Raw genomic sequence first — 244,051 nt, 5'->3', positions numbered from 1 at the left:
CACAATTTCTGTGGAATACTGAAGAAAGCCACTCGCATACTATTCACACTTAATATAGAGCACCTACTCAAATAAACATGCTGAAGTAGAAATGAACTAATAACTACCTCTGATCTCTTTTAAAGGTCACAAGCCTGCTAAAATGCTTTCAATGCAGTTTCAAGTATGAACCAGGAAAACCTGTGGATCTCTTTCCCTCTGCTGGGTTCCCAGCACAAAGTGCTTGCCCTCCATGTGGAGCTTTGCCTGCAGAAGTTCAGGCCTTCTTTGGCTTTTTCTCTGAACTCTGACATCCGCAGAGTGAGTATCTTTCACCAGACTGTCTGCCCCCTGCTACCTCCCACCCCATTGACTGCTGCAGATGGAGGGTTAGAGTCCAGAAAACACAGTGGGGATAGCCAGGTAACAACTGAGCTACCTGACTTGCAACTAAGCACAATCCATTTAGAAGTACAGTTAGAAAAGTTATAGTTAATCACCACTTGAAGGGAAGGGGGGGGAGGAGGGGGGTGGGGGGGGGGAGAAGCAAAGAAGAAATCTTCTTTCTTAAGAGATAAGGACAAGAGTATCTAATCCCAGATGAAGATCTTCCCTTTGTGCTTAACAGAAGTTCACTCCGTTGAGTCATCCGTGCATCTCTCCCCAAACCAATCTAGCCTTCATCTGATGACCTACGTTATTCAAAGATTCTCTTCCAGCAATCAGAAGAGAGCACCAGTACTCATCCTCTGAATTTCCTTTTAGACAGCACTGCCACCTCTGACACTCTCAGGGACCCCTATGAAGGACTACGAGGCACCCTAGGCATTTCCATATAGACCAGTGCCACCCATTTTATGGCCCATTAAGACCAGATCGCCACCAGGGGATATGACTGAAGAATGAAGAATAGAGTTAATTGGGCCAGGTACACAGGGAGGCAAAAGCAAGCTCATGCTACTCTAGCTGATTACACTGATAGTAAACCTTGCACTCTGAGACCACATTTGCTTTCCAGGCCCAAGAAAGATATGTGCTTCCTCCTGTATTCATTAAGTCAGTATGAAGACTGGCATGCAACTCTTGAAAAAAAAAAGAGCACTTCCACAGTTGTGCCATTCTGTATGTGCCTTTCCAGCAACTGGCTTGAAGCCCATTTTATTTCCTCTTCTATCACCAGAACTTTCTGCCAGAAATGGCACATTATGTATCTGGCATTGAAGAAAATAAAATTTAAAAAAAAGGTAAATGGGGAAAAAAACGCATCTGCACACAGAATGATGGTTGTAAAGAGAACAAGAGCTATGTCAGTGCCCTTTGGAAAAAAAATTTACATAGGCCAAAGGATGACTGCCAATAAATACTAATATCCTTTATTAGATATTACATGTCTTAACCCCATTTCCCTTAATGCTTTATTACACATGTTACCTTGTACGACCCTGATGGAGAAATAAAGCCTCAAAGAGCACAAGGGTATATAAAAGAAGAAAAGAAACATTTGATTTCCTCTTGACAAAAGAGTAAGAAACGAACCAGCGAGTGTTAAAAATGTATAACCTATTCTTCAGTCTTCCAAGTATCTTCCTACCATACAGTCATGTAGACCTACCAAATCCATAAAATATTTCATTTTTGTCTCCTCCCACAGGTGCAGCACAATTTTAACCTCCAACACAGTGTACAGGTTTCTTGGTGGCATTTCCAGCAAACAAGTTAAAACCAAACTGTCCAAGAACTGGAGTCCTGCAATGTGAAACTGCAAAGATTTTTGCAGTGAATATTAAACTCCTGTGTCAACGAATTCCAGTAAGACTTGTCATACATACTTACCTCTATGCATAAATCTTTAAAAATATGAAAGCACAGATATGGTGGGATTTTTTTACCGGATGTATTTATATTATGAAAATTGAAATAGATTTTATGAGATAGATTCTAGCATCTATCAGCCTTGACTTTAAACCGTATACTTTATTTAGTTAAAGAGAGGAGTGAAAGAAAATACAGGAAATAAAAAGGTGGAAAAGAAAATGGCCCTATTTTAGGAGGAACCTGGTACAAGTGTCTTTACACTGCCAACACACTTCCACACCCCATCTGGACATAAACCACTTTAAACAAAAAGCACAGATATACCATTACAGCTTTTTTCAGTCTGTCTGTAGGAACTGCCACATGTGCAACTGAGAAAAAGTATCCAACACAGCAATAGCTTTCCCTTTCCAAAAGGAAATATTTGCATCAGTGCACACAAGTTTTAGAAATACAGAAATAAGTGCCCAAAGGCTGAGCGATGTTCACTTTCCACGGACTTCAGAGAAAGGACCGTTCACATAAAATTAAGATATGATTCAAAATAAAGTAACGATAGAAAAATATATGCTAAGATACAGAAATGCAAGTCTTGAATAGCAGAAGAAAGCATTCTGAAAAACTGTGTTATCACATATGCATTCACCTCCTTTTTTACATTCAAAGCATATGAAAGTTCCAGTCCAAAATGCATTGACAGAAGTTGCTCAACTGCCCAAGCATCACATTTAACACACTCACTGCTCTTACAGAGAATGGATTTAATCTCACAGACAGCTCAGAAGACTATGGACAAATATTATCACCCGATAATAATTACCGTTTGTTCTCATTTTCCTTCTGTATATACCAACAAATATGCTTTTTCTGCTTTTCCAACTGAAGCAGCCAATTACCTGCTGTGCTTTTTAAGCTCTCATCCACACTCCCCAGGAAACAGATAATGTGCTGTGCAGCACAGTGAGGAGAGCTCACTCGGACGCAAAATAATTCCGAACTTACTCAAGTCTCTCCGCTGCATTCACAGGCTGAGCTGTGTTAACCGTATTTATTCACCACTGAAAGACTATACTTTACAGTTATATCCCTGGCAAATACCAGCATTTAAATAATTCTACTTTTGCTTAGCCGCACAAAGGGGTTTTCTTCTTCTACCACAGCTGTACACAAAAGAATAGAGTGCCATTTCAAATCAGAACTCCTGAAGTTGCTACTTACCAGCTTGTGATTATATATTCAGTAAGCCCGATGAGCTGAAAAGATTTTGTTGCAGAAGACAAGTTACAAAAAAGCAGTCAAAGTTAACAAAAATGAAGGGAAACTAGCATAAATCCTCTTTATTCATCTACTTAAATGTTCCTGAAGGAAAAGGACCTTAAAGAAAGTGCTCTCAGCAAAGACTACATCCTCTTGTCAGTCAAACCCTGCATAGTTTCAACTAGGCATCCGTCCAAAAAGACATGGAATTATTCTATTTTTGTCTCCCAATGCAAGTGGAAACATTTTTGCAGATTTGTGGTGAGGATTTCAATTTTTGTAGTGGTCAGCTAGTAGAGGAATGCAATTAAAGACCCTGTTAAATGTAAAACTGTCCACAAAGGAGGAACTGGATAAATCTGGAGATAAATAACAGTTCCATTACAATACAGTCTGATATAGAAACACAATAAAAACTTTCAACGAGGTTAAAAATCCAGATGTGGTTTACTGGAAGAAAGTTGTAAAAAACAATTTTTTAAACAGAGTTGTTGTCAGGAGTAGCGGGACAACACATTTTTGACAAGTGTAGGCTTATCTTTTTTGATGAAATAATTTTAGTTTTAAAAAAAGTATTAATATTATATGGAAAGCTACACATTTGTTTTACCACCCATGTTATGTCTGGTATGTTACTGTTTTTATTCAACACAGGTGTTTCCTTAGAAGTACTTCACATTTTTCTTATTGCTGATTTATAAAATAAACGTTCTAAACCTCTGACTTTGTAAAGTATGAAGATACCTTGGAAATTATATGTTTTGCTTCTCTTGCATTTAATTTTTGCTCTTATTATATCAATAAGAAAGTATGATCTTTTCCTGTGTACATTCAGTCTGAAAGCTGACAGTGAAACTCAGTGTACATCTCTACTGATCCCTTGAGCTCTCCAGATGTGAGACTTTCCTCACAAGGGAAGCTTTTAGTTCAATTCCCCAAAACTCTGTCATCATCAAGGAGCCTGAACTTTTGTCCCCACTGCCTTCTCCTCCTTGCTCCAACTTCCTCACCCATTTCCCCTTTCATGCTTGCTTGTTATTTTGCTCTCATCAATCCCTTTGATGTCCTCCATCACTGCCCTTTTCCATTATGCACTGATACCTCTTTGTAATCCTCTTTGTAGCTCTAAGTCCCTATCTCCTGGCCCTGCTCCTGAAGTGAATGCCCTACCCTCCCAGTCAGCCTTAGGGCTCCTCCAGCACCGCTGCCTGCTGGGCTACCTTCCAGGCTACTCCTCAAGTGCAGAAAGCTCTCCTGAATTAGTCCATGAAGCAAGCTGATCCTGGCTGTCATCATCCCTCAGGTCAAAGCCTTCATCCACATGCACCGAAAGACAATAGTCAACCGTAACAGTAAGTTGAGGGCTGTGAGGAACAAGCGGTACCTTTTTTAAGAGGGGAGAAAAGAAGCACTCACTGTCCCCCTGTTCCCTGGTTCTCCATACTTACACACTGCTGTTTTGCTCTGACATTTCAAGTTTCCTTACAGTGTGAATGTCCTTGGGGGAGGAAGTATTGCTTACTACATTTTGAATTCGTCTCTAGTATAACAAGATTCAGTCTTTTTACACTGCAAGAAATAAGCTCTTCCTTTAACATCCTGCTACTCATTATCTTCTTCCTCAAATCACAGCACTTCTGAGATGTAGTTTCAACTGAATGAAGAGATTCATCTTAATTTTAGGGATGAAAAAGGGAGAGAAAAAGAATTCTGTGTAGATGGATGCACATTTTAGACAGGTGCACACACATTGCCAGAAAAGACAACAGCCTATTAAAGCTTCAGCAGGACAAGAAACCTTCTTCCCTTTGAAATATCTCAGGCACTTTACTGTGCAGGTTTCCCCTAACCAGGAACATGACATGCTATCATCCCATTCTTTAATTCTCATGTTTGCTGAGAGTGGGGCATGAAAATGTGACAGAGGAGCAGAAGCTGGGGCACAGGGGTGGGGGCAGAAGGGAAAACGGAAGCCCTAACTGCCAAGGTACAGCTCTGCTTAGATTACAATTGGGGAGGCAGGATAAGGATAAAGCAGGATTATCTTTATTCAGCTTGTCAGCCCTTTTCTTGCTGACATAGGACTTGAATTTGTCCATTTAACCCTTAGTTACAAGGATCCCTGGTAATCCTTCACCCCTTGCCCTTGCAACAAGTAGAGAAGCATTTTACCTCAGGCAATGCCACAGTGTTTACCCAGGAAACCAAAAACTTTCTTCAGCATTGTTTTTCACTCAGAGTTTCTGAATAATGACAGCTTCCTCCACACCCAGCTCCTACAAGCCTGCCTATATCTACCCTACCTGGTGACTACTGATGGACGATTCCTATTTCTCTTCTCCCAAGGAGCTATTCGAGTCCAACCTTTAGTTCAATTGCTTGGCACCCTCTTCCATAACAAAACTGTGGCTGTTTTTACAGCTTGTGCCTTCCTGGGCAGCCTTTCTCACCAGTCCTTCTGTGAGTGTGCTGGGCAGAGCAGCCCAGTCCTTGCACTCGCCGCAACTCCATCTGCCCCTCTTGAACATGGTGCTGGGGGAGGACTGCCCCTTCCAACCTGGGCCAGCAGAGACGGTTTGATTTTTCTTTTGCCTGCCCAAATGTGGTGCCAGTTCATCTAAACGATGAACAGTGCCTTTAGGATGAACAAAACACTATGATTTAAGGAGTCTGTCATTTACCAAAAGACCTGTGCATTTATGTGCTCAGCACAGCTCTCAAGTACTAAAAGACTGAGGGTGACATAATCTAGAAACCAAGGCTCTCAAACCCTATCTTCCTCACAACAGGGAAGGAATGCCAGCATTTCCATGCCTTCTCTCTGCAGTGGACAGCCCAAACCAGACAACTGGCACTGATGCAAATCATTGTTAAACTCCAGTGCCAGGACTTAATATTGAATACAATTCCCAAACTTTCTGATATCCAAAATTTAGGAAAATGGTCAAGGCTTTGCACATACACCATTATTAATGTCTAATTAACATCACATTTCTTGCTGGCTGGCTGTCAGCCACTATTACACCAGTGTGACACTGACTTTTAAAATTTAAATGCTTTACGGCACCTATTGCTTAACTGTCTTGTTCTAAAACTGCCTGGTCTCCAAAATCCATCCATTTTAAGGAGCTCCTGAGAGGCAAAAAGCTCTGGATTAAGATTACTCTTCCATTATTGGTCAGAGTATTAATTTCCTTCCTGTGATACCAGGCTGCTTATCATTTCTGACAACGCATTTAATTGCTGTTGCAACCCCCACAGCTTTTTCATAGGTGCTGTCAAAATTATTTTAATTAAAACAGTATCTATACAGAGGTTAATGAAAACTGGGAAAAAGTTCCAGCAGGAGTTTGTCAACCACCACTGTAGCAGATGCTTAAGAAATCAAATTCCCACAGTCTCCACGACTTATGGAGACCAATTGGGACCAGGAAAACACCCCCAGATGACTTCCATGGAGCTCCGGCTCACACAATTTGCCATGCGGATCCAGAGCTCTTTCCACAGAGTAACTGTCAGACAAGGTCCTTGGTATTCAGCCCATTATTGCTATTCTCCTCAAAAACGCTAATGACCATGGGGCATATAAAATTTCCCTCATTATGTCAAACGCTACTTTGATAGCACCATAGACATAACCTGGGATCGCCTGTACTTTATCAAAGATAAGATGATTTAGTATCAAGAAATACATTTCTTGTTAAACATCTTAAAACAACTAAATGCTACCACATGTGGGAATCCAATGTTTCCAACAGAAAATGCACTGACAGACACACCCACTACAATTTTTTTTAAAAGCCGACTAGTCTCCACTTTAAATAAATTCTACATATAATTAGACAAATCGATATCTATTGAACAATATTTTTCTTTTTTCAGTTAGCAACCCTCACTTAGTACTAAACCGTATCTCTGCAAACTGTTAATCTAGTAAATTACAGGCTTTCAGTCAAACCAGCTCAGTTTGTTTCCATGTATGGTTACAGTCCTCAAAGAGGCTCTTTCAGTAAAGCTTCTTGCAGTATCACTCAGGAGTGTATAGCTTGCTCATTAGTAATTCTTCCTCTATTTTAAATATGATTTAGTCACTGCTTGTGTATCTTTCTTTGTTGTGTAGGTGACAACAGGCACATCAGTCACCTGCAATGCAAAGCAATGCCTCGGGAGGTAGTTGGCTATAACTTCAGGCTCCTCTTCCACCTCAGCTACTTGTTTTTTCTGTGCTCCTGCTTTCTGTCCCGTGATCAAATCACCTCTACTAGTCGCTTTTTATTTGAAAAAATGATCACCTCCCCAGATGACCCACCTCTGTGCTCTGAATGCACACCCATACCCATTGAAGAGAAACTCTGTTATCTCTGTACAAGCCGCAAAACTAGCAAAGGTTGTTTTCCTATAGATTTCCATGCTGTTTATTATACTTCCTAATCTTAGTTCCTTACCGTGTCCCATATTACAGCCATTCTGGCTCCCCTGCTTCATTCTGACAGGCCCCTCGAGTTCATCTCTAGATGACAAGTGACTGGCAGTTTCTGTAAGAGCGCAACTAATTCCTCACCTTTCCCTTAGTAGGAAACCACCTGGATCTTGATTTTAATAAAGCTTCTATGAACTTAGTATCTGCGAGATATAGGGATTTTACAGACTTTCCTGGTTTCCTGGACATAGCTGTCAGAGGTGTCCTACTCCTACCTGTGAAGTGAGGACGCTGAGTATGACTGCCAAAAATTCACACTGCATTCTGGAAAGCAGAGCTCTGAATGTTGTGGCATAACACAGTACAGCTGGTTGAAACCTCTTATGGGCTTACTATTGTGCTACATATTACTCCTGTAAAAAACATGCCGTTGTTAAATAAACTATGTATCAGGACCAAAAATCCCTGGGAAACAAACTGGAAGAAATCCCTTACGAAGTAAACATTTCTGGTCTTCATCAAGAGGAGACATAAAACCAAGGGCCTACTGGAAATAAGGAAAAAACGGTAGGCACAGCTGGTATTAGAGATATTTTCATGGAAAGTCTGGCCAAATGACTGGTTCACGTTGCACCTGAACATGCCATAATCCCCTTGTCCTTGTCCTGCCTGCAAGCATGAGCGTGGTTCTGGTAGTCAGTACTTTTTTTAATGTAAAGTTGCCAAACATAAATCAGCCCATAATAGGAATAATTAGAGCAAGTTAGAAGAATAAAAGCATGGGAACAAACTGAAATATACAACAACTTTTCTATAGCTGTGGTTTTCTGTGGGGGAGGCAGGGGATTATTGTTCTCACTCACTCTCCATCGGAGCATTTTCTAGTAAAGAGCCAGCATTGTCACTGGCTCTCAGACCCAGATTTGTTCATGCCTTTTTTGTGACTGCGATGATGCCTCAAAGCCTTTTCTATTAGCCTTTCCCATTATAAACCTTCTTTAGCTCATAACAGTTCAGATGCTTTCAGCTGTAAGGATAAAGGAGCTCTTCACTCCTCACACACTGCAGCGATTCTGATTACTGGGAGGATATTTGAAATGTAATATTGTGAGGAGAGGTGTAATTATGTCTGTATTTGAATGGAACTATTCTAAGAGGCTTTGCAAAGGCAGACTTTCATGGCTGCTATAGGGCCCTGGGGTCAAGCAGTTCATTAGGAAATAATCAGGACCTGAAAATGGTCTGGTTGTTTTTTGGATGCTTGGCAAATTCCACCACCTTCTCAGGAATCTGGTATTAATTGTTCTCATTGTAAGCGCTCAGACTGGACAGTGTACACTGGCATGGATACTGGGGTATTAGGAGAGCTCCTTATGGTACCACCAACTTGTTGGGTTTTTTTCCTGGCTACCAGATGTGGTTGCATCCTGCGGCTGCATTCACACAACAAAAACTGTCCTTTCTGCTGAGCCTTGATTTCCTTTTTCCTCTTTCTCGTTTCATCCAATGCAAATTAAATGGCATCCCAAACTCTGTTCAAATTAGCACACATTTCTTGATCTGTACAGCTTATAGTCAGAACCAGCCTCTCAAAAACTTGGAAGGGGGAAGAAGCAGAATAATATTCCCTCTTTGAATTTATGGTTTGGATTTCAGCCCTTTCCAGTTTACCTCTTCCTATTTTACTTTTTATATATTCTCACTTACATGCAGTCTCAACCCCTGCTTAGCCTTGCTCTGTCTTGCCCCCAGAGTAATGGGACTCTTGGCAGTGCCTACACTAAGGCACACACCGCAGTCCTTGCACGATTGCCTATTCAGTTTGCTCTTAATTTTCTGAAATGAAAACAGGAGCCTCCTTTCTCCTTTTCTTCCTTCTTCATGTATTTATTCCAGCAACCTAATAATGTAAAATATGTTGTACAAGCAATGGAGAAGCCATTGCTGTTAGAGGAAACCCAGATTTTCACTTCTCAGCCAGCATGACCTACTCCAGCAGCTCTGAGGAGAAGGCCAGGTTTCTGCATGTTCTTCCCACTGGTACAAGTACCGTGGCCCAAAACAAGCAGTTTAACAAGCGTTTTGCCAAGATAGCCCAAATCAGCTTTTCTGAAAAATCCTCCCATTTTGTCTTGTTTATGGCTGCAGCACTCAACCTGGCTCCCTCATCCCAGTGAGACCTGCTGGGTGCAGACCTTGTTTGGAAATCTGGCCTGAGAACTGATCAACCAGTTTTTAACTTCATCTTTTTTGGAAATAATACTGGTCAGACTTAAGCAGAGATAACCCCCTCAACGTATGTCTCAAGGGAAGAACAGAGTCAAATTTTGGCTTAAAACATCAAGGCCCCTTGGGAGCACAAGCTGCAGGCAGCATCAGTCAAGCACAGGCTGAGAGATGTGCCAGCAATCTCAAGGGCCATTCGGGTGGGATTTCCATGAGCTTGAGTTACAGTCTCTCGAGAACACGAACAGTGCACTCAAAGCAGTCTGGAGAAATGATACGTAACCTCTACCAAGGTCAGTTTAAACACAGAAGTTGAACATTGCGGCTCTCAGTAACCACAACCAATCATACAAGAATGCCAGAGCCACTGGAGTCCTTCCACAAAAAACGGTAGTCTCCACATTCAAATGTCCTCCATCACAAGACAAAATTAAGGCCTTGCCATCCAAAAAAAATAAGCTGAATGGCTGGGTGGCTCATGTGTGGAAACATCTGGACTGGATAGGGAATAACACACAGAAAACAGTCTGCGAGAGTCAAAAGTTCAGAGAAGCAGTAACTAAACATCATCTTATTTCAGCCCTACAGACAAAGATATCACAAAAAATCAAGTCAAAAATCACAAGCCTGTTGTGCAGGAGAAGTCACGAGTACATAACTTTTTAGAATAAATGGTTTCCCAGTGAAGCTGTCTATAAATTTTGATCTTTTGGAAGTCAACCTTAGAGAATAAAGTACCAAACCCCAGTGCTATAGGTAGCTCCAGTCATCAGGCAGGAAGGAAGAGGCCTGTGACACTAACAAGAAATAAATACGTATAATTTCAAGGAAACAACACTAGAACTTTTCCATAACTGTCTAGCACCAAGCAGAGCTATGGTGGCATGCACATCTGCTACAGAAAATGCAAAGACAGCAGTCTTCTACTACGTGAAGTTAATAATACTGTATTAAATCAAAACCTGAATTTTTAGGACTAACCATGTATCAGTCTTCTGCAAATGCCTATCAGGAAGAGAAATGCCTTTAACCAAAGAGTGACATGCTCTGATAGCCATATGCTTAGATATCCAGTAGCAAAGCAAATAATCCTTTGGCTTCTTGTGAAAAAGTATCAGATTATTTTGCTAAATTTTACTCTAGGGTTAAAAGGCATCCTAATAAGTTTTACTTTCCCATTAATGAACAGGAAAAACACTGTAATAAATAGCAAATGATATTTTTTAAAAAGACTGGAGGATTAAAAAAAATCAAATATTCTGTGACATTGGATGATGAAGCAACATCTGTACCTTGTTCTTGGGGAATTTCAAGTAGTACGACAGCTCTTAGCAGTAACCACCATCAGAAGAAAGCCAGACATCTAAAATGGGATATCAGCTGAGTTAAATTAATCTACATATTACTATATACTATTTGTAATAATACAGTGTTAAAAGATATTATTTAAGATACAAAGTCAAATGTGGGGAAGCCTGAGTACTCCAGATTTTTCTTGCCTCATTATTGCACAATTCAGACTGCTGCCCTGACTTACACTCTGTCTGCTGGGTTCTGCCTCACTGAGTACACAGTACAGATGGCACTTGATGAACACTATTTTATAATTTCTCAGCCCTCACAGCACTGCATGTTTCTCAAACCCTGTGCGATCACGCACTATTTTGCTCTCGGATTTTCTTGTAACACTCATCACTACCACATTCAAGCCCAGCACAAATCTGAAATGACAGCATGATTCTCCCTGCCAGTGCTTCTCTGCCATGAGTGGATACCAGCAATCAGACCATTATGCAGTAATTTCGAATGTTTTATTGCTTCCACCAAAGTTTGTAACGGGGTTTCAAATAAGAAACTTTCTTACAGGAAGATAGGAGAGTTTGATTTCAAATTAATCCTATAGAGGGGTTTCTTTCCCCCTGCCCCAAACATAATATTTCCTCCAGGGCTGTAGATTAAAACACTTACCACCACTATCAGTAGGCTTCAGCAGAAACTCCCTCCCAGCACCATCCAAAAATAAATCTCCAAATATTTTTTACTGAAAGGCAAGTTCAGATTTATAGACACAGTTGGCCTCACAATTATAACTTTCTGCACTCCAGCTTCTCTGCCTGTGCTGGACACCCTCTTTTAACTTCCCCACTCAGTCCATTAACACATCACTGATCATTATTAAACCGTGACAGCAGTAGGAGTACTGTACCTCAAGATACCTACCTTTTTGATGAGGCTGTATTGTTCCTCAGCTTCCAAAGGCCAGCTGGGAAAACGCTTCATGGGCTAAAATTACATTATTGGTACACACCGGTTTTTGGAACCAGACCTTTGATGATGTATTCTGTGTTCCTGCATTTATCTGTCACATTTATTAGGAGGCATCATCAGATATGAGCCAACAAGCCTGAAGATGTGCTTCTCTTTAAAGATGTGCAGAAGTCCATTACTTTTCAGCAAAGCACTTGAACGTGCTTTTAATTTTATGTCCATGGCACCGGAGCATGCACTTAACTGTTTTTTTGGAATTAGATTGACTATTTCTAGATGAGTAATGGGCAGCTACCAAACACAGTTGTTCCAGTTCATATATATGAGGTATTCATTTTTGCAGATGCCTACCTGGGAAAAAAAGGTCAGGTGTACCACACAGGCAGGGCTGTGCCATGCACTGCTCTTGTCTTCAGGGGTGTTCACTATAGTAACTCTCTCTGCATCATTCAGGACCCAATAAATAATTCAGTGGAGTTTCATTACTCCACCAGTCCTGTTTTGTTTACTGGAGTATCATCCCATGCATGGTTCAGGTATAAAACCTGTGGCAAATGTAGCAGTTCACAAAGGCTGGAGGAAATCTTTTCTTTGATGCTGAGTCCTACAAACTCACGGTACCTTTGATTATCTGTTTGAGAGAGAAAGTCAACTGGCCTGAGAAACTCAGCATAAATGAATCAATACATACATCTTGTTTCCTTTACAGACTGTGGCAAAGTTCAGTTCTCTCATCAGATTTCTTTGAATTGAAAACAAAACAGAGTGGAATTTGCAGAGGTCTTCCAAAGAGCAGCTCAGGATGCTCTGTTCCTCTTACACATTTAGGGTAAGCCCTGTGAACTTTATTCTCAAAATCCAAACAAAATAAGGCTTGGTCTATACTGCAAAGAGTCTGCCAGTATCCCTCTCATGCAGGTATTATAATAGTATACACATGGACTGTAACATAAAACACAGCAGGATTTTGCTATCACAGAAATTCTGTGTAGAGGCAGAGAAGAGCTACAAAATATTTTGACCAGACCAGCTAGACAAGTGAAACTCTGAAGTCTATGGTTAATCCACTTGACAGCAATGCTCTTATGCCCATAAACTTATCTTTCACTTTTTCCATTAAAAGAATTATTAGTAGTTCTCTGTTTTAATGGTTATTAATAGGAGCTCCTGCAGAACATAAACTTAATACGAAACTATTCTGGATTAAAAATGGGAAGCATATCTTAACACCTTCATTTAGATCAATAGTTCTACAAATAATTGATTTTCCTTTAGCCTATGTGCAGAACTGATAAAAATGCCAAAAAAATGTTTCTGCTTTTCTGACACTTCTCTCCAGAAAGAGAACAAAATCAGTTCGAACTTGAGTAGCATGTGTCATTTTATGCAAAAGCAACAGAAAGTTACTCTAAAGGACTCACTCACACCTCTTGATAACCGAGTTATACCGGAGACTTTCTGTGTCTCCTATGCCCTCTAGCTTCTAGAAGATGTATTTACCAACCACTCTCAAACTGAGCACATTTATCTAGTTTTAATTTCTATGCAGTCACTAAAAACTTACAAAAAGAGCAGGCGAAATGCCTTCCTCTCTCTTCTTCACAGGTATAATTTTTACCTGAGACTGAAATGAAGACATGAAAATGTTAGTCTAGATTTTCATGTACATTAAAGGCACTTCATATTGTGTGGCAATATAAATGAGCCTTACAGGTACACATCGTATTTATATCAATTTAGGGTTCTCCATGAGGGCTGTAAAGGAACTTCAGCTCACCTGAGAAGTACCACCTGCATTCCAAGAACTGGATATACCAATCCTGAGAAAAAAACTAGTTGCAAGACATAAGGGATATTACTAGTTAGTCTGACTTAATTACAAAGTTAAATAAGGTCATTAAATGATCTACAGCAAAAAGCACCTGATGTACAAATTGCAATATTTTCTAACCAGTACACTGGAAGCTGAACTTTGTGAAGCCTCATCAGGTTGAATTTCTGATTAGAGGCTAAAACCTGAGGGGAAAAAAATTATGCCCATAAAAAAATAAAATAAGCCTGGTGTCCATAGCTAGAGATCCCACAGCCTGCAGGAGAAAGGAGGTTTCCTACACAGTATAGGAGGGCTGATGGGGCATGACAGCTGTGACACACAACTCAGGTTAACTTTTATCTTGATATATCATCAAGAGGTCCTGAACTAGAAGTGGGTTTTACCTTTCAAAATACAAACATTTGTAAGAGTAGGAGCTTTACCTCAAATCCCACCTGCCATATCACTCAAGTGGCACCAGTGGCAGCCTATAAAGTACAGCATCTGCACATGTTGCAAGGAATACTCAAATAAGCAATAAAACTTCTGGTGAGGGGTAATACAGGTGATGACAGTGGTAGAAATGTCTCAGGGACCCTGTGACTGGGACACTGGCAACCTGTGCTACCAAGAGACAGGACACAGTGCTAAGGCTTTCGGTTACCAGTGCCGCAGCTGTGGACGCTGTTGTTGTGAGGTGGTTTTCCATCATCGTTCCAAGAGTCATTGGAATAACTGAATAGGGACACTAATCCTATCAAGAACTTCAGTCACAAAGATGGTTCATTTAAATACTAAATGCACGTGGGTTTAAAATACACAATTATAAAACCAGTGCTTCGACACCCGAGGAGGAAGATAACACATAACTCTGCCATTGTCTAGTGGAAAAAAGGTACAATACAGACATCTTGTCTCTTCTGAGAATCTTAGTTAGGAAAGAGAAGCAAAAGGCAGCTTCACATAAAGCAAAAAAACCTTTTGCACATTGAAGTGTGCAACCTTACCAGGAATACGCTTCAACTAGAAATGGCCAATGCATTAAGTTTATAAAAAATTCTTTGACTTCACTGTCAATATACATAGAACATTTCAAATGGCTTGGTTGCTGATCTGCTTATCAGTAAGTCTTTTAAATGAAAACTAAGACAGTTTTTGTTTAAACCCTGCAACTCCAGCATTTGAAGGGCAGATCTATTTCCTTTTTCCATTTAATTATCTGCTTCTATTACATTAAGAACACAAATCAATATTCATTTTTATAACTAATTTAACACTTAGATAGTATCTTTAACTATAGAATGATAAAGAAGGACTTTCTAGCCTAGGAGGAAAGGACTGAGCCACCTAGGAGTAAAAATCTTGTCTGGAAAATATACACACACTCAAAAAAGTCACTGGCAGCATTGTCTTCTTAAGCCTCTGTAGGAAGACTGACATGTTAAAAAGCACCTCTAAGCTACAGGGACTCTTCCACAGATAAAATCTGCCGCTCCACATGACAGTCACTACCCTGGTACTGTCCTCCTTCCCCATGATGCACTTAACTTGGGATTCATTTGTGGTAAAGGCCATTCCTACCCACTAGTAATAATAACTATGATGTTCAGTATAAAAACATGGTTATATCATGAGCTAAAAATGGAATTATAAACTACATATGTAACCATTTTAGGAACATATGCTAATTAGAATAATTGGCTCCCTCCACAACAAGAGACAGTGAAGACCTATAACAGCCTTTCAAGCATGTCAGCAGAATAATGGGCAAATTAATGTGGCTGACATAATTGATTTGGACTATCAAAGTTTTGCAAAGCTACAGAGAAGCTATAAAGACTCCAAATAGTCACAGGATAAAGTTCTTTCATGGACCAGAAATGGCCTGAGAGGAAGCAAACAGAAAGTACCCAAAATACTAAACAGAAAAAGAGAAGTGTTCCTTATGGCCTGCAGCAGGGCTGTATAGGAAGAGAGCAGATTGTGCAACAAAGACATGTCAGTGGGACCCACCAGGATGGGGACAGTCAGGGTCCACCGCCTGTTCCATCGGCCCTGGGAGAGGAGGAGGAGGTTCATGCCCAGCACCCTAGGCCACAGCTGCTGCGAGGGGACGGGAGCTGGTGAGAGGCAGCGAAGCAGCTCAGAGCTACACCCCTCCTGCTATGGCAGCGCTGGCACCTCGGGAGAGACGGAGGCTGGGCAGTAGGAAGCAGCCTCCGTACGCCTCTCTCCCGGGCCACAGGGCAAGGCTGAGGCTCCAGCCTGGAGGAGCAGAAGTTCTCAATCCCCCTTCGCTCACTGTGGAGGGGCAGGGGCACAGCCTCCCTGCATGGCACCCGCCGGCCCTAGAGCAACCTTCCCCAAAGCAACCCACCAGCCCCTAGCCCCGGGGACACCCAACCCTTCTGACCGACTGATGGAGGGGTCTCGGAGATCACCAGCAACGCTTGACTAGTGCTGAAGGAGACAAAACACCATGTTAAGAAAAACAAGGTAACGCACTGAAAACACTAATCTGACGTCCTCTCCACCTTCCTGTGCTCTAATGTGAGCTGTGGCTTCTCAGGGAAATACCTGGGGGGTCTGGCAGGCAGCTCACAAGAAACGCTGCTTACTGCATCCAGCACGTCAGAATTACACAAATTGTTTAGTGTTTAAAGCCTTCATTGCTTCCTCTCCTTTGCTTCATCCAGAGGCAACTTCCTTTCTGTAGCATAGCTGCTGGCATCTCAAGTGCTTATATTTGCTGGCAGTCTTGGGAGCAGTTACTCGAGACAACCTTGGTAGGGGTTACTCAAGACTGCTGTACCTACGTCTACCATACATGACTGACACATGCAGACAACTGCACTCCTTGCCATGTAGTCTCCTCAGAGAAGACTGTCTTGCAAAGAGCAACTGGAAAATCAAACGGATTTCTCGCATATATGACAGACATTGTAGCTCATGGACACTGAATAGATTAATACAGTGTCAAATTGCCTCGTGTGCTAATGTGACAAGATTAGGAAAAGCCATCGAAAACAAGAAGAAACGTGACACAACACCAGAAGTAAATAGAAAAGCCAAACCAGCAGAGTGTAATCATCTTTTGTGGACAGCCAATGAGTATAATGAGGTACAAAGTGGAATCTGTGAGTATCTTCTCACACAGTAGGGGCAGGGGAAAGGTCTGCCCAGAGGAACAGATTCAGACTTTTAAAGGCAACGTATGCTTTTTGGAGGTGACACTATAAATTAGCTGGGATCATACCTCAGCCCCAGCCAAAAGAGTAATTAGCTCAAACAGGAATTGTGATAAAGTCAAGAATAGAAAGAAAAGAGAAATGTTGCAATAATTCTTATGACTTCGACAATGGATCGGAAATCTCCTAGAAAAAGTATTGCAATGTTTGACATAATTAAGAAATAGGAATTATTTACTTTCTGGGGAAAAAAAAAAAAAAAAAAAAAAAGAGGGTAATATAATCCTTGAACATTTTCTGCAGAAGAAAACAGCTTTAAAAGGCATAAGGAGAATCCAAAGTAGAGGACAATTCTGTGCAGAACAGGGGAAGTACATGATGACTTTCAGAACAGTAAAGAGGCAACAAATGCATGCACCATGTGGACCCCTTCCAGCTGCCAGGGCAGGGTTCAGCTGATTGTCAGAAACAGCGAGCACGACCAGCTTGGAAGGAAGTTGCCAGAGCTCAACATGGGTGAAATCAGGCTTGAAATTCCCAGTTCATCTCTAACAGGTATTCTTCTGTTCAGAAATAGTTCATTCTAGAAAAATACACAGACCCAAATTGTCCAGCATGTTTTAAACTCTTCACACTGTAGAGATGTTCAATCTGCTAATTAGACATGACAATGCTGGATTAGATAACCAATACCAGAATTTACTACTGCCTGCTATAAGTTGCTTTTGGCAGTGTTCAGTGTCAGAAGCAATAGCATTAGCTCTGCGCTTTTCTCACACTGCAGATGATGGAAGCTTTCAGGAAGATGAATTAAATTCCACTAACAGAAGGAGAAAAAAGGGATCTAAATATCTGGACAGAGCCACAGCAGAAGTCCACTTGAGTTATTTCAAAATGATGCTCTACCAATGCATGCAGCGATGTTCTGGTGCATGATCCTGAACCAAAAACTCAGTCAGATCTAGGAGCAGACCATCTGCCCTTTGGCAAAAAGCACACAGCTGAACCGCTGGCACGTCTCTGTTTTGGCAGCTGTAAAGGTCCATGGGTTGTTGGTACTAGCTCCTCTGCTACTCATCACCTGGATCGCACAGCAGCTGGTTCACACCTGCCCAATACCCTGTGGGGTACCACAGCCCTGCACAGTGGCCCTGGGGGCCAGTTGCAGCCTGAGGAGCCCACATCTCCCTCCTGCATGTCCCCATCCCCACAGCTCGCTCCCGGAGGCGAGCAGGGGAGTTTGCCTCATGACACCAACCTGGGTGAGCTTCCCTGCTCACCCACCCCATGTCCAGCTGGGACCTGCACCCACCAGCAAGACAGAATCAGAAGCAGGGGAGTGAATACCTCATCTGAGAGGGCTCCCCATGTGCCCTCACTGTGCTTGTTCACTGGCCACAAGATGGTGCTTTTTTACTTCCCATCAGCTCAGAGCAGAGGACTGGGCAAAATTCATAACCTTTCTTGGGCCCACATGGTACTTGTGTCCATATGAGTACTGGAAAACCAAACCACTAGAAAAGAATCTGAAAAATTAAAACCCCAAACTCTATAATGACGTGAAGACAGTCATAAATTATCCTCAGATATTTCTTTCTCAGAAATTCCTTCCCCCTTTGCCTTTACTTGCAAAGTACACTCCCAAAGCCTTCGTTTGCACACAGCTTAAAAAACCCAACCTATTTGTTAAAGAAAACACACACTGACAAGCATCTAAAAACATCAGAACCAGACTATAAGCATCATGATACTGCCTCATAAACAGGAATACAAACACTTGCGCATGACTGATCTATACTGTCTTGGCTGACTGAATACTAAGTAACTTTAGTTTGATGCCACTCACACATACTGCACCAACATTCTATTTTCTGCCAGCTTTCAGCATGCTTAGAATGGCAATGTAATTAAAATGGAAAGGTAAGGACATTAGAAACCATACTTTCCCTTATTAAACGCTAATTCCAAAATAGATTTCCTCCTGGGGTAGAAGTTTGGGGTTTATTTAAGTGCCGACAAGTTCAGGTAATACTATCAAGAACAGCACTTTTAAAAAACAGAAGCAAATTCTTCCACTTGTTCACAAAGTCAGTCAAAGCAATTGACAAGCTTCTAGTTGCTCTGCAATTCCTTCTACCACATTCACTGCCTTACAGTTAAAAAAATTAAAATACTGGTGTTTGGAACTCTGGTTTTGTCTTGTTTTAATAATAATCTGCTTTTCCTAAAGCTCTGAGCAACTGAGTTTTGTGGTGAAGGGTTTCTATCTCTCCACATCACAGAAAAGGATGTAAGGGTTAACCCTCACATGTAATCTTTTTTCCTATTCACCCTTGCTTTCACAGTGCTATGGTCCTCTGTCCTTTACAGGCATATTTATTTGGTGAGTGTATTAAGTATATATGAGTGTACTATCTGTGCAGATAGATATCTTAATGAGAAAAAAGACAGAAGATACAACAGGAATAGATCTTGAGATATGAAGGTAATTATCTCTTCCTAGGGAAAAAAACCAAACAAAAAAAAACCAAACAAAAAATGCATATCAAAAGTTTAATCCAGCCTTCCTCCAAGCACGACAATGTAAAAACCAGCACCAAGATTACTAGAATCTGTTTTGCGTTTGGTTTGTGATTTAGTGTAGAATATTAGTCTGAGGAAATCCCTTTGACTGACAGAAAAAATACATAACTTTGTTAAACTGAGAAGGACTAACAGTCTTCAGAAGAGATGGACACTATGGCTCTTATACAATTACATGAAGCAGCCTCAAGTATCTCTCAACAGAAAATGGCTGTAAATGGAAAAAATAAATGGCCTGAGCATTTAGACTTTAAAGCCAGAAGGAGCCCATGAAAATTGCCTGGATTCTTATTGAATATGAATCATTAAATTACAGGCATTCATCCCAGTAACTGTGCTTAGGCATTTTATCCTGGAGACAAGCTACTGGGTGCTGTAGCAGGGAACAAAAGAGACTACCTGTCACCTGTGCCCAGAGGCTCTGCAGTGGCAGGGAGAAGTGTTACTGAGGTAGCCAGGTGATCTCAGCATATAACCCCCACTCTGTGCAAAGCAAAATGGGGAAAAACACCTGAAACCTGGAAAAGACTGCTTCCAGGCTCCAAAACTGGCAGTTGGGTCTAACCTAGATCCTCGTACGACCAGAGGGCAGTGGCTCATCACGCAGGTATCGCACACCCAGCTGTGGCCAATCTCTGACACTTCAGAGGGAAATGGAAAAAAACACTAGACTATCTCTGGGCAACAGATTTGCGAGCCAGGTCTGAACATCCCTCCTTTGACTGTTTAGGCACTGAAACCTTTCCCTCTGAACTGGTTTATATCTTCTACAAGGTCTGCTTTGTATACTGACTTACCAAGGCTGAAAAGTTCCCCAAGGAGTAAAACCATAGCCACGAATGAGCATGGTATAGAAGCGTCTTCACTGGGCGGCCTTACTGGCTATGTCTACATCTGGTTGACCAAGCTTCTCTTTCTGCTATTACACCTGCAGCAGAGACAGACAGAGATAGCATCAGAGCCTTAACCTCTACTTTGCACGATGAGGTTATCTTCATCTGAACCCTGAAGCAGATTTTAGGAGTCCAGCTGTGGAGCACAAAGCAAATCTAAACAAGTATCTGACTCAGCTATTAAACTGAAACAGCAGCAGCTCTGAGGAGGAAGTTGGCAGCACCACTTAGAAGTCCATGGATTGCTTCCAGCTACCCTCTTCTCCACTCACTCTAATTATTTATCCCTGATCCCTAAATAGACTGTTTCAGGGCTGCTTAAAAGAAATGAGATTTCCATAGCTCCTCTTTCTCTCCCTAATTCACTTTTTCAACATTATAGAAAAAAAAAAAAATTACAAAGCATGTTAGGCCATTTCATCTGAACTACATCCCATATAAAAACATTTAGTCTTAACCCACACATGAAGTTGGTCTCTATGGTTTTATTAAATGTAAGCACGGCTTCTTATCTTTCTAGCAGAGGCCTCAAAGTAGTGTCTTTTCAAGCTACTGCTTTATGAACATACACAGAAGGCAGCTATTCTTTCTGTTCTGAACTTTTGACTCAAATCCTAGCATTTATAGTTAATAAGGCTATAGCAGATCAATGGGCCGAGGTGTAGTGATGTTGCATTAGTGCCAAATGTGTTCAAATGAAGAATCAGTTTCTCAATCCAAGTGTATCTAAAATACTTTTTTTAATTTTGCGTAAATTCACAGGTCATACAATACTGAAGTGGTTTTGGTTTTTGGTTCTTTTTTTAAACATACTGTACAATCAGGTTAGTTAAGTGTTTTACATCAAGGCACAGCACACCATATAATACACATATGCCTTGCCAGGCAGCAGTTTAGTATAATCCCCGAGTTTTGGCAGTAGTGCCAGAATAAGTAGCATGGATCACATATAAGCTGGAAGATAAATAAATAGATGCTGTCACATTTTATTTGAAATAGAGTTGCATATAAAAAGAATATACAATAATTTAACTTTAATAACTAGATTCTCTTGTACTATACATAACACAAATGTTTTCATTTGTATTAAAACATTTTCAATATTAGGATGCAAAATTAATCTTCTTTTTGGCTGTCTTGATTTATGGAGAAGAGTTGCTTTTGTTAGAAATTAGAGTTGAACTTTCAATTTCATGGCAATCTGAAAGAAACAAATCCAGAGTTACTGATATGTCAATAATGAAATGTTACTGGTAAAATAAGCAAGTAATTCCAAGCAAACTGTTGCATTTAGTTAATGCACTGTGAAGCTAGTTATCTAAGCAGAACATCTACAAAAGCTCTTCTTCACAGTATAAACATGCTACCATTAATATGCTTTTTTATACTGTTACTTGCTCTGCTTTCTCACAGATTATCACTGTAGGTCTGTTACTTACAGAGCAAAACTAAAATTCTGATAATGCCACAGATCACCTGCATTGCAGATCTGGTTTATTGCAACGTATTTACCATATTCACATTATCATTCAGCTTTTTACACTTGAACACTTCTTCTCCGCCTGCCAAAGGCTTTGGATCCCACGTTGGTTGGTACAAAGTTGTTCTTGCCCACTCCTCCCGACCTGCTGAGGAAGTCTGCCAGACGATGGGTCACGCAGGTTGCTGTATTGCACGCCCTTTTCTGTGCTGTTACACTGCTTTTCAAAAGGAAAATAAAGAGTTAGTTCCTGAAGTCTCTACCTTGCATGCAGTGAAATGTCAGGAAGGGATGCTATGCCTAGGAAAGATTTTTCTATAGAAGGAAAGTTGGCTTGCTGCACAGCAAGCATCTGTAACTTGTGTGCACAGCTTACAAACTCTGGAAGGAGTCTCTACATTTTTGTAAGCATCAGACTCAGTTTACAAGAGGTGGCCGAGCCCTTCCTTTCTTGGGTAATTGGACTGAAGACTAAGCCAAGACAGATTTTCAGCAACACCCGAGCCATTTGCCTGCCTCCAGCAAGTCATGACCAACAGAGAGGTGCTGAGGAGGAACAGGTCTGCAGCATTTAGCCAGTCCCCGCTTCCTCCAAAAGCTTAGATCTGCGTTTTGTTTGTCATGCTGCTGAAGGCCAGTAGCAGACGCTGACCTTTAACTTCCCACTTCATCACCTGTGCTCCATAATGCCCCGAGAACACATGAAATCCCAGTATCACCCACAACAGGAGCTTTGTCAGCAGCTCTGGTAGGGCTGTACCTGACCAGCTGCCGTCAGCACTGACCCACACAAACATACTGTGTCCATGTATTTAATGGGAATGTGGGAACCCCTCTCTAGACCTCTGTCTACTGCAGAACTTCACACACTTCAACAGGATTAGTTCTGTACTCAGAGTTCAGACTACAGCTAGTAATTTTGCTAGATGTGGACTTCAAGGCATGAGCATTGACACAGTCCTCACTTGAAAAGTTTTCTACAAAAGCGATGACTTCCTTGCAGTAGGAGGGATTTTTCTCAGGTAAGTACTACAAAACATTTTATCAATGTTAGCAATGAATACTGTTGGTATCAATGACAATTTTTTGGAACAGGCCTCACTACAAGATAAATACAGTTCTTCTGTTGCAGCACTGCAAAGAAATCTGTCTTTATCTCTTAATTTACAATTCACCTATGTTGTCTTGAATGAATATAAGTATTTTTTAAAAATACCCAAGTTTTATATATACACTAGTGTAAAGACCTATTGTAAATTAAGAAAAAGAAAACCACAAAATTCTTACCTGGAAGTGTTCAGTACAGAGTTTTAAACAGGATTACATTTCTAGTTTGTTTGCACAAATATGTATGAGGCTTTCCCAATTCCTTTGCTTCTCAGGAGCCTCACTAACAGGATTGCATGCATGCCTGATTACATCAGTAGATATAAATGTGTATCGTTTCAATTTCTAAGTTCTTTTTCAACTTTTCTAGAATTACTGGCATTGCCTCTCTACCATTAAGACAACTTGTAAAGTTTTTCTAGCCTTACCAAGAAATCTCACATCCTAAAACAAGTTATTAGACCAAGCAGATCTAATCCTTATAGAAAAATAGGTTTATTGAATAAGTGCATGGGCAAACACAAAAGAGCCTACTTGTACATTTAGCAGCCAGAAATGAAGAGCCTTATTGAGAACTTTTTTTTTTTAAATCAGGGTCTATGAAAATCATCTGAAATATCAAGGCAATGCTGTTCATTTTTATTTATTTTTTTTCCCCTAACTTGATATGTTCTCTGTCCTCCTAACACTAGATCCATCTCAAACATTCTCTGTCAAAAACAGAATCAAAAGAACATAGCAAAATTAGCAATCAAAGTTAGATCCACATGCATCAGGTTAAAAAAAGGGAGAAGGGGGGAAATAAGCATGTCTAGTTGTTTCCTAGGGGTTCCCCATAGTTTGCATAGCGTTCATGTTCCAGGTCACTCAGCACATTTCGTTTCTTGCCAGGAGTTCCAGCCCCGACGTCAGTACGAGGGTAAGTTTGCAATTTGTGCAATTCTTGAGACAGTTTGCCCAGCACACAAGTACTCAGACTGGCACAGCGTTTGGAAATAGGTCTATCCAGGCTGCAGGGGGAAAAAACAAAACACACATGCCCAAAGGAAGAGTAATCTCAAACATGCATGTTCATGCATTTCTTCCCTAGATAAATATCTACAGTTAGGAAACTTAAAAAAATAATAATTTCATGCAAGGTAAGTTCATACAAATGCAGTCAGAAGGAAAACATTTTTCAATTAATTCAACTTAGTCAAAAAGCAAGTTCATTAGCCTTTTGGATGCTCATAGTCAAGGGTCAGGAAGTTTTATTTCCCATGTATTCAGCATGCTGTTCAGTCTCTCATACATCACCACCATGCTTTGCAATACAAGTCCTGTTAGGGGAATGCAAACGCTCTTGCATGCCTTTGGTCTACAGGGGAGAGCGGCGCTGCGTGCATTAGGAGGAACTTGTCCCCTCTGCCAGGGGCTTCCCATGCCTTACAACAGCATGCACTTTCACGACAGAGAATCCAAGAGTGACTGAACGGCCCCTAACGCTCCCACTAGGAAGACATACCTTTTGCTGCCATATTTTTAACATAACCCCCTCATTCAAGCTCAAATCGCCCTCCACTCTCAGTTGGAAAAGACAGATAGAAGCAGGTTAACTAGGTGGAAGCCATTCTGCCGATACCAACATAAGGACATCTCTGCAGTATCATCCTTTACCAGTTAGGTGACCACAGTTAGCCATAATCCCAAGGAAAAAAAAAAAAAATTGACCTGCAAAGGGTCTGCTCAGATGGCTTTTGCTAAGTGGCAGACATGTAACATCCCCCCCTTCTCTTCTCCCGCCCCAGGACTGCAGCCCTTACCTGTTCCCCTCAGAGGCTTGCTCCAGCTCTTCTGCTGTCATCTGTATGAACTCTTTCACCAGCGCATTTAATAACCTCCGAGCTTCATAATCACTGAGCATCACTCGATCCGTTATAGACTCCAAGCCAGGTCTAAGCAGAGGCAAGCAAAACAGGATGAATAAAACCCGGACTACTGCAGAGCGCCATGCACAGGAGCAAGGGTTTTGTTGTGCATTACTGCATGTCATTGAGAGCGTCTTTCACTGGCGTGAAACCACCCTCCTCCACAGCATTAGGTGGTTTATATATATAATTAAAAAGCCAGAGTGTCACAAACAGCACAAAAAAGAGGCCACCTTTCACATTCACTGTAGTATATTTCCCTCCTAGACCTCTAAAAATATTAAGTGTTTTCATACCGTTCAGATACAGCACTCGGCAAGAGGACCAGCTTCTTACCTGACTGGGGCGGCCTGGAAGCTATCCATCTGGCACACAACCAAGGCATAAACAGCAAGGAAAGATGAAATCTTCAGCAAAACCATGATTTCCTCTCTACAACAAAGAGGCACATCAACCAATGGCTGCGTTCCAACCCTCTCCATCCTCTAAGTTCTACTGAAGAGGTCATCCTAGCCACAAGTAGCAGAAATGCTCACAGCTTTTTTTTTTTTTAATGCAATTCTACCTTGCCATTTCTTTTGTTTATTGCTGTTCTGGTTTTCTCAGAATTTTAAGATAACTTATCACTGTTACGGGGCTTTCAGAACTGCAGCTCCATACAGCTATCTGCAGTCAACTTAATGCAGACTTTCCCTCAAACTAGCGGAAGAGGCGTTCCTCTAACTACTGCATGCAGTGTCAGTGTGGCCAACATGGACAGGCACAACTATGGGATACGAGTCACAAGAATAAAAATAAAGAGATGTTTAGTGTTTAATATTTTTAAGAATGAAGCACCAGTGTTAGCACTTTACCTGAAACTGCTTGCTTGTTGGCAGTTAGCACACTAATAGCCCAGTTCAGATTACACTATAAAAATTAAGCAGTTACGTTTCAACAAGCATTTCTACTCTGCAACCAGAAAAAGGGTAAGTTGAAGATTAGCTGTAAGAGCAAAATCTGTTAAAAGAAAAAAATCTGTAACTGAAGGGATCTTCTTTGAGATGCCGCTCCTTCTCCTCGGAGCATCAGTGTCAGCCTCAAACGAGCCACATCAGCTTCACGTGGCCGCCCCCCACCCGCGGCGCGGCCCCTCCCGACGGACGCCGCGCTCCCCGCGAGTCCCGGGACGTGCCCAGCCCCGGGAGGGCTTCGCAGGGTCGGCCCGCGCCGTGCCGGCGGGGGAGAGGCAGAGACGCCCGAGGACCGACCCCCCCGCGCCTCGCCCGTCCGCTCCCCCGCACACGCGTGTGCCCACGTGAGCGGCGGCATTACGGCCCCACGCAGGGAGCCGCGGACCGGCCCCGGCGCGGTGCTTACCGGCGGGCGGAGCTGCGCGGCGCTGCGCGGAGCTGCGCGGAGCAGGAGGCCGGTGGCGCCGCCGAGCCGCGGTACCGCGCACCGCCCGCCCGCGCCGCTTTATACCTGCCGCCGCGGCAGCCTGCGTGGGCGCCCGCGCGGCGCCGCCAGCCAATCACCGCCTCGGCCGCCCGGCGGGGCCCGGCCCGCCATTGGACGGCCAAGCCCGGCTCGGCGGTGACGTCATGCCCGGCTCCGTGAGCGTCCCATTCACAAAAAAATTCCGGCGGGGCGGGGGGCGTCGGGCGGGGGACGGGACACACGAGGCGCGGGGGGGGGGGGGGGGCGATTCACGCCGCGGGCCGGCCCCGCTCCCCCGCGGGATCGCTCACGCGTGGCGACCTCTGCAGCAGAGGGACCGCATTGCAGAGCGGGGCCGCTCCCTCCCCGGGATATCCCCCCCACCCCCTGGGCCGCCCTCCCGGCCTCCGCCGCGGCTCCAGCGGGGAGCCCGATGGTGCCCAGCCGCCCTCCCGGCGCCCCGACAGCAGCTGCGGGAGGGGTGGGGGGGGTCCCGCACCGTGGGGCGGTGGGAGGGCCGCGCAGGGTGCGCGGCGGGGCAGGGGCTCCGCGCACAGAAGCGGCCGCCGACCCCCGGCGCCGTGCGCCCCAGAAGGATGCAGCCCGGGCCCCCCGTTTCCCCCGGGAGAGGGACCCTCGGCACCTGCGGGCAGCCCCGCGGCGGCAGCGAGCGGCTCTCCGCGATGTGCCCCGCCGGGCGGCCGCACCGCCTCCCCCGGGACCGCTCCGCGGCGTAACTCCGCGGTCCTAGAGGAAACCACCACTACCACCAGCATCACCACACACAACTCTAGGGGCAGGTGCAGCGCCTTTGCCTGCGCGGGAGAGGCACCGGGGAAGGGGGGCTGGGGATTGTGTGTGTGGGGGGGGGGGTGTCGCCTCCCCCCGGCTGAGCCCCGCCGGCGGGGATTACCGGGCAGCTGCCCGCCGCCCCATGCATCACCCGCGGATGACCCTCTGTCACGGCGCGGCGGCGCAGCACCTGCCCGCGCAGGATGTTTGCCCGGGCGGTGTGTTTGCCCAGGCGCAGCAAGTACCCGCCTGGCGGCGGGAGGGGGCTGCGGGGGGCGGCCACGGACAGCCGCGACACGACACGGGGCTGGGAGCAGCCTGCTGGCTGCCCGGCGGAGCGGGCGCGGGGAGGGGGCAGAGCGGGCTGCGCCGGAGAGCCCATCCACCGCGCCCCGAGAGCCGGGGGCTGGGGGCGCCTTTCCTTTCCTTCCCCCCGTAGGTCGCGGGGCGTTTGCGGGGGGCGGTGGCACCGAGCGCTGGGCCGGGCGGAGGGGTGCGCAGGGACCGCGGAGCGGGGCGGGGGCGCTGACCGTCCCCGGGACCCCCGGCCCCCCGCGGCCCTGCCTCGCTGCCCTTCATGGTTCCCGGCGGCTGCGGGCACGGGCCGCGGTGAGTAACGCCGGTGCCGCGCTGCCGTGACACCGCAGCGAGCGGAGCTGCGCGCACATTGCGCCGCACCGCGGGACAGGTGCCGAGCCCGGCCAGGTCGGTCGTTTCGCTACTTAGAACGGGTGGGGGAGCTCTCCTGGGGCCCTCCCGGCGTCTCCTCGTTGCTGTTTTTGTAGGAGCGACGGCCCGGCCCGGCGGCGGGCACCGGCGGCCAGCGGGAGGCGGGTGAAGCCGGGCAGCGCCGCGGGGCGGCGGCGCTTCGTTGATGCGATTTTAGCTTTGAAGTTTGAAAAGGCGCTCGAACGCACGGAAAGCCCCGCCGAGGGTCCCCCCGCCTCCCCCTGCCGCCAGCCTCTCTCTCGGGGTGCCAGCACCCCCTCACCCCCCCCGCCCCCAGCCCAGGGGGCTGCGCACCCGCGGGGACTGCGCAACTTCTCCGCACCCGTTTTGCAGAACGATTGCAAAACCGTTTAGGGTTTATTTTTGGGGGTGGCTTCGAGTTAGTTGTTTGGGTTTTTTTCCAGATGACAACTAGTGGGGTTGGGTTGGGTTTGCTAAAGTCTCTTCGTAGCTTTCCAGGAGTTACGGCCCGGGGTGGGGGGGAAGGTCCTGCGCTCCCACCTGCCGAGCTCACCTGCGTTCCGCGGAGACCGGGGGAACGGAGGCGAGCCCGCGGGCCGCTGGGCGAGGGGTAAGGGTTAGGGTAAGGGTTAGGGTTAGGGTAAGGGTTAAGAGGCGTCAGCCCCGGGGCTCCCCGCCCGCCCGCAGGTCGCGTTAAGGACACCCCTCCCCGGGAGGCTTCCTCTCCCCACCCCTCCGCACAAATTTAAAATTTCGTTGTAAAGATCATTGCACCTCTGCTCAGCACGGGAATCCTCGGGGAGAAGGAGTTTAAGTATTTGATTTTAAATCTCTTCCGTTTCCACAACTCCCGTTCTGATTTTTAAGCTGTTTTTTTCTGAGGTTGCGTTTACAAACATGAGGTAGCACCTAAAGAAACGGCTCAGCATAGCTTTTGCTGTTTTAACGCGACCTGTACAGCTACACCAACAGAAATAAAGTGTAGGAACTTAAATGCCCAGGCTTCCAGTCAGACATTTCTCTCCCTCTTTCTCTATCTCCACTGTTCCTTTCCTCTTCCTAAGTTAACAGTTAACTTGTTCACAATTCCCTTGGGGATTTATTTACTCCTTGTCCACATAGAATATTCCTGTTTTAACCTTAAAAAATCCAGACGACTCCGTTGTAATAGCATCTTTAAGTTCTGTGGAAAGGAAGAAGTCAAGTTTCATCTTGTCGTTGATTCAGGTCATTTCAAGTCCTTCTCTTGCCAGTGCGACTCAGCCTCGGGCTGGAGCCCGTGGGATGCAGTGATTGATTACAGGATTTCAGATGCCAACATTTCTACTTTAAGCTTTCACAGGAAGAAACGTAAATTTAAAGTAACAGGTACGAATGCCAATAGATCTACTTTTGTGCACGTATAGGTGACATAGTACTTGGATGTTGGCAAGCGCTTTGGCTGCTGCTTGCCAGAGCTAATGGAGGGACTCCCAGCTGGAACGCTTGTCCTGTTTTTTCCCCTCAGCTATACGTCATCTGGCCTCACCAGATATATTTTCTTTTTCCCAATCTCTCTTCTCCTATACGTAAGACGGAGATGAAAGACAGTTTACCCAGTACAAAGACCAGTTTGTCTATTTTTGAAGATGTAAAAAGACAGAGGATTTTCACAGGATGATGATCTCTTGTTGCTAGATAAATCCAAAACTAGAGTTAAGTATTCAAGGGAAAACTAGCACAGAGGGGCACTTCTGAGCACTGCGTTAGGAAAGCAAGACATTTACTGAAACAATCTGTTCCAAGGAACTTGTTCTGCTTTTTTCAGTGCATGATAATGTATTAGGTAAAATAATCAATGGGTATAGTTTCAAAGCAGATGAAATGAAATGACTGGGTTGGGGTTTTTTTTAAGAAATCAGATGATCTAATGCAATCTGCAGCTCCAAGTAAAAGGAATTACCTCTTCAAATAAATTTATTTAAATTTGTAGGGAAAAAGAAAACTCTGTCTTATTTTTAACTGTCTGTCTTTCTCTACACTAGATACTTCTTACAATATTCTACTGTTTGATACTATTTAACCAATACATTTTAAAGTGCAACCATTTTTTCTACTGGAAATATTGCCATTATGTCAACAAGTCATATGTCAGCAAGCCTCCCTGCAGTGAGGTTCTCAAATATTACCAGCTGACATGCTCTTAAACAAAAATATCACATTTATATATTATGTTGAGATCTTTGTTCAATACTAAAATGTAATTCTGCAAGACAGACAAGACTGTGAGCGGCACAGACAAAATTTCCATTGCCAAGAATGGTTCATATCTGACAAGAGAGGACCCTACAAAAAGGGACGGGTAGACAGTGATGCTGCCGCAATCCACAGACACGGTGAGTTCCTCACAAGGGAGGTGGGCGTGACTGAAGTCTCTGCTCTAAGCTTGCTCTTCATAGCACCTAATTAAGCTTTTTGCAGATAAGGACAATTCATGATAAAAACAGCTGTAAAACTCACATGGTCTTCATGAAGTGAAGCTGGGGAGTTACTTATCTGTGTTTCTGGTGGAGGCCCAGTATAATTCAGGATTGTGTCTCCATGAATGGCCAGAAAACAGTGCCACCAAAGAAGACTCTACAGGCCCTGTGGGGGAATGTGAGCACGACTGTGCTCCTGTAAAAGCATTTTTCTAATGTTTCATTGTAATCTGTTCTGCAGAAAATAATATAAAATAAGACAGAGTTAACAACATTGCTGCTGTTGTAAAAGCAAGCTGTATATTAACAAGAGTATCATGTTTAAGGCCCACGAGGTAATCCTTACACTCTATTTACTGCTGATAAGATCTAGATCTGCTAGTGTACTCCATCCGGGACAGCATGCCATACCTCAGAAAGACTTGGGCAAGTTGGAGAAAGTCCAGGAACATATGAGTAAGAGTTATTAGAGATCCCATAACACGGTTTAGGAGAAAAAACCAGAAGACTGGAGAAACAGTTAACAGAAGGAAAGACTATGGAGAAACGTGATAACAAAAATATAAATACTTGCCATGAAGCAGTCATAATCTACACTCCGGTACTATATTCAAAACAACAAAAATATATGGGCTTCAAAGGCAACAAAGGAGACACCACACATTAGAAAGAGCTTTCTACAATTGAGATTAATGCCATATAGGAATAGGTTATATTGCAGTTATGGCATATCTTGCCCTGGAGGGTTTTATGGCATAGTAGCCTAACATCTGTCAAGATTGACATATATAGTTGATATGCTCTGGGGAAGGAACATAATCAACTAAATATGCTCTCTTCATATCTTTCATCTCCAATTTCCCTGATTCTGTAATTTTAATAGCTAGAGACTGCCTTAGACTCTGAAACGTAACACCTTACTGATAATCCAAACTTTTGTTAGCACCTGCCTTTGCAAAACTTACATCCCTAACTGGTCTAATCCTGTGTTTAATTCTGCTTCCATAGCCTCCAAAAGGTCATATTCAGATTTAGAATAAGCTCACCTCAAGCTTATCCACACAAATAATATTTTACCTATCCACCTTGTAGTTCGGTTTGAATTTGGCCCAGAAATGAAAGCCTCTTTTTTATAAAGATGCAGTACTTTCTGAGAACCAGAACACTGATACTGATCCTGACACGAAAGCAATTCCTTTTTAATGGACATTAAACCTGGATTTAAGCTGCTTCAGTGACTACTTTTGAGAAAGTAAAAGTTTTTGCTGTTGAACTAATTACAAATTATTGTATATATATTATAGTATATATATTATATAATATATATAGTGTGTATATATATTGTAATTATATACTGTAAATAAAACTAATTAACAAATCTATGAATCAGTCTGGAAGCTAATTTTCTTCCAAAATGCCTTAGAAAATCTTCCAGACTGACGCATGGAAGACATTTTAAACAGAAGATGGGTGTTGCATTGTTTTAATCTCGTTGAAACATTCCTACTGAGCTTTTTTACTCAGCAGGTTTTGCAGCAGTTTCCTTGCATATATTCAAAATCCAGAGTGGAATAATCTTTTAAAACAAACTGGGCCACACCGTCCTGCACTGCGGTTTGCTTGGCAAGGTAGAAGGGGCAGACCACAAGGGAGCTGGCTATGGCTCCGTCACCTTCTGTCCTGCATTACCGCAGCTCGGCCTCTGAGCAGCTTCACAGAGGCTCCAGCCCTATCTCATCCTACCGGGCAGCACGTTCCCACCCTCTGACAAGTGGCAAAACTCAGCCGTGCTCCAGCCAGACCCAGTTCTGACCCAGGCTGCACCTCCCCTGGGCTGACAACGGAACTCGCAGCCCTCCAAACACAGCCAGGGTCAGACCTGCGGTGTGACCAGGGCCAGCACAGAGGGGATGAACTATGGAGGAAAATCTCACTTTGAAAATATTTCAAAATCAGCACCTACTTCCACCTCAGTTTTATGCATTCTGCTGCTAAGATAAGAGTTGAACAAACTCCTTATCTGAAAAACAACCTCAGAACAGAAAAGTAACCTTGTTAAGCAACAGCGTAGTTATACAGCTTTGATTTGATTGCTTGCACAAGTGCTATGCTACTATCTGACATATCATCAGAGCACGTCAGCAAAATTATGGTGAGAAACTATATCTTAAGACCTCAAGTTAATCTCATGCTTGTTCTTTACAGGACATAAGAAGGGTTCAAGATCTCCTGTCATCATTTAATTCTTTGTCTTGATAGTACTGAGGTCTGATTAAGCCATAGAGTAACTTAGTATTTTTCTCAGTCCCTTCCAGGACCATTCAGTTCTGCTGGCATTGTTAGGTACTACAGCCACACATCCCTGCTGTTCCCAGTACTGCCCTCTGTGTGGGGAGGACCAGGTGCAATTGTTTCTCAGCTGGTTGCTTAATTGTTTGACTTGTGACAAAAGGACTTGTGCAAGGGCAAAAATTTAGCCTGTACCTTCAGCTAAATCGGGGACCAAAAAATATCTCTCTCCTTTCAGTGCTGGTAAACAGTACACGAAGGCAAAGGCTATTACAACATAATACTTGCTAATCTACTTTCAGCGGAATTTCTGAGAACCAATATTCATATGAGACTATCAATTAAAAAGATAAATTTCTAAATTTATGCATAAAATTGACCTAAGTAGACTCTGAAAGAGCCAGCAAATAAAATATGCCAGAACTATTTTTGAAGTTACAGTCTTTAAGCCAGTGTTATAGCTTTCTGAGTCTGCCCAACAAACATAAAATGTTTAGGCACAGTAGGACTATGATTAAGGAAAAGGGTTTTTTTCAGCAACCAATCACCAAATTTACAAGGGAAAGCATTAGATGTATTTTTCTGTTCTACCAAATCTATAAAGCGTCACCACCACTATAGGCTTAGCAAAGAAGATAACTATAGCATAGAAACTGATCATTCACTATGATGATATAGGTGTGTTAAAAAGAGCTATGTGAGTGTAATGGGTAACTACTGCACATGACTAAACTTGTCAGTGGGAGTATGAAATGGACTTCTTCAATGAGAAGAAGAACGCCTGTTTTACATACATCTATACAGATCTCTTTTCCCTGTCTTGCCCTCAAAGAAAAGGAGCAAAATCTTTATGTTTCTGGCTATAAAGAAGTTGTTTTCCTGTATGACATTTTATAAATAATAGCATGACTTCACTGGACAAGAGTCATTATTATATGAACGGAAAGCACTTTTTCCTGATTAAGATTTACCTTGTTTTCTAGAAGTGCTGCGACAATGTCAATGCTAAAGAGCCTATTTCAAACTATAGCTGAATGCAAGTCTGTGAGATATTTAATGGAATGTGGAAACTACTTAATTTTCTCCCAAGAGTGTAATAGAATTATTATTAGGATCTTAATATTGTTACTAAAAGAAAAGCCACATCTGTCATTATAACTCTTCAAAAGTCAAAGCTATGCATATGCATGTGTAGACAGTCCTGGTCAATGAACTGCTTTCTGTTTTTCTTGAGGACAGGAACACAATCATTTCCTGTTACTTGATTGTCTCCAACTTCTCCTTAGAGAATTTACAATGCAAAGTAATTGTAAATCTTGATGAAAAGTATGTTTTGGAATTTAATAAAGATACATGCTTTAATAGCTTTCTTTACTCAGCCATCATTTTTTAGAATTGAAATCAAAAAACCTTTACTCATCCTATGAGTTTGCTCATTTGATGATCTGTGATTAAGATGAGTAAAACCTTCCCAAAGAAGCAATTCAGCACAAGCTGCCCCCACACTTCTGAAGGGATGAAAGGAAAAAACAAAAAAGGATCAGTCAGAAACTGGCAAGAAATCCTGCCCTTGGATCGCCACTGGAGTCTTGCATCCGTAAACCCGCATTCTTAAGTGATTTCATCTGTCCACAAGGGTTTATTTATCACGCACTTTTGACAGCTTTCAGTCATATTTATCCATGCTGGTCCTTTTTTCCTCCATTTAATCAAGAACCTTTAGAGGTTCTTGGATCTTTAATCTTGGCTGATTCACCACCTTTTCGCATTTGGCTTGATCAAAATGGATTTTACTGTTCTGCAACCATGCTCTTCAGTTTGTCTCGCGTTACAGTGGAGAACACCACCATCTCTTCTCCATCACCAAGGCTCAAATACTATGTTAAGGTCAGTTTTGACTGTTGTCTCCCCTGCGTGAAGACAGTTGTCAAATTTGACTGCTTTTTTCCCCATACAAGTCTCTTCCTTCTGTTTTAGCCAAACACTTGGACTTTTCTTCTGTATATTTTTTTCTTTTCTTGGGTCTTTCCTATGCTTTTTTTTCCCCGTTTTTCCTCTTCAAACTGCTTGTTGTCAAACCTGTCAATCACCTTTCTTTTCTTACACAGATGCAGTGGAAATCATGATCATGGGTGCATGTGAAGTATTACACACTTCAATAACAGAACATTGAAGTTAAGCAGTAAAAATCAATCAAGGCAACACTACCTCTTCCTGTGTTTCCTCAGACACTTTGAGAATTATTCAAGTATCATCTATCGAGGGGATGATGAGGGGAGAAAAGGACCAACTTCTTTTTTCCAAAGACAGGCGTTTATGTACATAAATGGTTTACATCCTTCTAACGAGGATTGCAATAATAACCGTGTGCATATACAGCATGCCGTATACCGTGTAACTGCAGGATGTGGCTGGCACATTAAGGTTTCCACTCCCACTATCATCAACAGCAATTTCATCTTGCAAGTTAATTCTGTATAATCATCTGTAGGCTGTGAATTAGTCTTTCTCACACTGTTCTGAAGCGTTTTCTGATCAGGCACTCTGTGTACCTCTATTCACCTGAATAAACTGAGCTAAAGTGTTTGGACACTCCCTCTTTGTTTAAATGTCTGTAGGTTTAAATCTATCTGAGTTTGCACGCTTCAGCACAACTGCTTAAGCACATTGCATGTCTTGTTTTAATCCTCAGCCATTTCTCTTCATTCTGCCCCCAGCTGGAGCCAAGCTGAGGTCCTGAATCTCCTGCCCTCTGGTGAGAAATCTTGAGGCACCGACAATTGAAATACTGACATTTTTTGCAGGTACGCCCCAAGTAATTAAGACACTAGGCAGTATCATACTGGAAGAAAGGATGAAGAAATAACTTGGAAGAGGAATGGAAAAAATAAACCTCTAGCAGTGCTCAAGCTCTGACAGACTGGGTACAATTTTGATCTAGGATGCTGGCATTGACACATGCTTCACAGGCACTGTGCAGCTAGGACAAAGAAAGGAGCAGAGGTAGAATAAAACTGACTACCTGTTGCATGAAGAATCACCTGAAAATCAGAGTCTCTCACTGTGTTGAGCCATGGACACCAGCACAGACCCTGCTCCAGCCCAATAAGCCTTCAGTGCAGGACAACACATGGGCAGCAACAACTCCAGCCAAGAAAACTGGGCCAGCATCGGTGCACTTGCCTTTGGTAAAAGTTACTGATGTCTTGTTCTGTGATACATGTGACATTTATCTTTCCTTCTCAACCTGCCTATCCTGGGCGAACGTAAGCAAGTACACTCTTTGAAACCTATTCTCTTTTTACACTTCATAGCCTCGTGCTCTCTTCAGCAAGCTCCCACATAGCCAGTGTGATGGCCCCAAAGCCTGGCAGAAGCCTGGCAGCCAGCTGGCCAGCCAAGAAGCTACACTGTGTTACTTCCCAGCTCTCTTCCTTGTTCCCCTGTTGTATCCACAGCTCTTACCTCCTCTCTGCACTCCCAAAGCAACGGCCTTTGCTGTGTTTGACCACCTGTCTTCTGAGCAACATCTGGGGCCCTCCTCAGCTTGTGCCATGTACGCTCAGGTCAGTATTGCCACATTGGAAGCAGAATGTCCCATCACAGGCACGTACTGAGAATTAAGCGTTCAGTGGTTAGATTTGCAAGGACGTAGCGCATTTTGATCACTCAGGTTATTAATGAACTTCGTCAGCATAAATTATTTACCAGTTTAGATCTTATCAATGTTCTTGTGAATCTATGTAGAGATACTCCGTTGAATTCAACAAAAAAAAAAAATCTCAAGTTGGAAACACATAGCATAGAAATTTTTACAGGGCAGGAATGCTTCTATTACGCCTAAAATGGCTTGCGAAAGAGCAGCAGTGGAATAGCAAAACCAGCACGAGTGCGCTGGGGGTTTCAGCAGAACGGCCCATGGCACAGCAGCCCGGCTTTCTTAGCTCCGCAGTGAATGATCTCGGTCCGCAGCAGCTCCAGCCCCCTTCCCCGAGCGTCATCCCGCCGGTAACGAGCGGCCTCGCACGGTACCTGTCTGACTTCCTCGCTGCTTGGTCACATGAACCGGGGACTTTTCCGTCTGTGCGGAGCCGCCTGCGAGCGCCGGGACGCCCGGCCCTGGCTGCCTGCCCGGCTCTGGCCGCCTGCCCGGCCCGGCCCTGGCTACCTGCCCTCCCTGGCTACCTGCCCGCCCTGGCTACCTGCCGCCCTGGCCGCCCGCCCGCCGCAGCGCTCCGGCCCTGCCGGCAGCCGGCCCAGGCCGCCCGAGGGCAGGGTGCGCCCCGCGGGGAGGCACCGCCACGGCGTGGGATACGCTGATACGGGCTTGCGGTTGGCAGGGGGCAGATACGAGGGTTCGCGGGGTTGTGGCTGGAACGCGCAGGGAGGGAAACGCAGCGGGATTTACCGGCTGGAGGCTCCCTAGACCCGACGAGGCTCCGGGAAAGGCATCTCGAAGCTTGGGGGGTTTTTGCTTCCACGGGGACTTTACAAGGAGCAAACACCCGCCCGTTACTTTTCTCAGTTGCCAAGGCCGGGGCGTGCAGCGCCCCGTCAGCACGCGGTGGGTCTGCACGGCTCCATAAACCTGAGGGAAAAACTTTAATATTACTCCGGAAAAAAAAAAAAAAGGCAAACCCAAAGCACGTGGGGAGCGAGACCCTCTTCCTGCGCCCCGCAGGGCACGGGGACGGGACAGTCCAGTCCCTTCCCTTCCCTCCCCTCCCCTCCCCTTCCCTTCCCTTCCCTTCCCTTCCCTTCCCCTCCCCCGCGGAGCCGGGGCGGCCCGCACCCCGGCCGCAAACCCGCCGCGGCCCGGGACCCCCGCGCCCGCCCGTGGGGATCGCCCCGCCCCTGAGGGAAGGGGCGGAGCCCCCTCGGGCCAATGAGCGCGGGGTAAGGCTGCCACCGCCCAATGAGCGCGGGGCGGGGCTTCCACCGCCCAATGAGGGAGGCGGGGCGGGGCTGCCACCGCCCAATGAGGGCGGCGGGCGGCGGCAGGAGGAAGCGGCGCGGCGGCGGCGGCGCGGGGTGATGTGGCCGGCGGCGGGCAGCGGCGCGGGTGTTCTCCCCGGCCCCCCCCTCCTCTTCCTCCTCCTCTTCCTCCTCCTGCCGCTGCTGGCGCTGGTGGTGCGGCAGCTGCTGAAGCAGCGGCGGCCGCCCGGCTTCCCGCCCGGCCCCGCCGGGCTGCCCCTCATCGGCAACATCCACGCCCTGGGCGCGGAGCAGCCGCACGTCTACATGCGGCGGCAGAGCCAGATCCACGGGCAGGTACCGCCGCTCCGGCGGCGTCTGCCGCCTCCTCGGGGCACCCCCCACCCCGGACAGGGAGCGGGGCGGGCTGGGGCGGCGCGGCGCAGCCCGCGGGAGAGGCGGGCACCTCCCCGGGCACCTCCCCGGGCACCTCCCCGGGCACCTCCCCGGGCACGGCGGCAGCGCGGCGCGTCCGGCCGGGGGAAGCCGCCCGGCCCCGGCCCGGAACGGCTGTCGGTGCCGGCGCCCCGCGTTACGGAGGAGACAGCGGCAGCGTGGGCCAGTCCCCGCTCCCCACAACCCGCTGCCGGTTACCGGGAGCCGGGAAGGGTCCCGGGGCAGCGGGGCCCGACGGGCAGGGCAGCCCGGCCCTTGGGAGCGGGGCCGGCCGGCGGCGGGGGAGGGGGTTCGGCCCCGTCCCCGCGGGGCCGTGGTGTGCTGGTGCGATGCTGAGACCGGTGTCCTGCTGCAGGTGGAAGTAACGCGCTTGTTTCGTATCCACGAGTCTCGGACACGGCAGCAGGGCCTAACGGTAACAGTTACAGCAGCCACATGGCAGGCACTTGGATAATGCAACATTTATCACTGAAAACACGTTGCTTCACAGTACCTTCAGTGCGGTATTCGGAATACTTACCATTAGTATAACTATGTAAGAATGGACCTTTTTTTTTTTTTCATACTTTCTGCTATATCAGGTGTTTCTTTTCATCACCCAGTTTCAAGCCACCAACCTATTCTTCCCATTTTCATAAAAGTTAAAGCCAAACCAGATGGAGCAGGGAAAGGCAGGAAGGCGTTAGCGTCTCTAAGTGTGTGTGCACACACGTGGGCATGCAGGTATGCTGTGGGAGCAGCTGGCCCGGCAGCTGCACCCCCTGGCCAGCCCATCAACGTGCCCCAACTATTCATAACCTTCTGTGGTGTTTTACGTAGCTGCATTATCACTGGAGGTCTATGGAGGACTGAGCTTTGTGTCCAACAAACAACGGCTTGTCTAGGAAATCACATCCTTCAAACTGTTAGAAGGGTTTAAACAGAACGCCCCTAACAAGGAAATAAATGGGTTGCTAGAACTCATGTCTGTCAAAAGTTTTTGTCCAGGTCATTCATGAAACCTAGAGCAGAAACAGAATAAGTTACAATCTTGTTATGAATGAGAAACGAAGCAAAGTACATGAATTAAAAGCATGCTAAATGTCAGAAACAAAAGGATAGGATTATCTTTTGTTTCATTTATTTTGGCAATAGAAAAAAGTAAATGTGTTTCAAGCAAAATATTAGGCCAAGTGGAATTGAAATAGGAAGGAAAATGTGACATCAAATAAACAAAGCTTTCTGCTTGCCTGGAATTCTAGTCATCTGCTGTCAGCAAGGATCCTGCAGAATTTGAGGGAACCTGAAGGTGGCATATCAGGATTTGGGGGGCTCTGGAAAAATACAATGAAATTTTTTATTTTTTTAAAAAAATCATGTATGACATAGGGAGAAAGATAAATAAGCTATGACCAGTGTATACAAAACTCACAAATGATTTGCAGAAATGTATTGGGAGGGTCTTTTTGTCACATAAAAAAGAAGAGCCATTTTAACAGTGAAAATATCAAGCTTGCTAAAACAAAATAGTCACAGAATCATTTAGGTTGGAAAAGACCTTGACGATCATCAAGTCTGACCATTAACCAAGCACTGCCAAGTCCACAACTAAACTATGTCCCTAAGCACCACATCTACAAGTCTCCTCAGTACCTCCAGGGATGGTGACTCCGCCACTTCCTTGGGCAGCCTGTTCCAGTGCTTGACAACTCAGTTTTGCAGAATGTATAGTTAGGCTAACATTATTTCATGTTGTGGAGGTCAACAGCTCTGAGAGAAAGGAAAAACTAGAGATTTGTATAGGTAAAAATACAGATTTATAATGTAAGAAAAGTATAGAAGGGGATATAGGATTACAATCTTGAGTTTAGCCTTGGTTTTGATTTTTAAAATTTAGGTTAAGATTTTCATTTTGTTTATCCTGTATGTGCCTTCTGCAGGAGGTATTGCATCTTTGTCCAAAGCCTCTAGTGCTAAGCACTTCTGGAAACAGGAGATGGGACTAGCTGGGCTATGCTGTCATTTGTTGGTGGTCATCATGGCTCTCACTTCTATCATCTGATGGTTCTTTGGGAGCCTGTGCAAAGTAAGCTGGTGTCCAGTTTCAGAGGTAGAAAGGACTGGGTGCAGCTTGGTTGTTCGCACAACTGACACCACTTCTGTGACTGCCATTACTAAGTGACATGTTAGAAGTCTTTGTGATACGAGCTCATAGCTTCAGTCCTAGGCAAATCGAGCTATTGGAATTTACCGTGACTCAGGTGGGGAGGAGGAAGAGATACAGTAGTAAAGCTTTCCTCCCTCCTGTGGAAATAGTCTTCAGCAAAAAAGTAGACAATAGATGTGCTTTATTTCTAGTTCTTGTATAAAAACTATACCATATATCTAATAATATTATGTTACATACTTGTAAGTATCTACTTAGTATATACTTGTACTAATATCTACTTACATCTGCTCATGTTAGGGGACAGTACATTTTTTCTGGAACGTATGCTTTGTTGTAAAAAATTCACATTTTTTAATGACTGTATGAAGGCATCCCCAGTTCGTCCTTTGGAGAGCTGGTCGCTTTAGGTGCACAGCAAAGCACAGCATGTAGTGTGGGCTAATTTATTTTCTTCTGACAGAATAATTTAGCTCACAACAGACTGCTGTGTAATGCCACAGTTGTATCGCCTCTGAGTATCTGAATGCCCTACTGAAGTTTATTCCAGTCTATATTTTGCGTTGATGTTTAATGTGATTTCACTTTTTCATTACTTGTTTTTACTTGTTTTCATTATTTGTTCTTAAGATTTGGTTGTAATAGCATTTTACAATTTTTATTTATTTTTTTCCCCAAAAAAAGATCTTCAGTCTTGATCTTGGAGGTATATCTGCTATTGTGCTGAATGGCTATGATGCAGTAAAAGAATGTCTTGTTCATCAAAGCGAAATTTTTGCAGATAGACCATCTCTTCCCCTGTTTAAGAAGCTGACAAACATGGGAGGTAAGTGCTAATGTCTTTTATATAAAAATGTAATTTTTGTCCAATAGATGGGTTTGTGATCACATGAAACATTTGCTTTAGCTGTTTTCTCTACTTCTTTATCTCCTTTCATAAAATACTTGATGCTCTTTAAAGATACTATTTGGAAAAAATTGTCACTCTTGGACTGTGTTCCATAGCAAGTTGTGTGTAATTTTTTGTCTCGTTTTTTGTCTTGTTAAATAATTTTATTACCTTATGGAGGAGAAATAAAGTGTTGCATAAAATACTGTGTCAAAATATTTTTTCAGGCTTACTGAACAGTAAATATGGCAGAGGATGGACAGAACATCGCAAATTAGCTGTAAATACCTTTCGAATTTTTGGATATGGTCAAAGGTCCTTTGAACACAAAATTTCAGAAGAATCTATTTTTTTTCTTGATGCCATTGATACATACAAAGGCAGACCATTTGATCTTAAGCACTTGATAACAAATGCTGTTTCAAACATTACTAATTTGATTATTTTTGGAGAACGTTTTACATATGAAGATACTGAATTTCAGCACATGATTGAGATTTTTAGTGAAAATATTGAATTAGCTGCTAGTGCTTCTGTATTTTTATATAATGCTTTTCCTTGGATTGGTATCTTGCCATTTGGGAAACACCAGCAGCTGTTTAAAAATGCAGCTGAAGTCTATGACTTTCTTCATGAGCTTATTGAACGTGTCTCTGAAAATAGGAAGCCTCAGTCACCTCGACATTTTGTAGATGCATATTTAGATGAGATGGATTGCAATGAAAATGATCCAGAATCTACATATTCAAGAGAAAACTTAATTTTCTCTGTTGGAGAACTCATCATAGCTGGGACAGAAACCACAACAAATGTTTTAAGATGGGCAGTGTTATTTATGGCTCTTTATCCAAACATTCAAGGTAAGAACTTTGACATTTTGAGGAACTGATATACTTTCCTATATCAAATTTAAAATGCTTTTGCAAAGTGGTGCCGTGATCCACAGGCATAACCAAAAAGGAAGGTTTGGATATGTTATTCTGTTGTATCATTTACCATCTGTGGACAGATGTAAAAAGCTTATTTTGTATGCAGATATCAAAATCAAGTATAATGATAAAGTTTTAGCATATTGTTTTGTGAATACTTTTTAACGAAGCATTAATATTTTTAATAAAGTACTTCTAATATTTAGGTTTAGTGTTGAGATGCATATTATTGGTTGGCAGATGTACTAATCTATGTAGTTAATAAATAATAAGTGAATGCAATTAGGTGTGAAATAAATAAACTAAAAATGTAAAAACATAATCAGAAATGCAAATCAGGTTGTGGTTATCCATTTAGGTACAATTCACAATAGATTTACGTATTATAGACATGTGTATTTATACTTTTGGAAGAACAAAAATAGCATTTACAAATAAAACTAAAATTATGTGTTCTAGTCGTTCTGAAGTAAAACAGCATTAGATGTTTGAATGTTAGCTAAGACATTTTGTGTAGAAGTTTGAACTTTAAAAGTGAACGGTCACATTTCTTGTTTCACTGCCTCCATTTTGCTTTTCCTATCAAAACGTTAGCAGTGCTTAGTTCAGCTTGGGACTTTCGGTATTTGGAGAAAGAGCAGCCTAGGTAAATTCCTTCTCTGTTAAGATCCAACCAAGATACTGTTTTTCAATAAAGATCTAGAAAACATTATAGTATTGTGTCTCCTATGCCTTAGCTGATTTTGTAGAGATCCACTCACCTAAAATAATCTTCTGATCTCAGATCTTGCAATATAATGAGTTTCTGAATTTGGATTCAAAATCTGTTCATCTGGATAAAAATAAAATTTCCTGTTACCTTTCATTTATTTAGACTTTCTCTGACAAATATTACACTGTACATCATAGACCACCACACTGCAGAATGTACTTCCACTAGGCTGCTTTTCACCTCTTTCATGTGAAATGTTGTCACCTCAGGTTGAAAAACCTGGTGATTCTGGTAGAACTTCTCTGCCGTTGTCCAGATTTTCATTACTGATTCAATATGAATTGTTCAAGTCCAGCTGTTAGTTAGGAGCTGTTTGGCAGTTTCAACAAAGAATGTGTATCAGGAAAAAGAAGTGGCAGACTGAATGCCTTTGAGATTATTTAAATAACCTGTGAACTTAATTTTTAAAATAGCTTAAAAACCACAGTGATTTAATTTATTCCTTTTCAGTCTCTCTCACTGTGTTGTATCAGGTATTTTCAGGTTAAGAGTGAATGATTTTACACTGTGACAATTCTAAAGAATCATAACGGATTCAAGACAATGGAAAGTTCAAGTCGCTGATTTCAGTGTTATCTGTGTTCACTCAAGTATTTAGTGTACTTTATCTTTGCAGTCTTTTGCTTGTTTCATTAGTTTTGAAAAGCTCCAGAAATAAAAATATACACAAGCAGAGAAGAGTATGTTAAAACATGATTTTACCAAGAATAATTACTTTCAAAATGAAGATTACTGGTATATATGCTAGTAATAATTCCTACTAGCAGGATAAGGAATATAGAGTCTAATTTTAAAAGCTATTATATTTTATATAGGATATTTCATGTTTTAAAAGTATATATTTTATAGCTTAAATTAAAAATTAAAGGATATTGCACAATAAACATCAGCTTTTATTCCTGTTCCTAACAGGGCAAGTTCAAAAAGAAATTGATTTAGTCATCGGCCCAAACAAAATGCCTGCCTTAGAAGAGAAATGCAAAATGCCATACACTGAGGCTGTTCTACATGAAGTTCTAAGATTCTGTAATATAGCTCCGCTAGGTATTTTTCATGCAACATCCAAAGATACTGTTGTGCGTGGTTACTCTATTCCTGAAGGCACTACGGTCATTACAAACCTTTACTCCGTTCATTTTGATGAAAAATACTGGAGCAATCCAGAAGTGTTTTTTCCTGAGAGATTTTTGGACAGCAATGGGCAGTTTGTCAAGAAAGATGCATTTGTTCCTTTTTCACTAGGTAAGAGTGATTCTTTCCACTGTTTCTTTTCATAAATCTAGAGATGTAAAATTTATAAGTGATGGCAATGAATCAGGAAGGGACAGATGATATAAAATATCCACAGTTCTGATGAAACAGCTATTTTAAGGTTAATTGATACAATGCACTCTGGACATAACATATTTTAGCATAATATCTTTTATACAGACGAGTTCATTATTACACCTAAACTAACAAAAAAAGCACAGTATCTTCTTATTTGAGAAGTCTATACATTTTATATCATTGCAGTACATTAGTGGTATTCGTTTCACAATTAGTAGTGATTTGCTGCTAAAGTCATTACAAACAGGTGATTTACACAACTGGCTTTCAAATTTCCGTACTTAAATCAGCTCCAAAAATCACAGATTTTATTCAGAACTAGCTTGGGGGTCAGCATGTAGTACTGCAGTCTGTTTTGAGGAAATACTCTGGATTTGTCTTTTGATGCCTATAAGAGTGGATAATTTACCTTACATATGATTATCAACCTAAAATAATTAGGTGTTGTGTATAAGCAAACTGCCAGGACTACCTCTGCAGTCCAAAGAAAGACAAAGCCTTGTGTAGAGGGTGACTTAGTTTACTTATGTGGGATACTCTTTCTCCAAAAAATAGGAGACAAAGCAATTCCCTTGAAATGGTTGCACATCTAAATGGCCAAAGTTAGATTTGATGGAGTCCACCTTTATTGTGTATTCTATTACGTTTCTTTTTGCCTGTTTGACCTTACAGTTCCAGATGTTGTCCACTCATCTGTGTCTTCCACAACCACATTTACTCCCTGTAACTAGTCATACATGGAATGGAAACTAATAATTAAAGGCATTATCCAGACCTGTTTCAACTTTCTACTTACCAAGTTATAATAATTGGCAGGTAATAATGACTGGCAGTAGACGTAATTAAGAAAACAGTAGGGGACAAAGGCTGAAATTCACAGTATCATTTTTAAAAAACATCTTCTGTCTAGATTGGCACTTCAAGACAAGGTAAAGTAGCTAATAGCTTATGTAAATAAATTTGACAGTTACAATAGCATTTGTGTAGTGAGAGAAACAAATTCTCTAAAATCTGTTTCTTGCTGTAAATTATCACCTATCCTCTCTTAAAGAATACTACCACCAAGTTCATACAGCTCCTCTTAGAACAGAGAAATGACCATTTTTATTCATAATAAGAATGAAAATGTCATTGAACACATTTTGAGTCTTTTCAAAACCTTCTTTTCAATCCAGGAAGAAGACATTGTCTTGGAGAACAACTAGCTCGAATGGAAATGTTTTTGTTTTTCACTTCATTACTGCAACGATTTCACCTGTGTTTTCCTCATGGGGTGGTTCCAGATCTCAAACCAAGATTAGGCATGACCTTACAACCACAGCCATACCTCATCTGTGCAGAAAGGCGGTGAACAGAAGGGTCTAGGTTGGCAGGTGGAGGAAAATGCTCCAAGGTGCAGCTGAGGATCCACTTTGTCTTCTATTTCTAATGGTGTTCATGTCAGACAGAACTTTAAAGGACTTGCAGATAAATTCTGACTATTTGTGCACAAATCAATAGTTTCTTTTTACTTGTTTTTCACCAAAAAAACCCCTTCATCCAAAACCATGAAACACATCCTGTGTTTAAAGTTGATGTTTTCACTCCAGAAGTCTGTTTTGAATCTAACTTCTGATTCAGCTTTTAAATACTTAATTACTTAGCAATCCTTTTTACTTTTAGAGGATATTTTTATAAGCATGGAGAATATGTCTCAAAATGTTTATACTGAGTATATATACTCAAAATGTATATACTTACTGTATATATTCATCTGTGGGAATCTCATTTACATTATTCCAGCTAAGCTGTTCTTTATAATTCTCCATTAATTTTACATAGCTAAAAAGGATTTAAAGGTATCTACTTACATTTCTGTAACTCAGAATAAACTGTCTTTTCCAGTCTTGACAAACAAATTGTGTATTAAAGCATTTTAATCCTTCCTTCTCCTTGCCCTGTCTTCAAAGTTGGTCATAATTTTCTAGTGAAGCAGATAACTATGTGAATTCATTTTTAAGATCTTTTACAGTTTGCTTCTCATTTAGTATCATATACAAAGTCTTCAGTTACTGCCATGCTCCTGACAATTACAGCATCTTTTTTGCCAGCTTACTGCATTTCCAGACACATGTCCTCCACTGCCTCCCAACAAAAAGCATTATGGAATGATTAATCTCTGCCTAAGCAATCTGGAAAAGACAGTGTTTGTGTTACCAGAATCACATTCAACTATACTACAAGTCAAGAAAATAAGCTGCTCACGAGTCTGACCAGAGAAGAGTCCTTTTTGAGAGGGGGAGTGGAATACGGTTGGGAGAAACATTTTAAATGGATTTTAAGCACAAGTTTGTGGCATAACATCTACTTTTGACTTCTGCCAGCTTCATTCTTTAATCTTGACAGCTATTGTTTCATGGTTATTGGTAGATAAAAGATTTATACATGCAGGCCCTACAGGAGAACCTGATACTCTAAATATGGTACGTCCAGGCCCCACTATGTGGGGAGAAGTAGAGCCTCAGAATAGGGTTCAGAACAAAACACACACTGAGTAATCAGCTATTTAAGGACAGGGCTGTATATTAGACCTTGCTCTTTATACAGCTTATGCTTCAACTTGGAGCTGCAGGAAAGTTCAAAGGCAGGAATTGGTGGTTTTCTGCCGACTGGATGTTTTCAGCTTACACTGAGCAGAAGTACTTCCTTTCTTTTGAAACAGCCAAAAAGAAGGATCAAAGAGAGCTAACACCGGTCCACTTATATAATAGCCTATTGACTTGAAATGCAGCAGATCCAGATTAAATTACTTACTCCCTGAGGGTAGCCAGACCCACATGTCCCACACAGAGCATCTCAAACACATGTTCCTGGTGCTCTGAAGAGGGTGGGCAGGGGACTCTTGCTGAATAACTGCCTTTCTGTAAAGAAGATTTAAGATTCAAGAAGAGGAAGGAGGTATATCTGATTGCTGTGCATTGGGCACACCACAAAAGCTGTGAATAAACCACTCCTAAAATACTGGCAAACAGTGGGGCTTAGGAGTCAAGATGGAGGCTTTTCTAGATACCTGCATAAGTAGATGTTGGGTGCTTGTGAAATGCTTAAGTAAAAGTTGTGGAATCTACTGAATTTAGGCACCTTCAAGGATGAAGCAATACCAAACAGAGGAGTTCAGTGCTACAGTTCTGGACTCATGATAATTCTTCCTAAATCCCACCCTGTGCTCTGAGACAGACAGAGCTTTGTTAGTATCCAGGCTTGCCTTCTGGGTTGCAAGAACTCTAGGACATCCTTTGGCTAAAACATGATTCACAATCCTAACTGAAGTGGGGGGTGGATTAAAAAAAGTCAAGAACCAGTTCTTGTGGGGACTACGCTCAAAATGCAGCTGGGCAGTAATAATTCCCTTTTGCTGAGGTATTTTGAGATCTAATTCCTCCTAGTCTTTAATCCATTTAATGAGAACCATATTGACTATATGTCATTCTGGTTTCTAAATCAAGATGCCTTATAAAAGCCTCAGAATATCAATCCCAACTTTTACCATTATCTGCCAATTTGTGGTCTCATTTAAGCGATCGAATACATTTGACAAACAGTCTTTTCTATAAATCTGTATCAGTTTTAGTGATATTTACACGTTTCATTCTGTATTAACTTTTTCATTGTTTTCCCTCTGACTTGGAATTATCCTAATGATCCAATTTAATAATTTGAAATACCGATATAATAATAGTTTTTTTCCAGTCCTCTGAAATTTCTCCATTGTATCAAGATTGATTAGTAATGAACATCAGTAACCAGCCAGATGTTCAGAATTTCCTGGTGAGAGTTTTCTACAGCTGAAATATCTAGCATAGCTGGCTGCTATTTCACATTGTTTTGGGAATAAATGTTGATATATTAACACCTCCAAATAATTCTTTCGGTTGTAGAATTTAAGGATGAAAAAAAGACATTTGGTAGTGTGTTGAGGTAAGATTTTTCCCATTTGCAGAAGTTTTTCCTATCTGGCTTTAAATGTTTTGGACTAAGAGAATGTGTCCAGATACTGATGGAAAGTTTTCTTGAAATTTAAGTTGTATCCTCTCCATTTCTGTATATTAATGCCATTTATTGCACTCTTGCTTTCACCATTTTCCTAAATTTTATTCCCTCCAGCAGTTTAAGTCTTCTCATTTTTGTCTTTTGCTAGTTAGCTCTTTGAATTTATGATAATAGTTTAGAACTGAAAGCACCATTTCCACATACAGGTATATCATGACCACAAGGAACTTTCATGTACCTTCTCTGTAACTCCACTGCTATTCCCAGAGGAACTTCACAGATGTTTTGCTGTAAACATAACTAAAAATGAGTATTCAACTTGCCTTTGCTGCTCTGAATCCCTGTACATCTTTGAATCATTCTTTTTTTCTTGTTTGTCCAGGAAAAAATTCACTTCATCTTTTTTCCCCTTCCTGAGATTACTGCAATGTTCTTTGCACTGTTTTGCAGTCTTGTTCAGTATTCGTAAGTGCAGACTAGATTCAGCAGTCTTCCTTAAGGAATAGGAATTTCAGGATTAAGGTAGGATATCAGATCAGCTCACAGTAGTGTCCAAGGTGAGGTATTGGGGTTAGCTTTAATGATGTACAGGCCCTTGTACCTGCACACATTAGACTGCAAGGGAAGAACAGCTTAACTGGTACCTGCTGTATAACGGCCATCACACTAATGCAGTTTCTCTGCTTATTAACCCAGCCTAACCTTAACAACCATTCTGTGTGCTTGTGGACTCATTCCCCCATCTTCTTCCTACTGACATGAATATTTGCTGAATCTAAAACCGCTGAACGTATGTGCAACGTCTCCTTTACACCAGGTTTTCTTGCAAAGGAAACTCCAATGTACTCCAAGTGGGAGAATAATTCTGCATCCACAATGTAGGCAGCGTTGGTAACCAGCCTTACGGTACTGCACTGCACAGGATGATCTGACGTTACGCTGCAGGAATTTAGCATAGTGTCTACTCAGTGGTATTCAGCATCTCCAAATGTTCCTTGCCCTTATCTAGACTCAACCAGAACTTAAGATGAAGTCATGGATCTTTCTGCATTCATTCTGGTGATCCCTGCTTATGCATCATCATTGTGCTGGTAAGTTTCCAATACAAGATCACTCTATTTTCTAGTAATGTTGCAGAAATTATAAAATTGTAATTCTGAAAAGAATTTAATAGGTTTACATTCATTTCATATATTCACACTACAATTTATTCATTTCACAGAGTATGTTTTTGACCTCCTGTGGGCCAGATCCAATATCAAAAGAAGGAAGGTCTTTCTTTCTGGACTCTGGACTTTTTGGATGTGTCCAAATATAAATTCAGATTACTATGAGCCAATGACATAGAAAACAGGCATAGGATGAAGGAAATCTCTATTGAAAAGCTGCAATTCTGAAAGAGCTTGGGATTCATGGTGGGTTGTTAGTTAAACATGAACATTAACTATGCAGCCAAAAGTTCTTGTATTGACAGAGTATTGAGTGAAGAAAGAGTCATAGAATTGTTCAGGTTGAAAAAGACCTTTAAGTTCATCGAGTTCAACTGTTAACAGATACAGAAGCTATGTAGGTACTTGGTGCTAGCACAAGTGTCCCTTGAATACTGTGTCCTGTTCTGTTGTCCATAACTGAAACAGCATTTAAAAAAAAAATTGGTAGTGTTCCTATAAAGGTGTAAAAATTACTAAGAATATGTTTATGCTATATATGCTGGATTGCTGCACGGTAATTCTACTGATTTATGAGCTAACCAAATAGTATGTGGTCATATCAGTGCAGCACTATGTCCAAGCTAATATATTTCCATTTCAGAGTTATTTATTATTTCAGACTTGGTGACGCACTCACACCATTGGGAAGTTTTTGGATAAGTTGGAGATTCAAGCATGTCTCCAGACTATACACCACAGAACTGTACTGTAGAACACACTGGCTAATGACACATTCAAGACAATTCATTTGCTTGGTTTACCAAACACATGATTAAGTGACTTGATTACAGTCTACAGCTATCTAAACAGAGAACAAAAAGTTGATATAAGATCTCTTCTGTAAGTAGACAAGAAGATAAATAGAACTCAAGGTGAAATATCTTTAAACTAGGAACCAGGTGAATACTTTGAACAGCTTTAGATGAAGAATCAGTACTGAGGGTAGTTATTCCTGGATTCTTACAGGAATTTTAAAATCAGTTAGCAGACCTTTCTTCTGTGCTCTCGTTCTAATTTGCACTGTCTTCAGCATGAGAAGTAAACTACATAAGTTTACAGTAGTCCCTCCTGTCTTAATCATCATCTTACAAAATTTACTGCTCTCTCTGAACTCCAGACCTTTGCTAGCTATTCAAGTGTGAAAGCAGCCTGAGCTCACATAGCAAGCAGGTCTTTTCTTGATTTAGTATGTTGTTTTGCTATGCAATCAGATTCTGAATCGAATTCTGATTCAGGTTGTCTGTATAGTCAAAATAAACTATTAATCTGCATTTTTTTTTTTAGCCTGAATTGAGCTTAATAGTTTGTACAAACACTAGCAGGTAGATGAGGCAGATTCTGTTGTTGTTAAGATAGCACATTCACCTGAAAACTAGCAGGTTCAAAGATAGCCAAATCACTTTAAAAAATGGGTAAAAATAAGATTCTGTAAATTTTGGAACAATGCACCGAATGAGAAAATGTAAGGATTAAAGATAAACAGGGGGGAAAAAAAAATCATTGTGGTGAAGATGCCAGGTCAGAACTTACCTTTGGGTGAGACAGATGGAATGATGAAAACACAAGATAACACAGCCAAGTACAGTGGACTATTCAGTAAGAATTTGAAAGGTAAACTCCCAGTATAAATTGGTCTCTTGAAGGTACAGACATGTATTTTCATAGCAGCTAGATGTCTGAGGTGGTTTTTTGGCACTGGGCCTCATCATTCAAACCCTTCGTCTAATCAATATCAAATTAAACTTCTATTCTGGAAATATTATGCCTTATTCTGTCCTTTCATACAATACAATTTGAGGATCAGCAGATTCTTCCATTTCTAGATTATCCCTTTAGATATTTTTGAAGGCTGTCAACTATCTCGATGTTGATGTGATTAGAATCAGGCAGAACCCATACTCAGAGTGGTCATTTCTTAGGAAGACTGCCAGACTTCAGGAGACATTACGTTTGTTACATTCTTCTGAATAAGTAACATTCCAAATAGATTAAATGCATTAAAATAATGGAGCATATCAGGAATGTGCAATCTAATCCAATAGTTTACTATTACCGCAGCAGCTGGCTGCTTGCCTAAAATTTTACATGCGATATATACCAGCCTATAGTAGTATACCACAAAACAGAATACACCTACTATTTATTCCCTTGCTGTTTTCAAGTGCTGACTTCCTTTTCTATGCTTGTACTAAAAATATTAAAATAAATATTTTTAATTTGTATAAACTATGACTTATCAGAAGCATGAAAAATACATATAAAAAGAGTTTTTTTACATACAGTTAATTTGTTAGGATACTTAACCACATTAGTCCCACCATTAGCATCTAGGGAACAGGGTCCATGTTTTATACCCCACGGACACTCTTATACCCTCACTAAAATGAGGGAAAAAAGGATGGCTCAATTGTTGTTCAGGTCCTTCACTAATATAAATAATCCAGACTGGGTTTCATACCAATAAGGAATGAAAATTAGGTAATAGAATCACTATAGATAAAACGTCTTGAAGAATTCTGGGTGTTCTCAGATAATTAAGTTTCCTTTCTCCGGATACATCCCTGTTTAAGTAGTTCAAATGCCCCAAATTCTCTTCAGAATCACAGAATCATCTAGGTTGGAAAGGACCCTGGAGATCATCTAGTCCAACCGTTCGCCTAGCACAGTTCCCACCTACAGCATATCCTTAAGCTCCAAATCGACCCTACTCTTGAACACCTCCCTGGGCAGCCCAGTCCAACGCCTAACAACCCCTTCTGGAAAGAAATGCTTCCTAACATCTAGTCTGAACTTTCCCTGGCGCAACTTGAGGCCATTCCCTCTTGTCCTGTTGCTTTCTACCAGGCTAAAGAGGCTCAAACCCAGCTCTCTGCACCCTCCTGTCAGGGAGCTGTAGAGGGTGGTGAGGTCTCCCCTCAGCCTCCTCTTCTCCAGACTAAACAATCCCAGTTCCCTCAGCCGCTCCTCACAGGACATGTGTTCCAGACCCTGCACCAGCTTTGTAGCCCTTCTCTGGACATGTTCGAGTAACTCTGTGTCCTTTTTGTAGTGAGGGGCCCAAAGCTGAACACAGTAATCAAGGTGCGGCCTCACCAGCGCCAAGTACAGGGGTAAGATCCCTTCCCTGTCCCTGCTGGCCACGCTATTGCTGACACAAGCCAGGATGCCATTGGCCTTCTTGGCCACCTGGGCACACTGCTGGCTCATACTCAGCCAGATGTCAATCAGTACCCCCAGGTCCCTCTCTGACTGGCAGCTCTCCAGCCACTCCTCCCCAGGCCTGTAGCGCTGCTGGGGGTTGTTGTGACCCAAGGGCAGCCCCCGGCATTTGCCCTTATTGAAACTCCCCCAGTTGGCCTCAGCCCATGGCTCCAGCCTGTCCAGGTCTCTCTGCAGAGCCTCCCTACCCTCGAGCAGATCAACACTCCCACACAACTGGGTGTCATCTGCAAACTGACTGAGGGTGCACTCGATCCCCTCCTCTAGATCATCAATAAAGATGTTAAACAGGGGTGGCCCCAACACTGAGCCCTGGGGGACACCACTCGTGACCGACCGCCAGCTGGATTTAACTCCGTTCACCACAACTCTCTGGGCCTGGTCACCTAGCCAGTTTTTAACCCAGCAAAGCGTGCGATTGTCCAAACCTCGAGCAGTCATTTTTGCCAGGAGAATGCTGTGGGAAACGGTGTCAAAAGCCTTGCTAAAGTCGAGGTAAATTACATCCACAGCCTTTCCCTCATCCAATAAGCAGGTCGCTCTGTCATAGAAGGAGATCAGGTTTGTCAGGCAGGACCTGCCTTTCATAAACCCATGCTGACTGGGCCTGAGCATCTGGTTGTCCCGCATGTGCTGCATGATGGTGTGGATGATGGCAGGATGAGCTGCTCTATCAGCTTCCCCAGCATTGAAGCCAAGCTTGCACAATAAGCTCAGTGAAAATAACAATGCTGGTGAACATGCATCACAGCAGAATTTGATAAGCCTAATTTCTCCCAGAAAAACATAGCTACTTATGACCCTTCTTGTGCCTATATAGGTTAGGAAATTAATTGCTCTTTTTTGGAAGCATAAAAGTTGCTTTTTAAAGCCCCTTCCAGTCATCTTCAGATCTTGTTTCCTTGCATTTTAAATTGTATAAGGACATACTGTTTCTCTCTCAAAGAATGTACAGTCTAAACTGTCACAATATAGAGGAAAATGTAACATCCCTTAATACTTCATTACTTCACCACAAATTGTAGATATAGTCTATAGGATATCCAAGTTCTTCATGTCATAATAAATGTCGTGATTATATATTTGAAAAGAGACTGAAAGAATAATTCATTGTTGATTGCAATTAAAAGTCAGTTTTAAGGGCTAAAATTAATCTAAAAATCCCCACTTGCTTAAATGAATTCTTTTTTGTAAGTATATGAATTACATCACCTTCAGAAGCATCCAGCAATTCCCAAATGTCTTAAGTAAGCACTTTCTTAAGATCTAGCAAGGGCTATATAGCTTGACAAATATTTAAAATATAATAAGCTTTAGCAAACTAACTTTAGACAATCATTTTTTTTAAAACATTTGGCTACTCCATTTCCATTCATTCAGAAGCTGACAACTTAGACAGAATCTTAACTCTGGATAAGCTTTAAACCCTGCCTGGTTTTCCAAAAGGATTCTAGCACTCTCTCTCAACAAATAAAAAGACTATTTCTGTTGGGAGATGCATTATCAGTTAACTACTCAGTAAGTGAAAAACTTCTAATATTCACTGAAATAGAGATTCAGTTGACATACCCAATTCCTGTTGTTTGAATGTTATTATTTGAACATTTTCTATCATTGTGCACTCTTATTGGTATTTGAAGTGATCTGTATCAGCTCTCATCTCTAGGACTAGCTTTTGAAAAATAGGTCCAGAAATGATCTCAGTAAGTTATGTAGTTTACTCATCTGGCCCAGTAATATGTGAAAGCTGTTTTATTTTCAAAGACCTCCTTAATACTCCAAGGCAGTCTATTTCAGTGAGTCACAGCCCTCTCAATCCTTAGACAATTAGCCATGTTGAGCCTCAATCTTCCTTTCAATGTAAAGCTATTACTTCCTGTCCTAAACACTGTGAACACTGAAAGCATTATTCTGATTACCTTGCTCTTTGAAGCATTCTTATTAAATATTTAAAACCTTAGAATATCTCATGCAAGTCTCATTTCCTTTAGACTCAGAAAAATCTCTAATTAGTTTTATCTTTCCCATTCTCTTTAGGCCATGTATTCCATATTTCTGGTCGGTCTCACTGCTCCATACTGGAATTCTGCAATCAGTCTAATGGACAGATATTTTTCCTGGAGCGTGACATCCGAAATTAGAAACAGTATTTTGGTAATGCTTTATTTATGATGAATAGAACAAAATTATTACAAACCTATTCTCAAAGATAAATAGGAGGGCTTCTTTATTCACTACTTTGACTGAGAGAAAGCTTAGTTAATATTTGAGTCAGATAAATTGGCAATATCACTGAGATTAATAAATTCCAGTAGGATTAATGTCATGATAAAAGGGGTATACTAAGTCCATTTGAATGACCACATATAGGAGCAAGTTTTCACATCTAACTGGCACAGGTGACAGTGTGCAGTCTGGTCCCCATATGCAGTAAGTAATGTCAAGCATACCCTTTGGATCTTTGGTATAATACTTACATTTTAAGCTAAGCATTAGTCTTTGTTTTATATGCAAGTAAAATGAAGACTTTGATCTCATTCAAGGTGCAAAGGATTCTGCTGATCTGGAGAGATGAGTCAGAAATGACTCATCACCTGGTTTTTGGCAAGGTATTTAGAACATGGACAAATCACAAGGTGAATGGTAGGAATCATTTGAAACACTATGCTCTCTCACTGTTATTTAAAGGCTCTATTCTTTTAACGTTACATATTTGTATTTTCCTGAAAAATAAACCAGAAGGCAGAAGGTTTCTCCTCTGTATACGATTTTTACTCTCTTCACTTAGATTTCACAGATGGTAACATTCTGCCAGGCAATACAGCCTGCGTAAGTAGAACCTGTCATAGACACCAGTTGCTATCACCTGTGATCTCTTGAAGTACAGAAATCAGAAGATGACTCACGGTGTACAGATTCCAAAAGAAACCTTCCGGTCAAACATTTCTGACTGCCTTGTGCCCTTTTTAAAGAGTGGCTGTAGTGTCACATAGAACCAAGTAAGTGTCAATCACTTAAATACATTAAGCATCCATTACACAGTATCCTGACTGTATCACAACAATAGCATTTAAAGGCAGCCAGTTTCTGGACAGATGTTTCAATCTCTGTACCAAAAGAAAACAGCTTCTTCACTGGAACCACTTTTTATAGCTTAATGCTATTATTAACAAAAAAATCAATTGCTAGTTACTCTACTTTTTTTTTTTTTTTTTTTTTTAAAAAAAGGAGTATTGCAGATAACAGAAATGAGACTAACCAGAAGTATTATTTCAAGTTGAAGCTAAAAATGTCTTAGAGAAGCGAGGGTAACAAATGGACAACAAAACTATTGAGACAGATTGCTTGACAGATTGCTCGGTCAAGCGTTATGTATCTAATAGCTGGATTCATAAGGATGTGGGGAATACACACCAGGCCAGGAGGGTCACTGCCAACTAGAAACTTAAGTGCACTGGAATCTTTATGCATAAGTCCATAAGATTTCTTTCCTCTTTCCTCTGAAATACAAGACATTATTCTTTCTCATTTAGGAGAGGACAAAAGTACTAATTGCCTATGGCCTTATTAAGACCAGATAGGGACCAATTAACAGCTGTGTTCTTTTGCCAGCTTCATGTCTGAGAATCTGCAGTATGATTCTTAGAGTAAGTTAAAGACTTACTTCAGAAGATATTGAAAGGAAAATCCTTCACTGCAAAAATGAAAGCAATTCATTACCTCATTTGCCTTAACACAGACATGAAGAAGGACATTGTCCAGAAACACAATTCTGAAGAAAGTTGAAGGAAAAAAAGCAAAATAAAATACTGCCTTGATCATACTTTTTGTACCTCATTTAATCAACTTCATATATTTATTTTCTCTCATCTAATCTTCACGGGCCACAGAAAAATCAATTTTCTTAAACTCACATCACAACTTGTTATGATAACTGTATTGTTATTAGTAGTATAATTTTTCATTTCTATTTTAATTTCATTTCTAACAATCCAAATATTCTGACTTACCAAAAAGATACCCTGTTTCTGTATTCTTTTGAAGACAATGAAGACAAAACTGTCTCTCTTCTGAAAAACATATTTTTCATATGTGTTTGTGTATGCCATCCTTACATCTCCTTTCTAATTCTCATCATCTCAGCTAATTCCATCCTTTTACTCCAAAATATGTCTCCCAGACTGGGATTCCTGATCCCACACTCACCGGTCTATGTGACACTTCCAATTCTGCTCCTCTCACACCTTCTCAAATGTTTATTGGACAAAAGGGAAAGTGTTACCCTGTGAATGTTAGTGCCACACACTGAATTACGCCAAATTCTGTGTATACTTTTAAAGGAATCGGAAGCCCAGCCTGAACTATGCCTGTCCAGGAGGAAACACCAAAGCTAAAACTGAGCTCATGAATTCTGCTAACTCCTTTTGTTGATTCACCTGCCACTGGTTGTGGTTAAAACTGAATGCAACAAGTAGAGAAATGAAATGGTTCTATGCACAGAGAAAATCAGGTCTTGTGCAAACTTTGTTCATTTGGACTTACCTTAAGCAACGTTACACCAGTCCTTTCATTTTGAATCTTAGACTCACCATCTAACTTTGTCATGGAGGAAAACTCACAGGACGAGGATCTAATTCTAGTTCAATTCAAGTAGTTTAGCACCACCATAACACCCAGAGGTCTCCAGAGGCATGGGGAGAATCGGGTCCTTACTGAAAACTGCAGTTCTAGTTCTGTGTGCACTCTATATATAGGAGTAAGTAATCCAACATACATTGTAAAAGAAAGCAATGAGGAGATGGGAGACTTTTGATAGGAAAGAGGATGAAGGCTTTACTTAAACCTGAGAACATTAATATTTTTCATAAAAGGTATATCTCCTGTAGCTGCATAAAATTCAGAGTAGGCTAGTTTGGCCTACTTCTTGACAAGAAAAAGGGGTGAGTGTTGCTTTAGAAAGTATTTTAAGTGTGTTCTTTTGTGTGCTTTTCTGTGCTCCTTAGTGTCCCTTGGTAGCTGTGAATTGAAGTGTGATCACAGATTTAAATTGGTTGTAATTTCTTAGTGGGTTGTTACTAGCATAGGAGTGATATGCCTTATATGGGGATATATTGCTGCTGACAGCTCAATCAACAGCCAAATGACCCCCCATTAATTTTTTTGAAAGATTAAGACACCTTCAGTTACAGTTACATCCACTTCTGCAAATATGCACTGACCCAACTGTTGATGACATTTGTACATTCTTTTCCCCTTGCTCTTAAATTAGGAATTAGTCAGATATTAGGTATACATAAATAACAGCTATTTTAAGGTAGATTTTGAATACATTCATAACTAAACATATCTTTGAAGTAAGCTATTGTAACTCGAAAATATCTAATTGGAAATACAGATTAGCATTATAGTTTATTAAACACTGAGGTTTGCTACTTGTTTCTGAATTTAAAAATTGCTTCAGTATTTCTAAAGAGTTTAAAGGAAACCTGAGATAAGAAAGTTGCTGGAAAAGTTGTCACCAGATATAATTGCTGCCAATGCTTTAGTAAAAGAGAAAATGTTATCTTTACCTTCTTATTGTTTCCTTATATTAGTAATATTTTTTTAAAAGGAAACCTAAATGGAAAACTGTCGTGTAAAATAAACAACAGTAACTTTAGACAAGCTCATTTTCATCATTTTTCAGTCAAAGCAAAATGAAACTAAACAGTCTTAAAATTAATTCTTTATATACAAACACATAGGCTAAACAAAATGCTGAGAATACAGCATACTGAAACAAGTATAATCGCTGTAATCTTCAAACTGTCTGTTAGGAAAATATATGAACAACAAATGTAAAATACAAGTGAATGATCAGTAAGTGCCAGCTTCAATAGTGCAACGTTTTATTAATGACAGAAATATCTGGTTTTAACACTGCTCATGTTACAAAAAATGCAGTGATAGTAACAATGGCAGCAAAAGGGAATTTGGCACTGAATATATAAAATAGCAAAAACACGTTTCAGTGGTCTTCTAAATGGATCAACAAAAACCTTACTAGTGGAAAATAAAAATAGAACTCCTTTCAGTTATTTAAACTGGCCAATCAAAGAGCAGAATAAAAATTTGTCTGTGTAAAACAGTGCAATGCAATTTACACAAGGTTATCATAGGAATGTTACCTTTTTTTCAAGTCAACTGATGTAAACACAAATATGCTAAGATACATTTAGCCACTTGCACATGTGCATTTGTTTTTTTTCAATTCCACTGCACAGCATATAAACGTTTAGTACTAAAAGTGCACTTGTAAAACTAGCTTTATTTGTGGGTTGCTTACATACTTGTAGCCTAATTTATGTGTTGGTTTTATTTTTTTCTAAATTAGACCTACAGTGGTAGTGTTCCTAAAAATACATTTGTGTGGAATGTCTAAGTTTCTTATTTAAAAACTCAACAATCTAAATGTAATATAGTATAGTGATGTTTATCTTACTATTAGGCTTTACACGAAGTTATCATGTTCCACTTTCCATAGTATATTTCAGGATGTACATCAAACTTGAAGGCAATATAAGCTATGTCTGTGATGGAAGAAATTATGTGGGGGCCCATTAAAATACACTAGCCATTTTGAAACAGTAGTTTATGTCTTTTTTTCTTTTTTAAAAAAAAAAAAAAAAAAATTAATTCTCCTAAAGTTTTACATACAAAGAATAAATGAAATACGATCTTATTTCCTTAAAATTTAATACCAGAAATCGGTGCAAGATAAAAGTCTATGATGTGGTATTGACTTGTATTTAAACAGGAACCTGAGTAAGGGCAGGAAAAATAGCATTACGACTAAAAGAATAAAATTCCTTAATAATTTAAGTAGCTGAACAGATTTTTAATGTTCTACCACAAACCAGCAAGGCAACAGATGATAATGGCCTTGTATTCAATGAATTATCATGAACACCCACTGCAAACCTGAATATTTTCTGCAAAAATAAAACATTGGATTATGCACAATAATAAAAAGCATCAGAAATAGATGCACCTGGATTTTCTTTTCTTTTTTTAAACCACAAATATCAGAATTCAGCATTTATGTCACAGTCTTTGAACAGTTGCTCTGAGATGGCTACATTAAGCACACTACTGCACTAAGTAGACACCCCACAACAGGCTTGCACTGCAACAGTAACATAGTTTTCATATAGGCACAGACTTTTTCTCGTTCATGTTCAAAAACAACATGAAATAAACAACTCAAGACAATATTCGGATTCCTCCCACATTTCCTTGTTAGTAAAAAGTTCTTGCCACTTTGGTAATCAAAGTCACTGAATGTTTTTAAAAATTGCAGGTACCTCAAGGAAAATAAGAGTTCCATATTCAGCAAGGCAGCATTATATCAGGATATTTTATACCAACTAAGGCATAAAGAACTTTGCATCGGGTTATACAATACTCAATCTTTGAATAAAGTTTCATATTCTGTGTGGCGAAAGTGCATAGGAGTGGGATTCCACTAGAGTAGAAAGAATCCTCTCACAGTATTAAGGCCTTTCAATTTTATGTGAACTGTGTCAGGCTAAAGTCAGCACAGTGGAAAAAAAAAAATAGGCTATTATCATACTGGAAACCACTGAAGTTTTCTTAGCATGTCTTGTCTTCTCCTAGTTGTCGCTCATCTTCTTCATCAGCTTCCTCAATAACCTGAATTTCATCTGCTTGAGGTAAAGATGAGATCTCATTCAGCAGTTTAGCTCCTTCAGCTTTATTTTTTTCTTCCTCTTCAATCGCTTTCTTCCATATTTTGTGATTTTCACTGAGATGGTGTATTAGCTGGCAAAATATTCGTCTACCTTTTTTTGTTTGAGCTTCTGTAAAATTATAAGCATATTTGATTGTTTGAGATTCAAACTAATTGTACTTAGCATATACAAAACCAATGTCAAATGCAAGATGCAAATGTAAGATGCAAGTTTGAGCAAAACACACAGATGCCTATTCAGAATATTTAAATAGTGACATGGCAAAAGATAACAATGAGTTTCTGTTTCAAATTGCAAGTCTGGTATTAACAAAATTTTATTAAAAGTAAAATTAATGAAGCAACATAATTGCAAAATCTACAATATTTGTACTATACAATTTCAATCATCATTGCTGTCTCTGAATCAATTAAAATGACAAACCATATGCACCAATTGAAATAGAGAAACTTACTTAAAATAAGATCATCTTCCATTTCTTCATCATCACTCTCTAACTGTGCTCCATCATCATCTTCAGTGCTTTCTGCATCCTCCTCCTCTTCCTCAACCCATTGCCCTGGAAGCAACCCAGCTGCATTATAAGAATTACAAAGGGGGCCAACTATGTGAGTGATGAAAGATTCTTGCAATTTTGCAAGCTGTGGAGAAGAACGATCCATGAAGGGACTTATAGGTAATCCAAGACTTGATTCTTCATCACCCTAAAAAAGAAGTAGGAAAAAAAAAATATCAGAACTTCTCACAAAATTAACTTTAAATTTTTTTTTAAAGATTACTTTTAAGAAACCACATAAACATCACATGGATTGTATCTTTTTACTAGAGGCAGTAATATTATAGACTAAGTGAATGAAAATGTAATTAGGCCAATTTAAAATAAAGACACATTATGTCTCAGACTTGCATAGCCCATAATTCCCTTGTGCATGGATGCAGACTAGTTCTACTGCAGCTGCCAGTCCTCTGCCTTTACAGGACAGCTTCAGATAGGCAGAGATTTGACTTCAATTGCTCAGCTGATGAACAGAGAAAATGGGAAAGCAATGAGCTAGAGTAAGGCATTCTGGTAAATGGCTTCCCCCAAAAGCCATAACTATAATATCCAGAATAAAATGGTTTGGTCTGGGGTTTTTCCCCATTGTATAAATTGGAGGAGAAAAAATTGCTCATATACAATTTCAATTTATAATCACTTATCTCAGCACTTCTGTGGACCTGATAGTTTTACAAAAACGTTCTTCCTAAAGGAGCAAAATTTGAATATTAAGGTCTTACAGTAGGTGTAACAGCTTCAGATTATTGTTGTTATTGCTTAAATCTCCCAAGTGATTTTGTTGTTTACTTTTATCTTCTTAGTTTGAAATCTATATATTTCAATCCTTGGTTGATGCCTCATAAATAGTTACCTTCTCAGAAAGCTGACTACAGAAAAACAATGGTAGAAATGTAGAATATATTTTGGGGAACTTGCAGAAATTGTAAATGTAGAAATAGGCAACACATTTTCAGACCTTTTTCCAGTTAATCTTGATAGGTTTCTTTATCAAAGTTGCACTGTAAAAACTGTATCTACATTTTAATACTGTAGTTACTAATGTGTATTTTTAATATGTAATTTTCAAAGTTTTCAAATATCTTCTGTCTTTCACTAAGAGTTAGCTGAATATACATTTCCAGTCTTCTATACATATTCTTTGACCTGGAAACATACCAGTGAACTTAACTTCCCGAAGGGGAAGAAGGTGTTTTTGTTTATAAGAATCATCCTAAAACTGCACCCCCCCAAACCAAAAAAACCAACCCACAAACCAATATGAAAACAGCCAGCATTAGCAGGGAGCTTGTTTTCAAGCTTCTAATACAATTGATAGGAAGTAAAAGATTATGATAGTATGCTACCTATAAAAACAAATTTTCAGTATTCAGAACGAGAAGATGGAAATACCTTACCTGAAGATTTAACACAAGCAATAATGTTTATACATTTGGTAATGCAAAGAATTGATCATCATTTACTAAAACCTAGTAAATTACACTTTCCATACGCACCTGTTCATAAAATTCATTAACAATGCCTTCTGTCCACTTCAGATGCAGCTCTCTATCTTTTGCTGGGCCATTAATATCTGCCAGCTTGATGCATATTTGACAGGCCAGCAAGCGATCATTTTCATTGCTCCATTCTATACCATGACTGTTGATATCATTGACCTGGATTGAGCACATGCATTTTGAAAATTTAAGTTAAAGTTATTAATCAGTGTTTGGCTTTTTTCAGGCTTTGCACAACAGACACTTGCATCATTTTTCTGTATCATTTTTTGTCTTACATAGTAAAAAAAAAAATCATTTATTATCTCTCAGAAGATGGAAATGTGAGGTATGATTGAGGTCTCCTGTGGGTCCCTATGTCACATCTGCTAGGCTTATTAGCAATCTACAAAACAATCTACAACTGGTTTGTACAAAGGAAATACTCTATTTGCATTTTTTAATAACTGAATTTTAAATAATATAAAAATTTAAATACAAGTCATTAATACTAAGAGCTACTGAGTAGCAAGAGCTCAGTGCAGACACTAAAACGTAACAAACCTTGGCATTAAATTCTGCAAGGAAATCAAAATGCTTCTTGAGATCTGTGGCAAGGATTGCTTCAATCACTAAGAAACGAAAACGCTTGAATTCTACATGATCAAGATTTGATAAAAAGTTGTATTCAGGTCGTGATAAGAAAAGATTCCAGGCAGAAGCTGCATGGTGATTTTCCAAGACTGATCTGTCATTGTAGAGAACAGCCTACAAAAAAAAAAAAAAAATTATAAATGACAGAGTAAAGATTTAAAATTATAATTAAATATTCTGAAGCTTAAGGGCTAGCTAGAAACAAGTCTTAATTCAAAAAAAGAAAACACTGGAAATGGTGTTTTGCCTTCTAGTTTTGAGGGTTAAAGTGAAACAAAAATGGCAGATGAGAAAATGAGCAAAGTTTTTTCTTTCCTTAAAAGTTCTTAACAATGCCTTAATGACACCTACATTCACAGTGTAGGCACACAAACAGAAACGAAGTGTAGACTTTGCACTCTTGGCAGTATGTGTGGAGTATACACTGACATAAAAACCCCTCGACAAACCAAGAAAAAAACCCAAACCAAAACCCACATCTAAGTATATGCTTTTAAGTCCTCTGAATTCCAGTATAGTTAAAAAAAAAAAAAAACCAACCAAAAATAACTCCAAAGCATAGAAGAACTGTAGATAATGAGAAATGGTGTGGGGTATCATTAGTTTTCAATGTGCTACATTAAATGCTGATGAATACATTTTAACTGTAAATGAGTTAACTAAAATATTAGAACAGTAGTAGATTTTATTCACAGTTCCCGTGTTTATACAAAACATCCTAGAAAATTATTAACTGAATATAGACTAAATAGGACCTGAAAAATAATCTTTGGAAAACTGCAAAAATAATCTTTATATTTTGAGGAAAGGAAGAGATCATTAAAATGAATGTGTATATTTTTGAAAATTGGAGATGAATGTCTGTGTTGTTTGGTTTTATTCTTCTGTGTGTACTGTTTTCAGCAGCAGTACACAACTGCCTACACTCTCAACTTTTTCTGCAATAAGGAATTGTTGAAAACTGACTGGAAAGTTCACTTTTAAAGTCTCCATGTAGGGACAAGTTGTATTTGTTTCTGATTTACTGTTACTGTTGCTGTTGTTGATGATGTTATTATTTAAGTTTCTTGTCTTTAACATTAAGAGAGATCCAAATAGCCATAACAAATATTCTTTCCCAGATAATATTCCACTCTTTAGATAAAACTATTTCACCATGCAGTTCAGACAACTTTTCTTCAGCGCTTTTCCTTCCAATTCTTCCCTACCCCCCCCCCTTTTTTTTCTCCTATCTGCTATTTTGTTTACCTTTACTCTCCTTTACCTCTTTTGTCTTAGCCTTTTAGACCCTGAAGAGCAATAGCATCTCCTCTACTCCCTGTTCTAACAACAAAGTTGAATATGGGAGATAAAAGCAAGGATGCCTTGCTGATTTCTTCTTTTTTACTCACCCTCCCTTAAAGGTAATGGCTATTCACCATAAAGGACTCATTTGAAATACAGAGATTAAGCAATGCAGTTAACTGGACTATTAGAGAAACCTGTGTTTTTATGGTAATTGCAGACACCACTATGATTTCAAAGGTCTCCCAAAATATAAGCTATCCATGAATTAGCTGCTTAGACGGTCCTAGGGCCAACTTTCTATGAAATAATCTTTAACCTGCATTGATTTATGTTATTTTCAATTTTGTAAACTGAAGATTATTTTTACGCACATACACACACAACCAGTATGTACAAAACACATCAGAATTTATCAGGGAAAAAAAAAAAAAAGAGTGTTATGCAAGTTAAGTACAAATTAATTTCCCCATTTCTTAAATTGTACAAATGATCCTCAACAGGCTACAGTACAGATATAGAAGAAAAAAAGTTTCATTATTCTGATTTCAGATACAGACAAATAATTTTCTAATTAAGGAATTTCTTACCTGAGGTGCATTTGTAGCCACTAGAAAAGCATTTGTACGACCAGGATGATCATAATCATGCATGGCAGCTGCTACATATAAAGCCATCAATTCCAAAGCAGGAATGTTTGACGCCAGACAACCATAACTGTCATCAGCAATAGAACAACTTTTTGAAGAAATATAGCTGACTTTAACAGGGGCAATACCACTGGCTTCATCTAAGAAAATTGAAAATACAAAAATAAAATATTTTTAGAACATTATTTAAAATGTATTAAAATAGGAATAAAATAACTCAGCCAGATACTATTGCAAACATAATCTTATCATAATTATCCTTGTAATTGTGGAGCTGAATAACTGGCAAAGACAGACATGCTTTAAAAAAAAGTCATACTGTTCTTATAAATAAACCAACAATTTTGAAGAAAAGTCAAAATGCCAGTAAGTCAAATATTCGTCATGGCCACATGAGATGTCCAGAAGGGGAGATGTAGTCTTACAAATACATAAAAAGCTTCAGCTATTTTAAGACATTACACAAGGGGGGAAAAATCCTACGGGACATTGTGGAGCCTTTAAGAAGTGCCCCAAAACTGGCAGGTGGAATGTTCCTGTTCTAAACCCAATTTTTATCTAGTAGTTCATACAGATATACCTCAGGATCCACTTTTTTAGAGAAGGTTTCCCCATTACAATGCTGAGGGATAACTATCATTCACACAAATAGAGGAGACTTTCAGAAGCGTTTTGAACAGTCACAATCCAGAAAAAGAAATATTTTTAATTCACCACAGTCAGAACTCACTCTTGCTGTGCAACTTTAGAAAAAGAAATTTAGACTTTACACTTTTTGCAATATGTGTGGGGCACATATCCACACTTACTTCTCTCATTGGAAGAGGAGAGGAAGAAAGAAAAGATTTGCCTTGGTCCTTGAAACTGTATGGTGCCTTAGAAGACATAAACCAGAGGAAGTCACTCTCTTTACAGCTACAGTTCACTTGTTCTGCAGAAGGCTGGTTCGGAGGAATGCTTCAGCAGGCACAGAAGGCAATCTAGTGGAAGGAGGGCCACTGGACATCTAGTCTATGTCTCTTGACTGCAGTAGAGTTGTCATTTACATTAGAAAGCAACCATAACAATCTAAGCTTTTAACTATTAAAATGCACTTGTAGGTTCCATGAGAGGGAATGAAGAGAAGCAGAAAAACTAGCAAAAATGTCCATGTGAGTCCAAACTCCAGATCCTGGAAAACCCACATGGATACCGATGGCTACCCATCACTGTTAAGGTCTCTGTCACTTCTTTGCTTTCCCCTTACTGTCATGGTGCTGAAGACTTCCTGCTGTTGTGCAGACCTGGAATTTCATTCCCTTCTTAAAATGACAGCACTAAAGCAGCATTCTACAGTTTATCTCCAACCTCAATAAGGCCAAGAAAGGATCAACCAGCATCATCCTTAGTATTTCTGTAATTTGCCCATTTCTTGAACTTGCAGACCTATAGTAAAAACTCAGGGTGTGGAAACTACTGCAAAAGGAACTAAACCCACTCAGTTAGAAATACTTGTATGATAAGGAGACTCACAGTTTTATTCTCCTTTTCCCTCTGGACAAAGTCACTACTTAAAAAAAAAAAAAAAATTGAAAAACGCAATAGTACTTATTTTGTCACTGCATAATAAAAAGGGGCTCTTTTGCCTTAATAGAGTAAGCAAGGATTAAAAATCCTAGTAACATTTATACTGGAAGAGTTCAAAAGCAGTAAGACTACAATTTCTTATTTTATTTTTACTTTTGTGAAAGGATTTTTATAATTTTCTTTCCTCCAGTCAGGTCTCCAGTCCCAAGCCTTTTAACACTTAGAGAAAGAAAATGCAATAGGGTGCAATCGATGGATATGGACAAACTTGGAAAATAAGAGAAAGGTGACAGCAGAGGGGCTAATTAGTAATTAGTAAAAAAATAACATATATTGTACGATGTTCTGTATCGTTTACAAACTACTTAAAATTACAACCCTTTAAAAGCCACATGACTTGCATCTTGTCTTTTTCTACTGCATGCATAAAACAGTACTTAGAGTGTTTGATTTCTCTATTTTATTTTTCTTAAATATACATTTTAGTATAAAAGTGTGTAATTAGAGTAATTATGCTTTACTCACAGTATATATTTTAGTAAAGACTGCAAATCTAAATTTAAAAGTTAATTCCATGAAGTCACAGATATCACAAGAGCAAGCTTCATTAGAACTAACATCATATAAAATTTGAATTTGAAGTCTTTATTTCTCTTTCATGGATGCTCCTATGTAGTTATTATTAGGGTAGTCACTTCAATGCCTGAATGTCTGCATGTGATATCTAATACAGAATTCTGAACTACTCATTTTTACACTAAAACCATTCATGAGAACTTTAATTAAGTTAAATACTTTGACTCTGCTATTTTTTCTTTGGTCTGTTTGATTTCCCAATAAAGTTAAGAAATATTAGTCTAATGTATTTCAAATGCTAAAAATATGCTGACTGTAGCAGTATACAGAAGTTTCATTCAGCATAGAAAATTTATTAAGTGAACCTTATTCTTGGCTAACAAACTAACCACTACTTATCTAATAATTTTTCTAAAAATATACTGCATGATAGTTCTGAATGGTGCATGCTAACATTGTGGTATCTCTACTGCCTTATATTAAAATACAAAAAAAAATAAATTTGAGTGATAAGAAAAACTAGATATTTTCTTCCAGAGTAATTTGTTTTACCTATTATAGTTTCATTAAAATATTCTTACAGCAAAAGAAAAAATAACCTATGTGAATACACACCCATATCACTTTCCATTATATGCTCATTATGAACTTGCTGAAATCCAGGAACAGGCCGTGTTGTCAGATACCATACTGCATGAAGAACATCTGTGGCATGTATGCGATTGTGATCTGAAAATTATCAAAATATAATAAAAAATATTATCTGAAATATAATCAAAAGGAACAACCCCCCAAAAAAGGTAGTGTACCAAATTTACTATAAGGGAGATTTTGATTAAATATAAAGGAAAAATTGAATTTAAATTGTTAGCAGAGGCTATATCACTGAACGTTTTTAAGAAACAATTTAGATAAACATCAAACATCCTCTAAGCCCATCCTCTAAATCCAAACATCCTCCATCCTATCTAAGAGTCAGGAAGGCATTAAGTAGCCTTTTAAATCAGTGATGGTGAGCCACTAGCATTGCTTCCAATCTGATACCTACAAGCACCTGAGTTGCTGCAAACATCTGTGACACTGGGGGTGGGTGGGTGCACATGTGTGGTTTTTGTTTTGGTTTGTTTTCCAATAAATTTGGCTGCCCTAAACAGCAAAATGAATAATTGTTATCAAAATTCTGTATCTTATTATTATTACATTATGGGCCTAAACTAAATTTCTCCCACCTCAACAAATATTGTCCCATTGACTTCAGTATGTTTTTGATTCAACCACTCAATCTTATAGTTTTGGAGTCCACCAATTTGTTGCTGCAATTCATTAAATCAATTCTAAATTCTGACAAATGTATTAATTAATAATATACTAAATTCAGACATTGCCTACCTCTGTAGTAAACATTAAACTAATATGCGTGGTAAAGGAGATACACTAATATAAAAGAAACACACATGTAAGTGGATAGTACTTACAAGGAATATCTCGGTAGCCATTTTCTAGTGCACAGAAGTAATTCATGAATTCTTGAGTTGGGATTTTGAAAATTTCAAACAAACCAGTGTCTTGAAACAAGGTATAAGTTACCTAAATACATATCAAAATAAATTTTAGTCTGGAAAATATACTTAAGCATATTCTGCTTTTTTAACTTTAAAAATAATCCTGGCTTTAAAATTTTGCTTGCTGATAGAGATGGAAATTACTGAAATTCCATTAAAGATTATCCAAAAGCTATTGTCATAGGGATATGTTTAATGATTTTTTTTTTAAGCACAGAAATGCAGATTTTTACCATCTTCTCAAATACAGAATAATAAAAGCTTTTATTTCTTTACTGATAAATCCTATGCACAACTGATTATTTTTAATAATATCCTCCAACATTTTCATGCTAAAGAACTCATGCTTTATTCCATTAGTGACCTAAAAAGAAGAAATCTATATTCTTACTTATTATTCAAAAATTCAAATTACTTAACTATAGTAGCAGAGTCATTAATATAAAAAAACCTCAACACTATTTATTTTTGAGACTTTGGCAAAGAAATCCTATTTCTTTTATTCATTATGACTTATCTTGGGTATTTTTAACAAAGCTAGCCAGAAAAAATATTTCAAAAATGTACTCAGAACACCCACACATCTATATACTGTGCAAATACATTATGGTTTGCAAGTAGAACTTGGTGACTACAACAACCTAATCCCCCCTGAGACTGCAAATATTAAGAAAGCTTTTCAAAACAAGTCACTACTACTCATTTTTGTCACTTCACTACCAGACACTTGAAAGAAAGAATAAGTTCTGAAGTGTGGGAGGTGCTCAAAGGAACATGAGAGCAAAATGAGGGGAGATCCCTCCTTCCACCTGTCCCAACCACTCCCCTTACACATACCCAATCTGAGAACCTTACAACTGATGATGGTAAAATACTGTTTTTAATTGGCTCTTAAGTGAGATACGTATCAGATGCTTGCAGCACAACAGACAAAGGGACTGGGGTGGGAGGAGGAGAAGGACAAGTAGTACACATATATACAATATCAGGAAGAACTGATACAGAAATTCTGGTAGACTTAAGTAGAAACCTGGCCACTTAAATACTTACATATTTAACTATCCCCTAGATTGCACACAAATGAAATGTAAGCTAATGTGGATCACAGAGTACTAGCATACTACAGTAAAAACACCACTCAGCAGTGGATTGTGGCATTCTAGTGTGTACATTAACAGTTGTCACTAACTGAGGTGACAGAAGACCTGAAAACATTTGATCAAACAAGACGAACTGAAGATTTAAAACAATACCCAGAACACTGTGTATTATGAAAGAAAAGACAGTGTCTAATGACAAAAATTAAATTATCCCCATTGTTTTTTTCCTGTCTTCAGCATAGGTGCAGGCCTACTTTTCCAACTGCACCTGAGTGCTTCTAACCCATTTCCTTCCCTCCAGCTGATTGTTTCTAACACTACACTTGAACAAGAGTAACATGCATTATCCTCCAGGGGAGGAAACTAAGACACTGGCAATAAAAATATTTTGTGATCAGATTAGAAGCAAATCCAGCTCATACTATAGTTCCATGATTGCTAAATCCAGTATAAAGAAAGAGACAGAAGCTTCCAGATGACATTGATGAATGGGAGAGGCTGGGGAAGAGCAAACAGGATCATACTTTTGCACCTGCCAGTAGATTGGCTTCAGCACAACATGAAACTGCACAAAAGAGCTTAGTAATAAGTCAGAAAGAGATAAAAGGGATACTACATGCAGAAAGCAGCATGGAAAAAAAATCCCATTGTTTGTAGGATCAAGAGGCAAAAGACTGCCTAAAAGATCACTTCTCTTCCCCCACAGGTGTAGCTCTGGCAGAAATATTTTACTGAAATAAAGAAAAAAGAAATGGTTGACAAACAAAGTAGTAATTCTGACAGCAGGAGACAATTTTTCATAGGAAATGGCATATTACTACAAAACCTAGCAAGTGTGAATCTAACCTATTTTTACATTGAGAACAGAATTCAGAAAATCTGGAGCAAGTTTTGTATAGATAAATCACTTCTTATGGTTTACAAAGAGATGGATACATGAGAAATGATATTTCTATTTTTCAAGTTAGCATTCATATATATGTTGACTGCAAAACTTTTTCGTGGTTTAAATAAAATATATAAGCGCGACAGCTTTACACACCCTCCCCCATATAATAAAAGACTACAAACCTGGCTAAGGATCCTTCCAGACTGGTCTCCCATTTCTTGCACAAGGTCAAAAATTTGGAAATTCCAATTGTTCATCTTCTCCATTAGTGAATCATGGTCTAATAACGTTTCTAATGCAGGACTCTGCTCTACCTGTATGAAAGTAAGATACTTTATCATCTCTAAAATAACAATGAGAACTAATTTGTCAGTTGCATTGGCAAAAAAAGCCATGAAAATGATAAATCATTATTAAACTTATTGAATGGTGCTGTAACTATAGCTCTGAGAAAATCACAAATCAATAGTACAAATAGCACAGAGAAGGGCTTGACTTTTCAAGTTTTGGGGCAGCAGATTCTGGGGCTGAGATGGTGCTGAATTTTCATTCATATTTCTTTTTAAACAAGATAAATTAATAAAACAAAGCAAAAATATGCATAGGCAAACAAAACATATTCTGAACTTCAGTTCATTAACTGAACAAGCTTGAAAAAAATTGATGTATAAACCCAAAATGTTAGTAAAGCTTAAACCATCTGTCTCCCTGCGCTTCCAATATACTAGACTGTACATTCATTTTTAAGTCTCACTGAAACTGCCACATCTTTCATAAACTTCCAAGAGAAAACACTAGTCAATCCGTGCTTGAGCATACTATCAACATTAAATCTACACAAATTAGTTTTGATCAAGAAAAAATTAATACAATCACTATCTTTCTTTGTCACTTGCTAGTGGAATTTATTCAAGCTGGAAATAGACAATTGTTAAATGAAAATGTGAATTCCAACAATGCACCATTTCCCTTCAGAAAACATTATTTTTAGCAATAAAAAGACCTATTTACAGCATGTTAGAAATGATAAAGAAATACCGTATTGATAAAATTTATTGCAAGGTTTTTTTCAATTACATGCTTACAAGCAGATTATTTTGTGTCTGATCGATCATTTCCTTCCCTTCATCTTTTTTCTTCTCCGTATGGTGGAAAGATTCTTTTGGAACACTAGCACTTCCAATTTCACCTTAAAGAAAATACATACATAAATACTATATCAATAATTTACTTGTAAATTACTGCTGTCTAATAATTCTTGAACTGATTATACAGATTCTTCATAGAAATATGGGTAATAGCTTGTTTCTAAACCATTTTTATTTAAAAATTTAACAACACAAAAGTTGTAAAGGACAAAATTTATTAGATAATTGAAGATTGAGAAAAGCTAGAAGTGTAACATTTATTTGCAAAAATAGGTTCAGCGATTAGCTGGAGATGGCACAGAACTTGTTTGATATATGGAGTACAGAACTATAAAGCTATGAGTGGAAGCCTATTATAAAATCCTTACTCTGAAGCAGGCAATATTTTAGATTATCTTGATTACCCTAAGTCACAAACTAAAATAAAATATGTGCATACAAGTTACTTAAAGTATAAGAAAAATTTCATGTAAAAATACAAACAATTTAATTGGCTTTAAAAAAAGCAAGTTGATATCAAATATTTGTCTATTTTGAAATCCCACCTGATCTTCTGTCTTTATATTCTGCAAATTCTGGTTCTGGTGTTGAAACAGGCTTGAGTATCTGACGTCCACAGCTTACAGAATACATGAAAAATATTTACAACATTCAGTAATTTTCTTCTTTTGCTACAGCTGTATTGTACTGAAAAATATCTGCAAATTACTTTTCTTAAAAAGGCATGCTTTTAAAGGTGCCTCCAACAAGTGACCTTAGTATTTTCTCCTAAGCTGAGCAAAGATTTAGTCTGTACTTAGAAAATAATCACCATCACCTCCATGAATTAATGAAGTAGAGCTAATTGTTTAGAAAGTATTCAGAACTACAGAATTCAATTCTCAGATAGGAAGTCCTCCTTTTAAAAATATGCAAAACATTGTTACTCTACAACAACTGCTGCTTTCACGGATAAGTCATTTCAAATCAATGGCATACCTACAGCATTCTTTAGTCTCTGGATTATTACGCGAGCATATGCCTTTTTTTTCAGTACTAGTAGATGTATACATCCTGTTATATTTTTAAACTTGTAAGCTACTGAAAATGTTACAGAATTTACAGTACCTGCTACACATATAACCTACAGGTGTTTTAACTGGCTGCTGAAAATCTGGAGAAGTAAGTGTGTATCCTGGAGGCTTATGTATATTAATGCTTGGTTTCGTAAGAAAATCAGCAGTATCAGGAAATTCTACAGGTGACCAGCTGCTGAAAGCCCCACTGGAGACAGATCCGTGACTAGGTGAACCCACAGGACTCAGACCAGGAGAAGCACCTTCCAAAACAAACGTTACATTGGGTTCAGATTATAATAAAACGTTACTGTTTAGAAAGACTGATATTAAACAATAACTTCTATAAACTGTAGAGAACGTGCAAGTTTTCAAAATATGGTGTATAGTTCACACTGTTAAACACCTATAAAGTAGCTAGATCAATTCAAAGTTTTGAGATCTACAACCATGCAGCAGTCTAAGCTACACATGTGAATGGTCAAACTATGCAACTTGTTTGAAAGCCAGATGCTAAAAGGTTTTGGTCTGGTTTTAGCATTGGAAAAATTTAATCAGTAGATGAAACTTTACATGTTCCTTTTTTGATTCAGGATTGCTTTTTTAGATTTTCCAGGGGGGGAAAAAAAAAAAAAAAAAAAATCAAAACCAATTCCATATTGGTAACTGTAATTACATATTGGTTACTTAATTTCATCCTTTTTACATGTACACATTCAGTAGGTTTTAATCCATATCACTGCGCTCTGTATTTTCCACAAGATTCAAAATAGTAAAGTGCAGAAGGCAGCCCAGCTTTTTATGAAGCCAGAACCATTGAGAATGTGCAACAATGTGTTTACATGTGGATCTGGCCTGAGTCTGCACGTTTCTTGTTTAGAAGAGTGAACAGAAAACACTTAAACCATCAGTAAGTAATACAGAGAAAACTGCTGAGGTGTGTGTTTGCTTTTAAAAAAAGATGCATTCATCTCTCTCAATCCAACCTGCATATTATAAACCAAAATTTTTAGACAGGTAGTTATTTTTAAATCATACTAAAATGCATGGGCAGAAATGTCGAAAGAATTAGTTTTCAAGTTCTCACTTAATAGGGGCAAATAGACCAGTTATAATCTCTGAAACACTGATATACACATTATTTAAGCACTGCCGTTACAGTATCTACTACCTTATTACACTGACAGTGTTAGAATAAAATCTACTCCAACTCCTTCCAAAATCTGTTTAAATATCTAAGATGACTATCAGGTATTTAGGAGTGTAAGCAACACTGTTCCACTACAAAATGTGTAACTACTTTAAAAAAAAAAAAAAATCCCTTATTAATGCATGTGAACACTGCAGTTTTCAACATGTGCCAATCATACTGAACATCGTAACATTTGGCAGCTATGTAGCATTAGGTGAATAGTTTTCTATTTAACTGTAATTTTGAGTATTCTTAGAAGCAGATTTAAAATAAAATATTTTAAACATATATGCAACATGCTGATGTTATTTTAGTACTGCATTTACATGAAAAAAACCCAACTGTAATACATGATGTACTACTGGCTTGACATCCTGCCACTAAGCTATAAAAATTGCACGATCTTACCTGCTCGCCTGGGACCTATATGATGAGTCAGTGTCATAGAAGATGATCTTTGTTTTGGTATTGTCAGCAGGTTTGCACCAAATGACCCATTTGAATGAGATCCTTGGCTGAAAACAAAACAATAAGAATTTTTTTACTTTCCTACCTTGTCGTTCATTTTTATTAAATAAAACGCTTATAAAATGGCCAGACTGCTCTGTTACAGGTCTACTACCATTCAAGAAAGAGAGAGTACTAGAAAGAAAAATTATTCAAGATCAGCTAGACAATATATGTCAGTTATATGGAATAAAAACTGCTGGGTACTGGGTGAAAGCAACAGAAAACTTTATGCAGTCCTAAAATGACACAGTAAGTATATTCGGACCACGTGCCATAGGTTTCAGTTTCTAACAAGGTATTTACTTTTCTTGAACATTTGAACAAAGCAGGCTATTTTCTAACACATCTGAGAACATTTAAAAGATTGGTTACTTTGGAAATAACATGACAATCTTATGCAGTCACGGCTTTCTTTTCAAATCAATTTTGCATGTTTAAACATTTCATTTATTATAATCTTAAAACTAAAGCTGGTTTTGACATAAAGTTATATTGTACTTCAGTAGCTAAATCGTTAAACTGGCTGGTTGAATTATGCCACCTGCTGTTGTAGGCATGAAATTGCACTCCAAAATTCCGACGTAAAACTATTTCATTTCAGTATGGAAGAGAGTATTTAGCAAAACAGATTTAAACTTGTTTAATCATGTTTCAAACAGAAGTCAAATACAGAAGTAATACTTGATCTCAAATACTTTGTTTAAATATATAAACATTAAAAATGAGAAAGAATAAACAAGATTTATTCTGCCACAGTCTGATGCTGACAGTCAATTTTAAAAAAACGTTTGGGTTGACATCTGGTATAGATTGATTGAACTTTTCACTATTTTTGTATGCTGTTTAGCTATCCTGTATTCTTTTGAAGCACATAAAAATGCTGCAGCAGTATTTAGTGTAGGAAGACTATATACTAAGCAGGGTCAGTTCATCTTGAACCAGTGTTTGAATGAAAAACCAAATCAAGAATTTGCATGTAAATAAAACAGCAGCTCTCGAGTTGCTTTTGAATACTGTCTGAATGGATAGGATAAAATTCTGGAACAGTCAATCAAACTTTGTAGCTATATTAGTTTATGGTACCACTATGTAATATCATCTTTAACTCAGGTAGAATTCAGTTAAAGGCAGTCATTGTATGTAAAAAAAAAATTTGTTTTTTTTCTAAGTTTTCCTCCTAGAGAACAGTTTGCTGCTTCACTCTCCCTTTTTCCTATTAGCCTGCTCCTCCTTGCTTTTCTTCTAACATTCATTGGGTCCTTCATAGGGCTGAATCGGCTTCCCAAGGCAGGCAAAAATGTCTCTTTATTGATGTTATTTTTCTGCCAAATGAAGGGGCTGACTCAACAGCCAGAGCCAATGGTACAAAGTGCTCTAGGAATGCAGGACTGTCTCTTTTGGCAGCAGGAACAGCTATGCCAGTTCAGCTATTTCATCTAATCTTATCTGTTAGGTAAGCACCCATGGGGGATTTTGAGATGATTATGTTAAAGAGAACCTGCTAAGAACAATCACTGGAAGATGCAAGGAGACAGGGTCAGTGCAAGTGTTGGCAAGAACTCTACAGGGCAGGACACAAATCACAAAAAAGGCAAACACATATTCTAGGGCTGTATGGGGACAGACAGGAGCAGGGCAGGGGAACATGACTAACCAGAAGCGCTAGTCATCAGGGTCAAGAGATAATTTAAAAGTGACGGAGAAGTGTTTTCTGTACTGCTGCTTTTAATTGGGTGAGCCTGAGCAGGTTCTTTAGTCGGTAGGAGCTGTAAGGAAACCCTCTGTAAATGCACACTACATCTGCACCAGAAGTGCTGCACTTCAGACTGAAGTCCCACAGCTTATAAGGTTAAAGCGAATTCTCTGGTCTCTGGTCATTTCCAGTGGATATAACTAGGGAGATTCTTTCAAACACTGATAACCAAATCACCATGAAAATACAATTTTTAAAGTACTACTGCTACTACTAGCCCCTTCGATTATATTTTATAATCCGACCACATCAATTTTACTGTGTAAAAACTTAAAGAACCTATTTTATTCAATGGGGAAAAGGCACTGATGAGGGCCAAATTATTTAAATTGCTCACTTTAAAATTAAAATTATTATTGATAAATAAATTCTTGGACATGTGTATATGAACTTTCAGCCACTACTAGTAAATATCAGTTATCAGCATAACTTATATTTTCTTTTTAAAAAAATGCATCTATTATACTTTCCTTATGAGCTGTGTAAAACCACTAAAGTCTTTTAAAAAAAGCAAAACCACACACATTTTTACAGATTTAAGCTGCAACACAATTTCAAACATCTGTTGTACTTCTCTTAGAAGATATTGAGCAAAGCCATACACATTTACACATTTAAATAAAACTAAATGTGTGAAGTTTTACTCATCTACAACATTAAACAGGAAAAAAAAAAAAAGACATTTACTTTAATCCTAAATCAAAATGTAATCTTAATTCTGGAAAAAAAGCTTTATTTGTACCATACTGACTAACAAGTAGAGAAGAGATGACTCAATCTACCTTACTGTTTGCTTGATGACCATAGGAACAATTAATGTTGCAATACATACAACAGTGGCCACCAAATGCAAGAAAGTTGTATCATCTTTTTAATTAGAAAACAAATTTTGAGGGGTGGAAGTTGGAAAGTAATACATATTTTAATTAAAAAGGAGAAGGAGGAAGTTAATAAAGGATTAGAGGTTCAACTAGTTTGTTTTGCAATCGTGTATGTTGGACTTTTTTTGTTTCCTACTAAAACTGATATGCAGGCCTACTTATTATGAGAGAGCATGCCATTCAACCTCAGAATGACCTGACCTCTACTTGAGATCAGTTACATAGTATATAATTAACTTGAAGCATTTTTCAGTTCATGATGGCAGAATTTGGAGACTTAATTCACAAGATTTTACATAAAATACTTATGCTGCCAAGTTCCAATATTACAGACGTGAACATTTTAGAAGGGCTACATTTATTATTGCACTTAAAATATGGTGAAGTGTTCACCTTGATGTGTTATATTCCTGATGAGATCTCTTGCTGTTACTCCTTTCCCATCTAGAAGATGTTGTTGATTCTATAGGTGGAATTCCAGAAACTCCTGAAGCTCGTCTCAGCTGTGGTGTTGGCAGGCTATTCCTGCTATTTAATCCCTGTTGAGTAATTTAACCATGGTTAAATCTATATAATTAAAAACAGACATAAAAAATTTATTTATTGTTTGTGAAGACTATTTATTGTTAATTTTTTATAGTGAAACAGTAAGTGTGGTATCTTACATTCACTCCTATTGCTCAAAAAAATAAAAAAGATGCAATCAAATTATTTTGCTTACTAGGAATAATTAATTTTCATCTCTCTTTTTTCTTTCCCCAAATTAAAATATGTAAAAATACTTTTACTCTGAAATCCATACAGCCCAACGATTACTCTTCAGAGCTTTTAAGATTTGAGATCTTCTAGAGATTGTCGCTGTAGGATTACAGATTCTTTTTCCACGCAGCCCAATCCTATGACTACATAGTCAGCTCTCCAGTTCTCAGGATAGCCTGAGATTTTGATAATTCAGATATTGACAGTGCAAGTATTGTGGAACTCATGGAAAGGGTGATGCACAATGCACAGGGTCAGTCAAGGCTCCATCTCTGCTTCCATACCAGCCCTACCGCACTCAGGAGGCTTCCCAGGCACCTCACCACTCCCAGCCTTGGAAGCTGTGTTAGTTTAGGCACACTGCAGCCCAAACACCAGGAATCACCGCTGTACTTGAACACAAAGACCTCTGCAAAGCAGGGCAACAGCACTCAAACAGTTCTGTATGGAAATAACTCAGGACTTACTAGCTCTGACCGAAATATCCCCAGAAAAAGTATATCCATATTTAAATAACAATGAGTAGAACCTAACTAATAGAAAGGATCACTGAACTGACACTGCAGTGCCAGCTCTGGCGTATCCACACCTACTCCACAGATAACCTATACATTGTATTTTAAACAAATTTTAAAAAAACATTCTCTCTCTCTGACTGTATTCAGTCCACAATCCACTTCTTAACTTATCCCTAGATTTGTCCATTCAACAGAGGGAGGGTGGGTGAGTAAGATTCTTTTGTGTAATACAAATGTGTGTAATCAGACCTTGCAAAGTGAAAAGGATGCCAGGAAAAAAAAAATGTTTAAGACAAAAAATCCAAAGCAATATTTGCAGTATTGAGCAAGGTCTGCAGGGTCATGTGTGAGGACAGGCGACCCTTGGATACTACCACCTCAGAAGTCTGGCAGAAATAATGACTTTGCAATTTTAAGTTTCATCAGGTGGTCAAAGATCATACTTAACTGACAAAGCTATTATGTATTTAAAAAAAAAAAAAAAAAAAAAAAGGAAACAGTGTTGACTCAAAAGTGTACAGTCTCTTACCCTGAAAAATCAGACTGCTTTGAGTCCTTGGTATGGGATGTACCTTGACTCTGCTGGCTTTGCTGCAAAGCTGTAGTCACAGCCAGAAACATGGAACTGGACAGGCAGAATCAGACCTGTCCATAGCACCCACAGAAACATGGAGAAGTCCTTGACCAGCCCCACCAGAAAGAGACGGGAGGGGTGTTTTTGGGGTGGTACCATTCAGTCGTAGTGCTCTCAGGCTAGAACAGACCACATCAAACCAACCTGCATGCTCTCTACAACATGGGGAGTAGAGCTGAAAATCCCCAACACCAGAGGAGAAAGGTCCACTACCCAAAACAAGTGCGTATGATAGCATGATATGGAAAGAAGGCCCCAGCACCTGCACTTACCTTTTCTTCTTTCTTGTGGCTACTCTAAGAATGAGGGAACATTGGGGTTATGACAAATCTCCAGAACTTTCCCCTACTAGGTAAAGAAGCAGAGAATAAACAAAACATGGGCAGCAAAGGACTAAGGAACTCCAGATCACTCTATGCTAGCAAAGTCACTGGTAATCACTATACAAAGGGGAAAAGTTGTTCTGGAAACAAAATTTAGACTGTGCCAGAAAGTTATTACGCAAAGACTTCCTGTTACCGGTAATAACAAGGCCAGTAGACAAAGGATGTGGATACTCAAGTATCCTAGACCCCTTTTACTTGCCTGAAGTGTGAGAACTGTTAAAAGTCATGACTGTTGGCAGCACTAGAAATCCACCAATCTGACAAGCAGTCTACTGTCATACACTAGGAAATTTGGGGAGAGTTCTGTCATGATGGATGTGAAAAGTCTTTCTACTGCAGAGCAGTAGAGCCCTGAGATTTTTTTGTCTAAGATTTCCTTTTCCTTTTTTTAGGAAAAAGGGAAGGAGACTCATCAGTGATTAGCACCAATTGCGCAGTTTATGCTTCCCAAGTTGTTTGACTATAAAGAAAATCTTCACTCTGAGTGAAGAGTTAGTAATAGATAGCCAGTTATTGCTAACTCAAGGTCTGAAGCCCAGTTTCAGTTTCTTCCTTTTCCTTGTTTTTTCTTTTTTTTTTTTTTTTTTCCTACCAAAGAGAACAGGTAGTTCCCCATCAGAAGTAGAAAAAAATCCTATTAACTGAAGGCACTTTGGCAGCCAGTCACGGAAGACAAATAAAGATGTACATAATCCACAGCAAAGAAAAAACTTGTTTGAAATATGGAGGAGACCTTTCAGATTTCAAGTCAGGGAAAGAGAGAATGGTAACCTTTCAGTATAGTCTGAAAGGTCCCATTTTAAAGAAATACTTTCTTATCATTTTCTTTGAAGTGTCATAATTTGGAGTTTGTGCTGACTTACCTGGTTTTTGAAAGAATGAGAAATCTTTTTCTTTCTTACAGTAACATAGATAAGGGTAGATCTTTCGGCTAACCCCTAAACATATACCAAATCAAGCATTCATTGAATGATAGTGACAAGCACTATTTTAACCACCAGGTAAATTAATATACAGAAAAAAACATGAACTTAAAAAGGAAAAGTTACTTTTAGGAAGGAGGAAAAGAGAACAGCTGTGAAAAATATAATCTTTCAGTCTCACATAATCTTTACAACCAATCTTCAGTAATGATTATTTTTCAGTTCAGACAATTCTGACTAGCTATAGAGAAAATTAAAATATCCTGTTACATTTTTACATTCACATAAATTACATTTTTCACATTGGTATACTAATCCTTAGCAGTTTTCAAAAAGACCCATAAAGAAAAACATATGCTGAATTATTATGATCCCTACCCAACTGATTTCTGCAGATATTCATGTGACATTCCAAGGAATTTCATACTGCAATGATCATGCAGGATCTTCCACAGAGCAATCTGTAGACACTGAGCTTTTCCTAAAAAGCATTTGTTGTGACAATGGTTCCCAACAAACACTTTCACAGGCTGAATTTGGCTTGAGGCAGTTTATCTGGCTCCAAAATACTAAGCCAACAAGTTGATCAATTCAGGCCAAGCTGCCCACTGCCTGGAGATGGAAGCAACTACAGGGCCAGGACATCCCAGACCAGCCTCCACAATAAGCAGCCTCAAGCTGTCAATACCAGGCTACCCCAGCATTATGAGCTCTGGTGCACTGCAGCTGAGTTACTATATCTGAACGTTTTTCCACCATGTTCCTTAATGTGTCATATAGTAACTACATTCTTGCTTTCACTTATTTACCCTATATAATGGAGAAGTAACAGCAGATTTACACAGTGGTCTCATAACATGGTGTGCTACATAAAAAGAGGGGATATTTTTCCTTTTATATAGCTGATGTGCTTCTGTCTGATGGCTAGTTTGATGTTCACAAGAGTAAATTTCTTTGGAAAAAAAAGGTCAATGAAAAAGTCACACAGAGTAATTGTTAGATCAAGAATGTGGCAGAATCAAGAACAGACCTGTTTGTGCCATATCATGAGAATATAACATCTTCATTTGTATATTTGTTTTGAGTTTTTTTTAAATCCTGTGTTTATTTCAAGCAATCATATGCTCAGAGTGCAGACCAGTGCTTTTACCTGTCTAACCATCAACCACTTGAATTTGCATTTTGGTACTTATCTACATTTCATTCAATGTGTTTTCACAGCTGCTCTCTTTTTACCTTCAATGTAGCTCACAGGTACTCAGTAAAGAAGCTACTACCATACAGAAGCATTGTTTCCAGATGAATTTTCCTTGATAATTCTTTTTTTTTAAATGCCAACACACTTGAACATAAACAGAAGTCATTTGACCTTGAGCAGCTTTCGGTCTCCTTTTTCAGCAGGATCCTCTACTTCAGGACAGGGGAAGAAACCAGGAAATGGTGTGAACGGACTAGCCTTTGGCCTGCATGTGCCTGAGAAAGCCCCAATCAAACTATTAATGCTTCGAAGTGTAGAAATCACTTGTGGTGGGAGGGACGGGTCAGTCAGGAGGTCTGTTAGCATGCTCCGAGCCTCATTTAGTACTGAGAGATCAACTCCATTTCCACTGCCAGCATTCTAGAATAGATAGAAAAGTTGCGAACTATTAACATTGCAAAACATTTCACAGTATTATAAGTTTTAAATAAGCATCTTATCCATTGCAAATTTAAAAAATAAACTAAAAACATCAAAGCGATATATTTTTCTTTCAAAGAAAATACATATATATAGACATTCAGACAACAATTTTTGCTGGTATTTTTTAACACAATAAAAAATATTTCAGAATTCAACATTGGATTTCAGTTTCTTTTTTTCTATTTAAAATAAAGACCTGGTGCCATTCTTTTTAAATCTCAATTTTTTCATTACTTTGTCTCAGAATTAAATTTGGTAGTCTCTCTCTTCCAGTAGTATCAACAGAAATTTTGTTGGTCAGACTGTTGTAAACCCCTTGTAGAGGTGCAATTTCCACAGCTTGATTACTTTTATTAACCCTGATTCTACTGAAACAAATCCTAACAATTCTGACAAAAAGGTGATTGGTTTTTATTTAACGTAATTCTCTGAAGAGGAACAGCAGTAGCTGATCAGATGCCACCAGTGATACGAGAGAGAGGGGGCGAAAAAAATAATCAAGAAAAAAGGTGAGAACCTGGTAGACCTGAGTTTGGTGACACTGCTGGGGAACTACTCCCTAACCTTATGCTAATGGATATTTAAAAAAAAAAAACCCACTCCCATCTTAGTTAGGTTTGAGACTGTTCTTATATACACCACAGAAAGCAGATCCGTGTGAACTTGGTCAGAACTGCAAAAAATCAAGCCTCTGCTACACAGAGCTACAGTGTACTAGGACAACTTAGGTAAATAAAACATCAACAGAAAAACTGAAATCTGACAGTTTACGGTGAACTTTATACTCAATCACATTTCACAAAAGAAAAATTAGATTCATAATATACTGACCTGGTAATAGGGCTTGTACCATTGCTTCAAATCCCAATCCCAAAGTATCATCTGTGAAGAAAAAAAAAAAAAAAAAGAGTAATAGATGATAGGCTAATGCTGAAAAACAAAAAGGGCATAAATCTTGATTATGTGATGTAATATAAAACGCTTTCCCCTTCATGTTTTTATATGTAACTTAGGCCATTTTTGCAGTTAATGCTACTCCTATAAAAGTCCTAAAAAGGAGTATAAAGAAACTGCATGCGACAGAGATATCTTGATGACAGAATAATTATACGGCCTTATTTCAATATTTCTGGGTTGTTTATAAACCATTTAACAGGTACAGTAGATTAGGTGGTGACAATGCTTTCCTGCTTCTATGCACCTCAACTTATAAATGCAAATCTATTCTAAAACCTCCAATATATTTTATAATTTTTTCTTTCCAGAACTGTTGAAACAGTAGCAATTTTGTAAATACAGTGCAGAAAGCATTACAGTAACATAATTTATTTTTTAAAAAGGCAAAAGGTCCCCAGTATTAAAAAGGTTTTTTTAACCCCCAGGTTAAAAATCGGTAATTTTAAAAGCATTTTCTTGCAGGAGGTTTTGTTAGGTTTTGCTTGAATATGGTTACAAATCTACATGTTCTGAATAACTTCAGAAAACCCACCAAACCCACAAAAGAACGTCAGCAACACAATCTGAAGATACTATCAGCTTCAAGTACGTCAACAGCACTCACTTAATTTTTTCTTCTATACTGACAAAAAATGAAAACAACATACAAAAGTGAAATCCAGATGTCTGTTTTGTTTCAAAAGTGATCAGTCTTGGTGACTTCTTGACAGGTTCTAATTGTTCTCTGATAAATTAATTCATTTGCACAACATGCATTCACAAATTAAACAAATGTAAAAACAATCCTTTTCTTCTTTTTTTCCATAGCTACAGAGCACAAAGTGCCAATACCCCACTTGGTAGTTTATATTCTGCAGTTCTGTAAGTTCTTCTGCTTATTTTTATAGGCGAGAACTTTGTTTGGTTTTGTTCCTCTAAGACTAACAGCTCTTTCATGGAGAAAACACAATGTTCCAGGCTGGCACTTGTCCAGCAGAAGGTGCAGAGAGTGTCAATAAAGAAACACAGGCTGACATGTCAGCAGTATCCAGGCAAGGGCAGCACTTGAAGGTTCTTTTTCTCTTCTGTTATCTTCATAGAGATACCATTAAACAATGTTTAAAGTTAATAGTTATGACATCCACTTGCTATGAAAAGCGAAGAGATCTATCATTAAACATGGGCTTAAAATGGGAGTAAGTTATGCTACAGCAGAAAGTCATACTGTGTAAAGCAAGCAGATCTAAATCAAGAATTAAGAATTTAAAAAAGGTTTGGGGTTTTTTAAGTGAGTAATCTAGCTACCACAGCCACACTGCTTTTTTCTTTTTTCTTTTTTTTTTTTTTTAAATAAGTATATGAGATGACTGCTAGCCCTTCAGTGACAAGCACTGAGATAATGATCAACATTATCTGGCCATACCCATTTTGTGTGATGCATTTGGTTTTAGCATGATCACTGTAAAGATGAAGGGGTTTTTCTTCCATAACAAACTAGAATGAGTTGTCCATCTGGGCAGGTTGGGGTTTTTTTATTAGTTTTCTTCATTGTCAGGTTTTCTCTTCCCAGATTGACATTTATTTACTGTATCAAACATAGGAAATATTTTGCTTTCAGTCTCTCCTCCTAAACTCAGACACAGAGACTGCATTAACCTGCTTCATTGACTTTTGACTCAACCAGCAACAAAGATCAGATGTCCACATGATTTTTGTTAGTTGTATTAGCAACCTTTGATACTAATGGTCCACGAAGTTGCATCAGCTTGCTTGCAATCTTGCAACCAAGGGAATATAGAAGAGCTTTCCCTTCCCCCAGCTCTTCTAATATTTTATTTTTCTTTTAAATATGTGCTATGTTAGCTAATTTTGTTTGTTGTAAATGAGATCTTAGTAAAATACCTATGCTCTTGTTAGCTTGAAGACATTTCTGTACCAAACCTTTAACTGAAACTACTTTTACGGATGAAACCTCCTTTATACATCCTTTAAGCCATTGGGAGCTTTTGTGTACATGTGTGTACACACATGTGCACTCACATAAGCTGTACTGTTATAATTTTGGGAGTCAATCTATACAACTAATAAAGTTTACAACCTTCCTTTTGGCTTTAGCCCTGCTATAGTAAAGAAATAGGCTCAAAGTTGCAGAGGCAGAAAATATTCAATGTAAAGTGTTACTGCTATATCTTGTGTCCCATACTCACCCAGTATAGACGAGGTAAAACAATCTGCACAGTTTATGCAAAATCTACTTCCAATGCAAATAATGATTTGATATTTTAAATGGCAGGGCATCATTTTATCCACTTTTTTTTTTTTTAAAGATGAATTTCCCAGCTTGGATTCATGATTGAATATTTTCTGTTGTCATTTAAACCAGAGGATTTAAGCTTCTCCACTGATACCAATTTTACAGCAAAGAAACTAAAACAGTACAGAATTTAAGTTTACCTGTATGTTGCCAACAGATTTTTTTTTTTTAATTCACTATAGATCACCATTAATTAGAAGTTCTATCTTCTGTGAGACGATACACTGACAGGTGTAGCATATTAACACAGCTAGCAGGCTACCACAATCTGGTTCAGCCATAAAATTTTCAGGGCTCACTCCACATGCCACACATTGAGTAAATAAAATGAGCTGATGAAAATTTTAGGCACAAAGTAGCAATCTCTTCTACTAAGCACAATGGAAAAAATACAGATCATTATACAATGCATATTTTTCCATGGTAAATACAACTTGGTACATGTCTATACTAATCAAATCCTTACAGGTTAATAATGGGAGGGGGGTTACTACCTTTCCTTACATGCTTACAAGGCACCACAAGATGGCACTCAAATCCAGAAAGCGTCCCCCACAAAAACAATTTCGAGAGAAAGGAACAGAAACCAGCAAGCATATATTCCTTAACAGACCTTCTGGAGAATTGAAATGGTTTGAGGGACAAAGTAGGTGACAGTTTTAAAGGTTAACAGCTTATAAATTCTGCTTCGTTACAAAAACTTCTCTGTTTAAAGAAGAATTTTCTCCTTTCCATTCTACTCAGAAACTAATTGTAAGGAAACTGTACTTTGTTTCTCACTACCTACCAGACTTGGTTTAATTAGCCTGACTCCATGACTTGCAAGTTAAATCTGTAATACTAAAAAATTGTCATTTTTGGCATTATTTTTGTAGAGCTTGGCAAAGCTTTAATTAATTACTGTGGTTCATCAACAAAAGTTACAAAGTATTCCCAGAGTTGCATTAATCTTACAACAGGAATTAAAAGAACAGTTTATTTTGACTTAAAGCGAACAGACTAACAGACCTTAAAATAGGTCTTAGACAGAGCCTCAACAATTTTTGATTTTGCAACTATTAAGACTTGTTGCAGAAAGATCTCTACTCTGTAATACTAAGATTTTGTAATCCATTGCACACAACATTCTTCCTCACCTCCTCCAACAAGAAACACCTGATCTAGGAGGGACCTGAGTAATAAAAGCTCCGAACTGCAACTTAAGGCTCTGCTTAGCAACTCACATACTTTGGCTTTTGAGCCTCCATTGTCAGTGCCAACACCACACCAATCAGACATCTGGGAGCTACTTTTGAAAATGCAACTGCAGTGGGCTCTGATATTGCTGATAAACTTCTGAAAGGTGAGAAACGTATAGCCCTCCCCTCATAACCATGTGCACCAAATTACCAATCAGCTTGGAGGAGAAGTTCTCCTATCAGCTTGACTAACCCCAGGGTTTCCGAGTCCATCCAAACAGCGATGATCACACTTTCCTGATTTTATATAATTGCCTGTCAAGCTGACCAGGGTTGTGAAGGACAGTTAATAAAAGATAAAACAAAACCCCATGCATACAATACTATGCCTCGTTCTTTAACAGTCAGGGGCTGTGTTGTGTTTAACTATAATAATTGAATCTATTTAGCCTATGAAATAAATTTCATCAGAGTTAAAAGACGACAAGCCAGCTTACAAAAGCACTTTATGTACAAGTGACCTTTTCCAATTTGGCCACCATCAGCCAGTGATGAGTTTAGGTGAAGCTGAAAATTGTCACTCAAAGCAGGCTAAGAGTATCAGCAGAAGGAATTTACATCACTAGAAATACATTTTTTTAAAGCCTAAAAAAGTTGTTAAAGCTCAAGATATTCTCCACAGAGCTGCTGTTCTGAAGAATGAACACTATATTCAGTTCTACGGATGTTTAGTCAGACCTAAGGAGATTTTAAATACATATCACTTACTGGAAAGATGGAGGAAAATTGACAGTAGGCCTCAGATATTACCCTTTGTTTATATTTTCTCAAATAATGAAACAGTATTTCCATATACTCCAGATGAATTGCCATGCAATTTGAACATAAAAATTTTAGAATCATCTGACATTATTCATCTACTCACTGGAGAAAAACATTAAAAAGCTGAAGGCCTTGATTACTGAATATCAACCCAGGAGTTACCAAACCTAAAGCATGGCACTTCTGCAAAGCACGGACTGTTAGCAACATGAGAAACATTTGTTAAAAAAAAAAGCACATGAGGTAACAGTAATAAAGGCCTTCCCTAAAACAGTTTATAATTCAAACAGCAACAAGCAAACTTAATTTTTACAAAGAAAAAGGAAAAAAATGCCTCTCTGAGAAGCTTATATTCTAAATAAACTAAAAACAGATGGGAAATGGGAGAAGACAGTCAATGAAAACCGGCAGAGCTTCAGGGGTTTTTGTTTTGTTTTTAATGATTTTTCTATGTAAAAAGTTATCTTTCCTATCACGCGCAGCCAGTGTTTCCAGGGCCTGTAACAGATGTGTCTTTCAGAAGTGAGTTGATGCCATGGAGGGTGGAGTTCTTTTGGATCTTCTTTGCATTAATGCCACAGCTCCACTTGGCTAAAGTCACGTTTGAGGAATATTTTAAACTTCTAAAGGTTTAAGCACAATAAAAGCCTATGAGTTTTACTTTTCTCAAGTTATAAACCACTAAAACTACTATTAAAAGTACACTAAGCTTTTTTAAACTTTTTTTTATTATTATTTTAATGCTCAGCTCAAACTATATTTGGCTAGATAACTGTGTAACAATATTTTCAGAATAATTTAACTTCCAAAATACAAAATCATATATCATCTTAGCTACTCAAGAATTACTTACGTTTGTGCAAACTTATGCTAAGATTTAAAATACAGGGCTAAAAAAAAAATGTTTCAGAGATTAGAAATCTGAAAAGTGATTTTAAAAGTAGAATATGACTAATACGTGTGCTCCATACCCTAAATTGAAATTTGCACACCATCTAAGGGCCATACAATGTTAAGATTTGTAACACTGCTGTTTGATTGTCTAAATTAGGTAAGTGGGAAGTTTTCTTTTCAGTGACAATACTATTCAGGAGATGCAGTGTGTGCTTTAATGCTTGTTAAGAAAAGAAAACTTGTCCTATTTGACACCACCCATTCACATTCCATGCTCCAAAATTTTAATGGAGAAAAAATTGAGTACAAAAATGAGTTTCTAGTTCTGACCAAGTCTTCCATTGATCAAATATAAAAGATTCCTAGCTGCTAGTAGCATCTGTTTGACACCATTAGGCATTAGCTCCATAAATAAGTATTTCCATAGCAACCAAGCATAGAAATAACTAAACAATGAAACCAACACCATAGCAACTTGATTCAGAAATCAACTCTGTAAGAAATCACCTCATTCAAGAGCAAAATTCTACAACCAGATGAAAAACTAATTTATTGTAAAATATGAAAAAGGTTACATTACATATCTATTTCTGTTAATGACTGCCTTTCAAACAAAACTGATGCTGGATTCATTGCTTTTATTTCTAAATTAGTCTTTTGTAACAGCTTACAATCAATTAGCTTTTAAACCCATGTAATTTAATGATAGAAAACCAAACACAGCAGTATACGACCTAAAAGTCTTGTTTTATTTATTAGGATTCTTCCCTTCTCTGAGTAGAAAAGGTAGATTTTGAAAAATAGTATGTTATTAAGTAGTTAAGTTGTATTCAGTGTAAGACTAAAGGTGACGCAACTGAAGAATGACTCTGTCAAAGTAGAAGTAGCATGATTTAGATAACAAATACAATGTTCTGTTGTGAAATCTTGCAGGCCAAAACAACAGCCACTTCAGTACATTATTGTAATCAAGACAAAATACAACACTTGGAAAAGCATTCAATATGACCTTTAAGGTATTTAAAGTCATGACGGTATCTCTGCACGCACTAAACTTTCCCATGAATGTAAATGGGACAGGAAAAAACGATAGTATTTTTAGATTCCTAATACTTATCACTTCCTGACTTTATACAATTTATTTATCCAAGGTTGTAAAATGTCTAATAGGTTGTGAAGTCTGCAGATAGCCACAATCTTTGAACAGAAACTGAGTGTGCTTTCACGGTTCTGAGGTCTGGATACATGCACTGAAGGAAACAGTCATATCCCTTATCCCATATGCCTTATCCTAGACTCTCATTGACCGTACCAAACTCTTTCATAAAAGGCATTATCTTCACTTTTTTAAGAATCCTAAAATCTTCCTTCAGTGGAAAGAGACTTGCTCCTACTTAACTGCTTTAGTAAATACCATTAAATAGTACCTGCAACATATTTGGCTAGACACAAGAACAACGCTGGAACATACAGGTGTCTAGTCACCATAATGTTTTCACCAGACTCTACAGTATTCTTTCCTGCAAATATAGATCTTCAACAAGAGCTGCACACAAATAAACTTTAACAAGTCACATTTGAGTCTTCAGGTGTTTAGTTACTGTTTTCAGTAACTTTGTCCTCAGCAAAGATACAAAAACAGAGCAAAAATGCTCCATTTCAGCAGGCTTATTCTGAAAGTTAATATTACTCCCTGCAAGCAGAAAAATATTTTTTTGTTTGGTTGGGGTTTTGTTTCTTTTTTATGTGTTTGTTTCATTTGCTTTTAAAAAGACATGCTACTTCTGCTTTTGTAACCAGGAGTATCAGCAGGTCAGCTTCTACTTTATCTGCTGTGGAAAGTCTTCAGTTTTCTTACTGCTTGTTATGTTTGCTCAGACCTTCATTTTAATATTTTTTTCAGATCTTCAAATGTTTCAGAAAGGTTCTAAAAGGTGTTTTGTCTATCAAGGGAAAGCAGGGGTTTTTTTCTTCTTATGTAGGTAATGAAAAAAACTGGCTAAAACCACACTTAGGTCATTTCCTGTTCCTTCTAGGTTTTGTCAGACTTGCACGTCAGAGTAAAGGCCAACCAGTAATTTATGGCAACTGGGGGAGGGAAGGCAGAGGAAAAAAAGCCTGCTATGTGCAGATCCTTTAATTGCCCATTATAAGCATTTTCCTTCAGAGCATGTGGTTCCAATCACCATCAAAGAAAAGAAATAGTGCTAGGTGCATTACTGCTCTGATCCCATACAGTTGCTTCGGTGTTCTGGCATTCTGTACTACTTTTACTGTCATCCAAAACCTAAAACCATTTTTTAGAGTTGTGTTTACTTTACAAAAAGCAAAATCTCAAAACTGCTCCCAAAGAATCCTTCTCACCTTTACCTACTGGCATTGTTTTACAATTATACATAGTAAAAGCCTTTACTGCTGTGTCAACACACTGTTGATATATGGTGCTGGAACAGACAGGGAGAGCAACGTTGCATTTCATCTTTCTGCAATAAAAGGATGTCCACAAATCTCATGCTGAAGCATTTTACTGTATGCTGATATATTCTTAATGCAGTAACTAAAACCGCTTACTAAAGATGAACTGATTTACCCTCTATTAACTTAAATTTTTTAATCAAGTCTTTTTTTTCCACCTATTACACTAGAGACATAGGAATGAATCTCACATTTTTTTCTTTTCAGCAAACAAAGAAAAACTATTTCATATGACCACAAGTTGGTTTTTTTCAGCACTGAGCTGAAGAAAAGGGATAGACCAAATTTTTAAATATTTTTATCACAAGTTTCTCTTCAAAAATATCATAAAAATATCTACATTTCTCCTCTCCCCCCAAGTCCCCCTCTAAAACAAGCAGCATAAAATTAAGCTGTACAACTCTCTCAGCCAAAAACTAACATGATTGTGAGAATGGTTCACATCAAATGAGTTAGGCCAAACAATCATCTAGACCAGTATCTTGCCACTGACAACTGCAGCCACCTCAAGATAAGAGTATTCTTAAGTAAGCAGTGCTAATTCTCAGAATATTCTTTCACCCTCAGCAACACAGCTCAGGGAGCTGTATGTTGTATGCCTTTGTATATTGCAAAGGTCAACGGATTTTTCACCTTTGCATCTCTCTACTTTTCAGAATCCATGTAAACTTCTGACATCTGGTATCATATACAAAGGCATTTCACAAGTTAAATACAGATTATGCAAAGTTCCCTTTCATTCAGAATCTGTCAACGCTGAATTTGTACGGTGAGGAAGCAAACAATCAACCACACTTTCATAAAGACTACCCACCGAATGATTCGTTTTTGCAAAAGCTTACAGTTGTTCTCCAGCTAACTTCAGGCACAAAATCTTTTTCAGACTATGAGACTGTATTTTCAGAACCCTTAGGCTAGTTCATTCAAAGACACAGTACCTTTGGAGCAACAAACCAATTCACTAAACACCACTACTTTTTTATTTGATTTCATTAATTGTTGTCTTAAGGATTTTTATTTACAAAATTGCCACAAGGTACAAGCTTTACACAAATCAGTGTTGTTTTCTTTCAATACTTGATAATAACCCAAAAAGAAACACTACAGGGACTGAAGTTAGGGAAGTAAGCTGAAAGAAGCCAAGAAGCCAAAGAAGATATTATGTCATAGGGGAAAGCAAACATTGCTGCAGTGCTGTGGCTGGAAGTTATACATGGGGATTGAACTAACTAAATTCTCAGTTGCTCAAGCTAAAGAATTAAAAGCAGTAATTTAAAAACAGATGAAAGTATAATTACGAGTCTGATTACAAGAGCAATTGTGTTAGCAGAAGTTAAATCAGTATTTAAAAAAAAAAATCTTAATGGACAATTTTCTGGTTGAAGTGCCAGGAAATACAGGATGAGATCTCTTGGGGGAAAAAATATTGAAACTCTGAAGAATGTAATACAAATTGCTGTCAGAAACAGAGAAGAACAAGGGAATGCAAATTGCTGCATTCTATAGAAAGTGCCAATTTATTTCTCTCTAATGTATTCATGTTAAGTAGTACTTTAGTTAGCAGCTGAGGAAAAACTCCAACGGCAGCAGATCTTAAAGAATGTAGAAAAATCTTTTTCTGTGTAATAATGTTGTGATGCTGTTCTAAACAAAAAAGAAAGAACAATTATGCCTTCCCACTTGTAACATTAGATGATGAAAAGATTAAATAAAACTGCGTGGGGAGGTCCACTTTGTCCCCCAAACGGCAAACTTGCATAGACAGCCGTTTATGCCATGCTTACCTTGCATGTGGGAAGTGAACAAAGGAATCACCACTAGCAGTACGGGGAGGGCCCCATACACCCTTCCACCTTCCCTCCTGATGAAGGCAGGGGTCTAGGAAGGGAGTATGCAGTCAGACACCTCTAGTAACTGTTAGCAGGTACTAATCTTGTGAAAAAGTTCTCTATGAAAATACTGAGCGATGAACAAACTCAGATTTGAGTTGAGAAAAAGAATTCCCAACACCCTAAAAGTATTACCAGAAGTAACTGTGAAATGCTATGGTTTTTATAATGTTTAATAGCACATCCTCCTGAAATTGATTTGCTTTATGTAGATGTAGGCTGAATTTCACACTGCTAATATGGTATCTAAAGGTACACTTCCAGGAAAGAAAAATCATCTTTGTCCCACAATCAACATATCTAAAACTTCAGGTCCTTTTCTTCATTAGCCTTTTCATAAATTATGTTCCACTTCACTGTTCAAACTACCACAAGACTCTCCCACACTTGAAGACATAACTATGTAACCTACTATATGCAAAGGTAATGGAAAATTGTATCTAAAAGCCTGCTGTCACTCCACTGTTTTACTTGTTCTCTAAGCCACTTTGCTACCATGTTCATAGAGCACAAGTTATGTACAACATTCTTATTGCAAAGTTTTCTGAACGCAGGTGTATGAAATTCTAGCACAAAAGAGAATTGTGAAAAACAGTGAAGTTGACTTGTTCCTTATTCTAAGTTACCTAGTAACTTTTGTTTCTATCATAGGTTTTCCTACAATTTTGATGAGTGAAATTGGTACTTCCCTTAAAAAAAAAAAATAAAATCTTGCAATATATCAAGTTGAGTTGATCTTAAAAATACCTAGACTTAACACAATTATTTTTTTCATTTCGTTTTGACAGCATGACTCAGATGGAGAAACTAATATGAAAGAAAGAGGTCAAGATGGGTCAAGTGTCTTCCAGCAATTGTAAGATAAGAAAAGCTCACCAGCCTTTCTCGTACAAGCAGAAAAGTATTGGGACGTTCTTTTAAACTGCAAGGCATTTCTAGCAAAATCATCACAACAGTGAAACTTACCTAAATGCTTACAGAGAATAACGCTGGCAGTGAGAATATCATTTGCCATTTGGGACAAGTATTATTTACAATAAAGTTGCAGTATAGCATGCTCAATAAATTCATCAAATATTATAAATACAAGCAAAATAACTTTTCCTTGGGGAACACCATTAATTTTTTAATTTCTTAGCCTTTTTCTAATAGCCTTTAATGTGTTTTCTATGAAGACTCTCTCAAACTATGTTTTCAAAATAGCTATTCATGAGTTGAACCTCACAAAAACAAGCCTACGCTAATCTGTGAGTAATCTGTGTTCTTATCGACAAATTCAACTCTCAACTAGCATCTCCTAGAACTTGCATATTTTTTTAGAGCAGGAAAGGGGAAAAATACCTAGAATTTAAAATTAACACTAACCATAGAAGAACTGGGATGCCAAGATTCCCAGCACTGTCCCAATGAGGGAAGCAGAAAAGCTTTTACACCACCTATCAGACAACTGCAACTGACATAATCTTTACGAAAAAGGCAAATACTTTTGTAGTTATTAAAAAAACCCCAACAAACTAAAAGCTGTACACCTTATGCTTTAAAAACAAAGGGTTTTTTTCCTTTATATGAATTATATTTAATTCTAAAATTAATATATCTAACAAATATTTTCTACACATTTAATTACAAACTTTACACTAAAATGCAATTGGAATTTTGTCTCTGTTTGAGTATTTTAATGTATCGGTTAACTTATGACATTCAAAATGTACATATTAATCAAATACCCTTGTAAAGTTCAGACTAAACTAGGAGATAAACTGGCCAAAATAAATAATAAAATATTTAATCATGCCTGATCCAACACATGAAAGATAAGATTTTACTATAGTAACCTTCAAAGTTAAAAACAACATAGAATCACAAGTTCTCTCTTGTACCACTGGACTAGAAACTAGCAGCTATAGCATCGGCTTTTAGAGGGATCCAGAAGAATGTGGGGAAACTGTCAGAGGAAATGTACAAAAACTGTCCGTCCCATCCCCCCCCCCTCCCCCAATGAATTTATAGATGCACCATTTAAATGAAATCTTGAGAAAAATCAATAGGATTTCCATACGTGGATAACATGCCCAACAAATCTCCTGGACTCTTTGAAACAGACTGCATACACAAATAAAAGTGAACCAGTCAACCAATGTACTTTGATTTAAAAGAAAAAAAAAGCCAAAACCAAAAACCATCAAAAAACATTGACATGGTCTCCCCTTAATGCTCCTGAAGAAATCACATATACAAGGGAAGAAAGGGATGGCTCTCCTCTGGATTAGCAATTTATTAAAACATAGAAAGTAAAAAATAAGAGTAGAAAGTCCACAAAAAGAAAAAAAAAAATATCAACAGAGACTTCCTCAAAGATTCAAGCAGGGATCTATCGTAATCAACCCAGTTAAAATTAACTGAAAAGGTAACAAACATCTGAACCGTCAACATGCACTGATGACACAAAATTCCTGAAGTTAGTCAGAAATAGACTTGACTGTGAAAAAGAATCAAAAGATCTTAATATAGCAAGTAAATAGGAAATAAGACATTGCTGAAATTCAGTACTAACTAATGAGTAAATGCTGAGAACAAAAATTAATTTTAAACTATTTATATAGAAAGCTGGGCTCATATTACATCAATGGCAACCAGGAAAGAGATCTTGAAGTCATTTGCATCAGGCTAATTCTCAAAGATGTTAAATGAGATATTAGAAAAGGAACATCAAACAATAGAGAAAAAACAGTGTCACTGCATAAATCCATGCTACACCCACAGTCTGAATGCTGCATATAGATAGAAAAGTATAGAAGAAATAAAAGAGCAGACTAATAAGAGAAATGAAAGATATGGAGCAGCTTCTACTGTGAGGAGCTACACAGACTGGAATCCTTCAAGCGTGAGGAAAACAGGGTTACGGAAACGCTCTATAGTTACCAGTGTTATGGAGAAGGTAAATATGAAATGGTTAGTCAGTACTGTTGACAAGCACATGAATGAGGGCTATGTAATTGGATCATCTGGCAGCAGGCTTAAAACATTAATTAGTATTTATTATGTATCATATAACATTATTTAGCATTTTTTATGCATTATATCACCAAACAGCTTAAAAGAATCCAAATTCAAAAAAAGATGTGTAAGAATTCTTGAGATTAGCACTTTCCTTAATAATAGCTAGTGACCTTCAGAATCTTAAATTAAAAGGTGTTTATTACTAATTACAATCCTAAATTAAGTTCAGTTATTTCCCCATTCCTTATCCTCCAGTAAATTTACTATTACTGCTTGGAGAGAACTAGATGAGCAGCAGCTTGAGGGAGGGGAAAAGAGAAATAAGGAAGGACTAATATTCTGGTGAGATTCTAAATTACCATTCCTTAACTTGCTATTTTCTTTCAACGGGATTATTAATATTTTAAATGCATTTCCCAGACTGCTCAGATTGTCATACAAATGTCCATGATCTGCTCTATCTACATAATTGCTTATTTTTTAATTTGATGGTGATGGCTGATGATCATGAGTGCATTCCACTGTACTGGATCAAATAACCTGAAGAACAGTTTTTAAACATAGGCTTACATGTTCTCTTAAATAAAGATGGTCATATGATAGGGAAAGCAGAGAACAGCAAATCTTCAAGTGAAGGGTGTTTGTTCTTTTGAACCATTTCTTCATGTCTATCCCTAGAGCTTTTCTTTGCCCAGCTGCAAATAGCATAATGTAAGGTTAAACTGCTTTAATTCTCATATTCAAGCAGGAATGTTTTGAAGTAAGGATAACCAAAACAATTAATATCTTATTCCCCTGAAAGTTATTGATTAGATACAGAATATTTGTCTCTTCACTCCAACTATATTATAAAAAAAATAATCTGTATTTAAACCAGAAAAAAAAACAAATTTCATACAGAAAAAGTTCCATTTATGCTAGCAGAATCGGAAAGAAAATCACAGACATGCAAGTTTGTATGTCAGGGATGCTATTGAAAATAAAGATACTTCACAGATCAGATTTTTCAAACAAAAGGTTAAAGACAGGCAGCCATAAACTCAGAAAGGCAAAGATAGATTGACAGATCCTTGTCAGAAATATATGGAAAGAAGGAATGATTTCTTCCATGCTACCTTTTTTGCCTTTTTGGGTTTTTTTAATCCTCTCTTTTCAATCTCTCTGTTCATATTGTCTAACTTTTTTGTATTTGTTTCTGCCAAGAACACTCAGCTGGCCTACAAGGGAAATTAGATCAGCAAGATACAGGCTAACTGCCATACATATTACCAGGGATTCTAACCAAGAGATCAGTCAATAGGAAGTAGATGGCAGGAAAAACAAACAAACCAAAAATCTCTCTCAAATTTTAAAAATATTTTCTCTAGATTATGTCATCTGGAGCCTAACTAGGAGTGCTCTAAATCACATCTCTATGAACTATGTGGGAACACAGAAAAATCCATCCTCCCACAATTAATATTATTTTTAAAATTAATACTGTTTTGAACACTTACAGCAAGAGATAGTTCACATCTATCTTCAGATTCCAACTTCCTTCTCCCCTTGAGAAGAATATGCACATACCTACAGTATCTTTTGCACACACAAAGAGGAATTATATACCAAGTTTAGCAGACCAGAAAGACGACTTTTACATTTCAGCATTTCCTCTCAGTAGTAAAATGAACAGATCTGGCATTTCAAGAAAAGTAAATTTTGGGGGTGATATCTGTCATAACCACAAAAGCTAAACTATTTCAATGTTTTAACAACTAAAAAGCAATTTATAAATGGTAAAGACAGAGAGACTTCAGTTCTGTGGCTAGTCTGTAAACAGAGCTGCTCCCAAGTACTTCACAGTAAGGCAAGAAGGCAATTAAACAGAGATTTAACAGTAGTCCATGTATGAAGGCAGCTTGGACCAATCTGTAGAACAAAAGCTCTGACACTGCTCAAGAGGACTGCTTCCCCAGGGAAGAAGGAAAAACTATTTTCTCCGAGCTAAATTCTGTTAGAGACATTTCTTTTCCAGAGCGTATTTTCCCCTCCTTTACACCATGTCCTAACTGGGCCTGAGTTAGATTTAGAAACCTTCCCAACTTGCCACCAGAGCATGAAAGCTTAGGACTTCACTAGAGGAAATTATAGATGTTTTCTCTAATAATCCTTTATTTCCTGGAGCATGAGTCCAAATCAAATATCACATTTCTCAAATGCATGCCTTATTGCAAAGATGTACGCAGAGACATGAATTTCAGAAGCAGTCTCTATAGTAAAGGTGGTTCTTAAAAGCCACTGGAGGATAGCAAGCATGGTCAACAGCAAAGAGGAATCTTTGAGGCACAAACTCGAAAACACCAAAAGTAAATTGCTTTAACAAAATACAACAGTACAGGAACAAAACAATAAACAGACAGCAAAAGCAGTAAACTGCTCTGTCTTAAAATTGCTATGTAGTTTTAAGAAATGACAATTCTAGGATGAGATTTTTGGTTTATGTTGGTGTGCAGATGCATAGCAAGGCAAAGTTTCTATGTGTGTGTTCATGGATCTGCTCAGGCAAGAAATTTTCCAGTCTCCAAAGCAGTAGTATGTGTACACCTACAGAATGAACATATGGATATGGAGAAGCATAATAACAGAGTTCCTAACTACAAGGAAATTGCAGAAGTCTCATACTACTCCTTAGAAATAGTTTTCTAGAAGTCTGCCTATTGAACTTCTACATGGGAACTGTAAGCACAAAGTCCAGAAGAAAAACGTTACACACAACCATCTCTAAAACACTTGAGGTGACCACTGAAGGTTTCCTATTTTACACTATTCGGTTTCATCTCTAGCTACTGCCCTTAAAAATGCTCATATTCTCATTATATAAAGGATAATAAGACTCTTTCCTCTTTCTGATATGAATTCTTTTTTACAGAACGTTCTTTCATATAGAAAACATCATCAATGGTTCTTAATATAATTTAACATTTTCATGCTGACTACATTGTAGTGCCTGTACTGCCCTAAAATTCTTTTTAAAAATAGAATATGCTATTTTGACACTTACAAAGATGTTTAGCAGGGTGCACAAAAACCATTTTGAAACGTCATCTTATCAGGTTCTCTCTCACAGAACGGTTTGAAAAAAGTAGCAATGCCCTAATTTATGGGTGCTTCTCTTACAAGCCATCTGCCTCAAGCAAAACAGCTGCCAGTGATGCAAGCTGGGAAAGTAGCCAATCTGGCTCACATGCAACTATATACCCAAGAGAGCAATTAATAAGTCACAAAACAGTACCCAATTATGCAAGCATTTTTGAATCTTGGGGCTCAGAACAGGGCTGAGAGAGTATGAGACAGCCTGAAGGAACTCTCAGCATTCAACTACAGTGTATGGATGCTGGAGCACCACCTGATCTTTCCCTCTTACCAGCTTTTACACCAGATAAAGTAGGAAGTTAGTTTTCACCTAAAAGCTAGCAAACCTCCTTAAAAACATGAAACCAAATGACAACATCTAAATTGCATGAAGATCTCTTAAATAATTGCTTAAGTCCCAAAACCCATGCAATGCTACCTTTCATTCAGAAAGCACAGAAAAAGAGTTAATAATTATTTTCACAGTGACGTTATTTTACCCTACTTATGTGAGGGAATTAAAACAAACATTATTTCTATTGTCTTCTTTCAAATATTACCATCTGAGTTTCATATATTTTGTTCTTTAAAAAAATTAATATTTTAAGAATGTAATAAATCCTTTCCAGCCATGAATTGAAAAGCAGCAGTTGTATTTTTGGCAGGTAGCAAGCAAGATGCAAGCTGAGCACATCTGAGTAAGTTTTGACAGTTGTATCATATCAAATTAATTTTTTAATGCTCTTTTGTTCACAGCAAGTTTTCACTAATTGTCAAAATGTATGAAAATTAAATGTTTCAATCTCGGGGGGATCTTCTCTTCACCAGGAAAAAGTCAGACTATGTTAGAGCTAAAAACATTATTCCACACTTTGTATTTTGACAGACTAACTGGAGGGTCTGTGTATCAGGAGACTATCTCCAGGTTTATAAAGAGAACACACAGTAATCCACATGCATCATTGAAAAATCAAAACAAAATCATTATTAAACATGTAAACATGCTGTATTTGGTGGTGCTTTTCTGTTTTACTTCTTAACATAGCAGGAATAGTTATTTGCCAAAATATTATTACAGTATCACTGCTTGGCAACTGCCACTACAGTAGAAGACATTCTAAGATGAAGAATACAACTATACCTTTGTTACAAGCCCTATCCCAACATTTCTTCCCCAAATAAGTGCATAAAAATTATGTTTTGTTTTCAGAAGAAGAAAAACTGAGGGGACACCTAATTCAGTCATCTTTCTACTTTCTTACTTTCTCCATCCCCCAAAAGAGATATAATTACGTAAAGCCTAGTAAGTTGTTTGCACTTGTAGCAAAAATAAAAAAAATATTAATTACAAATACATTTAATAAAGTGGTATATTAGAAATCATAAGATCATAAGTTTTGTAAATTTTAATTCCAACAATGTAAACAACTTCAAAAGGTACATAACAGTCATACACCTACTCAAACAAGTGACTTGGCTCAACAAGACACACTTAGAACAGACAAGGAGCATGTGGAGTAAGACAGAACCATAAAGAACTCCACATCTTTAGAACCCTCAGATTAACAATGCAGAAGGGAAACTCCTGCTTGATTACCTGGTACCTGTAATTTAGTTAAAGATTTACAGAAAGGAACTCTGCTCCTCGTAATTTTAGCAAATCTTTTGGAAAGGGCTCACTATTAAAGTGATAAAACCAAAAAAACCCAACATGAATGACCCAAAATTTATTTAATGAAATATTGTATGGTAAAAAAGCAAAAGGGAACAGTCAAAAAAATACACCAAAAATTTAAATTGAAATGGAAATTGCCATGCACTTAAAATGTTTGTGAGGTCTTTCTCCCACAGGTAATCTCTATCAAGTATTAGAGCTCACACAGAAGCTTACAATGAAATCCTTAATAACTACAATCCCCAAATTTATAGGAACTGGATCATCAGTAAAATAACTATCAATTTTTTTGAAATGATGCAGTAAGCTCAAAAGCTAGCAGGCAAGAGGGGACAGATGTACAGGCAAATACAGATAGCACAAACACTCTCCTGCACCTTTCTGCCTGCAAACAGAATCACATAAGCTTCACTTCCTTCGGAAATTGAGCTAAAATTCATATTAGGCCTCCAATACTATTTACTGAATAAACATACTACTTCCTCTACAGGAATTGTTCTTTCTGCTCTACTAATTTCTAAAATATTAAATATAAGAGTTTAAATCTATCTATTGCAGGAACCTGGAATGTTAAAATTGTGAGTGACATAGTAAAGTGCAAGGCAACATCCCCAGGGACATTTAAGGGATGTCTCTCTTCTGCCACTGCAACATCTTTCTTTCTATTCCCATATCACACAGATATATACCCCCTATATATATATATATATATATATATATCCCAGATATATTCCCATATCACACAAGGTTTGGCATCTGGGTCAGGGCAATCCCAAGCACAAATACAGGCTGGGCGAGGAGTGGGTTGAGAGCAGCCCCAAGGAGAAGGACTTGGGGTATCAGTGGATGGAAAACTGACTGTGAGCCAGCACTGTGCGCTCACAGCCCAGAAAGCCAAATGTGTCCTGGGCTGCATCAAGAGCAGTGTGGCCAGCAGGGCGAGGGAGGGGATTCTCCTACTCCACTCTACTCTACTCTCATAAGACACCCCCTGCAGTGCTGTGTCCAGCTCTAGGGGCAACAAATAATGACACGGACCTGCTCGAGTGGGTTCAGAGGAGGCCACGAAGATGATCAGGGGGCTGGAACACTCCCCTGTGAGGTCAGGTTGAGAGAGTTGCGGGCTTCAGCCTGGAGAAGGCTCCAGGGAGACCTTACAGCAGCCTCCCAGTACTTAAAAGGGGCTACAGGAAAGATGGGGAGGGACTCTTGATCGGGGAGGTTAGGGATAGAACATGGGGTAATGGTTTTAAACTGAAAGAGTTAGATGAGATATAAGGAAGAATAAATACTGTGAGGGTGGTGAGGCCCTGGCACAGGCTGCCCAGAGAAGCTGTGGCTGCCCCCTCCCTGGAAGGGTTCAAGGCCAGGTTGGACCGGGCTTTTGGCAACCTGGGCTAGTGGAAGGTGTCCCTGCCCAGGGCAGGGCTTTGGAACTAGATGATCTTTGATGTCCCTTCCAACGCAAATGATTCTATGATATAAATGCTGAGGCCATGCAGTTACCCCACAAATTCAAATAAGAACAACAGCTATCTCTGACCTCAGGTCTAGTAGTTTTGTTAGTTGTACCATCCTAAATTTAGCTTTGTAAGCCTTAATGCATTTTGATACAAGCTGCACTGTCAATACTTACAAATGCATTTTCCATCTTTAAGTAATGAAACAAAAACAATCAAAAGCTTTAAAAATATTTAGATAGATAAAAACTCTACAAACTGTCATGACACAAGATTTACCCAACTATTAAATGACTTTAGAAAAAAACCTCATACAGGCATGCTATTACTTCATTACTTCAGATAGTGTGAACACTTGCCAGGAGTGGCAAGTGAACCTGACAGGACAGAAATGCATATACTGAGTCCTGGCAGTAAAAGTATAAGCTGAGGAATGACCATTTTAGACTATCCAACAAACTAGAAGCCATTTGTCAGACACTGACATACTACAAGTGCTTGAAGACTTAGCGCTTAAAGATGTGGTGTAGTTGAGAACTGTCAATGTTAGGCTAATGGTTGGACTAGATGATCTTCAAGGTCTTTTCCAACCTAGATGATTCGGTGATTCTATGAAGAGCAATACAAACATTTTTACTCAGCCATACCAGGGCACAGCTATAAAATTTTTCATTCCATTTCACAGTACTTCTGATTTTATGGGCAATTTAACCCCATAAATAATCATTTTATATAGTAACTAAAGAAAAGAAAATGCATTTTTATGCCATATAAATGTGGTTTGTATAATCTGTAAAAAGAATAAGATTTCAGTTTTTGTAATAAAGTCCATTTGAGCAAGGATCAAGTTTGACTTGAAAAGTAAAAAGAAAGTTACATGATTCACATGCAACAATACTACTTAAGTGTATAAAATGACCAAAGAATTACTTTCCAATATGTTTTATCTATGATAATGCCAAGCTCCTTTATTTTTAATCACCCCCTCTCCCCCCATGAGTACTTGTGTGTTTAAAGAAGTTAAAACAATGACAAAGACATTTGCAGGAAAATCAAAGTGCTACAAACTGAGGAAGGTCAAAAGTATTATGTCAGAACTGAACTCTGTTGTACAATGACACATTTTAAGCCTCACTATCACATTTCAACAGGAACTAGTTGAATTAATTTTATCAGTTAGTTTTTCAATGCAGTAGCAAATATTTTTTTTTTAAATCTACAAGTTTAGCTATATCTTTTGTATGTTTTGAGTTGCACAATCTTCCTAAAATAGAGCAACAACAACAAATTATTAATTCTTAAAATAAAGATTGAAAATATTTAGTACTTCTGTTAGTTTATCTAGCTATTTTTTGTCTTCATAAGAAATAATGAACAGAATAAAATCTTTAGTCTATTACAGAAAAATCCACAACAAGAATAGACTTTCCTATTATTATTTTTCCCCAGACGAAAGGCTACATTCAATTCAGGCTGCTATTTGCTATCTGGACATGGTCCCGGGCAAGTGGCCCCAGGTGGCCCTGCCTGAGCAGAGGAGTTGGAGGAGATGACCTCCAGAGGTCCCATCCAGCCTCAACCATTGTGCCGTTCTATGAACTGCACAGTTATGACTGGTGCACAACAAGTCCCCGATGAGATCAAACAGATCTTTAAAATTCTGAACAAGTTCCAACATCTTTTTCCTTCATCATATCATTTTGTGGGAAAGTTGTAACAATTTGTTTGTATGTCCACACCTGAACATGTTGAATAACTTCAGAATTAGGACAGAAATTGATTTCTTAGTTATGATCTTTTGGGGAGATAGTGGCACACCACTTAAAGAGGTCACACCACTGAGAGAGAGAGAGAGAGAGAGAGAGAGAGAGATTGCTTGAATAGGAGCTGTTCACCTTGTTTGCTTTTCTATATCAGGCATTATATTTTGAAATAAAAAAGGGAGTATATAAATACTCACTATTAAAACACAAATGCACAAATAGATATTTCCAATGGTATGAAAAGATATAGAAAATGTCTATAGGTCAATTTCTCCATCATCAATTCTTAATTTTAATTAAAAAAACCCAATACCTATACCTCCTTCCACCATTCTTCTTCCACTAATTGTTGCATTGATCCAAAACAGTTTTTTAGAAAAATTACTTGATATCTTATAGTTATAAGATCTATTGGTTTGCACTATGCCTTTCTCATCACTGAACAAACTTTTATGGAAACAGGCTAATAACGCTCTTCCAAAAGAAGAGCTTTGCTACTTCAAAATGGTCTGAGCTTCTGCCACTACTGAGGTTAGCACCATACTGTAATATCCATGCTGGTCATAACCTTATACACAACAACTGAACATTAAATTCAAACAGCATTATCACTTGAAACTTCCAAAGCATGTATCCTATTTTCAAGCTACCATTCTGACTAACTATCTGAGATACCAGAAATCAAATAACTCAAGTAGCTTAATGCTCTTTCTGAACTCACCAGTAATGTGCTAAGGCTACTGCACTGGGCAGATGATGCCCACAGGAAGCTAATGCTGCTCCTGCCTTCGCTCCATCTCAGATAACAGTAGTTTATGAATAATTCCTCATCTGCTGCAGCAGAAAAAACTAAACACATTTAAAATCTTTTACCACAACACTGTCATTTCAGACACCACAGTCATCAGGTAATTTAAAAGCACTTCAGGTTTCCCAAACCTACATGGCACCAAGGTTTTATGCTGAACTGTAACACAAGAAGTACTTCAAACCTGTGGGAGTGTTTCAGGGGGCATGAGGACACAATGCTTGGTTTATTCATCAGCTGATAGCTAAGGGCCAATGATCTCACTCTTCAGGATATCTTCAGTGATTCCTCTTTATGGCATTATTCTAGATTGATTATGTATAATGGCTGTCAAATATAAAATATTTGTTCAGTGAAACTACAAGACTGGGCAGTATTTACAGAAAAAATTTATGCACTCTATCAGTTTGACATGTTGGACATGGAATAAAAATAAACGCTGTATATATATATAAATTATTTATTTATATATATCTATATATAAAAGAAAGTATTTTTTGGCTGGAAAATACTTTCTAGAAAGCACCCACCACCATGCCACCATGTCCCTTGGTTGTGGTGTTCTTTGGGGCATAATATGAGTTGCTACATTTTTTTTAAGACACTTGTGCCGTCTTTCCTTGAAGAGCTTATGTTCCCCAAGACAGTTTCCTTAAAATAAAGTATTAAACTGCAAAAAGAATCACCTAAGCATCACTGATTTTGGAACTTGCAGACATACTTTTTCCACTCAGAGGCAATTTGTGAGTCACATTCTATAATATTATGATAACAGAGACTACTTAAGTGGACAGATTTACAGATAAAGAGAAAACAAAAATATTTTTTCTTTGAGAAGACACCAGTCTGCACTTGAACAATATTGAAAGCCACTACCAAGCAGAAACAAGTTTAGAGGTCAAAAGCCAGTGACAGCAGTGCTATCTTGAACAATAATCACTGTATCCAAAAAATGTTCCTGCTGATGCATTAATATTTCTTCTATGATGAGGGAAAAATGCAGACTGAACCTCACAGGATTGCCAGATGTCCTGTATAATTAAGATGTTATGTTTTAGTGGTCAAATCCAATACCTTATGAAAAGCATATAGGGTATGTCTTTTCTTGTATTTCTGCGGTAAGAGTTGCTTTTCCAAACATGCAGAAATCCATGCTACAGGGCATCCAGAAAAAGTGGTTATTATGCAGATAAATTGTACTTTCCATGCACAGTTAATCTATGTATAAGCAGTTGAGATCTCTGCCATTGTCCCATATTTTAGCATCTAAACTCTGGCAATCCTAAAACACTGCCAAATTTCTACAAAGAAAGAGTTTGTTTCAGCTCCAGATGTGATTGTGACTAAGGAGCTACTTCTGACCTCCCTCCTCTCTCCCACTGACCTTGGCAAAATACTTGTAAAATGGGACTATTTATATTCATGAGTTGCCCTCTCATAACTAGTTCATTACTGCATCATCAGTCTGTATAGAAGACGATTATTGGTGGCAAAAGATGCAAACTTGACTTTTTTTAAACTATTAACATGCAAATGATTGAACCACATTGCTACAGGCTGGTGGGAAAGGAAAAGAAGTTGAACTGCTGAGAAATCAGCATATTACAGCGAGCAGATAAAATCTGTCATTCTGAACAGCGTGTTTACTGAGCTGGGAGACTGTTTTTCACTCACAATTTAGAAAAACTTGGATGCCACTGGAGTAAATGACAGAAATTGCCTGACACAGCAGTGGAGACAACTCTCCAATTATACATTTGTTGGACTTCAGCAATTTTAACCTAAATCTTCAGAATATACGTAAAATGGTGAAATATTCAGGGGAAAAACAAAACAAAACAAAACAAAAAAAAAACAGCTCAAGAGACTTTTATCATCTGTTTAAAATGGCCAGTCAGTATGTGAAACTACTGGGTCAAATCAAGGGGGCAGAAATTATGTTAACTGGACCTGTACTCAAACCAAAGATAAATGCAGAGATTCCTAATATTAAAGTTGTAATAAATTAAATGAACCCATTTAACATTCTTACATGTGCTGTGCAAGCTGTAGCCCAAATTTCTTTGTAGTATTATAAAGAAAGTGCAAAGTAAACTCTTGGAAGTTATGAATAAAGTAATAAAAACACTACAATTATTATAATCTTTTGAAGCAATATGATAAATTCAAAGCTCTCAATATATATGCCTCATAATTGCCGGAAATGTGAATTACCTGGTTTCTCAACTGGTAGAAATAGGTTGATAATGCATGAGTCAAGAGATGAGAACCACTGCAGCTTCAGGAAGAACTGAATCTACCGCAGTCAAGCTGGACATTTTTCTAACCATTAGGCCCTCTCAGACCCACCCATTAGGCAATTAGTGTGGTGCAAGCTGCTACTTTTCAGCTGCTCCATCTGAAGTTTCTTACTGTTTTTAAAAACCAAAATACTTCAAGTTATCACCCCTCAGAGAAAATACACTGAGAATGTATTACTACACTGGAAATAAAAGCAAATCCATCAGCAATTACTGCAGAACAGCTGATGTATCACAAAACAGCCAAGCCATAGTAACATATCCACCCACATGTCTAAATGATTATGGAATAAAAGGTTAACTTAGACCATTTTAAGGCAACAATTCAGTACTTCTTTCTATTCCACACATTCAGTGTGACCTCATACATTCTTTACAATAAACCTTCCAAACTGTGAATGGAATACAAATTAATTTTCTAATGAGTTTCCTATAATATTATTAAAAAAAATCATCTTCTCCAAGACAGATGAAAGCATTATGATAAATATTTTAAAGACAGACCAAGACAGAAAGACAATTGAAATGGACTGGTTATCAGCATAACAACACTGTATCAGACAAAGATTCTTTGTCATTCAGCTATTACAACCACAAAATGATCCTTTCTCATCATATTTTCACCCTGAAACAAAACAAGGCATAGCTCTTAAAAAGTCTTATCAACTGTAGAATTTATTGCATATCTCTAATTAACTACACTGACTATTTTCTCTGAGCACATCCAAACTGTACCTGGAGAAAAGATAAATGATCGCTGGAAAATGAAAGGCTTTATCATAATCACGTACAAAGGAAGTGAATTGGGGGCTATTAGTACTGTAACATTTCAAGCAAAACTGCAAAGCGTAAGTGCAGGTTTCTTAAAAGCACCACAGTGCTTTATTGTACATAAACCTCCAATATTTGAATTGAAATATATAAAAAGCTGCTATACAGGAATATAAAGTATAATATACATATAATAGAGTTATATAGCATATAAGCAGCACTCAGTGTTCTAGACATTTAAGAATACTGTGGTTAATGTTTTAGGATCACAGTACCACTGCCACGTGCTGATGCATTATAAACAAAAATTTCAATTAACGACTGACAGAACTTGTTCTGTTGCAGCAGAACAATTAATTAGCTGTCACATTCCTTTTTGGTGATGCATGTAAGCAGTTTGTCATCACTTATTCAAGCAAATGGAAAGCATTTATCAAAATTCAATATAGAAAACGTGTATCTGAAATTCTCAGTCTCATAAGGTATCCTCAAGTTTGATACAATAATTACGTTTAGAAAATATCATGTTAATGTATGTATAAATAGAAAAAGAAGCAAACACATTCATTGTCAATATACTAAGACTTACTTAGTTTTAAGGGATTTATAGATGGGTAAATGAGAGAAATTTTGCCTGTCAACAAGGAATATAGCAAGTTGTCACACTTGAAAGACAACGGATCAAGCCCACAGAAAGAGCACAGTATTCTGCTTCTTTATTGTTCAGTGTATGGCCCCATACTTGCTGAATGAAGTTCAAAATCGCTCAATAATTATTTTTTTTTACTTCCTCCAGCTTTGGTATAGTGTTTACCATGGTAACACCTGAATATTCACAGACATTCTTACAAAATTAGTTACAAAACATGTGTAAAACATTGGTGTGCTTCATAATCTTACTAAATTTTTATGTCTAACTGCATGTTCAGTTTCTTTCACCACTTGCATAGATTTTAGGCATTCAAAGTACAGTTGATAGTGTATCCATAGTCTCGGGGGGGGGGGCGGGAGAGCTAACAAAAAAATACATAGAGTTAGTAATCACTTGAGAAAACTTAGATTTTAGTGACTCACTAAGGATCTCACACACACAAAGAAATTTCAGTGATAAAGTCAAAATAAAGCAGTTCTCTAATGTAATGTTGAACTGTCTCAAGCCTAAAACTATCTCTTCTTTTTTTCTGACCTCTGACTCATTCCTTATGCTTATTTGGGGACACAGAGAAATGGGAAGTACAGTGAGAAAACAAAAGAAAAAATATCTTATTGTATATTTATTATTTTATATACATATAAAAATAAACTGTGATGCACCACAAATTTCAGAATTAGTGGGGCGGGGGGGACAGGAGAAGTGTATGGAATTATATAATTAGAACTTGCAAAATTATAAGCACTTATATATTTCCAGATATATATTTTTTCATATATATTTTTTCAGAGTTATTTACTTTTAAAATTTCTTCAGAAGCACAGCCTATTTCAGCTTTTTTATTGCTACTGCCTAATTGTTCTCAAGAAGACAAACCAAAACTCCCCAATTCCATCAGATGCCACCACAGTGATGGAGTGACAACCACCAGAAGATCTGGTGGCTTGTCACTCTGGAGCAAGCAATGGTAGAAGTCATGTTATTATGTTTTATTAGACAAATATTAAAAAGCACTAAGAGCCTTTCTCAGGCGCTTGCCTGCAGCAGAGGGAGATGCTGTCATTCAGGCTCCCGATTGCAACGTTCCTCAGAAGGCACAAATTTCTGTTTGTTCTCTTGAATAGAAGATTTACAGCCCTGTCCTCCCAGCATTAATCCAGACCCATCCCTTACCTCCTTATTCCATTTTCATTCTTCAGGTATCTCCAACTATGTTTACTTCTCAAGCTTCTCATCATAACTTCCTTGTCTAACATGTCAATCTCATTACTCCAGACATAAAATTATCCCATTCTCATTCAAGTTCAAACCACCATTTGAACCTCCTCTCCTTCAGCCCCAACTTCTTCCCTTCTGCTTACCAAAATATTTGAACTTATTTTCTTCTCCACACCTGCATCCAGTTCTTATCCCTACTGCAATCAGATCAGGCAAGACAAGACAAGGTAGAGACAAAGCACAGAAGAATCATCCATCCTCAGCCCAAGCTCAGAGCTGAAGCTATAGCACAAGTCCACTTCAGATAGGATTGTAGACATTCTGGTGGAATCTTCAGGTACTGTGCTATAAAGAAGGTTTTTTGAGCATATGAAAAATACAATTTTTAAAAAAATATGGCTGATGTGAGAGCAGATTTTCACAAAGATAATAATACATACATCCTTGCCATAAAGGCCATTTCTCTTCAACTGCCAGTCTTGTCCTACAACAGAGGAGTCTGAGACAACATTGGTCTTAAACCAATGACAGAAAAAGGAAAGAACGAATAAGATAAGTTTAGTCTATGTGCCAAGTTAGTAGTTTTCATTTTGGAAAAGGGAGGCAAAGATGAGTTATGTTACAATTTAGAAATCAATTTACTAATCAGTTGTGGCTAGATAGGCTCAACAAAAGTTTGACTTCACTTCAGAATACTCTATCTAACCTAACAAATGTTCTCTTCCTATATGCAGAGCTAAAAAACAAACCATACAAATTTCTACTCAAATATGTGCGTATTCAGTCCAGGTTTTATGTTTTCATGACCTATAGCATTATATAAAAATGAGCTTTACATACTTGTAATTTGAGTTTCTCAAGAGGGACTTCATGCATTCATGCTAACAAAATACATCAAACGAAAGCAACTCCTATATCAGTACCTGCTGATACACCATCAGGCACATACACCAGCTGCCCGTGCCTTTGGCATTCCAATCAAATCCGATTCTTACAGTTCCTCAAACTCCTAATAACTGATAATTCAGGTGACAAAGTGGAAGGTGCACAAACAGTATAAATATTCAGAATCAACTTCTGAGAACTCTAACCGGTGGAAGTTAACTGTCATTTTTTTCCTGGAAGTTCTCCATGATTCAGGTTATGCAGAGGTTGTAAAACAATGAAAAGAAAAAATATGATCAAATATTGAGAGGGGGAACATTTGGCAAAATTGAACATTAGATCTAGAACTTGGGCTTACAGAATATTTTGTAAAAGCAATGAAATTATGTAGCAAATTTACAGTAACAGATAATTGTGTAACCTGAATTTTGCTCCGAGACAAAAGTTAGTTATTAATCATTAGGGATAAAGACAAAAGACTCTATAATTATGTAAAAATAAGGTAGGTTTATATTGGGAATATAATTAAGGTTATTAACACCAAATCTCTGACTAAATTAAAAAACACAGAGATTATGACTTTAAGACTGTTAATTTACCTGTGCTTTCTTCCCTCCTCTGCGGTATGCAATTGCAATCAAGAATACCCCATTAAATTAAAGAAGAACTAACTGACATTGCCCTACTGGTTTAAACAAGAACATAAACTAGCTACACAGGATCAGACCACAAACCTCTCTAGCCTAGCATCTTGTCTTTAACAAGTCAGCAGAAGATTCCTACAGAGAAATAAAAAATTTGCTCTGAATCTTCCCAGTATCCAGCAATCTGCAGCTCAAGTGCTTCCTCAAAGCGGCACTGTATTTAATAGCTCGCAGTGAATTATCTTCCTTAAACTTCTGACATCTGCAATGTCTTATCAAAATAAGTTTCAGTTTCATAGCTTAAAATACACGGCATCTCAAGTAGGCTCAAACATCTACCCCTAGCCCCTTCTGGCATTCTCTGCCATTCATGATTTGACAGACCACTGTCATATCCTCCCTATAGCTACCTTCTTCCATGCTGCACCGACAGCCCATTGTACTGAGTCTGGCTGGGACGGAGTTAACTTTCCCCATAGCCGCCCTCATTAGTGCTTTGCATGAAAGGGTTTCCAGTAACTTTGATTAGGCCCGCTACCTCTTTCTTTTTGCTTTTCCAATCTTGTCTTTTAGAAATCCAGGTAGAGTGTATCAGATACATCTTTAATACCTACAAACTCGCTGGTTCCTTAAAAAAATTCTTGTAAGTTCATTTGATGCAAAACTCACTAACAAAAGCAGTGTTTACTCTTCCCTAAAACATCACTTTTCTCTGAAATGAGTAAAGTTAATGTTTGTTACGATTTCTACCAACTTGCCTGCTATGAAAGTCATGATCGCTGGCCAACAGCTCTTTAGAGCTCTCCTGGGAACTTTCATAAAGTGACATGACATTGGCCAACTTGCAGTCAGCTGGGACCTAATTAATTTTGAGTAAAAAGCTGCACATTACATACAGCAATTTGGTTGTTTTATCCTCAAGTTTCTCAAGAACCTTGGGCATGTGTTATCTGGTCCTGACATTTTGCTGGTTTTTCTTTAACAGATTTCTTTTACAACACTTAAATTTGACTTAAGCCCTCTGAAACATTGCCTGTAGACTTCCAGCATAAGAATTTTCTCCAGGTTCTCCCACAGTGAAGGTTATGAAAAAGAATCTTTTCTTTTCCTGCTGTGGCCTCATCAGATATGAATGCTTCTTCTATTTCTGAGAACCTACCAGTCCTACAGGCATTCTGGGAGGCTTAAAGCTTCTAATGCATTGTACAAATATTATTAATAATTGTTATTTTTTCCAAAAATTGATCTTCAGACTATTTTTGATCTGCCTTGGACTATTACATTTAACCTGCCTGTTCTAGATACAAGCTCAGCTTTTTTCAAGAATGCTTACTTTTCCCTATGAGCCTTTTTTACCATCCTGTTTAATCATGGCATCATTATTTTTATATCTTGTTGTGATAAATGGCATGCATTTCTCTCAAGTTTCCAGTATGATGTCTTTGAGTAGTCTCTATGCTGCCTGCAGGGATTCTACTTTATTTAATTTCTCCTTTTATTTTAACAATTTTTCTGAGTACAAGTGTAATGGATCTTTTGGTTTCCATTGCTCCACTATGAATTCTGAATGATTGCTGACATTGCAATCATCATTGCAGAGATGCTCTCTGATTGCTATTTTGAAGCAGATCCTAAATATTCCTCAGGAAGAAGTTAACAGTTGTTTTTCCTTTTCTGGTTTCTTTGATTGGTCGCTTCAATAAACAATCATTGATGGTATCTAAAGATTTAATCTGAATACCCCACCCTCATGTAAAATCTAAACAATCTGCATAAAGGTATATTTCATTAATGTAGTTTTTAAGTTCTTAAGGTGCCACAAAATCCAGGATCTCTGAAGGTAAAAAAAACAAGCCTTATTGAAACATTTTTTTAAATTCTTAGCTATTTATCTGATTTCTTTGCTGACAGCAGAGGAACGGACAAATGCCTGCAAGAGTTTCCAGAATTATTCATATGTATACTCAGTTGAAGACATATTCACATTATCTGCACAAAACATTCATTGTTTTAACTCACATAAGTCATCTACTTCAATACTTGGCAATAGCTTGACAGTATTGACATTAAACAGTACAGCTTCGCTATCTATACTAACTCCAACTCACTCACCATCCAACCATTTACAATTATCTGGGTTCTTTAGACTTGTGAGATTTTCACCATCTTAATTAAACATATAGATGACAACTTGTAAAAATCAGCAACATTGTTTTCTTTTGTTCAGACTGGTTTGTAAGACAGTTTTTGAAAACTTTTCTACAGTGCTAATTCTACCTGTAATACCACTATTAATTTCTAATTTTCTTGATAAAGCCTGCTGTAAGGGACTCCCCAGTTTTTAAAGTCCTATAACATAAATCCAGTATACTACTGATGCAATGGGGAATTCTTGTAGGCCTTAGAAGCACATTTTTCTGTTATAGAACGTTTAGTAATGATTTCTTGGTGGTCTAGTCCATCAAACAGCTGCTTCAACCCTTATAGTAATTAATGAAGCTATTAACATGCTTCAAAATCAAAGTCTCAAAAGAGACTGTAGCACCTCAGTCTAACGGAGGACAGTGACATCTAGCAGAGCCTTCCCAGACGCTAACCTGTTTAAGCACTGAAATCTCAGCTTGCTGTGTGATCCACCTTTCCTACTCCAGGGTTCCCCCGATGCATGGTTCTTCCCTCAAAAAAAACCCCTCAAGATTCACAAATGAATTGGATAAACATGCATCAAATCTTTTTTCAGAAACAGATCTACAAAGAGATTTCAGAATTATTTCTTTAGCTCAAGTACTAGCAGTTAAACTAAAGATTAGTGACCTCAAAATCTCACTGTAATCTCCTTACAAGAGACCAAAAAAAAAGGTATGATTCACAAACTGAGAATCTGAAAATACATTTTGTGCTTACAAAGTAAAACAGTTTAAAAATTCTAATGTGAATCACGTACGTATTTATTCATTATATATTACATACTTTGCTGATGTAATCTAATGAAGGACAAGAATCCTATGCTATCTCTTCTTTCCCCAGTTTAAGAGGTGAGAATTTCTGACAATTCTCCCATATAGAACATACATCTTTAAAGGAAGACAGAGACTTAATGTTTTAAAGCAAAATTTACTTCAAAGCTCATTCTATCATGAATTATTTCAGCAGCATTAGACAGCAGCATCCAAAATCACCAAAGGTTTCATACCAGCGTGGGGACAAAAGAACTAAATTTAAAACATCAACAAGGGGTTTTAATTTTTTAAGATTTCAGTCACTGTTATTAAAGGCAACTAATGCTGCAGTCAGAGAGCACTGCAACATATCATTAAAGCATATGAACATTTTCCTCTAAAATTCACAAGATTTAACCAAAATGCTAAGTTGAATATCAGTGCAACTTAAGATTTATATCATGTCAGCAAAATTTTTCAGGTTTCATTGTTATTTAAAAGCATAGTAGGATTTGAACACACAGTTACTATGACTGCTGTGCTATAGAGTGAGAACATATTACACCCATGTAAAATGCACGTTTCAGAACACTAAACATTTAGTCTGCTCCCACCACCTTTTGAAATGTAGATTTAATACATGCTGATGGTTTACATGAAGACAGTAAGCTAACAGGCTGAGATACCAGTTAAAGTAAATTCTCTAGGTTTTTTTCAAGTTTAAAACCCAAGAAAACAAAGATAGGACATATAAAGTTGTATGGATTGTTTCTACAATGACAGAAGAGTTAGGAGTAGTAGTCAAAGGTCCTGAGATATTTCTAGTTCATTCATACAAGTTAGCAAGGAGTATGTTAGAAAACTCTCAGAGAACTACAAGCTAAAAAAACGTAGGTAGTACTAGCTCAGTAGCCACTGTGGCTGGAGTTCAACATTGACTCAGAACTTAAATATTTGCTCAGCTCCTTTCCCAGGATTCACAGCCTGAGAAGAATTATGTGCTACTGCAAACATGCCCTCAGCAGCACCTGAACTAGTTAGCTATGTCTACACAAAATTTCACACCAACAGGTACATAGTCTTCTAGGATAATTCCATTTGAAAGTAATCTCAAGAGTTCGTACAGTCACAGTGTGTCAATAGTAGATGTTTTCTATGAAAGAATAAATGTCATCCTGTATCCCCATCTTACCTTTATACCAAAAGGAGTAGTTGCCAGTTTTATTTCCCTTGTTGTGATAATTTCTACTTCAAGCCTCATTTCTGCTAGGGTTAGAACTTCAAATATTAACAAGCAGTTAAGTTTTCACATCGGGAATGGAATTCCCCTTGCAACTGCTGTAACCCAAAGTGGGATGGGAACCATTAGCCATCCCAAGTAATCTGGGGACCACTGCTGTACAACATGTAAGAGAACCACTCATTTAGCCAAAAAGAACGGTCTGTTTCTAAAATGAGGCGATGAGGCAAAGCTACCAAAAGCAGAAACAGAATAACTAGTATTTCACAAAACATGCTACAAATCCACTCTAGGAACAACACATTAAAGTGTTTGCCTCCCAAAAAGAACAACTCATAACTAAATCACAAAATAAAGCCTATGTGTCCAAATTGCCTCCAAAGATTACATTAGCCATTACCGTATTTGAGTTGAAACTAATTCTTTCAGACATCATAACCAGTTTAACCTTTTTTTGGCAGTCATATGTGAAGTATCCCTCATAGAAGTGTTTATTTTGGGCTACAGAGACCAAAAGCATCTTCACCACTTATGTACAAATGTATTTGATTTGTAACTTTATAAATGTACCTTATCAGTCAACTTTCCTATTAACTGCTGTATACCACATGTTAACCAGAATCAAGATATATCTGTTGAAGTCTACTAGTCTTTCAGGATATTTCCGAAGACACTAACTTTATATTTGTTTAACTTTATATTTGGAATACAAGCAAAAGTCAAATGAAAAGTATGAAGAAGAAATTTTCAGGATCATAATTTGATCAAATTTATATTTTTATAATCTTTGTATAAGCAATGAGCAAAAAGGAGAGATTATAATAACTGCTTAAACTGTTTAACAAATTAAACAGGTTCATCTTTTTAAAAAATCATTACAGGAACTGAATGTATTTTGTATGGTATCCCACAGCAACAGCTTTTAAAATTTGAAATATGATTGTTATAAGATCATAAGTCACAATGAGTTACTTTTTTAAAAATTATTTAATTATTATTATTTTTACTGTTAACACATGACCTAACAAGGAAAGAGTGAACTTTTCTCTGTCTGTAAAAGAGTAGTTTGAGATCTCTGCTGTGGCTTCCTTTTGAAGCCAGTGACACTGAAAGGATAATTTTTTATGAATCCACTTATTTACAAAAACACAAAAAGTTTGCTCTCTATGAACAAGTACAGAACCTGCAGAACAAATGCCTGTAAAAACTCAAACCATATGTCCAAGATGCAGCCATTTCTCTGTAAGTATGAAAAGATGTTACAGTAATTCCAACTGATCTCATACCACAGAATCAACAACTTTCCCTTGCAAAAGGAAATCAATGCAATAGCATGGTATCATTTCTCAATGAGAAGACTTTTCTGCTGTTCATTTGTCTCCAGGTGTTTTGCACAAGAACATCTGTTATTGCTGGGCAGAACTTTGAGTGGCATCATCCTGCAAGAAAAAATCCTAACGGCAGACAGTTACCAACCTCCAGGAAACAGCAAAACTATATATTACTGCCGTAAATTCAGTCTAAGAATACACAAGGTCATGAACTTTGATCAAGCTGATCTCCAAAATCACCTTGAAATAATTGTTAAACAGATTAGTTATTGTCACTGCTAGATGTCATGTATACTGCTACACTGAACTCATGATTGTTGCAAATTCTGCCCAAGGAACTGGGTAGTAGAAAGGTAAACTCAACAGACAACTTTTTTACAGCACAAGAACCAGAAACGGTTAGAAAGAGCTGGGACGAGCCAGGTCCAAAACCAAGAGGCAGTTCTTCACTGATAGGTAGTAAGTAACCTGCCTTATCAAAAGAAGTTGTGGGTGCCAGAAGTTTAAGTACGTTCAAGGGGAAACTGGGAAAAGGAGGAAGTGCCTGTAAGTTCAAGGGGAGACTGAACAGGCTCTTGTAACTAAATAGCTAAACCACATTAGGAAGTCCCCTGAGCTGAAAATAGGTGGAAGCTGGGAGAGTGTAGGAAGGTGGTATGGGGAAAAAAGTATCATATGTTATCATATTTTTATCCTTCCATTGGCCTCTGATTAAGCCTACTTTCTTTTCCCCCCCTGTGATCTTTAATGCATTTCACTGCACATTAGCCCTTGTAATGGATGGGAAGATGATAAGCAGCAACTTACAATTACTGTTTTTATTGATTTTTCCCTTGGTGTGCTGCTTCTGGAGACACTGCAATAACAGGCAGATGCATAGGACAGAAAAAGTTCTAACCCATCTTTTGGTCCCCAAAATCTGTTTAATATGACATCTTCAAGTCAAGGATGTAAAAGATATTTAACAGATAAGAACAGATGTTAAACTTGACCTTAGACAAAGACCATTGGTAAGAGACAGAATATTAAACTAAATAAACTCTTAATCTAAGCCATTTTTATGTTTTTATACTAATGAAACTCAGAAGTAACTTTACCATTTATTTAAGAACAGTTTAGTGAATTAAATGTAATTTTCTAACTCTACCTTTGCTATTGAAAGCTGGAGAAAAGATTCTTATTATAAGAAAATATGGTTAAAGGGAATGAAAATTCAATAAATACCTAGAAGAAGCAGCAGTAAAGGCAAATGAGTAAAAGCACCTGCAGCTACTTAACTGTTATTAACCTGAATAAAAACCCACTATGTTCTTCTGAACAATAAAAGTTTACAAGACACGCTTACAAATGATAGCAAATCAGGGGAACCAGGCAGTACATGCAGTGGCAGGGCTGCCATCCAGAGGGACCTCGACAAATTGAAAGAACGAGTGAACAACAGCGTTATGAAATTCAGCAGCGACGTACGTGAAGCCCTGCACCTGGGATGGAAGAGTCTCCTGCAACAACACAGGCTGAGAGCTGCTCTTCTGAAAAGGACGAAGGGCTGAACATGAGCCCACAGTGTGCTCTGACAGCAAGGGCAGCTGACACTGCTATTGGTCTATATTCACAGGAGCATGGCCATTAGACCAAGGGGAATGATTGCCCCCTTTGCTCAGCTCTTGTGAGCCCGTATCTAGAACAGTACATCCAGTTTGGTGCTCCCCAGTACAAGATATCAAATGGAGCAAGTTCAGCAGAGGACAACCAAGATAACTACAGGCCTGGAGAACCTACCCTGGGAGGAGAGGCTGGGGGAGCTGGGCTCGTCCAGTCTGGAGAAGCGATGGCTTTTGGGGGACCTAACAACAGCCTGCCAGTGTCTAAAGGGAGGCCATCAAGACAACAAGGCCAGGCTGTACCCAGGGGTGAGCAGTGCAAAGCTGAAAAGCAACGCTGAAACAAGAAAAGTTCGGACTAGACATAAGTAAAAATTTCTCACTTCACTCTGAGGACACACAAGCAGTGTGACAAGGTGAACAGAGTGCCCAGAGAAGCTGTGCAGCCAGACTGGATAGCAGAGTAAAACCGTACAGGAAACATAAAGGGATTGATGTGGACTTCAAGACCAGTAAGACCATAACAACAGCCACAGCTTGATGTTTTTACCTTTATGCTTGCTAATACCCTTCTATGTCCCACAGGCATTTTTGTTAATTTTAATCTAATTTAAATTAATTTGGAGCAATTGTTCTCAGCTTTTATTTAGTTCTGCAAGTTGCTGCTTCTATTCTTCAACCTGAAGAATAGATTCTATGCTTGTCATTTTTTTTTCCTGTCTTATTAAGACATCCAGTACTACCACTTCTATAAACCTTTTAGCTTCACTCTTTGGCCTACCATGACTCAGTCCCACTACTATTTCCTTTACTTTCATAATAAGATTTTTATACAAAGAGTTTTTGCTACAGGTATTTTTCATTCCGTTTCGGTGTGCTGCAAGTATAATCAAGGACAAAACAAATTCACAAAGGTCATTAAGCCAGCTCCACTCCAGCTCTGTTTGACACAAAGGCATGCAGTAAAATATTCCAAGAGTATCATTCCAGTTTTTCCAAATGTATAGACTCTGGCCAAAAATCTCTAAGTAAATATGTTTCACTTGAACTGGAAATTGTATGCCTGCTTTCATTTCTAATAGTCCTATTTCTAACCTTGAGATCAGGTATGTGAAAGCTTTACACTATGACACATACTCCTTTTAAATTCCCATTCTAACTATGCTATTGAAAAGAAAAAAGGCTACCCCTTTAAAGCAATAGCAAAGAAAATATATACCCCTCCTTATCGTCTCTTGCAAACTAGATACTGTGGCATATGCAACAAAAGATACAACTGCTAACCAAAATAAAATACAGAAAAAATAAAGTATGACATGGCAAACAGTACGCATGCTTATTTAAAGCAGCAATCTCTTTGGCCTAATCTAGTTACATACTTTCGTCTTTTCTAAGAGTCTGCCCACAGCAGATAAACACACAAACCTTCTTGTACTGCACCAACTGACGTCAGCAGTCGCTTAGGAACAGCGTTTGGTGCAAAAGTGGTAGTACCGAAACTATGTTTACAATTGAAAAAGAATGACAGTATGCAGGGCTCACCATAGCTTCAGGAAAAGAGATACAAATTTATAAATAAAACTACAAAAGATATTTTCTAAAACTGCATAGGATTTTCAAAGAATGTCTGTCTGCTTAAATATCTTGTAATGAATATCAGGAGAAACAGATTTATTTTTCTGTATTTTAAATGGTACAATTTCCTTCACCACCACGACCCCCCCCCCCCCCCCAAAAAAAAAAAAGTAGTCAGTTTTGAGTTTCTTTCACTTCTGTTTAATCTGTAAACAAACATTCAAATCCAGTAACAACTTCATTGCAACTCTTTACAGGGACAAAGCCCTGTTGTTCCCACAGCAGGAAAACAAAAGTTCTCACACAACAACCTGCACCAGTAGAAATAATCACCTAATCAAATAGTCAAATGTTTAGAAAGTCTAGCATTTAAGGAACTTAGAAATGCTCTACTTTAAAGTAACTCAATACAAAAATTATTCTGAAGACACCCAAAAATCAACAGTATAAAACTATAACAGCTGCAAAGCTGTTTGTGACAGCTTCCCAAATAAACTTCATTTTACAGTTATAGAATTTTATTTAGAAAGAATGTGTGTGAAAACTGTGTGTACAGGTTTATTTATTGGTCCAGAGTAATTTAGAAATAAAGACCAAATTTTGAGTAGCCTGATTATTTTCATTCTATAATATAACGTTTCTAACCATTTGTTACACTTTTGGAAATCTATTGAAGAAGAAAAAAAAATCTGCATAGTTTGTACAAGTTCAAAAATGTTAAAGTTAACTGCTAGATTTATGTATTACACCTCCAGTAGGCATTCTCCAATTAAGCAGTTTTCTCATCAGCGAAAACTCTAAACATCATTCTCTAAACAGAAATTAAGCAGTTTTCTCATCAGAGCTTAGCCTAATAGGAACGAACTGTAATGTCAGACATCATAACAGAGAGTCTGTACCTTGGGTTCTCACATTCCTCCTCCTGGCTCTGAGAAAATAAGAAGAAGCTAAAACTAGAATGGCCAAAGAAAGAACACTGCAGAGAAGAAAGCTGAATAATATCAGTCAATATTACAAAAACCAGACTGCTTATTTTCATATTCTCTTGACATATTTCCAATATGAAACCTCACATTCAACAGTCACTCTCAACCCCTGAACTATAATTACCGACACAAGAAGCTGTGCATGCAATTATCACAGTTTTTTGCTGTACACATCCCAATCAAAAAACTGCATGGAAAGAGAACAAAGTCCACCTCTTCGTCTAAGCTAACGTAAGAGTTACTATAAATTTGGGAAGGCTTAACTGGAACATATGCTATATCAAGTGGAATTGACCAAATCAGGAACATTCCCCCTTCATCCCACCAAAAGAAACCCATCATCCATATGCAAAGTGGGAAAACTATATAAAAAACAGTAAACAGGGATAGTCCTCTTTTTAAAATATTAGCTTCCTGACATGCAAACAGTTTAAGACAATTCATCCCCAAACTCTCTCAAACCAAGACAAGAAAAAGAAGCAAGTAACATCAATTTGATCTGAAGCGGATAATGCATGGTTTCATTCATCTCATAGCATTTTTTTGGTCTGCTACCGGGAGTGGGAGAATGATGTTTCTGTCATTTCAATGCACCCCTAAAGAATATTGTCTCTGGAAAATGTCCAGAAGTAATTTGGGCCCAGAATAGCTATTTGATCCCAAACTGAAACATTCTGACACCAACCAAAGATCTAAATAGTTTATGTGGAAGTCAAGCAGAGAGAGATCTGACGAAAAAAATGGTGCTACTGAACTCAGAAAAGCCTACCTCATTGATTCTGTTATAGTTCAGCAATTGCTTCAGCTTGCTTTCTGATTTATATTCCTGTACATGGACTCTAAGTCAACTTTTCCAGGACTGTTAATTTACATCCCATCATACCTCCCACCATGACAGCTGAGAACCAAGTTGCCAGTTTTCTAATACCCTTGGGAAACAAAGCATCATTTTTCTGCTGCTGTATCTGGAAACAATCAAGGTGCTGAAAGGAACAACTAGCTGTTCAAACTGCTATACTTGGAGAATTTTTGAGGGGCTAGAACACAGTTCAACCATGCTTTAGTGGACAGTACCAGCAGGAGATTCTGTTGTCCAAGGCTCACTGCTGGTAAACCTCCCATACAGAAACATTCAGAAATCGCCTGGATAATCTTTTAATCTTTTGACTTGTGGTAGGAAGCAGAGACCCAGAAGCAAATGTCCAGTTATTACCAAAAATGCAGCCAATGCATTGAGCACACACTTGTAGAATTCTAGTTAGAATTATGCTCCTATAGTGCCAGCTTTGCATCACATAAAGAGGTAAGACTTACTGGGAGATTGATTTTGTTGTTCTAATCACTGGTCTTGGAAGTGGACAAGTGTTAAGTGTCTTTTTTCCTTCTTTATCCTCTCCTTCATAAATGTTAGCTAGTTAATTTTAAAAAAAAAATCACTTCACTGCTGACATAGACAAAATATACATATAAACAATGTAATAAATGATAAACATACAAACCATCTTATGATCTGCAAACAAAATGTGAACTTTGAAATATAATGAGAAACATACTTCACTCACACATAAGTTACTTAGAGGAGAAAAAATAACTTGAGACATCAGAAAAGACTGTTAGGAAAATGAGCGGGAATCAATGTTAATAAAACTTCAAGTTTTCTGGTGATTCCGAGAAAAGAAATTCTATGAAAATTCATCTTTTCCCTGAAAAGCAAGCTTCTTTGCTACATCCTTTTATCTGCTGTCCATTTTATTATTCAGGGCTCCACAAGAATAGACTGTGACCTATTCTTCTAGTTCTGAATAGGTACAACACGAAATAAAATACCAGTGATACAACTTGCTTTCACATCCCAGCAACGGCAGTGAAGCATGCCGCCTGCTAAGTCAAAACCTGTTCAAGCCCCTCCTTGAAAGAGTGGCCATCTAGTAGTCTGTTACAAAAAAAAAAAAAAAACAACAACAAAAAAAAACACAACCAAAAAAAACCCCCAACCCATAGTCTGCTGTGAGAAAGGCTCAGAGCATAAATAAATGAGACAGCCTTTCATTTATCTTAGAGCTGTCATCGCTAGACAGCTTGTTTCTGTAACTGGTAAAGACCGAAAAACAGTAAATTAAGTCCTATAACATGACAGGAAATACACTGTCATGTTTCACCACCCAGAAGACCATCTTCTCAAAACTTGAATAAAACATCTCAACAAGGAATATCATAACAGTAAACACACTTTTTCAGAAAAAGGGGTAAGTAGCTCTGTGAGGAGCACAAATGATGAAATCCTCGGAACGTGTATCTTATGACTAGATTACCTGGCAACTTGGAGTTGCAAGCTCTAAATGCCTCATTTTCCTGTATTTAGAGTACTCATTTCATCTGTCTTTGGTGGTTTCTTCAGTCTTTTTCATAATGGGGGTGCTAGTAGGCTCTCTTGCTGGCTACCGATTTTCATTAAATTTACAGAAATTTATTATTCAGGACAATTATCCTCTGTCAAATCTAAATGTAATAAGCCAATGAATGCAAAGACACTAGGGATGGATGTTCGCATGACAAAAAGGTACTTGAATTAGAAACTGTCTATGATGTGTGCACACATACACATGTACGTGCACGTGCATACATTTGCATACATTTACAAAATCTTAAGGTCACCATTTAATACAGGGTTACATTGCCAATAAAATTAACCTACAGAAGAACACCCCAAAAGCAGGTCAGAATAGCCACTTTAGAGATGACCTGGAAAACAGACATCTGTAGTAAGGGAACAAAAATTCCTTACAGTCCAGATATTTGACAGCACAGGACAGTGTCTTTTATCAGTGTTTAACGGGAAGATAAAATAAGAAACATGAAATTACTTATTAAACAATTTTTTTCTGGTAACATAAATTTTAGGGATACAGTTACATAGCTAAAATATGCTTTAGCTTTTTGTAAGGACTATGATTTCAAGAAGTAGGGCAAGTTCAGGACTAAAGCTTTAACAATTAATGATGCTGTTTAGAGAAAACTCAGCTTGGAGCTCACAAAAATGAATTGGTTCAGACTAGAAAAACCTACTTATAAAAGAAATGCTGATTCATTTGCAGAATGGAACAGTTCAATTAATTCACTCTTCAGTGAAAAAAAAAATTCATATTGGTGCTTAAAAAACAGTGATGTGGAAACTTGTTATTACAAACACCATAGGACTGACTCACACTATTATCTTTAAACAATGTTAACTCTCACTATCACACTTAAACAGGTTTAATTAATGCCTCAGGACACAGAAAATGAGCTACCACTTAGCAAACTAGAAAATGCAGTTTCTCAGTGCGTATAACTGGTTACTGACAATTACTACAACTACTTAAACAAAAGCATACTGTACAGTTCATATAGGTTATGAAACGAGTCAGAATAATAAGCCACATGTTTTAAATGTCAAAATGCAAAAGTTGTAATTTATTTTCAAAGGTTTTTTGTTATATTTTTGACTGACTAATTTTGCTAATAGAAAAAAGAGTAGCTGCTTTGAAGTCATGAGATTTCAGTGTGAACATACAGGGCATTTTACAGTATTGAGACACATCACAAGTCAGTCATTAAATACACAAATCTGAAAATGGGGTGGAAAGAACACATTTTGTGAGTGTCAGGCAATCTACATTTCGTTTTATAAAATTTTAGAATTTGGGAATGCATGGATTTGCTTTTTCTTATTTCTTTTTAACTTTGAAGTAAATGTTCTGACAATCATTACTAAACCACCACAGCAGAATGCAGCAATCCTTCAATCAACTAAAAACAATAAAGCTACACAAAAAACTTAAGAGAATTTATGGAATGAATGAAAAAACAAAAATCCACATCAGTTCACTAAACTGTATTAATGAGAATCTCAATATTTTGAGTTTTCATATTGGAAATTTGAAACATTTTGAATACTTTGTTGAAATCTTCTGACAAAAGATTATCTTCCAAAAATACTATCTTCAAGCATTTGGGCAAAATAAGAAACCTTTGCTTTAGGAGTGTTTCAACAGAAGACAATAAATCTTTTTTATATAATGAAATTTCATAAATAGAAATGCATTACATCTTTTTTAGCACGTAACAACATCTGTAATCTTATTGTGGATCAAGCTATATTAAATACCAATACAATCAAACACAAGAGATTATGAAATCACTTCTGTTTGATGCATGTTTCTGCACAATAGGGTGATCTTAATTTTCCTCAACCCATACAGGACTGTAACGGAGCTAATTAATAAATAAAATCACATAGTACATTTGCATTGAGAACAAAGCCTTTAACATATAAAATAAGTTTTTGACTGGAGGTCCCCTGATAGTGCAGTATAGAAAATAAGGCGGGGAAATCTGATTAGAATTGCCTAGCCTGGCCTGGAGTTATATCCCTGTCAACACTGACCATTTACAGAAAACACTGTCTAAATTTCACAGAACATTCAACTTTTGACAGTCCATCAACCACAACAAAAAGTTTTGGCAAAATATTTAAGCCTTGTGGGCTGCTTTTCCAAATGTTCAATGAATCAAAAAGATTAATGGCAGAATGGAATTCAACATGGAATATCCACCCGTGTTCACCCAATCTCCTGAGCGGGTTTCACAGTATGCTGCATGTTCTCTCAGCTGTACCGTTAGCTTTAAAACAGCTGTATCTACTGCTGCTATCACAAACAGTACTCACCGTACCTCTCCGTAGGTTCATTATGCCTTTTTGCAGTCATTATAGTGGATGACTGCTAAAGGCCACTCTTACACTCCAGAAGTGCTTGCCAAACTGTCTTGGTCAATGAATAATTTCCTTCAAATATTTCTTACAATATATTTCTAATAATGTTTTCAGTTGAAAAGTCTTTGTACTGTTTTAGCTCTTCAGTATATTTCTGCCAACTAGACATATTTATTAAAGATCTTACAGACCATATTCTGGGAACTCCAGTGACAGAGGACCCTCCCTGCACATCCCTCATACTTCACACAGCATTGTCTAGAAAAGACTATCTTGTATAAACACTAACAAGTAGATAAAGCCCTAAGAATTGCTAAATCGTTATTTTGACATAATAAAAAAAGTGTACTAACTCCATCTTCTGGCTAGGAATAATTGGTATGGAAGATCAAAAAAATTATCGAGCTAATTCAGCTTGATATCAGGCTTTACTTACAAACTTTATGCTTCTACATTCTTGTTTCTTCTGTATGTGATAAAAGTTTTCTCTCCAGTTTATCATTCATTTCACTTCCTTCTCACTTCTCCTGGGTTTGAGTTTAATCCTTGTCAAGCCTCTTTATAATCAAAATTTTTGTTAATGTTTCAGTTTAAAAAATATGAATTTAATCAAGGGCAAATTTCTGCTTTATCTTCCTGAACATTATTTAAAAAAAAAAAAAAAAAAAAAAAAGTGAGGTGATGAGAAACTGTCCTTGTATTAGGAGAGCATTATTAGTTGCACAATGCAATATCTAATATTTCAGGTTTCATATAACCACTCAAAGCAGCAGGACTGCAGGTGTTTTCACAAGATCTTCTCTTTGATCACAAAACTCCAGCATACAGTAGAAGAAAACTCAAAAAGTTCACAACACAAACAGATACCTGGAGTCATTTGTGTGTATTCCCCAACAGATGAATTTATTTAAAAGCTGAAATTAGACACGTGGTGCACCTGCTCCACTTGTCCACCTCCAAGCCCTTCTGCAGAATCAGCGTGTCTAATGCTTTTTACGCTGGTGATTCTACTGGGATGATGGACTGAACATATAAGCAAACACCTCTATAAAATGAACATACCACAGACTAAGAGTTATTGTGAAAGGAATAAGCAATACATGATTGGATTGCTCAGTTCCACATTGCAGAACACTGCAAACCTGAAAGGACTCTGAAGCTGGCAAAACAATGTCATGGGACCTATTTATCCCATGAAGTTCAGTCTGGGCTTGAACTATTAATAAGAAACTGTCATTCTGATCACATTTTCCTATTTTTTGCTGTCATGTATGTGAATTTTTGGCAACATGAAAATTAAAAGCCAAGGAGGGTTACTGCAAATAGCTGGCCTGAAGCTTCCTCCTTACTGTAGCAACTTATTTTATTGGAAACTTCAGGTACCCACAAAAGTGGGCAAAAAAATCATCAAAATACCTAGAAGCACTGAAGAAGGACAGACATACTTCCTGACTCAGAGGACTTCCAATTCTACATTCTAAGGCAACAGCTTTTCTCCACTACCACATTATGTATTTAGTCCTGTAGATGGAAGCATGATGTATTGATGAGAGTTCAAGACTCATAAGATGACTCACAGAAGTGTTGTTACAGTTTTATAATGTTTTCATTTTACTTCACTCTGTTGTGTTTATGTGAAAATTCTTCATTATTTTCAGTTTTAAAACACTGCTTTAAATGTGTGCCAAATACTCGGGTATTAGGAAGAATCTGATTCACGTCCTTTACCAGTCATTCTGTTCTCACACATGAATGCAGTATGATTCTATCTGTTTCCACACAACCTTAAAATGCTTTTCAAAAGGACTCTCTGCTGCCCCATTTACTGTACAAGTCTAACTTAGATATCTAAATTGCACTTTTTCGTTCAAGGTCTTTGTGAAAACTTTATGTATAATGTTATATGTTGCAAGCGTGGTACCACACCTGACTGCAATTGCTTAATATCTTACATTTTAAGTACCTGTTTGCCATACTTCAGCTATCCAGTGTTGAAGTATTCTGTTCCTTTTACTTCAAGTGGACAAACACAGAATATACAGTTCACTGAAGACAGAGAAAAATAGAGGCTTTTGCGTGTGAAGGGATGCTATTTTGACTGATTTATTGGGAAGTTATAACACATCCATTCTTTACACTGCAGTGCCACTAATTCTTTTAAATCAGCACAGCTTGGCACTGCCACAATAAAGGATCAGTCCTGCCCTCCCTCAGCTGCTCATTCCCATCCCCGTGTCACTCCCTCCCTTATGCAGCAAAAGCAGTCATTCAGCCACGTGGCAAGGAACTACAAAAAGAACTGATGACTTTTAACATGGATTAGTTCCCCAATTTAGTTCACTGTGCAGTCTCATGAATGCTCGTGTCAGCACAAAGGGTGATGTGCCAGGGCAGGAACGAGCAGCCCACTCCTTTCAGTGGAAGCACACAAAGCGATCAGGGAATTGGAACATTTGAGTAGAGGTGTTCAGATTAGATAGGATATGCTCAAAGGTCAAAATCAAATTCCTTTTCTGTGACTATATAAAAATGAATCCGAACTGGACATAGCTCTTAGCATCAGGAAATCATCATGCTCTGACCTCAGAACCCAAAATTTTAATTAAGACTTGCACTGCAATTGTACCTCCCAGCTAACAAAAGCTGCTGTTGCATCAGGCATTCTAGTTAGTTCTGTTGCTGGCATTATCAGCAAAAAAAGAGGCAAAAAACATCCCAAACCAAAACCCACCAAAATGTGAAAGCACAATGAGGAAGGCTGGGAAGAAAAAAATAATAGAAGATATCAGAGACCAATACAAGAGTTCAGCATTCCAGAATTAAAAAAAAAAAAAAAGAGGTAGGTATAGAACAGTTACTGATACCACTGTATTGCTTGACTTTAAAAGCCATTGAAGTCTCGGCCTCCAATGTGTATCTTAGCAAAAACATTTCCTCTAAATAGCTACAGTACACAGAGGACAACGTTTTAAATCGGAAATGTCTATAAAATTACTATCCCAGAAGAAAACTGTAGTGGGATATGAAGACTGAGAAAAAATCACCTGCAACTGTAATCTAAGGCAATGCAAAGGAGAAACAAGCTTTCCATTCCCCAAGATTTTAGAAAGAGTTACATTCTATCGATTAAGGACTCAAATTCTATGTGGAAGCCAAACACACTGAGAAAAAGCCTGACACTGAAGAAAAACTGGAAACAAGTTACTTACTGGGACACAGACAATAAATAAATGGTGAAAATCACACAGTAATAAAGGAAAACTTGTGACATGCCAGGAAAATTTAGTGATGGCTAAGGCATGCCTCTCTGTAGTTCCCCCTAGCTTTTATCCTCGGAAAATCCAAAACAAACAAAGAAGCCCAATAGCAACTTTACTGCAGGCTGAAGTTGTGATGTCCTAGGGTGGAGCTGTAGAGAAACTTCCTGCCCGGAGGAAAGAGGGAGATTTTAATATCAGGAGAAGAGGCCTGGTGAACAGAAGTAGGTTTACATCATTTCCTCTATTGATCTTAAGAATTACATGGAAACAAAAAACCATTACTGGCAAAGATGGTTTGAAAAATGAAAAGACCTGGAAGTTATTCAAATTAGACAATGGGAATAATAACAAAATTTTTTTAAAGCCTGCCCATCTTAGGTGATTCTAATGATCATTTAGGAACATAACCATATGATGAGAAAACAAAAGGAAAAAAAACCCTTTGTGTTGCTCAGAAAGGCATGAAAATATTCCTGATGCACAGAACTATGCACGTGACTGCTAGCCATTTTAGCTACAGACATAAAGAAACGATGGACTGTCAGTCACTTTCTTGATGTTTTCAGCAGAATTTTCTACAGAATACTTCATAGCATAAGAATTGCGAAGAACATTTTACTCAGTAAATTCATAATAATAAGATGATGGAAGAAACCTTAATCTTTTTTCTCTTTCATAGCACCCACTTATTTGACTGGTTCTAAAAGTTACAGAACACACAGCATTAACCAAGTTGACTTACAAAGTCAGGGAAGACAGATGTAAACCAAATGTTTCCCCAGGAATCATACAAAACTTAACAGACTTTGCTGAAAAAAAAAAATGCAGTCCCATACTGCAGTGCTTGAAAGATTAAATAGCCAAGTAGTGTCCTACTATGCTGCAGTTCCATCTGTTATTACAGATTTATCTTTTGAAACATGTATGTATACCGAAGTCTAGCTGAGAAAACAACAACTGAACGTTGTCAGCTCATAAAAGCACTTTTAAAATAGCTAACAAGTGCCAGAATGAAGATTAAATTCAGATAATTAAAAAATATTAAAACTTATGCAGAAAAATATGTATATGATCATGTAACTTCCAACTTCTTAATTGAAGAAAGACTGACAACACTTACAGGGCTGAAACACTAAACAAGGATAAAACAAAATATTCAATATGTTTTATGTGCTGCATAACATGCAGGCATTGCCCTAAATAAATGGCAAAGTTACTGGACATACACTCATGGAACCCAACCTGACTGCACCATAACCTCCATTTTAATGTCTGGAACTGAAGGAATAAAGAAGATCAAGGACAAAATACACAATTCAAAATTGAGATTTCCAGATCTTGCTTTGTTAACATCTACATTAGCTGTTTATTAATCATACAGATTTAAATCCCAATACTCATTGACTTCAATAGCAAAACCTCCTAACTTGCAATTGAGCTAATATGAACACATACCAAGTAAAGCACATACCAAGCAGTGGCCGCATGCAGTGACATGTTAGTGAGGTTGGACGGGGCAGGCAAATAATTTTGAACTAGCAGCAAAAACAGTTGCTCTTCCTTTAGAATAGCATCCCAGTGCTTTAGCCACCTCCACCCATGCACAATTTTTTTTTTTAAGAATAAAATAAATTTAAAGAGAATTCTGTATGAAGACCCCAGGCCAGGTAGACAGCGATCACACCGTTTGGAATGCAACCCCAGTGACCAGCTCACTACAGATGACACCGGCCTATAGTGTGAAAGATGTCTTAAAAATATGGGCTGCCAGACTCTTACAGCCAAGTTAATCTATCATAAATGTGCAGAAACAGAGATACTTAATCTTTCTAAGCCTTGTATTCAAGGGTTTGGGGCAAGGTAGGATGGGGGGGTGGAGTTTTGTGGGGGTTTTTGTTGGGTGGGGTTTTTCTTTGGGATGTTTGGGGTTTTTTTTGGGCGGGGGGGAGGGTGCAGAGGTTTGTTGATTTGGGGGGGAAAAAAAACAACCAACCAAGAGTTTTGCATGTAGATTTCAGATACTAACACAGCTCTAACTGATGTTCTGTCATTTATTCTTTTAACAAGGAAGGAAATGTAGGGGGGTTATATGCAAGAATTCTTTCAAAATAATTTGAAAATATTAGTATTCAAACACTTAAATTAACTTTTTAAGGTTCACACAAACACAGGAACCTTGATATTTTAACAAGATCAGCCTTTAATTCTGTACTATTAGTTTGTTAAAATCTAAGTTTATTCATGTGTTTGCATATGTAAAAAAAAAAAAAAAAAAAGCAAAACCACAAACACTCTTGGTTTAACCTGTTGGTCACTGCATTACTTTTCCCTAAGAAAATAATCAGCCATAGCTAGCCCATACCGGCAATACCCACACGAACAACATACATCAATATTAAATCAGTTAGTGGGAATTCGTTTACAGTTTTTAAGTGAAATGCAAAGACATGATGATTTTTTGCAATAAAACACACACTGCTTTCAACTCTAACTGGTTTATATTAGTGGCTAGGTAACCTCTGGAAGTTACTGGATTTTAATCAATGCGGGGAAAAAGTATTTTAAACAAAAGATTCCCTTGCTTTTGAGGTTAAACCTCAGATAACATTAATTTTGAAAACTCTGTTTTAATTTGTAACACATAAGAATACTTCAGTGTAATTGCTAGAAAAGGTGGTGATATCTGAAACACTGTGAAACCTGCATAGTATTTAATTTTGGTAACTAGGGAAGACCATTTTCATACAGATCACAAAATATGACTGCACATCTTTCAGAATCAAGCACAACTACAATGTTCGTTGGAGAAGTAGCCTGGCCAGTTTAAATAATTTTTCAATTTATCCAAAGTAGCACTTTGCAAATTCTTGTAAGCGCCATAGCCGCGGTCACAACCGAACAGTTTGAGATGAAGCCAGTCTTTTCCTTTGTAACAGTCGAGCTCAGCTTGCAACACTATCAAAAATAAAAGAACTGTAAGCTAATTGCTGGCAAGTATGACGCAAGCGGTTTCCTAGGTAACAGCCCAAGTTGCTGAAGTGCCTGATCCAGCATTTCCTCATCTGTTTGCACTCACACCAGCAGTCTGACAATGTAGTCACTGCATCCTGTTTCACTCAGCAGCCAGCGAAACATACTGAGCTTAACCCTTGACTAACATCTTTCCAGTTAACCTAGCCTATCTGTAAGTTAACTTTTACAGTGATGTTCTGAACATGCATTTTTTTCCTCACACCTTTGCAGTAGCTGTCTATACTGCATTTTCTTTTCAACTGAGAAAACATAAGAAAACAATCTAAAATAAAAAAGTACATAACAGATATCTTTTAATTTGTATTTGCACTACTGAAAGTTTCTGCCACAAATTAAGTTTAAAAATGTCACCTGCAGATTTTACATAAAACATCAAATTATCTGTATCTCAGATTTTAACTTTACGGTTCCAGAATTTTCCTGATTTTATACTATCCCCAAAGTAAATTAGATACAAACATCAAGATCTATCAAACTACTTATCATTCACTTCAAATAGATGTGTATTCCTATATAAGTAGGAAACATGTTTTAAAAAATATCACAAAACAGTTACCGTATACATCAAGGAAAACAAAAATCACCCTTTGATCTAAAAAAGAAAATAAATGTAGAGAGCACGGATCTCATCAGTGAGCTATCTTGCAGGGAAACTGCAGGTTCTAAAGCAAATTAAAAAAAAAATCAAACATGTTAATGAAAAAAAGCATATGCTTGGCCTTTCTGGCACTATATTGCATTAAAAAAAATCAGATAATTTTACAGTTTATTTTTAAATGTGAATTTGGTCATTTCAGGACATGAATAAACATGAAACAAACTATTTCCAGCACAGAGCCTTTATGTGCTGACATCCGTGCTTATCCGGTGTAAAACATAACTGTTTTTCTGTACCATGGAATAGCTGTGGGGCACAAAGAAAGCAAAAATGCAAGATAAAAGTAGTTTTGGTTTAAAATTCTGGGCAATGCTTCACTAAGGCAAAATATACATGAAATATACTGCTGGAAAAAAGTCTCCCACCTTCACTGACTGATCTACCCAGTGCAATATTAAGTGGGAAATCCCCTAAAGCATTCTGAATCAACAGATGACAGCCAGACAGAACGACCTGCCACAGCAGCTTCCTGACCACTAAAGAGAACTAGGTACCAAAAACGTGAAGGTGCAGGGAGGAGGCGACATTAGGGACTTTTCATTATTTCTTTCACAAAAGCTTACTCACTCACTCAGGCGGCCGGGCTCGTATCAAGTTAGAACTGCTCTAAAAGGAGATCTAAACCAGCTCTGATTTTCCAGTAACTCGAAGTTCTTTCAAATACATCATGGATTCTCCAGTTTCTTGCGAAGCCTTCTTGTTCAAATCTAGTATCATAACATATCCATATTCCACAAAACAAAATATGAAGTCTTAGGCCAAAAAGCCCAAGGGTACAGACAAACAAGTGGCCTGAAATGAAACTCTGAAGAACAGTATGCAGGTATGCACTGGCAACTATACGTATGTAGAAAATAAGAAACAAAAGAGCACTACCATGTTTACACAATATGATCAATGCTCTGGCTTAGTAAGCAATTAACCACTTGTTATCATCTCAGTGATGTTTTTCTCTAAATGCAGACGCATCAGAAAGCTTTTCTACTCTATTAGGACAGTTTTCCACTGCATCATTTGTTAGCTTCTTCCCGTAGACCTGCATTCCTCTTCATTCTGATGTTGTAGTACCCAGATAATAGGTAGGGAGGCAGAAGAATAAAGAAATAAATGTTTTCTTCACCAATAGACAGTTTTCCTCAACTGAATGATAAGCCAGCTCAGAAAAAAATAAAGTAAGTAGTCTGGTATGTGATTATGAAAATTCCAGAAAGACATCAGGAAGTTTTAGGGATGAAGAGGCAATGATAGGCAGAAAACCCATGATGACACAAGGCACGTTGAGGAACACAAACATCCCTGTAGGGGAGAGAGGCAAACCAGCACAGACTAGCAGGACCATTGTTGCAGGGTTATGCTGGGATACAAAAGATTCCCAACCCCAACTCTATTCAACAATGCATCAGGGAGCCCTGAGAAAAATCATGAGCCACATGATGGCTTTAGGTTATGGGATTCAAGGTTCAGACAGGTTCTCCAAGACTAAAACATAAAATGGTTGCTGAGGATGTCTTTGATAAAATGAGTTTTTAGATGCCTGTATTAGAACGAAGTGTACATGCACGTTCTATCAGAGGGCACTGAAACATACTTCTATGAACACAGACACCAAATAACCATTTGTTATGTAACTGATATATAACAAGACCACTTTGAATAGGCGGCTAGCCTCTCTAAGGCTTAGAATTGTTATCTGTCTTATAACAATCCAGCAACTACAGAACATACCATCACAATATAGTTTTTCTCCAGCTCTGCCTCCCACTATACTCTGACTAGGACACAAGAAGAAAAATACAGCTCTGTCCACCCAGCTAGCTAACCTCCCAAATGACACTCATGACAAGTCAGATGCAGGGAATTCACTGTTCTTTTTGACTGTGGCTTTTCTTGGCTTACCCCTCTTCCTGAAATCTGCAGGGGTACCACTGCAGAACATCTCAAAGTGAAGCAGAGATGATGGGAAGAAAAAGACAGACCTGGGACACAGCTCGGAATCTAACAGACCCACTGAGCCAAAGTATTACTCAGAAATTGGAAATAAAGTTCAGAATTTCCTTAAAGAAAAAAAGTTCTGCAAAGGTCCAGTTAAATCTGCTTGCCCTGTGGAGGTAAATAAAAAGTTCAAGACATCAGGATGGAAAACATTCTTCTGCTTCTACTGATCCTGTTGCAACCCAAGCTGTAATCAGAATAAAATACCTCAATTAAATCTGTATATGAACTTCAGTATTATAAGGACCAGGCAAAGCTTTCTTATAGCTCTCAAACACTGCAAGAAGGTACACTGACAAATAAAAACCCTGTAATTCCTTCCCTCCATTTTGAATGGAGAAGTTAAGAGAGAAAGATTGGTTTGGGGTTTTTTTTTTGAGGCACGGTTCTTTCCCTATTATTATTAGTCAGCCACTAATGATAACAGGGCTACCTACCTACTCTTGACACAACTGCAACACTTGAGCCAATACTACTCCTCCTCCCTCCTCACTTGCTTACAGAAGGAAAGAGTTAGACAGAACATAAACAAGATGGCTAAGGCTTAGTCTTGTCAAAAAAATCCCCAAACCCAACCTAGAAAACCTCTGTCCCCTTTATCCAGGAAATAAACAAACAGAGAATTGTTTTCAGCTTTGAAGCTACTGAAGACATACAGATTCTCTTTGGGCAGCAAAGCATAAGCTCCTAACTACAAAAGTCTACATATTAAGAGCTCAGCTCTTAGAAATAAATTTGCAGTTATGCTTATGGAGAATGAAGCAGGTGAGTAAGCACATTGCATCTAACTTCCAGAACTAAAAGAACAAAATGAAAAAACAAAGAATTTTACAATATTGTATAGTACCAAGGTAAAGGACAAGGTCTGTGTGAGTATGTCAAAAATAATTGTACACACCTTTTCAAATGCAGTCTACTTATGTATCATTTTCCAGTAGTGGACATTTACATGGTACTGAAGTAAGAAATTCTAGAAACATTTTTATGCTGTAAATGCAAAGAAATATTTAATTCTTCTGTTTCATAAATTACATGTTACCAAATGTTCGACACCTTGGGTTTTTTTCTAAATAACAATTTGATTGCTACTTAAGTAAAATGTTTTCAATCAGAACATTTTTATGTCTTTGCTGAAAAACACTTGCAATTTTGGACCAAATTATGTTACTGATCTTGTAACATGTAGAAAGAGAAAGAATACACTGGTAGGAAGAGATGTTAAAATTATTATAAAATTAAGAACAGATAAGGACATGGAAAGAGAAAGAAAAATGACATTTCAAAAAAGACAAGTAAGCCAGCAATTTACTATTGAACATTAATCTCCTGGGAAATTATTTTGCTTGTACTTTCAAGGCCCAAATAATTAAAAATTAAGATGTGCCTTCTAAAGGCACAGCAATCCTGTCCATCACCAGACAGGTGAACAGAACATAGCTTTAAGAATGTATTCAAAATTGTTAACACTTGCTACTAGAGAGCTAATTTAAAAATTACATTAAACCCTGTGAGTTTTTAAACAAGTAAGGACTATAATCTCAATCCTTAAACACTGTAAAACACATGTTCTTTTCCACTTGAAAGTTGAAGTGTTCTGCTGACTCTAGGAAGCTTCCTACTAGAATGTTAAGGCAAGTATGGAAGACTTACAGATCTTTAGCAATGAGATTTTAATAGCAACTAGTCTCACAGAAGAAATATTACATAAGACTAACTATATATTTATAAACCAATTATTAAAGCTGTATTGATTTTTCCAGTTAATCCCAAAATGGCATCTCTTTATTATATGAAACAAAGCTTAAATATTTTCTGATGCTGCAAAATACTTTTCTGAACAAGATATCAATTTCATATTTAGAGATATAACATTAGTTTCTAAATGAATTTGTCCTCTAATCTTATCCTTAATCATCTTAGTAATGGGTTATGCAAATTTCATACGTAAACACATTTTACTCAGTTTTAACAAGACAGTTTGAAGCTTAGGTTTGAAGCTTAGGGTCTTTTATCTACTTTTCGTTTTTACTCTTCATAAAAAAGCGTTATCCTTCACACACAGACTGGAGTACTATTTTCTTCTTCAGAACATTCTGCAGATGTCTCCGATATGGCAGTCATTGTTTCAGAGGGTATGAAAACATAGGCCACCGTTAAAAGCATTAGCCAGCATCTGCCTCTGCTCATCTACTCCCGTTTTCTTATTTTCATCTTGACATGACAGAAAAACACGTGCAAACCTATTATTTTCAAGCTTCTTTAAAAATTCTTTGGCATCTAACAAACAGGCTGCCAGTTATGAAAAATACATTAATTAAAAGCAGTGGCAAAAAAGACCGGTCATTAACACAAAAGCTATTCCAAACTCTTCTTTCTTAATCAAACTTGTTCAAACAGGAACTCCAAATCGAAGGAAAAAATCAGATTTTCAATATTACTGTGGCATGGAAACATCTGGTATGGTGAATAAAAAGTAGCAAGAAACTCTGATACATATTCTAAATAATGCTTTGCTAAACTACATAAAAATAAGTTAACATATACTTGTAATCAAAATACTTTCAACTGCACTTTGCTGTAACAGCACAAAGCTGTTATTTACATCATGGTAATCACTCATTTTACCTTCAGATAGACATGCTACATTTCTTTAATCATTTGAAGGATCCTAAGCGGCATTCCTCAGCTTTTTATTATTAAAAAAAAAAAAAAAGCCTAAAAGATGCCTAATTAAACATCTGTGTGTATAATCAATTGAAATTCTCTCATTGCAAGTTTAATTTGAAATCTTTGTAAGCGTGCTTCAGTGATCCCCAAACAGATACTATGCTGCCCCAAAAGTGCAGTTTGTTGAAGCAAGGACAGAAAGACGACACATACAAGGTGGACAACACAAGCTTGTTTGTGTTTTCTACTTTAGATATGAAATATATTTCTTTCTCTTATACTAACATGTTAGGAAGAACCAAGCGCCTGTGATCATTACCGTTTGTGTTTATTTGCCCCAGTCTAAGCAGCAATACACAATAGGTACATCTGTGTTTCAGTGCACTTTTGTACGGACAATCTCAATAGAAACAGCACAACTCAGATTAACATTCATCTTTCTCTGAGCAAAATAAAGCCTGCCTCTCACAGATCCAGCTAGTCAAGAGGAAAACTCTGCTAGTGTGCCTTTACCTCTTCCAGTCTGAGCCAATTGCTTCAGGGCACTGCCAGGGCAGATGGCATTTCACAGGCACAGCAGGATCTAAACTTTTTCAGTCTGCTAATCACACCTTCAGGTTTTAACACAATTTTCCCTCCCCTACTACCCATACATAAAACCAGATCTGTTTGTATCTACAAAAAGGTAGCTTAAATTAACTGACATTTAATTTCATACTATGTAATGAGGATAATTCTAAGGGAGTGAGAATGCATAGGAGACTATGGAATTGCAAGAGAGGGTATCAAAGAGCCTGTGAGGGCATTTACACATTACACTGCCCAAGGTGGCAAACCAAATAAAATGAAGGCTAGTGTGGACATTAATCAAGACAATAATCACTTAAGACTTCTCTCAAAAACATTCTTTTCTTTTTAAAGTTAGTATCATTAAACTACATGCATGATACTGAATTTTATTAACTGCTAATGATGCCCTGTAAATACAGAAATCAATCCCTGCTTCAGAGAAAGCTCACAAAAAAGTCAGTTCGCTTCCAAAGTTACAAGCCCAGGCCACACAGTTATATGAAGCATACACACTGTAAGGTTTCTTGGCCACCATACCTCTCTCACACAGAAGGCAGTATCTGTCTATCAGTCATCAAATGTCAAGAAACAGTAGATGTATCAGCAATTTGTGTGAAAGGACAGAAATTGTTCTGAAGAGCCAAAAGTACTAGAAAAACTGTTACCTGTTCCTAAAAAAGTCTGTACTTACCCTACATTAGTAAATTAGAGTATTCAGAAATTTAGAAATCCTTTAAAAGAATCTACTAGACAGAAGAAACAAAATCATATTCCTGAAGTGGCAAACAGGTTTCCCACAACAATACTTATGAGGAAAAAAAAAAAAACAAAACCAAAACCAAACACCAGAAAATACGCTATGATTGAATCTGTAATATTAAACTGACTCTAAGAAAAATAATAATACCCTAAATGCAAATACAGGACTTTAGGTCACACTCGAACAAAAATCATGCCAGTGATTTTTTTTACACTACGACAGTGAGCCTAGTATAAGAATGCCTTTTTTTAGCCTTTAGTTTAGCTTCTATCCTGTTAAAAGGATTTAATCTAATAAAAATGAAAATGTAATGTGACCAATAACGAAGGTTAAAAGAGACACTCTAATACAGTAGTGCCTATGCAGGGACTCATAGTTAAGCTGTTATTCTAATAAAACTGATAAAACTTCCCTCTGCAAACCTTAAGTTTCACACACTTTCACAAGAGTTTATTCTGTATTATGAACTTTGTTGATAAAACTGTAGTGACAATAGATACAAACAGGCAGGTGTGACACAGGCTTGCTGTATCACCACCAAACAGGGACACAGTTCCTCTGGGGCTGGGGAGCAGCACTGGCTGTTTTGGGCATAGTGAAAGTACTCACCCCAAATTAACCCCCACATATATTTCTCAATTACTATTACCAGCATGGATATCGCTAAACCAACATACCTATATTGCTAATTCATACCAAAATGCCTGGAATGTTTCTCATAAAAGAGGAATGATCTCTCAAAACCAAATCCAAAGCACCCAAATACAGCTTTACATGGTCCATTTTCTATGGTATCCTGAACAGATTAAAAATAGTAAACTATATAGGAAAAAGATCATCTTAACATTCCATTAGAAAAGCTTTTATTTATCAAATGAAGAACAAATGGACCATTTGCTGCAAATATGCCTTTAACTTAGTGAAGGTATTTGGGTTTGCGTAAAGGAACATTAGCATTGGCAGCTCTGTACCAGGTAACAAAATTTGTCAGGATTACCATTCAATCAGTCATTTAATTGGAAATATGTCAGCTTTTTCCACACATCCTGTACAAAGCGAGGTTAGGGCGGGTAGTCACGAATGTTCTGCATAGAAGTACTTGTTTTGATAAATATTGAACTATCAAACAGAGAGATAAAAAAAAATGACTTGGATATCTGTGCCCTGTTCTGTGCTTCTCCCAGTAAATTCACACTTGTTTCCAAGGAACATGATACATACAAAAGCTATAAAAAGTAGGGATGGCCCAACACATCAAAATTTACTCGTGGCCACCAGCTGCCTGTATTTATATGAATTACATCTTTTTCCAAAGCCGTATGATCCATTTTCAAATATAAAACGGCTCTGGAAACTATAATTTTATTTCAGCAATCATTCGTTGTCATGCCGTCCCTAGCTCCTAGAACACTTCACTTTGCCACCCTCACCAATAAGGCCATTAATATAGCTGATCTTTCTTAAGGATGGATCTCTCTGATCTGCTTCTGTCACACTTCCCAAATACCATCACCTGTCCGTTTACTTTTACCCTGTCAACTCTAATTTATTAGCATCCATGGTTCCTGTCAGTTTGGAAGGCTCTGGTACTCTTACTTCCCCTGGATCCTTAAAGTTATTGATCATTTTTATGCTTCACTAATATTCACTCATACATTACACAGTCTTCCCTGACCAATCCAAGCCCTCACTTTTACCTTAAATTTTTGTTCCTGCTATCGAGTTGCAGAAAAGTCCAATTTTTTTCCATTAAAATTTATTCTGTTGTGTCATTCCATCTTGCTAAGCATTGTGTTCACCCAGTAAAAAAGTCATGTTGAAATTCAAGGTTTCCTTTCACTCCCCTTTACTCTCCTTTAAACTATTCTTTCAGCTACTTTCCTGGAAAAAACAGTGGGATTCCAACAAAATATTCTATGGCTGTAGCCTCCCATGGTCTGCTCTTCCTTCTCATTTGGCAGGCAAAAGTTTCTCATCTGTTTTCCTCCACAAGTTTTTGCATCAAGAATGGAACAGATTTCATCTCCCAGTTTCCCTGCCTGATATCCTTATCTTTGCACAAAAGTATAAGATTTACTCCTTTTCATCTTTAGCAACTAGTTTCTGAACACCAGACCTGATGGTTACAATTAGCTTTGTTCAGTGATTTGTTTGAACGATGGTAAGGCTGAATGAAGTTTTCATTTTTAGGTACCATAAAATCAAAACAGAAGGAAAAAAGCTTTTTTAGAAATTTAACTTTCCTATCCACTGTCAAATAAGGCCCAGGCTTTAACAGAATTCCCTCCCCCCAGTTCTGGTATTCACTCATGACATGAGAAACACTGTTATGTGGATTCTTAAGAGTTCAGCTCACACTGCAAACTTGTCCACTGTTGGGGCATATTCCATAGTCTCTTCACTCAGTCACCTTTTTTCATAAAACTTGCTGGAATTCGATATCTTTGAAACTTCTAAGGCCACAGGATTCAGTCAGTTCAGTTGGTCAAGTTCAACTATCAGGATGGTACTGTCATGCATATATACTTGCTTACACATACACTGTGTCATGAGTCTTCCTCAAGCAAATCTACCTGACTCCTTGTAATTCTCTTCCCTTTCATATTTAACCTCACAGAATACACCGTTCACAAACCACAGGGTGGAGGCTGTCCTCTTTGCCATTCTAGAGACCTTCCTGGGAACCTTTTGTTCCTCACCTCTACAATCTTCTTTCATAAGTTTTGAAATGTCTTCCTAGTCAAAGCTGAAAATGAGTACTTTATCCAATTTACTCCGTTAGTTTTGTCTGACACAGTCAATTACACAGTTCTCGGAACCTTCTTTCCAAGCGTTCTCCATTTCTTTCCTGCTGGCACTCTGGTCACTCCTGTAATATGCCACCCTCACCTTCCTCCAAACATCTCCAGCATTTCCACAGCATTTGTATTTATCTCCTTCCTTTCTCCTTTTAGGTTTTCTTTCTGGGAAACCACACCTACAAAAACAGTTGACCCCCCTTGGCTACACTGACAACTTACAGACATGTTTTCCCACTTTTAGCATATTTTTTCTGTCCAGAAAATGAACTGCCACGAAGTCTTAGATATCTAAAAACCATCTTAAGGTAAATTTAGCTAACTGAGTTCTTAACTGCACTTGATCTCCCTAATAACATCTCTGTCATTCCCTGTGAACCGCTGTATGGTCCTGGTGGTCACGTTGCCAGAGGATACCATCTTAAACTCTGACCTCTCTACAGGTCCCTAAAGGCAGACCATGGTCAAATCAACCTTTCTTTGTGGTACAATACTTTGAGAATATAACTTCATGATTTTTTAAAAAAGAAAGAAAGAAAAAAAACAAAAAAGAAAAAAAAAGATGCAACTCTTCCCAAAAGTCTTCTCATTTTATATTTCATCTAGAGCAAAACATCTTGTCAAGGTCAGAGAGAACCAGGCAGAAACAATATAATCCTACTCATCCAAAACATGGTTGCAAAAACAGTTTTCCAAGACTCCTGCTTTCACCATGTAATCCTTCTCTTTGTATATTCCTCACAATCCATCACATCCCGTTGAAACTGATGACATTCACAGCTCAACACACCTATATCTCTACCTTGATTTTCCCCATTAAAAAAAAATAAATAAATAAAAAACAAAGAGCTAAGAAGATTCTGTTAACAGCAGAAACAAATCTTGACACGCAAGTAGCCTTATGGTAACAGTCATGATGATCATTAGTGAAAATTTAAAATTTCAAAGAGCTAGTTTGTCAAATACATAGCAAGAAGAGTTACATTTTATGCTATTGGCAGCAGTCAACAGACAAAGGCTCACCTGTTTCCAGGCTGCAAACAGTATCTGAATTTAACAATTTTAAGACACTGTAAAATACATATTAACAGATAGCTTCTGCACCGGAAAGTTTATACCCTGAGTACTTAAGGGCAAAGTATAATTTGTTTCACAAATAGGTAAGAGACACAAACATAAATTGTCTAAGCAAATAGGGAACCGCATTAATTTCAAGTTACATAAATATTATAGACTCTTGAAAAAGTCCTGATCGTCCTAAGGTAATGCATCAAAGGTACGAGATAGCTTGGAACAGAAAGGGGGGAGAGGCGGTGGTCAACCCAACAACCTAACCACAAGACAATTCTTCCCATAATTAACAGAGTGCAACATGAAAGCTGTCCTTATCCATGAAATATCCCTGCCTTCCTACGTGTTTGAACCTAGTCAGGTAACTAGGAAAAGTACCAGCTCTGTTTGCAGACTGTTTTGGGCACATATACTGTATCTTTAATTAGGATGGCCTATTCTTTACTCAAGAAAAAATATGAATTGTAGAACTCACAAAAACCTCCTGAATTCTGAGAAGTTCTGATGTATGAGTTCCTACACAGTTATTTGCTCTCATACATGTTCACCATCACCACTTTGAAGATTCAGCTGGACAGGGGCCCTGGGACATCTTGTCTAGACCGTGCTTTTGCCACAAAAGATTGGACCAGATGATCCTTGAGGTCCCTTCCAACCTGGTGGTTTAAGATTTGATATGTCTACCTTTTTTTGCTCTTATGTGCCCCTGGTTGCAGAGGTTCATACAAGCCTCTACATACAAGAGGTTCATTAACAATCATACAAAATACATCTAATAGAATCACAATAGCAACTTAGCTCACATTCATCAAAGTATTCCTGCCATGCTGGACCTGCAGCACACTCCTTGTACTCCACTGATCTTCCTAACAATGCTCATTAAACTCACTCTTAAAATATTAATATTGGAAGAGAATCATTGCAATATTGTATAAAGATCTGCAAAACATACAGTCAGTCCTTAAAGAAAATTCACATAATAAATGCCCTCTGAAAAGCATTAAGTGCGTACATTCGTTCTGTTTCAAGGAAGCGATATAAAAACCTTGCAGTGTTTATTCAAATAAAGTCACACACTATGGGCTTACTTCCCCCCCCCCGAAAACAACTGATGTTTTATCAGCTCTGCAATGTCTGATCTCTCTCCAAGTCAGATATGAGATCAGAGGATTTAACCTGTGTTATCCCTATAAAATCACATATAAAGTACTGCATAGAACATATATCTACAAATCCCATTTAAACTGTGCTTAATAAAGCACAAATATTTATCACAAAGCATAATAGACTATTAGGAAAATAAAGAACTTCAGATCTCTTTGTTGTTTCTGTTCACTTCTAGTGATAACAAAGATATCAAATTCTGGAAGTCTACCAAACAGTTACAATTTATTATGAACAGGTATGATTTAAGTACTGCCAATAAATTCTACATATTTAGTTATGGTTGACATTTATGATGTTACTTAAAGAATAATAAATGCCTTAACTTGAAATATGCGCATGCCTTTAGGAAGTGAGCCGAATATTAAAGGAAGCATTTAGTAACTTGCATAAGAATAAATATCTTCTATAATCTAGAAAGGTTAATGAAACCACATTTTCTGAGGTTTTTGTACTGCAGACAAATGTGACAGAAATAAAGCATTTACTATCCCAGAAGGGAGCAGAGAAAGTAAATTATTATACAATATTCCCTGCGTATCTTAATTGCTAGTATAATATTTTAATGTTTCTTTCATAGTATGCATTAGATAATTTGAAACTTACTGAATGAGTTATTTCTGAGGCCTGTTACACCATACTTGCATTTTAACCTTTTATGCAAAAACAATTACCGCTGTATTATTCTATTGTGCAAATGCAAGGACAGAAATGCTCGAAAACTATTCCACCGTTTCAGATTCACCTCGTATTTCCTCAGACCTATTTCACAGTCAATCACAAGAAGTGCGTTACAGAATACACGTCAAAGCAAAATTAGAAGATTTCATTTAGTATCTATGAATTTCAGCCACAGCAGCAGTAGATGGAGGATCCTGCAGCAACAATCACTTCCCAAAAACTGTTCACTTGCACGTTTATTGAATACACTCCCCTTATTCTCCCTCCTATGACGGGCTGATAATCCACTTGCAGCAGCCACGGGCCAGTTCCACCGGCAACAACTCGGTGTTCCTGCAGCTCACGTGCAAGTTCCCAAATAAAAACAAACTCCCCCCACACTGGGGTTTGCGCTACAAAAAACAAGACTCATTGAAAAGTTTTCCGGGAGGTAGAAACCAACAGAGTTCCATTCAAGAAAACTGAGCGTTTCGGGCATCCCTCCAGACTCTACTGAACAGCTCTCTCTTCAGTAAAAAGAAGTTTCTTAAATCCCATCAACCCAAACCTAATGTTAACTTACGGGGAGCGGGGGAAAGAGGGTGAGAGGGAAACAAGAGACAGTAATCTGCAAGGCAGGACAGCTGCCACTCAAACAACGCCAACATTTGATAAATAATATCCCTTAAAACCTGGTATTTCTTTAGCACTTGGCAATCATTTTGTCGACAGAAAGCGGGAAGAACCAGAAGCGCCGAGCAGCTAGAAAGCTGGGGTTTCTTTCGTAAAGTCTGTCAGAAGCGGAGGAGATGGTGGGCTTCGGAAAAGAAACAATTAAAATAACAAGGTAGCCGACAGCTGCAGATGTTTGGTTCGGGGGTTTGTTTTAATCAATAAAACCGACTTTTTAATATTAAAGATCCTGTGAAAAACAAGGGAGCCTTCTGTCCTAGAGCAAATACATTATTATGATTTAGCTTCTATACGGACATAATCTAGGATTATATCGACTCTGCAGAACCGAGTTGAGAAACCCGCTAAGGGACTAACTAACATTTTCCTCCATTCCTCTAAACGGAGTTTGACAGTTAGCAGACATCCCCCACACACATACAGCAGTCAGGAAAAGCGAGCGGCGCTCACTCCTCAGAAAGTTTCTCCCTCCAGTTTCGGAGAAACCTACCTGCTCTCTGGAAATGCAAGGCAGCGAGGGTCTCCTAAACATTTTGCAGCTGCCGTAGTAGCTGGCCGACGTTTCTCCTAAGGACACGCAGCTCGATCTCCTCCTGGGTCTGATCACAGGCACTTTTTCCTCCGCGCTGGGGAGCCGTGGGTGGTGATGATGCTGGTGGTGCGCTCCTCGGCTCTGAGCCGAGAAGATGCCGTGCTCCCCGCCGCAGAGTGCCAGGAGGCAGCCAGCCACCCCGACCGAGCCGGCCAGCAGCGGTCTGAGGGCCGGGGGGAGCGAGGGAAGGCTGGTGAGCGACACCAGCCACACCAGGCTGGAGAAGACCAAGACGAGGAGGCTCCGGCGCCACTTCAGGGAGCTCTGCAGCAGGGTCAGCGCCGCCGCCGAGCCCAGCACCGTCAGGAGCCTGGCCAGGACCATCTGCGGCTCGGCGGGGGGCTGCGGCTCCCCTTCGTGCCCCTCCGCGGGCAGCAGCCACTGCAGCGCCACGAAGTCCCCCGAGTAGCAGCACACGGGAAGCGCCAGCAGCCACCAGCGGGTCGTGCCGCCGCCGCGCTCCCCGCGCCGGCCGCCGGCCAGGTAGCAGGTGAGGAAGAAGAAGGCACAGGCGACGCTGAAGAGGGGGCTGAGGCAGCGGGAGAGGCACAGCAAGGCGTGCAGCGGCCGGGGGCTCCGCCAGCTGCTCCCGTCCTGCTGGCCCCCGGCGCTGCCCCGGCCGTGAAAGGCCAGGAGCGAGAGGACGAGGGCGGCCAGGACGCCCAAGCTGAGCAGCGCCCGGGGCGAGGAGGCGGCGGCGGGGAACAGCAGCAGGGAGAGGAAGCTCTTCGGGGGGTCCTGCCTCAGGGGGGTCGCGCAGCTCTTCACGTAGCCGTTCCGCAGGCTCTCCGGGCTGCCGCCGCCGGGGAGCGCCGAGGGGGCAGCCGCCCCGCCGCCGTCCGGCTGCTGGCAGAGCTGCGGGGGCTTGCTGGGTCCGTGGCGGGAGGCGGCCGCGGCGGCTTCTCGCTCTTCCCTCATGGTGGTCGGGGACGCGGGAGAGGGGGGGGGGGAGGGGGGGGGAAGACGGGGGAGAGGCGCGGGTCGCGCTAGCCCCGGCCCGGCCGCGCCTCCCTCATCGCCTCAGGAGAAGGGCGCCGGGCTGAGCCGCCGCGTCTCCTCGGCGGGCAGCGGCGTCCGCAGCATGGTGGGAGAAGACGGGAAAGGAGAGAAAAGGTAAAAGTCTCGCCCGCTCGTCCGCTTTCCCCGAGCGGATCCGGCGGCGGGGGACTCGCTGTCGCCTCCCAGCGCTCACCGGCGGCGGCGCCCGGCGGAGCCCCGGCGGGGGCGGGAGCGCGGCGAGGAGCGGCCCCCGCGCGCCCGCCCGCCTCCCCTCGCGCCGCTGCACACGGCGCGCGCGCGCGGGAGCCCTTGCGGCGGCACGCGCCCCGGGAGCGGCGGCGCGCTCACTGCCACGCGCTAACGGCCGCGCGGGGGCGGGAGGCGCGCTCGCGCTCCACGCCCGGCGCGAGCCGCCGGCCCCTTCCCGCCGCCCCGCGCCCGCCGGCCGCTGCCCAGAGGTGTCGGGGGGGGGGGGCGGTCCCGCGTCCCGGAGCGGCCCCCGCCGCGGCCAGCGGAGGAACCCCGCGGCGCCCGGGCCCCAGGGAACCTCGCTCTCCGTGTGTATTAAGCAGATCTTTTAAAAACGTACATATATTTATATTTATATATACACGTATCCCGCGCGACAGTCGAGCGCCCCGACGGGGGAGCGTGGGGGGAGCGGGCCGGGCCGCGCCGCGCCGGGCCCCTGCCAGCCCAGGCGGCCGCGCAGCGGCGGGAAGGGAGCTCTGGTCAGACGAGCGAGGGACCGGAACGCTGAGCCGCTTTAACTTTCTTTTCTATTTCGTCTTTTTGTTCTGAGATACCACGGAAAAGTTGCTAGTACGGGCTTTAAAGCACCCAAAGAGTACCGAAGTATTTTCCCTTTAAGGACCGACCCTCTCTTTTCCCTTTTTTTTTAACACCTGAAAAGTAAGTATGGATTAGAGCAATTTTCTACACTTTTCTTCAGTCTTTGTTAACTAAATTACAGATTAGACTGCATTGCTCGAGCGGGTTTGATTATTTGTACAGCTAATCCCTTTGGAATGGATCAAAATAATCATTTTGGACCAGACTATTAAAAATGTTTAGACTGCTGTAAGTGAAAATAGGCAGCTAATGGGATTTTGAGTAATGCCTTTACTCATTCATCCTCTTTGTTTGTTTCTGAAAGAGTAACTGCTTAGCACTTTTGAAATTATGATTATAACTCTGAATTTTTACCTCGTTACTTAAAATAAATGTCCTTTGATCCATGTTTCCACATAATATTGTAGAGCTTTACTCAAATTGGCTTAGAAATCAGATCAGGTAAATTGGTGATTGCCCTTTTTCCTTGCTTATTGAAACAAGGAATTCTTGAAATGACTTGTTGCCATTGCTTGTGATTTGCCACATTTGAATAGCCCTCGAGTAGTAGTTGCTCTGGGGAGGCTGTGGTGTATCAGGAAGTGCTGCTGCAGGATAATGGCCTAAAAACTGACAATATGCGGATATCGTCCAGCATGATAACTGACAGAAAATACAGTCTGCAGTGACAAAGTGGCTTAAGTACATAAGAAAATGGAAATAAGTAAAGGCAGATCAAATTGATGGAATTTTAATACCATTGTACACCTTCCTCTGTTAGAAATATTTCTACACCCTTTCCCCCCAAAAAACGACTCAGTCCTGACTTGGTACACTTAGTACCATTAGGATGGTACACAATCCGTGTTAAAAAGTTTTGAAAAGAGAAAATGTGAAGTTCCTTTGGGAATTATATTCTTACATTTACTGATACTCATATGTTAATAAGTTGAACCACAATCAAGCGTGTATGTAAATGTTTTCAAGGCTGTGAGATTTATCTTGCTATTATCCTTTATTTTTTTATTCCCTTGAATAAATGCATTCGAGAAATAATTAGATAGTGTGGTCTTCATTAACACGTCATATTTCAGTATATATGTCTGTAGCAGTGGACACTAGAAAGTGCCTAATGAAGAAGAGTACAGAGATAGGACATTGTGTGATCGCTTAATACCCTGAATGCAACCATCTGTGGCTTTAGTACTTTATGAATCAGAAGCGGTGTTTTATTTTTAAAAATTCTTGGTGTATTTTCATTCCACAAATTTGCCCAATCTTTTTTTTTTTTTTTTTTTTTAAGGCCACGTAGGTTTTTGGTATCCTCAGTGTACTACAGGAAGAGGTCTTTGCTCAGTGCGACTTGGCTATGCATTGTGTGAAATGTGGTTTTGGTTTTTTGAAGTTTCCTACTTGTCTTAGTTGATATTCTCATTTTTGGTAGAAACAATGAACAGTTGCTCTCTAGTCACCTTCTGTCTTCAACTCATAGTTTTATATCTTTCCTTAGTGTTGTATTTTTCAAGCTCAAGAGTGTTAAGTCTATTTGATTTTTTTTTTCATGTTGCTATTAATCTCTCTTCTTTTTTGTATTTTTTGAGCACTATTGTATGCTTTTGGAGTGAGGAGCCCAGGAGTTACACACAGTATTCAAGACACAAGAGCACTCAAAATAATGTTTTCATATAATTATCCAGTTCTTTCCTTATAATTCCTGTCATTTTTTTGTTTTGCTTTGTTAGAGAAGTGAGAAAACAGATGAACCGAGCACCGTTGAATGTTGTTCTTTTGAACACTGAACAAACATTGAACATTGTTTTCATAGCATTAACTATATAGATCCCCGGATCTATTTTCTGACTGTTAACATCCACTAGATAGTTTCATATGTAAGGATAGCATTTTTCCACCTGTTTACATTACGGTTATCTACATTAAACTTCACCTGCCAATGCATTCAGGATTGTGATGCTGTATGCAGATTCCCTCAGTGAGCTTTATTTTTACTACCCTCATTAATTTAGTATCATCAGCATACTGCACCACCTTACTATTTATTTGTTTCAGATCATTTATCATGAATTATTTAGCTTTTATTTCAGTGGTACGTTTGTGCAAAAACACCCTGAAGAAATATGTACACGGTTGATTCCAAAATGTAATGGGAATATAGTTGTTCCCTAGTAGCATCTCTGTTGCCTAACAATACTCTTCCTAGCTGTATTCCAGGCCCCTGTCCTGAGGAGTTTGCAATCTCGTCATGAACAATTTCAGTATAAAGAAAACTTAGTTCGATTAGTTTAGCATCAGTCATAAGTTAGAAGAGTGTTAACTACATTTCTCCTTGTGACAGAATAATTTTTAGAATAAAGAAATACCTTTTCATTGACTAAATTAAATAAATACAGGAAAATATAATGTGTTTCATTTAAATTGGAATGAAGAAATTTATTTCAGGGTAATGTAATTTTTTTGTCATCTTCCAGTTTCACTAACAAAAGAAGATAGGTGGCTTAGTGATTTTGGTTGATTCTTAATGGTTCTGTATGATAGAATGCCTGCACCTGTGTAACAGTGGCTATTGATACCTTGGCCTCAGTGTACAAACAAATGTCTTCAGTTGCTATTTGGTAAGTTTCTAAATGAAAATCGGGCTATAATATTTCAAAATACTTGGTTGTTGTTTTCATAGTCTGTTCTCTGTTCTGAAACAGAATAACTAGAAAGAACAGAGAATATAACCATGACTGTCTTCACTCAAGGCTGTAATCTTGGCATCTTCTTTGGCCTGTTTCTCTCCTTTGACCCACACATCCAGAACATGTGTAAATCTTACCACATCCGCTTGAATATTTCTAACTTTTAATCATTCCCTTCTGTGCACTGTCCAATTTTATTATTTTTTTTGTCCATGCCCTGGCTATTGTGTGCCCTGTAGTCTTGATATACATAGGGATCAGCTCTGTTCAAAATTGCTGTGGTTTTCACCTCAAAGTGCCTTTGTTGTCTCCTGTTCTTCAGAAACATCAAATACAAAGATTTGATTTTTCCTTCTTGATTTAGTCCTGTGATTCCAATCAGCTTCTCACCATATGGACAACTTTTGCATCTGTTTAATAACTTTGGACACAGTTGCTGAGCTCTTCACTTTGGGACACCATTTTGTGCTTCATCTTGTATCAGCCCAGAAATTTTAATCAAATTCTAGAAAGTCCTCTTTAAAGTTTCCCTTCAAGCCTTCCATGCTGTGTTCATCAAAGTAATAATAATTAGATCTAATTATTATTGTATGTAATTGTGCCTTGACTGTAATCCTTGCCCTTTTTACACAGGGAAAGAGATTAACAAGATGGTGCCTAACTTGGAAACTTTCACAGGATAATAGTTCAGGAAATTGAGATACATCAGTGCTTTCTGGATCCTCCCTTTTGTGTATTTCAGTGACAGAATTGTCTTGGATATGGTTGACAGCTTTTTCGAGGACTGAACTTTATCTTGGCCAAAATGCATCTGTTCTGTTTTAGCTGTTCTATTTGAGATTCATTTTTAATAATGGATTTAGATGTAATCAAGTTCTTTAAACAAAGTAATCTTTGAAATTGGAAACAAAAGAAATTTAAACCAGCTATGTGGTTTAAATATCTTGGCTTTCTAATCATAATCCGGGATTATTTGCGTAGAAATTCCTGTGTACGATTGAAGAATGTGTAAATTGATGCCTTATTCAGGGAGCAATATTCTGCTACCTAACTACTAGACTAGTGTAGAGCATATGGAAACAAAAAAAAGATGGGAACAGAGGACGTATCTTGTGTTGGAGCTCTGAGTTAATGTTACTGCATTTGCTGCTTTTCTTTCATCCATATCCATGAGAAAGTTGATGCCTGGATACCATGTTTTTCATTATTTTTTCTTTGAATATTACAGATTGAAAAATTAATTTCTAGATTCATATAAAGACAGTTGAGCTGATGCAGGTAGTAACTGTGTGTACCTCAACTTTGTTACCAATTTTACGTCTGGTGCTTGAATAAAGAAATGGCATTATTACAGCCAGTTAGCAAAAAAAACCCCAACAAACACAAAAAATACTACACTTCCAGAAAGCCCATACAGCTGTAGTTCGCTTTGGTTCAGACTTCTGATTTCCCTAACTTGAATGACTGTTTGGAGAAACACCAGCATTATCTATTATCTTTCTAAGTTCGTATTGTGGGAAACACGGTGGCTGCTCTGTTTGGTAAACTGTAGAAACATGCTGCAGCCAGCAACTAGAGCTACTTGGGTGATCTCACATTTATCTGTGTGTAACGTGCTATCCTGTAAAAGCAGCTAAGAGGTTCATATGTCTTTAAGTGCTGAAGGCCTAGAGAGATCTGCAGTGGCGCACAGGCAACCATACATAATGAAACAAGCGACTGAAAGATATCGAGATGTAGTTATTAAGGGAATTAAAAAAATACAGGTGAAAGAGGCTTCTTGTGCAAGTGCATTCAGGATACATGATGTCCATATACTTGCAATAAGGTGTTAATGTAGTTGTCGTGTCTAAGGGTGGGAGAGATCCAGTTGCATTCCACATTAAGCAAAGCAGTCCGATTCAAAGGTAAGTCACAGTGTTTTGATCTGCATCATGTGGCAGCAAAGACCAAGTTACAGCATTTACATATTTTAGTTTAATTTGTCAAAAACAGACACATGGCAAAGAAAACTGGAAAGAGGTAGTGGAAATAAGTTGTTCCTTGTATGATATGATGTCTCTAGTGGATGTAGCACTTGTCAGTTTAAAAATTGTGGGTGATAAGCACTAGAAAGGTGGAGCTGCTATGATATGCTGTTGTTAGATGAGATTTCCCATTTCTGGCAACGGAAAATACCAGTGCAATGATCCAGGCTGTAGCTCGGCAGTGACAAACTTTGAGGAACAATCTGTGAGTAGCAGAAATACTGTGTCAACCTAATTAAACACTATTTAGAGAAAAACAGGAGGACATAAATCTTTAGTCTCTCAAGTTTTCTCTGGCGCCTGTATTTTTGAAGAGAAGCAGCAGCACGCTGGCTTCTGGTACTGCGTCCAGGTTCTTCTACTACTATATTTTTCGAATCTAAGCAATCAGCCTCCTCATCGGAACAAACAGACTCTTCTGAAATGGGCCAGGGTGTGCATCTCCTGATAAGCATGTAATGATACGCTCCTCTACAGCTGAAATGTATCTTGATCATACCCTAGCTCTGACTTTAAAGGTGAAATTGTCAACAGAAAATTATTTTTAATGTCTTACAAGCAGAATCTATTGATGCTGATCTGATTTCAGTACTCAGGCCACATATAACTGCAGATTTCTTCAAATAATATTAATAGTCTAACAATTTGTATTAGCTTTATGGAAAGTTTTAATGGAATGGGATAACTTCTAAAAACTTTTTAATGCAATATATAATGTATAAATTTAATAAGAAATATTTGAGAAGTCATTCAGAAATTACCTGTTTAAATAAATGAGGATGTCTTTGGTTGATTTTCCCCAAGCTACCATGAATTTGGATGCTTATTTCCTAATAAAAATGAAGATAATGTCTTTATTTTTAAATAGAAAAAAATATCAAGTTCAAAAATCGCTGTCAAAATTCTGGCTTTAAGATGTTAGAGAACTGTGTAATTATATATGGTACTGATTTTTTTTTTTTACATGAGCTTAATTGGAGCATAGCGGGATGGTTTAAATTTTTTGCAGTAAAAAAGCAGGAATTTGTCAAATGAGAAATTTTTGCCAGATTTTACTTTTTCAAAGTTGATTATTTGAGTACAATTTGTCATCCTATGGTATAAGCAAAACTGAAGGTTAATAATAAAACAGAAAATAGATTACTTTCTTCGTATGTAGCATCTCTGTATAAGAAATTTACTTTATGCTGAATCATGTTATATAATAAAAAATCTACACCTTCAGTGAAACAGCATTAAACTTAAGAATACATACTAATATTTTGATGGCAATTCAGTTCTTAACTTCTAATTGAATTTCTGCCTTGAATTGAAATAGAGGCATTTTATGGACTCTGCTTATTAATAGCCCTAAAGATTAAATCTAACTAGGGAGCTGGTTTGGTTTTTCAAAGAAGTCTGACTTAACACATGAGCATCAGATGCATAAATATATTCTGAAAAGATCAAAATCAGTCCAAGTCAGGTCATTTACTGGGAGGGAGAGGGGGAAAAAAGTGAGCTGAATCATTCAGCCAGCTTCTCTCATTTCCAGATACTCATTTTATTGACCCTAAATCATTAAGACAGGTCCTTGTTAATTAACATTCATTTAAATTATGTTAAATTACTAAAATTACATTATATTGTCAGCAGGCGTAAAACAACCCAGTAAAGAAATTGTGCTGAGTTACACCTCTTCAGGGTCTGGCCTGTGTTTCAGCACATGCTTGAATATAATCTCAACTAATTTGTTTGTCTGTTTTATCTCGTTTAATTACGTGTATGAAACCCTTATAGGCCTTAATATATTCAGAAGTTCATCACAGTGCTTTCTTATGGTAAGTATTGTAAAAGCTTGGACCTAGAACAAGATAGTATTAACATATTCACTAAGTGTTTTGTTCATAATTAAATAAAACTGAAACCTTTAACTTGAATTGTCAGGCTGCCGATATCTGAACAATAGTACTTTGACAGAAAATATGTGGAAATACGGACAATATCTTACCTCTTGAATAAAAAAAAAATATCTGGAATATTAAGCATTCAAAGATTATTGTAACCTATTAGATATCATTAGCTTGACTTCTAAAATGTTTGGAGATTAATTTGGTTTTAGCATTCAAAGTAATGATGGTCTAATAAGACAGTCTGTATAAGCAAATCTCTGGAACAAAACATGTAAATATAACTTCCCTCCAACAAAAAGGAGAAATGTAACAGAATCCTGTAATTGTGGCTTAGTAACTATTTCTTCTGAGATTCAACATGAGTTTAAAAAATAGCAAAAATTATGCAATTAAGCTAATTAGCTCATTAACGTGGAAGCATTTTGTCATTCTAACCACAGAAGAAATTAATCTGAGTGAAAAAGCAGACAGGAATAAATTGTGGTAGGAGACAGAAATCAGCTGGTTTTAAAATGATATATTTATGTGGTTTATGTCTGTCCTCTAAAACCTAAGCACGGCACCAGCATTTCTTCGGTTAATTTTATTTTTATTAATCGTTAAGACCACAGTGTTCATCGTGCATAACCTGAGCCTTCTACATGTCCAGTCATGACAGACAGTGAAAGTGTTCCAGTTTCAAACAACTTGTCTCGGTAATCTTTCCTATTTAAGTCTACTTAGCTAAAAGTTACTTTTCTTCCTCCTATAATGCAATAGGACTGTTTAGCATTCATGATCAATACTGCGTACAGTTGCAGTAATTTATCAGCCAGCTTTTATCATCTTAGCGGAAGCTCCCGCTCCCTTTCAGTGTTCACCATTTAAGGAGAGCAGTACCCACTGCACACCCCCAGCGTGAATTTACCACATCAGAAACTGCATACCAACTAAAGACTTGAAATGGTTTTGTAACTGATGAGTTTGCTGCTTTTGTCTCCACTGTCTGGTATAATGATCCATCGTGATTGTTTACAAACACTGAGGGATTGCATTTAGCTGTCAAAGGCAAACAGACATACATAAAGCAGACAGCAGTTTCACAAGATTGAGTAATAGATACGTGGCTTGATTTTTTTAACTCAGCTATTTTTGCGCTCAAAATGTGCTTATTACCTTTAGGCACAATGTTACAGTAAGAGGAGGAAGAACAGCTGGATGTGAAAAGGTTTTTAAATATTTTGAAGATTATTATTTTTGTCAGGTGATATTATTTATGGGTAAGAATAAACAGGATCTTTTAGAAATCTGTGTGGGGTTTACTGAGGCAGTGAAGACTAGTCCATCATAAAAAGCCTCTCTCCCCTGTTGTTAACAACATGTCTGAATTGTCTACGTAAGCAAAAATGAGGGTATGCTATGGAAATTTTACAAATTCTGAATCTAGATAATGCAAGTGTATTAACTTCAACCGATTAAATTTTATGTGGTTATTTATAGCTAAAATGTGTCCAGTACGCTGGGGTACAAAGTAATGATGTAGAAACAATCAGCCATGTGCACCTGTTGGATCTCTTTTGCAAGGAAAGAATAATAATTGACCTGCAGTAACAAAAGCAGCACATGTAGAGGGTTGTTCCGTTGCTTTGGAGTTTTTGTGTTTGAATTAACAACAACCTGAGAGGAAAGCACCTTGAAAGAGAGCAAACTGGACACAATGATAGGTTTTACCAGACCTGATTAATGAAACCCAGAAGTTTACATCATGGTATCTTTGCACTTGTGCTCAATTAGTAATAACGAGGCAGCAATGACTGGTGCTTAATATAACAAACTCAAACACTGGGTCAGTGAAGAACTGCGTTTGACATTACACCATTAACTGATTTCTTATTTGTCGCACACTTGCAATATCATTTATACCATCCCGTGATGATTCCTGTTGTGATTGTTTAAATTATGTAAGAGTTTATGGAAGCATGGAAAAAATCTTGGAATTTTTTTGAGACCTGAAAATCTTTCTAGTTCAACCTTGATGAAATTTTAATTTCATTTGGAAAAAATATTGTATCAATTGCAAGTTACATGAAACACAGATATCTTATTAACTATTAGCATAACATTGACCATGAACTGAGTTAGAGATTTTTATTTACTTAGCATTCTAATAATTTTTTCCAAGAGGAATTGATACTGCATAATAAATTTCACTGAAACACTATTCACTAGCACTGATCTACAACAGACAGCAATGCTGTTTACTTGATTACTTGTAATGTTATATTCAAAATGTCTTCTTTACTAGAACTAGAATGTTTATTAAATGTGACAGTTATGCCAATAATTGCTAGAGAAAAAAGCATAGTGAACAAAGAATACAATTAGTCAATGAAGTGAACATGTATCTATTACCCTTTATTATTGTTTACTTACTTGCCAATGTGTAAACTTTGCTGATATGTAATGTTTCTCTGTGACTGCTGCTAATTACAAAGACACTAAAATTCATAATAATTACTTCTCAGTACCAACGTGTGCTTGATAATGGTTTGAAAGTTTGTGATTCTAGGCGACTTTGGTTTTTAGTACTTAATTATTATAAGACTTATTGCAGTGTAGTAGTCCTAAATGCAGGTCTCCTGGATGCACGCACCTCTGGGATTTAAAACACTACACATTGCTTTCATTATCTGATATAAAAAAGCGATGTACCGGGGGTTAACCAAATACGAGAGAAACTTGAGTGACATACTTTAACTGAAGTTGCTTATACCATATTCAGATTGTTGCTGTTAATTCTGAGCCAAATTCATATTAGAAAGTGAGCGTCAGATGTCAGGTAGTATTGTTAAAGGTTGGATTTAAACAAGATTTTATGTTCTTCAGTTTTGGCCTTGATTACTTAGTATGAAGTTACTTAAGTAGCCCTATTCATTTAAATTCTATATATTTGGCATGTTTCCTTTCTTCAGTGCTAAAAGTGGGGAATCTATCCTTTACACATAAATTTAGTTTTGCTTTTGTTTATTACCGTGTTCCCTTCCCATGATTGATACATTTTTTGTGCAAGTTCTGACAGGGGTAGAGGGAAGAAGGAAAACAGTATTCCAGTTTCAAGGAAATGTTTAGTTAAACTTTCAATGCTTTCTGATATATTAGGGGAAGAAAAGATAACCATTTTCCAGACTCAATTTATATACTTCACAGTTTAGGAGTTGTTAAAATGTACATGGGGCAGTTACGGTATTAATTGAAATCCTGGGATGTATCCTATTTAGTTACCTCCCCAGCCAGGTTTCCGACACAGACAGGTCTGTACCAAATCTAATGGCACAATTAATGTATTTCTGAATAGAAAAATGTTGAATTGCTGTAAAATATATTAACCTGGCATGTAAATTAAAATAACTAAGGAACTCTCTGGTTTTGAGGTGAGAGGCCTGATTCTGTACACTGCCCAGCAAAATAAAAGAGCCTTAGAGAGGGTAGGCAGGAATACTGCTTTAGAATGTATTTTTTATACCGAGGCTTTAGGCAATAATGATCTATAAAGAGGATCATGCTTCTGAGAGGTCTAGCTAAAAGCCATTGTTTTTGTAGCAGATACAGAAATACATTGACTTGAGATATGAATTAAATGAGTATATGATAGCTTGTTTTGCTATAGGTAAGGAAACAAGATTTCAGTTACTAGAGCAGTATGCACAAGTACACTTGTTTTCTGTTTGTGTTATCTGAAACATAAACTATTTTTATAAATGGACATGACATTTTATAAGATGTTTGTGAAGTCAGGCCGTGCTTTCCCAGTTACTTGGAAAGTTAAGTCTTAAATAACAAAATGACTTGCAGAAATTTAACTTAAGTGAACCTTAACCAATAGAGTCAGGCACTTTCCATGTATTGTTAGTTACTTAATCACTGAACATAGTTCACAAATGCAAATGTAAATTTTTTAGACATGGAATGCAAACAATACATTCCAAGAGTTGAAAACTGTTTCTTCTGATAAGAAATCTTTTGTCTGTTTTTCCTCCTTCCCCACTTTTTTTCCCTCTTTCTTTCCCCTTCTTTTCCTTTTTTTTCCATATAGACAGGCTATGGGACTCTCTAAGGGCTACCTTTCTTAAAAAGCTACCGTGATGATTAATAGTAAGCTAAACATACTTTGATTGAATTAGGCAAGGATTCAATATTGTCTTTATCAGCTGATCTATGTTTACATTCACACTGAGAGCATATCTGTATTTAGCCCTATAGGTCAGATAATCTTACTGATAGCGGCAGGGACGTGCGCAAGTATCAACCCCCTGCATAATGTCAGTGTGACAATAAGCACAGTCTGCTTTGTATTCAATTGCTGTTAAACATCAGAATGAATCAAAATGATTCCTCATTTCGTACAGTACCTGTGGTATATGAAAAGCTGACTCTCAACTTTGAAACTTTCTCAGGTTTTTTACAGCTAAGAGGATTTTAGCTCTGATGTTGTTTTTATTCTACTTTGACTGGGTTCTGCTTTTGGGTTTTGAGAGGTGCATGGATCTTGGCAATTGTTTCTTAATCTCATGTGATCATTCCATTGCTTTGATAGTCCATATTCCTGGGCAACTTCTCTGTTTGCCCACTGAGATCATTAGCACTAGTTTGAGGAGTATTTGTTAATTAGATTTGTGGATTCTTCAGGACCAAGTAGCATCAAAATAGCTTATTATCCCGGCAACACAGCTAGAAGATTGCTTTTGAGCAGCCTGTTTCAGTCGGGATGGGAAATAGCTGTACCTGAAAGACAGAACCCCACACCCGGGACCCTCTGATTCTGGAGCAAGGTCTTGGTAGTGTGTCAGCCCTGTGACCGTTGTGGCAATTGGAGAAGCTTGTCAGACTTGCAGCATCACAGCACCTGTTTTCCAGAGAGCCCTAACAGAGCCTATTGCCATATTAACATATTCTTAAGGAAAAGATCTCCCTGTGGTCTAGATCTTCAGCTCACCTCAGTGCTTCATAAGTACTTTCCAAGGGTACTTTTCTATGAACTCCTGAGTTACTTGTGCTTCATAAAAGACTGAACTCTTCAGCCTTACTTCTGTTCCACATTTGGAACTACCTTGTGTGCTTCTCAAACTATATCCATGTCCTGGTTTGGGCTAGGATAGTGTTAATTTTCTTCTTAGTAGCTGGTACAGTGTTGTGGTTTGGGTTTAGGAGGAGAATAATATTGGTAACACTGATGTTTTAGTTGCCGAGTAGTACTTACACTAAGTCATGGACTTTTCAGCTTCTCGTACTGCCCTGCCAGCGAGCACGCTGGGGGGGCACAAGGAGATGGGCAGGGACACAGCCGGGACAGCTGACCCCAACTGACCAAAGAGATATCCCATACCATATGGTGTCACATTGAACAATAAAACTAGGAGGAACTGGCTGGGGGGTGGGACTGGCTGGGTATCAGTCAGTGAGTGGTGACCAATTGCACTGTGCATCACTTGTTTTGTATATTCTTTTATCATTATTATTATTTACCATTCCTTTTCTGTCTTATTAAATGTTTTTTATCTCAACCTACAAGTTTCACCTTTTTTTCAATTATCTTCCCCATCCCACTGTGGGGAAGTGAGCGAACGACTGTGTGGTGTTTAGCTGCCTGCTGGGTTAAACCACAACAATCCACAAGATCTTTGACCATCTGGTGACCTTTATCAGATTACTGCCCAAAGATTTTTGCCAGAAGTTTGACACTCCAATTATTAAGGGTCATATGTCATCTAGAACAATCCTGCAAGCCTCACTTGACGCAGCCAGGGCAGCAGTCTGGGCTTTCACCTACTCCTTATTTCTTAGGCAATTTTCTTGGCTTCTGTGTTTCCAGAGAGAATAAAACAATTCTAAAGAAAGAGATTCTTTAGCATCCCTTCCAAAGGAGCAGTATGGACCACAAAGGTGTGTGAGCTGGAACATCGTACCAGAAGCAAGCGGAAGTGGTAGGAAATAGCTTACTCTTCTACGGGTTGTTTAGTGAAGTTTCAACCTTTTTTTGAAGTATAGACTTCTTGTGGCTGAGTCTGAGCAACATTATTATTAGAATGTTCTTCTCATAACAGATGCTTGCTTTTTTGGCTAGAAGTTGTCCTTGCGTGACTTGAGTTCAGAAGGAGGTATGCTGTCCTCCCCAGACATAGAGTATATCAGGTATCAAGACATTTCTGCTAGCAATTGGCCTGGGTTCTTGAATGAGCTGGAAAACAGATTGGGTCATTTCAAGCGTCTGTATCACAAGCAGGAAGTCCATGACAATGTTCTGGAGACTTTTCTACAAGAATGTGGTTAACCAAGACCTATTCTTCCCATGGACGTGAGTAGGAAACGCCATCCTTTTTACTCCAGTGTCTTCCAGGCCCTTTTGTAATCAACTGTTAAAGGAGACAGATGAATTCATGTCAACCATGGATGTGTTTTCTAATCTTCAGCGTTGTTTTGAAAGATAACGTAGCTATCATTCTGATAGCTAAGGATGAATGTAAGGCAGATGTGCCATAATTTCATCTTTTCTGTTGAACTTTTCTGTTCAACTTCATTACTGAAGTCCTTTTTTTTAAATGCCCAGAGACTTTTTCTTTTTTTCCCTTCAGAGAAATACCTGATTAATAGAAGAACAACAAATAAAAGGCAAATTTATTCAGCCAAGTAGACTTAATTTGCCATGTGATACACAGAAAAGCCAATTTTCCTTTCCTTGGCCTCACTGTCTGGAATTCTATTCCTGGATGGTGCTGGGTTCCACCATCAGCTCAGTCTATTTGACAGCTGTTTCAGCACTGCACTTTCAGGCTGGTGGCTTCTTAGATTTTGTTGATACTACAGTAATTGTATCTTGAAGGATTTGTTAGTGTTTTTTTCTCCTTTATGTAGTAGTTTTCAAGTAGGATCTGAATATCATAGTTATTTCTGAATACTTATTTATGTGTTCAGAAATGGTACTTGAGCTTTGAAGTGCTTGTGAATGTTCATCACAGGTCCTTCATAACTTATGCTAATCTTGGAAAGAGGTATGCATTAAGAAAGAAAAAATATGGAAAAAGAACACATGCAAAGCTAGATATATATTAAAACTGATAGCAACTGTTTAAAGAAAAGACCTTAAAATGGTGATATGCGCACAAACAGCAGTGCAGCTTAAGAAATGGCATTTCCTGAGCTGAGAAACATTCTGTGAAATTCACATTCACTTCACTTTGTAGAAGTGATTGTATAATGAGTTCATCCCTGGCTAGAAACCAAAGAAAGTTGGTCAATTTGACACCAATGCTCAAAAGTCTCTTAAAGGAGAGGTAAACCACTCTTAAGCAATGAAGTACTGCTGTCATTTACTTGTATGCTTCAGGTGCACAACGCTGTATTATTAAAATCTTTTATAAAAATACAAACGTGCATAATAAAGTTGTTATTCTGTCAATTCCTGTTATATTTTAAAATTTCTTTCCTTCTTTGTGGCTAATCAGATTTGGGCCAAAACCCAGACGACCATTCACAAATATGTTGCTGCAGGCTGATACCCAGGATCTAGATTAATCCTTTGAATTCACAAGGCAAATGCTATGATATGAAATTTGGAGATATACACACATACCCACCAGTTTTCAATAAAAGCAGAAATAAACTATTTTATATACTTTCTTAATCAGATTTAAAATTGACAGTACTGACTACATGTTCAAGGTCTAAGTAAAACTGGCTATACTAAAGTCATTAAAAAGAAGTTGATAATGCTGTAAAGATTGTAACTCTGAAACTGGATTTTAAAATTCAAGTTGAATATATTCTGAAGAAATGTTTAATGAGTCTGATTTGCATTAGAAATATATATTGATATAACTTCAGTAGAAAGCTACGTTATGACAGCGCAAACTGTATACCTGGGTGAAGATTTGTAATTATTGGTAAGGAAGCAGTATCAGGGCATATTTCAGATTACACTGTATGAATGTTTTTTGCATAAGTTCCTAAACAAATTAACAATATTCTGCTTTAGTGGTAAGAAGATTATTTTTGTCTGAAACTAATCTAAATAACGTCTGCTGAGTATTAAAAGTTAATAGTGAGAATACCGAATTTGATAAAATGAGCATTCTGTTTGAGAGGTTCTTTTGTATTTTTAACTTTCATCTTATGTTATTTTGCACAATATTAAAAAGAAATACAAATCCATTCATATTCGCTGCTCACTATGAAACAAGGAGGTAACCAGGGCCTTATGGTAATTGTTTTGCCTCAATGCATTTCAAGTTGCATAACAAAAAAATAATAGTCTCTGTCACTGGCCACTTTTCAAAATCCCAAGGTATCTACTCAATTTCCAACCTGGAAAATATCCTCCTGTTTTTATTAATTATTATAACACAGTTGAAAGGGTCTGTACAAATGCAAAGACAGTCTTCTGATTTCATGTTCTCTCTAGTCTTTTTTAAAAAAATTTAAATTTCCCCATTCAGAGTATGAAGTCTTTCATTTGGTAATACCTTTTGTCTAAAGAATTATTGTTCCTGTTTGTTTAATGATGTGATAAACACAGCTTAAAAATATGTTGGTGCCGCAGTATCTGTTGTGAATGAGACATCTGTAGTCACAAATTTATTTGAGATATACTTCTTAAAATCAAAAACAGATGTGTGGATGTGTAGACTATATAATGATATGCTAATAACTACTGCAGAGATTTGTAGATACTCACTAGCTAGTTTCAAGGCAGGGTTATACTGAGGCGATCTGGAATTAATTTAGAGCCTTTCAGGCCCATCATGGAATCCTTCCATGGACCAGGCTTAGAAGCCAAGGGTTGCGCCAAATACTCTGGATTTAGAATTATCCTTACATCCATGGAATTTGTTCATAATTTAAGCATGTATGATGCACTGTCTGAGCTCAGTGATCTGTCAGAATGATTGCAGACAATGGGCACTGTGCTGCCAGAAGCTCTCTCGCATTTGTCAGGACAGTCTTAGATTTCTGCTTGCATTGTTGTTAGTTTAGGAACATATACAATAAAGATGGCAGCGCCAAATAAAATCTGTACTGTGAAAACACGGATATGCATGACAGCAAAGCTGTTAAAATCTCTGTAGCAAAATTAGGAGCTTGGCAAACAGTAAAAAACCCTGGCTGATGACAGCCAGACTTTTTGAGACTAAAACTTACTCAAACATCTATTTTTTCCTGCATATTAATTCTGTATTGTAGTCTTTCCTAATGAAAAACTGAATCTTTACTAACAATGGGCTGAGTCGCTTTTTGAAAAGTGTAATCCACAAATACCTAAATTCTTGCCTAAATCGTAACTGACTATTACTATAACTTTAACAGTCCTATAGAACTTGAAAATGCCCGTGAAGTGTCACAGAAATCCTTAATGTCTTGCCAGGAATAGTAAGTCATTCCTAGGATCTTCACTTTTCTCTTTCCTCCTTTTTTCTTTTTCTTTTTTTCATTTCCTTTTTCTTTTCCTTTTCCTTTTTCTTTTTCTTTCTTTTCTTTCTTAGTTTAATAGCCTCTGACAAATTTCCTTCTGTATGTGAATGCATTTCCATTTTTCAGGCAGAAACTTTTGGCCATAATAGATGTGGCAAAAACATTCTGAACATTTTATTGTGTGATCTACATATAAGTACTCATTGTAAAATATTTATGGAATATAAATGCATAACTAAGAAGGTAATACTTTGTCTAGCCATTAGTTTAATATGACAGTAATGTCTGTCATAAGGAAATGGGATCCATTAGTGGTCTCATGGATTACAGAGGCTTTATTTCTGTATCACTCTATCTGATATTTCCAATCTGTGCTGACAATTATACTTGATTCTTTCATAGGTAGAAATTTTGAAAAATGTCATCGCTAATACAGCTGATATCATATTCATTGATGTACTTGTGCATCATTCATAGATGTCCATCTCAAAATGTTATATATCTGCTGCTGAATGTTTGATGGTGCTTTGGTTTTGATTCAGGTATACTCAGTCAAAAATAATTCCAACAATATGAATCAACAGCAACTAATATATTTGAAAGAGTTTATGCAGCTATATGTACACAGAAATTGATCTTTTATCCTCAGAACATTAAAATAAAAGCTGCCATCCTTTTTCATTGAAATAAAAAGCTTAATAGATTTTCATAAAATTCCAACAATATATTTCATAATACTCCCATAAATTATGATAATAGTTCTTCAGTTATCTTTTGATGACTCAGACAATACTATGTACACTGTTTAAATTATAACTTCTAGGGTAACGAGCAATTTATAGCTCAAAATATATTTTTCTTGTATAATTAATGTATATTATACAGAAACCCTTCCTCACTTAGAATGAAGAAATAAATTTCAGGTCCAAGAAACAACTAGCAATAATATCCATGTGAATTTCCAAATATATTTTTATTTTACTCAAACAAGAACTGAGAAATAAAAACTATTTCCATGACCAGGATGTGCTACAACAGCTCTACTGTGTTGAACCTTGTGCCCTTGTTTGTTCCAGGACTGGACAGAAAGAGCCAGACTCTTCTCTGCAGTTCTTTTTCCACGGGGATTATTTTAGCCTGCATTCAGCATTGCCTGGTCTTTCCCAGCCAGCTTTGATGATCAAACAAGGTTAGTTGCCCGGAAGGCCTGTCCTGAAAAGGACAAATGATGTCAGTTCACAAGAGCTATGGATTTAAAAAAATTAGGAATAGACTTTTAAAATTTGTGTAGTTAACATTTTTCATTACAAAATATTCTGGTGTTTTAAATTGATCAATGGTTCAAAAAATGTTAAAAAATGCATTTGGCAACATGAATGCAAGGCTGCTATAGAGAAAGAAATGTCTGCATCTCTACTGAGAACTTGCAAAAGAATAGGAAAGGAGTTTGGCATCATTTATAGAGACAAGGTATTTTTTCCTATTTACAGTACTGAATACAAAATGATAGATTTTTTTTCCTTTGCAAGCACTTCTGAGGTCATATTTAAATGATCCTAAAGATAAGTATGTACATTTATAGCAGCTGTCAAATTTTTGCCCTCAGTCTTAACCTTGATGAAAATGTCATCAAATATGACATGCTTACAATTAAGTAGTCTTTTCACATCAAAATATCTATTAATGAAGTAAATTTATTACCTGCATTAAATCTAAATATGAACTGTGCGCATTGTTGAGAGAGTAAGGCAGTTCCCAAAGAAACTTGGTCAAAATATTCAGTCCTGAATGTATTATGACAATATCCAATTTAATCTAATTTTAAGTAATCTTATTTTGATGAAACCAACCCATGTACATGAAGCTGAAATGTTTGTATGTATGTCAGTCTGGAATCAGGGTGTTTGGGTTATTATTTAAACTCGGTTTTATTTTAGAGATTAAGATCCAGGTTTGTGGCATTAAAATCAAAAGACACAAATCAGTGACTTGAGAAGTGTAAGAGGCACTTAATGTGAAGTGATTATCAGCCGTGGTGATTTGAGACTCAAGTAGGTGTAAATGCAGACCAACTAAGTACAGCACATGAAACTGAAGGGTCTTCTGAAACAAGGGTGATTGCCATTTCTGCCCTCCAGTATTTGTAGACTACAGTGGACAAGAAGACAATTTGGGGGGGGGTTGGAGGGGGTGTTTGTCTTTTAACGAGGGAAGAAATAACACCACTGTTTTAAGATGTCTCTTCTGTAGTTTCCTTGAATTTTTAAGAGTCCTGTACTGTGTTCCAGAAGAAGGTATCCACCCCCTCTCATGTTGACCTAGATGATTGATCATCAGCTGGACATTCACTATACAATACAAAAAAGTCAGCTAACTGTACAAATTAAATTATTTTTCTCAGGATTTTGCTGTCCTTAGTTTCTTAGCGTCACACATTTCACTTAAATAGGGATATCATTGTTATAAAAGTTGGAGAGTTACTTGCCTAGTGCAGTTCACTTTTTGTTACCTGTTTTAGGAAAAGCCTGACTTTTGCTTGGCTAGCAAGCTTTACTTCATCCTTCCTCTTTAGCACAAATAGTACCTTCAAGTCTCCAGCAGCTAATGTTGACCACTTCTTTTCCCCCAGTAGTAACAGTCAAACTCCCAACAATTCCTAGATACTAAGCAATAGGTTGTTTTTTTTTTCATTTGAGGAAGGTTGAGATTAATTGATAACACTTTTATTGTTATACTTAGTGCAGGAAGCTATACTGCATGAGTCATGAAATACAACCCAAAGAAATTAAAGTAGGGTATTTGACTATTACAGTAATATGCCCATTCCTCCTTGTGCATAAGCGCTTGTCTGTCTGACAGGAGTGGCTCCCAGATCTCCCTGGGACCTGTCCTTCCCCTTCTCCAAGGGGATGAAGACGCTGCCTTCATTCAGTCTGTCTCCTACTCTGGCGCAACAGTTTGCTTTCTTTTGCAATCTGCTGTGCCTAGGTAGCACAAAACTTGCAGTCCCTGGGTGTGCAACCATTGACCCCAGTGGAGCCAATCTTTCACCAAAAAAACTCCATGCAGCTACAGGAGTGCAGTACACAGCAGCACAGTGGTTAACTTAGACTGCTGGTGAGTGGCATCCCAAAAGGGGACTTGGTGGAATGTTGTTTTCTCAGTGAATCAGCAGAAGAGGAGGCATAATGACCTTGCCTTTTAGTTCCTGTATATTAATCTCTGCAGAGCAATGCCTGTCATCGCTCAGATGTCAGATGCTGTTTATAACTACGCTGGAAGCATAACATAGGACAAAATAGTATCACTAATTTCTCTTGAGACTGTATATGCATGTTTTAGGTTAGCTATTTTTTCACTGCTGCGCTTAGTTCAGACATTGTATCGGCAATATTGTAAGGTAGCTTGAAAAATTGGTTTTGTCTGAGAATTCATCCAGGTGCTCTCTCAATACACAACCAGAAGACCACAATGTGTTCAGGTGCAAAGGTTTTCACAGCACAGGTATGACACGTCTCAGGACGTGTCTTTGCTTGAACCTGCTGCTTTTATTGACATCAAATACCAGTGTAGGAGGGCAGAGAGAAGCATCTCCATGGCAGTTGTGATTTGATGAGCATTCATCACTTTTCCTCACTTATCTGTTACTTAAAATGAAGAATTTTACTCTTTACTGGCATTTTTTATATGAAGCTATTCCATAATTTGAATCATTATTTCTGCTTTTCCCACTGCCTTCAGTAATGCCACATCCTTTTAAGGTGGGAAACAGGAATCACAGCCAGTATTCAAGTCTGAATGGTGTCAGATGCACTATGGATTTAGACAGTGGCATAGTAACGTGTTACGTTTTGTGCTTTAATTTGGCCGTTACTGAGCACTGAACATGTTTTTGTAGAGCATGTACACATTTGTGTATTAATTTCTCTGAAGTGATCCTGATTATCAAGTTGCCAACTGTGAAACTAAAAGTGAGAAAATACTTTCTCTGTGAACATAGATGTTTTATAAGTAGATTGTTTAATATGACAATACTTTTAGTTTTACTTTTCAGTCCCATAGTCTTTTGTGATTTATTGGTGTAGTATGTTGATTGCTGCTTGTCATTCACTTTTTTCTCTACAATTGAATTGGTATTTCTTAATCCTCTTTTTCTATTAATTCAAACCTTCTATAGAATTATGCAATAGTGATATTAAGACTGTTGCCAAAGAAAATATTTGATGCACTTTCCTCTAGCTTTTAGTACTATAAAATTAATATCTGTGATATACCTGGGATAATTGGGAGAGTTTTGTAGGTATTTAATAATGGATCAGATACAGCAGAGACAAAATCAGTGTGAAGTTGTGTCCCATGGCTTGGAGGAAACAGCAGTTTAACCATCCTGGTTACTCAGCACTGTTTTTTCTGCGGTGTCTATCAACTGAGTCTGTGTTAGCGCAGCCTTTTGTCATGCAGATTTTTATCTCCTGTGAGGCAGATCATTTTGTGCAGGCCACTGTGCCACCATTAAATATAGCAAGGGTGACATTTTCTCGGGTGCAGAGGTCAACATAATGCTTATGCATTGCTTAAATTTTACTGAAACTCTCATTTAAGGCCTTCATTCAAATTTTCTAAGAATGTATGACAAACTACTAACTTCACTAATTTCAGTAACTGCCATACTTGGACAAAATATATGCAAAATCTGAAAAAGAGGTATTTGATTTTGCCTTGTTCATTCCTTTCTCTTATTTTGTATTTAAAAATTAACCTCTTGGTTCAAATACGTGAGTGGGGAATAGGTTGGGTGCTTTTTAACACCAATGCACTGAGATGTAATCAGAAATACATGACAAACCCTCTGGCTTTAGCCCTGCCCATTGAGGGCTCGTACTGAGCCTAAAGGGCAAGCAGGAGCATTCAGAAGGGAAGTGAATGACTTCCTTCCACAGTGAGCATTTCCCTTTTTGAGAGATTATTCCTGCCTCTGACATCCTCTTGTCCTGCTGCCCTGGGAATATGTTGTGCTGCCTGAAGCACTGGAGAGCAGCTGGAGCTCCATTCCATGCCACCCTTCCTGCTCTCACAGGACCCGAATCAGTTGGCTTTAGAATAAATTTTTAATAGCTGGACATCTGGTTAGTTTGGTTTTGAATATATTTTTCTATCATGTAATAAAGGAAGAAAGATTACTCAGGAAAATACTTAGTTGTCATTTAATAAACCTATACAGTAGTTCATATAGCTTCCAGCAGTTCTTCATTTATACAGCTTTTACCAACTTTGTCTGTGAAGTTTTACAAACCCTGCCTTTTTATCATGAAAATCATGGTTCCTACCATTACTTGCTGTATGTAGACAGAACAATAGAAAGTCTTGGCGTAGTTTAGTGTTCTAACAAAGCAAACACTTTTGCCAAAATAGAGGAAATATCTGTCTATTGTTCTGTTACTGTAGGTGGAGTAAACGGATCTTAGGGAGTCCCTTATCACTGTAGGAAGTTATTACAGAATGGCATTATAGCAGAGGCTGCGTGAATATTTACTGAAAGCTCAGTGAAACTTGAAAGCTGTTCAGCTCACTTAATAAAATGTTTATATATCCTGTTTGAATGCACATCAAGTAGTGTTGAAGAAAAGAAGTTAATTCAGATCAAATGATTTTTTATTAATCGGAAAGCTTAAAAATAACAAACCAAGTTAGATAATTTAAATCAGTCTGGTTAGTTGTTTTTTTTTTTAATCAACACTGTAGCCCTCTCCAGGGAAAAAGAGAAAATTCTCCAGTGGTAAGAGAAATGTGTCATTGGTTTTGCAGTAGTCAAAAGGTGATAGAATACTAGTTTGACTTTAATGGCTGTGACTTCAGCAGCTAGATACTTGTTTAAAAAAACATATCAATACAGTATTAATTGATTCTCTTTTGTCATAACTCGAGTGATGGAGGAGTTCTCATAGTAATTTTTAACTCACTTTTTAGTTACAACTATATAAAAGTATTTTACATTGTCCAAAATAAGAGCTCCTGTAAGCAGTTAATTTTTATTAAGCACTTGTAGTTTTTTATCATTGAAAGCAAAAAGACCCATTTAGAAATTTAATCACATTCTAGCTGTAATTAAGAAAGACACAGTAATATTTTTCTAACATAATTCATAATAGTGGTTCTCATTTAGCTTTATATAATTTCAGAGACTTCCTGTACCCATTTTTTTTTTTCCAAAACAGAAATATAAGAGGATTTCCAGTCTGCTACATCTGATTAACTGTGGCTGTTGTTTTAGTCTGCCTTCATTTGGGTTTTTTTACCCTGAAATGCTTAAGCTCCTAGGCGTTGTTATCCTGGACACTGTATGAAAACTTAGCTGCAGTTTTGGGAAGCACACCATAAACTGCATGCTTGTGATAAAAGGGAAGCGGCTGAAATACAGCTTTAAAACCTTCTTCTAGTGGCTTTAGAACAGGTAGGATTGGACTTTGTGGCCTGCTGAAGCAAGAGGTCCCGTTCATATGCTCACTGTCTACACAAGATCGGTGCAACACATGGACAGTCCAGAGTTACCCCTTTCTCCACAGATTTTGCCTCAGAGTGGAAAAAATAAGTGAGGGGTAAACCAGTACAAACCTCATGTCAATGGTTCTACAGTACCTTTCCGAGCATCTGTGTGCATCTGTGCAACAAACTCACAATTCAGTGAACAAATTCTCACAGCTGTTTTATAGGCAGCTTTTATGAACTTGGCAGCGGTGGGGGGTTTTTTAATCATTTTTTAAAAGAGTAACTGCGATTGGATTTATCCATAGGTACTTCTACCCGTAGCTAAGGTTTTCGTATAACTTAAACCATATTTGTACCAATGGCTGTTAACAACTGTGTTTGTTCCCGTGCTCTTTGAATCCTGTGGCCATGAAGAACAAAGAGGGAATTTCTCAAAGTACAAAGAAACGGCAATTAATAGCACATGAATCCTATTTTAGGTGCCTTTATCTTTAGCCGTTTTCAAAATGCTGCAGCTTTGTCAAAGGCAGTAAGATGGCTACCGTTGAGTTTTAATAAGAAAAATATATTAATTTAAAATGCCACAATGCGAGTTTTCCTCAAGTAATGAAATTTGCACACAGGAATCTTCAGAGACGTGCTGCATCGTTCTGAGTAAGAGAAACCGACCCGCGAGAAGCACGGGCAAGGCCGGCTGGAGGGAGCCGTTCGGGACCTTCGGCGCAGAGCAGCTGCCCGGTTCCGCGGACTGAGGGGGGACGGCGCCAGAAAGCGGCCCACGACTAGGGCAGGCCCGCAGCGCCTCCGGGCGCCGGGGGAGGGCGGCACGGCGGTCCCAAGCTCCCTCGCCGCAGCCCGCCGGCTCTCGGAAGGCCGCTGCCGGGCCCGGCGCTCCCCGCGGGACTGCGCATGCGCCGCCGGGGCGGGACCCGCCCGGTGCCGCTCGCTCCGGGGGCGGGGCGGGGCGCGGTCGATCGATGACTCGGGGTGCGGCTCGCGCTGCTTGGCCGCTTCCAGCCCAGAGCGATCGCTGCCGGAGCGGTCCCGCCTCGCTGCCCCGGAGCCCGCGCCGCTGTCGGGGGAAGGAGGATGGTGAGGGGCGGCCGGGCCGGGCCGGGGCACCCTGCGCCCCGTGCCCGGGCTGCGGAGCGAGCGGGGGGGGCGGGCGGGAGGGAGGGCGAGAAGGAGGGGACGCGGCCGTGAGTAAGCAGTTCCCGGGCCATGCGGGGCCGGGCTGGCCGCGGGCCGGGGCTGAGCCTGGGCCTCGCAGCCGGGGCCCGGGACTGCCCGGGGAAGGGGGCGGCCGCGCTCCCCTCGGCGGGGCGGTGGTGCCCGGGGAGGGCGGGAGGGGGGCGCGGTGGCGGTGGGGCGCGACCCCATCGGCCCGGGCCGGCGTGACGCTGCAGAGAGGTGGGTCATGGCTGCCCCGAAACGGGCCGGGCGGGCGGAGCGGCGCCGTTAACCCGGCAGGGCCCGGCAGGGCGTCCCGCGGCCGTACCGGCGGGGAGCGGGGCAGGCAGCGGCCCTTCCCCGCACGGGCACCGGGGCCTCGCGCGCCTGAATGCTGCTCCCCCGCCGTGTCGGGGCGCGGCGGCGGGTTCGCCGCGCTCCGGCTCCGGGCTTGTGCCGCCCGGTAAGTGGGGGCTCTTCCTCCGGCTGCGCGGAGACTCGGCCGGAGAACGGTCCCCTGTTCCGGGCCTGCCAACAAATACTTCGTGTCAAAGGCCCCGTAAAGAAAACGCCCAGAACTTCCCTCCGCAGTGCTCTTTCTGCCTGCTTATTAGTTGTGCTAATAGATCTTATTTTGTTCGTTCTAGTTTCGCAACCAGTATGACAATGATGTCACAGTTTGGAGCCCGCAGGTAAAATCTCTCAGAGCTTCCTAACTGGCTTGTTACTTGCTTTTTGGTTTTCCTTCGCTCTTGCAGCAGTGGTATCACGACAGTATAGGTTGTGTTCGGGTGCATAAAGCTTACTGCAGTCTGCCTCCTTTGGCTTTGGTAGGCTGTGGGTTTCCAGAAAGCTACTGGCACATCTCTAAGCTTCTCATGTGTGAACATGAATGATGCTTAGGATGGACCTGGTTACCTCAGAGCACATAAGGCAGTTGCTGTCTGAATGTACCTGTGAGGTACGAAATAGATGCTGTCATCATTGGGGGTTGGAATTTGATCATCTTTAAAGGTCATTTCCAACCCAAACTATTTTATGGTTCTATGATCAATTTACAGACCATACATTCCTGCAGGTGAGACAGTGATATGGTACCATAATAATTCTTAGCATTGTTAATACAGGAGCAAAGAATAATCATATTTTATTGGGAGATACTTTCAAATATTGTTGTAAAGAAAAAGAAATATGTGGTTCAAGGCCAGAAAGGGTTTCACACTTGTACAGCCTTGCAGGTCATTCATGGAAGTTGATAAATACATGTTGGACAGGTCACAGTGATTCTGTACTGCTATCAATTAGGGGATGAAATGGAACATTAGCATATTTTAAGCATCTAGTGGACTTTGTATATCTCTAAATAAATCAAATCAAAAACCTTTTACCAAAAATAACCCCAACAATTTAATAGAAGGTAATTTCCTGTAGATTATCCCCAGTGCATTTCATTATAACAGCTACTACATTGCACTCCATCACAACTGGTAGGATGCAGCTGTGTGCTGTGGTTAGTAATTCCAGTACTTGCACAGTAGCAGTGGATGTGCTGGCTGTTTGATGTAGGCTGGCCAACTACAGTGCAGAAAATTAGCTACTTTGCCTTCGATGGTTGCATTAAAAGGGCATTGTCTTATTTTCCTGCAAAGCTCCGGGCTGCCTTTGCAGAACTTGTAGGGACTTAATTGTCTTCAAGACCTCTACTCCTCTTTCAGACTTTACTGCAGTTGACTAATAACTTGTTCAGAAGTTATTAGGGAATGGATGGTGAGACACAACAATTGCATAAGACTCCATTTCTTCAGGAAACTCGATTAAAAGTTAAGCATCCAACTTCAGCTTGAAGTTCTGTCTTTCAGCCACATTGAGTCAAATACTAATTCCTCTGAAGACAGTGACAAAAGTCTTTTGATTCTTGTAACATCAAGATTATTCACCCTTTCTTTTTAGTTTTCCTGGTTTTTTGTAGGCAGTCATAAGTGACTCAGATGGCCAGATTTTTGTGGGTTAATGGTGAGGTGTTTGCAGAAGATAATTGAGGAAGTCTGGTGGTGGTAGGTTTAAACTGTTACGCTGTATGTGTACCTGTTGAGGGGGAAATCAAAGGTACGAAAATCAAAACCCATTGCAAATTGATATAGAGAATTAACTTTAGAATGATTACCTTTTGATTTTATTCTGTAGGGCCGAATTCATCAAATAGAATATGCCATGGAAGCTGTGAAACAAGGCTCAGCTACCGTGGGGCTGAAGTCGAAAACGCATGCTGTTCTGGTTGCTCTCAAGGTAACTTTAAAACTGTGTTCTCGGGACAACATTAGTAGAAAAGATTTGGTTTGGCAAGTTAGTTTTGCACAGTCAACTTTTATATGTAACGTAATGCAATCCCAGTTTCCTTTTGCTTGAGTACCAGTATAGAACTATAAATATTTTCAGTACCTATGCAAAGCAGATTTTCACAAAATGGTGAAGTGAGTGAAAGATTTTTTCCCCTTAAAAAAATGCACTCCCTTTTTTTTAATTACTTATTAAGTAGTAAAACCATTTATTTCTCTTCCCAAAGCTTGAGTGTCTGTTCTTTCTTTCATTCTGACAGTTTCCTACTGAAGTGGAATTAGGTTTTTCTTGTCTTCTGTTGCAAGCTTATAAATTGTATTTTTTTTATTGTTTCATGATCATATTCGGTTCTTGCTATAAATATTAGCAGATTTCTCCACAGTGCTTGGCAAACTGGTCAGTCTGCCACATAGCTTTCTCCTTTTATGTGTAGAGAGCACAGTCTGAGCTGGCAGCTCATCAGAAAAAAATCCTGTACGTTGACAACCATATTGGTATCTCAATTGCTGGACTTACTGCTGATGCAAGACTCTTGTGGTGAGTATCTCAGCTGTTGACATACACAGTTCTGCAATAAGGAGTGAAAGTTCATTTGTAGACTATTGCAAATGAGCTTTTCTGGTCAGCTAAGGATTAGTCTTGACTTACTGCTCTGTTGTACTATGCCAAAGACCTCAGCATGGAATTCTGGCAGATTTTTAACTATTTGGCAGAAATCTCATTTGTTTGGCCCAAAATCTTGCTCTTTGGTTTTGTTACTGGTAAGACAGACCTGTCTGGTTTTCTCAGTGTGGTGGGGTTTCCAAGCAGTCTGAGAAAGTGGATCACATATTTCCTTCTATCAGCTGTTTCTGTGTACACATATTTAAGAAAGTGATTAAAAACATTTGCTGCTTTATGTGTTGGCTTCAGAGGGGCTTGCTTTTACCTGCTGGTTACAGTTTCATCAGATGAGTAAAAGTACACCACATTCCTCAGTTTGATAGGAAAGGATAAACAAGGCATAGGAAGAATTTCTAAAATAAATTTTAATTGCTCTAGTATTACAAAGAATTGTTACCATTTAACTGTGGCTTTTTGCAGATGATCTGTGTGTTGCCTGTGTGAACTTCTACCTTCTTTGCATTTGTATGACTGAAATACTATACTACTCTTCCAGACCTGTGGTTAACTTTCTAAATAACAATTATGGGTCATGATGAAATGAAATTATGTAATGTCTTTGACCCTTTTTCTCAACAAGCAGAGCTGAAACAAAAATGCTTTACCTGAGCATACAAGTATTGACTTAAAAACTCATTGTGACTCTGATCTGTGAATTGGTTTGATTTTTTTGGTTTTTTTCCCTTTGATTTTCTTCTCTCCTCCTAGCAATTTCATGCGTCAGGAGTGTCTGGATTCTAGATTTGTGTTTGATAGACCTCTTCCAGTTTCTCGCCTAGTGTCATTAATTGGAAGCAGTATCCTTTGGGTTTTTTGCGCTTGTAACAGTTTTATAGCTTTTTACTTGTTCATAAAATGTTTTTCATATATCACAGCTTAAAAGTTGTATTAAATGGAAAAAGTTAATTTGAAGTTTCTTTATTCACATTGCTTGTCTATTCTGTTAGACAATATCCTATCATATGCACTGAACTGGTAGAGAAGCAATGAAGTGCTGTGCTGTGTTTAATATGACGCTGTTCTGTTACACAGCCCCATGCCTCTGGAGTTGGGGGAGGAAAGATGACTGCACTATTCAAAGTATGATCATCTACTGGATTGTACCTGCTTGCTCAGATTTTTTTTTTTTCTGTGGCAGCTTCTATCTCTGCAAAAGAAAAAGTTCAGAATTTATATAAGCCTGTGCAGCATTATGTGAACTGTTTGTATTGCTTGCTTGAATGCAGCACTCAGTTTTTCCTGGAAGGTAACTGCTAAATTTTCTTTCAGTGAAAAAGAAGTTGTTATGCCAAATAAGTTATGAGATCTGTTTCTTTTGAGCATACCTTTTGCTCCTGCAGAAAGGTTTGCAAAGACTATATAATGATTTTGGTGCATCTCTGCTTGACTTGGAAAACGTTGGGGTAATTAACATGTTATTTTGAGATTGTTTCCTTAGCTTGCTTTAGAAACCCAGATACCAACGCAGCGTTATGGCAGAAGACCATATGGTGTAGGACTGCTCATTGCAGGTTATGATGTAAGTAAGCTGTGCTAGTTGCTGTTGATCTAAAAGAAAATGTGCTTAATACAATTTTATACAACAAATAAATGTTAAGAGGGTAAGATGGAAGAGGCAGACTCATCAGAATTCTCTGAATAAGGAAATAATTTTCTGTGTCTTACCCTAAAACATAACTTTTAAATATGTGCACCCCAAATGTAGGTAGGACGAGCTATGAACATTTGTAGAAATGAAAAACTAATTATTTTAAGGTGCAAAATGAGATACCGCAAAAATCAATTTGTGTTTTAAGGGATCAACTTGTTGATCCCACGATGACAGTAATTCTTTTACTATTGTTTATGAAGCATTACAAACTATTATTTGAAATAATTTTTATGAAAAATGGATGTGGAAATCATCACTGGGCTCTCACTTGTTTAGCAACAACAGTTTGCTTAATGCAGCAACAGACAGAATCTCTGCCCTCAAGATTTTTGACATGAGGAAGGTTGAAGGAAATTGTCACCTTGCCTGAAATCTCACATGGCATGGTCAAGTCTACAGTGGGTTTTTACTTTTGTGCAGATAAGGTGGAATGTGTGTAAAATATCTGCTGCAAGCCGTGAAGTAGGAAGCATACATAAGCATGGTACAGTTTATGGAACAGAGAAACAGTTTTGCTGCCAGTTATCCTGCCCACATAAAAACTGCATTTTAACAAATAAAGTGTAAAGAAAGATTTATTTTTTTTACATAATTGTTTTTTTTTACAGTAGTTTTGAAGTAATTGTATAAGAACAGTGATATGAGAAGCAATATATTTATATGCATACATATAAGCTGTGCAGCAAAACTGGTTTAGAAAATACTATGTGTTCCAGCAGCAGACTTGGTATGAATTTACATATTTGTTTTACATTCTCTGGGTTTTTTTCTCTCTTTGTAGGATATGGGTCCTCATATTTTCCAGACTTGTCCCTCTGCAAACTATTTTGACTGCAAAGCAATGTCCATTGGTGCTCGTTCACAGTCAGCGCGAACTTACTTGGAGAGACACATGGCTGAATTTACTGACTGTGAGTAATGGAACCCTGTCTAATGATATTCGTCAATTATACAGCTTATATTCTGCTACCGTGCTGTTCTTTCGCATTTAGTAAGATAGGTAAATTTTGGGAGCCAGGTTTAGTGTAAGTGTAAATCTGCATGAAGACACAATTGTAAACATAATAGATTTCATGTCTTAATATCTGGATGCTTCTTATATCTAATGAAAAGTAGTTCTGTTCAGAAAAGCAGAAATAAAAGTAAAAGGCCTCTGCCCTTTTTAACCCAGGAAAAGTACAGTTATTTCCATATCAGAGCAGGGCAGGTATTTAGGTGGTGCATTTAAAATGGTGAACATATTTTTGTATGAAATTGTGATAATGATTCTATTGAGTAGCTGCTTGGGGGGGAAAAAAAGAAATTGATTATCACTGCACTGGAGTCAAGGCAGGTGCCAAAACCAGGTGCATTTGACCTCAAATGTAGGGAAGGACTGGAAGAACTCTTGTTCAGTACCAGAAAGGAGAGGAGCTCTGGAAGTCAGGTTAGCTGAGCTGTTTGTCTCGTTGCCAACTAGGGATGGGAAGAAGAGGAAATGAGTGTCCAGAGGTAATACCATGTAGTTTGTAAATGTCTTTCTGATTTCATTTTAAGGTAATCTAAATGAGCTAGTTAAACACGGACTGCGTGCCCTGAGAGAGACTCTTCCTGCTGAACAGGATCTGACCACCAAGGTAAACACTGGGTTTTCTTACCAAGAAATTTTACTGTCACTGTTATAGAAATTACTGTGACAAAATTAATGTAAAGTATGGCTGCCACTGCAGTTTGGAAGCTGGATACTAGTAGATAATATCATGTTCACTTCATGTCACCAGCTTATCTACAGTTTCCTTAATTATCTCAGATTTAAGTTTCTTAACAAAAATGTTACTTTCTCTAAACAAGACCTTGTTTCTCTGGTTGCCTCATTCTATTTTAAACTTTGATCACTGTTTAAGATACATTACATGCAACTAGAATCACAACTTTGCATTGTAAGCACAGTCAGTAATTAATCTGGGAGGTCAGGGAAGGTAATGGGAAGGTAATGCAGAAACAGTTGATGGAGTATCCAGCATCAGAAAATTGCAGAAACTTCTGACAATGAATTGAACTACTGAGCGGGAAAATTTTAAGGATATTAATTGGTGTTCTGCTTGTGGCTGATCTGTCCTTTTCCATGTTTAATTTTTTCTATTCTTAGCCCCTTAGAACTTTTAAAATAATGAAAATGGAAAATAAGATTAAAATAAGTGATTTTGGAAAATTGTGTATGTTATTAAAAAGAAAACAAAAAATTGAAAGAAATTGAAACCCTTGAAAAGTGGGTTTACTTACAAGATTTTGAAACGTGATAGCTTTTGTAGGGTATAAATCCACTTCCCTTTCCTTTCCTAGTAGAATCTACCAAAGAGGGAGTATATCTCAGTTTCCTTTTTAACTTAAGTAGACACCAACAGCACGAGGAGGCTCTTTATCACAGGAGGGAACTCTGTTTCACAAGAGAAAGCTGTAAAATCAGAGTTATTAGCAAAAAAATGCTTCTCACTTCTTTTGAAATTTTGCTTCACAGAATGTTTCCATTGGAATTGTTGGCAAAGACATGGAGTTTACCATCTATGACGATGATGATGTAGCACCATTCCTAGAAGGTCTTGAGGAGAGACCGCAGAGAAAGGTGTGTGGTTTAGATGCAAATCAATAGGCTTTCTTGAAAGGCAGCATTTTATTAACATAAACACGGTAGGTCATTTAGCTCTCTGCTACTCTAGCAGAGTTTTAAGAATGTGATTTTTTTTTTTTTTTTTTTTTTTTTTTAAAGTTACTATATGAAAACCTTATGTTAGCTGGAGACTGAGATGCTTATTAAATCAGCTTATGTTGAACTGGCACCCGGCTGTGCCAATGTCATCTTTCCTTATCTTTGATCAAGTACAAGTGTTTACTTTTTTGCAACAGAAGTGGCTATATACTTTTCTCATGCCCGTCACAAGATGCATCCTTAGTCTCCTAATTACCATCTCTGTTCTGTTCCATGTTTAATTTGGATAATGCTACTTTGTAAGCTGTTTGCTGACATGAGCTGTGTTTACCACTCCTGATGCTCACTTTGTCAAGTGTTGTCTTCTGCCTTCCTAAAATACTTTTCCTCTCTTTAAGCCTGCTCCGCCTGCTGATGAACCCGCAGAAAAGGCAGAGGAGCCGATGGAGCACTAGTTGGTGGATGAGTTCCTCTGTGTTAACGTATGTCTAATTATACAGGAACGTTTATCCATTTGCTGGTAACTTTATCCTCACCTATATGCATTTTCTGCTGATACATTCTGAGGATTACTCTTAAAGAAAGAAACCAACCCACCTATCCTTAAAAGGTAGACAGGAGGTCATAACTGGGTGTGTTTTCTTTGACAAGAAAGGTGTAATCATTTTCTAAATAGTACATGATACTGTTTTTTAATGAAAAGCATACTGTCTTTAACTTGTAAGGACAAGTGGAAATAAATCACTTTCTTGGAATTGCTGTGGGTTTGGGTTTTTTTCTTTTTTAATCTGACCAAACAACTATTCAAATACTTGTGTCAAACCAAGGTGCCATCATGTATTTGACCATTTGTCAGAGTGAGCACGCACTTGCTATGTGTAAATGTGGTACTCTTGGAAACAGTTGAACTGAGAGGACTGAAATACCTATGAAACTACAAAACCGTGGAACAAATAAGATGCAGCATGTGTCCCCGTGTTGTTGTGTCGTTGTCTCAAACTCAGCCTGAAAAGACATTTCTGGTTGTGTTTACCAGAAATGTTGCAGAATGAAGCTGCCAACCAGCTGGTGTTTTGGTTTTTTGAGTTCTCTGCTTTAGTAAACCCCAGCTTGTTTGGAACCGAATTACATCACTTTGCTTTCTTTACAGCCACCAGCCGGCCATGGGGCAGCAAAGGGCTTTTAGCTCACTAATGGCCTAAATTGATGTCAGGAGGGAAGCACGTAAAATTCCCGTTATGGTTCCCCTGAGCTGTGCAGTTGCTGAATAAACGGGCTCGACAGGGTTTTGTCCCTCCAGCTCCTGCACGGTCTGACTGAGGGGGGTACCTGGTGCCCCTTTAGACTCAAGCAGAGTGCCACAAAGTTTGGGACTAACAGTGACTTCTTTAGGGACATCTGTCAGGGAAGCCCAAGTGAGTCACTGCTTCCTAGGTACAAAAAGGGTGTTGTATTTTAAGCAAAACACATTCAGCATTTTTTTTTTTAATTTTTATTTTCTATGTGGGATCATTCTAGTCTTCTCACTGACGAGTACGGTGAAAAGGATAACAAACAAGATTTTGGGATGGACTCACATAGGGGCTCAATGTATTTTAAAAAATGTACTTTTTAAAAAAAAAGGCCTAAAACTTGCATTTTGTATTTATTAATAAAGCATGATGCTGTTTTGAACATGCTTTAAATACTGTATTGAATCCCTGTGAATAGTTCAGTCATGAAAATATCAAAATAATAATGTTGGGGCTCTGTATTTTGTTTTAAGCACTAGACAAAGCTGCTTCTAATTTTATTTAATATTTTTCCTCTTTTTTTTTTTTTCCCTATTTGTTTTTCTCCCGGCCACGCTTCTTTTTTTTTTTTTCTTTTTTTCTTTTTTTTTTTTTCTTCTCTGTGTGTATTTTAAAAATTTTTTTCGAGTCCTATTTTTACGAAAGGTGGCCTGAGGGACCCGCACCCCCCCCCCCCCCCTTCCTCCTTGCGCGGGAAAGTGACGTCAGAGGCGGAAGCCCCTCCTCCTGCGCTCGTGGCCGGCGCGCGCGCCCTCGCCCGTACGGCAACGCGAAAGGGGCGGGGCCGCCTCCGGCGGCCCCGCCCCTTTCGCGTTGCCGTACGGGCGAGAGGCGTGTCCTGCCGGAGCCGCCGTACTATCGATGTGGCCCGGCCGAGGAGCGGCTCCACGTCAGCCATCGCCAGAGCTCCGCACCGGGCCCGACTCGACCGGACCGGGCTGCCCCGCCGCGCCACCGAGTACGGAGCCTTGCGCCTGGGGAGCAGCCGCCTCGCCGGGGGCCTGGGGGGAGAGCGTAGGGCGGTGGGGAGGCCGTGGAGGTGCCGCCGCTCCAGCCAGGCCCGAGGCCTCACGGCCCCGCCGGCGCCTTCCTGGTGGTTCCGTCAGGGGAGCCCCCAGCACCGCTGTCAGGGGGCTGTGGGGGCTTAGGGCCGCCTCGCGGATTTGAGTGCCTTTGTGGCGCGGTGTGGTGGGTCTCCGGGTTTATTCAGGGGGATGGCGGGCAGACGGCGGAATCTAAATATTTTAAGTTTTGTCTCAGAGCTAAAAATGCGAGGGTTTTTGAGCAAAAAGTAATCACTTGGAAAATTAAGAAAGAAGTCTCCCTAAACTGGCTATAAATTTACTCGGGATTTTTTAATAAACGGTTTTACGTTATATATTTTAGGCCGTGCATCAATAAAACGATGCTTTCTCACGGTTCTGGTTTGTAAAGTACCCCAGTTCATAAGGCTCCCCAAGGATGTAGCTGGAGAGCAGGCGTGGCATTTTGACTTCCTGTGTTGTATAAACTGTATAAATTTCCTTATACAGCTGCTCAGAAATTTTATTGCTGAAGTAGTAGAGCAGCACCCACTTCTGTGTCTGCAGGGATTCTTTGTAAGATTAGAGTATAATTTCAAGGCTTGATGCCCTGCAAAGAGGAAAACTTGGTGGTGGTTCTCCCTGCCAAGTCTCCCAGCCCTGCGTTGTAGGAGTGTTGCTTTTCACTGGTACTTTTCAGAGGCTAAAATACGCTCCATGTCTTCATGCTTCAGAGACCTGTTCGCCTGTGATTTTTGAGAGAATTTCTGCAGTTGAAATGTTTGTATGAGTGAAGATACTTGGTCTGATTTTTGCAAGGATTTACTTTATGATCTGTGTGAGTCATTACTGGAGTTGAAGGTGGTAGCTGCAGGAGTTTTGGGTAACAGTATAGAAAAAGTATGCAAAAAGCTGCTGCTGAGGATAGAAAACATTTCTAAGAAGCGAGCAGGAGTCATTTACATAGATATTTCTGAGGATTAGATCCTGAAAACTCGTTGTTTAAAAACATAGAATTAATAACAAAGAATTGTTTTTTAGGGAAAAAAATTGTAGTGCGGTTATTTTCTTGGGTGGTAGTTGTGGTACTGTTTTAGTTGTGTAGTTTTCTTCTGTAAAAAGAGGCTACAGCCCAAGTTAATGCAACTTACCTGCTCAATGTTTAGCCTGATTTGATGAGAAAAGGGACTTTGGACCCAGTACCAGCTTGTGTATGGTCTCAGCTGCTCATTCGAACGCTACAACTCCATGTCCCACCTTTCCTCTTTTTTCTCAGGGCAGTTAGTGGGGCTGTACTTTTAACCAGGCTGGGAATGGGTGTTGGTCTGTTGGATTTTGTTTTTCGTACTGCTTCAGAAATAAGTTAAGAGTGTAGAGTTTACAAGGCTTGCATCTCAAAAGTTGTTTGCACCGATAAAAGGGGTGATGTGGGGTGGGAGCTGGCATCCCCAGACAGTAACTTCTTAAAACTGGCATGTTATTGAAAGCTTTGTCGTGGAGTTATGGTCCTGCTCAAGATCATTGAACTTAGAGGAAAAGTGCTCTGCAGTGAAAGCATAGCCTTGAGTTGGAAAGTTTAGTGTTTTCATCTTTATATAAGTCACGATCTTTGATAGGGATAATTTTTTTCAGTTCCGTTGGCTCTATTATTAGATAATAATTATTTAAAACAAGTGTGCTTTTACACAATATTTAACCGATGTGTCAATCATAATTTAAAGTAAAAAGGAATCTTCCTTGTTTTAATGATTGGTTAAACTCAGTCTAAGACTCCCAGAAATTTAATAGCAATAAAAGCACAGAGAAGGTAATTTTTATGTAAATTTGACACAGTTTCTGTAAAAAATACAAAATTGCTCATGTAATAAAAAGTAATAATTTTCTTTACTGTGCTTTTCAATATGGTATCATAGCATTAACTGAGCAAGCTCAAACCTGAGCATTTTTCATTACTTAAATGGAAATCTAGATGTCATTACATAAGGAAGAAACAAACATGAGTATGAGGACTGAGCTTAATTCTAATTTTGTTATCTGAACTGTCAGCCACACAGCAGCTCTGATAGATCTGTAATTTTCTCATACTTTTTACTGTAAAAGTACTTAGTTCTGTCATTAGGGTCTAGCAGAGCAGTGGGACAGTGGAGTTGAGCTGGTCTGAGAACCCTTGGCAAGTAAAAGAGAGGGTCCCTCTCCACCATGTTGTCTTTTTTCCTATTCTTCGTTTCTGCTCTGTTGGATCTCATGCTCATCTTCAAAGCTTCCTTCATAGGCTGATTCAACTTATTAAACAACTCAAAAAAAAAAAGTCTTTTTTTTTTTTTTTTTCCTGTGATGTTTTACAGCTGATTTTGCAGCTGGGCTCAGTTCACCTGGGGGGGCACAGGACTGCAGGGACAGTAGTAGGAATACAGAGCCAGGGTCAGGGAGGCGAATAGGTGAAGGAAAAGCTGCTGCATCGGTTCAGGTGCCTGTACACTTCAGTTATCTCTGACTGTGCCAAAGTATTGGAAAGATTTCTTTCATTTACTTTTCTTTTTTTGGTCTTTGGAAATTTCATGCTGCTTATCTTTTGGTACTAACAGGAATATTTTAGCATAACAGAAAACTGAGAAGGCTTTTGAATGTGACTTCTCAAGAAACCCAGCAATCCCTTCAAATCATTAAGTCAGTTCAGAAAACGTTTCTGTGGGGGTTATTAATAAAATCTGTTAACTTTGGGATGGCTTTGTTTGCTTGTTTTTCAGGTTGTCTGATATTTATGTCAAAATAATTCTTCCACTGAGAAAATTTTGTAGCCAGCAACCATGACAGCTGCAGAGAACGTGTGTTACACGTTAATCAATGTTCCGATGGATTCAGAACCACCTTCTGAAATCAGTTTAAAAAATGACCTAGGCAAGTACTGGACAATGATTTGAAGGATACTCCATCTTACCTAATTTATGCTCGTATTCCTCATTGTGCCTTTCCTTGAAGATTGTTTACCTTTTGTAAAGTCAGAACAAGTCAGTTTGATGGTTTCTTTTGTTCTTTTGATTTTTGAAATGTGTACGTTCCTCTGTTTGCTGTGTTTTGAGAAACTTCATGGTATTTATCTTACATGGTTTGTTTTGTTTTTCCCCCTCTCAGTCTGTGCAAAAATTTGAATTTTTTTTCCATCTTTCTGTTTGAAGCAGTACCTCTTTGGGCTCAAGCAGGTTTTAGCAATGCAATGATAAGCAACACACTGCGTTACCATTTTGTTGAGTGCCCTGCTGTATCTTGCTGGCAGGAATGGCAGTGTTAGTATTTAGTATATGTACGGCATGAGAGTGCATTGCAGTATCCCGTATAAAAGGCTGTTTAAGCATTGAAACAGTTTGTGAAATTTGTTGAACTCTGTTAATTCCAGTATGTTGATCCTAGAATTAAGTCTGAACTCTGTGCTTATTAAGTATCTCTTTCTTCCTCTTTATCCTTTTAGTAGAAGTAAGGGTGTGAATTTTATTGATATGCTAGATTGCACTCCATCAGAGAGGTTTCTGCCTTCTGACACTGAAGATCAGTGTTCCTATTAAACTAACTGTGGCATGTTAGCCTTCCTGATTTCTTCCTCCTCCTCTAGAAAAAGGAGATGTCAAGTTGAAGACGGAGGCATTGAAGAAAAGTAATCATTATGATTCTGAATGGTGAAAAACTACCTGGGCTTCTGATGACTATTATACGTTTTGTGCTGCCTCTCCAAGATCATACCATCAAAAAACTGCTGCTTGTCTTTTGGGAGATAGTGCCAAAGACCACTCCAGATGGCAGGCTTTTGCAAGAAATGATCCTTGTATGCGATGCCTACAGAAAGGTAGCACATTGTTTATTTCATTGCTTATGTTTCTATACTGGATCTTTTTAGAAAATGCATAATTTCGTGTTATTTAACAAATATATAAAAATGGTTTATGCTCAGCATTTCCTTCCTAACCATTATGTGTCAGTACTTCAGAACTGAATAACTGTAGATCACATGCAGACCTACTCCCAAGGAGTTATGATGTGTTCTTGTACTATTACAGCTTAACAAAAATTAAGTGCTTTTTGTTTCCGAGTCAGTGAATCTCAAAGATGAGGGGTAACCTCACTGCCATCTTCATAGCGTCTTGGGACAAGCCATGCATAAAAAGGACAGTATTTTTTGAATAATGTGTATTTGGGACACTCCTTCTCAGAGTTAATGAGGTCCTTCAGCTTCTTTGGCAACAGGGTGGATGCAGATGAACTAATACACACTAGAGGTTAGTATCCAGAGGACAGGGATTCCTGCAGGGTGAACTTTCACAGCCCTGGTAATAGGAGAAAATACATACAGTGCAGAGGAAAATACCACAGGCTTTGTAAGTTTTACTACACAGAAATACGTGGGGTTTTTTGTAGGGTAGCAGAGTTTTAAGAAGGTATTTCATGAGGAGACAGTGAGTTGTCATTGTGGATGTTGGGAATGTGTACCTTGGAAGAGTTGTGTGTGGGATAAGGCGAGCAAGTGCATACAGCTTAACAATTAGACTGAAGGGTCTGTCATTTCAAATATTTTCTTGTTGATTTTAGGATCTTCAGCACCCAAATGAATTTATCCGAGGCTCTACTCTCCGTTTTCTTTGCAAGCTGAAAGAAGCAGAGCTGTTGGAGCCTTTGATGCCAGCCATCCGTGCGTGTCTAGAACATCGTCACAGCTACGTGCGCAGAAATGCAGTTCTTGCAATTTATACAATTTATAGGTAAATGCCAGAAAAACTATTTAAAGTCATGGATGCAGAGGACTAAGGCTAGCTTTAGTGATCTAGATAGTTATTGAGATCATGTAAACATTTATCAAACACTGGTGTGATGTTTGGGATTTACTTGTTTGCTTTTTTGCCATGTATCTAGTGGATTTCTGTGGAGAAGCTAAAGGTACTGCTGCTGCTTTCCCAAGTGTGACTAAGGTCCTTATATTGCAGGTTAATTTGTATGGGCAGATGTCTTTCGTAATGATCTCAGCGTTATTAATAGTAATCATTGTCTACAACCTTAAATATGGAAGGATCCTTGCAGAAATATGGATATATACATTTATTTGTAGTGCAACTTTCTTCATGTACTGCAGTTATATTCTAAACATTATTGCAGTTGTTACCTGAACAGTGTGGCTGAATGTTACCAGTAAGCAGAAATCATTGATGGGGTGATGTCTCAGCTGTCATGATAACAAACAGGTTTTTAAAGCTCCTCGAGTCTGTTCACAGTTTCAAATAGCGGTGCAAAAGCTGCTTATCACCATTTTACATTTTTTAATTTTTGTAAATGCTTGTCTTGAGGATATGCACTTAAGCCTTAGGTTCTACTCCTTACCAGTAGTTCTTTTAATTATGATTTTTTTTTTTTAAAGAAATTTTGAATATCTTATACCTGATGCTCCTGAATTGATCCATGATTTCTTGGTGAATGAGAAAGATGCAAGCTGCAAAAGAAATGCATTTATGATGTTAATTCATGCAGATCAGGTAAGAATACTTGTCCTTAAACTCACTTGATTTAACTACTTGAAAATGTAGCCAGTAGTTTGTTGGTAGCATAATCTGTTTATAACATTAAAAAACATATATGATAATGTTAACCATTTGTGGAATATTTGGTAACTGGAAAAGTTAATGTATGTCTTTAGTGCTGTCTTCAACTTAAAGGAGAATTACTGCATTTGATGAAGGCTGAAAACTGAAACTACTTTTGCCAAGTGAGCTTAACCGGATTAAGTGCTCCGTTACCTACTGTTCTGTAGGTTTTGTAGTCACATGAGAAGTAAATGAAAATTTCTATTTAGTGTTTTGGATTATTTGCTCTACAGGCAATTGCATTTTTGTGCCTCATTACTATTAGTTTTGTCTCTCTTTTTGCCATCTGTAGGCAGGATTGATTAATTTGCTCTTCAGATTTACAGTGTTTTCATAAATTGTTTTAAATTTCAAGTTGAAGGGTTGAATATATGCTGCTCTGTGGTTTGATTTTTAAAATGTGTTTTGATTTAAAATATAGCTGAGTGAACATACTCAGAATAATTTATCTTTTATTTGTGTAGGATCGAGCTTTGGATTATTTGAGTACCTGTATTGACCAAGTCCAGACATTTGGTGACATACTGCAGTTGGTTATTGTTGAGCTCATTTATAAGGTAAAAGGGAAATGTTGTGGCACATTTAAAATGATTGTACGTGTTAGATTATATTAGTCTGCTTTTTAAAAGGGATAAAACATTGCTGGAAAAGGCCTTGCAGCTAGAGTTTAGTCCACGTCAGGAGTATGTCATTGTTTAGTAGAGCTGCATAAGGTTTGTATCGTGAAACAGTGAACTGCTGAAGGGTGCACGGTATAGAGCAAAGTGTCTCACCTGATCTGCTGTGGTGTGGACTGTGTATTATCAGACTGTTCTTCATGGGCACAAGCAGGGGGCATCTGTTACAGGAGCTGGTAGAGCCCATGCCCTTCCTTTTGATATGAGATTTTAAGACCTTGTAGCATTGCATAGAATTGTGAATAATAGCTTTTTAATAGCTTTTATAATTAGATTTTTACAACTGTGAATGATATTTCTTACCCCCAGAGAAGGCTGTCACCTTTTGCTTAATCTTCTCCTTGTTGTAAGATAGTGGAGCCATTAAGCTATATGATTGCTTTTTTCTTTATGTGCCAACTATACGTTATTGTTCTTATCTAGGTCTGTCATGCGAATCCATCAGAGAGAGCTCGGTTTATTCGCTGCATCTACAACTTACTGCAGTCATCAAGTCCTGCAGTGAAGTATGAAGCTGCAGGTACTCTAGTTACACTCTCCAGTGCACCAACAGCAATCAAGGTATAAAAATGATGTTTTCAGATGGTTTAGTGCACTGGAATAAATACTGTATGTTGATACTTTGAAAGAGCTAAGGTTTCAGTAATATAGGGTGTTTAACATCTCACGTGTGAAACCCTGTTTGAAAATACCTCTTAAAATTGGTCACAAAAAAAGATTGTGACTGTATTTTGCAGCTAATGGACTTCAGTAAGGGGCAAGCTTGAATACTGTGCAGACTTGTACAGTAGTTGGTACCAACCTGCAATCTTCTTGGCATACTTAGCAAAGCAGACTAAAGATGAAGATTTACAGAGACTGAATGACTTTCTTTACTCATAAATATTACTATTTTCAGGACAGGGTGGAAACATAAAGAAGTGAAGATTTACATTGATTACTGATCGACCTTGGGTTCCTAGATTTATGTTTGTACAGTGGATTATTTAAGAACACACAGAAATTTTGAACTTGTATGGAAATTTCAAAAATAGAATATGCAAGTCTAGATTTAGAATAAAACCATTGTAAATAGTAGTTTCAAAGAACAGGAGGAGTATTAATTCCAACATTCTCGCTTTACTATAGTAATTTTTGTTGAGTAGGAGTATTGTACATAGAAGCTGTCATTAAACCCATATCTAGATAGGCTAACACTGGCAACTATTTTAATTTTGTTTTCGTGCTCTGTTGTATATTTAAGAGCCGACCCAAGGCATGCCAGGAAATGTATCTCTTCATGACTTTCTTTGAATTTGAAATCAAGTCTAGGTGTTGTAAGCTGATGCCATAGTGACACTTCCTGTGTAATTTTTTTAATTTCATGGTGGAATCAATGTTTACAGTGGTCCAGAAAGTTTTAAAGTCTGTTCTCAGGTTCATTTCTGTGCCAATTCCTTGAGTAGTTGCTTTAATAGTACTGTAGGTGTGTTTTCCTGAATTTATCTCAGAAATTTGCCAGTTTCTCTCTTCATGCTTAAATGTTTTTCATCCTTTTAATTTTAGGCAGCTGCCCAATGCTACATAGATTTGATTATTAAAGAAAGTGATAATAATGTGAAACTGATTGTTTTGGATCGGTTGATTGAATTAAAGGAGCATCCTTCCCATGAACGGGTGTTACAGGTATGTGAGCTATATCTTTTCCTGCAGGCTTATTGAAGGCTTTTTTTTTCCAAAATGAAACTTTCAGGTGTTGTGATGTATGGAAAAGTGTACTTCTGAAGTTTAAATCTTCCGTTGATATGCTTTTGGTAAAAACATATTAGATTAACTTTTATGTTTATGGATTGCTGATTTTATTGTCTGCATAAGAATTAACAATGGCAAATGCTGTCTTGATTGTAAGGCTTAATGATGTAGCTTGCATGGTAGACTTCGGTGTACGTGTAGAATGTATTTAAATGAACACTGTGAAGTTCCTAATGCCTAGGATATCTTCTTGTTTGTCAGTAGATCACATATTATACATCCTGAAAGTCTTTGAAAATCATTGAGGACTGAAAATTAGAATTGTGTGAAAAGGAAGTAATTTAAAGTAACAAAGCAGTTATAATTTTCTTATTGTTTCAGGATCTAGTTATGGACATCCTCAGAGTGCTGAGTACCCCAGATCTAGAAGTGCGCAAAAAAACCCTTCAACTGGCTCTGGATCTTGTCTCTTCAAGAAATGTAGAGGAGGTATAATATATATTACTATTGTTTTATTAAATTATTTTTTTATTCTTTGGAAAAATATGGGACTTTCTCAATTTCATTTGATCTTTTCTGCAGCTTGTGATTGTTCTGAAGAAGGAAGTGATTAAAACTAATAATGTGACAGAGCATGAAGATACAGACAAGTATAGACAGCTGCTTGTTCGTACATTGCATTCCTGTAGTGTTCGGTTTCCAGATATGGCTGCAAATGTTATTCCAGTGGTATGCAAATGTTTAATTATATTGTCATTAAATATGTTCTAGCTATTCTCAAAACCTGGAGAATAACTGAAGCTGAAGTGTTTCTAATAGTGGCCTCACACAAAGCAATACTATTTTTAATCCCTAAAGAAATACAGGGATTTTGGTGCTGTAGTTATTTGTCTCCTGAGACTTTATTTTTAGATAATTTTGAAGAATGTGAGCTGAAGAGTACCTTCACTTAAAAGTGCAATAATTTGTACCACTAGAAAAACAATTTGGGGGTTATGATAATTGGTAGTTGTTTTCAATGTATTTAAGGTTGACTTCAGCTTTGTTTAACAGGAGATGTACATGCAGTTTTATTTTTCTGAATGTAGAAGGAAAAATACTATTGTACAAACTTAGCCGTGCTACTATTTGTGCCTGTATTCACTCTTCTACTAGCTGATGGAGTTCCTTAGTGATAATAATGAAGCGGCTGCTGCTGATGTCTTGGAGTTTGTGCGGGAAGCGATCCAGCGATTTGATAACCTCAGACCTCTTATTGTTGAGAAGATGCTTGAAGTCTTTCATGCTATTAAATCTGTCAAGTGAGTCCAAAATATGATATCGGACATTGGAGCACCCAGTGGCTCACTTGCACTGAATGTATATTGTCATTAAATATGTATCAGAATCCTTGCAACTCCCACACAAAGAATAACTGAAGCTGAGACATTTTGGGGATAGATGATTTCTAGGTACAGCTTCCTTCTTGCCTGTTTGTACAAAACATATATTGGGTGTTTGTTGCATTGAGTGAAGAAAATAATTTCACATTTAGTTTTTATGAGGAAATTCATAATTTTATTTCCACTTACTAGAAGACAGCATTGTTGGTGAACTCTGAAGTCATGTATTTGTTAAAATAGAATTACTAAGGGTTTATCACAGCAGGAGTCTGCACTTCTAGGCAACTGGAAGTACTGTACATTTACTAGAAGACTCAGTCTAACACGGACTGGGCTTTGCAATCTGCAAAGCTTCTTTAATACCTTTCAGGGCTCTAAAAGCTTGGTCTTCTGATGGCTCTGCAAAGGTTAAGTCATATGAGAACTTCTCTGGATCAAGACACCATTCTGCCATTCTTGCAATACACAGGAAACTGAATCCTATCTCAATCATCATCTCATCAAGTTGGGGAAAAAAACCTCTGAAGCTTTGCTATTTTTTTCCCTCATCTTCATTCATGGTCTTGTTTTTAATTTTCTCCTCCATGAAGGAACAGTTAGTTTGTCTCAGTTAACTGGATAAATTACAGCTGACTTTATTCACATAGAGTTATTTTATTATGGTCATAATGAAATTTAGTTTTGTGAGTATCAGGACTAACACAGATGGGAATAAATTTGTAGCAGAGAATGTATCTGAATTGATATACTCGTTCATTAGTTTATTAAGGCTGACAGGATGATTGCTTTTGATCAAACTTGCTTTCTGTCAGTCTGAATGTGTCAAGACTGGCCTTTACCACCTGACCATAAATCACTTCCCTGGATGTTAGTTTGAATATATCATGAAAGCATGACTTGAGTTCTGTTCTCGTCTTAGGATTTATCGAGGAGCTTTATGGATCCTTGGAGAATATTGCAGTACAAAGGAAGATATACAAAGTGTAATGACAGAAGTTCGCAGATCACTTGGAGAGGTGTGTTTACTTTGTTAGGCTAGCTCTTTGTGGTTTTACTTACTATTAAGCAGTGTGTTTTCTAAGAAAAATGTATTTTTTAAAAAACAGGTAAGAGTCAACACTTGTGATATGTAATGTCATCTGCACATGAAATCTTAAGTAAAAACTAGTTAGGGTTTTGCTTTCTTTTTTTTTAAAAGTAGCATACCTGAAGCTAGCATATACTGAGAATAAATGATACCTGTTAAGAGGGGAGATGAGAAATTCCTTATTTCAGAAAATTAGAGCAACTTTAAGATATGATTTAATTATATCCGCTAACAAAGGAAGAATGCTTTAAGTCAGGGTTGTTCCAAGAGGCATCTAAGACAGTCTGTGCAATGTGAGTTTTATTGCATGGGTAGGAGGCTTCTGTATATATTTCAACATCTGCTTATCTCCTCAGATTCTCTGAAAACTTGCACTGTAACTGACCATTTACTTATAAAAAACAATGCAGGTAATTTTTATTAAAACCTGCAGAACAGGTTTTTACATTAATTGTAACAATTGTTTCCTGTTTGTTTCTAGATACCAATAGTAGAATCTGAAATCAAGAAAGAAGCTGGTGAGCTAAAACCTGAAGAGGAGGTGTCTGTGGGTCCAGCCCAAAAATTGGTGACAGAGATGGGCACTTACGCAACACAGAGTGCTCTCAGTAGTTCCCGACCTGCCAAAAAGGAAGAAGATAGGTATTTAAGATTTTGTACTAGGCCAAACTGACTTGTTTTTGTGGGTTTGGTTTGTTCTGTTTTGTTTATTTATTTATTTATTTATTTAACTGGTATTCTCTCCCATACAATGTTCGGTGATTGAGGTAGTTCCCTATTTTAAGGTATTATTCCAGGTAGATGATACCTGATAGGAAATTGCTTAATTGCTTAAGATTTCTAATGAAAGCTTACTGTGTATGAAAAAGGACATTACTGATTTATGGTATTGTAAATTCCAGTTGATTCTTCGTAATTCATACATGCTCCTCACGATTTTATTTGTATTACAGAGATACTACCTTTAGATTAAAACTTTTGTTTTCTTAATATCACCTTGCACTATTTAATACTTGCTATAGTTTATTTTATTGGTAGCTAGGATAATTGCTATATTTCCTTAATTACTGCAGATGGGCTGTTACATCTTGACTAGTCATTATCATCTCAGAGCTACAATGAAGGTATTACACATTACACTTTTCACTCCCTATTCTGAGTGGAAATGGCTGTGTGACTTGTGCATATCTCTGTATCTGGAAAACTACTTCTAGAGGGGGAAAAAAAAAAACCACAACCAACTTCTGAGACCTTCCAAGCTTGTTTTATTGGTACAATATGGATGTTAAGATATGAAGATAAGTAGGCTAAGGAGTGTAATCCAAAACTAGTTTTTTTGTTATCATTTGTCTCTCTGCAGACCTCCGTTACGAGGATTCCTGCTCGATGGTGATTTCTTTGTTGCAGCTTCCCTTGCTACAACTTTAACTAAGATTGCTTTACGATATGTGTCACTAGTTCAGGAAAAGAAGAAACAAAATGTAAGTCATCTATTGTGTTTTCACCACAGTTGTGAAGAAGAGCTGGTTGTTTCCTCTTTTCTTTTAAAGAGATGCAAAGTGGGTTAAATCCAAAGTGAAGTGCCAGTTATGTGATTGGATAATAATGATAATCTGGGTTAAGAACAGGGCCTCCCTCTTTCCAGCCACTCTATCTAGACCGTCTCTAAGTCATGCTGCTTGGTTTCAAGATAACAAGTACTAAAAAAATAAGTAATCTGTTCAGAGATTTTATCATTTGATTAATGTGCACCTTTTCTTAAATAGGTCAGAAATAAACGTTCCTGTAAAGCTATGTAAAAAGCAATAACCTCTTCCATTCTCTTTCCTTTGTCCTCCTCTCAGTCCTTTATTGCCGAAGCTATGCTGCTGATGGCCACTATTCTCCACCTGGGAAAGTCCTCTCTTCCCAAGAAGCCAATTACAGATGACGATGTGGATCGTATTTCCTTGTGTCTGAAAGTTTTGTCAGAATGTTCTCCTCTCATGAATGATATTTTCAACAAAGAATGCAGGCAGTCCCTCTCTCATATGCTGTCAGCCAAGCTAGAAGAGGAGAAACTTTCCCAGAAGGTGAGCTATTATAAGTGTGTAACCATAAACACTTGGAGTTTTTTACAGATGTTCATGTTGAAGTTGGTCCCAGAAGTATCACCATTTGACTCTGTGTAAGTTGACCATTATTTGACTGTGTTTCTGTGCTAAGGAATGGAATTCATTGTGAATTCTTGAATATTTCTCTTCCTGCAGAAAGAATCTGAGAAGAGGAATGTGACAGTTCAGCCAGATGATCCCATTTCCTTCATGCAGCTTACTGCTAAAAATGAAATGAGCTCAAAAGAAGACCAGTTTCAGCTTAGCCTTCTTGCAGCAATGGGCAACACACAGAGGAAAGAGGCTGCTGATCCTCTTGCATCCAAACTTAATAAGGTAATGTCAAAGTCAGTGTTTATATATGCTTTGTGCTGCTTATGCACCAGATCAGCTTTGGGAATCAGAGGCTGGAACTGATGACCCAGGCTGTGCTGGTTGATTGGTAAGACCCAGGTATTTCTCTCCTGGTTACGATCAGGAGGAAGAGGAAAGCCCTTGTGCTTAAAGTTGTTACCTTCTTCACATGGGAGGGGAAGAATAAGGAGGAGACTTGGAGAGTGCAGAGCTGGTGGAAGGTGGAGCAGAAATTAAGGTTGTGTGCTGGTCTGCAGAAGCCCAGTGAGGTTCACGGGGAGGAGAGCAGGGGTGACACAAGTGATTATGAACCCCTTTCTTTGGCTGCCATATCCTATTGACAAGTGCAGTGATTCCTTGTCTCACTCTTCATACCTTTTTTTTGCTGCTGGTTACCAGGGCCTGCAGAGAAGGTCGTAAGGGAAGAAATCTCTTGATTCATTCATTAGTTAGAGTTAAAAAAACAGACCTTATTCTTTACAAGACTGGATGAATTCCTTGTACTATTTAAATCTATCTTTTCATTTTAAGTCAGCATTTCTTTGCCCTGCTGATCTTTTTAAGAATAAACGGCATATCTTAGGAACTTAGGTGAATTCAGTTCAGAACACGTCTTGTCTGGAAAGATTTCATACCTGCAGTGTGTATGCTAAAGGACATGTGAAGGAAGGATGTGGTTAAAATTTATGGATAATAAGGACAGTTACTGTGTTTAGCTGTAAATCAATGAAGTCTGTTTATTTTGGAAGACTTAAGCATAAACTTTAGATTTCCTAAACATCACAACTTCTTTAAATACTATTTTCTAGATAAAACTTGTGATTTTTGCAGTGGTTTTTTCCGATTTTATTTTTTCCTTTTTCTTACGAGTAAGTTAGTTCTGTGGAATTAAAAGCTTGATGTGGAGGCTCATATTAAAGAGTAAAGGATTTAATTGTACTTTATTCTCTTTTTTTTGTCATTGTTTGACGTGATTCCATGTTTTAAACTGGTTTATGAGAGGAAAAATACCTTACGCTCTTTCCTTTCACAGGTTACTCAGCTGACAGGTTTCTCAGACCCTGTCTATGCAGAAGCGTACGTCCACGTCAATCAGTATGACATTGTGCTGGACGTGCTTGTGGTCAACCAGACCAGCGACACCCTGCAGAACTGCACACTAGAGCTGGCTACGCTGGGTGAGGGACACTGGGGGAAGCAGAGCTGCTGCTCAGCACCTAGTCCTAAGGAGTTTCTGAAACGCTTACAAATACTGACAGATTTATGCTAGCTAGTTGCTATTTTGAAAGGAAATTTTTTTGGTGCCTTTAACCATACTTTTTTCTTCCAAAAGGTGGAAGATTTGTATCTACTGGCACCGACAATAGTATATGATGAATATAAATTGTAGTCAGATTATTAATTTTTTTTCATGCTTTTTTCACTAGAAAAATAGCATTCCACTTCCCCTTCTCCCTTTTTCCTGAAATATGGGCAATTTTTTTGATATATTTATTCCCCATTTTGCTGTTAGCGTAGAGCAAGAGGATAAAATCCAAACTGATATATGGAGCAAATGTCAGGCAACAGAAAGCCATCTGCCCTGGGTGGTTCTTGCACTCAGCCTGAGGAACTGAAGTACTGCATTTACTCAGCTGAAACCATTCCCTGTACCAACAGCTGTACCAAAGGCTTGCTTGAACAGTACTGAGGCTTCATTAACTCTTTTAGGGGAGGGACTGGAGCAGGGATAATCCGAGAACAGTAACCAGTTCCCTTTTGGTTGTCCTCTGTTTTGGAGTTAAAACAGGTTTACAACTTTCAAGGGGAATGCATGTTACATTTAATTGATGTAGATATGACTGAAGGGGCATAATGGTCCTAATCTTTTGTAAGTCATTTCATCAGATGAATGATGGAGATAAATAAAATGAAAATAGGTTGTATTTTTCGATTTTTCAGCTCAGTAAAGTGGGATTCTGTATTTCCAAGTTGGTTTCTCCAGATATATTGCAAAAAACGACTTGATGCATCACTCCTGTCTGTAGAGCTGATGCTGTTCATGCTGTATTCTCAAATTGCACAGTTTGATAGAACTAAGGAGTCTTTTACAATTGCTTGCTAAAGGATTAGAAAAAATACATCTCTACTGTTTCCTGAGAGCAATTATATTCAAAATCAAGGTGTTACTTTGACCTGTTTATAAATAGCTTAGTGTGTGTAATACTGAACATTGAACTTTGGTTTTGAGACCCTTGGCTGTAGGATTAGGTTGTTATGATGTTGTCATTGATTAAAACACAAGGTAGAATTAACCATTTCCTGATTGTTAAAAATTTAATACTAGATTCAATCCAAAGCCAATTTAAGTCAGTATTTGCATTTGTTTTCAGTGGGATTTGGGTGAATATGCTAATATTTTAACTGAAATTTGTAATGTAATGTAAATTATTTTGTCTTGCAGGTAGCAAACAGTAAAAATATTTTTTAAAAAATTCCAAACCAACTAATACCTTTATGGTGGTATTTAGTGCAGCTCTGTAGACATTAGAATGGAATGACAAGAAAATAAAAAATATTGTTCCAAAAGCTAAATTCATTGTGGACTGTTGATGTTCCCTGACCCCTGTCTCTCAATTTGTTTACACAGGTGACTTGAAACTTGTGGAAAAACCATCTCCTCTGACACTTGCTCCACATGATTTTGCAAACATTAAGGCTAATGTCAAAGTCGCTTCAACAGAAAATGGAATAATTTTTGGTAATATTGGTAAGTAACCAATTCAGTGTGCAAAATTAACATTAATGTGTAGCATTTCTTAACTGCTTAATGAACTCATTATTAATTAAAACACTTTGTACTGGGAGAGGAGATTAAATGGTCTGCAATGTATGCATATTTTGTGTTGATTTTTAAAAGTATATATCACTTTTACTTAAAATCAGAGTAGAACATGCTCCTTTAGAATGTCAGCATGATACTTGAACCCAGGTCTCTGAATTTGCAATGACATAGACAGCCTTGCCTGAAAGAGCAATACACTTAACTCAGAGTTCTGTGGCAGCTGGGTAAAGCACTTGAAGCGGACAGAGATCAGCAATGAGACTGAGCAAGTGTTGACTGTTGTTAACTGGCAGGTGGTCACTGAGCACTCTTATTTGGTGCAAATTCACTTTTTTTAACCATTAAGGTGGTTTGTGTTTTATATTGCAGTGTATGATGTCTCTGGAGCAGCCAGCGACAGAAACTGTGTGGTTCTCAGTGATATTCACATTGACATCATGGATTACATCCAGCCTGCCTCTTGTACGGATGCAGAATTCAGACAAATGTGGGCAGAATTTGAGTGGGAAAACAAAGTTAGTTTTATTTTTTGTATGTTATTTGGGTTTTTTGTTGAGGTATAATTCTGTTTCTTGTTCTACATCAGCACATTACGTCAACATTATCTCTTGTGATACAAACCTCATTCAGCATCGCATTGGATGTTGGCCTCAAGTAACTTACTGTCTTGTTGCTATCTTACCCGTTTCACAGGCTTATGATGCAATATCGAGCGTTTTTTTCATACAAAAGAGTATGTGCGTTGAGCCTTACCTTCTGTATGGAAGGTGTCTGAATTGATTGATGACTGCTGTGTATTTCAGCTCAAAGGCAAGATAGCAACAAGTATAAGTTTATGCTGAGACTGCAGAATTATTCATACTGCTTAGCCTCTCCAGTTCTGAATTACATTATCTTTCTTTTTTTTAAAAACAAAAATCATAGAATCAGAGAATCGTTTGGGTTGTGAGGGACTTTTTAAAGGTCATTTAGTCCAGCGTCCCCTGCTTTGGGCAGGGACATCTTTCACTTTATTACGTATACTGTAGCGTATGGTTGTGGCTGCTGTGTAAGACCAGCAAAATGGTGGGTACACTTAACATTGGTGAGAGCCCAAACTGTTAGTTACAGGCCTGTTTAAAAAAAGTGTTTAAAAGGAGATAATGCTGCTTTGTTGTATGAGATTAGTTTAAGAACAGAAACATAAAAAACAGAATGGGAGGTATTTTACACAAACTGTAGCCTTGTTTGTTACATATATTTACCTGTATTTACTTCAGACTAGATTTAAGTGTCTCAGGGGGAACCTGAGAACAATAAATTTTAATACGTGATATGTGAAGCCTTAGCAATTTGTAAACTACTCCTAAAAGATCTGTTCAAAAGCAATTTAAACAAGACCCACAATATTCAATATGAGAAAGCCAAGGCAGCCCAGAGGATTTTGTTGCTAGGAGGGAAGGATGAAAGTAGTTTTCATCATGGGTTAAAAGGAAGCTTTTGGACTAGATACCATCGTTTCTTGTTCTGGTGATGTGTAAACTGTATTCAGACAAGAAGTCCACTGTCTGCTGTAGAGAGACTACATGTTCAGCAGAATATATTTTAGAAATCATGGTAATGACATGAAATTCTTACTCTTTAATGTTAAAGTGGATGGCAGGAGGCAAAGATGTCACCAGATAATAGGAAGTGCAGCTAGCTTACCGAATGTGATGTTCCTCAAGGAGAACTGCAGGGTAATCTCCTTTGTAGAGCCCCGAGGAAGAGATGGTTTCAGAAATGCCCAAGGTGCTAATTAAAGTAACTGCCATTTTTTCCCTTCCTGAAGGTTACAGTGAATACAAATATCATTGATCTAAATGAATACTTACAGCACATACTGAAGTCAACCAATATGAAATGCCTGACTCCAGAGAAGGTGAGCTATTTGCTTGGAGACTTTTAGACACCCTTTTTAGTTGTGGTGCTTTATTGATTAATTTGTTTAGCATTTGTTAGGAATATTAGAGATGCTTGCTTACAATATCAAACAGTATATATACTTCAAAGGTTTTAAATGAGTGGTCTGAAATGAGTAAAAGCAAATTTTTATCAAAATTCCACGTTGCTTAATCACTTCAGCTATTTCTTGCTCAGTTAGAAAATGAGAATGTCTGTTTTAATTTGTAGTAGTTAAACTGTAGTATAGATTTGATGGGACCATTTGTTTTGATAAAGGTTTTTTTCAGTAGCTCCAAGTTACTTCCTCTCTGTCAAAATTTACCTTTCTTTTGCCAGTTTAGCCTTTTTGTTGTAAAGCAAAATAAATGTATACAATAGCTATTTGCTATTAAGCCATATGTATAATAGATATTAGCTAATATATGTATAGGAGCTAGGTATGTATAGTAGAAACTAATATATATATATATAGTAGCTATTGCTACTATTTAACTTCTTTACCATTTTGCCCTTCATTAAATCAGACCAGAAAATGCCATCCTACCTAGCCTTGATGAGTACTGTAGATTGCATGTCTTCTAATATTAATTTTAGAAAAAGACCACTGCTGTTTCCCATTGCATGATTCTCACACTTTACAAAATATTGTATGTGAAGAATCAAGTTTAAACATTAAATACTGGTATCTGCCTAGCTAACCTAGGATGAATTAGAATATGTTTAAAGGGTTTTGGCCTTTCTAAAGAGTTCAAATGTGCTTTCTGTAGGCACTTTCTGGTTATTGTGGCTTTATGGCGGCCAATCTTTATGCACGTTCCATATTTGGGGAAGATGCACTTGCAAATGTCAGCATTGAAAAGCCAATTCATCTTGGACCAGAGGCGCCTGTCACTGGTCACATACGGATCCGTGCAAAGAGTCAGGTAATATGGCTTACATCTAGAGTACTGTTTCTCCTTGTCATTTTTAAGAAAATGTGCCAAGCCCTCTAAAAAAGTTTTAGGATGTACATCAGTTTCTAGTACTAGGTAAATGGGAAAAATTTAGGGAAGATTAATAACTTTAGTTTTAAAACTGCCTTATACAGATTTTGTGAGGAAATAATGTCTTTCTAATTAGGTGTAGTCATACCCTAAAACCACATTATAGTGTATTATCAGAAATTAGGCATTTGTGCTAAGATTTCCGTATTTTATAATAGCACTGCAAATAGGTTGTTATATTTTATTTGCTTTTAAATAAAAGAGCAAATGCTCACCAAGGTTTCTGTTTCCTACTAAATTGCACATTTCGATTTCACACAAGGAAATTTTATGCATGTAATTGCTGTTTGCTGGTTCTTTTTAAAAACAACAAAACAAAACCCGAAGTCTTTCAGTAGGGTTATTTTCTGTAGGTACACCTTTGAGCCTCCTTTGGATTTTAGAACTTCTGCCTTCCTACTAAAACCAAGTACAAGATTTGGAACTTTAATAGTAAAAACCCAAACAGTGTACCAATAGAAGTATTTTAAACAGCATACAATAAAGGACTACCTGAGAGTTTTCACGTTCAAAGCAACCATTTAGTTTATATGATGTCACTGTAAAGATTTTGAAGTGGTTTAAATTGTTGTTTCTGATATGTTTACAGTTGTATTTTAACATAAGAGTGCATTCAGTTACATATGCCAGTTTGGTTTCATCTGCTATGGATTACGTGGATTTATTCATGCAGTTTCTTTTGAGATTTCTTCAGTTTCTATGCAACACGAATATGGTTTTGTGATTAAATTATTTTCTGTATTGAGTGCTAGTGTCAGCACTGGGACTTTCAACAGCTGAATTTCGGTAACTGGACTGACAGCTGTAATTTCTACAGGGGCAGCCTACTTTCAATTGGTGGAAGGTCAAAAGGCTTAAATTTTTTTATTCTTCTGCTTTTTGTATTGATAACAGATTTAGCGGTTGCTAGCTCATTTAACTGTTGCAACAATATATGCAGATCTAGCCTTTAGCTAGTGTAAAGAAAGTGTGCATTATACTGTATACAAATAAATGAGCACTTTTAATTTCCATGCCACTAACTTCATAGACTTCTATATATGGAATTTCCATTTTAAGATAAATAAGATAAAGTTATTGTGAAATATCTGTCATGAATGTCTTTCTTTTCCTTACAGGGAATGGCCCTGAGTCTTGGAGATAAGATCAATCTGTCTCAGAAGAAAACAAGTTTATAAATTTTACTTAATGTCTTTTCAGTCTTTTACAATTTAACCTTAGGTATGTGGCTTTTGAGATCCAGAACATAGTATATTCTTCAGTGTTCTGTAATGTAGAAGCCGAGCTTTTGAGCTGAAAGCATTCCAGCAGATAATTTATAGGTTCTCATGATTGATACTGAGCAAAACTTTAAATTGCCAGGTTTTTTTCTTTGTCCTGGAAGTCATGTTTTCTTTGTCTCTAATATATATTGATGCTCACAGTACAATAAACAAATTATGCCAGTACTGTTTTGTCTGTAAATTATAATCTCTGTATTTTTTAATTAGTATTAAATATCTGGCCAGGGGTATTTTGATACTCTTAAGAAAGTGGGAGTGTGTAATTGCTTTAGTGTTTAACGACTAGGCCTGAATTGTGTCAGTGTGTGATCATGACTCTTAAAATACTCTGGTATACCTAGGAGAATATATATTTGACAGCTAAATCAAAGGTGGTATGTTCTAGATGATTGCTTTAGTAATGTAATCACTTGGCAGAGCCGAGTGTGTAATAACAGAAAAGAGATTGTCAAAATTCAGCTCTTTCCAGCAAGTAGTAGAACCTTAAACTTTGTTTCTGAGAAATGCTTTCCTAACAGTGTTATCATGAGTAACATTGCTGGCTTGTTCTTCTTTTTTAGTTAATATAGAAAAGACATCCAAGTGCAATATTAAAGCTGTAGCAGCGTAAGCAGTATTTTCACTGAATGCAGCCATTAGCCACATGTGTATGCTCAGGAAGGAAGGATTCAGACTGATTATGGTCTTGCAGTGAATTGAATGAAGTTGAGGAATTGCAGAAAAGGAAGAATTCTGAGTGAAGGTCAGTTCAGGACATGGAAGTGAGTTAACACCATTTGGCTACTAAATGTTCTGCAAATTAGCAGTAGATTAAAACATACAACCATTAGATTGAAAATACTTTTAGCTGCATCTGTTAAGCATTAATTCTGACTTTGTTAAATTGTTGCAAGCAATTAATTCTAGAGCCAACAGTACTCTTCCAGTTAGCAGAAAGTTGTGCTGCTGAAGTTGAAACAGCTGTGTCCAGCTCCAGCAGGACAGAAGACAACTGAGTTAGTATCCCAATTAGCTGATTCCCAAAACATTTAAGGCCTCAGTGATGAAAATACCTGTTTTCCATTCTGAAATAAGCACAGGAAGGAGCACATGTGTAAATTTGGAAATGAAAGTCTAGGTTGTTGTCTTTTATCTGGCTAAAGGATAGCCCTAGAAGTACAGTGCAAAAGCTGAGCTAATGAGTGACATTATATAATTATTTAATTGCCTGTTCCTCCCAATACTACTTTTTGCCATCTAGCTTTGGTCTGTTCTTACAAGCTTTAGGGCTGCTTCTCATTCCAATCCTGTTAAGCTTAGGTGCTAGAAGAAAATAGTTTTCCCATAGTGAAAAATGGGGCAGATCTGTCAACAGCTAAAACTTTGCATTGGTGCAGCTGTACAATTCTGAATTTTTAGTACATAAAAATCATAAAATCAATGGAGGTCTGCTAGCAGTAGCTATTTTTCAAGCTGTTAGACATCTAAGCTTGCTACATCTAACAGTACTGAAGTCTGCATTTCTGTACTCATATGTGCACACCTCTGTTACAGACAAGCCTGTTCACCTGCCAAGGGTATGTCTTTTGTTAACTCTAGATTTGAATTATGTGACTTTCAAAGCTGTGGTGTGTTTATATTTTACTGTTCTCTCATAGACACACACCTCATACTTATTCCATACAATAAGAAAAAGGAAAGGGTCTTAGATAGGCAAAGCTGCTGCCATTTGTCCAAGCAGAGAAAAAAAACTTGAAAGTAGCTTCTGAAGGCTCTGATTATCTTGTGCATTTCTGTGAACATCAGATATAGTTGTGAAGTGCAGAGGTCTCAGTAATGTATGTTTCAGGTAGAAACAGTAGATACTGTTGACACCGAGTATTATGATGGATCTGATTTTTAAAACCTTTGCCTGCTGTAGTGGAAGGTATCCAGCTGTTGTACTCCAGTAGATGTTAGAGAGAGTAAATCAATACGATAGCGCAACATGGTTTTGCTGAGTGACCTGTTTGTTTTGCATGTTTTGAAATCCCTTTTTGGTTTTGCCATTATTTTGCTTTTTAATGAAAGCTCCAGCTTGTGCATCACATGATAGCAGCAGGAGCTGAAGCTCCAGGCGTGCAGGTCTGCCTTGATAATGAAGTTATGTCTCTGCATAGTCTCACAGCAGTTGTAGTGTCTGCTGTGAAGTTATGCCAGATTCACGAGGATATAGTAGAGAGAATCAGATTGTGATCTTAATTGCATAGTACTTCATAGTTTGGGGAGATGATGGAAGAAAAGCATAGGGAGTATGTTGTATGTGCTCTTGTGTGAAATTCCATGGATACCAATATGCTGCTTGGGGGTGCATGGGGGAATCTTATTCTCCAATCACTTTAAGTCAAACCAAGAGAGAAGAAAATCCTAGAACTCCAGTGAATGGATTTATCTCTTTACAAAGACGTTGTGATTAGTAGGGACACTAACAGAAGTTAAGTGATAGCTGCATGTATGCTGACTGGTGTGAATGAGGGGGATTTGCTGACCACAGCCAAGGAAATTATGTTTTTGGAGAAGGAGAATGACTTTCATTATCGGTTATCCAAGCCCTGGTTCAGTCACAACCTGCTGTCCTCCTTGGAGGATAGAAAAACATCCTGGCATGCGCAGATACCCGTATTTTGTGTGACTCTTAGTCAGCTGGGAGGGGCATATAATTTAGCTTTGTTTAGGATATCTTTTTCTGTCAGGACTCTATGCAAGGACATGAAAACACTATCCAGCAGAAGCTTCCATGACTTTAGGATTCATTTTCCACCTGTCATGTTCTTGAATAGTTCTCCTGCATAATTGGTCTTCTACAGACATTTTCATTGATGGTGTGCATTTTTTCAGTAGCCTCAACACTAAAAAAATTAGATACATGTTTCATACCTATACTTTAGAGGTGTAATTCTATCCTTTTATCTATCGCCTGTTGTGTTTTGGCTAAGTTTTTGCTTTGTAGCTCAGATAATAGACTGGTTTTGGTTCAGAACACCTCTTTCTAAAACAGCTTTTGTACCCTAGAGAGAGAGTGAGAGAGATTTTCTGTGTCTGCCTGTGTACACAGACAGGATTCTTAGGTTGTGTCATTTGAGAGTGGTGGTCCACTGGTCTTTAGCCACTCTTTGGCAGGCCCATGACTGCTTAAAAATCTGTACTTGTGACAGCTACCACCACCACTGGCCAGGAAAGGAAATAGGAGGAAAGTTGATGTATGATCATTGTGCTTTCCGTGATGATTAGTAATTGTGAGCAGATAGGAGAGCTGAGAACCACAGATGCACCCCTGATCACTTTAAAAATTGCTGTTCTAAGGAGAACAGGAACTCTTAAGTAATTGCTATTGAAGTCTGATCAAGATTAGTGGGGTGCAAAACATTACCTAGATATTGGAGAACTGTTCTGCGTAGACAAAGGAGTACCTTCAGGATCCTGCTTTAGGATCCACTTAGAGCTTGTTCCTTGCAGTAAAACTTAGTAAAAGCTTAGTATACAGCTGTGGCTATGCTGTAGTGTTCAAAACTTTGTACAAGGAGGTTTCTAACCTGTCTTTTGCACAGCAGTAAGTATGTATTGCATACACTATGCTTGGGTAATGTAGTGTTATGCCACAACTCTGATTTCAGAAACTTGAATAAGAACAGGAATAAATTCCCAGTAGGAGTAAATGGAGTAAAAAAACTCGCTGCTTTTCCATTAAAAGTCTTAGAAAGTCATTGCATGATGCAGTGCTCCATAGCAGGAAGCTGGTTTCTCCTATGTCCCTGCTCCCAATGTAGAGCTGCTGTGAGTCAGGGCCAGATTTCTTTATTCAGGGGCCAACAAGGATTTGTATTTGTGTCCTATGTAGATGATAACATGAGAGGCAGGAATGTTGATCTGATGACAGGCAGGATGTAGGCAACTCTCAGTTATCTAAAAGAGGGAGGGATCATCCCAAGAAAAGGTGAAGGTAGGTAATATAAAACAAAAATAAATCGTGCCATGGTTGGTATATTGACCTTCAATAAGATTTATAAGAGGTTTTGTAGAGACAGCTTCATACAGCTCTCAGAAATGTGAACCCTCATGTGAGGGGCGTTCGCTCTGTATCACGCGCTTTTTGGCGCAGAGCTGTAGCTGGAGCATTGAGGAAAGACCCAGCCACTTAATCCACATCTTGGGTCATCTACATAGTAGAACCGATCAGTCAGCTGTACCCCATCACAAACTGAGGTATTTTATAGTTTATAAAGTTTTCATGTGTTGTTACACCAGGGGGTGCTGTCTCACAACTGAGAAGAAATAGTGATAGAGTTTTTTTTCAAAAGTGTTAAGAGGAAGAATGTGAAGGATGTGCTGCAGGTTTCGTCATAAAAGCAATACAGAGTAATTTTGGCCCACTCTTGAGATCACTTTCAATTGTTTTTTGTATATTTTCAGGTTGCCTAGCTATGTATACCAGTGCACAGTGATGCTGACAGCTATTACTAATATAGGACATCTGTTTGAACACTGCCTTTTCTCTAGAGATTTTACTTTTCTAAAGCATAACAAGATAGATTTGGCGGTATACAGCTGGCCTAGGGAGGATCTGTTTGAAAGACTTGATAATGAGTTCATTAGGAGAGGGATATAGATGAAATACAGGAAATTCTGTGACTTTGCCTGTACATTTGTAATACTAATCGAGGCATTTTTTTGTTTGAGTAAAGCCATAAATAGCCATCTTATTTCACTGGATAGTTCTCCTGATTTTTTGTGTATTCTGTAGCTTTTAATTTTAACCTTTATCAAACTTGCGTGTATCCTTTTTTGCTTGTATCAGTGCAGTATATTTCATCAGAATGATCCACAGTTGCCAAGAATAGAGTGGAGTTGCTAGCAAAAATGTGTTTTATTTTGAAAGATTGGTATAATTCTTAGAGCTATAGATTGTAGACATTTTATAATTGACTTAGATGAATTTGGATGTTGTCAAAATCAGTTATTTTACATAGGTGTATAAAATCTGCAGTATCTGTGGCTTGCAAGTCCCTGTTTTGCTCTTTCTTTCACTGGGATTTCATTTAAAGGAAGCAGAGCAAACTAAGCCTTTTGTTATCCTGGCCCCAACACAAGAGCAGAGTTAGTGGGTCTCGCTGTTGCTACGTCTTACTCATGGTGTTTTTCAGGTTTGATGTTTCGTATTTTCCCTGTAAAATCTGATCAAAGGTCTAGTCTTCTACAACGGGTAGTCACACTAGCATCTTCTCATTAAAATGTCTCTTCTTTTTTGCTAAGGTCTTATAACACCATAAAGGGTTGTAAGAATTTTATCATGCTTCTAATTTTAATTACTTCCAAAGTTTGGAAATGGCATCTAAATTCGGTATTTAGATTTCTTTTACAGAAATGATAATTTGAATTTTGAAATGAAGCAATGAGGTTTTAATCTGACCTTTTAGAATAACTGCTGTCACTCATAGTTAGAAACAAGAATAAAGAATTATCTCCACTGAGTTGTCCCTAAACTGTGTTGTGTGAGAGTATGTAAATATTTTATTAACGTGTAGAAAATTCACTCTAGATTAAATTCCTATGACCTCTACCTTTTTCCTTCCTTGATTTTAAATATTTGTTACTGACAACTGTATATCTCATGTACTATCCAAAACTAACATGATGTGTTGCATAGGCATCCCTGCTTTTATTTGTTTTTCAGATTAAATTCTATCCTCCTTTCCAATATCCACTGAATTCAGTGGTGCTAGCAGGCCAGTTTCCTCTTTGATCTATGCCTGCTGAAACACACGAAAGAGTTGCTTATATGCAGAAGTGTGTACCATTTAGCAGTAAATTCTTTTTTGAGGCCAGGAATAGTGAAGGAATAGTGCAGGCCTGCATAAGCCTCTGCAAACTGGAGGGTAGCATTGTCGCTTCAGAGGTGTCCCAGCTTGTTGCAGGGTATTTTTTTAGGTGCTTTGCATCTACAGCTGTAGTCTTGTGGTATGCACTTGAACTAAAGCAGTTTTCCTCCTGGTGGGACCCAGGCTGAAGTTGTGAATCACTCTCTTGGTGCCTCACTTGCCACATGGCTGTGAGAACCTCCGGAAGTTAGGTCTGTGTGCACGTGTGATGTGTACCTGGGACCAGGACCTGGTGCCAGCTTCATTCCTAGTTAAGACTGAGCCTGGAGACACAATACTAGAATGGCCACGGTCACACCAAATCAAAACTGATCTCTAAGTTGGTGTCTGAGCTTCACTTCGACCATTAACTTATCTATGTCATTGCTACCACAGTCAGTGGCTGCTGACAGAGAAGTAGCTGCCTGCTCTTGGCGTTGCCCCGTGCTCTGAGATCTTTCAGGCTGTCCCTGTGCCTGTCAGTAGGAGGCCACTATACATGATGGGACATCTTGTCACCAAGACCAAAGGTACAGTTCTTTGTACCAGATGGGAGTTATGCTCTAGGCTTGGATCTATTAGGTGTTAAGCAACATCTCTGCTTGTTTACAGTATTCTAATATCTGAAAACTGCAACTTGAAACAGTCCACTGAATTTATTGTGGGTTATGCACAGATCTGATACCAGCCTGGGAGGCAAGTTTCCCAGTTAGTTGGGTTACTACAGCTGATGTCACCATGCAGAAAGCGATGGTGTTCACTGGCTCCTTACCATTAGATCCATACTGACATATATTATTTTCCTAAGGAGAAAGAGTGAATTGTGAATTCTTATTCTACTGTAGCTATGGTTCTTTGAAGTGTTGTTATCCTGAAGGATCCTGTAGCTCACCCTTCATCCGTACTTGAGGCAGGTGGAGAAGGAGAGGCCACTTGAATCTGTAACTGGTGGCACATGCAGCAGAGCACGTATCACTGGCTGATTCAGACAGCCTGCAAGGCCTGACACATGTGCTTAGGGAGAGTCCTGCTGGCTGCACCTGCTCCTAAAACCCCTGTTTCTATAAAGCCAGTCTTCCCCAGTTTACTAGGCTGCGTTCAGGATGGGTCTTTATCTGCTCAGATAGCACCTCCCTACCAATGAAAACCCTGTTGTAGGAGCATTCTGCTTTCATGGTTCATCTGACATGGGCTTGGTAGAGGTCTCAGAAGAGTGATTTCAACCCAAGTATGGCAGCTGGCTCCCTGTGCTGTACTGTGCTGTCCCCTGATATGAGTGGCTGTACCTCTCCTAATTTCGACATACAGAGACCAACAAGGTGATTGACTAAACTGAAATCTTGTTTCTTACAGTTTACTTCTATAATGTAAATGTTTCCCTCAAGGAAAACAGTTTTACCTTTCATTCAGATTAGCAGGAATTGTCTTGGATTCCTAGATGAGATTTTTAAAAAATTATTATATCAAACTTCCTTTTATAAAGGTGCAAGGAAATAAGCTATTAAACCCTTAAGGTGTTTGACCTGTTAATACTTTAGTGCTTGTATTTTAAAGCATGTGACAAATGCTATGTGAATGCATCTTTAACAAGAGATATAATTATTCCAGGGTTTGTATGCCTACTCCATAAGTAAGAACAGGTGTTTTTTTCCTACGCCTGTTCTCACTTACACTTCAGGCACACAAGTTCAGCAGTAATACTATATCCAGCCTTAATAAATGTGAACGTTGCCGTAGAAACACTGTCACTTTGAGAGAGGTATGGAATGCCAGAGAAACCTGTTCTCACAGCATGCAGATGCTAAAAGCAGATGAAGACATTTGTCAGCTAATCAGTTAAGCTTATTATTTATGGAAAATACAGATCATGTGAGACTGTGGTATGTATTTGTTAATTAAGTGAAAAATCAGGAATTGTGTGTGTTCCAGCTAATTCCTCATGTGTTACTGTAGAGCATAAACATACAAGCCCTAACAAATATATTTCTGGAAGCTTAAAGTAGTCCCTAACTTCCCACGTTATATATATTAAAGCACATAAATAATGAAGCTGCAAATCTTGTTTAACCTTTGCTTTTTTGTTGCCAATGTATTTTTGCATTATCAGTTTTCTAGGAAGTTATCGGCATTTGTAATTGGGACAACCATGTTTCCTAAAGCTTGTAACTGATTTTTTTTTTGTAGCAGTATTCAATGGATGGTACATGTAAGTAGGTCTTGAAAATGAAACAATTTCCACAATTTCTCTCATAAGCCCAGGAAATCACCTTTGGCCCTCAGTTCCATAGCTGTGAAGTGGAGATATGCTGCCACCTTTGCCAAGTGTTCTGAGATCTGCTGGTGAAAAGTTATGTACAAAAGCTCAGTTGCTGCTCTGCCTCTGAAAACCTGGTCAACAGTCCCTGCTTTCTTCCTAGTCAGTAAATAGGCAGGTGACTGAGCTGAGTCAGGTTTCAGAGAAAGCTCTGGGTGAGTGCAACAAGACAGAACTGGGAACTGAATGCCTGTGCACATGTTGTAAAGGAGTGCTGGTAAGCAGGTAGCTGTCAGAACTTTGCCAGCTCTATACTATGATTTAGACTTTGCCGTAGTTTTGTATGAAGACAGTGAGCTCTTGGCAAAGCAAGGCTAGTTTTTGACATGCACAAAAGATAATGAACAGTTGGGTACCTCAAGTGTTGTTTAGCAGCACCAGGACCAATCTGCAGGAGGGACAACCTAGTGTATTTTGGATGACCTTTCCTGTGAGCCAAGGAAAGGGAATTGATACATCATTGAAAGCTGGGGGTGGCAGTCTTGTCCTCCTGCTCCCATGTAGCCATTAGTGAAACGAATTGTGTAACACCTTGTTTGTTGTAGTCAAAGCGTATTTTTCAGTTCTGTTTTCCAGTATGTCTTGTCTTTAATACATACAGGCACAGATGCTTTTGGAGGGCAAATGCAGTAGTCCTGCTGTCTGCTGTTAGGCAGTAGTTTTGGAAGCTCATTTTCTAGTAAGGCTGTTCATGTTAAACTCTGTACACATCTCTAGATGCAGAGAGGCAAATTCACTTCGAGAGGCTGTTTCAAGCACCTATCTAGAGCCCTTTGAGGGAACCCCAACCCTTCTGCAGTGCTGTTGCCACCATCTGGCCCAGGGGAGCCCCGGCACAGGCTGAGGAGGGGGCTGGAGCCCAGGCACATGAGGGAAGGTGGAGGGCAGTCCCTGTGCCCAAGGGACAGCAGAAGGTTTACCTGATCCTGACCCAGGAAAGGGGCCCTCAGCCCCCCCAACCCTCCTCCCTCTCCCACATGAGGCCATCTTTCAAGCCACAGGCCCCTCAACTCCCAGAACAGCCATATTTGGCCACAGGCATCTCCATGACAACGGCCTCCTGATGTCACAAACCACCTCGCTGCATTGGTTCTGAGCCCAGTAACCACAGCGACCCCAGCAGCTGGCAAACAACTCACTGAGCATTGGGGTGCAAAGATGTATGGCAGGAAGAGGTGTGAGACAGGGGCACCATCTTGGTACTTGGACTGTGTGGAGCCCATGGATGTGGATCCACCCACAGATGGTGAAGAACCAGTGGAGGTGGATCCAGATACAGATGAAGAAGAACCAATGGAGGTGGATCCACCCACAGACAGTGAAGAACCAGTGGAGGTAGATCCAGATACAGATGAAGAAGAACCGATGGAGGTGGATCCACCCACAGACGGTGAAGAACCAGTGGAGGTAGATCCAGATACAGATGAAGAAGAACCGATGGAGGTGGATCCACCCACAGATGGTGAGGAACCGATGGAGGTGGATCCACCCACAGATGGTGAGGAACCGATGGAGGTGGATCCAGATACAGATGAAGAAGAACTGATGGAGGTGGATCCACCCACAGATGGTGAAGAACCAGTGGAGGTGGATCCAGATACAGATGAAGAAGAACTGATGGAGGTGGATCCACCCACAGATGCAGAAGAACCAGTGGAGGTGGATCCAGATACAGATGAAGAAGAACCGATGGAGGTGGATCCAGACACAGATGAAGAAGAACCAGTGGAGGTGGATCCAGATACAGATGAAGAAGAACCAGTGGAGGTGGATCCAGACACAGATGAAGAAGAACCAGTGGAGGTGGATCCAGACACAGATGAAGAAGAGCCAGTGGAGGTGGATCCAGATACAGATGAAGAAGAACCAGTGGAGGTGGATCCAGACACAGATGAAGAAGAACCAGTGGAGGTGGATCCAGACACAGATGAAGAAGAACCAGTGGAGGTGGATCCAGACACAGATGAAGAAGAACCAGTGGAGGTGGATCCAGACACAGATGAAGAAGAACCAGTGGAGGTGGATCCAGACACAGATGAAGAAGAACCAGTGGAGGTGGATCCAGACACAGATGAAGAAGAACCAGTGGAGGTGGATCCAGACACAGATGAAGAAGAACCAGTGGAGGTGGATCCAGACACAGATGAAGAAGAACCAGTGGAGGTGGATCCAGACACAGATGAAGAAGAACCAGTGGAGGTGGATCCAGATACAGATGAAGAAGAATCAGTGGAGGTGGATTCAGACACAGATGAAGAAGAATCAGTGGAGGTGGATTCAGATACAGATGAAGAAGAATCAGTGGAGGTGGATCCAGATACAGATGAAGAAGAACCAGTGGAGGTGGATCCAGACACAGATGAAGAAGAACCAGTGGAGGTGGATCCAGACACAGATGAAGAAGAACCAGTGGAGGTGGATCCAGACACAGATGAAGAAGAACCAGTGGAGGTGGATCCAGACACAGATGAAGAAGAACCAGTGGAGGTGGATCCAGATACAGATGAAGAAGAACCAGTGGAGGTGGATCCAGACACAGATGAAGAAGAACCAGTGGAGGTGGATCCAGACACAGATGAAGAAGAACCAGTGGAGGTGGATCCAGACACAGATGAAGAAGAACCAGTGGAGGTGGATCCAGATACAGATGAAGAAGAACCAGTGGAGGTGGATCCAGACACAGATGAAGAAGAACCAGTGGAGGTGGATCCAGACACAGATGAAGAAGAACCAGTGGAGGTGGATCCAGACACAGATGAAGAAGAACCAGTGGAGGTGGATCCAGACACAGATGAAGAAGAACCAGTGGAGGTGGATCCAGATACAGATGAAGAAGAACCAGTGGAGGTGGATCCAGACACAGATGAAGAAGAACCAGTGGAGGTGGATCCAGACACAGATGAAGAAGAACCAGTGGAGGTGGATCCAGACACAGATGAAGAAGAACCAGTGGAGGTGGATCCAGACACAGATGAAGAAGAACCAGTGGAGGTGGATCCAGACACAGATGAAGAAGAACCAGTGGAGGTGGATCCAGACACAGATGAAGAAGAACCAGTGGAGGTGGATCCAGACACAGATGAAGAAGAACCAGTGGAGGTGGATCCAGACACAGATGAAGAAGAACCAGTGGAGGTGGATCCAGACACAGATGAAGAAGAACCAGTGGAGGTGGATCCAGACACAGATGAAGAAGAATCAGTGGAGGTGGATCCAGATACAGATGAAGAAGAATCAGTGGAGGTGGATCCAGATACAGATGAAGAAGAATCAGTGGAGGTGGATCCAGACACAGATGAAGAAGAACCAGTGGAGGTGGATTCAGATACAGATGAAGAAGAACCAGTGGAGGTGGATCCAGACACAGATGAAGAAGAACCGATGGAAGCGGATCCACCTCCAGCACAGCTCCCTCCATGATGCCGCAGGACACCCGAGCCATTAGACCTGCTGTGAGCTGGGAGCCCAGCCTCCGTGGCCTCCCAGACCCCTCACAGCTCTTCCTTACTTCACCCTAGGATGGTCACAGAAGAGCTCTCACAGCAAGGGACCTTCCCCTTCGCAGTGCCTTGGAGTCCACATCGTTCAAGGAATTCCTTTGCTGGCCTCCTGCTTTTGTGTTCATATTTCCCAGCTTTAGTTACAGAGACAATCTTACTTCCAACATAGGTGCCATTTTTTCTTGCCTTAAAGCTTTCCTAAGCATTTCTTCTTGCTGAAAGCCTGCAGCTTTGCTACCACCTTCTTTCCTTAACTGCAACATGCTAAAAACTAGAGTTTGTACAGAGACAGAATTACAGTTCATGGAAGTTTTTTTAAGATCATAAATGTCTTAAGATCAGAGATCATACATCAGTCTAATAAAGTGTCTGTTAAATGTGTCCTCAAGATATGTTTGATGCATCTGTAAAACTGGAAACAGCAATAACATTAAGGGGTAATTGCTGAGAATTTTCCAAGAGCTGTAGCACATGCCAAGGATCAAAGATGGAGATGACAGTAATCATGGTTAGACTCTGCCTGCCCCTCACAGTGAGATTTTGAACTCAGCTCTCTTGGTATTCATCCGCACCAAGAGGACAAAATGGGAACCCATTATCCCATAAATTAAGGTGAATAGCTAGTAGGTGTGATGGAAAAATCATTTGAAGCTTGTAGTAGCTCATTTTCCCTAAGTAAAAAGCATGTCTGAGGGCCAGATGAAGAAGGCAGCACTGAGGGAAAGGACTAGAAGTTGGGAAAATAGTGTCATAGGTTAAAGTGTTTTTAAGTAGGAAAAAAAAACAGCAGAGTGGGAAGCTAGTGAATGTGAAGAAAAATAGAGAAGGATATAAAGAACTGTGCATCCAAATATTACTTTATATAATATATGATCATTCTTACCATATACATAGTGGGAAAAAGCGAAGGCATCATAGCAAAAGAAATGGAAAAGCGTAAAGGAGACAAGAGAGTGTAAATGAAGTGTCTCTTTCAATATTGAACCATTTCACAATTTTCCCAGTTTCTCTAAAATAGATCATTACAAGCAAGTAGCATTTTTCCAGAGGGAAGCTGGTTAGTTTTTGAAAAAATGCAATATTATCAGCTCTTGCTATAAACGATACTTGTCTCTGTGCCCAGATATTTTGCTTTTGGGAGCAAAGCAGGTTTTGTCCCCCCATCTGCTGTTCTTGGAGAGATTTTATAGTATTCCCTCATGGTGCCTCCCCACAGTTCCAGCAAAGAACTTGGTGTAATCTAGGACTATGGAGAGATCATGAAAAATTTTAGAGAGAGGAAAAAAGATGGCAAACCTGGATCTAGAAAGTTAAATTTCAGGTCATCTGCTGACAGGTTCCATATGACTGCCAGGTTACTGCTTTAATTAAGGTACTGCCCAGGAATATCAGAGAGAAATTAGGAGTCTATTTCTGAACACAACATAGAGATAAATAACACAAATTTCACCACTTTTAATAAGAGAAGAACAAAAAAAACCCCTAGCCAAATCCTGTGCCCAACTCAGTTTCACTGCAGAAGCTCATGGTCTCAGAGTCAGTTCTGACAGAGTGGAGACACCCAACAGAAGAGAGCGACGGGGTAGGCAAGAAAACAGGCAACAACAAAGTGAATGAAATCTAACAGGAAACCAGGACTCTGAGGACCCAGCTCCTTATTTGCTCAACCTCTGTCTTCTAAAAGCTGTGATAATGGTCCCTGCAGTACAGTTTGCCATGAAGCCTTTTCATTATTTCTGTTTGGTTTTATTCAGGGGGAGTCACTCAAGGGTTAGATAATGGAAAGCGATATTAAAGGTTATGAAAAAAGCATGATAGAGTTTAAACTTTAAACAGACTTGCAAGTGAGCCTTGCCCTTACCTCTTCACTGGAGAAGAAAGGTGGAAACTCATATTGTACACCACTGGTAAATAATTACCTGATCTAATAAGACTTGTAATGAAGGAGGTGGTTCCACCTGTAGATGGTGAGGAACCAGTGGAGGTGGATCCAGACACAGATGAAGAAGAACCGATGGAAGTGGATCCACATCCTGCACAGCTCCCTCCATGATGCCGCAGGACGCCCGGCCCAGCCGCCAGCCCTGCCGTTAGCTGGGAGCCCAGCCTCCACACCTGGCCGTCCCCTGGGCTCACCCGTTCCATCTCCCGGCATCGACAATTACTGCCTTGATTGCCACGGGTGGTGTGAGCCCTTCTTTCCTATCCCACATCCCCTCCGCATGTTTAAAAACCCAAACAACCCTCCGATAAACCCAGGAAAATACCAGTAAAAATGCTTTCCTCTGCTCTTGTTTGGTACCTTGGTGACTGCATCTGGACTCCTCTGTCCCCTCCTGGTCTCCCAGTCCAGGAAAGACACTGAGGTGTGGGGTGTGGGCCCAGCCCAGGGCCCCTGGGATGGGGGGGGGGGGGCACACGTGGCACACAAGGGCAGGCTGGATCAGGGCAAGAGTGTGAGGAGCCCTCCCCTGAGGAGGAAGCAGCAGCAGAGACAACGGGTGATGAGCTGACCACAACCCTCAGTCCCCATCCTCCTGCACTGCTGTGGGGAGGAGGTAGAGAACATCAGGAGTAAAGTTAAGCCCAGGAAGAAGGGATGGATGGGGGGATGGTGTTTTTAGGATTTGGTTTTATTTCTCGTTACACTACTCTGATTTTATTGGTAATACATTAAACTAACTTCCACAATTCAAGTCTTTTTCCCATGACAGTAATTGGTGAGTGATCTCTCCCTGTCCTTATCTCAACCCATGAGCCTTTTGCTATATTCTCTCTCCCCTGTCGAGCTGAGGAGAGTGATAGAGTGGCTTTGGTGAGCACTGGGCATACAGCCAGGGTCAACCCACCATAGGCCCTTGAAAGGTTTAGCTAATCCTGCTTGACTAGAGTATTATAAGATTTTGGGGTAAGTTCGTTCCTTCAGCTTTGTATGATACTGTCCTATAACTACCTTTGTAAAAAATGGTCAGTACCCATGAATCGTTCAGGAATCCTTCAGTGGCACTGTCCTCTGCTACTGAAGTGCCCAAATCTCACCAAGGGAATATGTGAGACTAGAATATGTTGTGTCTGATCACTGCAGTTATTGGGATTCCATGATGTTCATGTTTTCCAGTATACAGTATATTTTAAAGTAATCTGAGATTATATTTAATTACTTGGGAGCTTGGAAATGCAATGACATCTAAAGAAATGATGGTGTATACAGAAGTTCTGATAGTGCTCATTCACAAATGTTTCTGCCCTAAAACACTCCTTACACAGAGAGTGTGAATGACAGTGATCACAGAGTTGTGCTGTTGAGCGGGTCTGTATCATGTCATAAAAGTTTTCCTGGGTGATGTAAGTGCTGCAGGTATTACAACCACTTGTCTCTTCATGTTTTTTGATGACAGTCTTAAATGTGATACAGCTCTAATATTATAGATCACCATATAAAGTTCAGTCATCTGAAAAGTATGTTAAATTGGTGCCATTCACATAGATGAGCTACATGTAACTATTTCAAAATCCATCTGAATGGCACAGATTGCCCAATGGCAATCCAATGGATTTTTGTTTGACCCCTTGTATATATGTATTGTCTTGCTGTGGCTGACTTAATTCTGGTGCTTATGACTGGGCAAAAGATACCTGTCTCTCTGAAATTCCACTAAATCTCAGTTTTCATAACTTAAAACAGCTACTTTGAGAAATGGGTCCTGTGTTAATTCTTTCCATGCAGAATTTGAGTTATGGGAAGAAAACTGGATCTAAGTTTGAGAATAAATGACTGATGATTATCTGTGCCCTGCAGTTTGGACTAAAGGAAATATAACCTCATGCAGAGCTAGCTACACTGCAATGTCAGTGGTGCAGGAACTGAGTGTTCGTTCAAGATTCTTCAGTGCTAGATTTGGGACTAGTACTCCAGATCTTTGATAAGGCAAACAAGGAAGGTTGCCATTTGCTAGAGGCTGGTCCTCAAGTGGCAGGGAAGCTTGCTGGTGTCCCTGTTGGAGCCAGCTTAGAGCTTCTTAGAAATGTAAGTAAGATGGAATCTTGAAACCTGGAGCATGAGAGGCTCAGGGCTGGCTGGGGCTGGGCTGTTGCTCCCCACCAGAGAAGAACAAGGAGGAATGGATCTGAGGGCAATGGGAGGGCTGTAAATGGTTTTCTCTCTAATGCATTCATTGTAATATCTACAGGCCAGGTACTACTCGTGGTTGTAATAACAGTTATCACTGGCTGTATTGGTGCCGGGGTCTTAGCTGATGTCCTTAGAACCTATGGTACCACTTGCAAACTTGATAAAGAGGGTTAATGCAGGGTTGAATTTTAAATTAAGAAGTTTGATTTGTTTTAGGGGTGTGTTTCAGGAGAGTATAGTGGTTGATTTGGTTTGGAAAGCCTGTTTCTAGATAAAAGCATTGCAGCCCTCATCCAAAAGCAATTAGAGGTCTCTGCCAAGGATTGTGCTGTATTTTGAAACCCAGGTACTGTCTGTTCATACATATGTCCACAACTGTACATAACATAGCAATATATAACTGAGAGAAGGGTGGTCCCTCATTCTCCTGCAGCAGTAAAACCCACAGGGAGGTGCACTTTGCCGAGCACACACAGGACCACACGCTCTCAGAGCATCTGATGCTTTTTAAAAGGATCTATTATCTTAAATTCCTTGAAAACTTCCTGAAAATTAAAAATCAATCCATTTTCTTGATCTGTGTCAAGCCAGTAATCTCATGGAAGTACTTTTTGTGCCCAAAGTGAAGGACTCTGACAGGAGACAAATGCAGTCATTTACCCTGGCAGGCTCATTCTCTGCCTGACCTCACCCCAATGGCATTTCAAAAGTGTGTGTGCATTATTTTGTTCAGGTGAATCATTCAAAATTACCATTCGTCTGAAAGAGTTTATCAGAAACTAATGGGATCTTGCAAAATAAATGGGTTTGCAATTCTTCATCTAGCAGATTGCTAAGAGATGAAATGAGTCTCTGAAATATTTATTAACTTCTGTTGGTGGCTCTGAATATAAGAAAGGCATGTGCTTTAAACTTTTCTGAAGGAAGTCTTACCCTCTTTAGTTACCAGTAAGGAGTTTTGAATGCACAATGAACATGCTAATTATCCAGTTTGCTGCTTATAATACTGTTTGTAATAACAGAAGATTTTTTTAATAAAGAATTCAAATTTTCTAAAAATAATTTTCTAAAAATAAGAATTCTAAAAATAAGCATTTTTTTAGAAAATTCTTTACAATAGTATTTTCTGAATACCTGGTCTTTTCTAGCAGCTCAGAACGTGGGTTTATGCCTAGTCCCTGAGGATAAGGAGAAGGGTTTCTCATGTAGTTGCTCAGCGATGGGCTGGGAAGAAAATGGCAGCTATGATGCTCTTCCTTCTCTTAAGTTTTATCAAGCAGAGTACACCATCAAGTTTTGATACCAGATGTAGTTATTCACTAGAAGCAAGTGTATATTTAATCCTGTAAGATAAGAGTGTTAAGTAGGCAGGATAGACTTCGCATGTATGGAATACTGCATTCTTTAATGATGCTGGAGCAGGCCAAAGCTTATTCTCTGCTCTTGTATCTGCATGTTAAAGCATGAACACAAATTAAAATCTTTGTTGGTACAGATCAGTCACAGGTGCAAATGTGCAACCGCAATTTAATTAGGGCAAACTATGTCAGCAAAAGGGAACTTGCCCTTCCCAAAAGGTACCCCTCAAATTGTGCCTTTGCCAGAAGACTGTGTTAAGTAGATGAGCTCTTCCCACCATAAAATTGTGTTTTGAATCTTATCTAGATTGTCAGATAAGCTTTATGGAGACAGGGATGGTGTGCATGTAGCATGTGCTAGACATGTTTGGACTGTGATATGCTGTCATAACCCAGTTATGACTGGGTTATCTGAGTGATACCATAATACAGGCTTCAAATTATTTTTGCGTTCTCTTTACCTGGTGTTATGTATATTCTCATTCTTCAAGGAGCAAAGGACTATGAGAAGGAAACAAGGAAAGATGATCTGTAGGAAGGGAAATTCCTTCTAACTTTCTGTAAGTCTGTGATTTTCCATAGTCACCTGTGTTAGTAGTTCTTACACTCTTTTTCGATAAACACTTAACTGGCCCAGAATAATAACAGATGAAAAAAGGAGAACACAGTATCACTGAGAGACTGTTTTAATTTTGATGGTCAACAAAACTGACTGTTCAGCAGCGCAAGGGAAAAACCGATGGAAGCAGCAACTCTAAAATCAGATGAGGTTAAGATGAGTCTTTAGCAGAATGTTTCATCTGTAATAGCTAGTAACATCTCTTTACATCTTATTTTGAAGGCAAAATATTTTTAAAATAGTTTTCTGTCCAGCATTCAGCAGATGGGGAGAGTTTGGGAATTTTTCAGATTATTTTCTCTAATGAAGTGTTTTATGGCTAAGACAGTTGCTGGAATAAAACTGTTAGCTACTTCTGCCTGCAGCTTCTACATCAAAATCCTATATACATTCATTAACTCTAGCTTCCTCCTTTCTTACTGATCTTATTCATTAATGAATTCCTTTACTGCATCTCCTTCATCCTGCATCATTTTAGGGTCACTAAATGTAATTCTTCCCTGTGGGTATATACTAGCTGTTCCTGCTCATTTCACAACATTGTAATTATGGAGAAACAAGAGGTGGCAAATTATGAAAACAATTTAGTTTAATTTAGATTCAGCGTCAGCTGTAGGGGAAAATCCATTTATGCACCCACATTGTTGGCTTTATTTTTTGCTTTGGTTTTAATAGAAAGGGACCTAGTTTTACTTATCCAATGCCTCATACAAGGTAGGAGTTTTGTGGCAGTGTTCTTTTGTCCTGGCCAGTTGGATTTGAGATATTAGTCCATTTTAAATGAAATTATTCTTATTTCACCAGGCAAATGCACCTGAGGTCCTGAGTAGCAGCAGCTCTGGCGTCGGTGAATGCGGTGGTCGGTTCCCCTGAGGACTGTGCCGTGTGTGACGGGACTGGCTGTGCGTGTGAAAGAAACGGAGAGTGTGCTGCTCGGAGCCTCTAGCTCTGTTTGGGTTTCTCCTCTCCTGTGCTTTGAGCTAAGCCAGGTCATGATGTAGGGCTGGCTGCTGCCAGAATTACTTGTGTTTCTTTTGCTGTGTGCGCTGTCGGTAGAAACAGCAGCTTCAAAAGATGACAGCTGACTCCTCTATTTCTTGGAACAGCTACTTCTTTTCTAATCATGCCAGCATGGAAACAGTTTCCCGTCAATGACAGCTAAGAGTGAACTGCCCATGTTTTTTCCCTTCCTAATTTTGCAAAGTCTGGGGCAGCACACCTTACTTTGCATACACACTGTCCATTACAGCACGTCCTCGTGCTGCTTATGTTCCTCTGGATATCCCTAGGGATATATAGTTGAGCTTTTGAGAGGGACGGTTACCAGACACTTCATCTGATTCTGAGAGATAAGGAAAAGGGGAAACACACGTCTTTCACTGGTCAGTGGCAGAAATGATCCACTCTAGGTTTAGTATTATGCTAATCTCACTAGTGTAGTTGGTGTTTAAACCCAAAGATGACAGGTACTTTATGGTACTTTTGACAACAGACAAAGCAGGTATTGAGTACAGAATTCCACACAGTGCTGCTGTTGAACCTCAGTTGTTTCTGCCTGCAGCACATCCATTATTCCAGTCCTTAGACTCTGATCATCAGGAAATGGCTACTGCGTGAGTGCTGCAGTAAGAACAAGTCCCTAAAGTGTCTGGGGGCCATAAGCCTGTTTCACCTCTACCCATGCATCAAATATGAACTCATGTCTCCAGTGACTTAACTTTCTGCACCACCGGTCTCCAGGCCTCTCTGTAATGCTCTTATTTCTGCATGGGTCACAGGGGACCTTCTCAGGCTTTTAATCTGTAGCTTATTGTTTAAAGATTTATTTGTTTTGCAAGACTACTGCCAATGCTGATGACAGGCTGACATCCATGGATGGAAGCTGTGCAACTGGAAGGGTGTCTACTACTTCTCCAGCTGTGTGCCTTATCTGTGATGATACTGCTTTGAAGGATTCAGGTCATTTGCAAATGTCATCTTAAACCAACAGATGCTTAATTTTTCTTGTTTACAGTAGAAATGTGTGAGAGAAAATGAGGTGTAACCAGCAAGTCCCTGGATGTTGCAGAAAAGCGCTTTTTTTTGTAGGAGTGCCTTGTTTCCATGGCTACCCTTTGTTAAGATTCCTGCTGTTGGGATCAACTTTGATTCTGCAAATACCAGAGGATGCCCAGTGGTGGGACGGTTTGGTCTCAGGCAGGGGGTTGGGACAGGATATTCCCCTGCACAAACCAGCAGTGTCTGTTTTCTGGGCTCTGCTAATCTCTCCTCCTTCTCCCTCATGTTAAAGAAGGCAATCTCATGTTTCTTTCTCTTCCTTCTTCTCCCTCCAGCAGACTTCCCCCACTTCAGGGACACATCGCCATAACATTTATTAAGACCAGAAACTGTAAAGAAAATACTGATCTTTCTCCTTGCTGCCAAAGCAAGACAGTATAGCCAAGGGAACAGCGGACTTCTTGCCCTCACCCCTCTGCTCGCCTACTGATCAGCCTGTATCCTGCTAAAAAAAACCAAACAAAAAAACCCCCAAACCCACCCCAAACTTAGCAACCCCTATCTCTTAGAATTGCTGCTAATTTCAAATTGAGATATCAATGTTAAATATTTCTGTCTCAGATTTTTACCATGATTTTTTCCTCTTCCAGATTCTCCCTCACCCAGAGCAGGCAGAAACAAGTGGATGGAAGGAATTGTTAATTTTTGGTCGTTACTGTAGCTATACTTGGATGCCACAGTCTCGGGAGTGTTGGGTTGTAGATGAAGTAGTAGTTTTCTACTTACTCACAGATACATCTGTAATAATAGGAAAGCCTAATGGTGGTTTGATAACAGTAGTAACTTCTAAAAGTTTGCTTGGATATTTCTTTGAGTTTTTAAGTGTGTCACATATGGATCATTTTATTCCCTCTCTCTCATCTGTTTTGAAATTGCATGTTCTTGTCAATGATGTGTGTCCAGAAGCACCAGACTTCAAACCTATTCATGGATTATTTCTAATTTCTCATTATCTTTCTCTCTTCGGAATTGATTGAATATATCTGGGGCTTTCTCTCTTGTCACAAAAAGGAGCAATGCTGCTTGCAGCCTTTTCTCCTACTTATCTATTTCTGTAGCCATGAGGTACAAGAGAAATCTCAGCTTCTATTTTCTTCAATTTTCCACTAAATTTCCTTTGAAGGTTATCTTTCCTGGAGGCTTCAACTGATCCATTTTCTTTTCATTTCCTTCTCTTTTTTTTTTTTTTTGGCACTGTATAATGTGTTTATGTAAAGAAGAAGAAAGGAGAGGAGAAGAAAGTATACCTTTCTGTTGACATAAAAACTCTTTGGTTCTTACTCTGCTTCTGGGCTTTCTGCTTGGATATCCTAAATACAGCCATGCATCTCTTCTGTGCTATAAAAGGGAATGCTGCTGTGAAGAATGCGATTTGAAATAGCTTTCCTTATGGACTTTGGTTCAGGCCCTTTTGTAGTCAGGCTGTTATCCATATATATTCATGTAATCACAGCGCTTTGCTTTACTGATTTAATGACAGTTTTCATTATTCGTTATTTTTCTAATTCATCTGGAGCCAATGCAGCTAAAACATATTTATCCTATTTTGGAGAGGGTATGAGGTTTGGAGGGTTGTTTCTGCTCTATAAAGATGCCCCTGGCTGCTCCTTTAGGGTGAAGGCTCTTAACACTCCTGCAAAGGGTCTGGGCTAGGACAAAGTGACCCGGTAAAGAGCAGAGCCTTCTCTCTCCTGATGGGGCTCATCTGGAAAAATTTAGAAGCCTTCCTCATTTCAAGAATTAATTGATTGCATCTTTTCCTGAGCATACTCTGCCCTCAGCTTTTACTTACGCCTTCAAGACTTCATGCAGAGCTTGCTTTTCAAGCAAATTCATCTTTTGATAATTTCATCCCACTTTCTAAGCAACTCTTCTGAACTTTTAAAATGTTTTCTGAGTGTGTCTGTGAGCTGCCTGGGAGTTTGGTTAGTATTTAAAAAGTATTTATTTACACATTTCACATTCAGAGCATGTAAATAACCAAAACAATATTGGCTAAGTCCCAGTCCATACCTCAGAACGAATGGAGGGAGATTGTTGCATCTCTCCAATTCAGAACCTCTATTGTCCAGAAAATCAACCTTAGACATACTTAAAATTGTTTGTGTTAAAGGAACACTGGACGTGATGCATTTCAGATCAGCCCTGCTCCTGCCACCTTGTATCTTCCTTCTCTGAGGGGGGGCTGTAGGATGCTGGCACCAAAAAGCCTCCTCAGACACTCGGTGCTCTATGCTAGAACCTCTGTCTCATCTAAAACTGCACTTTATATTGCCACCAAATTGCCTTAGCAGGATGAAGGATTAGGCCTGTTGGTTTCTCAGTTGAAAAGCATAACTATAAAATCCTTGAGAAAAGCAAGTTTTCTGTTCACAGCAGAGGTAATGTAGCTTTCCTGCATAATTGTGTTCTATATCTCCATCACGTGCTCATATCCACACTGCTTTTCCTTCTGCTTTTGTAAGACTTGCTAGTTCCCTTTCTATATTGCTCTGGGCAAGCAGTGTTTTGGCTGATTTGAGAGCTACGGATGAGCTGACTGGCAGGTCAGTTAGTTACGCGCTTGTTAGTCAGCTGGCTGCTCCTTCATTGTATCAGATTTCCCTCTCTATGTGGCTACTTGGCTTGGATTTCTATCCCCATCCAGCTGATTTGCATGAAGAAAAAAAAATAATCTCAAGTGGTATGTCAAATGTGGCTGAAATTGGTATTAACAGGAGTATCGGTTTGCTTCTTATGCTGAAAAACGTCAGTGTGCTCCTATTTGGCCCCAAGTCATTTTATATTTTATTGAAATACTCGCCCACTAGCCTTAAAAGAGACCAATAATTGAGCTTTCATTCTCATTTTTTTTTTCCTGTGGAATTTTATTCATTCATGGAGGAGCAATCTGATAGCTTATATAGCATGTAGACCATTGGTTATATGAGTTTAGTAGAAGGTCATTGTGCAGATAATAAAGTTATTTGACTGTGTTGCATTTCCTCTTTATTCATTGTATGAGCAGTGTTGACGTGTGCAGTACACTGACACAGATTGTACTGTTTCATCCAAGTACACACAGTCCTATTCTCCCTATTTTTTGTCTTTAAAGTGAAGCACTTGCAGTTGTGAATGATGTGATTTATTTCATTAATGGTATCTTTGCTGCAGGCTGTAGCATTGAGTCGCTTTGTCCTGATGAAGTCTTTTTTATGACAATGATAATATATGACTTAGTGTTTCTTTCAGTAACAAGGCGACAACTGTATTTTGCTTGTACTTATTTTTTCAGTCTTGAATTCTTTGGCCATTCCCAAAATAGACAAAATGGGCTGAAGCATATGCAAAGCTCCTTATTTCAAACTTAGCATTATCTATTACCACATTATTTTTAACTGGAGACAACTGCTCGAGTAAATCAATGTATTCCTTAAACATATCCTTAAGTTTTGTTGAAATCAGTCTGAGGTTTCAGACCAAGTTTATCAGTCTTAGCCTGTTAAATTTGTAAAGTTAAGCGGAACTGGGGATCACTGTGGTCCTGGACTGCATTAGATGAGCACATAAAGAGAGCCCAGGGACCTGCGTGGGGTTTGCTAGCTGGGAGAACCCGTGTTGTCTCCAGCTGCAGCTGTGGCAAGGCGTTGGGATGCAATTGCATAGGCTGGACTTTGTCCAGGGTGTCAGGAAACCCTATTCAGAGAGAAAGTGGCATGTACTGTTACTGACCACACACCACCAGGGCTGCCCTTTACAGCCCTGTATAAGAAGGGGTAATGCTTCCAGAGTAACTCCTTCCAAACCTCGTCCTGCAGTTCTGGCTCAGCGCTGGGCCAAGCTCAGCTCTCATCAGCATCGCGTTGGTGCTACTTGGAGACCTTCCACTGCAAATATTGATCCAGCTAATACTGCTTAGCTCATGAGATCCGAGGAGATGAAAGTATTTGGCCTCATGGCTGCAGGCTATTACAAATGATTACAACATGAATCAGATCCTCCGCCTACCTGCAAGGTACCGAGCTTGGGATTCTTTTCCATCCCCGGCCCACGCAGTCTTTAGCTCAAAGACTGTTACCTCTGCAGAGAAACATGCCGCTGGAGGGGTCTGGCTGGCACACCGCCTTCTGGTTTGTATTTCTTTCTTGAACACATCATCTTTTTCTGTTGATGATATGCTTATGATAAGGCATTGGCTGGAGTGGAAGTGTTTGGAGATCTTTTGGCTCCAGCCATGTCACTGCTTGTTCAGCTCAGTGTCATGATTCACAGGTTTGCATTCTTTGCACTGAATCAGATGTTAGAGACGCAAAAGGTCTGTTAGGTCACCTAGCACGCCCTTTGGTGACTCTTCCTGTCAGGATGTAGTCTAGTTTTTATTCTGCTAGGAGAAAAAAGGAAACAGCATTGCATGGTGACTCTGCAGGTCTGGGTTGCTGCATGAACCCGTGTCTCTTTGGTCCTTTGTGCTCATGGAGAGCTTTTGGTGTTGATACATTCAGAAAATCAGTATTGTTTCTTTTTGACTGATCACATGGGATCTGATGCAGCAAAGGCAGAATAAAAGTCACAGTGCAGCAGATAATCAAGGGAGAAAATCTTTCTAAATAGTGGGGTTTGGGGATTTGTGCCACCTGCTTTTTGCCATCACTTGGCGACAAACACAACACATACATATCTTTCCTGGCTTATTTGTCCTGACATTTCTTTTTCTGCTACACTAAAAAATCATTGTTAGTATTGATACTTCTTTGATGTGTATATCTAGCCCAAAAAACAGGATCTTGTTGATTGTCTCATTTAAGAGAAACTGGTGAAAGAGAGAGGTACTGCTAGGAACAGATCTTGTTTATTTGAGAAGCAAATCGTCCTTTCTTGAGCACAGGAGAACCACTGGAGCAGAGACTCCCTTCACATCTTGTGGCCAACGCCCTCCTTTGCTCACAGAGGTGTTTTTCATTATTACTCTGCCATGCTTGTTCAGGGTGAGCTTCCTTCTCTCTTTTCTACATGCTCCTCTTCTGCATTACATATGTGTGCATGAGTGCCTAGGGACATGCCACCCTACCCAAGGCAAGACTCGGACAAATATCTCCTACCCCACTCAGGTTTCTGGCTAGGCTTGCATTTCTGCTTGGGTTTGTGTGATATATTGTGGAGATTATTATTTCAAGTATCAGCTCTCAGAGAGGAATTTATTGATTTCTTGAAGTCATTTTAAACGAAAGTCTGTGTTTATATCCCATTGTTTCAGTGAGGTATATCCTGAACTACAATCAACCTAGCTGATTACTTGTATTTCAGCAAGACTTGTATGGGAGTTTATTTTTCTGGGCTCCACATGTACATAATGGGAGACAACCCCTGTGCAGAGGAATTCACTGTTTGAAGAGACACTACAACAAAGGCTGAACAAAACAGAGACAGAGAATGTAGCAGCTCAAAAGCAGGAAGCAAATCAAGCTGAGAGCTTAACTTAGAAATTAATCTTTCTCAGGTGCTGCCTAAGTCCCAACATATTCCACCCCAGTACTTCCCAGGTACTCTGTTGTATAATTTTAAAAACATAGAAATTGGTGAAAAAGCTGATGGCTTTAAGTCCATAATGCAGGATTCTCATTTCAGTTCATTTCATACTGAGGAGATCTATTAAATGAAAGGTGAAGTTATAAAACCTAACACAGGAGCCTTTCTTTTCAGTGGAAAAGGGAGTTGCTGCCAACTTGCTTGGATAACAGCAGTTAGCCAAGCCTGTGTCCCGGATTGCGCTTTAACCCTCAGTGACTCCAAGTTCTCTGGCTGGTTTGTGGCAGGCAGACTGGCAGCGTAGGTTTGCAAGAGCATCATGTCTGACCTTCTCACCGGCTGTAGCATGCTGGCAGCCTGGACTTTCTCTTCCTCGGTGAGAAGAACATCAAAGAAACATATGTAAAAGCTACAGATTAGGTTAATTTGTAGGTAATTTGCTGGATAGCAAAACAAAAAGGAGAACAGTGAGGGCTCTTCCTCATTTTCCTAAACAGGTTTTATAAATACTCTTAAAGTGTCCTACTCAAGGGACAAAAAGCCCTTCTGAATCCCACTGCTCAGGAGAGGCAACTGTGATTTCAAACAGTTTCTGCCCTCTCCCAACCCAAAAAAGAGCCTAATGATTCTCTAATGCAGACAGGAGCCTGTAGTCCCCCTAGCACATGCTGGTTCGGGCTGGAGGTCCTCTCTGCACCGCCCTCACAGGATATGGGTTTGTCCATATGGAGGATAACAAAATTACTTTTGTCCCCTTTCTGTTGTAGCTCTGTATCCCCCTTCCCTTACTGCAAGAACACTTTAACCTCATCCTATTTCTCTAAGTGATGTGTAAAAAATGAGGGAGGGGTTGGTTTTGGTATTAGTCAATAACGGAGGGGGTTTTTATGTTTGAAGGAGAAAAATTAATGCCCAATTGCTCAGGATGGGAGATCTTGCCAAAGTTGTTCCAGTCATGCCTCAAGACTACTTGGGAATTCAGTAATTGAAGTCCATACCAAAACCTGAAGTCCTGTATCTGAAAAATGTTTTTTTATTTTTTTATAAGTCTATGAGTCTGTCTTTATATTTTAGGTCTTGTTTTAAAACAAGCAATTTTTTAAAGATGCCAATCTTTCCCCAGATATTGATGACCTGAGTTAGTAGTTACGGGTCTCAACAGTCAGTGGAAGAGGGGACACTTTCCAGACAGGTGAATGCTCAGGGGTAGTGGTGACACTTCTAAAGATGCTGTAGGATCTGTTCAAATGAGAAATTATTATGTTCTCCAGCTCAGCTTGCATTTTTTGGTTTTGATTTATTTGCATTTTCCTTACTAGTGCCTGTAAAGCAGTCCTAGGGGGTTATGAAAAGTCATAAAATATTCCTCACTTCTCAGACGATCAACAGGTCCCACACAGGGATGCATCCTACCTGGCTTACTTAAGTGTATCACAGAAAATGCAAGGTACTCAGCAGCTCAGAACCCATGTTTTTAGTGCCTTCACTTGATTATATCTAAAATAAGTAAAATAATATGAACCTAAAAAAAGAAACATTTTTTCTTGAAAATGTTTAGCTTGGAGTTCTTAGTCTGTTCATTGATGTCTGTCCCAGAAAGGGCAGATGAATCTTGCATTTCCAAGAAGACTATAAATATAGAGCAGTGTAGTCTCATTTACTAATATTATGAAACTAATTTAGCTGTAAATTCAATCTTGCATGTATCTAAACAATCAAGAAAAAAGTCCCCATGCTGGGAGACCGAGTTTCCAGCAAACATCTAAGCAGGAGCACAAGTCCTCACTCTTCACTTCCTGTCAAATCATGAAAATGTTGTTCTCTTGAAGCTTTTCAAAATTAGAAATTCTTTGTATATTCAGGACCTACTGCTGTCTGAAGGAACCTTTATATGTTTCTTTTTAACTTCTCTATCACTTGTCATCTATATGTATTTAATGATTACTGACATTTCCTGCAGTTAAAAGCAGTGTTTCCTTAGTTATTAATTCAAAACAAAACAAAACCAAAAACAAAAAGAGAGAAACATTTGATAATCTGCCTGGTGCTTTTCCAATAAGTGAGTGATAATACACTATTCTAGATATCTCAAGCAATTAATTAAGCCTTTCAGCACTGATCAGGTCACTAATGGATGCAGAATATCCTTTAAGTCCCTACTAAAATACAATAATCTTTACTGGAAATTGTAAGCCTTTGAAAGTACATTCTAGGGTAGGGTGGCAGGGATCTACCTGAGGTGGAATTTTGTTGGACACACAATTTATTATAATTCGCTTACAAAATGTTCCAGGAATTTATTCTGACTCTCTGAGCTTTCCCTCACATCACCTAACTTTGACTCAGAGCCCAGACTGCAAAATGTAGTTTGGTTTATGAGATAAAATTTTCAATTTCAGCCTTAACAGAATTAAGTATTGACTTGACATTTATACACATTCTGACTTGTAGGATGAGCTGACATTAAAATGAGGACAAGCAACCTACCAGAGCACAAAAAAAAAGATGAATAGTGAAGAAGTAGTGGTGGATATTAATTAGGGCAGATTATATTATCTCTGTAGATCTATAGGACCTCATACTGAATGAAATGCAAAAGTTAGTCAGAAGACCCTTAAAGACAGAAAAGCAGAAAATTCCAGAGAACTTATTAAATGTGATTGACTTGAGAGTTTATGTCATATAGGTCTTATTAGATCAGGTAATTATTTACCAGTGGTGTACAATATGAGTTTCCACCTTTCTTCTCCAGTGAAGAGGTAAGGGCAAGGCTCACTTGCAAGTCTGTTTAAAGTTTAAACTCTATCATGCTTTTTTCATAACCTTTAATATCGCTTTCCATTATCTAACCCTTGAGTGACTCCCCCTGAATAAAACCAAACAGAAATAATGAAAAGGCTTCATGGCAAACTGTACTGCAGGGACCATTATCACAGCTTTTAGAAGACAGAGGTTGAGCAAATAAGGAGCTGGGTCCTCAGAGTCCTGGTTTCCTGTTAGATTTCATTCACTTTGTTGTTGCCTGTTTTCTTGCCTACCCCGTCGCTCTCTTCTGTTGGGTGTCTCCACTCTGTCAGAACTGACTCTGAGACCATGAGCTTCTGCAGTGAAACTATCTGAGTTGGGCACAGGATTTGGCTAGGGGTTTTTTTTTGTTCTTCTCTTATTAAAAGTGGTGAAATTTGTGTTATTTATCTCTATGTTGTGTTCAGAAATAGACTCCTAATTTCTCTCTGATATTCCTGGGCAGTACCTTAATTAAAGCAGTAACCTGGCAGTCATATGGAACCTGTCAGCAGATGACCTGAAATTTAACTTTCTAGATCCAGGTTTGCCATCTTTTTTCCTCTCTCTAAAATTTTTCATGATCTCTCCATAGTCCTAGATTACACCAAGTTCTTTGCTGGAACTGTGGGGAGGCACCATGAGGGAATACTGTAAAATCTCTCCAAGAACAGCAGATGGGGGGAGAAAACCTGCTTTGCTCCCAAAAGCAAAATATCTGGGCACAGAGACAAGTATCGTTTATAGCAAGAGCTGATAATATTGCATTTTTTCAAAAACTAACCAGCTTCCCTCTGGAAAAATGCTACTTGCTTGTAATGATCTATTTTAGAGAAACTGGGAAAATTGTGAAATGGTTCAATATTGAAAGAGACACTTCATTTACACTCTCTTGTCTCCTTTACGCTTTTCCATTTCTTTTGCTATGATGCCTTCGCTTTTTCCCACTATGTATATGATAAGAATGACCATATATAAAGTAATATTTGGATGTGCAGAGTTCATTTTTTATATCCTTCTCTATTTTTCTTCACATTCACTAGCTTCCCACTCTGTTGTTTGGGTTTTTTTCCTACTTAAAATCACTTTAACCTATGACACTATTTTCCCAACTTCTAGTCCCTTCCCTCATTGCTCTTCTCCTTCATTTGGCCCTTAGCCATGCTCTTGGTGACATCCCAAACTTTTAAATCTTGTTCTCTCTCTCTGTTTGACAATGCCTAAGGAAAGATTTTTGGGGAACAGATTATGCATGAATAGGAGAAGCCCCAGGACAATTTCATATTTTTCTGATGCACAATACTTTTTTCTTCTTCTTGCTTAGGGAAAATGAGCTACTACAAGCTTCAAATGATTTTCCCATCACACCTACTAGCTATTCACCTTAATTTATGGGATAATGGGTTCCCATTTTGTCCTCTTGGTGCGGATGAATACCAAGAGAGCTGAGTTCAAAATCTCACTGTGAGGGGCAGGCAGAGTCTAACCACGATTACTGTCATCTCCATCTTTGATCCTTGGCATGTGCTACAGCTCTTGGAAAATTCTCAGCAATTACCCCTTAATGTTATTGCTGTTTCCAGTTTTACAGATGCATCAAACATATCTTGAGGACACATTTAACAGACACTTTATTAGACTGATGTATGATCTCTGATCTTAAGACATTTATGATCTTAAAAAACTTCCATGAACTGTAATTCTGTCTCTGTACAAACTCTAGTTTTTAGCATGTTGCAGTTAAGGAAAGAAGGTGGTAGCAAAGCTGCAGGCTTTCAGCAAGAAGAAATGCTTAGGAAAGCTTTAAGGCAAGAAAAAATGGCACCTATGTTGGAAGTAAGATTGTCTCTGTAACTAAAGCTGGGAAATATGAACACAAAAGCAGGAGGCCAGCAAAGGAATTCCTTGAACGATGTGGACTCCAAGGCACTGCGAAGGGGAAGGTCCCTTGCTGTGAGAGCTCTTCTGTGACCATCCTAGGGTGAAGTAAGGAAGAGCTGTGAGGGGTCTGGGAGGCCACGGAGGCTGGGCTCCCAGCTCACGGCAGGTCTAATGGCTCGGGTGTCCTGCGGCATCATGGAGGGAGCTGTGCTGGAGGTGGATCCGCTTCCATCGGTTCTTCTTCATCTGTGTCTGGATCCACCTCCACTGGTTCTTCTTCATCTGTATCTGAATCCACCTCCACTGATTCTTCTTCATCTGTATCTGAATCCACCTCCACTGGTTCTTCTTCATCTGTATCTGGATCCACCTCCACTGATTCTTCATCTGTATATGGATCCACCTCCACTGATTCTTCTTCATCTGTATCTGAATCCACCTCCACTGATTCTTCTTCATCTGTATCTGGATCCACCTCCACTGATTCTTCTTCATCTGTATCTGAATCCACCTCCACTGATTCTTCTTCATCTGTATCTGGATCCACCTCCACTGATTCTTCTTCATCTGTATCTGAATCCACCTCCACTGATTCTTCTTCATCTGTATCTGAATCCACCTCCATCGGTTCTTCTTCATCTGTATCTGGATCCACCTCCACTGGTTCCTCACCATCTGCAGGTGGATCCACCTCCATCGGTTCTTCTTCATCTGTATCTGGATCCACTTCTACTGGTTCTTTACCATCTGCGGGTGGATCCACATCCATGGGCTCCACACAGTCCAAGTACCAAGATGGTGCCCCTGTCTCACACCTCTTCCTGCCATACATCTTTGCACCCCAATGCTCAGTGAGTTGTTTGCCAGCTGCTGGGGTCGCTGTGGTTACTGGGCGCAGAACAAACGCAGCGAGGTGGTTTGTGACATCAGGAGGCCGTTGTCATGGAGATGCCTGTGGCCAAATATGGCTGTTCTGGGAGTTGAGGGGCCTGTGGCTTGAAAGATGGCCTCATGTGGGAGAGGGAGGAGGGTTGGGGGGGCTGAGGGCCCCTTTCCTGGGTCAGGATCAGGTAAACCTTCTGCTGTCCCTTGGGCACAGGGACTGCCCTCCACCTCCCCTCGTGTGCCTGGGCTCCAGCCCCCTCCTCAGCCTGTGCCGGGGCTCCCCTGGGCCAGATGGTGGCAACAGTGTTCCAAGGGGTCCTCAGTGACCCCCCACCAACCCGGCTCCCTGCAAGTGGCGCAGCCCCCCATGCCCACCAGGGCCCGAGAGGGGGCGAAGCATCCAGACATCCTGCCGGCGGGCGAGGGAGGCGCAGCCCGTCTGCGCAAGGTCTCCCGGCACTCCATAAAAGAATTGCTGTTTGGTTTTGTTTCTCTTTCAGCATCTTTTCTAGTTTGCTATGTCCTTTTGGAAATGGGAGGGCTAGGATTGTGCACATTATTTGAAATATGGGTGCAATATGTATTGATTGTTGAGATAAATGTGTTTGTACGTTTTTGTTCTATTTCTTTCTTTTGAATGGCACACCACTTACTGGCTCCTTGTTACATGAAGTTTCTTTGAAACTTCACTAACTTAATCATAAAAGTCTAATTGTTAGTGTAAGTAATGGAGTATTTCTCAAAAATTAGTTTCCACTAGGGCTCCTCTTTGTGCTCTGAACAGGCTGTTCTGACACTGAAGAGACTGCTACATCCTTAGTTTGTGTTCACATGAGATTTTTACTCTCTGTCAAACTGGTCTAAAATTGTGGCTATGAACTTATTTCTGAAAATGTTATTTAGTCCATCAAATTTGTGTTCCTATGCTTGATTTACATGAAGTGACTGTTTTTAAGCAAAAACAATTAAGTAATGCTATGGCAAGCAGCAGAAACTCATAATGAGTTTTTCACAGGAAATTAACAGACCAGGAATGAAATTCTTGGCTCTGTGAAGCAAGCAGTAACATTTCCATCGGTTTCAGGGATGTACTCCCTGTGAGCTGCTAAGTCATTTCAAAATACTGAATAGGTTTCAGGACATTTTGGCCGTCTTCAAATGCAACTTTTAAACAAAGGAATGGACAATCGTTTGACTAAATACACAGGTTTATCTTTCTTCTCCATGGGCCTATGGTGAGCATAGTGACAAAACCAAGCAAGGGCCCGGTGAGTATGACAGATAACTGTTTGTCTAAGCACAATCAACAGCTTGTCACGCTGCTACCTTCCTCTCCTAAGCTCAGTACCCAGAAGCCTAATAGCTCAGTATTGTCAGACTGACTCAAATTAACTGCAAATGACAGGGTGATATTTATTTAGGGCAACTCTTGGCATACTGTTAATTTCCGTGTTCTACTACTTAAGGATTTGCTCTTCAGTGGAAAGCAAACTCATTAGAACACTAAGGGAAGATTTTGTATTCTTTCTTGAAACATGTTGAGCATTTTGAATAAAGGAGTAATTATAGTTGTCATAGTCCGCAGAACAATATAAAGTAGTTTCACTTAAAATGATATGCAAGCACTTGTCAGCTTGCCATTCACAGGAACCTTTTAAAATGCCACAGTAGTTACTTTCTAAATGAGTAAATATTAATTCACTGGAACACAATTAAAACAATGATATCTGGGCTACTGTATTCTTGTGTTTGGATTTTGACCACATAATCCATGGCAGAAAATCTATGTTTCTAGACAAGTACCAAAATAATATTGCATGCAAGCTAGATTTCTTGCTTAGATTAAATTGATGTGAAAAAAATCCCACAGTAGTCAACCCCCTCCAGTCTTGGTGTAATGTTGTACTGTCCACAGTATTGTTTTACAATAACCCATTAAAAAATGTAAGTAAAGGAGAAAAGAAAGTTCTTATGGTAATGAATCAATTACAGCCATTACCACGATGTATAGGAAAAACTGTGTTTTGCTCCAGTGATTTGGGGGTTCTCTATGTGCAGGAACTTACCACCTTGCAAAGGATCTCTGCACCATACTGAGTCAGCACGGGAAAACACCAGGGTACAGAGCTATTTTGAATGCAGTGTGCTAAATAGTTATTTTAGAACCAGCCTTAAATACCAGAATCACATACCTGGTATTGCTGAATCTCATTGTCACAAGTCAGATATTGGTATATGATGCTATCCATCTGGTCACTGCTGAAAGCGTATATTACGTGAGGCCAAATTTTTAATCCCTGTTATGTCTGCGTAAATCTGTCAAAATTTTATTGATTTCAGTAGGCTTCCTGGTGAGATTTTTTTTTTGTGTATAAAAGGGCAGAATTTGGGTTATGTTCTCATTTCCAAGACCAGTGCTCCTGTGGACTTCTGCCCCGCTCCATGCTGGCTGCAATAAAGGCACCACTCAGCTCGGATAACCGTGCCCTGAAAGCAGAAGTGCTCCCTGACATTTGAGTCCTGGGGTTTTTGCTGCCTCTCTCATCTCCAGCTTCTGCAGGCTGGGTAGGAACGTTCGTTAGGCTGCTGTATTATAAAAATAGACTAGTCACTAAGACATCAATAAGACACTTAATTTAGAATACATGGATTTTTTTTCATTGGTGATTTTGGGGGAGTGGATAAGTTGCATGATGAAGGCTCTGGGGCTGATACGGTAGAGTATCAGCTGCACTTTGAGCTCAGTCCCTTGTGAAATTGGGTACGTAAGAAGAACTGCTGTGCTCTTTTTTTCTGTGAAACATGCTTGAGGTGTTTGACTGGTAGAGGATTTTTGCCAAAACCCACTACCTTTGGATGTACCCTTGCTAAAACCACCCTGTTCTCAGGTACATGACATCATACAGAGTCTTCACCCCAGTGAAAAGGAAAATATGGAGTTTCAGACATTCAGACATTCAGACACCTTTCAGCAGACTGTCGAGGCATGGCTGTCAGCAGAGGTTAAGCCAGCTCTGTATCCAGAAGGAAGATAACCTGAAAAGAGCTTGCAGCTGAACTCATTTCAGTGGATAACACCATTACTGTAGGTAGTACAGTGTTGTTTTTATCTTGAATGGTGGGGCAAGCTTACTGGTGTATATTTGTGTACAGATGTGAGAGTACTTTCTGAGGGACAGTATAGTCCATGGTCACTGTGAGTAGCTTGGATGGGATTGCCTGCTGGCATTAAAACTTGTTTCTTAAATCATATAAACACCAATAAATGCTGACTGCAGGAATAAGGATCTTCTTTGTGAAAACGTGTTGGAAAACTGAAGATTGTTTTCACACTAGAGAGCCTACAGCAAATTACCTGACACTCAGGCAGTTACTTAAGAGTCTGAAGCAAGACACTATTGTATAAAAAAATACTAGTCGTGATATTAATCACAGAATCACAGACTCATTCAGGTTGGAAAAGACCCTTGGGATCACTGAGTCCAACCATCAGCCCTACTCTACAAAGTTCTCCCTTACACCATATCCCCCAAAATCTCATCTAAACAACCCTTAAACACATCCAGGGATGGTGACTCCACCCCCTCCCTGGGCAGCCTATTCCACTGTCTGACCACTCTTTCTGTGAAAATTTTTTTCCTAATGTCCAGTCTGAACCTCCCCTAAATGGCAGTTTAAAGCCATTTCTTCTTGTTCTATTGTTAATTCCCTGCGAGAAGAGACCAACACCAACCTCTCTACAATGTCCTTTCAGGTAACTGTAGAGTGATGAGGTCTCCCCTCAGCCTTCTTCTCCTCAAACTAAACAGTCCCAGCTCCTTCAATCTCTCCTCACAGGATTTGTTCTCCAGGCCCTTCACCAGCTTCGTTGCCCTCCTCTGCACTTGCTTCAGCACCTCGATATCTCTCTCATACTGAGGTGCCCAAGACTGGACACAATACTCAAGGTGTGGCCTCACCAGTGCAGAGCACAGGGGGACTGTCACTTCCCTACTTCTGCTGGTCACACTATTTCTAATACAAGCCAGGATGCCATTGGCTTTCTTGGCCACCCAGGCACATTGCTGGCTCATGTTCAGCTGCTTGTCACTTAGAACCCCCAGATCCTTCTCTTCCAGACAGCTTTCCAGCCACACCTCCCCAAGCCTGTAGCCATGCAGGGGATTGTTGTGGCCCAAGTGCTTGACCTGGCACTTGACCTTGTTGAAGCTCATTCCGTTGACATTGGCCCACTGATCCAGTCTATCCAAGTCTCTCTGCAGAGCCTCCCTATCCTCATGCAGATCGACACTCCCACTTAACTTGTTGTCATCTGCGAACTCACTGATGATACACTCTATGTCCTTATCAAGATCATCAATAAAGATGTTGAACAGAAATGGTCCCAACACTGAGCCCTGAGGAACACCACTTGTGACTGGCTGCCAGCTGGATTTAGCTCCATTGACCACCACTCTCTGGGACCATCCAGCCATCCAGTGCTTGACCCAGCAGACCATCCAGCCCATAAGCACCCAGTTTTTCTATGAGAATTCTCTAGGGAACTGTGTCAAATGCTTTTTGAAAATCCAGGTAGACAATAACCACAGCTTTTCTCTTGTCCAATAGTTTGGTCATCTTGTCATAGAAGGAGATCAGGTTTGTCAGACAGGACCTGCCTTTCATAAATCCATGCTGACTAGGCCTGATCCCCTGGTTGTCCATTATATAACTTGTAATGGCACTCAGGATGACCTGCTCCATGACCTTCCCTGGTACCGAGGTCAGACTGACAGGTCTGTAGTTTTCTGGATCCTCCTTTCTGCCTCTCTTGTAGATGGGTGTTACATTTGCTACCCTCCAGTCCAATGGGACCTCCCCAGTTAGCCGTGACTTCAGGTAAATTGTGGAAAGCGGCTTGGTGAGCACATTTGCCAACTCCTTCATCACCCTTGTGTGTAACCTCTCCAGTCCCACAGACTTGTGTGCATCCAAGTGGTGTAGCAGATCTCTGACCACTTCCTCTTTACTTGTGATTACCTCATTCTGCTTCCCCTCCCCATCTCCTAGCTCATGAGGCTGGGTGTCCACGGAACAGCTAAATCTTTGCATACCTGTAAGTTGCTGTTGGTAGTTCCTGTCCATATCCCTAATAAAAGCATGACCCTTTCTCACAGAACCAAGTCAGAGACAACTATCAACTATGGCTTCATCTGCTGCAGTAAATAGGGCTTGTTTCTATATAAGCTGCAGTGTAAGCTGCAGTTCTAAATTGTTCTTATTTAGTAGTTCCCACATGAACTGCTGTGTTTGCTCAGAGACCAATTTGATTTCAGGAAGGCTCTATGCAGTCACTGCAGCCTGTCTTGATGTTATCAGCAGAAAGATGAGAGCCATAGATCTTAATTTTCACTGTTAAGGAGTGTCAAAAATACGCAGCAGGAGCCCATATGTTCTGTGTACATTACTTAGACCTGCCTGTTATCCCTAGGGCAGATTTTTTTATACATTGAAACACAAAAATAATACAATCATGCTGCTTGTGGATGTAATGACTATAACCATGTCCAATCCATTTCCCAATGGCAAGAAAAGATGGTCTTTGCACTATGCCTTTCATTATTAAATGTAGGCTGACATGAAAGAAAGAAGTGATGAGGATGAATTCCTGCTCAGATACGTACCACATTAAAAAGTCAACAAAGAACAAAACAAGTTTTGTCTACATTAGACATTGTTCTGTTTCCTGCTGGAAAAAAGTCTATCCCTCACTCCCCACCCGGAAAGCATTAACACTTCATTGCCCAATTATCTAGAAAGGTTCTCCAATAGTAAGACTAGTGCCAAAAGAAAGAGTCTAAAAAGCCTGTAGGGCATGGATGAATGACAGGTTTGTTATTATGACTTCCTACAATGAAATGAGAAATGACTTTACTCTTCTGGGAGTGGGAATTACAAAGAAATTTGGTTAAACGTGTAGTGTGAAATCTTGCTTTCAACAAACTGAGAAGCCTTTTCAGCATATGAGAAGGCATGGATTGATGAAAGTATTTGAAAGCAAAAGTCTCTTTATCACTTTGGGACTAAGTATAAAAAGCTTAATGCCAGTATTAATGTGAATCTCTATCATTTCAGTAATACCAGGTAAATCCAAACAAAATGAACAGTTCACACCTTTTGGCTGCATCATCTAATGACTTGTGGTGGTGTGAATCTTATGTCCCTCTTGAGGAGCAAGCTGGCTTGCTTTCTCCTGCCTCTGGCACAGTGCTGCTGTGGAGGAAGAGGAGGCTCTTTGGGCACAGCCAGCCAGCGATCCTCACTGCTGCAGGCTGTGGCTGAAGCCACAGACTCTCCTGTTCCTGATCCCTTTGAGGATGGCTAATACTCTTGGCAGTACTTGGTTTGACTGTGCTTGTGATCTGATCTGGTGCCAAGCTGTAATCAGGACTCTGCTTGTTCTGTCTAATCTCAGGGCTGTATCACTGTCTTGTCCTTGGTTTGTAATTTCCTTACAGCAGCAGCTACATTTGCGTTTTGTGCAATGCCAGCCAGCAGCTGCAGATATATATGCAGTTTGGCTTGGAGTGCTGGTGTGGCTCTGGAGGGAATGCTCCCAGTTGTCCCCATGTGCTGCCTGTAGGTTTGGACCACAGAGCAGTTTTGGTGCATGCAGACTATGTCCTTTCTCGAGGAAACCAAACCACATTCAGGTGGGTATTTACTGTGTGCCCACTCTTAAAGTGTTCAAAGCAGCAAGTGGGCCACACCATCACAAAATCCTCCAGCATGGACTGAAGTTCTCTGGGAGATCCTGTGACACTCTGAGGGGCTTTTCAGGATGTACAAAGGCCCAAAACAAGTCAGGCCCCTCATGTTTCCTGCTGACTGTTAGCCCTCTAACCTTTGCAACTCACTTCTTCACCTTCCATAAGACTTCCCCTGCTTAATCTTTTCCCTGCTTTGCTGCTTGTACCTTCTGTTGCTGGTCCCCCTTGCTGAAATACCTATCTCTTTTATCTTTGGATTTTGGGATCTTTTCTTTTTTTGTGTGTTTGGTAACATCAATCCTTTTCTTACTCCAGGAAAGCCAGCGCAGAGCAACCTAGAACTTGAAGGAAATGACTGCAGCACTACCAGGAAGTTGCCAGCTGGTAATGAGAAAAAGTTCAAGATGTCCATGTCCTTGAAGACCTGAGGAAAGAACAATGCAGGATGTTGACATGGCAGCTATTCCCCGTGTTATGAAGTTGTACAGACACCTTGGACACATCTGCCAGTGAGAATATATCACTAAATCAGACAATCCTTTGGATATCCATGCTCTGGACAGACTGTGTAGGAGAGTCACAAGGAGAAGGTATCCTTTGGATCCCTTTTCTAGACCCCACAAAGTCCCCCAGAGAAGACAAATCCAAGAAGCCTCTTCAGCCCACTCCTAGCCCCAGCCTGCATCAGCAATCCCCTATGCTTCTCATTCCAGCCTGAGTGAGCAGATTGCTTTTCTATGAATTTCTTCTTTTGAACAAATGATGGGGGTACAAGTTACAGCTTCTGCCAGGAGAGTTTCTGGCTTCTTCTAGAGCCACTGAGTTATGTGCCCAAGAAGTGCCAGGTAGGCCAGTTAATTGAGCACAAGGAAGAGTAATGTCTGATATATTTCCCTCTCTTCAGAGATCTCTTTTAGGCTGAAAGCACACAAAATGGCAGCATTCTCCATACAACATGGTGACCATTGGGGCATCTCCTCTCCACAAAATGGAGAGGCTTAATAACATCTATGGTGCAGGTGGCCCTTGGTGAGGTTCAAAAAGCATGGCCACTCCATGAATAGAGTGGTTGGCTAAAAGTCTAGGTAAATGGATAAATGGCTAATTTCTCTAGAGATAAAAAAGGGAGAGAACAGGACAGGGCAGAAGGTCTTATGTCACTGTGGACAAGGGGAAAGAAGGTCTCCTTGGTGAAAGTTGTTTTTATTGTCCTGCAGGATCCAGTCAGCAGGTTCCACCCCTAGCCTTTCTAGCCCTTATGAAATCTTACTCCCCCATCCATATGAGCTGCTTACACATCCTTATTCCCTCTGCCATTCTCTCCACCACCTCCCAAGAAGCAGACAGCAAGCAAATCCTTGCTCACCCTCCCCACTTTCCTGAACTGCATGGCACAGCCACTTGTCAGCCACATTTTTCTCCATCAAAACATGTAGCCTTCAGCCTGTGATGTTTCCTGAGGGTTGTGGAGGCAGCAGTCGCAGCCATCTGCCAGAATGCTTGAAAGGTCAGAAGACATAGAGGGCCAGGGTAGACACAGTGAGAGTAACCATGCTTGCCCAGAAGTGTGGATTGAGGTCCCCTGGGGAGTGAGTGGGTAAAGCAGGCAAACCTAAACCCTTCCTCTAGGAAACTGAAGAAAATGAGATCCTGTGTAGTTAATTGGACTCCACCCTAACCTGCTCAGGTCACCCCATTAATGAAAGTTTGTTCAGACATAGGGGGTCATCTGGCTTCCCCAGCTACTCACAGACTGCTGAAGATGGACATAAAACTAATGAAGAAACTAGTCCTTGTTCTCCTGGTCCAGATGGAAAGCCAATTCCTTGCAGAAGCTGTGTAGAACACAGCAGTCATCAGGGCTGCACTGATTTGTGCAGCTTGTGCAGTCTGCGCATTTGTGTCTAGTCTGTCAGTCAGGACCTGCCATATTGTAGTCAAGGAAAAAAGCACATTCCACTTATTCATAGCATCTCATAGCATGTGGTTAAACTAGCCCAGTTCTTCACTGATGTGTGCATATGGCTTCATCACCCAGCAACACAGAGGGGTTTCAGCCTCTTCCACTTTATGCTGTGAATGATTCTGCTTGGAAAGAAGGTTTCAGCATTCCCTTTGAACCTGATGCTGGAGGAGGGGAAAACACAGATATCATGAGGCCTTCTAGTGAAGCCTGCCAGGATGTCTGAATCTGTGTTGGTGGGCCCACAAGGCCTACTGCCAACTGAGTGGTGGCTCTTGTGGTTTCAGTAGCTGCAGCTGCTCTGGGATGGGGGCTGGATGGGTGAGGGGGTCTTGTCAGAGAGGGAACCTGTGGAAAGCGGTGGCCTGGATGGTTCAGTGATACCTCTGACTCGTGCAGTCCAAACTGAAAAGGTTTAGAGGATTGCCTCAGGATCTTTAATCATAACTTTGCCTGTGTTGGATTTGCTCACCACAGCATCCTTCCGCTGGCTGGTGGGACTCAGAGGTCACAAGGCCCGGAGGGGCAGCCTCCACATAGTGCCATAGTGGTGCCAGCAGCTTTCATTTTGAAGTTCTTTGTCTTGCTGCTGGTTGACTCACTGGTCTGAGCTCATCTTCCTGGCCCAGAGTCTTCAGCTGACAAGGGACAAAGTAATTATAGAGACAAGGACTTTCAGAAACTGAAGCCTTTATCTTCCTCCTCAAGCAGTCCAGTTCACTCTGGGTGTCCTCCTAGAGCAGCTGCCATGACTGCAGTTTGGAACCTCTCGTTCTGCCTCCATCCATGACCAAACTCAGCACTGGGAGGGGGCCTGGACAGCAGGCCTACAGTGTCCCCTGGAACAGGACAAGGAACGAGTGAGGCAGGAATAGGATCAGAAGCAAATAGCTTGGGCATGGGGGGCCTTGTACTGGGGAGGATGGCTGAGGTGAGATGTAGCAGGTGGAAAGAGCTTGCAGGAAGGCAGAGCTTCAAACCTCATGTGCGCTTTTTTGGTCCAGGGAACCAGACTGCATCTTGTCCAAAATGGTACAGCAGTGCATAGTGCAGTTGCAGTGACCTCAGCGTGGTTGAATTTCATCTCCTGATCCACTCTTATTTCACTGCGTTCCTTGTTAGCAGGCAATGCTCAAGCGAGAACTTAAATGTTTTCATTTGAGGGGAGCCAAGTGCGCAAATATTTGCTTGCGTCTTATAAGCTGTTTTGAAGAAGTGCAAATCTAATGCACTAGACTTGATGCCAGAACCCAGGAAAACTGCGGGTCACTTTCTGTGCTTCCCTACTCGGTTCCCCGCCGACGTGATAATGTGAGAAGAAGTTGCTTGTTTCCTGTGCAATCTCTCCCACGGCCAGGGAAGGTGTGCTGGCCTCAGGGTCAGATACCTTACAAACACTCTTGTCACTACTGAATGTGTTATTTAGCATTGTCTCTGCTGATTATAATTTTCACCGCTTTCCTTTTTGTCTTTTGCTTTTTAAAACATTGCTGGTTAAAATCAGGCCCTAGCCTTGCCAATGCTTTTGGAAAACATCCACACACAAGTACCTGGGGAACCAAGAAGTTATTTAGCTGGGTAAGAGTTTGCTGGAATATTACTAATTAGCATTCATTTACTACAAGATAGTAAAGGAAAGTGCCATTTTAAGCACAGGAGCGAATTCAGTGAGTGGTGCATGCTCACATTTCAGTGGGCCCACAGTGTAAGCTCCTCAGAGTTTATCTATGTAACTAATAGAAATGAGGTTTAATGATAGGTTTAATGATTATTACCATTTGTTCCATTATTATTTTGTGTGACTACTACTTCTTTTTTTTTAATATCTTTTCCTTTAATAGAAGATTTGATAGTGAGCCAAAGCATCTTAAAAATTTTGCTTTATTGTGTTATTGTGTTATTGACTTTCAAAAATGGGAGTCGGAGTTGCTAGTAACAGAAAATCCTAGAGATGTGTTTGTTCGATTTTCCTGAAGGAAATTATTTAGCAAGTAGAACATTTGTCTTGCACGGTGCTTATCAGAGAAGACAGAATTAAAAAAAATTATACATTGAAAAAATAGTGTCTGATTACATACAACATGTTCTGCCAGATATTCTGAGACAGCACCAGAAGGCACCACATTTCAAGTGGCAACAACATGTCATGGAAATATCTGGAAAGTCTCCTTTTCAGTAAAATGTCTGTTTATCATGCACTTGTTATCAAGCTGGCCTGTTTGTTTTTACCTTAATTTCCCAATTCTTCAATCAGTAGGTACATTTTCAATTTTCAGATAGGTTCTGATTTTCAGTGATTTAAGGTCATAAACAAGCATAGTATATATATATTTTAAAATGTGTATATTTAAAATTAATTAATTCCTACAGCAGATATATCGATCTCATTGATTCATATTGACTTCGGTCCCTTGTTCTCATGTATGTAAAATGTGACAACAAAAAGAAAATCTATTTCAACAGCCTCTTCACCTGTGGTGCTGCTGGTGGTGAATTAATAGGCTGATGTAGAGAAGATAAAAGAGGAGGAGTAAGTAAGGGGCTTGTGTTGTTTATTCCCCAGGATGGCTTGCTTGACTGATGTAGGCTTTCTGCATATCCTCAGGCATATTCCTTAGCCTGTACGTGCTTGAATGCCCTGTCTGCGAATGGGATAATAATATTTCTTCTGTCTATTTAGACGGTAATTTCCATGTGACAGAAACTGGCTCTTACGACATGTTGGTGCAGAATTCACCAGTGTGATCCACGAATACTTTTTTTTTTAATTGGTGGTAAAAAACAATTTGTACAAATATGAAAAATTAAATGTTAATTCTGTAGCTGATATCTTGGTACAAACTAATTTCACATATTTAAACAAGTGTTTTTCTTCTTCTTTGCAATAGGCCTCACTGGTCAATGACAGATTTGGCAAAGTCTGGTAACACCACCTTTGAACCAAAAACTCTCGTGCCTCTGGAGCCAAACAGAAGGTATTCTAAATATAGGGTGTTCTGCTACCCATGTAAGGTTTCTGTGAGCTATGTAGATTGGGGCAGGAGGAAAAGGAGAGGAAGAGAAATTGCTGAAACTCTGAAACAGACTATTTTCTCACCTCCAGCAATACTTTTTTCGCTCCTATTTCCCCATACCTAAACTGGGGCAAGTCATAAGACAATTTCATTTGGGTAGCATACATCTGTTCAGTTTTGGAAAAACACCCTTCCGGTCTTTAAGCTGGCATTCAGCAGTATCTCAGAATACCCTGAATCCTGAGAAGGGGCTCCTTAGTCTGTTGATGGTGGGAAGAGGGTGGGAAGGGAGTTGGCTTCATTGTTCATTGTGTGTTGAGATGTACAGGGGGTGTGATGAGACCGTGAGACTGCAGGACTTAGTGGAGGAATCTGAGGACAAGACCAGCAGAGGAAATCAGTAGAGAAGGAGTCTGCCAACAAAGAGTTGCCTGCAGAATGGGAAGAACAAATGGGAAAAATGGTAGACAGGAGAAAAAGACACATTTTACAGGTTTTTTACATTGGCATCTCAGTTCTCATGTTCAAAGAAAATGAACTGCTGCACCTTTTCCCATTCACCTGCAACTAATCTTTACGTGATGAAATGACAGTGCTGAGGCAAATTGTTGTAGGCTGAGAAAACAGAGTTTCACTAAGCAATAGCAGTGATTTCAGCAAGCCGCGACATTTGAAAACACAGACAGACTAGTCTGTCCTTTATTTACTACCAGTAGAGATGCCATGTTATTTTTAATAGGCAACCATGGTCAGTAGCTAAGACTCAACCAAAATAGTAAGGGAAGCTTCAGCTGTTGGTGCATCTTGGAAGTGTAAAGAAACATGGCACTTTGGTGATAGGATGCATGAAAAAGAGAGTGGGGACAGGAAAAATATCTCCTTAAAAGAAATACATGTCCCCAATCAGCTTTAGACAGAGAAAGAATAATGTTTATGGATCTGTGAAACTCTACAGACAAGACGTCCTGTACAAACCCCACTGCTAACAACAGTACTGTTTTAAGACACCACCTAGGTGAAGAATCCTTACTGCCCTGTTTTTAGCACTGGAAATTTAAAAGGTGATGAGAGTGTTTTGA

The 244,051-nt window shown here is 39.1% G+C and overlaps 5 protein-coding genes and 1 non-coding gene across 11 annotated transcripts; 3 read left to right on the top strand and 3 right to left on the bottom strand.

Moving 5' to 3' along the window:
• Window positions 1–21,181: 21,181 nt before the first annotated feature.
• Window positions 21,182–26,392, bottom strand: CALCB (calcitonin related polypeptide beta). 3 transcript variants are annotated; one of them, XM_074918232.1, is made up of 5 exons: window positions 26,296–26,392; window positions 25,273–25,368; window positions 24,832–24,963; window positions 21,955–22,142; window positions 21,182–21,643 (listed from the first exon to the last, which is right to left on the bottom strand). In XM_074918232.1, exons 2-4 carry the CDS (start codon window positions 25,356–25,358, stop codon window positions 21,980–21,982), a joined length of 381 nt encoding a protein of 126 aa, XP_074774333.1. In that variant the 5' UTR covers window positions 25,359–25,368; window positions 26,296–26,392; the 3' UTR covers window positions 21,182–21,643; window positions 21,955–21,979. The 3 variants fall into 3 exon arrangements, with proteins under 3 accessions (XP_074774333.1, XP_074774334.1, XP_074774332.1); XM_074918233.1 differs by having other exon boundaries at window positions 21,955–22,139; XM_074918231.1 differs by lacking the exons at window positions 21,182–21,643; window positions 21,955–22,142 and adding an exon at window positions 23,565–24,039.
• An 11,310-nt stretch (window positions 26,393–37,702) lies between these two features.
• CYP2R1 (cytochrome P450 family 2 subfamily R member 1) lies at window positions 37,703–46,396 on the top strand. 4 transcript variants are annotated; one of them, XM_074917945.1, is made up of 5 exons: window positions 37,703–37,856; window positions 40,786–40,927; window positions 41,218–41,850; window positions 43,604–43,933; window positions 45,196–46,396. In XM_074917945.1, exons 1-5 carry the CDS (start codon window positions 37,827–37,829, stop codon window positions 45,369–45,371), a joined length of 1,311 nt encoding a protein of 436 aa, XP_074774046.1. In that variant the 5' UTR covers window positions 37,703–37,826; the 3' UTR covers window positions 45,372–46,396. The 4 variants fall into 4 exon arrangements, with proteins under 4 accessions (XP_074774046.1, XP_074774047.1, XP_074774048.1 ...); XM_074917947.1 differs by lacking the exon at window positions 37,703–37,856 and adding an exon at window positions 39,915–40,020 and having other exon boundaries at window positions 41,654–41,850; XM_074917946.1 differs by lacking the exon at window positions 41,218–41,850.
• An 11,790-nt stretch (window positions 46,397–58,186) lies between these two features.
• On the bottom strand, window positions 58,187–146,293 carry PDE3B (phosphodiesterase 3B). Its single transcript, XM_074917857.1, has 16 exons — window positions 145,022–146,293; window positions 82,817–82,867; window positions 81,674–81,922; window positions 77,478–77,623; window positions 74,349–74,455; window positions 72,801–73,011; window positions 72,239–72,312; window positions 71,631–71,734; window positions 70,728–70,859; window positions 68,470–68,581; window positions 67,610–67,723; window positions 64,793–64,992; window positions 62,829–63,032; window positions 62,283–62,444; window positions 60,685–60,934; window positions 58,187–60,338 (listed from the first exon to the last, which is right to left on the bottom strand). The coding sequence occupies exons 1-16, from the start codon at window positions 146,039–146,041 to the stop codon at window positions 60,112–60,114; spliced, it is 3,363 nt and encodes a 1,120-aa protein (XP_074773958.1). The 5' UTR covers window positions 146,042–146,293; the 3' UTR covers window positions 58,187–60,111.
• LOC141966271 (U2 spliceosomal RNA) lies at window positions 117,124–117,307 on the bottom strand. Its single transcript, XR_012634565.1, has one exon. It is a non-coding gene; the product is annotated as a U2 spliceosomal RNA (small nuclear RNA).
• Window positions 146,294–170,510: 24,217 nt separating the features above from the next.
• PSMA1 (proteasome 20S subunit alpha 1) lies at window positions 170,511–178,760 on the top strand. Its single transcript, XM_074918480.1, has 10 exons — window positions 170,511–170,590; window positions 171,316–171,360; window positions 172,853–172,954; window positions 173,439–173,542; window positions 174,377–174,465; window positions 175,117–175,187; window positions 176,101–176,230; window positions 176,856–176,935; window positions 177,817–177,921; window positions 178,404–178,760. The coding sequence occupies exons 1-10, from the start codon at window positions 170,588–170,590 to the stop codon at window positions 178,458–178,460; spliced, it is 786 nt and encodes a 261-aa protein (XP_074774581.1). The 5' UTR covers window positions 170,511–170,587; the 3' UTR covers window positions 178,461–178,760.
• A 1,383-nt stretch (window positions 178,761–180,143) lies between these two features.
• Window positions 180,144–200,502, top strand: COPB1 (COPI coat complex subunit beta 1). The gene is given in 23 exon segments (XM_074917894.1): window positions 180,144–180,255; window positions 183,067–183,217; window positions 183,927–183,964; window positions 183,966–184,157; window positions 184,898–185,067; window positions 185,718–185,832; window positions 186,405–186,497; window positions 187,041–187,178; window positions 188,163–188,282; window positions 188,730–188,837; window positions 188,931–189,077; window positions 189,504–189,649; window positions 190,650–190,746; window positions 191,299–191,459; window positions 192,178–192,298; window positions 192,662–192,889; window positions 193,067–193,246; window positions 194,298–194,442; window positions 195,894–196,013; window positions 196,458–196,603; window positions 197,899–197,988; window positions 198,779–198,934; window positions 200,173–200,502. Coding segments are annotated over 22 exon segments (2,862 nt in total). The 5' UTR covers window positions 180,144–180,255; window positions 183,067–183,126; the 3' UTR covers window positions 200,233–200,502.
• Window positions 200,503–244,051: the final 43,549 nt, after the last annotated feature.

The sequence above is a fragment of the Athene noctua genome, chromosome 14, assembly GCF_965140245.1.
Source record: "Athene noctua chromosome 14, bAthNoc1.hap1.1, whole genome shotgun sequence".
Classification (NCBI taxonomy): domain Eukaryota; kingdom Metazoa; phylum Chordata; class Aves; order Strigiformes; family Strigidae; genus Athene; species Athene noctua.
Note: the sequence above shows the minus strand (reverse complement) of the source record. Positions and strands in the feature narration are given on the sequence as shown.

Excerpts from the sequence above, each read along its gene's own strand:
- PDE3B (XM_074917857.1), bottom strand. The coding sequence starts at position 146,041 with ATGAGGGAAGAGCGAGAAGCCGCCGCGGCCGCCTCCCGCCACGGACCC. Across the intron at positions 77,624-81,673 it reads GAGACCGAAAGCTGCTCAAG|GGATTAAATAGCAGGAATAG; the intron begins GTCAAATGACTT and ends ATTACTCAACAG. Across the intron at positions 73,012-74,348 it reads TATAGGTCCCAGGCGAGCAG|GTGCTTCTCCTGGTCTGAGT; the intron begins GTAAGATCGTGC and ends TTGTTTTGGAAG.
- CALCB (XM_074918231.1), bottom strand. The coding sequence starts at position 25,358 with ATGGTTTTGCTGAAGATTTCATCTTTCCTTGCTGTTTATGCCTTGGTT. Across the intron at positions 24,964-25,272 it reads TTCCAGGCCGCCCCAGTCAG|ACCTGGCTTGGAGTCTATAA; the intron begins GTAAGAAGCTGG and ends GCCTCTGCTTAG. Across the intron at positions 24,040-24,831 it reads CAAGCCTCTGAGGGGAACAG|CCTGGATAGACCTATTTCCA; the intron begins GTAAGGGCTGCA and ends TTCCCCCTGCAG.
- PSMA1 (XM_074918480.1), top strand. Across the intron at positions 171,361-172,852 it reads TCACAGTTTGGAGCCCGCAG|GGCCGAATTCATCAAATAGA; the intron begins GTAAAATCTCTC and ends TTTATTCTGTAG. Across the intron at positions 176,936-177,816 it reads AACAGGATCTGACCACCAAG|AATGTTTCCATTGGAATTGT; the intron begins GTAAACACTGGG and ends TTTGCTTCACAG.
- CYP2R1 (XM_074917945.1), top strand. The coding sequence starts at position 37,827 with ATGCGGCGGCAGAGCCAGATCCACGGGCAG. Across the intron at positions 37,857-40,785 it reads AGAGCCAGATCCACGGGCAG|ATCTTCAGTCTTGATCTTGG; the intron begins GTACCGCCGCTC and ends CCCCAAAAAAAG. Across the intron at positions 43,934-45,195 it reads ATTTGTTCCTTTTTCACTAG|GAAGAAGACATTGTCTTGGA; the intron begins GTAAGAGTGATT and ends TTTTCAATCCAG.